At 42.3% G+C, this 263,682-nt stretch overlaps 1 protein-coding gene across 1 annotated transcript; it reads right to left on the bottom strand.

Moving 5' to 3' along the window:
* Window positions 1-30,693: 30,693 nt before the first annotated feature.
* On the bottom strand, window positions 30,694-250,419 carry CCDC80 (coiled-coil domain containing 80). Its single transcript, XM_082245975.1, has 8 exons — window positions 250,052-250,419; window positions 223,728-225,631; window positions 216,945-217,101; window positions 128,627-128,763; window positions 118,229-118,380; window positions 59,667-59,770; window positions 32,622-32,702; window positions 30,694-31,099 (listed from the first exon to the last, which is right to left on the bottom strand). Exons 2-8 carry the CDS (start codon window positions 225,618-225,620, stop codon window positions 30,750-30,752), a joined length of 2,874 nt encoding a protein of 957 aa, XP_082102101.1. The 5' UTR covers window positions 225,621-225,631; window positions 250,052-250,419; the 3' UTR covers window positions 30,694-30,749.
* Window positions 250,420-263,682: the final 13,263 nt, after the last annotated feature.

The raw sequence follows: 263,682 nt of genomic DNA, 5'->3' as shown, positions 1-263,682 counted from the left end.
CCGGCACGGAAAGCCCCTGCTATCGTTCACACATGATGGCAGGGGCATATAGATGCGAGGAGGCTACGGACATCAGGGCCCCTCCCATACCCACGGGAGCTCGCACGCTTCTCCGTGTCGGCGGCCGTGCTGGTATCCTGGATGACGTAGGGTAGGGTGCGCGCGCAGTCCGCGCACGCGCCCTACACACCCGCATCAGCTGGATCTGCGCACGCGCGTCCCTCATAAATAGGCCGGGGAGCATCGGACTGTCTCACTCTCACTAATCCAGAGAGGTCCCAGTGAAGCCAGCGTCGACCTGCCACAAATACCAGCATACCTGCCAGCAGAACACCAGTGAACTAAATGTGAGTCTCTGCCCTGACAATGTCAGCATTTCAACTAAATATGAGTCTCTGCCCTGACAATGTCAACATTTCAACTTTACTGTTACTAGTATGTACCTCACAGTAACTTCAAGGTTATCAATCCTTGACCTGACAACTGCCAGCATTTCAAAAGTCATGCCATCCACAGAAATGCATCCCTCGGATGCCCCCCTCTGGATATCGGTCCCTGCACCCAGAATTGCCAAGGCATTAACCCTCGATTAGTGCACAAGCAATGGACTCCTTGAACGGCTGTCTCATTGCCACTGGCATTACAGCAAGCCAGAAGCAACTGGCTCTAAACTTCTATATTCGGAGCGCACCTATATGGCACAATGCCACATAGAAAGATCTTATGAATAGTGCTTGATACAGCATATTGTTATGTACAATTATTTACCTCATATAGAACACAATGGCCACACCCGCAATTTGGGGTACAGTGACTATTTTTGACACCCCAGATCTCTGGGAATATCTACATATACTTTCCCCTGTTACAATTAATGGTTGTCATTTTCAGTGACCCAAGCGGCCTGATCTAGGATTGTACCCTAGGAAGGACGCACCATTAAGACCTGGAAGAAGGTATTTTATTATACCAATATACGAGCATTCCATATATGTACCTACACATAGCAACACACACGGACCAATTTTGTGATGTGTGCATATATATGTATTTTCACAGCAAGTGACCAACTGGGGCGCACAATCCTGAGGGTGCACCTGCGGACATAGGCACGGAGTGGATTACACACACTTAATCCTACGCCAAAGGAACCCCAAGGTATATACCAAGAATAGGGCTCAGACACAATTGATGCACCTTTATGTTCACCCTTAGAATTCTAAACACAAATTATATACCGCTACTCTAGGCTGGACACACAAAACTCCAATCTTGAGTAGAATATAGCAGACAATCAGAGCACCACTCGGATGGGACCACCTGACGTTCTATCCAGCTATCAGGGGTGCCTAGAACCTGCGACACAGTCCGTAAGTTCAACCCCATTCAATACACATATTACCTTCCAAGACGAATATATCTCATTGAACCCAGTCAATACTTTGCAGGTCACATGGCTCGCGCTCTCGCTGTTTTGGAGGGATCAACATCACCACTCTTGGCAAAATAAGAATGTATGTATTAATGTTTTTCGGAAACACCACAGTTTGTTTTATCAACCAATGGTATTCACTAATTGATAACTAAGATTATTCATATGATCATTACAGAAACAAATGTGAATACCCTTGAAAAAGGCTCCAGGATTGAGCCGAAACGCGTCGGGTCGCAAACAGAGGAAAACTTTCCAGCCTCTGAGAGAAGCTTCCCATATATATAAAGTCACAATTTTCACAACTGTCACTCCTTTATTACTTTATCACCTCCTTTCACTCAGGGGTCTACAACCCCTCACTTATGTTTTGTACTGTATGTAAAATGATAATTATACAGTAAACAAACCCCCCTTTTTACTATCTGCATTTTCGTCTTACTTCTTGTTACATTGCCCATAAAGTCCCCCATACTTTCTAGGCCTGAGGTACCTACCCCATACACGACCTCGTATACTTCATAACAAAGTGTGCAAATGCAAAGTTTTTCCTTCTAAGCAGGTGTTTCACACTTTTTGCATGGTAAACCAGAACATCCTGCTTATACCTGCATGTTTGATTGCCCTCTAGTGTCTATGGGCATCTTTATGGTCAGGAATTAATATAAAGAAGCTTGAATTTTTGCTACTGTGCATAGCCAATAGTTATGCTCTCTTAACAAAATGCAAACTTTAAATTCTTTATATTTTAGTCAACCAGCACAATATACTAAAAAAGCTAAACATAGTTGACACTGTTTTTAGGAGCGACGTCCTAACTTGAGAAAATCCTGTTCTTTTCAAGAAAGTTAATAAAGATTTATTTGGTTCTATTTAGTGATTTTTAGCAACCTTTTAAATGTTAAAATTAGTATCTGCTTGTTAATGCAAATATGGATCTTCTAGACTGTCTCCTCCACACATGAATTTTATGTTTCATCAAACCATACACTACCGTTAAAAAGTTTGGGGTCACTTAGAAATGTCCTTATTTTTGAAAGAAAAGCACTGTTTTTTTTTTTTTCCAATGAAGATAACATTTAATTAATCATAAATACAGTCTAGACATTGTTAATGTGGTAAATGACTAATCTAGCTGGAAACAGCTGATGTTTAATGGAATATCTACATAGGTGTACAGAGGCCCATTTACAGCAACCATCACTCCTGTGTTCTAATGGTACATTGTGTTAGCTAATTGTGTTAAAAGTCTAATTGATGACTACAGAACTCTTGTGCAATTATGTTAGCACAGCTGAAAACTGTTGTGCTGATTAGAGAAGCTATAAAACTGACCTTCCTTTGAGCTAGTTGAGTAGCTGAAGCATCAGCATTTTTGGGTTCGGTTGTACCCTCAAAATGGCCAGAAAAAGAACTTTCTTCTGAAACTTGACAGTCTATTCTTGTTCTAAAAAATGAACGCTATTCCATGCAAGAAATTGCAAAGACACTGAAGGTTTCCTACAACGGTGTGTACTACTTCCTTCAGAGAACAGCACAAACGGGCTCGAACCAGAATAGAAAGAGAAGTGGGAGGGCCCCGGTGCACAACTAAGCAAGAGGACAAGTACATTAGAGTCTCTAGTTTGAGAAATAGATACCTCACAGGTCCTCAACTGGCAGCTTCATTAAATGGTACCCACAAAATGCCAGTCTCAACATCCACAAGGAAGTGGCGACTCCGGGATTCTGGCCTTCTAGGCAGAGTGGCAAAGAAATAGCCATATCTGAGACTGGCCAATAAAAGGAAAAGATTAAGATGGGCAAAAGAACAGTTATTGGACAGAGGAAGATTGAAAAAAAATGTTATGGACAGACGAATCTAAGTTTGGATCACGCACAATAACATTTCTGAGACGCAGAACAAGTGAACAGATGCTGGAGGAGTGCCTGACGCCATTTGCCAAGCATGGTGGAGGTAATGTGATGGTCTGGGGCAGCTTTGGTTCTGGTAAAGTGGAAGATTTGTAGAAGGGATTTTGAATAAGGAATGCTATCACTCCATTTTGCAAAACCATGACATGCCCTGTGGACAGTGCTTGATTGGAGTCAATTTCCTCCTACAACAGGACAATGACCCAAAGCACACCTCCAAACTATGCAAGAACTATTTAGGGAGGAAGCAGTCAGCTGGTATTCTGTCTGTAATGGAGTGGCCATCTCAGTTACCAGATCTCAACCCTATTGAGCTGTAGTGGGAGCAGCTTGACCGTATGGTATGTAAGAAGTGCCAATCAAGCCAATCCAACTTGTGGAAGGTGCTTCAGGAAGCGTGGGGTGAAATTTCTTCAGATTACCTCAACAATTTGACAGCTAGAATGCCAAAGGTCTGCGGGGCTATAATTGCTGCAAATGGAGAATTCTTTGATGAAAGCAAAGTTTGAAGGACAAAATGATTATTTCAAATATTTCTAACCTCTTTAATGTCTGGACTATATTTTCTATTCATTTTGCAACTCATTTGATGAAAAAAAGTGTGTGTTTTCATGGAAAACATGAAACTGTCTGGGTGACCCCAAACTTTTGAACGGTAGTGTATATACTATATCTATATATGATAGTTCTCATCAGATCCCACACTTTTTTACATATGCAAAATGTTGTCTATTCAGAAACACCAATTTACAAGCACAGTGCATATTCCGCGTGATGTAGTAAACTTGTTAGTGAGCCCAGCATTCACCATGGACTTTTAATGCTAAAAATGTTTATGGTTTTTATCAGAGAAAAGGTGGGAGCATAGGATTCTACAATGAAAAATTGTGTTACATATTACAGAAACGATCCGCCGCTAAACTTTTATCTGGATACTGTTATTAAGGCAATTTATACTGACGACCCTACCTTTTAGCTTTTATAAATGCAAGAGAATATGGCTTCACCAGATCAGTTTTTCCTGTGTTTATACGTCAAAGCAGGTTTAGAAACGTGTGAACATGTGTACATTTACTTTGCCTGGTTTAAATTTTTTTTTTTGTGGAAATTATTCAATTTTTCTAATAACAAAATATATCAATTTACAATTACATCAACATCAGAGTCCACAGCACAGCCAACAAACATTTACACCTGTGCCTAGTACAGCATATTTGGCATCCTAAGATCAAACAAACAATTCTGAGACCCATCGTATTAGAAAGGCAGAGGTAAGGTAATATTCCACTCATCGCATTAGCCAGGGAAGGGGTGGGGAGCATAATGCATACGTTAAGCAATACCCATGAGAAGTAAAAAAGGAACTGAGATACATAACACAGTAGCAAGTAGCATTAAAAAAAAAAAAAAAAGAAAAGTAATTCTCAAACATCAGTTTAATCGGAGACCATTAAAGGGGAATTTACCCACTCTTCCCAGACCTTATCAAGCTTCAAGGACACTCCTGAATAAGTTGCTTTAAGAACAGGAGAGCCTTGTTTACTAGTGACTTTCAGGCTGCTAGGGTGGGTGCCAAGACTCTTTTCCAGGAAAGGATAAGAAGTTTCTTTGCATAATACAGTAACGGTGTGAGTAAAGTATGTTTAGCTCATGTAGGTGCAATATCGTTAACAAGGCTCAGCAGGCATACTTTAATTCAAAGGGCTAAGAGGTATAGTAGTTACAGTATAAATGCAATCTAAAATGGCAACCCAGTACTGCTGAATGGCAGGGCACTCCCAGAAGACATGCATGGGCACTCCCAGAAGACATGCATGAAACATGCACCATTATAAGAGCAATGCCAACAGTAGGAGGATTGATTCTTGTAAATTGTAGCCACTTTGGCATGGGTCAGATTAATTCTGTTTAAAAACGTTTAGTTGATCAGTTTATCCCTAGCTGAGACCAGTCTCGTAAAGGGGCCTCACATCCATCCACCCAGTACTTGTCATCCAGGTTTGGAACACTGGATACCCATGGATCTACATACTCCAAGCAATTTGTTAGTTTCAGGCAACAGGAACTTCCTAAAACCATATCTAGTCCATGAAAAAAATATAAAAACAGCGCTAGCATCAAATAAACATAAATATACAAAAAAAAGTCCACATAAACTAATGTAATCAATATAAAGTGCTCTTGTGCTCCAATCTTCTTAAAAGTGCTGAAATGCTCCCCATAAGTTCATTCCGTGATGTGACACACACTCCCCTTTTGTGTCCCTCCTTAGCAGAATCAATGGACCCCCTAGCTTTTCAGTCTGGGGGTCAGACAGGCTTGGTTAAAAGTAAGACTGATGGGTCACAAGGAACAGATCAAGGACTCCTCAGTAGCCTCTTGGATGTTCCAAAAAATCCTTATTTGGTATAGCTGGATTTCTTTACCATCCTGCTCTGCAGTGCTGTGCTTGCGTATTTGCTGAATTTGCAGACGGCTGAGGATTTCTCAGCAGGAAATGGTTAATACGTTCTCGCTTTTCTTCCTGTTGGAAATGTATTCTCATCTCATAATTTTTAGTGCTATCAGTGATTATTTGAAACTCCCTAGCACAGAAATCTCTGGGGCAATTGGATACTGTAGGCCTCCTTCCTTCCAGGATTGTTGCAAGACCGCAATTTATATTCTAGGGCGCCTCCTTGTCAAAGGAAATGCAAAATAAGCCTGTGAAGTATCTTGAAATTCAATTGGGGAATTACAAAACATATACAGGAATAAGTGCAGGAATTGTAGTTTAAGAAGATTATTTTCCCAATTAACGAGAGTGGGAGGTTTCTCCAGGCATCTTCTGTTTTAAGGAGAGAAATTAAAGATGGGAACATTCAAATGACTGAAGTCTCCAACGGATTTGGAAATTTTAATACCTAGGTATTTAATTTGTGTTACCCCCTGCAGGGGAGCAGTGGGGGAGGACATTGATGATTAGGGCTACTAAGGGGAAGCACTTTAGACTTGTGCCAGTTTATCCGCAAGCCTAAAAAAAGAGTCTACGTTATCTAATATAGTCAGGGCGAATGATAAGGATTCAGAGTCTTCTAAGAACAACACTAATTTGTCTGCGTAAACGACTTTTTTTTTTTTCCCTTCGAGACTGTCCACTCTGATGCCCCAGATCAAGTAGGAGGCATGTAATGCTATGGCAATGGGTTCCATCCTTAAGGCGAACAGCCCGGGGGATATGAGGCAACCGGGTCTGGTACCTTGGCACACTGGGAAGAATAAGGAAAGCATGCCACCAGTCCTGATGAGTGCCATGGGGCTTGTCTGGGCCATCTATGGGCAATTCAGTATGAGTGAAAACTCTCCTATGATTTATGTCCGTGGCCTTTTGTGGTATCAAGCCTGTGTGGTAAAATTAAATCAACAGATGAAGCACCTTGGCGAGTCTGGTGGCCAGGATTTTTGTGAGGTTCCTAAGCTCCATATTAAGGAGACCAGAAGGCCTGTATGAGGCACACTAGTATATTTTTTTCAGGCTTAGCCAATAAAACCACCTGGGCCACATATAATGATGGGAGGTTCTGAGTGCGCAAACACTCTGAATATAATGTAACAGGCATGGGGATAGTGCCCGTTTAGGACCAAGCAACTTGCAATAAGGAAAGGAGCCAATCGTGGACGAGACCTCCTTAGCAAACAGGGTGCCCAGCAACCCTCTAGCATCTGTAGGGAGAGTAAGCAAGGGAAGATTATCTAGAAAGCATGAAGATTGCTGGTAGATAGGTAATAAGGGAGAAATTATTCCTTATAAAATATGACAAAGGCCTGGAGAACTCCCTCACCGGAGATCTGAAGAGTACCATCACAAGAGTAAACACAGGGGAGGACATTTTTATCCCCTTTTTTAAAGAGATCCTTGGTTCTTGATTATTTATACAGTGGGTTAGCAAAAAAGAGAAGGTCGGGACTTTATATGAGAGACATGGCAGTGACAAGGCTTGCACGGTTGAAAGATCACAGTGGGTTAGATATTGATGTTGCAGTGCCAGAACAGAGTCTGGAGAAGGGTTCTCAGTGTGGGCTTGAGCACAACTTAATTTCTTGTCCTGGAGATCCGGAATAGTTCTCATTGGCAAAAGCCAAATCTATCCTGAAAGGGGAGGAGTATGCAAAGGATAGGTAAGAATAACGTCTGGTAGTGGGGTGCTTCCTCCTCCATTCCGTGAGAGTCTGCCCAGGAGTGAAGTCTAGGTTTAGAACTCTGGAGGGATTAGAGTCGTCTAGAAAGTAGTCAAGCAAATCACGGAATGAATTTATGTGGAGCACTTTAGCACTTTTAGGAAGATTTGGAGCACTTTATATTGATTACTTTAGTTTATTTGGTCTTTTTTTTTGTATATTTCATATGATTAAAGCTAGCGCTGTTTTTAGATTTTTCTCATGTTTAAAAGTGATTAACACTTGATGCACAGCTGCTGCTAACAATTTCACTTTAAATTCACTATAGCGGGAGTATTTATTTTACCATATATTTTACCATATCTATTCCATACAACAAGATCCGTACAAAACTTCAAAAGGAGACACAAGCGCAGAGCCGCTCTCGCATAATATAGATTTGATGAAGATAATAAACAAAACTTGTGTTTGATGCACTCCCATTTTTCTAAATGATACAGGGCAAGTACACCGACTGACTCCCCTCTCCTCTCCTGGATGGCCCCTTCAAATAGTACGGAGCTCGAACACTGCTCCTCGTGTACCCGATGACGGGACCCAGGTCCTCCTAGCCGAGGCTCCAGTGTTCTTAGCCCACTGCGCCTGCGCACTAGACCCGCTGGCTAGGTCACCACTGTGCATGGGCGCCGCGGCCCTGCCAGAAGACTGTGGATGGTGAAGGAGAGAAGAACAGGACAATGTTGCACGTCCGTTATGTTGCTATGACTATGTGTTTCGGAGGCATGGCCTCCTTCCTCAGGTCACGCCCACACTAATACCCAACCTCATTTTATCAGCAGTAACCCCTCCTTTGCCCCTCTTCTTTAAGGGGCCATGCCAAGAAGAGTTTAATCACAATAGGAAGAGTATAAAAGGGCTAAAAGCAACCTTACTGGCAATCAAAGATACATTGAATTTCCATAATTGGTTAGCTCATTTAAAAAACTTTAAAAACATGTTTAAAAATTAGTTGAAAACCCTTTTAAAAGCTTTTAAACAGTAAACATAAAAAAGGGGGATTTTAAAGCAGCAAATATGTTTAAAAACATGTTTTTAACGTTTTTTAAATGGGTTGTGAGCTTGTGTCTCCTTTTGAAATTTTGTACAGATTCTTTGTCTGCCACCCAGTGGAAACAAGAAGAAGCTGCAAAGAACTTGCATTGGAACAAAGTGTGTATTCCTTCTAAAAAACTACCAGCCAGCCTTGGAGTGTATACCTGGTCAGCGTATGAACTGGTGAAAAATCTTCTTTTATCCCTTTTTGGTATACAACAGGATCCGCATATTTCTAAAAGTGAAGAAAATTTTAATTTTTCCACAATGGGGAATATGGAGGGGGTCCTCCAAACTTCACCCCTTGTCCCAACCTCCAGGCTTTGATGACAGAACTCATGGATCAAGTTTAGTCACTTAAGGGCCAGGCCTACTTCTGACACTTGTTGCTTACAAGTTAAAAAATCTGTATTTATTGCTAGAAAATTACTTAGAACCCCCAAAAATTATGTTTTTTTTTAGCAAACGCTCTGAAAAATAAAATGGTGGTGGTTGCAATATTTTATGTGACACGATATTTGTGCAGCAGTCTTTCAAACGCAATTTTCATGGAAAAAATACATTTCACTGCATTTAAAAAAACAAAATAAAACAAACAAAGTTTGCCCAATTTTTTTGTATACTGTGAAAGATGATGTCACACATTAAGACCCATAAGAGGGACAAGTTTGGCCAGGATCGTATAGAGAATTTTCCTTTTGGAAAGGTGGTTGAACGTAAACAATAACCAAGGATCGTAAATGGGAATCCGTGTCAGTGATGACAGTCGCGTATCTCTCCTCAGGGTCAGAAAACACCTTTTTTGATGGAGCACAAAAAGTTTATATGCAGCACAATAGAAACACTTCCATTATATGCAGCACAATAGAAACACTTCCATCATAAGTTGAATAAGTAGCGTGCAATTCTCCCTGTATCCAGTTCCTGAATCATTTACCCAGCAAATGGGTTTCCTGCAGGAAGACAATGTGTAATTGTAATTTAGCCCCCGGACCTTTCAGGAGATATGTACAGTATTGGTCATAGGATGTTGATAATGCCCGGGGGGGGGGGGGGTTTGAGGTAGAAAAAGGATTCAGAGAACCATACCACAGCTGCCACAGGTGAAAAATAAAACATTGTGATCTTTGTCATCATGTTTCTAATCTGGAACAAGTATGCAGGCAAAATTCCTGCCATCTTTTCTTCATAGCTCTTGTAGGTCAATGGTATAAAGTTTTGAAGCCATTTTATCAGCATGGCAGACAGGATCAGCAGACCGGCCAAATGTCGATACATCTATAGACAGGCTCGTTGTATAGAAGTTGATCTGTCAATTGACCTTTCTACAACCAGCCTGTTGGAAATTATTTGCTTGATCAGTGCCACCGGCTATAGCGATCGGTGCAGATAAGTGTATTCTGACAGCGGGGAAGTCTGTTAGAATTAAATAGTTCCTTGGGTGGGGGTTTCCACATCCACATTGAGTGTTTGAGGGGAATTGATTAATTTTCATTCGTTCACCACACTCTCTCTGATGTGGCGTATACTTTTCAATTCATTTGATCTGCAAGGAGGAGGGATCTTTACCGTGATGCCAAGCAAAATGTTTAGAGAGGCTGTCGCTTGCAAAGCCTTTCCTAATATTAGTCAAATGTTCACCAGTTCAGACATTGGGTGGCTGTGTGGTCCTTTCTACTTATTGGAGACCACACGAACACCGAAGGAAATAGAGCACCCCCTTGGTACAAAATGTTAAGAAATCTCGAAATTGTTTAGATGTAACACTAGAGGTGAAAGAAGGAGTTATTGATAGTTTGCTAATTCCTGCTTATATTGCATCTCTTGCAGGGGTGAAAAAAAAAGTTAAATTCTTTAACCTTGGAAGGTTCTTCTACTTATATTGAAACACAGATTCACCTGCAGTGAATGTTTGAGTAAAATCTAATTTACTGCTTTTATAATATGCCTCTATCAAATTCAAAATCACATAAAATAAAGAACCCTTTGTGTCTACTTGAGCTAGGAAACCTAAAACCTTGTGGGCTTCATTATCATGTTTCTAATCTGGAGCAAGCATTGGAGGCAAACTTCTTGACACCTATTCTTTGTAGCTCTCGTGGGTTAGTGGCATAAAGTTTTGAAGGCATTTTATCAGCATATCAAACAGACAATTAGCATTTTCAGATGGAGCCTGTACTTCACTTGGCATTGATTCCCTACAGTTATGTGTTTCCAGTGATATTTTTTATATACATGATTTTTATCTGTGTTTCTTGGCAAAAACTGAAATGTAGAACTCTGTATCAACAGATATTCTATGTTAAATGTATTTGGCCCATTTTATATTAGCTAATGGTTTGTTTACTTTTTTTTTTTTATTTCTCATTACTTTTATGCAGTAATGCTTTCATCCAGACTGTTACATATTCAAGATGATATTTATTACCATAACTATTTTGTTTTAGTGGCGCATTAGTAACTTAGATAATTTATTTGTGCATTGTTTAAATAATTGTTTTTCTTTTCAAAAAGGGAAAAAGATTCTGTTCAGTGCTTACAGTACTTATCTCAACAGAAATAAATACATGCATATTTATATGGAGAAGTGTTTAATTTCTGAAAATCTGATGAATAGTATTTGAGCTATACTACTGTTACTCATAAATGCTCTATATGCAGTAAACTTAAAAATGTTATAGAAGTGATTATTTCCTAAATCATTCCAATAAAAAATAAAATACTTTATCTTATTTATTACAATTATTTAAAAAAGTAAGTTGTAACGTAAAGACTTTCATTCTTCATTAGAATACTGACATTCCATCTGCCAGTGACTTTAATAAATTAAGCCTATCGTAAAACTAGGCAAACTTCTTCCCTTTCCAAAAAAAATATGTGCTGCAATACCTAAAGTGGATCTTCAATTAAGTTTTACGTACACTAAGGTAATCCCCATTTCATGTTTAAAAAATTGCTGCCCTTTTTAATATTTTTTTCAATCTACATTTTTTTTTCTTTTTTTTAATATGTCCTCCTTCTGCTTCCATTCTTGTCTAGACGAAAGAAAAAAAAATACTCTCCACCACTGCGTCCTATAATGCCAACATCACATCCCAGAAGGAGCTGCATATTACCAGGAGGCATACATTGAAAAGAATGCATGATCTCTTTGAAAGAAGGAGTTGCAGAGCGTCCCACTATACTCGCTGTAAGAGACTTGTTTGTGAATAAAGCTAGGCACAAGCTAGATTTTTTTTTTTCTTTTTTTTTTTTCGTTCAACCCGGCAGGCTGAACAGAAAAAAACAAAACTTACTAAGACCAGAGATGTTGGTGTGGTGATCTCTCCTGTTGTGCCTTTGTGTCCCCCCGCCAGAACACACTGATCAGCGCTCGCAGCAATTGGTTGCCCATTCGTCAGAAGCCGGTCGTAAGAGCTGTACACAAGCATGTTTACAGGGTTTAGGTGTTGCTAAACACCTTCTGAATGCAATCGTAATACATATATCATAGTATTGGTTGCATTACCAGGGAAAACTAGTTATCATCAAAGCACAAACACAAGTATTACAAACACATGTTGAAATATGTGAACAGTTGCTAGCTCTTCTAGATCTTATACAGGCAAGTCAGTAGTAGTGACAAACTTAAGGGGCTGCAGTCTCTGCAGTGTTGTGTTGTGTTTTTTTTTTTTTTTTTCTTTTTATTGATGTATACCACTATGTTGCTTATGCTATCAGCACTGCAGTATTGCGTCTGTATCCTGTCAGCAGCAGATCAGAGCCGAGGGGTGGACTTGCCTTCACTCTCAACTGGCCATGCTACTTAAAGTTAAATACTACTTAAAGTTAATAGGGGAGATCTGTACTGAAACAAGTTTGTGTCCAGAGTGGGGAGGGGGCCCTCTGTACTGCGGAGGTGGGCTAGAAAGGGGAATTAAGGCTGTGGGATATGGGGTCAGGGAGTGGGGATTTTTGCTAGCTGAAGGGGGTCATTTCGGTTTTATTCTATATAGTTGCCTGTGGATGACTCACCTCTGACCCCTACACAAAATCGTATTGAGCACTTCTGACCCCTGCCCTTTGTGCATTACTTCTGACCCCTACCCTCTGCATTACCCATTCCTGACCCCTGCAATCTCTGCATTACCCATTTTCTGACTCCTGCGCTTTCTATGTTATCCACGTCTGACTCCTGCACTTTCTACTTTACCAACCCCAGACCCTTACACACTGTGTTATGCACTTTAAATACCTCCAGGACAAAACTAGTTGGGTGGAGTCAGACGTGACATAACCACGCCCCCAGAGCCGCCGTACGATTGCATGTGAGGACGCTGTATCTTTTGCTCCTTTACAAATACATGGAAATACATGCTCTAATTGGCGTTGTATATGTGAGTGCACTGTTTTATTTTAAATAAACCATTTTAGTTGTACAGTATCACGCTATGTTCTTGCCCATTTATATCTTTTTGGTTCCTGGTTTTCTACCTTGAACATCTCCATACATATGTTCCATGCAACAAACGAATTACACCTGGCGGATCTCTCTGCAGACAATAAGCTAGCTGAGGTTTATCCATTGATTTGGGTGACCATATTGATCTGGTAAGCAGCCTCCTCGGATACCCTTTGGTGATCAGATCACGAGTTCTTTACCTCTTTTACACTTACCTATGGAGTGGTATCTTGCCTGCTGAGATTTGTGGTCCTTTTTCCTGTTTTAGTTTTTTCTCCTGCATGGAATATATGGTCAATATTAAAATTTTCATAGCGCAACCATGCAAAAGAAATGACTATTAAATATGGAGACAATCCATAAATAAAAATGGGGGTTTAGTCCCACCATATGGCTATATCGTGCTCAAGCCCACCACTGCGTCAAAGTACCCCATTATCAGTGGGTCCTACACTATCCATAAAAAAGGGGTGAATCCAGCCTCTCTTACCCTTGGAGATAACACTCCTTGCTGGGAAGGTGTGCTAATGCACTGCAGGGGACTCCTCCTATATCTACTTGATAGAGGACACCAATAGAGTACAGGTGTGTGTGGGGGATGGGATGCTCAACCCCATAAGTCTGGTCAGACCGAATACATAATAAACAAGCAAAAAATTAGGGGAGCAAACCATGAACATGTATATCTAAAGCCGGTGCAGCTATGGACCAAGCAACATGTATATTAAAAAAGAATAGCGCAACCATGCAAAAGAAATGACTATTAAATATGGAGACAATCCATAAATAAAAATGGGGGTTTAGTGTTATCTCCAAGGGTAAGAGAGGCTGGATTCACCCCTTTTTTATGGATAGTGTAGGACCCACTGATAATGGGGTACTTTGACGCAGTGGTGGGCTTGAGCACGATATGGCCATATGGTGGGACTAAACCCCCATTTTTATTTATGGATTGTCTCCATATTTAATAGTCATTTCTTTTGCATGGTTGCGCTATTCTTTTTTAATATACATGTTGCTTGGTCCATAGCTGCACCGGCTTTAGATATACATGTTCATGGTTTGCTCCCCCAATTTTTTGCTTGTTTATTATGTATTCGGTCTGACCAGACTTATGGGGTTGAGCATCCCATCCCCCACACACACCTGTACTCTATTGGTGTCCTCTATCAAGTAGATATAGGAGGAGTCCCCTGCAGTGCATTAGCACACCTTCCCAGCAAGGAGTGTTATCTCCAAGGGTAAGAGAGGCTGGATTCACCCCTTTTTTATGGATAGTGTAGGACCCACTGATAATGGGGTACTTTGACGCAGTGGTGGGCTTGAGCACGATATGGCCATATGGTGGGACTAAACCCCCATTTTTATTTATGGATTGTCTCCATATTTAATAGTCATTTCTTTTGCATGGTTGCGCCATTCTTTTTTAATATACATGTTGCTTGGTCCATAGCTGCACCGGCTTTAGATATACATGTTCATGGTTTGCTCCCCCAATTTTTTGCTTGTTTATTAAAATTTTCATGTGAGCGCAACATTTTTTGTTTTAATTTGCGACTGTGTGTACGGTATTATGCTATGTTTTTGTCCATTTTTATTTTCATGGCACCTGAGCTTCCATCATGAGTATCCCTGTACATGTGCATTATACTATAAGTGAACCATACCTGGCGGATTCTTCTATTGATTTTGAGGTTTATCCATTAAATTGGGTGACCAGATTGATTTGGTAAGCAGCCATTTTGGATACTTTATGGTGACCTGATCACGGGTGCTTCACATCTTCTACATCTACATACAGAGTGGTATTTTGCCTGCTGGGAAATGTGTGGTTCCTCTCTTTGCTTTTTTGCTTTACACGTTCAACATTGTTATTTTTTATGTGAGTGCAATATCTTTTGTTTTATTTTTGCAATTGTGTGTATGGTATCACACTACGTCTTTGCATTCCTTTTTTACATATGGTCTCTGAGCTTCTGCCATTGAATACCCTCTACCGCATATTGTATTGAATCACACCTGGTGGATCTCATTATCATCAATTAAAAAATTTCAATGAACATACCCCCGGGACAGTCAGGGCTATTACATTCCACAATGGCTAGCCTCTGATCTGTCCCGGTTCGCACTTACCTGCAAGAAGAAATACTCACTTTTAAAATTTCTTCTCCAGCGTTGCCATCTCTGTTGTGGGCAGCTGAAGCCAGCCCGATCCTCTTCTGCGTCTTCTTCCGTGTCTTCTTCTCCCAGAATGCGCCTGCAACGGCCCCTCTCGTCACTTCCGGTGCGGCGCCGCATTCCTCCACAGCTTCTGGGCATGCCCAGAAGCTGTTTAGCAGGGAATGCGGCGTCGCACCGGAAGTGACGAGCGGGGCCGGTGCCGTCGCATTGATTCCTGGGAGCGATGACGTTCAGCTCCCAGGAACCATTGCAAACCGGAAGTGACGGCGCGGGCCACGGCCGCCGAGGGAGGAAGTGGAAGAAAGGTGAGTATTTCTTTCTACAATAACAAGGTAAGAAAAAAAAAATCCTAACGATCCATTTCCTTTTCAGGTGAAGAAAAGCAAGCAGATGGCCACAAAATCGATTATGTCGATTTTGTGGCCGGAACTCCGCTTTAAGCGAACCTAGGTCTATCCATTAAATTGGATGACCATTTTCATCTGGTAAGTAGCCTTTGGAACATACCCTAGAGTGTTTCTCCCCTAGCAAACATAGTGACGCATATGTGCTGGGACTTGTAGTTCTTCATATCCATATTTCACTTATTTTGGACTGGCACGATTATTTGGACTTGTTATAAATTGTGAGTCCTTGATAAATTAATAAAAACTGTTTATTTATACATTATGCTTTATATAATTTCTTTGAGCATCTCTTGCTGACATTATTTCACTATTTTTTTATTGTTTTAAGCGCAACACATATCTCCATACACAATTCTTTGGATTTTCTATAGGTCCATGTGTGCAGCTTCCCCCTTCTCAAACTAGACACAATTGAATCACATTTCTTAATACTTTTAGCGCAGAAATCCATCCATTTATTTTTAGTCATATATCAATACCTACTCCACAATTTTGGCTGAACAGTGTCCTTGGTTGCTTGGGAGAGACTCAGGCAGGAGGACCCAGGAAGAATACTTCTGAGTTCAAAATTTTCAGAGATGGGCAACAGCTCTTTCACTTAGCCTCCTGATGGTGGCATTTATAAGTGAGTTCTCATACATCCAGGAATTAGTGAAATAGTTGTTTTGAGAGGACTGATCCTTTAAGTCACATTTGTCAAACACAAGGTCCGTGGGCTGAATCCGGTTGGCCAGGCCATTTTATGTGGCCTTCCCATCCATGGCTTTTTTTCAGCTGAAATGTTGCGGCATGCCATTCCGCCACCTCCAGCTCTTGTCCTCCACCCCCTACTGTCACTTTTAAACACAGAAGCCTTTTGTGTTTACAAGGACAGCTTTCCTCTTGGCGGCTCTCACAGATCCCTGCCTGCAATGCACTCATAAAGGCCAAGAGAGATGCTTAAGCAGGTGCAGTGTGGGATGGAGCATCACATGGTAAGCTGCACTGTGATCCCCATCTGTGCCCAGGCACGCAGGTGCTGACCAATGATCTCCCTGCAAGTGACAGAGAGGCGGAGCCGCCAACATTTCCAGGGTACTAGAGCCAAACTGGGTAGGTAAGATGCAAGTTGAGGGGGGGGGGGGGCAAGATGAGGGCTGTGGGGGATGGTGGAGAAGGGTGCAGAGGTCAGGGCCAAGGAGCGGTGGAAGTGGGATGTGGACATTCTGAGAAAGAGAGCTGGACCCTGCACACTGTGCTTAGCACACCTTGCACTCTGTACATAGCACACCCCTGAACTCTGCACTCTGTACATAGGGAACATTGAAACTGTGCCCTGCACATAGCACATCCCTGAACCCTGCACTCTGTACATAGCACACCCTGAACTCTGCTCTCTGTGCACAGAGTACCCCCAAAACTGCATTCTTTACATAGCATACTCCTAAACCTTGCACTCTGTACATAGCACATCCCTGAACTCCACACATAACACTTCTGGTATTTATTGCCTCTTTAGGATCCTCCCACTGTGCAATTTGGCCACACCTACCGTTCATTGTGGTTTGTGGGCGGGGGATTTGAGTTCCTGCACCTATTCTCTGAGAAATAAATCTGTGGATACATTTATATTGTCTTAGATTCAACCAGCCCCTTGAGGGCAACCATGATGCTGATGCGCCCTGCAATGATTTTGAGTTTGACATCCCTGCTTTAAGTCATCGTTTGTGAAACCTACAGGCCTGCTAGCCTCAATAAAACTTTGAAAAAATTGTATAAGTCTATGAAATAATCTGTCATCCTTGCCATTTATACTATGTGCCTTTTGCATATGAGCAAGGTTGTCTTTATTTACTTTTTTAGGTTGAAGATATTCTAGAACTGCTGGATATTTCTAAGACAGCTTACAGCTGCTAAACATTTGAACTTTGAACATTGTTTTCATTATAGGCACTGAACAACTCGGCTCTGCTTCCTAAAATAAAACCTCAAAAACTGCTCACAATTTCTCTGCATTTTATGTATTAACCATTTTAACAAAATGACTAAGGTGCTGTTGAATAAGCATCCATTTGTTTGTTTATGTACATATGTCCTGCGGGCATGCTGCTCAAAGATTTTTGCCCCCCCACGTGTCCCCATACTAACCCTTTTCTCTTTAGCCTGCCACGTGTTTCCATTTGGATGGAAATGCATTCCTTACAAAAATGTTGCAGCTATTATTAGCTCATGCTTTACCAAGGTCATTGATTTAACAGTGTATATATAGTTCCACATCAGCAGCACAAAATTCCAATTCAATGTTTATACTGAGTGCGTGTGTGTATATGTACATGTGTGTATGTACAGTATCTCACAAAAGTGAGTGCACCCCTCACATTTTTGTTAAAATTTTATTATATCTTTTCATGTGACAACATTGAAGAAATTACGCTTTGCTACAATGTAAAGTAGTGAGTGTACAGTTTGTATAACAGTGTAAATTTGTTGTCCCCTCAAAATAACTCAACACACAGCCATTAATGTCTAAAGCGCTGACAACAAAAGTGAGCACACCCCTAAGTCAAAATGTCCAAATTGGGCCCAAAGTGTCAATATTATGTGTGCCCACCGTTAGTTTCCAGCACTGCCTTAACCCTTTTGGGCATGGAGCTCACCAGAGCTTCACAGGTTGCCACTGGAGTCCTCTTCCACTCCTCCATGACGACATCACAGAGCTGATGAATGTTAGAGATCTGGCGCTCCTCCAACTTCCATTTGAGGATGTCCTACAGATGCTCAATAGACTTTAGGTCTGGAGACATGCTTGGCCAGTCCATCACCTTTACCCTCAGCTTCTTCAGCAAGGCAGTGGTCATCTTGGAGGTGTTTGGGGTCATTATCATGTTGGAATACTGCCCTACAGCCCAGTCTCGGAAGGGAGGGGATCATGCTCTGCTTCCCTTCAACCTCTGCAGCAAGCTGACGGCACTCATATGTCTATTTCCCAAAGACAACCTCTGGGTATGACGCTGAGCACGTGCACTCAACGTCTTTGGTCAACCATGGCGAGGGCTGTTCTGAGTTGAACCTGTTCTGTTAAACCTGCTGTATGGTCTTGGCCACCGTGCTGCAGCTCAGTTTCAGGGTCTTGGCAATTGTCTTATAGCCTAGGCCATTTCTATGTAGAGCAACAATTCTTTTTTCAGATCCTCAGAGAGTTCTTTGCCATGAGGTGCCTAGTTGAATTTCCAGTGACCAGTATGTGAGAGTGAGAGCGATACCAAATTTAACACACCTGCTCCCCATTCACATTGAGACCTTGTAACACTAACAAGTCACATGACACCAGGGAGGGAAAATTGCTAGTTGGGCCCAATTTGGACATTTTCACTTAGCGGTGTACTCACTTTTGTTGCCAGCAGTTTAGACATTAATGGCTGTGTGTTGTTATTTTAAATGGAAAAGCTAATTTACTCTGTTATACAAGCTGTACACTCACTACTTTACATTGTAGCAAAATTTAATTTCTTCAGTGTTGTCACATGAAAAGATATAATAAAATATTAACAAAAATGTGAGGGATGTACTCACTTTTGTGAGATACTGTGTGTGTGTATGTGTATATACCTATATCTCCACACTATTTTAGGGCTCGACAAATCCAAGGTCGCAGTTGCGTCCTGACGCCAGGGCTTTTGTCAGCCCTTTCGTTTGTTAGCACCAGACATGAGTAATTCCTAAAGCCGCTATCCCTCAGCCTGTTGCATGCCAGCATCAATAACATAACGCCCATTATCTCTCCACCCACAGGCCAAAAGCACAGAATTTATTTTTCTCTTACTCCCGTTTATTGCAGGTTGTGCCCCCTTTTTCTTTCTCTGGACGGGCTCTATTGGACCTCAGTTCCAGATGCAGCTAGCAAGGCTAGGAGTCAGACTTCCAGCCCGTTGCTCCACAAAGCAGGAAACAGGAAGGGGGGCACCAGGAAGAGGGTGGAGGAAGAGAGCGGAGAGAGGGGGCCAGCATCTGCCGGTACAGTGGCTTGTCTCCTGTATAGAGTGTAGTAGAGGTGCACAGACAGATATGGGTGGCCATTCAGTGCGGGCCTCCTGTGTGAGGTGAGGAAAGCCCAGCCCCCAGTGTATGTGATGTGGGGAGCTCCTTCCTCCAGGCTCTGCCTTGTACTGCATGTATTGCACATCTCTCCCATCCTTTGCTGGGGCCCATTCACACCATGGAAATACAGGGGGCTGGGCAGACAGTGCATAGTACAGTGCTCAGGGGCCTCAGCTGCTCCGTCACCCCCCCCCCCATAAAACTGTACTGACAGAATATGCTGTAGGCAGGTCTAGGTGGGAATGCTGAAACTGGTGTGTACAGGATCATCCCCTCAACCACCATGATGAGCCCAGGGATCATCAGAACCCCCATGATGAGCCCAGGGTTTAGCAGAGCCCCCCAGGGTGTGCACTGGGATCAGGGGAGTCCCTTGTGAGCGTGGGTATTACCCCCTATGACAAGGCTCGACAAACAGACTGGCTCCTAACTTTTTTAGTTAGCTCCTAGATTCAAAGCAAATATGTCAAGCCCTGCACTATTTTGCCAAAAGTATTGGGACGCCTGCCTTTACATGCACATGAACTTTAATGGCATCCCAGTATTAGTCCATAGGGTTCAATATTGAGTTTTCCCACCCTTTGCAGCTATAACAGCTTCAACTCTTCTGGGAAGGCTGTCCACAAGGTTTGGGAGTGTGTCTATAGGAATGTTTGACATTTCTTCTAGAAGTGCATTTGTGAGGCCAGGCACTGATGTTGGATGAGAAGGTCTGGCTCACAGTCTCCACTTTAACTCATCCTAAAGATGTTCTATCGGGTTAAGGTAAGGGCTCTGTGCAGGCCAGTCAAGTTCCTCCACCTCAAATTTGCTCATACATGTCTTTATGCACCTTGCTTTGTGAGCTGGTGCACATGTTGGAACTGGAAGGGGCCATCCCCAAACTGTTCCCACAGAGCTGGGAGCATGAAAATGTCCAAAATGTCTTGGTTTGTTGATGCCTTCCCTTCACTGGAACTAAGGACTAAAGCCTCGTACACACGCGTCGAAAATTGGCAGGGAATTTTCATCCAACATCCGATCTGCCGATTTTCGGCTTGTTAGTATGTTAGTACAAGTAGTTCTACAAGTAGTAGTAGTTAGTACAACCGACTCCAACTTTTGGCCCGAAAAAAATCTGGTGTGCAGGCTATAAAATTTTTGTCCGCCTTTAAATCACGGCCGATTTTAATACAGTCAGTACAGATTTCGACAGGGAAAAATCTAATGAGCAAGAATGGGCATGCTCAGAGAAGAAAGAACACAAAGAAAGCAACCCAACACATCACTTCTGAAGTAGAATTTTGTCAGGCGAGAAAATTCGTGTGCAGTCTAGTCACATTCCAACCAACAAAACACCACTCTGGACAAAAGACGGACGATCGGTCGGCCGATAATCGTTGCGTGTGTACGGGGCTTTAGTCTATCAACCCCGCACCATAATCCCCTCTTCACTAAATGATTTGGAGCAGTGTGCAAAACAAGGTCCATAAAGACATGAATGAGTGAGAATATTAAAAAGTAATAATGAACACTCCCAAGAATGTAATTCAGAAGACTGAGTCAAAATGGAAAACAAAATCATAGGAAAAACAAGAAACATACGCTAGGAAAATACCATAAAATGTATGTAAATTATTCCCAGATGTATCTGGAAAAATTCAAGTGTCCTGCAACAAGGGTGAAAGTCTATTAAAGGTCCGTACTAAAAGATCTTGCTGCTCATAAAGTGAAGGCTATATTTGGAAAATAAGTTGAACTGACCTTGCGAGGTTCTAAAAACTATTTAAACAGTGTTACATGCAGTCACAAATATCCACATATCCAAAGACTTGAGAAGCCTTGGTGAGGGAGCATGACCAGGAGTCTACTCCCACTTGGGCAGAAACATGGCTCCCTCTTGTGGATGGCAAAAATTATACAGCACATTGCCCAGAGCTGTATCAGCAATCCACTAGTGTACTCTTCACATCAGAAGTTTTACCATATCCAAAGCTAAGAGCTACAGCAATGAACACTTATGATCTCATTTGCATAGGGCTCATTATCCCCAAACCATAATCTCAAGCAGCAATTATTTGAGGAAACAATTCTTATTCACTTATTTTACCTTTTGGCCAGTCACAATTTAATTTATTATTAGTTTTTCACACTTGGTATATCACAAATAGACCTAAAGCCAAAACTTGTTTTTTGGTTTTGATTGAATAGGGAACGGTTTTAACCTATGTGAGGTTTTTTGGCCATCTATATCAAGAAATTTCCCTTCACTTGCTGCTATGTCAACAGAAAAGAAAAGGAGAGAAAAGTTCTTCAAAGTTGGGTAAATGCCCTCTTTGTCGTCATTGACGCAATTGTTCCCATAGGCAGATTGCCTTATTTTTGCTCCGGTGACAACTTAACACTGGTCACCAGAACAAACCGAAAAGTGTGTTTCTTTTTAATGGCAAGGGTTCTAACCCCTAATAAAAAAAAAAAAAAAAACATGTTGCCTTTAGATATACTTTACCAGAGTTCTTGCTGGGACATATGCAGGTGCATCTCGAAAATTTAGAATTTTATCAAAAAGTTAAGTTCAGTAATTCATTTCAAAAAGTGAATCTCATATATACTGTAGATTATTTACACACAGAGTGATATATTGCAATATATTTCTTTCTTTTAATTTTGATGATAATGACTTACAGCCAGTGAAAATCCAAAAATCTGTATCTCAAAAAAAAAAAAAATGAGAATATTGTAAAAAGTTCAATATTGTAGACTCATTGTGTTACACTCTAATCAGCTAATTATCTCAAAACACCTGTAAATGTTTCCTGAGCCTTTAGATGGTCTCTCAGTATGGTTCAGTGGGTTTTACAATCATGGGGAAAACTGCTGACTTGACAGTTGTCCGAAAAAGACAGTCACTGACACCCTCCACAAGGAGGGTAAGTCACAAAAGGTTAAAGAAGCTGGCTGTTCACAGAGTGCTGTATTCAAGTATATTAATGGAAAGTTGAGTGGAAGGAAAAGATGTGGTAGAAAAAGGTGCACAAGCAACAGGGATAACCACAGCCTTGATATATTTGTAAAGCAAATGCCATTCAAGAATTTGGGGGAGATTCAAAAGGAGTGGACTACGGCTGGTTACATAGTTACATAGTTAGTGAGGTTGAAAAAAGACATCAGTCCATCCAGTTCAACCTATGATGTGTGTGTGTGTTTGCTTTTAGCCGTACATTGTATACCCCTGTATGTTGTGGTCTTTAAGGTGTCCATCTAACAGTTTTTTGAAACTATCAATGCTCCCTGCTGATACGACTGCTTGTGGAAGAGAATTCCACATCCTTACCGCTCTTACAGTGAAGAACCCCTTACGCACTTTAAGGTTAAACCGCCTTTCCTCTAGTTTTAGTGAGTGGCCACGAGTCTTATTGTATCTCCTTTCTCTGAATAGTTTGTTCCTTATGCTCGGGTCGCCAGTACAGTATTTGTACATTGATATCATATCCCCCCTCAATCGTCTCTTCTCCAGAGAGAATAAGTTCAGGGCTTGTAGTCTTTCTTCATAGCTGATGTCCTCCATCCCCCTAATTATTTTTGTTGCCCTTCTCTGGACTTTCTCCAGTTCCAGCACATCCTTCCTGAGGACCGGTGCCCAGAACTGGACAGCATACTCCAGATGTGGCCGGACCAGAGTCTTGTAGAGCGGGAGAATAATCTCTTTATTTCTGGAGTGAATCCCCTTTTTTATACATCCCAGTATTCTGTTGGCTTTGCTTGCTGCGGCCTGGCATTGCATGCCACTGCCAAGCCTGTTGTCTACCAGTACCCCTAAGTCCTTTTCCATCCTAGACTCACCCAGAGGTTCCCCCCCTAGCGAGTAGCTTGCTTTCTGGTTTCTGGTCCCCAAGTGCATTACTTTACATTTTTCAACATTAAATCTCATCTGCCATGTAGTTGCCCACTCCGTTATTTTGTTCAGGTCCGCTTGCAAGGTTTCCACATCCTGCATAGAAGATATTGGCATGCCTAATTTAGTATCATCCGCAAATACTGAGATTGTACTAGATATCCCCTCCTCTAGATCATTTATGAATAAATTAAACAGGATTGGTCCCAGGACAGAACCCTGGGGGACCCCACTTTCCACACCCGCCCAATCCGAGTACTCCCCATTAATCACCACCCTCTGTACTCTCCCCTGGAGCCAGTTCTCTATCCAGGTACTCACCTTATGGTCCATACCTATCTTCCTTAGTTTGTACAGTAAGCGTTTGTGGGGAACGGTGTCGAAGGCCTTTGCAAAGTCCAGATACACCACATCCACAGGCTTACCTTTATCTAGGTGGCAGCTCACTTCATCATAGAAGGTTAATAGATTGGTTTGGCACGAACGATTTTTCATGAATCCGTGCTGATTAATACTTATAATACCGTTTTCATTACTAAAGTCTTGTATGTGGTCCCTTAACATCCCCTCCAATATTTTGCAGACTACAGATGTTAGGCTGATCGGCCTATAGTTACCCGGGATATATCTCGGCCCCTTTTTAAATATTGGTACCACGTTGGCTTTTTTCCAATCAGCTGGCACCATACCCGTCTGTAAACTATCCATAAAGATCAAGAATAATGGTCTGGCAATCACCTGGCTGAGCTCTTTAAGAACCCTCGGGTGCAAGCCATCCGGTCCCGGGGATTTATTTATGTTAAGTTTCTCTAGTTTAGCTCTAAGTCTATCTTCTGTTAGCCATGGCGGCACTTCCTGAGGTGTATTATTTAGTTCGGCCTTACAAGCTGGGTTCGTGTAGACCCCCGATTCCTTTGTGAAGACTGAAGAAAAGAAATTATTTAACACTTCCGCCTTTTCTCTGTCCTCAGTGGCCATTTTTCCTTTATCATCTTTTATGGGGCCAATGTGTTCTGGCCTCGCTTTCTTACTGTTTATATACTTAAAGAACTTCTTGGGGTTCTTTTTACTCTCCTCCGCTATATGTCTCTCGTGTTCTATTTTAGCCGCCCTGATTTCATCTTTACATTTCTTATTACACTCTTTATAATGCTTAAATGCTGCCACTGACCCCTCAGTCTTGTAATTTTTGAAGGCCTTTTCTTTAGCTCTAATATACATTTTTATGTTGGAGTTTAGCCACCCAGGGTTTAGTTTTGTTCTTTTAAATTTATTTCCCAGTGGAATGCACTGGCCCACCCCCTTGTTAAGTATGCTCTTGAAGCACTCCCATTTTTCCTCCGTGTTCTTTGTTCCCAGGGTTCTATCCCATTTTATATTTTCTAGCAGTGAGCGCAGTTTAGGGAAATTGGCTCTTTTGAAATTCAGCGTCTTAATATTACCCTTGTGTTTCCTATTACTGTGATTAATACTGAAACCAATTGACCTATGGTCACTGTTCCCTAAGTTTTCCCGTATTTCTATATCCGTGAGCAGGTCTGCATTGTTGGTAATCAGTAGGTCAAGTACCGCATTGTTTCTTGTCGGTGCATTCACCATCTGACCCATGAAATTGTCCTGCAAAATATTTAGGAACTGCCTAGCCTTGGCTGAGTGCGCGGTTCCTTCTGCCCAGTCTATATCCGGATAATTAAAGTCCCCCATTATAGTGACATTTCCCATCCTTGCTGCCAATCCTATCTGTAACATGAGGTCCGCCTCCCCCTCCTCACTCTGGTTGGGGGGCCTATAGCATACGCCCAATATTACCTTCCCCACCGTGCCTTCCCTTTGAAGCTCTACCCATAGGGATTCTGCCTCGTCCATAGCTCCATTAATATCATCCCTCATATTTACCTGTATACTGTTCTTAATATACAGACATACCCCTCCCCCTTTTTTACCCTCTCTATCCCTGCGATAAAGGGAATACCCCTGAATGGTCGCCATCCAATCATGAGAGCTGTCGAACCAAGTCTCAGTTATCCCCACAAAATCTAAGTCCTCCTCAAACATCAGCAGCTCCAGCTCTCCCATCTTGTTGGCCAGGCTTCTGGCATTGGTATACAAGCCTCGTGGTGTCAGTGCTTCAAGAGCCACCACAAAAAGACATATCCAGGACATGGGCTACAACTGTTGCATTCCTTGTGTAAAACCACTCCTGAACCAGAGACAGCCAGAGGTGTGTTACCTGGGCTAAGGAGAAAAAGGACCGGACTGTTTACTGGTGGTCCAATGTTATTATTTTGGATGAAAGTAAGTTTTGCACTTAATTCCGAAATCAAGGTCCCAGAGTCTGGAGGAAGAGTGGAGAGGCACAAAATCCAAGCTGCATGAGGTCCAGTGTGAAGTGTCCACAGTCAGTGATGATTTGGGGAGCCATGTCATCTGCTGGTGTTGGTCCAAAGTCAGCACATTCCTCTACCAGAACATTCTAGAGCACCTCATGCTTCCCCTCTGCTGACCACCTTTTATGGAGGTGCTGATTTAATTTTCCAGCAGGACTTCTTCCACCTGCCCACACTGCCAAAATTACCAATACCTTGTTTAATGATCATGGTATCACTGGGCTTGATTGGCCAGCAAACTCGCCAGACCTAAATCCCACAGAGAATCTGTGGGGTATTGTCAAGAGGAAGATGAGAGACACCAGACCCAACAGGACAGACGAGCTGAGGGCTGCTATCAAAGCAACCTGGGCTTCCATAACATCTCAGCAGTGCTACAGGCTGTTCCCCTCCATGCTGCGCAGCATTGATACAGTAACTCATGCAAAAAGAGCCCTGGCCCAAGTATTGAGTGCATACTATACTGTACATGGACATGATTTTCTGTAAGCCAAACTTTCTGACTTAAAAATCCTTTTTTTTATGGTCTTATGTAATATTTTAATTTTCTGAGATACTGAATTTTGGGTTTTTTACTAGTTGTAAGCCATAATTATCAAAATTAAAGGAAAGAAATGCTTGAAATATACCATACTGTGTGTAATAAGTCTATATAATATATGAGTTTAACGTTTTGAAATTAATTTGTTAAATAAATTAACTTTTTGATGATATTCTAATTTCTTGAGCTGCACCTACTGTATATGTGTACCTGTTGCTGAAAAAATAATGTTTATTATTTTAAACCCACCAAAGGTGGTAATGTGTGTGTCTGTTGTTAGAAGTTTCAGATATATTTTTCTGATTAGCAACTCTAGTATGCACCACACCACTTGCTTTACCATTAGATGATGCTCACATTGCTGTGAGGAATTTGCAGTACATGGTTGGTATGTTTGTTTTTTCTTGTCTTCTTGAGCCATTTGAAAGAAAACAGCGAGGGTACAAAATGACTGCTTCACCCAATAATTCTAGGCCAATTATTCATTGTTAACTCTAAACTGATGACCGGCTCAAGGAAATTTATAGGGAGTCTGTCACTGTTTCACGGGAGCATACAATTTGGAGCCTTGACATGTAGTATAACTATTTACTCGGTACAACCTCATCTTAAATTTTTTACCAACAAATTGAACAATATATTGTATTTACAGTATATGCCTTAAAAATAACTTTAGTGAATTCTATTGAAATTTTGCGTTTCGCTAATACTGTGTGATATAAAAAAATTGGAAGTATCACTTTTTTCTTCCCTAAGGTATCTGCTTCCAAGAAATATATAATGTTTGGGGATTTTACTTAATCTGCAGGCCTCTAATGATTTTTTATACATATTTATCCATGTATTTATTATGTCCTTTATACCTCCTGGAGTTCAGTTTCCCAGGTACAACTCTTAATAAAAATGCCCAAGTGGGGTTGTGACTTGGATGCAAACCGCTGGGTGTCTGGATAGCTATATTCTTCCACTCTTTCAGGACATATATTCCACAATAACCCCTGCAGGGTACCTTTTGGGCAGCTACAGTTCAGTTAAATAACAGTGCTTAATCCAGCTCTAAACAGGGAATGTATTAACTGCGGTATAGTTTAACATCATCCTGCAGGAAAGATAAGCTTTTAATTAGTAACATTCACTAGGCGCAGCTAAAGAAAAATAATACTTCTAAAAATAATCTGAGCCATGGTTTTTCACTCTAAAGGGTTGTGAAAGCAATCTTCATACACCAGTTGAATTTTTTATTAAGAAGATGGAGGAGCTGCTCAACACACTGCCAGCTGTGCCAGTACTGACTTCCTTTCTGGAAAGCAATAATGATTAGACCTCCTTGAGATTTTGTTTGCAATTGCCTGTAGCTTTCTTGTAGATGTCACATGGTTACCATATCTAGCTAAAAAGACTAGAATTTCTACAGGTACCTTAGGAGTCTTCAAAAAAAAAAATAGTTATACTGATAAAATCACTGCTTGTGCCTAATATGTAGATTACAAACATTCACATGACCAATAATTCTTTTTTTAAAAATCTTTATTAATTGATTGCACATTGTATTTTTTTATAGCACACCATTTTTGCTTTACAAACTAGTGCTACAATGCTGTCATCTTGCAGCAGGTTTAATAAATTGTGTATGGTCTTAACAATCCACCTTCATGAATAAACACATACTATAGTGAACAACAGTCTAGGTTTATATCCCCATTTTTTGTTATAGCTTTAATGATCAAGATCGAATGTTTGCTTGGCTATTATATCAATATTCACATTTTTTTTTTCAGTGTGGTTTTTATTATCTATCCAATCCATATTTTTCATCATAAACCTCTTCGGAAAAGAAATGGATGAAACCGTTAAAGGAGGAAAGGATTTTCTGATATATACACTCTGAACAAGATCATCTTAGAATATAAATATAAAAAATATATTTAGTCATTATAAAGTCTGCACATTCAGAACCATTTTGTAAGGATATGTGGTGTAGTATTTAAATTATTGGACACATGGGAGGCATATTAGAATGATGCAAGGTTACATTTCGGTTTACATAGCATTTTCTTTTTTGTTCCAATAAATCTTACTTACCAAACTTTATATGTAATAGCCTATATTTCAGAAACTCCGCTTAGGTATCATTTTACTCTAATGGACCTAAAGGGAGTTTGGCACAGAAAAAAAAGGGATTTTCCATTCAGTCTATTGAAGTGACCTCACTGCAGACTGGAATTCCTTTACTATAATTCTTATGGAATGTCTGTGTACTGCATAAAAAGCAAATGCAGGCCATTTAAAGGTAATAATACTGCAAGATGAAGCTTCAGACTAGTTAACTGTCAATCAAAGTTTAAATCTATTGTTTAAACAAAATATACATAAAAGGTGCCACATGAAAAAAAAAACAAGCCTTTTGAACATTTTAGATATTAAATAAAAAAGAAATGATCTGTGGTTGACATGCATGTAACATGTCAAAGTTCTTCAGATGATGCCGTAAAGGGCACCTGTTGCCTAGACAGAGAGCAGAAGCAGATATTTTGTGTGCCAAACCAATTAACTGAAGCTGAGCTACTGTGACTTCGTTCATAATGTAAAACTAATTATGGCACACTGCAGTAGAGAGCCACATTTCATTTATATGGGTTCAAGACACAAAATGGTTAACACCACTGTCTACATCACTGAATTATTTAGTTGGCTAAGGCTGCAGCACACTGGAAGAACTACTATTCGAGTAGTAGGAACCTGTGACATTTCTGAGTTAGTGCAAGTATGACTAAGGACACGTAATAAGAAAAGGACATTCCAAGTAAAAATAGATTAAAAATTACATTTGTTGCTACAGGATTATGAGAAATAAGATATAGGATTTCCATTTGACTTTAAAATTGATGCGCTATTGTATCTCATGACAACTTTCCTAAAAATGTTTAACATAAATATGTGTGCTATAATTTTTTTGCATGACATGGGCATTTTACCGTTAAAAGTCTTCATTTTTCTTGAATTGTTATTTTATCACCACTTCAGATGACTCTCTTTCATGTTTTCCTTAAAACACACCTTACTGGAAATATCAATTATCACCAGCCAGAAAATGAATGCATTTTAACCAGTTCTGGACTGGAAGGGCTTGCACCTTTAATGATCCAGGCCATTTTTTGCGATTCGGCACTGCGTTTTTTTAATGGACAATTGCGCGGTCGTAGATAAATAGAAATTTATTTTGGTGGTATTTAATCGCCTCTGCGATTTTTAATTTTTTTGGGCTATAAACAAAAAAAAACGACAATTGTGAAAAAAAAACAATATTTTTCACATTCTGCTATATAAAAAAAATTAAAATCGAAATGTATTATCCTTTTAGGCCAATTTGTATTCTGCTACATATTTTGGTAAAAAAAAATATCGCAAAAAGCATATTTTGATTTGTTTGCGCAAAAGTTATCGCGTCTACAAACTAGTGGAAAAATTTATGTGATTTTTACTAGTAATGGCGGCAATCTCTGATTTTTAGCGGGATTTCAGCAGACAGATCGAACCCCTAGCTGACATTTTTGACACTTTTGGGGGGACCAGTGACATTACTACAGTAATCCGTGCTAAAAATATGCACTGTTACTGTAATAATGACACTGGCAGGAAAGGGGTTAACCCAGGAACAATCAAAGGGTTAATTGTGAGCCTAGGGGAGTGTTTTCTAACTGTGGGGGGGAGGGGCTTGTGAAATGATCATAGAGACCTGTGATCCTATATAGAAGGATCACAGGCGCTCTGTGATAATTTCAGAGAGAACAACGGTCAGCTGTGTTTACAACAGCTGACCGTCATTCTCGCTCAGCGGGGAATGATCACGGGTGCCCAGGGGCAATCACGGCAGCCGGTCCCGTGGATCGGCATCCCCGCTGCAACGATTTAAAGAAAAAAAAAATGATTAAAAATAGTAAATATATGGGAATTATTTCTAAATATTGGAGGGGCTATTGAAGCCAACAAATGTCTGTTTAATTTGACACTAGATAAAATATGCTTATGGCCTACTTAGCAAACAGTCAAGGGTGAGTCTGTAGCATTTTTAAATAAATACATATGAAAAATATCTTCATAGGAAAGGAATAAAAGTAAAGACTGAGCAGTCTTTGCTTGAACCATTTTCTTAAAATATAGATGGAAAAAAACGATATACTGCCTGAAACTTGTCTTTACTTAGTTAGATTCCTATCAAATATATCAGTCTTAGCCAAATACATGTTAGTCGTGATATCTATGGTAGTATCCCTCATGGTGTCGATAATCATCCTGATAGCCATCTTCATATCCCTGGTGAGGGTAACCATGGTAACCATATCCTCCATATTCATCTTCCGGGCATCGCATTCCCAGTGACTGTTGAATAGCCATTTCCTGTCGTCTGAGCTGCATAGAGTCAATTAGATCATAGACAATTGCCATGGACCACATGGGTGAAGGGTACCAAGATTTTACATTGCCATCTTTGCCAACCAGGAGCATGGAGAAATATTCAGGACTGACTTGAAAGTAATTTCTTATATCTTTCACCAAGTTAGAGGAAAGATCTTCTCTATCGACACTGGAGCTTCCTGTGATGGTCATAAATAGTTACATGTTATCAATCTGATTAAGAGTAAGGTTAAAGTAGATTTTTCAGTAACAAGTCTGCGTTAATAAAGCCCTGATATGTCCCAATATATTGAAATAGGATGTATAAAAAAAGCTGTACCTTTTATCGCTAAAGGCGATTTCACACCTAAGCAATGCAGCACATTTGTTGTTGCTAATTTTGGCATATTTGTCATGCAATAGCATAGGGCAGCCCATTCACTATAGCAGAGAAGCTGATATGTGTTAAACAAGTGTAAGCACAGCTAAGAACTGCACAGGCACCAGAAGTCACATGATTCATCTGGGGCCCCTCAGTCCAGAACAGAGATGCTGACCCTAGATAATGTTTGAACAAAAATGATGCCATCCATTTATTGTGGGCATTAAATATTTTTTGACCAAATATATATTTCATTAATATTTCATAAAATACATGAATTACAAACAAAAAAACGTACAAATTATCATAAAAATATATAATTGCTATTGGTACAATAAACTGAAGCCTGTAGTGAACTGAGAATTACATTTCCCCAAAATAAAAGGTAGATAATGAATATTAATAAAAATATCATGTTTTATATATAAATTGATCCCAAGCAGTGGGTAACCGAAGCACATGAAGGGATAGCTGATTCTACACTCTGAATGTTATAATGTTTTTTAAGGTTATAAAGAAATGGGAGAGGGAAGAAACAGTAGAGGTCCATGCCATTAAGGTCCTAGTTTTTCCTATTATCCTCATGCATCAAGTGAACATTAAAAATGATTATGCCACAGTTACAAAAATTCTTTAGGCCTATTTCCTTGCTTAAAAATAATGGATTCATCTTGGGCTCCTTTCACACGGCCGCTCCGTGTGAAAGGTCCGCTGCGGGACTTTTTTGTTTTTTTTTCCACGGAGCGGATGACATTTCTGTCATCCGCTCTGTGTGCCCGCATATCATCCCATCCGTTTGCGGATGATATGCGGACATAATGTAAGTATATGGTACTGCGGATGTCAGTGGATGACACCGCTGACATCCGATTTTCCTTCCTTTCCGTTTTTTACACGGAAGGAAAAATGGGGTTCTGTTCCATTTGTAAAAACGGAACAGAACTGACAGGAGGAAAATCGGTTGTCAGCGGATGGTATTCCGCTGACACCCGCAGTGCCATTCACTTACATTATGTCCGCAAATCATCCGCAAACGGATTGGATGATTTGCGGACACACGGAGCAGCCGTGTGAAAGGACCCTTGGTCTAGGAGATGGAATATAACATTCAAAATATTTATAAATTGCCAATATAGAAAATTTAAACTTTATAAATAGGCCATCAGCATCCAATAAATCAGTGATGGCGAACCTTGGCACCCCAGATGTTTTGGAACTACATTTCCCATAAAGCTAAACTACACTGCAGAATGCATGAGCATCATGGGAAATGTAGTTCCAAAACATCTGGGGTGCCAAGGTTCACCATCACTGCTATAAATCATCTTTTAATTTCTTACCGTTGATCGGGTAGAGTTCCAAAACACCACCTCCTTCAACACCAATTCCAACCATTTTCAAAATGGCCATGTGTCGTAGTCCTAAAAAAAAAACAGTTGATTTTAGTAAAAAACAGAGAGATTTTTTTTATCACATAGTTCCCATACGGCTAGTGATTTTCCATGATTAATAACATGATACAAAGTTTTTATTCCATTAGTACATATTACACATATGCAGGATAAATCAAAATAATTTCAATGACTTAAGCAAAGTAGTTCCCCCCTCAAGGTAGTCCCCCTTATGTTCCACTTCCACTGCACAAAAAAAGGGTGCTGCATAGCTATGATTAAGCACCAAGAATGGTGTGAAACGCATTAGCTGTATTGTATGCTGTACCTCTTTCCCTTGCTTGCTGTATTGACTATCGTTGTATGTTCTTTGAATTCAATAAAGGTGATTTTATTGGAGTGCGGCCATCCAGACATTTCTTCACATCAAATCTCAATTAATAAAATATAATTAAAGGAGAAGCATGGCCAAAGCTTTTTGGCCCTACCTGGCCTATGGATCACAGGAGTACAGTTCGTTCTGCACTCCTGTAATGGATTCTGTGTAAAAGAGTCTATTGTCTACTGTTCTTTTACATTGTTCTTCTGCAGTTTATGATGTAGGATGTTATATATCCCTGTATCTGCTTTGGGAACAGATATATTGTATGCAAATGCAAGAATCTATCTGATTGTTCTTGCATATCGCTTTTATGCAGTTTATCCTAATATGTGGTATAGCAGCGCTACAAAATAGCTTGATATGCCCCATACCTGTCCCCTCAAACTATCCTGTCTGCTAGAAAGAAAAATAGCAGCCAGGGCGTTGGTGCATTGCACACCCCTAGATTTTTTTTTCTGGTATAGCCTTTCCTGACTTTTTCTTGTAGTGACTTATGCCTCGTACACACGCAACGATTGATGGCCGACCGATCGGCCGTCTTTTGTCCAGTGTTGTTGTGTTGGTTGAAATGTGCTCTAGACTGCACACAAATTTCTTGGCCAACAAAAATCTACTTCAGAAGTGATGTCATGTGCTGGTTTACTTTCCGTGTGTTTTTTCTTCTCTGAGCATGCCCAGTCTTGCTCATCAGATTTTTGTCTGCCGAAATCTGTACTGACTGACGGAAAATCGGCCGTTGTGTTGACGGCCAACAAAAATTTTATAGCCTGCACACCAGATTTTTTTCGGACGAAAAGTCGGAGTCGGTTGTCGGAAGCATCATACTAACAAGCCGAAAATCGGCCGATCGGACGTTGGCCGAAAATTCACGGCCAATTATCGATGCGTGTGTGGGGCTTTAGAAGACCGTGTCAGATGAAGTATGGATAATCCTTGTACTCTTTTATGGGCAAAAAGTCCTTTTCTGTTGCTGTAGTAAGCACTTTATGCAAGACTCCTCGTATGATACTCCCAGTCAACAGTGATCTTAAACACCAAGATCTGATCTTCCACCTCCAAGTACCAACGCATGGCCAAGTTACCAAAGAACAATTTAGCATTTACTAACATAGAATTTATCAATAGTCATCATAGAGCTTATCTAGTCACCTTTTTGTAAAATGCTCAGACAAAAACATAATTTTTAGGACTATGTGGCAAGTAGCTTTTGGTCACATTAAGAGTGTCAGAGGAAGCTATGCTTTAGCTATTGCAGAACTCTGCTGCATGGCTTTCCTGGGCTCGATAGTCCATACAGTAAATCTTGGCTTCTGATTAAAATTCATCCCAGGTTCATAAGACAGAAGGAATAGCAATTCCTTCCCTACTATCAAACCCATTCAATGACTGAAAACAGCCTTTGCCGAACTTAAGAGAGTTGTTAAGGTGTCAAAGTACAAAATAGACAAGTGGATCAAATATACCATGTGGTCAGGTTTAGCTTTAGGAAGTAGGTCCTGCAATCGGTAGCCCCACACCAGTAGATTATTTTTTGCTTATGCTCGCATGTATTGTCCTGGAAGATGATTAGGGAAAACAGTTACCTGGTTACTCAATTTTCATATATCTTCCAGGACAGCAGGAAATTCTCCCCCCCCTCATTATTTTAGTGACTTAAAAACATTTTTTTATAAGTTCTGCTGTTTGCCTTTCTTTCTACTATATTAATACAGCAGTGAGTTAGAACTTGTTCTTTTAGTCCATGTTTCCTGTTTTAGGGGGGCAGAGCCACACTCTTTCATGTATTTTGTTCCAGGTATTTACAGTATTTAGCCCCAACATCTTACATACAATAAAGATATATCATCAATTCACATCAGTCCCTACAATTTTCATACATACAAGATGCATGAAGACAGGAGCCAACTGACCTACCAGCATGGAAACACACACAAGCACAGAACAAACTCCATGAGGATAGTGTCATGGCGGGATTCAAACCACTAGCCAGAAGTGCTAACCACTAAGTCACCATGCTAACCTGGAGTTATTTTTTTCTTTAACTTTTTTTTTAACTTATAGTCTTTTAAAGCGACCTGATTTGCAACTGTCTTTTCTTCCAAAATATAGTAAGATGGAAAAATATGCACTGTATAAAATGTGGTTTAAATGCCATTTTTCAGATCTCATTATCTTGTAATATCGTTCTTCTAAGAGCCGCATGTAGTGTCTGAAAATGACATTGTGCGTTAGTGTGGTATAAACGTTACTGGATCATTGCCTCCTTACACTTCTCATCCTGCTGCTACTCTGAACAAAAAGCTACCCATTGATCCTGTAATTGTGAATCAGGAAATGACACAAAAAAAAAGGCAAAACAAATTTCAACAATTTAACTGCAATGATTGCCATATAGTGACAAAGCTGTAGCCACCCACAACTAAAATTGCCTTTAGTTGTTAAAATTGGGTGCCACATGACGTTTCCTTTTTTTATGTAGTCAGGAATGTAAACTACTACACACATATCCATCCTAACCTGTTTCCGGTGGAATATGTGGTCCAAACCTAATGAATGAAAGCAGGTAATGTGGACCACATTTAGAAATGGGACCATGATCAATTGTCTTTGAGCCAGCTAAAGCTAATGTAGGATTTTTAATTCACTAAGGAAATCGTTTCAACAACAGTAAAGATCCATTGATAGGAATCTGTCATGAAACAAAATATCTGTGAGGGAAGCCTCAGAATGCAGCGGATATTTTCTAATGCCACTGACTAGTTATCTCACAGAGATACTGGATAAATTCATCTCTCTTTTTGGGACCAGGTTTATTGTCTGGTGGACATAATATGGCAGCTTACATTTCAGACCTCCCACACAGAAATAGAGTTTTTGACAGTTTCTCTTTAAAGCTCATTCACCGCTTTCACACCCTTCCTGCCCAGGCCAATTTTCAGCTCTCAGCGCTGTCACACTTTGAATGCCAATTACTCAGTCATGCAGCACCCTACCCAAATAATGATGATCACTGTATAAGCAATACTTTTTACTTTGTGAATGGCACCCATTAATGTGCCATTGTGTACTATTGTAATAGCTGTGATTGGCTACAACTATCACATGGTACAGGTGGGCTGTGATTGTGTAATTGGTCTTGTCTCGTGTGATCACTGTAAACAATCAAAGAGACCATAAAAGTACAATATGACTGAAAGCTTGTGTACAACTGTAGTAATGGGGTATATGGCGCAATATGTGTTGTACATAAATGTCTATGCAGAACAGCAAAATGTTAATAGAGTACAATCGGAGCCTTTAGGGTAACTTTCCACTGATTTCAATGCACCAGATGCAGCACCTCTGAAGAGACTGAAGTATCTCAGGGCAAACAGATAAGAAGAACAGCAGTGCACAATCTGAGTGTAGTATATTAACAGATTTATTGTGGTGAAAAGACAAATGGCAACTCACATTGTGACAGTTAAAATCAGGCTCATCACATAGTAAGGGCTTCGGATTGACAGTCTCACAGCAACAGGGAACTTCAGACCAAGATAGAAGTACTGAGTGGGTAAATACACCCGAAGGACCAAGAGAACACAACAGGGGCACCAAACTAAGTGCAGCATTATTAGTACTGAGAAATACTTTTAAATTAGTAACTCACATGGGAAAAAGAAATGGCACTTTTTGTATGTAAGCCATGAGCAGTGGGCCTATGTATCTGGGATGGGTAGCCTCTTCCTAAAACTTGCACGCTGGAAAGGACTCCTGACATCAGGCTGAATAACAGCTTAGATGAGGAAGTGAAAACCAACAAGATGGCGGGAGCTTCTTGTGGGATGCAGAGCAGACCAGAATTGATTGAGTCTCATGGCTATCTATCTCTTTTAGGCTTGTACCCATGCATGTTATGATTTATGACTAATTTTTGCTTAAATATTCCTCAAAATACCTTTTTCTTTGGATAAAACTGCAGTTTTCCCTCACACACAAGTACTCTGTGCTGGTATAGCTAAGACACATTCTTTGGCACAGGCTTTTATTGCAAAGAAGGAGAGGGATGTGCTTTAGCAGGCCTGTTGCAAAATAGAGCTGAAATCGGCTCAGTGGGTGACCCTGTATGCCACATCCTGCCCTACGTCCCTCAATTGAATGTAGGACCCTGGCCTGTATGTCACATCCTGCCCCTACATCCCTCAATTGAATGTAGGACCCTGTATGTCACATCCTGCCCCTACATCCCTCAATTGAATGTAGGACCCTGTATGCCACATCCTGCCCTACATCCCTCAATTGAATGTAGGACTCTGTATGCCACATCCTGCCCTACATCCCTCAATTGAATATAGGAGCCTATGGATCACAGGAGTACAGTTCGTTCTGCACTCCTGTAATGGATTCTGTGTAAAAGAGTCTATTGTGCCTGTGTAGCATGAATGGAGGAATTTGCAAGCTTAGCTTTGGCACCTACTCCCCCACACCTTGCTGTGGTTCCTCCTGCAAGTTCATGCATCCTTGTGTCCTGTAGTGGTGATAGGGACCAATGGAACCATAGCAATAAACCTGATAAAAGTTCCACCCTTTTTCTACTATACCAAACAAACGTTTTCTGTTTATTTTTGTGATAAAAGTTCCACCCTTTTTCTAATATACCAAACTCATTTTTTTGTTTCTTTTTGTGCTTTTTTTTTTTAATGAATGTTTGTATCCCTCTGTGGGAGCAATTGGCCATTCCCAATTGACATGGGGAATGTAAGTGAGGGCAAATCTTCTTAATGGGGACAAAAGCAATAAAAACCTTTCTCATGTTATCCAAACAAAGTGAGTATTTGCACATCAAACCAATCAGATTATTTATTTTATTTTCCAGGGGCTAAAAAAAAAAAAAATCAAAAATGATTGGTCACTATTGGCCACTTTTTCACATTTTCTCACATTTACATTTTTACCAAAAACAGCCCCCATATTGTAAAATTCGGTTTCTGTGTAATCTTTTTATATAGTGTTGATGTTTAGTGCAGCCATTAGGTGGAGATGTTGCCTTTGTTTAAAAGTAATGATTAGAAGCCAGGTCTTCCATGCGTGTTTACTGGATATTCAGGGATTATCAATCCCTATAAAAACTATCATCTATTAATTATGTCTTGGACATCCGAATTGAAAAGGAACTGATCCGTTAATTTTTTAACACATTGTTGTGGATATGTGTTTTATGTTTTTTTTGTATTGTCTATTTTAGATGAATGGAATAAACTTTAGGAATTTTAACCACTTAAGCCCCGGAAGATTTTACCCCCATTCCGACCAGGGGGTATTTTACGACTCGGCACTGCGTGACTTTAACTGACAATTGTGCGGTCATGCAATGTGGTACCCAAACGAAATTTACGTCCTTTTTTTCCCACAAACAGAGCTTTCTTTTGGTGGTATTTGATCACCTCTGCGCTTTTTATTTTTTGCGATATTAATAAAAAAAGAGCGAAAATTTTGCAAAAAAATGACATTTTCAACTTTGTCTTTTAAAAAATATCCAATATACTCAATTTATGTATTTTTTTTTGGCCAAAATATATTTAGCTACATGTCTTTGACAAAAAAAAATTCAATGAGCGTATTTTTATTGGTTTGCGCAAAAGTTATAGCGTCTACAAACTATGGTGTAAATACAGAAATTTACGCAGCTTTAATTTTTGACTGCCTATCTCATTTCATGAAGTGCTAAAATGGCAGGGCAGTACAAAACCCCCCCAAACTACCACTTTTTGGAAAGTAGACATCCTAAGGAATGTTCTGAGAGGCATGTTGAGCTCATTGAATATTTCATTTTTTTGTCACAGGTGTTTGAAAAATGACTAAAAATTTTTTTTTTTTTTTTTTTTTTACACAAAGTTGTCATTGAAATGATATATTGCTCACACATGCCATGGGTATATGTGTAATTACACCCCAAAATATATTCTGCTGCTTCTCCTGAGTACAGGGATACCACATATGTGGGACTTTTTGGGAGCCTAGCTGTGTACGGGACCACAAAAACAAATCCCCACCATCAGAATTTCAAAGGGCGTACATTTTTCATTGCATTTTCTCACTACCTCTAACGGTTTAGGAGGCCCTGAAATGTCAAGATACCACAAAACCCCCCCAAATGACCCCATTTTGGAAAGTAGACACCCCAAGCTGTTTGCTAAGAGGCATGGTGAGTCCATGGAATATTTTATATTTTACCACAAGTTTTGGGAATATTACTATTTTTTTTTTTTATTTTTTTTTTTTACACAACGTTGTCACTAAAAGATAAAATTCTCACACATGACATGGGTATATGTGGAATTACCCCCCAAAATACATTCTGCCACTTCTCCTGAGTATGGGGATGCCCCATGTGTGAGACTTTTTGGGAGCCTAGCTGTGTACAGGACCGCGAAAACCAATCAACACTCCCAGGTTTTCTAATGGCGTAAATTGTGCATGTCACCTCTGCACTACCTGTCACAGTTTCGGAGGCCCTAAAATTCCAAGATAGCACAAACCCCCCCCAAATGACCCCATTTTGGAAAGTAGACACCCCAAGCTATTTGCTGAGAGGCATGGTGAGTCCATGGAATATTTTATATTCTGCCACAAGTTCCGGGAAATACATATATATATATATTTTTTTTTTTTTTTTTCACAAAGTTGTCAGTAAATGAAATATTGCTCACACATGCCATGGGTATATGTGAAATGACACCCCAAAATACATTCTGCTGCTTCTCCTGAGTACAGGGATACCCCATGTGTGAGACTTTTTTGCAGTCTAGCCGAGTACAGGTCCCCGAAAACCAGTCCCCGCTTTCAGGCTTTCCAAGGGCGTAAATTGTTGATTTCACTCCTGACTACCTATCACAGTTTCGGAGGCCCTAAAATTCCAAGATAGCACAAAACCCCCCCAAATGACCCCATTTTGGAAAGTAGACACCCCAAGCTATTTGCTGAGAGGCATGGTGAGTCCATGGAATATTTTATATTTTGCCACAAGTTCCGGGAAATATATATATATATATATATTTTTTTTTTTTTTCACAAAGTTGTCAGTAAATGAAATATTGCTCACACATGCCATGGGTATATGTGAAATGACACCCCAAAATACATTCTGCTGCTTCTCCTGAGTACAGGGATACCCCATGTGTGAGACTTTTTTGCAGTCTAGCCGAGTACAGGTCCCCGAAAACCAGTCCCCACTTTCAGGCTTTCCAAGGGCGTAAATTGTTGATTTCACTCCTGACTACCTATCACAGTTTCGGAGGCCCTAAAATTCCAAGATAGCACAAAACCCCCCCAAATGACCCCATTTTGGAAAGTAGACACCCCAAGCTATTTGCTGAGAGGCATGGTGAGTCCATGGAATATTTTATATTTTGCCACAAGTTCCGGGAAATATATATATATATATATATTTTTTTTTTTTTTTTTTACACAAAGTTGTCAGTAAATGATATATTGCTCACACATGCCATGGGTATATGTGAACTGACACCCCAAAATACATTCTGCTGCTTCTCCTGAGTATAGGGATACCCCATGTGTGAGACTTTTTTGCAGTCTAGCCGAGTACAGGACCCCGAAAACCAATCATCGCCTTCAGGCTTTCCAAGGGCGTAAATTGTTGATTTCACTCCTGACTACCTATCACAGTTTTGGAGGCCATGAAATGCCAAGACAGCACAACCCCCCCCCAAATGACCCCTTTTCGGAAAGTAGACACCCTGAGCTATTTGCAGAGAGGCATGTTGAGTGTTTTGCAGATCTCACTTTTTGTCACAAAGTTTTGGAAATTGAAAAAAGAGGAAAAAAAATGCATTTTCCTGTTTTTTCTTCATTTTCCAAAAAAAATTAGAGCTGCAAAATACTCACCATGCCTCTCAGCAAATAGATTGGAGTGTCTACTTTGCAAAATGGGGTCATTTGGGGGGGGTTTGTGCAATCTTGGCTTTTTATGGACTTCAAAACTGTGATAGGTAGTAAGGAGTGAGATCAACAATTTACGCCCTTAGAAAGCCTAAAGGTGCGCATTGGTTTTCCGGGTCCTGTACGCGGCTAGACTGGCAAAAAGTCTCACACATGGGGTATCATTGTACTCAGGAGAAGCAGCAGAATGTATTTTGGGGTGTCATTTCACATATACCCATGGCCTGTGTGAGCAATATATCATTTACTGACAACTTTGTGTAAAAAAATAAAAAAAAATAAAAAAAATTTTTTTCCTCGAAACTTGTGGCAAAATATAAACTATTCCATGGACTCACCATACTTCTCAGCCAGTAGCTTGGAGTGTCTACTTTGCAAAATGGGGTCATTTGGGGGGGTTTTGTGCCATCTTGAAATTTCAGGGCCTCTGAAACTGTGACAGGTAGTCAGGGGTAAAATCAGCAATTTACGCCATTAGAAAACCTGAAGATGTGGATTGGTTTTCGGGGGCGCGTACACAGCTAGGCTCCCAAAAAGTCTCACACATGTGGTATCCCTGTACTCAGGAGAAGCAAAAGAATGTATTTTGGGGTGTCATTTCACATATTCCCATGGCATGCATGAGCAATATATCATTTAGTGACAACTTTCTGTAAAAAAACAACAAAAAAAAAAAAAATAATAATTTTCCCGAAACTTGTGGCAAAATATAAAATACTCCATGGACTCACCATGCCTCTCAGAAAAAAGCTTTGGGTGTCTACTTTTCAAAAAGGGGTCATTAGGGGGGTGTTTGAACAGTTCCGGCATTTTATACTCAATCTTATCCACACATCACCCACTCTTCTAACCACTTGAAAACCAAGCCTTTTCTGTGCCTTTTTGTTTACATGAAAAAATATTTTTTTTTTACTAGAAAATTACTTTGAACCCCCAAACATTATATATTTTTTTAAAGCAGAGGCCCTATAGAATAAAATGGTGGATGTTGCAAATTTTTTTGTCACACGGTATTTGCGCACAGATTTTCCAAACGCAATTTTTGCGAAAAAAATACATTTTTTTTAATTTATTGCACAAATACACTATATAATTCCAATTTTTTTGGTAAAATTTAAAAGATGATCTTATGCCGAGTTCATAGACACCTAACATGACATGCTTTAAAAATTGCGCATGCCTGCGCAGCGACAAAAACGTATGTACATTTTTGAAAACCTTTAAAAGTCTCTACAGGTTACCACTTTAGACTTACAGAGGAGGTCTACTGCAAGAATTACTGCACTCGATCTGGTGATCGCGGCGATACCTCACATGCATGCTGCAATTGTGGTTTACATATGACACTAGACCACCGCTTGCGTGCGCCATTGCGCGCAAGCACCGGGGGTAAGGGGGGGGGCTCAATTTTTTTTTTTTTTTTTTTTTTTTCTTTTGCTTTTTTATGTTATTTTGACACCTTTCCTTTAATTTTTTTTTTTTTTTAAATCATTTTTATTGTTATCATAGTGAATTTAAATATCCCCTATGATAGCAATCTGTAGTGACAGGTACTCTTTTTAAAAAAAATTGGGGTCTTTTAGACTCTAGATCTCTCCTCTGACCTTAACGCATCTGACCACACCAAAATTGGTGTGATAAAATACTTTCCCAATTTCCCAATGGCCCTGTTTATTTCTGGCGAAACAGAAGTCATAAAATGCTCGTAGCCTCCGGCATCTTAGGCCATAGAGATGATTGGAGCCATTCTCATCTCCAATTAGCTCTATGGTTAGATAATTGAACCACCGGCTGCACTCTCGGGTTAACCGGTGGGACAGGAGAGCCAGAGAAAAACCATGGAAGGCTGCGGAAGGCGGCGGTGGGGGGGGGGGGAGGCCCCTCCCACTGCATGTAAAAGCAGTCTAGCGGCCAATTACCTGCTAGAATTGCTTTTACATGTAAGCCGACCGCTGGCTGTAAAAAACGATACCAAGATGATGCCTAAATCTGCAGGCATCATCCTGGTATAACCACTCAAAGTCCAGCAACGTACCAGTACATTGCTGGTCCTTGTTTGGCATATAGGTTTTTTTTTTTTTCATGCAGCCTGTGGGCTGAACGGAAAAAAAGAGAACCTATCAGAAATCAGCACAGGAATAATGCGTAGTATTACTCATCATTAACCGCCCAAACAACCACCCACTGAATTTAATGATGGGTATACACGACACTATCCACGTATACCAAAATAGGATTTTAACTGCAGTGCTGAAATCAGAAAATCACCACAGCTGCTATCAGCAAAGGTATCCATATATGCTGAGCGCAAACGCTGTTTGTGTCAGAATATATAAAATCAATGCGTGGTAGCCGACGAGGGACCTGCAAGAGAAACAGGTCACAAAAGAATGAAAAAACAAACAAAGGACATTGAAAAAAAGTATAGTAGGAAGGAGTAGAAGGACATATAAAATGACTGACAACAACAGTTTTTGGATTTTCATCATTAACCGCCCAAACAACCACCCACTGAATTTAATGATGGGTATACACGGCGCTATCCACGTATACCAAAATAGGATTTTAACTGCAGTGCTGAAATCAGAAAATCACCACAGCTGCTATCAGCAAAGGTATCCATATATGCTGAGCGCAAACGCTGTTTGTGTCAGAATATATAAAATCAATGCGTGGTAGCCGACGAGGGACCTGCAAGAGAAACAGGTCACAAAAGAATGAAAAAACAAACAAAGGACATTGAAAAAAAGTATAGTAGGAAGGAGTAGAAGGACATATAAAATGACTGACAACAACAGTTTTTGGATTTTCATCATTAACCGCCCAAACAACCACCCACTGAATTTAATGATGGGTATACACGGCGCTATCCACGTATACCAAAATAGGATTTTAACTGCAGTGCTGAAATCAGAAAATCACCACAGCTGCTATCAGCAAAGGTATCCATATATGCTGAGCGCAAACGCTGTTTGTGTCAGAATATATAAAATCAATGCGTGGTAGCCGACGAGGGACCTGCAAGAGAAACAGGTCACAAAAGAATGAAAAAACAAACAAAGGACATTGAAAAAAAGTATAGTAGGAAGGAGTAGAAGGACATATAAAATTACTGACACCACAACAGTTTTTGGATCCTTTTATTTTTCTTTCTAACTGTTCCTTTACTTCTTGATTTGGGAGGGACTGCGATCATCTGCGATCTTCTCTTCCAGCTTGGGTCTCTCAAAATGTCGATGGACATCCAACATCCTTCGAGACCCTGTGTTTATGTGCCCTACACTGTGTCGTGCTGTACCCTACGCTAATAATCCACTAGTGTATGGTAGCGCTCGAAACATTCCCCGATGCAGAGACCAGGTTGGTCAGGACATTTGGGACAATAATAACGGGTGTCACGCCTAAATCCGCGCTTGCTACAGACACGACATCTTCTTTGGGGCCATCTTTGGGTAGGGGTACTCGGGAGGACATGTGAAAAATGCCTCTCATGCAGCCGGCTCACTGCATCTGGAAGGGGAAGTTGGGCAGGCATGCCTCCTGGGTACAGGTAGGCAAGGATGATCTCTTCCTGGAATTCCCGGAAAGATCCAGTTCGTCCTGACGCCCTGTATAGGACAAAGGCGTTCAGCATAGCCAATTGGTATAGGTAAACAGACACTTTTTTGTACCAGCGTCTGGCTTTACGGGCAACTAAATACGGCGCCAAAAGCTGGTCGTTAAGGTCCACCCCTCCCATGTTAAGGTTATATTCGTGGACACAGAGGGGTTTCTCCACAACGCCAGTTGCCGTAGGAATTTGGATCGTCGTGTCTGGGTGAAGGGAGGACAGAACATAAACATCCCGTGTATCCTTCCACTTCACCGCAAGTAATTTGTCCGTTTTCAAGCAGGCTCTCGCCCCCCGACTAAGACGGGAATCTACAAGCCGTTGGGGGAAGCCCCGGCGATTAGGTCGCACGGTGCCACATGCGCCAATTTGTAAATCAAGAAGGTGACTAAATAGTGGCACGCTTGTATAAAAGTTGTCCACGTACAAATGGTACCCCTTTCCGGATAAGGGTGACACCAAGTCCCAAACGATCTTACCGCTGCTCCCTATGTAGTCTGGGCAGTTGGGGGGCTCCACACAGCTATCTTTTCCCTCATAGACCCGGAAACTAACTGTATAGCCTGTGGCCCTGTCACACAATTTATACAGTTTGACCCCGTACTTGGCACGCTTGCTGGGGAGGTACTGTTTCATAGCAAGGCGGCCAGTAAATTTAATCAGGGACTCGTCAACGCAGACAACTTGTTCGGGGGTAAACAAGGCTGCAAACCGCTGATTGAAGTGGTCTATGAGGGGCCGAATTTTGTGGAGCCGATCGTATGCAGGGTCTCCCCGAGGACGACAGAGTTCATTGTCGCTGAAATGCATAAATCGCAGAATTTGCTCGTATCTCGTCCTGGACATAGAGGCAGAGTACATGCGCATATGGTGAATTGGGCTAGTGGACCAATATACTCGCAATTCACTCTGTTTAGTTATGCCCATGTGGAGGGAAAGGCCCAGAAAGATCTTAAATTCGGAAACCGTTATAGGTTTCCAGCCGAATTGTCTGGCAAGGTGTGAATTTGGGTTGGCGGCGATGAACTGTTGTGCATACAAATTTGATTGATCCACAATAGATCTGTAAAGATCTTCCGTGAAGAACAGCTCAAAAAAGTTCAGGGGCGTAAAACCAGCTGTCTCCACGTGGATTCCAGGTTGGGCGGTGAATGGGGGAAGTACTGGCGCTGTAGTATCGGTGGGTTGCCAATTAGGAAATGCCAGCGCATCAGGGAGGGCACTATGGGCTCTACGGGCCTGTCTTCGAATACGCGGTGGCTGCGGGCCACTACTTGTGCTAGCCACCGCACCAGCTTCAACTGCACTTAGGGGACTCGCCACGTCACCAGGTCTTACTGCAGTGCTGGTTGTACTAGGTCCAGGTTGTACTAGGCCGCTGGCGCTTGCCAGGTCGCCAGAAGGATGAGCGGCACTAGTACCCACACTCTGCTCCATACGAGCACCCTGCGATTCCTGCATCACAACAACTTCAGAATGGGGTCGGGTACGCCTGGGTCTAACAGGGACCCATCTGTCGTCGGAGCTATCTGTCAGGGAGCCGCTGCCGTCATCAGGTTCATATACTGACACTAATTCGGTCATTGTAGCTTCCCCTTCGCTATCAGATGACTCGGTCAGCATATAACTGAGAAGCTCTTCATCCCTGTACGAACGTTTGGTCATTTTGGCAACTAAATTTACTCGTACAGTGATGCGACTCACAGGTAATAAAAGCACCTGGTTGTCGAAGACTATTTCAAGCGCTACAAAAAAAACTGCTAATGCTAGCAGGGATCAGGCCTGACTCTGCTAACACAGTGGTTTTGTGTCTTGTGTTTTTTTGCAAGTGACAGTAATCTATTGATTACTACACTTGCCTGGGTGAAAGGGTTAAACGCAGGTGCTGGCCGGAATCAGTACTGATCGTGCAAACACCGCGTTTTGGGAACCCTAAACTATGGGGGCGCTAGTATAGTTCTGATCAGATCAGATATTGATCTGTTCAAACACTATACTAGAAATGGAAGTGTAGGTGCGTGCGTGCGTGCGTGCGTGCGTGTGTGGCAATCAAGGGGTTACTTCTAAACTATGCGCTGGGGATCTGGGGGGGGTGGCGGGGACCCTAAACCTCCTTTGGGAAAGAAACTAGCTAGCTAGCGCAACCTCAAGTCACAATGACACCAATACAAAATACAGTAAAAACAGTATATTATGTGTGTATTAGTGCTAATGTGACAGAGGGTGTAGGGGTTAACGGGATGTGATCAGGGGGGGATCAGGGGTTTAAATCTTTATTGGAAGGGACTGGCGGGTATCCTAAGGATAAAAGGAACGGTGGCAAGCGCTAAACCTGGTCACAAGTCACACTTATACGGGTATATAGAAAATGCTATATACTGTATACAGTGTGCGTTGTGGCAGGGGGTGTAGGGGTGATCAGGAGGGGATCAGGGGATTAAATCTTTATTGGGCGGGTGGGGGGGACCCTAAACCTGCTTGGGACACAAACTTAGTCGCCTGCGCTAATTCTGATCACAATGACACTAATACAAAAATACAAAAACACAGTATATTACGTTTGTATTAGTGCTGATGTGACAGAGGGTGTAGGGGTTAACTAGCGGTGATCAGGGGGGGATCAGGTGGGATCAGGGGCTTAAATCTTTATTAGGGGGGGGTGGCGGGTAATTCAAGTGGAAAAAGGGGGGTCGCAAGCGCTAGACCTGACCACAAATCACACTTATACGGGTATATAGCAAAATGCTATATACTGTATACGGTGTGTGTTATGGCAGGGGGTGTAGGGGTGATCAGGGGGGGTCAGGGGCTTAAATCTTTATTGGGCGGGTGGCGGGGACCCTAAACCTTCTTGGGACAGAAACTTAGTCGCCTGCGCTAATTCTGATCACAATGACACTAATACAAAAATACAATAACACCGTATATTGCGTTTGTATTAGTGCTGATGTGACAGAGGGTGTAGGGGTTAACGGCGGTGATCAGGGGGGGTTCAGGGGGGATCAGTGGGTTAAATCTTTATTAGGGGGGGGTGGGGGGTAATTTGAGTGGAAAAGGGGGGGTCGCAAGGGCTACACCTGTTCACAAATCACACTTATACAGGTATATAGGTATATGCTATATGCTGTATATAGTGTGTGTTGTGTCAGGTGCTGTAGGGGTTAATTGGGGGGGCGATCGGGGGTGAAATGTGCCTATCTAACTGTGTGTGGGTGTGCTTGGTGCAGTACTCACAGTAAGATGTGCTCTCCTCTCACGCTGGATCCGAAAAGACCGTTGTGGGGGGAGGGCACATCTCCTCTAAGCCTGTGTTTACATTTCACAGGCTTAGAGGATGATCTGATTGGGCAGGACCGATCAACAGGTCCAGACCAAAAATGATTGGCCTGGACCTGATGACTGATCGGTTCTGAACCCAATCGAGTCATCATCGGCGGCGGGGACGCGCGGGAGCGCGCACAGGGCCGGCAAATTGTGCTGACGTAGGCCTACGTCAGTTTGCCTGGCCGGGGCTGAGTGCCGACGTAGATCGTCGTGCGCCGGTCGTAAAGTGGTTAACAATTATTTGCGAAATTTGGTTAATGGTACCTTAAAAATCCAAGCTCTAAATATGAGCTCTCTTTTCTTGTGTCCAATTAGAAAAATCGAACAAAAATATCCATATTTGGAACAAGCATTCAATTTTCTGTTTATTAAGACACTGCTCTAGAGTGCCAATATGGACTGTTCATATGACAATTTCCAAGAGGACATGTGGAAAAATTGTTATCACAATGTCCAGTTGTCATTTAAATATTATTTATTTCAGGTACTTATATAGTGCTGTCAATTTACGCAGTGCTTTACATATATATTGTACATTCACATCAGTCCCTACCCTCAAAGGGCTTACAATCTAAGGTCCCTAACTCACATTCATATATATATATACACATACTAGGGCCAATTTAGACAGGAGCCAATTAACCTACCAGCATGTCTGTGGAGTGTGGGAGGGAACCCCACACAGGCAAAGGGAGAACATGCAAACTCCAGGCAGGTAGTGTTGTGGTTGGGATTTGAACCAGCGACCCTTTTGCTGGTAGGTGAAAGTGCTAACTACTACACTACTGTGCAGTATTCTACCTATGAAAACAGAATGAGCAAGTCTGTGCATGATTAGAAACAACATTTGACCATAGACTGTTCCTACGTACGTGAGAAGTTGTCCAATGTCGTTCAAAATTTCTCGCCCAACTTTAGGCATTCTCATTTTCAACATGGGACGAGGACACAGAAAAATGACAACAACTGTTTATGCGATTTCCTAAAAGTGTGTACTAGGCTTAGTGTTTGTTACACCAGCATTTCATTATCCTAATATGTGTGTGCTGTACCATGTACTTGTATGAAAAAGTATCCTGTTCTCTTTGTATTGCTTCCTTTGTGTGAAATCACTGGTGTTCCTGCCAATCCCTCTGTTTTCCTATTAAAAACTGACCACACTAATCAGAAGACCACAACGGGGTCAGTTCCCTAGCTGTGCTAGGCTGCACTCTTCCAATGATCAGACTTGTCCTGACACTTCCCCCTACAAAGCCATTTACTGAGAAGCTCAGTGTACTGCTGCTTGTCCTCCCCCCAGCTCTTATGAAGCTGAGAACAGAGGGAATGTGATAACTTATAAAAAAGGGGAAAAAAAGGTATTTGTATATATATATATTTTATATCTATACACAAATGTTTGCCTTTCATTTTAATTTTAAATTAAATGGGTGGTTTTACAAGGTGATTGTTTACAATCCAGGCTCCATTCACTTTTGTATGCTCCATGTAAAAAAACACACAGAGTGGCCCCTATTTTCCATACCAGACATGGGGACAGGGAGGCCTGGCAAAGCATCTTGTCATCATGTTAATTAGACCCACTCAGCACAGAGGCACAGAGAAACAAACTGATTTCTACATTCCTTGCCTTGTACATAGATCACCCAGAGGGGAATGTTTTTTCTCAACAAAAGTGGAGTTACGCTTTAAACCTTTACAATCACTTTAAGCTTATCTTTTAGGATCTAGCGAACTAGAATCTGGTCACTTCTCCCAAAACTAAAAAAGGATTGGAATAGAGGTCTGCTATAAGCGTGGGCCTTTGTCTAAGAAAGAATAAGCGACCTATAAACATTCTGATAACAACAGCTTCGCTGTCTCTGGATATACCTCTATGCAGTATCTGGATACACTTTTTCTGAATATGCCTGCATATATAAAATGTTTTGATTTTATGCATACAAGGAATTTAGGAATGCACTCCATAATAATAAGCATGTAACAGATATCATCAGTGACGCTTGTTGAAAAGTGAATGCTGTTTTGCTGGGCTAACCCCCTTTAGAATGACATATCAATGTAAATTAGCTATAAGCTTACTTTACAAAAGTTATATTTACAGAGAACATAACCCAGCTTTAATAGTAAAACGGAAAGGGTCATGCACTTTATAGATTCTTTTTTTTTGGTCAGTGGGAAGATTTCTGTTTATTGTGTTGTCACTGAGACACGAAATTGATAAAACCCTACTTAATGAGGTAGAAACAAAAATCTCACAGGAGTCCCCCACTCTAGAAAAAAAAAAAAAAAACCCTTATACCTTCTAAATCTTTCCTTATTCTACTGACAATAGAGATTTCACTTGAGATATCACTTGAGCTTTAAGTGCCCACTGAACAAAGATGGGTACAACACTGTAATTAATGGAGAAGTATAGCCAAAGCTAAGTATAGCCATAGCCAAAGCTTTTTTGGGCCTCTCCATGACATCAGAGATAACATGGCAGCGTGGGATGGAGCTGTGGTCGGGCATGAGATGATCTCAGTAGGTCAACACTAGATCCACTGGATGGGTGTGTATCTGAAATGTGCATATACCACCATCAGGTAAGCCAGGCAAAAAAAACAGGAGGTCGGCCAGAGTTCCTCTTTAACTACTTTACCGCTGCTCACTGGAGCTCTACTGCGGCAAAGTGGCTCGACAACGTCTGGCGACGTAGACCTACGTCGCCAGACATTCCCCTCTCTCGGGGAATCGAGTGTGGAGATCCGCCCGCTTGTGTAAACAAAGCGGGCGGATCTCCTAAGTGACAGGCAGGGTCAGATTGCAGGGTTCAGCATAGCTGAACCTGCGATCTGTCCCTGTGTTACTCAGTCCCCTCCCCCCACACACGTCAGTAAGCACCAGGCATACATTAACCCCTTGATCACCAATAAAAATTAACCCCTTCCCTGCCAGTGTCATTTTTACAGTAACAGTGCATATTTAAGTGTCAAAAATGTCAGTCAAGGGTCCGATCTGTCTGCCGCAATGTCGCAGTCCCGCAAAAAAAAATCGCAGATCGCCGCCATTGCTCGTTAAAAAAAAAAACACCAAAAACGACAGAAATCTCTCTCTTAGTTAGTAAACGCAATAACTTTTGCGCAAACCAATCAAAATACGCTTATTGCGATTTTTTTTACCAAAAATATGTAGCAGAAAACAAATTGGCCTAAAATTATAAAAAATTTTAATTTTTACATTTTTTTGGGGGGGGGAATTTCATATAAAAAAATGTGAAAAATATTGTTATTTTTTTTAAATTGTCGCTCTTTTTTTGTTTATAGCGCAAAAAGTAAAAATCACACAGGTGATCAAATACCACCAAAAGAAAGCTCTGTTTGTGGGAAAAAAAGAACGTAAATTTCGTTTGGGTACAGCGTTGCATGACCGCGCAATTGTCAGTTAAAGTCGCACAGTGCCGAAACGCAAAAAGTGGCCCAGACGTAAGACAGCAAAATCCTCTGGTGGTAAAGTGGTTAAAAAGTATATTAGCATGCCCATGGGTTACTATGTAGAATGTATTTGTGCAAATAAAAATACAACATAAAAAAGCATGTAAGCCTGGCAACAATTTAAAAAAAAGCTATTCAGTGATTGTTGTTTGAGTACTTTTTATTTATTTGCAAAGGAATAATATTTATCCTTCTTACTACATAATGGCCTTTATGTAGGCCTCTGCATATTTGCATTCTAAGTTTGGCACAATATCAGGTTTATTTGACATTTCAGTGCAAAGGGCACTGGCGTGCAGTGGGAAGTTAATGTTCAGATTTCATCACTTTAGTGTTGCCAAACCAGTTTATTTATGACTTTATAAATTTAGAGATCATTTTATTTGCAAGGTAAAGTACAGCTGTACTTTCCGTTAGACATACAGCGCTATACACAGATCTTGAGTTGTCACTCAAATTATAAATGGCCACCTTTCCAGATCTGCAAAACCTTTATAAAGCCTATGGACATTTGAAGAAAAAAAGCTATGTATACACAAAAAAAAAAAGGCAAAAAACAAAACTGAGTGAAGGGAACCGAGAGGCTGGAACTGGGCTTTAAATAAATAGTAATATGAATGCCACCAGCTTCATACAGAATCCATTCTGATGACGCAGCAATTTTTTTGCATATGTACTTGTCTGTTCAGTCTGATTCCAGCAGTTTAAAGGAACTCCCTGTTAGAAAAGAAATGAGCTCTTTTCCATCATTCCAGGCAATAATATATGTCTGGAAAACATATGGGTTTTAGGATAGCCGCTTGTTGGGCAGGCAGCCAGGAAAAAGAAACGAAGTCATCAGCTGTTGAGATGAATTGTTAAAAAGTTGACCCTTGCCTGAAGTCATTTACTTTGCCAAAAACCCATCATAAAAAATGATAAAATGAAAAAGTCTTACCTAGAGATATGGGTACAACATATTACTGATAGATCCACCAACCGCTACCAAATAAAAATGTTTTGCTTTGTCAGTTATCTTTTTTAATACTGTGAGATGAGGTGTAATGGTATACCACACTCGTCTAGAAAGGAATGGGTAGCAGATAACCAGAGAAGTGAAATTCTGGTTCATTACAAGTCCTTCTAAACGTGTATTTTCTTTCATGGCAAATATTTCTCAATCCAGCGTCCTCCTTTCTTCCAACCTTTTAAAGATATATCCACCTTAAAGGCTCAATTTTTAAAAAGATAACACACATTTTCTTCTCGGGACCCCCTGTCGGTGCTTCTGGCTTCTGACTTCTCCTGACTTCTATGTAAGGACCAATTTCTCCATATATTCTACATAACACACACTGTGTGGATTTGATTGACAGCGGCAAGAGCAAAAATAGTCTTGTGAGACTATCAGGCACAGCGCTGGATCAAGATTGGGCTCAGGTAAGTATTTATAGGGGGGGGGGGTGTTTGCTAGGTGCGCGCTGATCATAGAAGGTTTTATTCACCTTGATGCAGAGAATGCAATAAGGTAAAAAACCTTCTGCACCTTCTGCCCTGCAACCCCTTTACAAATCGCTACAGAAAATTCTCTCTGTCCTACTGGACATACTGTATATATCAGGCATGTCCAATCTGCGGCCCAGGGGCCACATGCGGCCCGGAACCCCAGGCAATGCGGCCCACTGCCCCCTGATCATTTTTTTTTCGCTGGGGAGGAAGGAAGTTGGGTCGGGGGCATGGCCATAGCGGCTTCCAACTAACGGTAGGCAGAGGCTGCCTCGGAGGGAGGGGGGGGGGGGCGAGCATGTGCAGTGTTTCTGACTCCTACCACCATGACCACTTCAAATCACTGAAGTGGTCATGGTGGTTAGTGTGTTTCTTTAATATCTCTCAGAAGAAGTAAACCTATATACTGATTACATTTCATTTGATCATCCTCTAGCCAGACATGGGAGTAAGTCACACATGTGCAAGTCACAAGCAAGTCTCAAGTCTTAACCTTCAAGTCTCAAGCAAGTCCCAAGTTACTGTGGCGAAAAGCAAGCAAGTCAAGTCGAGTCCCTGCTAGAAGTCAAGCAAGTCAAGTCAAGTCATTTATTTTGGTCAAGTCACAAATCAAGTCAAAATACTGATCTACCCCAATTTTCACCTTCAAATCAGTTAAAAGTCAGTGGTCAGGAAAGGTTTTGTTTTATTTTCAACATTAACAAAACTGCTTGGTTCTTTTTTCTTGGCATATTTAAGAAACACTTTGAATGCCCAAACAGCTCAAAATCCTTCGTCCGGTCATGTTTCAACACTACAGTCACTAAAAAATGTTAAACAGCCAGTGACCTAAAAATCAGAACACACTGAGGTGTTTTAAGTGACTGTGGTGTCAGAAACATAACAGGCACATTCATTTTGCTTTCACACATCTTGAGAAAATGCAAATATTTAATAACTTAAAAAAGTAAAGTCATTTCGAGTCATATGTCTCAAGTCAAAGTCAAGTCTCAAGTCATGAATACCAAGTCAAAGTCAAGTCAAGTCTTTTATTAATTTTAGTCAAGCAAGTCTCAAGTCCTCAAACTGGTGACTTAAGTCTGACTTAAGTCAAGTCATGTGACTCAAGTCCCCCACTTCTGCCTCTAGCTGTGTTAAATTAGTGCAAGGGTGTGGCGGCGCAGGAAGGGCGCAGCGGCATTTTATTAATCATATACCTTAACTATAGTATATATTTTATATGCAGCCCGAGAAAATTTCTCTGCACTCAATGTGGCCCAGAGAAGCCAAAAGGTTGGATACCCATTGTATATATCATTGTTTATGATTAACAGGGGCGTAACTACAGGGGTTGCAGGGGTTGCAATCGCAACCGGGCCCTATGCTCAAGGGGGCCCATGTGGCTCCCCTGTACACCTGAATAGGAGGGGTGGCGGGGGCAGCATGTAGAGAAATCACTGTCCTCCTTTTTCCTTCTGTAGCTGCAGGAGGAAAATGGAGGAGATTGGTTCCTCTGTATGCTGCCCCCGCCACTCCTCCTATCCAGTTCACTTGTGTTCTGCTGTCTCTGGGCCATGTGTGCTCCCCTGGCCCCCCCCCCCCCCCCCACTGTGCTCCCTTCCCTCTCCTGCTGGCTGCTGCAGGGGATGTGTCACAATAGAGAACCAGGAAGGGGCCGGTAAATATGTAATTTACCAGCTCCTTCCTTTTCTGAATGGACAGAGTCATAGTCAGTGACATTGTAAAAAAAAAATAAAATAAAATTATAAAAAATAATATAATTAAAATACCAAAAAATAAAAACTACTGACACCAGTGGGTGAACTTCCGGGATCGCAAAGGTCACATTTGCGACCGGGCCCTGGCATTCCACCACCGTGGGGAGGCCCCAAGATGGCAGGGAGGGGACCCACTGCAGAACTTGTGAAAGGGTCCATAATAAAGGACCCCGCAATGAGAGTAAAGGGCCCCAGGGCACCAGGGGTCCAGGGGGCCCTTCATGGTTTCTTGCACCAGGGCCCTGAAGGTTCTAGTTACGCCTCTGATGATTAATATAGGGATGTGGTGGTAAAACTTTTATACCCCTGGCATTTGCGGTAATCAGGAAAGTCAATGTCAGAAAGCCTTATCAAAATGCTTGTTCTGGGTGTGTGATTTAAAGTGTTTGAGCCATTGGAACTGTCAGCGGACTAGCATTCGTAAAATGAGAAGTCAGCAATAGCAGTCTCAAAGTTTCTTTCAGGAAAGGTTTGCTTTAAACATGGTAGAAACAATAAAGCAAAAAAAGAAGAAAGAACATTGGGAAGTATATACAGATATTCAGGTCCCTATAAATCAGACAAGACCATATGAGATCTGATCTAGCTAATTCACATTTCTTGTTCTAGAAACAAGAATTTTAACTTCACCTTCTCATTAAAAAGTATGAGCCAATGTTCCTTTAAGGGAACAAAAATACATTGGCAAGACCAGTGGTCTTTATCTGTAGGCATGTTGTTATTTTGTATTCTGGCCAAGTGACTCATGAGGGAAAACCCTGAGGTATATGTTTACATGTACAGTACTTTTGCGTTTCCTACTCTCCCCCTGACTTTGTACCTTGCTAATCTCTAGAAATCTACTACATGGATATAATTTATGTGTGCCTCCATTCTGGAATGCCTGAAAAAGTAAGAGATGGTTAATGCATGCATGGTTAGCTGGCCTCTTATATCTCTCAGGGTCTCCAGTGGTGGGGACTGAATTTCCTTCACTGCCTCTGTTTCTGCCATTGGAAAGCCGAAGTCCTGGATTATTTCACTTACAACTGTTCCCTGAGCAGCCACCCTCTAATCACCTGGAACACACACAAATTTCTTATCCGTAGGCTGCTCATTCTGTTAGGCACTAAAGCAAAACAAGGAACAAACAAGGCTTTCCTGTCTCTTCTTGGCTTCATTGGAAAACTGAAAACTGTTTAGAAATGTTCTCTTTCCTCATAATACCCTTGCAGAATGTAAAGGAAACTACAGTCATATAAAATGATATGTAAATGTTATTAGATTAAAGAACTACAAGCACAGTAAAATAAAAAAATAAAAAAATGACCCTAAAAGCATTACCACAGCAATTTTTGTTTTTTATGTGTTTCCCGGTAACATATAGTATCTCACAAAAGTGAGTGCACCCCTCATATTTTTTGTAAATATTTTATTATATCTTTTCATGTGACAACACTGAAGAAATGACACTTTGCTACAATGTAAAGTAGTGAGTGTACAGCTTGTATAACAGTGTAAATTTGCTGTCCCATCAAAATAACTCAACACACAGCCATTAATGTTTAAACCGCTGGCAACAAAAGTGAGTACACACCTAAGTGAACATGTCCAAATTGGGCCCAATTAGCCATTTTCCCTCCCTGGTGTCAGGGGACTCGTTAGTGTTACAAGGTCTCAGGTGTGAATGGGGAGCAGATGTGTTAAATTTGGGGTTATCGCTCTCACTCTCTTATACTGGTCACTGGAAGCTCAACATGGCACCTCATGGCAAAGAACTCCCTGAGGATCTGAAAAAAAGAAGTGTTGCTCTACATAAAGATGGCCTAGGCTATAAGAAGATTGCCAAGACCCTGAAACTGAGCTGCAGCATGGTGGCCAAGAGTGGTTTAACAGGACAGGTTCCACTCAGAACAGGCCTCGCCATGGTCCACTAAAGAAGTTGAGTGCACGTGCTCAGTGTCATTTCCGGAGGTTGTCTTTGGGAAATCGACATATGAGTGCTGCCAGCATTGCTGCAGAGGTTGAAAGGCTGGGGTGTCAGCCTGTCAGTGCTCAGACCATACACCGCACACTGCATCAAATTGGTCGTCCCAGAAGGAAGCCTCTTCTAAAGATGATGCACAAGAAAGACCGCAAACAGTTTGCTGAAGACAAGCAGACTAAGAACATGGAATACTGGAACCATGTCTTGTGGTCTGATGAGACCAAGATAAACGTATTTGGTTCAGATGGTGTCAAGCGTGTGTGGCGGCAACCAGGTGATGAGTACAAAGACAAGTGTGTCTTGCCTACAGTCAAGCATGGTGGTGGGAGTGTCATGGTCTGGGGCTGCATGAGTGCTGCCGGCACTGGGGAGATACAGAGGGAACCATGAATGCCAACATGTACTGTGACATACTGAAGCAGAGCATGATCCCCTCCCTTCCGAGACTGGGCCGCATGGCAGTATTCCAATATGATAACGACCCCAAACACACCTCCAAGACGACCACTGCCTTGCTAAAGAAGCTAAGGGGAAAGGTGATGGACTGGCCAAGAATGTATCCATCTGTGGGGCATCCTCAAAAGGAAGGTGGAGGAGCGCAAGGTCTCTAACATCCACAAGCTCCGTGATGTCATCATGGAGGAGTGGAAGAGGACTCCAGTGGCAACCTGTGAAGCTCTGGTGAACTCCATGCCCAAGAGGGTTAAGGCAGTGCTGGAAAATAATGGTGGCCACACAAAATATTGACACTTTGGGCCCAATTCGGACATTTTTCCACTTAGAGGTGTTCTCACTTTTATTGCCAGCGGTTTAGACATTAATGGCTGTGTGTTGAGTTATTTTGAGGGGAAGCAAATTTACACTGTTATACAAGCTGTACACTCACTACTTTAAATTGTAGCGAAGTGTCGTTTCTTCAGTGTTGTCACATGAAAAGATATAATAAAATATTTACAAAAATGTGAGGGGTGTACTCACTTTTGTGAGATACTGTAGGTATATGTGACCTTTTGTTTATGGCAGTGGAAAAAAGGGTAACAGCAAGATAGGCATATAGTTTTAGATAAACTTGGTGGGGCACCAGGGGGTGCTTGGGTGTGCTTTAGCATCCCCAAAAGTTCTTTATGCACCCCCATAGCACCTTCATCCAGAAGACCCCTGCTGATCTAAGCACAGTAGGAAACATTTATTAATCAATTAAAAATAGCACACTTACATGTAGGATTCTTAACATTCAGCACACACAAGGATTGGATGTGGACACTGCAAAGCTGTTATTAATGTGCATTGGTAGCTTTTGCTTCCCAAGCCAGCATTGGGAACCAGATTTGACAGCTGTCAAAATGCTGCCAATGCCTGGTATCCTACAGCACTATTTACTGACTTGTGGCAACCCCTATGTGATACTGAAAGGAGGGAGCGTTGCAGGGGGCAGTAATGCATTTCAAAAGAACAATCCTTCTTTGTCAAAAACCACTGGATCTCCCCAGATCTCTATTTGAATCTGCATGGTTCCTGTTGAATGATTATTGTTCTCCATTTGAATCTTGCTGAAATTCTGTGGAACATTTTTACATTTGCTGGCCTAAGCAGGGTATACATGTATCGAAATTCAGCTGGTTCAGTAGGACCCTGGGCGGATTTCAGTCTGTGTGTACCATGGCCTGTACAAATGAAGATCGTCTAATAACCAGCTTCTGTTGGATGGTCATGCTGGATAACCAACATGCAGATCTGTGTATTCTAAGGGGGGGAGTCCCCGCTGTCAGAATACAAAGGCACAGTGGGAGAGATCCCTGCATCAACATAGCTTTGTCTGTTGAACGAAAAAAACTCAACGTGTATACCCAGAATTCCTAGCATTTTGCCTGCAATTATGCTGTCTTGCCTTGCTCTTTCTGGCAGAATGATCTCTTGCCTGGCAGAAAAATTATAGTTTTGACAGCAGTGTCGGAGAAAGGGAGCTTCACAGGATGTATCCGCAGGTAAGTAAAACTACTGAACACCAGTGCTGGGGTATATGGTGCTTGCTGGTGGTTAGTGTGCTGGGAGTCATTTTTTTGGATGTTATTTCTGGTCCTGAAACTTGCTGAGGGTTATCAATTTAATCCCTGAGACTTGCTTGGGGTTATTGCTAGGGGCTATCATTGCTGTCCCTGACATTTACTGAAGGTTATTGCTGGCATTTACTGGGGGATATCTTTGCTGGCACTGACACTTGCTGGAGGTTAATATTGCGATCACTGACACAAGCAAGTTTCTTGTCAAACAACATGTTTTAACATATATAAATAGGGAATGAGATATCTTTTGTAATTGTGGGTATAGTAGTGTAGGATTTTGTGCACTATTTTTATTTTAATTCTTTATAACATTGCAATATTTTATTTATGTTTTTGTTAAACATGTGATTCAAATGCAAAACTAGTGAAAAACAGTCAGAAAAAATGAGTAGGGAAATAAAATGCCAGTGACCTCTACCTGTAAAACCACTCCTGTTTTTTTTGGGGGGGGGTCTCATTGTTTCCCATCTAGTGCAGCTGTTGTTAATTTCATTTAACACCAAAGCAGCTCAACCCCATTAACAACCCCCTCTACTACTCAACTGACCAGATCAATATCCCACAAGTTTAAATGACTTGATGCTACACTCTGAATAAAAGGGTCCCTTTCATTTTTTTGAGCAGTGTATATGAAGGGTCTTCAAAAAAAATCCAACACTTTTTAATATTTAAAAAAGTTTAAAAAAGTGTGGAAACTTTTTGAAGAACCCATATTTATATATATGTATACATAAAATAACACACATATATATATATATATATATATATATATATATATATATATATATATATATATATATATATATATATATATATATATATATATATATATATTTTATATATATATATATATTTATTTTTTTTTTTTTTTGTAGGGGTACAATCAGCCTTTTACCCACACACATAGACAAGCAACTGGGATTTGCTCTTTTTTTACAATCACCATTTTAATAAATTAAATTACATTTTTATATGTTATTGCAGGATATTTACCCATATTACAAGCTTGTCCACTAAGTGCATAAAGCTGCTGTTGATATGCCCACTCTTCATCATTGGCAGCAGATATGATGAGCAGTCTTCTTCTCCAGCGGAATCTATAAAAAAAGAAAAACAAGTTCATTTTCTATGCACTAAATCATCTATATTATTTATTTTTGTCAGGGAAGACATAAAATCATCATTATTAGGTTTGAAAAAAATATAACAAAAATGGAACAAAACTTTGTTAGAACAAAACTTTAGTTGTCCATTGAAGGTAAAGGAAAAGGAAAATCCCCCAATGGTGTGGGACTTTATATGCACACTAATCGGGATGATGGCCACTCACACTGGGTATTGAGTGATAGGTTCTACCTAATCCATTGAAGGTAAAGTAACATTGCATCCAGTTAGCCTACCACCTCAGCAAGGTATACTTACCAAACCACACTCCCTTACCACCTACTCGCTGGTCGGAGCCCTCACTCTGTTTTAATGGAATGGAAGTTTTTGGACTGGAGGATTATGTGAAATCCCTTATGTGATAGTGCTAGTGCCACAGCGGCCAATCACTGAAGCCAGACACTGCACCGGGGGGGGGGGGGTGGAACAGCGGCAGTGACATCATAACCCCACCAGTTAAGCTTTCAACAATAGAGCTAACCCAGGGTGGGGAAGTGGTGAGGAAGTAAAGATCAGTAAGGTATGGTATTAGGAGGCACTGTTACTTTGCTCTGAATGGGCAGGTAACAGTGGCTTTGAACATTTTGCACCAAGCATTTTCCAATTAACATACAGTAACTCTGATGCAGTTTGTAAAGGTTGGTGTCCTAAAAGGGTAGATGGTTTTTACTTTGCAAAGTAAATGTTCACCTGAATAAACTACCTTGATGTTAATGATCCAATTATGTGCAAGCAAAAATTTGGTTTTTATTCTTGCACACAACTACGTATGCAAAGTAAAGATAACTTCACCACATTTACTAAACATTCACTTTTCAACATGCGTTTTATCTTCTACTTTATTAAATCAGCCACAAAGTACCTTTCTATCCCTTCTTTTTTTTGTACCTATTTATTCTGTAAAAGGAGCATAGTGGAATAGCTGTGTTTTAGAACAGATATGGTTACATTGAAGTTACGTTTGAATGGTTTTCAACTTGCTAAACAACTATGAGTTAGTTTTATGATCATTCCCACCTTTGTGAATTAGCCCCATTACATAGCCCACTTTCCTACTCCTCATCTGGTTCACTTTTATCGCCCTGTTTTCCTCCCTACTTTCACAGTTAGGTTTTTAGCTCTTTAGGTACAGAAAAATACCAGTTGATCTGATAAAATTGCAATTTAGCTCCTAAATTCCTGTTGCAAACTGACAATATAGTGCTTTTTCTAAACTGAAATGACAACAAATAGTGTCAGCCCTGCTCAATTGTCTTTTGCTAACTTACAGAATCCTTGCCTCATCTCCACAACATAAAGGGCAGATTGTTTTGCAATCCAAGGTAAGAGCTAAGAGGGATGATTAGACTTGGGTGTACGTTTAGTAAACTGAGATAAGCCGAGATCTGGATGATCATGGCTTGTCTCAGAGCATTGCCGGTTTAAATTGCTGAGAAGAGTAGTGGAGAACATAGTCTTCTCTTCTCATCTCAGTACACAAACAGCTTGCATTCACTGCAACAGAAACGGCCAGTTTAGTAACACATGATGTCACCTTATCACTGTGCTTCTCTTTGAAGATCTCCTCTTCCTGCTTCTCCAGCTCAGAGTTGGAGATAGCAGGAAGAAATAGGAGATCTCTGCTGTGAATGTCCCTGTGGCCAAAAGTGAAAGTAAAAACTCTCCCTACTGCAGTGAAATATACATCAACAGCAGGTTAGAAACACATCAACTATACAATCACATATATATCTGTGTGTGTATATATATATATATATATATATATATATATATATATATATATATATATATATATATATAGATATATATATATATATCTATATATCTATATATATCTATATATATATACTGTATGTACTGGTGTGTATATATATATATATATATATATACTGTATGCACTGGTGTGTGTGTGTATATATATATATGTATATATACTGTATGTACTGGTGTGTATGTATATATATATATATATAATATATATACATTTTTTTTAATTTTTTTTTTATTTATTTCAGGTACTTATATAGCGCTGTCAATTTACGCAGCGCTTTACATATACATTGCACATTCACATCAGTCCCTGCCCTTAAGGAGCTTACAATCTAAGGTCCCTAAATCAGATACATACACAGTAGGGCCAATTTTTTATACAGGATCCAATTAACCTACCAGCATGTCTTTGGAGTGTGGGAGGAAACCAATCTGTCACGATTCGATCACGCCCACGGCAACTAGCTAACCGAGATGTGATGAATCGTGACTGGGGAATATAAGAAGATAACGGAAATACAGAAAATTCCTACTAAGTAATTTGATTGGCTGCAAAGCTTTCACAGCCTGCACTGCCTTCGGTCACCACTAGAGGGAGACTCCACTCCAATCCAGCTGGCTGACCACACACAGGCAGATACAAATCTTACATACAATCTGGTGCACTCTAAGGGTTGGGGAGCAGTTTAGCAATTACCACACACTACTAGGATTCCTCCAGCTATCCTACAAGCCAGAACCCCTGTGTTGATCACTCTTCCCACTGTCCCCACACCCACACACCAAAAAGGATATCCTGCCACCACCCAACAGTTTGCCTGCAGACTGGTCTGCTGGGACACCACACACACGCAGATCTCCGTCTGGTGTACAATCTGCATACAATCTGCCAACACACAGTGCAATTGCATACAGATTGGCATGTATGTATGTACTGTATGTACTGGTATGTATGTGTGTATATATACAGTGTATATATATATATATATATATATATATATATATATATATATATATATATATATGTATGTATGTATGTATGTGTGTATATATATATATATATATATATATGTATACTGTATGTATATATGTATATATACTGTGCATGTGTGTGTGTATAGATATGTTTTCATGTGTCAGAACATGTCATTACGAGTTCTTATAAACTTTAGTTTCACTTTTTAAACTTAGCGGAGGCTGTAATCTCACAATATCTCGTGAGATTACAGGCAGTCCACCCAGTTATACACAGATCTCGGCAGTTCTCAGAGATAAAAAATTCTCCTCTGATCACCCTGTGAGAAGTGAAGTTCTCCGCCTTCTAAACTGGGTGCCAGAGGAGATATTTTTTCCCTGAGAACTGCCGAGAAGTGAACTGAGAGAAAACTTCTCAGTTTACTAAACGTACACCCCAGTGAGATAACACAGTTTAAACATGACAAAGGATGCCAGTGGTTTTCTGATAGGATCAACTTTATTATTTTTTTTTTTTTTGCACTTATCAACCAAATAAAACAAAATGCTTGAAATTGTATATTTAACAGACCATAAGAGAGCAAATAGGAGAAGTTCAGTTTTAAGCCTAATACACGCTATTCGTTTTATTTTTTCGTTCAACCCAGCGGGTTGATTAAAAAAAAAAAAGGAAGGAGCTCAGGAGGAGCCGCTCTACTAACTATGGAATGTTAGTAACTCTCCCCTGCTGAGATATTGCATTCTGACAAAAGGAAGGCCCCCCTGCCCCCACCAGAACACACTGGTCAGCGCTCTCAGCCATTGGCTGAGATCACTGACCGGATGCAGATTGGCAGGCCCTCTTTGGTCATGCCCCTTCAACAGAAGCCGACTGTATGATTGGCTTCTGTTGGACCGGCTGCTGTACACACAGGCCGAATGTCAGCCGGTTCAATAGAATCAGGCCAACATTCAGCCGTGTGTACGGCCCTTTAGGGTTTTTTATAATCCTTTAACATTTTGGCAATTTTCTGTGTATCAATACTGCTGGCACCTTAACCCCTTAGCGCCGGTTGTACGCAAATATGCGGCCTCTTGAGCACCTTAGCGCCAAGGGACCACAAATTTGTGTGAATAGCTATATATACATCTGTGCTGAGAGCGTGCGTGCTGCACGCTCCCAGCACAGTTACTGTCGCCTAATGAAAAGCGCCCTATTACTCGTTGCCATCGGGAGTTTTTGGAGCACGTGACCGCCGTGACAGCCAATCACAGTGGTCACGTGATCTTAAGCCATGTCCCGCCTCCCGGCATCATAAACCTCTTAAAGGGCTGGGAAGTTAAAGAAAGGAGTAAACATCAAAAGCTTGTCCTAAAAAATGTACTGTTAGCGCAAAAAGAAAAGGATTACATAAAGTACTCATTTGTGTTGTTACAAGTGCACTAATCTTGTTTTTGCATCTTTATCTGAATATCTGGATATCTGTGACTGATAAGAGTATATTTTTTGTGTTGCATGTATATTAGGTTTTGTATCAGTCCCCTGCTGTCTAAGTTCTACTTGGTCCACATACCTGTAATGCAGTATTACTTTTATATGCCCACAAACCAAATTATTTCCTATGGAGAGGAGCATAACATTCCTTACATTTTTGTAAGAGAAAATTGCTTTTCTATCTACTTTATCGGTAGCTTTCCAACAAGCACTGAAGCAATAAAATCTTTCTTCTGTATATTTCAATGCCGGCTTTGAAAGCAGTTCACTTGCAAATTTAATTTACTGTAAAAATATGAATAGCAAAAATATAATTTCTTTTGGATGCTGGAAGTTTTTTTTTTTTCTAGTATATTGAAGTAACAGACGTGAGTTATGTGACATACTGGGAGATCAAATCCTGTTCAAAAGGCTGAAATCTCTTTATCCAAAAGACTCCAGCAGAAAAACATATTAAAGCATGTTTCACCGCAGAAAAATGCTATGTGGCTGCAGAGGAAAAATCACATCTTTTGTTAATTGTTCTAAAGTCATCATTTTTAACGACATGGTTATTAAAATAAATTATTGCTCAATTTACTGAGTTTTTAGTGCTTACTCTCCCCCTCATCACATCTTACGGTGCTATAGTGCAAATGGTTATGAGTGGTACACTATTAAAACATAAAATGACCATTTAAACAATTTTAGCCTGCCTAAACTTGCAGAAATTCAATTTTATAAAAGATGAAACGCTACTTTATTTCTTGCAATACTGCTAAGAAATACATACTGTACATTGAAATCTATCCTAAAATTCAAAAGAAAACCTTAAAGCGAAGCTAGGACCAACCTGTGAACATTCACATTTATATATTCTTAACGATCGGTAAATTAGCTTTAATCAAGTTCTCACTGACCTCTATAGCTGCAGACATTGTAGAACAATTTATAATAAAAGAGTCAATAAAATCTTTATGGAAAAAAAAATAACAAAATAAATAAAAGAGAAGCAGTGAAGTTGTCTAAGTTGGGGCTTAGCACTCTTCTCTGCCCTTATTCCTTTGTCCCTAATGATTAAGCACACTTGGAGTGTGTGAAACGCGTCTACCTGCATTGTTTGCCACACTGGGATGTTTGGTTAATAAACCTGAATTTTGATGATATCTGGAGTGCAGCCATTTCTTCTACATTGATTACCTGCGGAGGCGAGCCGAAGCCGGAACCTGTTACATCATTAGGTTTCTTAGTTCACCTGGAGCAGTGAGCTTTCCTTGTCTTTGTCCTTTGTCCCTGCTCTGTGTTTAAATTATTAATTAGAAGGCCGGTAGGTTTGCCTTTAATGCATCTTATTGTGTATACTTATCTTTGAATGTACCATTTAGAGGCCTCTCCTCATTTTTGCACTTATATTGAAATTTTTTTAATAAAAATAATTGAACAAGAAGGCTTGTAGAATGCCAAGTCACTGCTGGAAGGGGGTGCAGAGTGAACTGAAATTGGAAGTGAAAGTATTTTTGCTGTATATTTTGAGGATGAATAATTACAAATGCCTGTACCTAGAAAACTGAGTCAAGATTTGTTTCAAGTTTCATTTATTACCTGTTATGAATATGCAAATATATGAATGTCCATAGCCTAGTCACATTTGCACTTTATTATCAATATGCCTTTGTCTAGATGATGCCATTGCTGTTATACAGAGTGCAAGACTAGCTAGTGGTCCACCGTTGGCGAGACATAATGCAAAGTTTACATTTACCTAGTCTCTCTTCTCTAGATTAAAGCCCAATTTAGGGTTCCATCTTCATCTCATAAGTGACCCCTACCCAGTTCCCTCCTTGAGACCCACCCGTGTTTATGGTATTTTTTTTTTAATATACTTATCCTGTCTGAGGACTTCATGTAGTAATAATGACAGCACCAGAAAGTAAGTATTGCAGCCCGAGCTGCTTTTTTTGTTTAAGAGGGACAAATGTATTTTTAAGAAAACTAATCTGGAGTTGGATTTTATCACATCCTTATTCCCTACATTTTTCTGTAGCTGTGATATGGGTGGTGGGATAGCATGGGTATATAGTAATGAGTATTTATAGCTTGATTTTTGGTCACAAATTTTAAATCCCCTGAAGCCTATCTCAGAGTCTTCCCTCAAGGATCCCCCAATGATATTGGTGGTCATCCACCTACAGAGGGTGGACTTCCCTACTCGCAGATTTGGGATGTAACCAAGGATAACTGGTTACACTTTACGTAGATGGAAATATCCTACATTGATCGCTAAAAGAGAATGGCCATACTTCTCTTATAGGGTCACAGGAGTGCAATTACTTTTGCTCTCTTGTGACCCAGAGTCAGCTGATAGCGGGCTATTGCCCACTATCAGCTGAGGTCACAGAGCGGCTTTGGGCTCTAGAAGGATCCTGACCATATTTGTGGGATTCACCCAGCTGCCTGATTGACAGCTGCGCCTGCCCCCTCCCCAACCCGATGCTACAGTGAACTCTGGAGGGGCAGAGTGGAGATCGGTGACTGACAGTTACTGCTCTTCGCTCTTAATAAATCAGAATGGAGTAAGTAGGGCCCAGGTGATCACTTAGTTCTAGGGCCTAGAGCCAATGTGGGGCAGCTGCAGCATAACACTGATGCTTTAGCAAAGATGTAGCTATGTGTGTTTATTTTTTTATAACCCCAAACTTCTTCTGCAATTAATGATTTTCAAGAAAACAAATGCAATGATAAAGGACGATTTTGACAGATTTGCAAAAAATATAAATGTTATGAACTAATAAACCAATTAGCACAACCAAAAATGTGTGTAACTCTAAAAAATATAAAATATAAAAAAAAAAATGACAGTGCTCTAAACCGCACTGGAGTTGTGAGCTAACACTAAGTGTTATAACATAAAGTGTTGTGTGGACTAAAGCAACTCACAAAGCATAAGACAGTATCTATTATGCCAATAAACCCAATCATGAACCCGTCCCCAAAAATATAAAAACACCCACTGTGTCAATTCAAAACGTCATGTCACATAGCTGTAATCATTAGCAACATACAGAGCCCCAAATACCAACAGTAGGAAAGCTAGCTAAGAAGAAAAGTTATGCATAAAAACGTATTAAACGTAAAAGAGTATATATAAAACAGATGGATCATATCTGCATAGGCTAATGCTTATGCAATGAACATGCGGGCAATAGTAGATTACCAAAGAGTCGGGACAGAGTGGGGAAGTCCGAATGTGACGTAACTCCCAGTGCATGTGGTTTGCAGAGCAGAGCGTTATAAGGCAAGATAGTACTTAAACATGTTGACTCAAAAATTAAACATCAGGGCTGGACGGACAATGTTACAGAGTAAAAAGCAATAGAGCAAAAAAGGGGGGACAGAAAAAGTAGCTTAAAAATTAGAAAGCCCTAAACTAAAGTAGCAACACTGGCAACTACAACTGCTGATGCAAAGAACAAGTATACATCACAATAAAATAAATTATATAATAAAAATAAAGATAAATATAAAAAAAATGATAATAAACTATCTGCACAAAAATAAATTAAACCTAAGCTAAGCTACATCAAAATAAAATAAATTATGTCATAAAAATAAAGATAAATATAAAAAAAAATGTGCACAAAAAGAGATTAAACCTATGCTAGAGCAACAGGTTGATATGCAGTAGACCTGTAAAGTTCAGGCATGCAGTAAAACAGCACAAGAAAACAACCTACACTATACCAAAAGGAAACAGTCTGGTGGCTAATCAAAGGTCAAGGGCTAGGAGTATGACACCAATCCTGATAATGGGTCACCAGTAAAAACTGTAACATGTCCCTGGTCCCCAAAGAGATCAATACAGGGCATTGGCCACTGGAATAGAACATCAGATCATGTCCATACTGTGGAGTGTACATACAATTGGGGAGCCACTGTCTAATGCCTGTATGCAAGCCATGGACAGCATTAAAGGAAACAAGTCAAGTTAAGTTGTTCATTCAAGCCTTCTGGGGTAAGAGTTTGTAGTTCCTAGATCCCCTTGCACCACATGATCCTGGAAGCAAGAGAAGTTTCTATCTTCTTCTCTGGAAACGTGTGTGAAATAAGTCAATGAGCATACTTTTCAGGCTTGGTAACGGGTACCTCTTATCCAGGAAATGTCATGCCATCAAATTGTTAGAGGAACCGATAGACAACGCCTTACTGTTTTATGGTTACCCAGTCGCGCTATAAATTATGTGATAGTCTTCCCTATGTAGAACAAGCTTAGGGGCTGTGAAGCTGATGATTTACAAAATCCAACATACAGGTAAGATAATGTCTAATGTTTATGTGCTTGCCAGAATGAGGAAGCAGGAAGAAAGAGCCAGATTTGATCACTTATAAACTAGGTGTTTCCAAGAAACTAGACAGTATGGGGGAGATTTACTAAAACTGAAACCTCCTATTGTTTTCAGCCAAGGAAGCTGCCATCTTGGCCTCTGATGTTCAGCTGCCATGATGCTGCACACGTGATCTGTTATGACACCAGCCATTGGATGGTTTGACAGTTTGGTTGAGAACACAACCAATGTGACAGTTACATTCCTGGCAAGTGCCAGAAATTTAGCTTTTTTTAAAAAAAGTTAAATTGATTGGTTTACTTTCGTTTTAATTGAATAAGCTGAAGTTAGTAGCTGATTGGCTACCACGCACAGCTGCACCAAATTCTGAGCTCTCCAGTTTTAGTAAATCTCCCCCTATTTGTCTTTTTATAATTAGAAAAGCTCTCATGCTTTGCAAAATGCAGGAGTGTTTCTTTGTATAATAATAATAATAATAATAATAATATTTCTATAAAAATAAGCAATTAACGAAACACTTCCTTAAAGAGTTTTTTTTTTTTTTTTACACCCTGCAAAAGAAAGACATAATGAGCTAGTATGCATCGCATATTAGCTCATTATGCAATACTTACCTCAGAACGAGCCCCCGCCGTGCCGCTCACTCACCTCTATGACGGGCGACATGTCTAGTCGCCCGTCTTCCGGGATCGCGGCATCCGGCCATCTGATTGGCCGGAGCCGCGGTGACGTCACTCCCGCGCACGCGCGCTAGAGCTGACAGTCACGGCATGGGGCTCTGAAGGAACGGCACGATCGGCCGTTCCTTCAGAGCGCATGCGCCAGTGACGTCACTGGCGACATGTAAGGTAAATATCTCCTAAACGGTACATGTTTAGGAGATATTTACAGTACCTATAGGTAAGCCTTATCATAGGCTTACCTATAGGTACAAGTTGTAGAGGAGGGTTTACTTCCTCTTTAAGCACTTAAAAAATGTGAAATAAGCAAACATTGATTGAGGAAGCGGGAACCCCTTTTATAAATGTATGATAAGTGCTTGGGCCAATCTCCTCAAATTCCTGTGTTCTACGTTGGTTTGATTTACTGCATGGCAGTAAAAAAATAGGAAACCAAAGAACTGGCTAATTTCTGCGCTGGCACTAAAGAATATTTGTGTATTTGTCAGGAATGTCCAATTTGTCTAATAGATTTTCTCTAGCTGTAGTACTAATATGCTTATCTGTTTTGGTAGTTTGTATTCCATAGACTGCTTAATTATTATAATAGGAGTAAGGCCACAATATAATTGGGCCAGCTATAGCGCTTGCTGTGAATAAACCACTACTGGACAATTGCTTGTAAAATACAGGAGATGGTTACAGAATATCATGAGGTTAGTAGGCCTTGGGGTGCATATAATACATTAAACCTTAATAAAGTGCTTAATACTGGTGGGAAACCTTATATTTTAAAGGTGTATAAATACAAAATACCTCTGAAGACGTCATACGGACTGACGAAACGCGCGTAGGGTGGAACGCACGCTGCTTACGTCACGGGTGCCTGAGTGGAATTCACCGCTCTCCACTCACGGGCACCATTTTAGCTGGCGGTTTTACTTTTATATGTACTGTGTATTTACCAAATCTTATTAAAACATATTTTTTATGGTAATACACTATCTGGAGCCTTTTTTATTCCTCATACCCTGACCGGACCCTGTGGAGTAAGATTATCCAGGAGAGGGAAATCCGGAGTATGGTGGTACTAAAAAGCCCAGCAGTATCCATTCTGGCCCAAGGGGCCAATCAAGCGCTACAGGTCTTAATACCATAAGGTATATGGGAACCACATCTTCTGGTGAGTGTGTTCTTCTATTAACCCCCACGGTGACACCAAGTACCAGCACTGGATTATTGGAAGATCCAACACAGAGAACCAGCACTTTTTTTGCCCCTTTGCACTCAAGATTTACCTGCAATTTTGCACCTGAAGTCACTTATGAACTATTATTTATGAACTATTTTGCAAATATTTATACATTTTTCATATATATATTTTTCCTTTTTTTCACTTGTTTGAATCACCAATAATAGCACCTTCCATCACTTTTTAGTTCTGTTATTCTAAATTGCATTATAAATGATATATACTTGCATACTTATTATATTATTTTATCTTTATTAACATTATAAGGCATTTGATATTTATCACCCATTGTTATTTTATATTTATACACCTTTAAAATATAAGGTTTCCCACCAGTATTAAGCACTTTATTAAGGTTTAATGTATTATATACACCCCAAGGCCTACTAACCTCATGATATTCTGTAACCATCTTCTGTATTTACAAGCAATTGTCCAGTAGTGGTTTATTCACAGCAAGCGCTATAGCTGGCCCCATTATATTGTGGCCTTACTCCTATTATTCTTTACTTTCCCTATAACAACTGCATTTCTATTTCTATTTTCATTTTTTATTATATTTATTACTACCAAATATAAGTTATTTATTTATTTAAATATTACCACCTAAATTAATTAATTTATTAGAACATACTTAACCTACCCATAGGCGCGAGGGATATACATATTTCAGGATATTCATTTTTATTTTGCTTAATTATTATGTAAAAGTGTGAAACTGCAAGTAAACCCATTGCAACTGTATTAGGCTGTAGCAAGCCATTGGTTTATGGCGTCTGTAATCCTAGTATATTTAAGAGGAATTGACATAGGTAAATAATTAAGAAAAAAACATACAACTATCAAAAACAAATGAAGCTAATAAGGATATTTTAAGACATATTCATGCATATTGGCCTCACCATTGGCCTTGTATCAGGAGTTCTGGATTCCATGTGTGTTCTTGGAAACCTAGACCCTAGAAGCTTTTTCTGTTGTGGTTTGGACACTCCTGTATATAGTTCCAAATCACAAAGCGCAATGAAACTTCTTTTGCTGTGATTTAAACTTTTCACTTCTGTCCAATTCAGAAATCTGTATTATAAAACTAAACAGAATGTTTTTGTCTTAGGCACCAATTTTATTTAATTTTGTTTCTAGATTTTTTTTTTTGGCCATACATTTTAAATGTTAATCATGTGTTGCCAGACCAACCGACCTTTTGAAAAATGTCTGTGTGGTCAGCAGTTGCATAGTTGACTAGGTTTAAAAAAATACTTTTTCCCATTTGATCTCACAAGGAGAGGGGAGGGAATCTTCCTGTTTCTCCCAACTCCCAATACAAATATGTATAAAATCTTTGTTGTCTAACACGCTGAGTGGGTAAGGCTAGTGCAGAGCTTGCCAATTAGTGTTGTAAGTCAATCACATGTTTGTTTTTTTCACTGATGATTCATATGGTTGGGGATTGAGATGTCTCTATTATAAATGATAAACATACCTCTTTTCCCCAGCTACAGAGTATTTAAAGCAAACCATTACCCACAATTACAACATGCCCCCCCTATTCCTTTTACACATTTGCAAGTTTTTGTTTTCTTTTTTGAAGTATCAGATACCCTTTTCAGCAAGTATGCGCTCACACTTCCTTATTTCTAGGTGATAAAGATGTAATTTCCCACAGTTGGCAGATTTCATACATACAAAACGGCGAGCCAAGTGTGAGTCTCAACAAAGTCACAGCCGGCTCCAAAATGGCTGCAGGATTTTTTTCTATATTTGCAAAAAATATATTTAATATGAAAAAAGAAAATTAAAGCAACCACTACATCTAAGGATTGGTAAGCTGTACTTTGAAATCCTTCTGTACAATGCATGTACAATACCATATGATATACAAGTACAAATATACATGTAATTATAGTTTACAAAAAATACAAAGTTCTATCTCTAAAACCAATTCTTGGCTATTCTGTGTTTATTCCTCTGCGTAAGATCCCCCCCCCCCCCCCCCCCCATTTTCTAGCCTTACTTCTTCACCTGGTGAATTACAGAGACAATAAAAGAATTCTTTTGCAATATCCAGATATATAACACCAATAGCATTCCAGCTTCATTTGACCTCTTTGTTAAAACAGAACACACTGATGTTTATTCGATGTTAGATGATGTTTATTAGATAAAGGTTAACTGCTCACACTTGATACTCTGTTATTGAATTATTCTGTACAAAGCTGTTTCCCATAGCTGTCCCCCAAATGTCCTACAAACAGTGAAGTACCCTCACATATACATAGCTAGGGAATTCAGTGTTTCAGCAATCCGGGTTAATTACCTCTGTGGCTGTTTACAAACTATAAGCATTTGGTGGGACTTGAGGACATGTTTGGGAAACTGATCTAAGATATATTTTTGGATATGACCTAAAAAAATGTAACCACAACCAAACACATATTAGTGGTCTAAAGATTCCTACTTCAAGCGGAGTTCGGCTCATCTGCTTCCTCCCCCCCTCCGGTCAGTGTTGCCAACCGCCCGTAGATTTACGGACAGCCCGTAAAAAAAGGGCACTTTTCTCCTGCCCGTAAATGCCCGTAGCAGGAGAAAAGTGCCCGTAAATCTACTGCGGTGGCGGCACTGTCAGAACTGCGCATGCGCGGCGCGCAGTTCCGGAGATGCCCGAGTTCTTCTCTCGACTCTCGCACTCGCAGCGAGCGATGCAGACTGCCAGACTCGCACTGTTCGTTGGACGAGTGTCACTGCACTGCCCGCCTGCGCCCGCCCCTAAGTCCGCCCCCGCCCCTGCCATAATTTAAGTTTTCCCGCCGCCGCACCGGCCATGCAGAGTCACTCTATCTGGAGTGGACTAGGAGATGCTGCCGCTAAATGGATGCCTGGTGGAGTGGACAGAGCAGTCACAGACTGACAGCCGAGGCAGAGGACTGGTAAGTGCTGGGGCTCCGAGCCTCCGACAGCTAGCAGGAGCAGACTGGAGTAGAGAGATGAGTCAGGGGGCAGAGGACATCAGTGTCCTGCTCCTGTGCCCCCTTCACCTCTCCACAGGCAGAGTCACAGCTTCACTCTGCACTAGTAATGTCACTGATGTTTGTGGCTGTGGAGAGGTGAAGGGGACTTAGGAGGAGGACACTCATGTGGAGAGCTCTGACCATCTCCTGTACCATGTACACAGTCCCTGACCACCCCTCTGTACCATGTCCGCAGTCCCTGACCCCCCCTCTGTACCATGTCCGCAGTCCCTGACCCCCCCTCTGTACCATGTCCGCAGTCCCTGACCACCCCTCTGTACCATGTCCGCAGTCCCTGACCACCCCTCTGTACCATGTCCGCAGTCCCTGACCACCCCCTTTACCATGTCCTCAGTCTCTGACCACCTCCTGTACCATGTCCGCAGTCTCTGACCACCTCCTGTACCATGTCCGCAGTCTCTGACCACCTCCTGTACCATGTCCGCAGTCTCTGACCACCTCCTGTACCATGTCCGCAGTCTCTGACCACCTCCTGTACCATGTCCGCAGTCTCTGACCACCTCCTGTACCATGTCCGCAGTCTCTGACCACCTCCTGTACCATGTCCGCAGTCTCTGACCACCTCCTGTACCATGTCCGCAGTCTTTGACCATCTCTTGTCTTTTATCATGTCTGCAGGGGAGTCTGGACTCTGGAGAGGAGTCAAGAGTGAGAGCGCTGCCAGGATGGGGGGTCACAGGAGAAGTCAGATGTGCGGGGCCTGCGGAGTGGAGACAGGGGCCATCTGACTGAGCCCTGCACAGTGCACCTGAGAGGAGGTCAGTGACAGAGCCGCCAGACCAGTCTGATGGGGGGGGGGGGTCACTGATGTAAGGGGGCACTGATATAAAGATCCCTCTATATTAGTAACCCCCCCATATCTTAATGTATTCACTCCACTGTGTAAGGTGGTCTCTGGTCACAAGATTGCCCCCCACATCAGAGTTCCTGGCGTTCCCCTTTACATCAGAGTCTGCAGGATTCTCCCCTTACAGTGCGAAGAGGGAACTCTGCGGACCCTGATTTAAAAGGGAACTCTGATGTAAAGGAGAATGCAGTGGACTCTGATATATGGGGGAACGCTGTGCTGGCTGGGTTATATTAACCTGATCTTCATGTTAATGGAGAAATATGGTTTTTGACTTTTGTTTAACCTAAACACGTTGCTAATAGCTCTATCTACATGTTTATAGTTTAAGTATTGATATTTGCACGGTTTAGCACTGAAAACAGCCTGTTTATGTACATTTTTGCACTGCCAGTAAAAAATTGGTGCCGTCCGTAAATTTTGGACGTTCTGCCAGTAAATTTCCCTCTCGGGGGTTGGCAACACTGCCTCCGGTGCCACATTTAGCATCTTTTAGGGGGGAGGGGGAAATGGGTACCTGTTTTTGACAGGTACCCTAACCCACTTCCGAAAGACAACCCTGCGGCGCTGTCCCTTGGAAGTTTCGTCCCCTCTCTCTTTCCCCGCCGCCACACCAATGAGGATGCGCAGCACGCTTTGCGCATGCACAGTAGGAAACCGACTGAGAAGCCACAGGACTTAATTGCCGGTTTCCCTTAGAGTGAATGGAAAATTGTCTGGGGTGCTGACATTGTGGGCTCCCTGGACAGGTAAGTGTCTATATATTAAAGTCAGCAGCTGCAGTATTTTCTTTTTTCCACAGCTGGAACACAGCTTTCAAGTTCTTACCATTCTAACATTTTAGTACAACATCACAATGACACAGTTAAAAGAAAGTATAAATGAATGAAGGCTTATCAGGTACTGAACTTGGCTGACTTATTACAAGGGGATAGGTGTCCAATTCTTTAGCACAAGGGGATTTATTCTAACTGATCTAGGCTATGCCTATCTTTTTTTTGCTTAGGGGTAAATTGTACCTAACCCCTTCCTTCCTGCAATAAGTATATCTGTATATTAATGTTACCCAACATGATGCCTCATACTAAGGGCATGTTAGTAAATGTTCTTTTGTTGGCGAGTCAACAGCCGACCCTTTGTAAATTCGCTAGCGTTCAGTCCCAGCTGTCAGTATTACCCGATAGCACCACTGACAATCAAGAATGTAGTGGTTCAGAGTGGTTACTTATCATATGATCACTGTCATTTCTAACACAGTGATCACATGCAGGCTGGAGGTTCATCGAAAGCAAGTCTTCAGCCTGTAGATTAAAACAGGCACTCACCGGCAATAATGTTCACCTGAATAATGTTGTACAGTATGTCAGCCTATTATACATTCAGATCAGGTTTTTTTCTTTTTAATAAAACCATGTGGTAAATAAAAAATTTTTGTATGTCTTTAGAAATATGTATGCAAAATTATTTGGATGTGTAAAGTAGTCATAGAGTTAAGCTGGCCATTCATAGTTACATTTTATCATTCAATCTAAATGAAAGGCTGAATAAAAACAAAATCCCAAATTTCTTTATCCATGCTATACAGCCTGGATGGAAAAAATCTCCAGCTGCTGCTACTGTATTCTGACAAAAAGTGATGTACCACTCCAGGTGTCGGTCCTACAATTATACCTCCCCCCATGCAATAAAGGGTGCTGGCTCTGCATATACAGTGGGAAGAACAAGTATTTGATACACTACCGATTTTGCATGTTTTCCTAAAACAAAGCATGTAGAGGTATCTCATTTTTATCATAGGCACTTTTCAACTGTGAGAGACAGAATCTAAAACATAAAAATCCAGTAAATCACATTGCATGATTTTTAAGTAATTAATTTGCATTTTATTGCATGATATAAGTATTTGATTCGCCAGAAAAGCAGAACTTAATATTTGGTACCGAAACCTTTGTTTGCAATTACAGAGATCATATGTTTCCTGTAGTTCTTGACAACGTTTTCATACATTGCAGCAGGGATTTTGGCCCACTCCTCCATACAGATCTTCTCCAGATCCTTCAGGCTTCGGTGCTGTCGCTGGGCAATACGGATTTTCAGCTCCCTCCAAAGATTTCCTATTGGGTTCAGGTCTGGAGACTGGCTAGGCCACTCCAGGACCTTGAGATGCTTCTTACGGAGTCATTCCCTAGTTGCCCTGGCTGTGTGTTTTAGGTCGTTGTCATGCTGGAAGACCCAGCCACGACCCATCTTTAAAGCTCTTACTGAGGAAAGGAGGTTGTTGGCCAAGATCTCGCGATACATGACCCCATCCATCCTCCCCTCAATACAGTGCAGTTGCCCTGTCCCCTTTGCAGAAAAGCATCCCCAAAGAATGATGTTTCCACCTCCATGCTTCATGGTTGGGATGATGTTCTTGGGGTTGTATTCATCCTTCTTCTTCCTCCAAACACGGCGAGTGGAGTTTAGACCAAAAAGCTCTATTTTTTGTCTCATCAGACCACACGACCCTCTCCCATTTCTCCTCTGGATCATCCAGATGGTCATTGGCAAACTTCAGATGGGCCTTGACATGTGCTGGTTTGAGCAGAGGGACCTTGTGTGCGCTGCAGGATTTTAATACATGATGGCGTAGTGTGTTATTAATGGTTTTCTTTGAGACTGTGGTCCCAGCTCTCTTCAGGTCATTGACCAGGTCCTGCCGTGTAGTTCTGGGCTGATCCCTCACCTTCCTCATGATCATTGATGCCCCACGTGGTGAGATCTTGCATGGAGCCCCAGACCGAGGGAGATTGACCGTCATCTTGAACTTCTTCCATTTTCTAATAATTGCGCCAACAGTTGTTGCCTTCTCACCAAGCTGCTTGCCTATTGTCCTGTAGCCCATCCAAGCCTTGTGAAGGGCCACAATTTTATCCCTGATATCCTTACACAGCTCTCTGGTCTTGGCCATTGTGGAGAGGTTTGAGTCTGTTTGATTGAGTGTGTGGACAGGTGTCTTTTTTTATACAGGTAACGAGTTCAAACAGGTGCAGTTAATACAGGTAATGAGTGGATAACAGGAGGGCTTCTTAAGGAAAAAATAACAGATCTGTGAGAGTCGGAATTCCTACTGGTTGGTAGGTAGGTGATCAAATACTTATGTCATGCAATAAAATGCAAATTAATTATTTAAAAATCATACAATGTGATTTTCTGGGTTTTTGTTTTTTCTGTCTCTCACAGTTGAAGAGTACCTATGATAAAAATTACAGACCTCTAAATGCTTTGTAAGTAGGAAAACCTGTAAAATCGGCAGTGTATCAAATACTTGATCTCCCCACTGTAAAGCTGTGAGAATGGAAAGATCTAGATGGCCGCACTCCAATGCAAATACCTTTATTAGGTTAAAACTGTCCATACAGCAACAGGAGGTAAAGATAACAGCAGCCACCGATGTGTTTCATACCTTTACTGATTATTAATCATAGCTAAAATGACCGCCAAATCAGAGCACAGATATATACTATACAAAGGTAAATAACAAGACAATTATTCAATTAGTCATACCATCCTATCTGTGATCATGTGTGGCCGGTAGAACACATATACGGGTAATGAAGTAGTTAAGGAAATAAGATCAACCAGTATATAAAGGCTAATCACAGCTCCCCAGCTTAAATCACCACCTGTGTAGGTTCATTACAATAAAAATATAAAAAAAATACAAAGTAGAAAACCAAGAATCAAAACATCAATATTATGCAGTCATAAAAGAGCTCATAATACAGAATGTAAAGAACATAAAAATTTTAATATAAATATTAAGCCATCACCAGCAGCTGTCAGAATAACCAAACAATGCCTGCATGGGATTGGATTTTCTGACAATTTTCTGCCTGGTTCCTTTCATTTTTCAGTCAGAGAATGTTGGGTGGGTGGCGACAGGATCACCCAGTTAGCGAATTTCGTCCTGTGCATCAGGAACCGGATGAATCCCTCCCCCATGACCATGTGCACTGGGCGGGGCCATAGGGCTCCTGTGTGGACCAACAATGTAAACATGGGAACATCTATAGTGATCACCAGCCATCCATGAATTGCCATACAATCATCATTAATATATGCTGGCTATAGCCCCGCATCCCATTGGGATCCACATCTTACCATAACAGGCGTGCTGACCCCTAGCCATCTCACTACATGCTTTATTGTCTTAGTGCCTTGATTCGTCCACATGGAACTCTTGCTCATCCTCCCATTGATTGGCGTACTATAGACAATCTCTTACCCCTTGCTGAAATTGGCTGTAAGTATAGGAGGAGCCCCCCTCCGCTCTGATTGCTGCCGGAGACGCCGACTTCTTGGGTTGTGTGCATTCCGAGCCCCGGAAGTCGGCGTCTCCGGCAGCAATCAGAGAGGAGCGGGACTCCTCCTATACCTACAGCCAGTTTCAGCAAGGGGTAAGAGATTGTCTATAGTACACCAATCAATGAAAGGACGAGCAAGAGTTCCATGTGGCACTAAGGCAATAAGGCATGTAGTGAGATGGCTAGGGGTCAGCACGCCTGTTATGGTAAGATGTGGATCCCAATGGGATGCGGGGCTATAGCCAGCATCTATTAATGATAATTGTATGGCAATTCATGGATGGCTGGTGATCACTATAGATGTTCCCGTGTTTAAATTTTTGGTCCACACAGGTGCCCTATGGCCCCACTCAGTGCACATGGTCAGGGGGGAGGGATTCATGCTGGCATTTTTAATATAAATTTGAGCTTTGAGGATGATGGACTAGCTCTGAGCATGCCTCCCGAAACACGTCAGTGGTCCTAACACAGGGACACGTCCTTTTCACATGAGGTGGGCTTTATGCGATTTTACTCTTCATGTTTTTATGTTTTTGGCATTCAATCAATTAATAGAAGGTGTCCAAGCGTAATGCACTAGGGGCTTGCGCCTCCTTTCTTTTGTGTATTCAGTTTTTGGAGTTTCCCCACCTGAGGAGAGCAGCACACCTACTATTCCTGATAGAGTGAGCGCTTTGGACATTTAGCTGTATGTAGACAACCATGACCCCATGGTCATAAAAAGGTTAAATTCTTGGATACAAATCATTTAGAATTTCATCATCATGTGTAGATACATCCCACCGAAGCACATTGAATTTAAATCCCTATTATTTATAGAATATTCATAGTTGGCCAACACTTCTTTATAGGAATATTTAAAATTGTCATGACATGATGTGACATGGGGTGCACTTCAGGAACACGAACTGGTAGTTTGATAAGATCACAGAGGCCCTTTTCCAATGCTTTTGTAGCAGAATTCCCAGCCATTTTGCTGGATGGGGGTCCACCTGGGTTACTGCTAACAACAACAGCACATTTAAGCATGTTCTCCAATTGTGAGCACTGAGACAATGACCAGTCCAGTATCTTTGTTTTTTTTTAATTCATTTAGTAACTTGGATAGGAGAAGGGATGAGTGGGATACTCCTTTGGCTCAACTATGCACAATTTGCGGGTACAACTGAAAAATGCCTGTTGGCGCTGACTTGATGTCGGTCAATGCCAGTTAACGTTGGTTAACACTGGCCTGCTGCCTGTTAACACTGAACTGACTCCTGATCACCTCCTTGTGACTCAAAGTCCTTTTGAAGCTCCCTTTGGCACTCCTTGTTGAGGTAGCTACTTTATCACTGCTGCACCACTGAACACTTGTACACTTCAGGGCCGCACCGGCACCCTCTTTCACACACTTATTTTCAGGGCTTAAACACTGGCACCCCCTTTTCTAAGCCTTCTCTACTGGTTAGCTGGCTCCTGGATCCCTCTGACCTTCTGGAGTGGTCTCCTATCCTAGGCAGACCCCTGTGGGAGTTTACAGTACTCACAACACTGCTTTCTTGGAAACCTCTGCCCAGCAGCTCCACTCGGTCCACAGCACACTGAATCCCTCTCTGCAGCTCAGCTCAACCTTCCGTCCTCTAGGCCGACTGCCCAGGACACTTTCCTCACGCTGACAGGAGGAGAGACAGCCGTCAACCCCCTCCTGGGACTCTGCTTCCCGCCAAAGACGCTCTATCATGTGTCCCGCTCAGATATATACCCCCTCCGAGGATGCATTGTGGTAGATTCTGCCCTCTGGGATAGATACAAGCCCTGGTGTGCTATTGGTCAGGTTTCCTCCACTGTCCAATAAGAGCCCTCATTGGACATAGTGGGGAGACTCCCCAAGCTCAACAGGCACACCTGAAAACACATGACAGCCTAGCTGAACAATCAGGCCCCCCTTATGGTTTTCCTAGCACCTACCTAGGAGGGTTCTACACTTTTAATAAATGAGCAAAAATATTTATGGAATAAATGTAATTTGTTCATATAAGGTGTAATGCAAAAAGGTGTATTGTTGTACTTGACTCTAGTAAACTATAGGCAAGCCTCTAAATACATAAAAAATTGTGTATAAAATTACACAATTATATGCAAAATGATTTGCATTTCTGTCCATTTAGTCCCAAGATTTACACTCTCCATCACACAGCCAGGGGGATAACACTGCTTCCTTTGTTACAGTTAACGGTGGCAGGTGGGCAGGTTTGTTCGAATCGCCATACCTGTACGGCGGTCCGTGGGAGAACTCCTGTGGCATGCCGAGGCATGGGGCCGGCAGCCGCGATTGCCGCCAGGGTACCCGCGATCGCTCCACATGAAGAGAGAACGGTTGTCTGCTGTTGTAAACACAGCAGACCGTTGTTCTCTCTGGATTCATCACAGAGCCCCTGTGTTCCTGCTATTTAGGATCACAGGTCTCTGTGTTGATATTACAAGCCAACCCCCCCCTCCGTTAGAAAACACCCCCTAGGCTCACACTGAACCCTTTGATCGCCCCTAGGTTAACCCCTTCCCTGCTAGTGTCATTATTACAGTAACAGTACATATTGTTAATACTGATTACTATAGTAATGTCACTGGTCCCCCCAAAAGTGTCAAAAATGTCAGTTAGGGGTCCGATCTGCCTGCTGCAATGTTGCAGTCCAGCTAAAAATCGCTTTGTAGATGCGATAACTTTTGCGCAAACCAATCAAAATATGCATATTGCGATTTTTTTTACCAAAAATATCTAGCAGAATACGAATTAGCCTAAAAGGATGAAAACATTTTTTTTTGGGGGGGGGGGGGGGTGATGGAATGTTATATAGCAGAAAGTGGAAAATATTGTTTTGTTTTTTTCCAGAATTGTCGCTCTTTTTATGTTTATAGCGCATAAAATAAAGAATCGCACAGGTGATCAAATACCACCAAAAGAAAGCTCTATTTGTGAGAAAAAAAGGACATCATTTTTATTTTGGTACGGTGTCGCATGGCCGCGCAATGGCTCGTTAGAGTAACACAGTACCGAATCGCAAAAAATGGCCTGGTTTTAAGGGGGCAAATCCTTCCGTTCCAGAACTGGTTAAGGGGAAAATCTTCCAATCCAGAAGTGGTTAAAGAATTCAGTAGTGTCATCTCTCACATCAACTGTTCACTGATTGGACAGAAAATGATCAGAAAGTTGAGGCCATCCCTCAACTGCCCTTTCCTTCTGTCAGCATCTTACTGTAAGCACATTTGTATTCAGGATACCAGGCGGGCTTTTAGTACGGCCCCTGCCTCACCCAGTTTGAGTACTGCTGATGGACAGGGCATTATAAGAGCCTGGTAACAAGTCACATTTAGGTATGTACACTGATTAGATGAAAAAATACATTTTATGATTATTTAATGAATATATAGCTGCATTAATTTGTCTTTTTCATATCTGCCTTGAGTTTAGCTTTAAAATAAGATGAATAGAACAAATAAAATAAAATGCCTATTTGAGTATAATCGCTGTATACTGCTCATTTAATCTTTGCAGACACTGATAGTTTTGTAGAGCAAAAGAAATGTGGTGTCTGAAGCACTGACTAATACAAAGAGCTGACACTGCAGAATGAGTTCGCCCTGTCAAAGGCACAGAGACATTGCAGTTGAAAAATAAACCATTCACTTCTACATCTTAGTGACAGAAACAAAGTGCAGGAATTCCAGCTCAACACCTCCCAGGAGATAATTCACTTTTATGAGTGACCTCCTCATTCTTTTAAAGACAGCGCCTGCATCCATCATAGCAACTCATGAAACATATAAAATGTTGCTGTAGCACTTGAAATGCTTGAAACATTTAAAAGACATATTTAAACACAATGGAGCTTATTCCTGAAAGCTAAAGAAAAGAAAATGAGTACAAAAGAGTTCCCGCAATAGCCACTAATCAGGTTTCACCTTTGGAACAATTAAGCCTGTACAGTAAAACCTTGGATTGCAAGCATAATTCATTCCAGAAACATGCTTGTAATCCAAAGCACTCTTATATCAAAATGAATTTCTCAAAAGAAATAATAGAAATGTTTGTTGGGAAAAAAAAAAAAAAAAAGAAATTTAGAGGATTCGTTCCACAACCATTTTATTCAGTTCTTTAGTTTAGTTTACAGTCTATATAAAAAGATTATAGCAATGAGATGGTGAGATGAGAGGTTGTGTAACCATAAAATATCCATCCACAAATGGCAGCCTCCACAAGGGGATTAGGAGTAAAATCCAGCAGGAGCTACGGTGTATAAAAGAGAAGAGAGGCGCCTCTAAGTGTAGCAATATGGATAGCAATATGGATACATTTAATGACGGTATAACATTTGGTTAATTATTAAAAGAAGCACATCTAAGAATGCAGGCATCCTGGGTAAAGCTGTCCATATGGACCATCCTCCTCACCGCCGGCTCTCACCTTTGTCAGTCTGCAATCATGACCGGGAAGACTACCCTACAGTAGAGCGATCTGAAAGCGAGGCTTGAAGCGCTTGTGGAGCGCAGTGGTGCGCAGGTGGTGCGGAGGATGGTCTATGCCAGCCTTTCTCAACCTTTTCAACACAGAGGAACCCTTGAAATAATTTTCTGGTCTCAGGGAACCCCTGCTAAAAATTTTAAATCTATAACTCATGATACATTAGTGTGACAGTTAGTGGGAAGAATGTTCCTCACTGTTGTCATCATTGTGAAGAATTAACCCCTTACAGATAGCTAAAAGGAACAATGGTGTCATTGGGAAACTATCTGAGAGGCAGAAATTGCCCATTGCTCAAGGAACTCCTAGCAACCTCAGGAGGAACCCTAGTTGAGAACCACTTGTCTATGTGGACAGCTTTATTTCAGATGCCTTCATACTTAGATGTGCCTGTTTTAATCATCAACCATGTGAGTTGCTAAATGTTATACCTTCGTTAAATGGAACCATATTGCTACACTTAGAGGCGCCTCTCTTCACTTTTATACTCAGTTGTGACATGACACTACTTGTATATCAAGACATTGTTTGTTTATCAAGTCAAAATTTGTAAAAAAAATGTTGCTTGCAAAACACTCTCAAACCAAGTTACTCTCAATCCAAGGTTTTACTGTACTTCTAATTGCTTACAATGGGCAATACCTCCAATGTTCTACGCATTTTAAATCTAGTTTTCCCCAGGGCAGTTTATCATTGGGAACAAATTTATCCTCCTACAGCAGAAGTTACACGAACTTTCCAAACAAAAGGCGAGTTTGCTATTTTTCAGACTTTAGGAGGCCAGGCCGTAGCCAGTGGGAGTAGAAAAGATTCCAGTGCCAGTCGGTGTAAACATGGTTTCTGGCTTGGTGGTCAATAAGCACAAATAGAAATGACCTAGCATCTATGGTCAGGTGAAGAGAGAATAATCTTCGTCGTTAGTATCAGTGTGAGGAAGGGGGCTGCATTGTGATGTAAGGAAGGGTGGGTGACTCTTGGCTTCTAAAGGTGGGGGGGGGGGGCTCTTGACATTTCATGTAGGGGTGTAAGGGGGCATTGGGTGCTCTGGACATCTAATCTTACAGATATAACCGGCCCTTTGAGGCAACCATAATGCTGATGTGGCCCACAATGAAACTGAGTTTGACATCCTTGCTATAGAATAACAAACAACCTAAAATGTAATTTTTTAAATATGTGCACAGCAGACTTACACACATTATGACATACAGTGCCTTGAAAACGTTTTCATACCCCTTGAAATTTTCCACATATTGTTATGTTATAACCAAAAATGTAAATGTATTTTAGTGGGAGACCAACACAAAGTGACACATAATTGTGAAGTGGAAGAAAAATGATAAATGTTTTTCAAAATTATTTACAAATAATCATCTCAAAAGTGTGGCATGCATTTGTATTCAGCATCCTTTGATACCCCTAACTAAAATCTAATAGAACTAATTGCCCTCAGAAGTCACCTAATTAGTAACTAGAGTCCACCTGTGTGTAATTGAATCTCAGTATAAATATAGCTGTTCTGTGAAGCCCTCAGAGTGGAGAAGTTTAAAGCAGGGTTAGGTTATACAAAAATATCCACATCTCACAGAGCACTTTTCAATCCATCATCCGAAAATGGAAAGAGTATGTCACAACTGCAAACCTACCAAGACATGGCCGTCCAACCTAAACTGACAGGCCGGGCAAGGAGAGCATTATTTAGAGAAGCAGCTCAGAAGCCAATGGTAACTCTAGAGGCGCTGCAGAGATCCACAGATCAGGTGGGAGAATCTGTCCACAGGGCAACAATTAGTTGTGCACTCCACAGATCTGGCCTTTATGGAAGAGTGGGAAGAAGAAAGTTATTGTTAAAAGAAAGCTATAAGAAGGCCCATTTGCAGTTTGCTAGAAGCCATGTGGGGGACACAGCAAACATGTGGAAGAAGGTGCTCTGGCCAAATGAGACTAAAATTGAACTTTTTGGCCTAAAAGCAAAACGCTATGTGTGGTGGAAAACTAATACTGTACATCACCCTGAACACACCATCCCCACCTTGAAACATGGGGGTGGCAGCATCATGTTGGAAAGATGCTTTTCTTCAGTAGGGAAGCTGGTCAGACTTGGTGGGAGGATGGATGGAGCCAAATACAAGGCAATCTTAGAAGAAAACCTGTTAAAGTCTGCAAAAGACTTGAAACTGGGGCGAAGGTTCACCTTCCAGCAGCACAACAACCATAAACATACAGCCAGAGCTACAATGGAATGGTTTAGCTCAAAGCACATTCATGTGTTAGAATGGCCCAGTCAAACTCAAGACCTAAATACAATGGAAAATCTGTGGAAAGACTTGAAAATTGCTGTTCGCATATGCTCTCCATCCAATCTGACAGAGCTTGAGCTATTTTGCAAAGAAAAATGGGCAAAAATGTTACTCTCTAGATGTGCAAAGCTAGTAAAGACATCCCCAAAAAGACTTCCAGCTGTAATTGCAGCGAAAGGTGGTTCTACAAAGTATTGACTCAGGGGGGCTGAGTGCAAGCCACACTTTTCAGATATTCATTTGTAAAAATATTTAAAAACCATTTATCATTTTCCTTCCACTTCAAAATGATGTGCCACTTTGTGTTGGTCTATCACATAAAATCCCAATAAAATACGTTTACATTTTTGGTTGTAACATGGCAAAATGTGGAACGTTTCAAGGGGTATGAATACTTTTTCAAGGCACTGTACTTATCTCCAAGTGTGCTCTCCGCCAGTAGTAACAGGTCCAGGCTGCAGTTTCCACCCCATCCCTTTCTTCCTGGTCCCTTGTCACTCTTCTTTGGGTATTGGATGGTCAACAATGATGTAACTGCATATGCGCACAGAGACATTGCATGTCTTTCTTTGCCAACAAAACCCAAGCAAACTGTTTGACCTAAAGCCTAAGGTCACCTTTCCATAAAATAGCCTTTGCAGTCGAACAGCCCCAGTATACATTAAATTACTGTTCAACTTTGTAAAATGCCTATCTATTTTATTTTCAAATCTGTAGGCCATTTAGGCCCCCGGTTTAGCATTCCCCGCAGCTTTTCCTTTGCTATAACACAAAAACCATTGGTTTTCATTCCTGTAATGCTAGGGGTGATTGTCCAAATACCCAAGACGTGGGATTTTCTAACTGGGAGTTCTATGGCTAGGCTTCTGGAGGGGGGATGGGGCAAATGGCCTACAGGTAGGGTAATAGAATGAATGATCATTTTACAAACTTGCACAATTTTTTAACATCTACTAGGGCCTCTTGACTGGATAAGCTCTTTTCCGGTTCCATTTTACGTCTGTTTTCTATCCTTCTTGTATAAGGAGTGTGTGTCTACTTCAAAGAGAAAGTTTAGCTGAGAAAACCATTTCTAGGGAAGAACGAAAAGACCTTTGGTAGAAACTGTCAATCACCCAGTGCCTCAAGCCATCTTATTCTGATTGATTTGAAATGTGATACTTGTTTCCAGCTCTAGTTATACTAAATTGCACACACAGGGGCTTTGGTTGCTATTCAGGTACTTTGATTGTATGTATGATGAATGATCTTGGCTAGCGTACCTTTATTAGTTTACTTTCCTTCCCTAATAAAAACACTGAAAGAGGAAAATGTATAGACAGTTAGGAAGTTGAAGTAATAAATGTACAGATGTTACGTTAAAAAAAAAAAAAAAAAATATGCTGAGTAATGTTCTGATCTCTCTCTTTGTTTTTAATTCTCACTTACATATTAGGAACATCCTCTCAGCTGTGAACTGAGATTCATCTGCTTAACACCCAGTTGTTCCAAAATACTGTTATATTTACTTGACAAAAATGTCAACAGCATGCAAACTAGTGGAAGGGAAATGGAAAAGAAAAAGGAACATGTGGCCTCTTGGTTGACACTGACTTGTTAGAAATTCTCTTGCAAACATCTACTGATATTGTGCTTACATATTCTTGCAAATCCTAATTTCAAGACTAAGTGGTGATTTATCAAAGCTTTCAAAGACCAGAAAGCTTATTCAAACAAGGGAAAAAAATAATTAATCTGGCTTTTTTATGTGACCTCAGTTTTAGCAGCTGGAGAAATCTTTGAGAGCCAGTTAACACCACATGCAGTCCAGTGCATTTACTTCATCAAACATGCCTGGATTGTAGGTTATATGGTTTTCAATTGCACAGTTCACACCAATGCGGTCAGTTCCAGTGCTTTCCAGTTCCAGAAAAAAAAAAGTAGAACATGCTGCATTTTTTCTGCACCTACAGTTGTGTTCAAAATTATTCAACCCCCACTGAAATTGATTGTTTTGGCCAGTTTGACATTGATTTTGATCATTCAGTCATCCTGATTAAGGATGATCGAACGGTTCGGGTCGACCATCGGTTCGACCCAAACATTGGATGTTCGATATTTGGCCGAATACCGAACTTTTTGCGGCAAAAGTTCGGTATTCGGCCACCAGAACCGCCCAAAATGCACTGGGACAGGAACTGGGCTTTAAAAGCCCGTGATTGGCCCAGAAATGTCCGCAAAAGCCAATGAGGGGGCAGGAGTCTCCTAGGAACGTGATTGGAATGACTACGGGGACCAGAGGCCAATCAGGAGTGAATACGCCCCACACTATATAAGATGGCCCCGCCTAACCCCTAGCACAGTTATCCAGATCCTGTTGAAGAGAGTTGAAGCAGTTCTGTCTGACTCCTGCTTGCTACACTACATTTCCTATATATCGAGTGGTTCTAAAGCTCCATATAGCAGCATTGTATTTAGCTTACAGCCAGTGTAGATAGATACAGCGATTGTGCTGGTTCTTAGAGTTACAAAAAAAAAAAAAAACTTAAGGGACAGTGTCAGTCTTCTGCTGTATGGAGCTTTCTATTTAGTGGAAAGGGATATCTAGTGTAGTTAGGGAACTTTGTACTACATTAGTTAGATTTGAAAATTGAGTTTCTGTAGGGAAAGTGTGAGGGTTCTGTTTAGTGAGCACGTGGCACAGTGCTGCTCTATCACAGCAGGTGTACGCGCTTGCTAGGCAGCAAAATACAGTGACAACTTAACGCCTGTTGTTCAAAGGTGCACTGTACAAAAGCCTTTGCAACTGTGCGTGACACGCAACTGCTGTGCTGTATCCAGCGACAACTGTGGGTCGCATAGCAGTGTGCGTTTTTCACCGCACACAGTTGCCAACGCATCAGTGACAACCTAACGCCTGTTGTTCAAAGCGTTAGGTCCACTGTGCAAAAGGCTTTGCTACTGTGCGTGACACATCTGCTGTGCTGTATCCAGCGACAACTGTGGGTCGCATAGCAGTGTGCGTTTTTCACCGCACACAGTTGCCAACGCATCAGTGAGAAATATGCCTGGTAGACCAAGAAAAAGGCATACGTGGCCCTGCTGCGGAAAGGGGCACAGCTTCTAGGGTGTCTAGAGGCAGGGGTGGACGTGGTGGTCAGTCCTCAGCCAGGCCACCATTTGGATTGTTCTCCGGCAGTGGCCAAGCTATACGTCCACAGTATGTACAGGAGGTGGTGGACTATATGACCAAACCCTCATAATCGGCATCATCTGCAACTACAGTGACCCAGGCAGAGAAAAGTGGTCAGTCTTCTGCAGTTGTCAGAACAAATACAGATGAGTCCATGTCCACCTCACGTCCTCCCTTAGACCCAACTTCAGACATGGCAGAGGAGTCAGCTGAGCTGTTTGACCACAGTGTCGGCCATCTACTCCAGCCTGATGCTCAGTCCTTTATGGAGTCTGATGTTGGGTCTGAGTTTGAGGAGGAGGCAGAGCAAACAAGAGGGGAGAGCAGACGGCCCGCTCCATCTAAGGCCGCACCTGTTGTCTCCCGGGCCAGGCCTGATGCTCAGTCTTTGATGGAGTCAGATGTTGGGTCTGAGTTTGAGGAGGAGGCAGAGCAAACAAGAGGGGAGATCAGATGGCCCGCTCCATCTAAGGCCGCACCTGTTGTCTCCCGGGCCAGGCCTGATGCTCAGTCTTTGATGGAGTCAGATGTTGGGTCTGAGGTTGAGGAGGAGGCAGAGCAAGCAAGAGGGGAGAGCAGACGGCCCGCTCCATCTAAGGCCGCACCTGTTGTCTCCCGGGCCACTATACACACCTCATCTTGCTGGGCCTTTTTTGAGACATCCCATGCAGACAAAACAGTTGCGATCTGCAAGATTTGTAAGAAGGGTATAAAACGTGGCAAAAATGTAAACCACCTGGGTACAAGCTGCCTAAACAGGCATTTGACAACCCCCCACTCGGCCCGTTGGCAGGAGCATTTAAAGAACCCACAAAAGGGCCAAAGATCGGTCAGTCGGCCTCCTAGTTCTCCTCGCGCTCCTCCTCATGCTCCATCTGCTCCACCTGCACATCAGTCTGTTCCTGGCCCTGCTATAGTCACTCGTCACCTGTTGGCAGCCTCCACTGGCAGGGATGATGATATAGCAGGCAGTGTCGCATCTACCTCCAGCACACCACCAGCTGTAACATCTAGACGCCAAATTTTGATTCCACACATGCTGGAACGAAAAAAAATGTATACTCCCCGCCACCCACATGCCCAGCGTCTAAACAGTAGTTTGGCTAAACTACTGGCTCTGCAACTATTACCATTTAACCTGGTAGAGTCTGCTCCCTTCCGTGACTTCGCAAAATGTGCAGTTCCACAGTGGCAGGTGCCAAGTCGGCATTACTTTTCCCATAAGGCCCTGCCATCCCTATACCAACATGTGGAAGGCAATGTAGTGTCGTCCCTGGCCAAGTCAGTCAGCCATAAGATACACTTGATGGCTGACACTTGGTCAAGCAAACATGGGCAGGGACGGTACATTTCTGTCACTGCTCACTGGGTGACACTGCTTGCCAGCGGAAGGGATTGTAGCCAGGGCTCGGTGCTGCAGCCAGTGTTGCCCCCACGTCTGCAAACAGCTGGTGGTGTCGCTGATCCGGGTAGATCGATCACTTCTACCCCCTCCTGCTCCTCCTCCTCTACCTCCTCCATGCCCTCCTCTGCAGAATGGTCCTTTGAATATGATGAGGTACCACGTAAACGTTCAAAGGGCTATTCTATGTCTCAGGCCAAAAGGTGTCACGCAGTGCTGCAGCTTGTGTGTCTAGGGGACAGGCAGCACACTGCCCCTCAGATTCTTGGGGCTCTGCAGGCACAGGCCCAGAGGTGGTTGACACCACGCCAGCTGCAGCCAGGGATGGTGGTTACTGATAATGGGTCAAACCTCCTGGCCGCCCTTCGTCAGGGAAAGTTAACCCATGTGCCATGCCTGGCGCATGTCCTGAATCTCGTGGTACAGCGGTTTTTGAACTCGTACCCGGGAATGCAGGATGTGCTAAGGATGGCAAGAAGGGTGTGCAGTCACTTCAGGCGGTCGTACAGTGCCACTGCACGTTTGACCGAAGTGCAGCGCGAGTTTCACCTGCCGGTACACCGCCTCATCTGTGACATGCCCACCCGCTGGAACTCCACTTTGGCTATGCTGCAGCGCCTGTACACGCAGCAGAGGGCCCTCAATGAATACCTATGCGAGTACGGCACCAGCACTGGCTCTGCGCGCCTGGGCTTCTTTTCACCACGGCAGTGGCTTTTGATTAAGGATGCATGCGCTGTCCTCTCGCCATTTGAGGAGGCCACAAGGATGGTCAGCCGGGACAGCGCATGCATCAGTGACACCCTACCGGTACTGTTTTTGTTGGAGCACACTCTGCGTGGCATTATGGACAGGGCACTGGAGGCAGAGCAGCGGGAGGAAGAGGAGGACTTCCTTGCCTCTCAAGGCCCCCTTTATCCTGAGAATCCTGACCCCATTATGCCTAGCTCCCAGAGGCCCGAGCAGGATCCAGGGGTGGAAGAGGAGGAGGAGGACGATTCTGCGGGAACTTTTGCAGGGTTTGAGGAGGAGGAGGAGGAAGACATGCGGCAATCTGCAAGGCCTAGTTTGACTCCCTCGGGACACTTTGGAGTAGTACGTGGCTGGGAGGAGGAGGAGCCCGTTGAAGATAATGTCGTTATGAGTGACCCCGAGGAGTCAGCTTCTCAGGCCTTCGCTAATTTGCGACGCATGGGAAACATCATGCTTCAGAGCCTGCGAAAGGACCCCAGAATCAAGGCCATTAAAGAGACTAACCACTATTGGTTGGCCACCCTACTTGACCCCCTGTACAAGTGTAAAGTCTCGGAGCTTTTCCCATCCACCCAGAGAGTCCACAGGATCAAATCCCTTGAGGACAGTCTCAAGAGGAATCTGGTGAACACGTTCCCTGACTCCCGTAGGGTGCAGGGGCGGGGACAACCTACCATGGATTCTACTGGTGGTGGTCACGGGAGGAGCGTTGGAGAAGGCGTGCGGTTGACGTATGCCTTTCGGTCTTTTTTTAGTCCTCACCGCCCAGGCCTCTCAGCTGCCACATCACATCGACAACGTCTGCATCACATGGTGGACGATTACGTGAGGGCACAAAGTGACACAGAGGGCTTTTCATGTGACGATGCCGATCCACTGGCATACTGGGTCTTAAGATTAGACCACTGGCCAGAACTGGCCCAGTATGCCATGGAGTTGTTGGCCTGCCCTGCTTCCAGTGTCCTATCGGAACGGGCATTCAGCGCAGCAGGAGGATTCGTCACAGACCATCGAACGAGACTCTCCACCGACTCAGTCGACCGTTTGACATTCATTAAGATGAATCAGTCGTGGATATCAAGCTTTGATGCACCTGATGCAGACCTTGTAGACTAGGCTATCGTTGTGATGTGGCAGCTGAACCTCAGTTTAAGCCTGGACCATGGTGCCACCCTCAAACCCTCCTCTCATTCTCTTTACGTTCACAGAACCTTATTTTGGTTATAACAAAAACTACAATGTTTGCGCACCTGTTCCACAGGTGCACACCTTTACAATTTTTGGGCCTCCTTCAACACCAGCTCTTTGGGGTTAAGGTGGGGAGGCTATGCTAAAACAAAAACTACAATGTTTGCGCACCTGTTCCACAGGTGCACACCTTTACAATTTTTGGGCCTCCTTCAACACCAGCTCTTTGGGGTTAAGGTGGGGAGGCTATGCTAAAACAAAAACTACAATGTTTGCGCACCTGTTCCACAGGTGCACACCTTTACAATTTTTGGGCCTCCTTCAACACCAGCTCTTTGGGGTTAAGGTGGGGAGGCTATGCTAAAACAAAAACTACAATGTTTGCGCACCTGTTCCACAGGTGCACACCTTTACAATTTTTGGGCCTCCTTCAACACCAGCTCTTTGGGGTTAAGGTGGGGAGGCTATGCTAAAACAAAAACTACAATGTTTGCGCACCTGTTCCACAGGGGCACACCTTTACATTTTTTGGGCCTCCTTCAACACCAGCTCTTTGGGGTTAAGGTGGGGAGGCTATGCTAAAACAAAAACTACAATGTTTGCGCACCTGTTCCACAGGTGCACACCTTTACAATTTTTGGGCCTCCTTCAACACCAGCTCTTTGGGGTTAAGGTGGGGAGGCTATGCTAAACAAAAACTACCATGTTTGCGAACCTGTTCCACAGGTGCACACCTTTACAATTTTTGGGCCTCCTTCAAAGCCAGCTCTTTGGGGTTATGGTGGGGAGGCTCCGCCAACACCAAAACTACCATGTTTGCGCACCTGTTCCACATGTGCACACCTTTACAATTTTTGGGCCTCCTTTAAAGCCAGCTCTTTGGGGTTATAGTGGGGAGGCTCCGCCAACACCCAAACTACCATGTTTGCGCACCTGTTCCACATGTGCACACCTTCATAATTTTTACGCCTTCTTCAACACCAGCTCTTTGGGCTTACAGTGGTATGGCTCCGCCAACACCCAAACAACAATTTTTGCGCACCTGTCACACAGATGCATATCATTGTAATTTTTTTCCTTACAAAGGCAATTATTGCCTTCATTACCAGCACTTTCATAGGGATATGGTGTCAAGGCATCGTCCGCACCACCAAATGCCCAATTTTTAAGCATCCTTTACTTCTATTCAAAGTCAAGAGACAACAGTATTCATCCAAAACATCTCTAATCTTGTTCACTGTGCACTACATTGTGGCCCCTACCCCTAACCCTAACCCTCAATGTATCCGTGCATATATGTCTGTTTCTTGTGAGAATTCAAGTTAAAGTGCACCAAACACCATTTTACATGAAATAAAGTGCAATTACATACATCTTTGGACTTCTTGAAAACATTTGGTAATAATAGCCCCATTGTGGAAATACACCCGTTAATTATATGCACATTTAAAGAGACAGCACCTTTTTCCAAAAAAAACTCTAATCTTGTTCCCAGTGCACTGCATTATGTCCCCATCATATACATTGGCTGAGCCGTTGATTAGGAGCAAAAGAAAGGTGCGTTTAAGCAAAAAAGTCATTTTTGAAGGTTTGGTATGCTGTAATTCTGGTTCTGGACATGCTACAGAGCTGAAACTTCACAGGTACACCTTTTAGACCCCCCAGACACTAAATCCAAAGAAATCTCTTTTTTTTTTTAATTTTTTCAATCTCTATCAAAAACGACAATTTTTAAGAACTTTTTTTTGTGTGATTAATAGTCCCTGGGGCATGACCCAGAACCCTAGGCACTTTTTAGGGGCATTTATTGGGTTTTAGGGCTTCAAAATGGTGTTTTTTGATTCCAGAAGTTCGGGTCCCATTGATTTCAATGGGGTTCTGAAATCCGAACCGAACTTTCGGGAAGTTCGGGTGTTCTGGTCGAACCGAACTTTTCAAAAGTTCGATCATCCCTAATCCTGATTACAATTAAATCAAAGAGGCACGTGTAGGTCAGACAAATATAACATAACATTTATAATGAAATAACCACAAATGTCTTTTCTGTGCTGAAATCATTATCAGTTTTATTCAACCCCCAAGTGACATTCAATCTTAGTACTTAGTACAACATCCTTTTACAGTTATAACAGCTTTTAAACGTGAAACATAGCTTGACACAAGTATCTTGCAGCGATCTACGGGTATCTTCGCCCATTCGTCATGGGCAAAAGCCTCCAGTTCAGTCACATTCTTAGGCTTGTGCACTGCAACTGCTTTCTTTAATTCCCACCAGAGGTTCTCAATTGGATTTAAGTCTGGTGACTGTGATGGCCACTCCAAAATGTTCCAGCCTTTAATCTGCAACCATGCTCTAGTGGACTTGGAGGTATGCTTGGGATCATTGTCCTGTTGAAAGGTCCAACGTCTCCCAAGCCTCAGGTTTGTGACGGACTGCATCACATTGTCATCCAATATCTCCTGGTACTGAAGAGAATTCATGGTACCTTGCACACGCTGAAGCTTCCCTGTACCTGCAGAAGCAAAACAGCCCCGAAGCATGATTGACCCCCAGCCATGCTTTACAGTAGGCAAGGTGTTCTTTTCTTCATAGGCCTTGTTCTTCCTCCTCCAAACATAGCGTTGATCCATGGGCCCAAACAGTTCTAATTTTGTTTCATCAGTCCACAGAACACTATCCCAAAACTTCTGTGGTTTGTCCACATGACTTTTGGCATACTGCAGTCGACTCTTCTTATTCTTTGGAGACAGCAAGGGGGTGCGCCTGGGAGTTCTGGCATGGAGGCCTTCATTACGCAGTGTGCGCCATATTGTCTGAGCAGAAACTTCAGTACCCACATCTGACAAATCTTTTCTCCATTCCTCAGCAGTCACACGGGGACTTTTCTCCACTCGACGCTTCAGGTAGCGCACAACAGACAAAGTCAGCATCTTCTTTCTGCCAGGTAGCGTTTCAACAGTGCCCTTTGCCTTGAATTTGCGAATGATGCTTCCTATGGTGTCTCTTGGTATGTTTAACATCTTTGCAATCTTCTTATAGCCATTGCCCTTCCTGTGAAGAGTAATCACCTCTTCTCTTGTCTTCCTGGACCATTCTCTTGACTTCACCATGTTTGTAACCACACCAGTAAATGTCTGGAAGGAACTGAGTATCACAGTCATTTTAAAGCTGCCTAATTGGTGCTTATTAGGCTTTATTGCTGCTCCCTGACATCCACAGGTGTTTTCAATACCTGATTGAAAACACTTCAATGAACCTCTGTTCTTCAGAGTGGTAGTCTTTAAGGGGTTGAATAATTGTGTCAATGAAGAATTCACAAAAGCAACATTTACTACTGTATTACAAAACCAATTGATGTAATTTTAGTTGCATATGGTTCTTTAAGAAGTCCTTGTAGGATTTCATTCTGAATACAATTACAAATGTACACTACATTCCCTAAAGCCCTTTACAGCATTGGGGGGTTGAATAATTTTGAACACAACTGTAAGTACACCAAAAATACACTGGAACACACATCCTTATGTAAGGTTAAGAAAACACGAATGGCAAAAAATGCATTAGACTAGACTTCTTCAAAAATGCACATGTAGAAAAGCATCCAGAATGCATCTGAACTGCATTTCTTTGGTGTGAACTGACCCTCAAAGTTAGACTATGTCCAAAGCATTTTTTAACATAATTATCCTCCCATACTCTTGGAAATTTCCTTTTTTTTTTCGTTTGGCTGTATTACTGCTTCCTTGCCCCATGACATCATAACAGTGACACTAAAGTCTGGGGCTCATCAATGTCAGGAGGTGGGAGGGATCTAAGAGGGCAACCTGCGCTATTTCCTCCAGATGCAAAGCATTCTTTTGGATCACATATTTTGACGTTACAGTACTGGCAGGGAGGAGGCAATGAAAACGTTGTTGTGCACAGCAACCTAGGCCTACCTGACCGCTAAGGGTGGCAATGCTCCAGTAAATTACCTGCAGGACCTGCTGGGTTGCCACCCTCCTAAAGGAAGACCAGAGTTCTGGTAGGATCACCAGGTACTTTTAGAAAGAAAAAAAAAAAAAACATTTGGTAACTGCAATGTGGCACGTATTATTTATTTAGGAATACATGAGAAAGTATTGAAATTAGAGTATATATGTACTTGAATTACACTGGACAATAAATTAATGCAGTTCTTTTCTTTATTTTGTACAGGACTAATTTTTGCCAGTAGTTACTACATGAGAGTGTTACGGGAAAGCCTTTGTTAATAATATTCCTAAAGTACTTTGAAGTTAAGCCAATTTAAAGTTTCATGAAACCTCAGTTTTCAGTTTTTTTAAGGTATACACATAAAAAAAGAAAAGTAAATTATAATGTATTAAATTTAAATTCAAGCACGTTCGTTCAGTACGTTTTTTTTCCTGCAGTGGTCTAAATCTCATATTTGTGCTATAACTGATATCCTAGTATACATTATATAGTAATTTTATGTCTATCTAAAAAAGCAATGTACTATATCAATACCATTTATTTTATTATCAATTTCCAGTGTGCCTCCTTGCATCTTGTCAGAGAGAATAATTTCATTCTGTTCAAATCTTTAATCAGTGATCACATCAGTGATCACATTGTTACAGCAGAAAGCAACATTTCGGTGCCACACACTTTGTTGGACATGTGTTGGTCACATGCCTGATGAAGGGGTCCTGCGTGGCTCCAAAACATTGCTTTCTGCTGTAACAATGTGATCACTGATTAAAGATTTGGACTCATTTTTGGAGATCTTGGTGTGCTGGGGACATTACTTTCTCTGACTATACACGGTTCCAGTCGTTGGCAGCTTTAGCACCCACTTACAACTATAGCCACCTCTACAGGAATTTGTGCGTTGGAAATAGTGCGTTGGAATCTCTTACATCTTGTGTCCCCATCAGAGTGCCTTCTTCTATCATGTGTTCCCATTTGATTAACCCTCACATCAGGTGCTGACATTAGAGTGCCCCTTACATCACATATCCCGATCAGAATGCCCCCTTAAATCGGGTGTCCCCTTTAGAGTGCCCCTATACATTTTAGCAGCAGGCAGGCTAGGGCGGGAGCTAGAAGGTGGATTAGGCTGCAAGTCTGGGTGAAGAACGTTTGACTTCTATCCTTATGTGATGCTGGGGGCATGGCTGACACGTGATGTCAATGAGCTGTTGGATGCCGGTGGTCCTAACAACTAATCATTACAGAGGAAGGAGGGAGGGTAGTTGCAATGGGGACTGGCTGGCTGGCGGTTTGGATAGAACTGTCTTTTGGTCTGCATCAAGACCACGGTCTGCCATATATTGATGCCTGGTATAAATGTTAAAAAAAATATTGTTCCTATATAAAATGTGATATTAAAACTTATTATGTATACCTAATGGAAGCATATTTGTTCATTATGCACTCCCTCATAATTTGCATTGCTTTACCATAGTTTTGTATTACGGCCTCTAATAGGTCTAGGAGTCGGTCACCTAGCTGAAAGCAAAAGGTAGTGGTAGAGGGGTCATGGATGCAGATTTTCAGAGGTTATCAAAAAGTGGAAATCTCTCCAATGCGAGGGAAATTTCTACTAGACAGTTGTCACTGGCACAAATATCCCCACTGGAAGAATTTAGTCAATTCCTGTTTTGGTGGCAACCCACATTTTTGGATTTCCCCTCCCATCGATAGCGGCCACCACGTCAAATGGAGGGACTGAATGTCCATAGAATGTACACAGACAGGGGTTCTAACTCCTCAGCACTTCAGTTTTTCCTTTATATACAATATAATTTAAATGGGGCAATTACATTTTCACATACAGGATATGACTGCACATGTTGCCCTTCGAAGAAAAAGACATCAACATTTCGTTAGAATTTTTTCTTTTTCTTTCAAGCATAATTCAGTCGTACATTGTTAGAACAGATAAAACAATCTGTTATAAAACATTGTCAAAAAGTCTGCAATGTAAAGAAAATGGCGCACGCATTGTATGACAGTACTGTAAGGCTTTTTCTAAATAAAATGTAGATCATACTGTGTACATGACCTGAGAAGCTAAATAAAAGTTGGGCTTAGAAATATCTGTTCTTGTTTACAAGAAAGTTATTGTGTTGTGATTGAACACAGATTTTTTTGTAGAAATGTTAAGTGGCTGCCTGGCTTCATTTCAGCACAAAGATTACTGAATTTATGCTTGCGGCGCTTGGCAGACAACACTATACTTGCAAAAATTTAGAACTGTAGATATAAATTGCAGTAAACCCATTACATGGCTTGCTAGCTATTGATTATATGAAGCAAATTGCAACAACCAAGCCATATTCTGATTATGTTTAATTTTCTTTTTAAACAAAATGTAATGGGTTGTAAAGAAGAGCATCAATCGTCAAATATTCTCATCTTCTTGAATAGCAACACATTGCCAAAGTGATTAGGCTGAATCTTTGTTTTGACAGCCATGTTTTGACTGCTAAGAATAGGAGTGGTCCCACCTATTGTAAACTCCACAATTGTGCATAAATGTTATATAGATATTAAAGCAGAACTAAAAGAACAAAGGGATGTCCTGGGAAAAAACCTTTATATATTCTACAAATAAAACATACACAGTTTTAAGTTTAAAATGTACAGCAAAAACAATGAAAATACTATCTTTAAAGGGTGCTGATCCTTCTGCCTCCTAATGTTCAGGCTCCATTCTCCATTGCTGTGCGGTGTTAGTGCTTGCATGTTAACCACTTCAGTACCAGGCACATTCACCCCCTTTTCAATTTTCAGCTTTTAGCGCTGTCGCATTTGGAATGACAATTGCGCGGTCATGCAACACTGTACTCAAACTACATTTTTATCATCTTTTCCCACAAATAGAGCTTTATTTTGGTGGTATTTGATCACCACGGGGTTTTTTATTTTTTTTGCTACACAAATAAAAAATACCGAAAATTTAGAAAAAAAGTTTTTCTTAGTTTATGTTATAAAATGTTGTAAATAAATATGTTTTCTCCTGCACTGACGAGCACTGATGAGGCTGCACTGATGGGCACTTATGGTGCGGCACTGATGGGCACTTATAGACGGCACTGTTGGACACTGATAGGTGGCACTGATGGGTGGCACTGATAGATGGCACTGATAGGCGGCACTGATGAGGAGGCACTGACAGGCATTACTAATAGGCACTGATTGCATCCATAATAGGCACTGATTGGCATCTTTGATGAACACTGATTGGCATCACTGGTGGGCACGCGTTGGCATCCCTGGTGGGCTCTAGTGAGCATACTCGATGGGTCTGCGCTGATAATCAAGGCGCAGATTATCAGAGCAGACGCACCCTGTCAGGAGAGCCGCCGATCAGCGTGAACTGAGGAGAGCCGATAAACAGCACTTCCTGGTTACGATGTGACCAGCTGTGATTGGACACAGCTGATCACATGGTAAAGAGCCTACGTCATAGCCTCTTTACTGGAATCGGAGATGCGGTGTGTCAGAGCGACATACCGCACCACCAATCACCCAGTCCGGATAACTTAACCACTTTGCGGCCGTTTTTCTTCTATATGGCAGGCGGAAAGTGGCTAAAGTATGGCAAAAGCATTCTTTGTCCATACTTCTGGGTGGAAGAAGTGCACTTTTTTATGTTCTCCTTTGACCCAGAATTAGTTGACAGCAGGCTCTAGAAGCATCCTGGCCATATGGTCTGGATCCAACTGGATATCTGATTCCCAGCTTAGTCTCTCAGCATGCCAATGAGAGCCTGAGCCAGCTGCTCCCACCTTCTCCCCAGCCTGGTGCTCCAGTGAGCAGTGGCCGAGAACCGAGTGATCAGCAGTCATGTGATTGCTCAGTTCTGAGGGTTAGAGCCAGCAGGGAACAGCTGCAGCATCCGACCAATGCTGTAGAGTGAAGGTAAGTATGGATGTTTGTTTTTTTATAACCTCATACATTTCCTTTAATGTGTGTTGTATTAGGGCAGCCCTTTACTTTTAATGGGTTGCCTAACGGGTACAGTCAGCTTTTTTGCCAGTGGAACGATGTGATCCAGGTACAATGGGAAGGTGCATTGAGGTGCCATTCAAAATGAATGACACCGCATATGCGTGTAAATGCAGCACAGTGAACGGGCCCCTATTTTAGCCATAGTCGCTGTTCCCACAACTTTCTGAATCCTAACAGTGCCCCATTAAATTGGCTGAAGTTCGAGCCATATATAGCCAGTATAAGACTAAAGCTTGGTACCCAGTAGGCTGAACGAAAAAAAAAAATTGACAGCTCAGGATGAGCCGCTGTACTAGCTATGTGATGTTAGTACAGCAATATCCCCTGCTGTGCTACTGTGTTCTAACAGAGGGACAGCCCCCCCACCAGAACACTCTGGTCAGTACTCTCCACCATTGACAGAGTCATGCCCCTTCGACAGTAATTGGTCAAGCGGCCGGTTTCTTTCGGACCAGCTGTAGTACACACAGGCTGAATGTTGGCCGTGTGCACTAGGCTTAACATCATTCTTCAACTGAAATACAGCCCCCCTGGAGCTAACCCTACAGACTGTTTGGCACTCTCAGACTCTTTGATCGATAGTAAGCCTCTCCATATCAGAGCCAGAGCATATTGGGATAGAAAAATGGAAAATTGTATCAAATACTTGCTGTAATTTTCCTTTCCTGATGCCAATCCATGGCAGCATACATATGATAGAGCTCCACCCCTATATCCACCCACAGGACTTTTTAAAATGTTTAAAAGTCTGACTAAGAGCAACCTCCGCCATTCTCCGTAAAAATATCAAGATAAAAAAAAAGGGAGGGTTCGTATGCTGCCATGAATTGGCGTCAGGAAACGACAATTAAGGTAAGTATTTGATACAATTTTCTATTTTCCTAAAGCCAACATGGCAGCATACATATGCTAAATAGCGAGCTAAGCAGGGAGGGCTAAAATGTATAATCAAACTTTATTACAATGGACATGGAAGCCTGGACCTATAATAAGAAAAATGCTGCGCAAATATATATATATATATATATATATATATATATATATATATATATAATAAACCAAATGTGGAATCCCAGAGCACTTCCTGAATAAATAAATAAATAGATAAAAAACCTCCAATGCATGTGTTCATGAAAAAATATTAGACTCTAAATATATGTAAAACAGGTACATCCAACTATTGAACAATCCACCAGATACCACGTGTCTTCATCAGGGGACCTGAAGATGAAGACACGTGGTCCCCTGTGTCGTCACGCGTAGGGGAGGGGCAAGGACGGATGGAACGCTACGCTGAGGTTCAGTGAGGCTGTCGGCGGCCACCTAGCAAGTCGGGCGGCATCTTCTCACCACACCACCACGATTGAGTCCCGGATGGAAAGTTTTTAATGCTACTACAAAATGGTGCACTTGAGCACCTTCAAATGTGAGTGAACACATTTATTTCTTTAATAAAATATTTAAAAGGATGTCAGCATTATCTCGAGTCTTTTCCTTTTCATGATACATGGTTGATGGCTGATGGAAAGAGCTGCTGTATATGAAGGAGCCTGGCCTGGGAGTACTTGACAGATCCCACTAAGCGCTATTCGACTATAGCTTAATCGCATAGTCACATGATATAAGGTGAGTGCCCACTCACAAGGGGGTGCACAGTGTGCTGTGATACTCTGTCACCTTTTCACCTGGGAAGCACTGGCTTCATCATCTATACTACTCAACAATAGTGGCACTTTTTGGAAGAAATTATCTTCATTTATTTTTGCACTAATTCCACAGGAATATTTTGCACAATATGGACTTTGCACATATTTAATATTAGTGACTTTATTATTTTGCACAATATGGACATTGCACATATTTATTATTTATTTAGCACTATGGCACTTTATTGAAGTTATTACCTATTGGCAATATTTTTGATCGGAATCACATTATTGTTTTTTTTTGTACGTTTATATATTTGTATTTTGGGCACTTTATTTTGATAATGAACACATACATTGGAGGTTTTTTATTTATTTATATATTCAGGAAGTGCTCTGGGATTACACATTTGGTTTATTATATATATTTTTTTGTGCAGCATTTTTTTTATTATATATCTTTACACTGTGTGAGTTAGTAGAGTGCTTGCAGCAATTATATTATTATTTGGTTGCTAGTGGGACCTTTCAATCATATATGGAATCCTGGACCCTCATTCTGTTTAAGTCCATTGACGCACAAGCCCCTGGATCTTTCCTATAGCTCCATAGGCAAATGCACCACGCCAACCAGCCTGCTTCTTTGCAGAGGTCTCTATAGGCAAATGTTCAAATTTAAAGATGTAAACATTGACCTAGCTGAATGAGCCTGTATCTCTTCTGAAAGCTCTTGCCTGGTAGCACTTTAAGTTCTCTGGATGACCTTGACTCTCCAAGATGACAAGGTTTTTCTATAGGTTCCACCTCCGAACTTGCCTGATGGAAACATAAACAGCCTTCTGGAGGATTTTATCTAATAAGCTGCTTAAAAGGTGGGCGTTTTAGACACTTGGCACATCCAGCGTATTTTAGGTACTGTCTCTGCCAGAAAGGATGGAACCGCTACTTAGTTTGTAAGATGAAAACAGGAGCCACCTTGGGAACAAAGGTGCTCAAGGAGCATAGGCCCCAACTTGTCCGGAAGGAATAAGATGTAGGACTCTGTAGTTCCAAGTGCTTGCAGAGCCAGTACTCTGCCCCTTAAAGTTATCACCTGAAGTTATCGAGGGACACTGACTCTCAAATGATGTCCCACTGAGGACTGCTTTCTGATAACGCAAACAGAATCCTGGCAAGAAATCCAGGACCAGAATAAAAACCTACAGGAGAACATTATTCCTCCCAGTGGCGTAGCGTGGGTTGTCAGCACCCGGGGCAAGGCAAGTAATTTGCGCCCCCTAACCCGCGGGATTTTAGCACTTGAGTCTCTTCCACTAGATTAGTTAAAGAAACCCTTACCCCCTAAGCTTTAGAGAAGGTCCCTATAGATCACCTTTTAGAGCAGGGTCTCCATAGATCCCCCTTTAGAGAATGGTCCCCATATAATCTATGGGGACATTTCTCTAAAGTGGGGAATCTATGAGGACCCTGCTCTAAAGGGGGATCTATGGGGACCCTGGCCTGGTCTAAAGGGGATCTATGGGGACCCTGGCCTGCTCTAAAGGGGATCTAAGGGGATCCTGCTCTAAAGGGGGGATCTATGGCATAGATCCCCTTTAGAGCAGGGTCCCTATAGATCCCCCTTTAGAGCAGGCCAGGGCAGGTCCCCCATAGATCCTCCTTTACAGCAGGCCAGGGTGAGGTGAGGTCCCCCATATAGATCCCCCCTTACAGAAGGCCAGGGTGAGATCCCCCATATAGATCCCCCCTTACAGCAGGCCAGGGTGAGGTGAGGTCCCCCATATAGATCCCCCCTTACAGCAGGCCAGGGTGAGGTGAGGTCCCGTCCCCCATATAGATCAACCCCTTTACAGTAGGCCAGGGTGAAGGGGATCTATATGGGGGACCCCGGACCTCACCTCACCCTGTCCTGCTGTAAGGGGGAGATCTATATGGGGGATGGGACCTCTCCTCACCCTGGCCTGCTGTAAGGGGGGATCTATATGGGGGACCTCTTCTCACCCTGGCCTGCTATAAGGGGGAATCTATATGGGGGACCTCACCTCACCCTGGCCTGCTGTAAGGGGGGATCTATATGGGGGACCTCGGACCTCACCTCACCCTGGCCTGCTGTAAGGGGGGATTTATATGGGGGATGGGACCTCACCTCACCCTTGCCTGCTGTAAGGGGGGATCTATATGGGGGACGGGACCTCACCTCACCCTGGCCTGCTGTAAGGGGGGATCTATATGGGGGCCTCACCTCAGCCTGGCCTGCTGTAAGGGGGGATCTATATGGGGGACCAGCCTATCATGAAAGAGTGAGTGACATGACACTGCAGAGCGGATGCGCCCCCCCCCCATGTTGCGCCCGGTGCGGCTGGCCCCCCCTGCACCCCCCACGCTACGCCACTGATTCCTCCTCAGGGCAAAGTCTCACGACCAACCTCATGAAGCATTCCCTGGCAGCTCACATGCCATTTTCCCTGGTGAAAGCTGAAATGTAAGCCATTACAGGACTAGGCCGAGCAACAAATCCAGAACCATGTGAGGAAATGATAGAAACCTCTGGGGTTGCAAGGATCAAAATTCTGCTCAGGCTGTGAACCTGTTTCAAACTTTGGAGTAAATAGATTTGTTATCATCTTTTCTGGAACCTTGTCAGGATTTAACCACTTCCAGAAGACAGCCCAAGTACTCCAATCCTTCCCCCTCTATTTTAAAGGCCATCATGGGACAGATGCTGTGGAAACACTGGTAGTTGAAGTGCTTAGTCCTGCCTAGATTTCATTGCTAGAGTAAGCCCAAGGATTGCAGGCCAATTGGCATGCTCACTTTCACAGTAAGACCATCAGACACCAGTCTCCCCTGGAGCTTTATGACCAAAGGCAGTAGAGGAAAGGCATCTTCTAGGTGGCTATTTCTTGGGTGAGTGAGGGCATCTACTTCCTTCACAAACAGGTAAGGGTAGGAAAAGAGACACCTTTTATTTGGTAAATGGATGGTGATGCAAACAGACTCAGCTGAGGGTGGCCACATACCTGAGTGATATAAGCAAGATCTTCCGATTAAAGACCCATTCATTGGGAACCAAGTACTGACATCAGTAGTGACAATGGTCCCGGATAATGAACCTACCGGATGGGATCAAGTGAGGGGACCCTAACATACCCATCACCAGAGGCTCTTGCACATCTGGGAAGAAGGACTTTAAATCGGCTGCCTTTTGCATTGCAAAAAGGAAATTCTTTGGATGTCCAGAGAATCCAGTGTGCCCAGGGTAGCATAAGGATGCAAGACCTTATTGTTTCCAAGAGACCTCTGCATTGGGAGGCTGACAACTGCTTGGCCCATCCAAAGAAGGAGGAGAAAAAGTGCTCGCATGACCATTGAACTGGGGCTCGGTATCGATGATTACTCAGGTCTGCTCCAACTGTTCAGACATTGTCCTATCCAGCCAAAACTTCTCATGCTGGGCCAAGCAGTTGTCAGCCTCCCAATGCAGAGGTCTCTTGGAAACAATAAGGTCTTGCATCCTTATGCTACCCTGGGCACACTGGATTCTCTGGACATCCAAAGAATAGGACGGTGTCAGAACAGTTGGAGCAGGTCAGGACATCCACCTTCTGAGGGGAATGTGCTATTCTGGTCAGGATGAAGAAATGTTCTGGAGGGTGATTTTTACTTTACTTTACCCACGAATCCCCAAAAATGGGCTTTACCATCTGTGCACACATTTGGCCACCCTAGTCCCCACGACACTAGCCTGAGGGGGGGGGGGTACCCCATCGACCAGATTTCTGTAGGGGATGATAAAGGGATTGAAAAGGACCATGGCTGTGCGTTCTTTAAAAAGGGGCCCTTGCACACCCTTCCATTTGCTCTTGAAGTTTTCTAATCTGGCAAAAGGATTTTGAGTCCTGGAATGTAGAGTGGACTAAACCATCTGAAAGAACTCACCGGAGCCTCCACTTCCTATGAGGAGAAAGGCCAGACTAACCACCAATTGCTCCTGGAATAGTGCTTAGTGTTGGGATGTACATGACTTTTAATCGTGGCCAATAAAGAGTGTTAGACATTTCAAGGATGTGAGCCGGTTTAGGAAACTTAAACACTGTTATGCGGCAATCAAGAGTCAACTGCGAGCACTATTCGTCTGCACAGAAAACGGAGGACAACTAGAACTGAGCAGCGGTGAGCCTCTTGGAATAATAAAAACTTCTAGTCAGAGGGAAAATTGTCATCATACAGGCACTTACGATCACCCTGTCTGGGGACGGGTTTGTTGACCAAGGACTGGGCTTCCAAGCCCCCTACATTGTAGCTTATTGCAGCATTGTCTTAGGGGAACATTGATAACAACAAATGCTACTTCATCCACAAAATCCACTGATCACTTAATTTCACCAAGAGCACTAATAATCTGCTCTTTCAGCGATTTTTGGGTAATTGAGACCTCCACTCTGGGTTCCAACTGTGCTGTGCTGGCAACAAAGTACTGTGATCACTGGCTTACAAGCGCCCCCTGCATCTTGACATGAATCTCTCAGATATCCATCAATTCATTGAGTGTAGGTACAGCCAATGGAAACTGAATCTTCACTGGGAAGAATAACACTGCTGACAAAATGCATAATGGTAGTGTCCATACCTTTGCAGTAGGGTGCAGTGCTGTAAAGTGTGTGCTACTGTTACATATGTTAAGATCATTAGCTCGATGCAGTGCCCTTCTTTTGAGCAGAGAAATGGTACTTTCCTCTGGAGTAGGGTATAATTTTGCCACTGCTTACTTCTGTAAAACTTCATATCACTGCTGCCACTCTTCTTGAATCAGCCTCTTCACCTTTCCATTCATTGGGGATTATGGAAGGACGTGTCTTGAAAATGTGATGTACTGACTTGTAAGGCAGTGATCTGGGTCATCCCATTCCAGGCCTACTTATCTGCTCTAATGAATGGCTGGACCCAAAAGACACTCAAAACATGCTTAGGCTCTTCAAGGAGGAGGACCGACCCTCTTCTACCTCTGGTGTAGCCAGGTGTAAGGCAGGGGTGAATGGCTTGGATAAAGGTGCCCTCAGAGCCTAGAAAGTTGTCTGTAATGGGCTCGGGACCTCCTTGGTTAGAAGGCGCTAATTGTAATGCCCTGGACTTATCTGCAGGGCTGCATCCTTGATGTTGCACCTGTAGTCCACTGGCAGAAGTGATTAGAGAACTCAGTTACAGACTCACTAACTACTTGTCCATGAACAACCATAACTTGCTGGCTTACAGCATTCTTTGTCCCTAGAGAAGTCTCATGGCCATATCCACAGACATCTTAGTCTGGTAATAGCTCTGCTCCGCAGGCCCAGCACTTCTTACCCTTTTGTCGCTATTAGCACTCGGGGGGAGTAATGTTGACACTCACTGGTAACTTTCTGCACCTCCTGGGCGAGACCTGTGGGGATGGATGAGTCGCTGTACATACTGGACTTGTCATGACATAGCAACGCTCATTTAGCTTGACCTTAAGCAAGAGCGAGAATGGGCTAAGTTGCATCAGAAGACGAAGGCCACGCTCATGGAAAGGCACTCTTTTTCCTCTTCTTATGTACCAGACTGATGGTCCCCACATGGAGGTCTTGGCTATGTGGCAGGAAGTTCTTTTTGGAGCAAGGATGTCAGCACTGCGCAGAAAAAGAAGGAGACTCATAGAAAGAAGCAAACGGATTATAGACATGTGTCTGAATCACCTCTGTCCCCTCAATCACCTGCAGCATAAGAAAGGAAAAACAAAAGATGTTTCCAGTGCAAAAACCACCTCACGCCTGCGTGAGCCTGTACATACCATAGCAAAGATGGCTGCCACACGAGGCCCTCTGCACAGTGCATGAATAGAGGCCATAGCCAGCCCTAAGACCAGAAACAGCCACAAAACCTGGACCAAATCGTGCGTGCACACAAATTGGTCAAAGAAAAAGCCACAGATTAAAGGAAAAAACTGCAGACAAAAGAAAGTGTGTGAAGTGATATTTTCAGTCAGATGTAAAATTAAATTCTGATCCCCATCTAATGAAATATGTGCAGTATGAGTTGTGAATTATGAACTAAAATCTCTGCAGTGAACTCGTGCCTTTGTTTTGTGACCATAAAACCCATTTCACCAATAATAGTGCATGGGGTCATTGGTTGAATCTAAGTGGCAAAATGGCAAAGGACAAAACTAATCTTGTGGTGTGAAGGCAGCACAGAACAACAAGCAGAGGAAGATTTGCAATCAAATTTTAAGTCTAATGAAGTTAGAGGCAAGGGAGGAAAACAAAAAGGGATAGCACAAACCTGTAGGAGAAAAGAAACTGCAGCACTGACACCAGCATTAGGATTCAGCACAGGTGTGCAGAGAGACACATGCATCATAGACTCCAGCAAACAAACACCAGCAGAGGTGTGTAGAGAGACCATGGACTCCAGCAATGAAGCACCATCTCAGGTGTGCAGAGAGACACATGCATCATGGACTCCAGCAGCCAAACACCATCTCAGGTTCACCATATGAGGTTCTATTGTCTCTAGTTAGACAACTCCTCAGCCCCAAAGGACCGCTAGAAGGGGCTCCCAACCTCGTTGGTGCATTTAGCAACCTAAGATGTGGGAACCCAGATGGATACCGACACAGTCGGCAGATAGTGCCTTATCGCAACATCACAGGCTTGCGGGTATATATCTTGAGGACAAAAAGGAGAATGGGGGAGGTTGCTCTCTGTCAGACTTTTATAGATTTAAACAGGTCCTGCGGATGGATATAGGGGCGGAGCTATATCATATGTATGCTGCCATGTTGGTGTCAGTAAAACTATTTTCTCTTTACCTCTGCCCAAGATAATTTCATTATACCTCCATTGCAGCAGTAGTGTCACCTAAGTCAGTCTCTCTATACCAAGTAAGATGCTATAATGGCTGACTCTATGAAATATGGCAATCAAACAGTATTTATTTATATCTATTTCTTTAAGAAAACCAAAGATGTGGAACTTTACGAGCAGCATTTTTTTTAGTACCTCCTGCTTCACCCATGTACAGGACCTGCAAATGCTGCTGGGATGTGTTAGAAGCTTCCTTGGTCCATCCTGCTCTTCCATACAATTCTATCAGCTTGCCATTGAGACGAACTGCCTTAATGTATGTTAGGAATACATTCAGCAATATCAGGGTGTGCTGAAATGTTGCCTGTATGGTCCCATATTCAGATGACACAGGAAGGAATCAAAGCTGCTGCAGTAGGGTTGTCACCTCATCCCTTTATACCAGGGCACATATTAATTACACAGGTTCTGTGGCTGATTAAGGTGGTAATTAAACTCAGTGCCTTATGTGCATTATATTAGCCTCAGAACCTGTGTAATTAATGCGTCCTGGTTTAAAAGGATGAGGTGGCAACCCTATGCTGCAGTTAATGGCAGGTAATTCTGGTTACCTAAACTTTATACCAGTCACCAATTTTTAATAACCTTTTAGTAATTACATGACAGATGGGTTTATTGCCTAAAACCGGAGAGTGAAAAATCTGGTGCAGCTCTGTATAGAAACCAGTCAACTTCCATTTTATTTTTTATTTTTTATTTTTTTGGTCAAAGCTTTATTGAACAAACTGAAGTTAGAAGCTGATTGCCTATCTAGCCCAGCTGCACCAGATTTTGCACTCTCCAGTTTTAGTAAATCAATCCCAGATTGTCTCTGAACTCCAAATGCTGGCATGTATATTACAGTACATGTGACTTTACCAGACTGATAACAACCAGAAATAACCCAAACCCTTGGAATAATAGGAGCCCAGTGTCTGATGAACATCTATGCAACCAACTGTCCACCCACAGCTTGTATCAGCTGGTATTATAAATAATCTGTATAACTCTTATTTTTATATGCACACATGTATACATCATGTTTACCTTCCACATTTAAGGCATTCAATATATGGCTACACTTTTATAGTATTCTTATATAGCATAAGTGCGGACTAAGTGACAACATATGTGAGTCTGCCCTCTCTTCAAAGGGCTGTCTAGTTGGTTCTTCAATAAATATGATCTTGTACAGAACAGTCTCCTGTTTCAGATTCAGGATTAGGAAAATAAAGGGCATTGAAAGTGGATAACTTGCGGGGTGAAGCTACACATGTAGGAACACATTGGGGTTGATTTACAAAAGGCCGATAGATTGTGCACTTTGCAAGTACAGTTGTTCCAGAACTTAGTAAATTAGGGGAAGCTCTTCTGACTTCCATCATCCAATCATCTCCAAAAATGCTGTTTTTTTTTAATTTTTCTTGCATTGGATTGGGTATTCTTTGCAAAGGGAAACTTCCCTTAATTTACTAAGCTTTTGAACAACTGAACTTGCAAAATGCACAGTCTATTTGCCTTTAGTAAATCAACCCCATGAGCTAATGTACTATATATTGTTTAGTAGTCCAGTGTCACATGTGTGTTTCTAAGCTAATCAATCTGGACAGTAGAATTTAATAACATACAAGTTGTTACACCCATTTCTGCACTTTTTTTTAAAGTAAAGCACTTCAATGGGTCACAGGCAAAATATTCAAGCTTCTATATATTAAAAGATTGTTAGCAATATTTAATTGAAGCTCTAGGCAAATATACAAAGCATATAGCCATTAAAAATACTGAAGGCATCATTACCTAACTATTCTTAATATATTAAAGTGGAACTCCACCCAAAAGGAGAAGCTCCGCTTGTTTGCACCCTCTCCCCCTCTACTGCCCCATTTGGCCCTTTTTGGGGGGTTTTGAACCTGCTGGAACCTGCTCCCGCTTCCTGCTCAGATCGCAGCAGCGATCTACGAGGATGTTTGGCCCATTCTCCTTCCCCCTGCAGCCTTCTGGGACACACGCAGTTCCCAGAAGAACGAGGGATCATTCACAAAGTGCAGCGCGACCCATGCATGCTAGCTGTAGCTGCTGACTTTTATTTTTTGGGGGGGACACTGGAGCTCATCTTTAATTTCCCACAATCCTCTGAATAGTACAGATCATAGATATATACCTGTAAGTCTTTACTACATTACCAGTCTTTACTACATTACCAATGCTGCCAATGTAACATGTTTTAAGGCAGTGGGAGCTGGGAGGAGAGCCACAAAAAAATTAAAGTGGTTGTTAAGCCACTATGTTATTTTATATTGTCCCCTCTGTTAGATAACAACCTGTATCCTGGTCTCTGTGCTTTATTAAAAAAATGCAGATTTCTACCTTTTTTCACAGCGCCTCTCGGCATTTACATGACTTCCGGCTCTCTCCTCTCTCCATCTGACATCTCCAGCGGGCGGGGTCGAGAACTTTCTCTGACGTCAGTTGGGGAGGCAAAGAGGAGAGATCCGGGAGACACGTGAGCGCCGGGAGGTGCTGTGAAAACCGCTAGAAATCGGCTTTTTTTTAAATAAAGCACAGACACTAGGATACAGGTTGTTAACTAACAGAGAGTATGGTATAAAGATCAGATAGTTTTGTCACAGTGGGGAAGGGAGCAGAGCAGCGCTAGTGAGAGCTGACAGGCAGGGAGGGGAGGGGGGGAGGAGGTCAGAGGAAGACAGAGGAGAGCTTTAGGTAGCAGCGGATGATGGAGACACGTGAACTGACTACAGTGTCAGGGCTCAGCAGCCATGATATTCAGTGGTCAGTTTAGTTTACATGGGGGAGGGCAGAACCAGGCAGGATCAGCCAGGTTTTTTAGGTGATACAGGGGGGCAAATTACACAGCACAAGCACTGTGCTGTATACCATGCTTTAAAGGAACAGGAACCATTTTTTTCCTTTAGGGTAACAAATGCTTTAATAAGAGCACAGGGGAGAGCTCACCTGAGTGATGCTGCTCCTCAAAATCCAAGTGACAGGAAGGCAATACAAGAAACTACAAATTTCTGAGAATCAAGGGAATGGCTGGATATATTTACAAATAGTTTGGGCCCCTTAAAGCAAACCTTTGAAATATTGTTTTAATCTTTTTGTATATCAAATCACATTCTGGGGTCTTCTCCCTGCAGCATTGGTGGGCAGACCTCTATGATGCAGAGTATGGTACCACATAATGATGTACACTGTTCTCGACATCATTCTCCTGTGAGCCCAAGGTAGCTTGATGATGCACTTTCAGGGGGCATGTCATAGCAGCCCTGGGTTGAATGATACTAGGCAGGCTATAATTTTGAAGAGAAACAAAGGTTCTAATTTTCATTATCCTTCACACCCGAGATGTGGTCCAGTTCAAAACTAAATTAACCAAAGTAGGTACTTCTAAAGTGGTTTAGGGTCTGTTTGGATTTTTTTTCTCCCTCCTTCTCCCTCGTTGTCTTGAACTGAAATCAAGACTCCTCCTGGGGGATACAATAAAGACTTAACAACACTCTTCTGGTGGTAGGTCCCTATAAAATAACCTAGAATGTGGCAACAGGCTTGCCAATTGTCAGTAAATCCATGATTTTTACATCTGTTCGCGTAATGGACATTCATAAACAAATGTAAAAATCACAGATTTCACAAAATGTCCATGAATTTACTGACAGTTGGCAACCCTGGGTGGGGAGGATGTCACCGCACTGCCTCTCCAATCAGAGATTTGCTTGCATTCATTGAGAAAATGCAAAGTGTTCTGTGAGTGGCACCCATGCTGAGCGAGCGTCCTTCTATATTTACAATGCAACAGGGCATTTGCTTGACACGGGATCTGGAAGCTAGCGGCAATCACTGCAGTAGTGATGCCTACTACAGTGATTTCCAGCTTCCATATGGATGGACCGGGTATTGCGCATACAAACATACACTATATTGTCAAAAGTATTGGGATGCCTGCCTTTACACGCACATGAATGTTAATGACAACCCAGTCCGTAGGGTTCAATATTGATTGGCCCACCCTTTGCCGCTGTAACAGCTTCAACTCTTCTGGGAAGGCTGTCCACAAGGTATAGGAGTGTGTCTATGGGAAAGTTTGACCATTGTTCCAGCAGCCCATTTGTGAGGTCAGGCAGTGATGTTGGAAGGTCTGGCTTGCAGTATCCGCTCTAATTCAACTCAAAGGTGTTCTATCGGGTTGAGGTCAGGACTCTGAGTGAATAAGAATTGTTTCCTCATATAATTGCTGCTTGGGATTATGGTTTCTGCTTGGGATTATGGTTTGAGGATGACGAACCTTATGCAAATCAGATCATTTGTGTTCATTGCTGCAGCTCTTAGCTTTGGATATGGTAAAACTTCTGATGTGAAGAGTACACTAGTGGATTGCTGACACAGCTCTGGGCAATTTGCTGTATAATTTTTGCCATTCACAAGAGGCAGCCATGTTTCTCCCCAAGTGGGAGTAGACTCCTGGTCACGCTTCCTCACCAAGGTTTCTCAAGTCTTTGGACATGTGGATATTTGTGACTGCATGTAACACTGTTTAAATAGTTTTTTTAGAACCTCGCAAAGTCAGTTCACCTTATTTTCCAATTATAGCCTTCACTTTATGAGCAGCAAGATCTTTTAGTACAGATTTTTAATAGACTTTCACCCTTGTTGCAGGACACTTGAATTTTTCAGATACATCTGGGAATAATTTACATACAGTTTATGGTATTTTCCTAGCGTGTATTTTTTGTTTTTCCTATGATTTAGTTTTTTCCATTTTGACTCAGTCTTTTGAATTCTTGGGAGTGTCCATTATTACTTTTTAATATTCTCACTCATTCATGTCTTTATGGACCTTGCTTTGCGCACTGCTCCAAATCATTTGGTGGAGGGGGATTATGGTGTGGGGTTGTTTTTCAGGGGTTGGACTTGGCCCCTTAGTTCCCCTTAGTTCCAGTGAAGGGAACTCTTAGGGTGTCAGCATACCAAGACTTTTTAGACAATTACATGTTCCCAACTTTGTGGGAACAGTTTGGGAATCGCTGTTCCAACATAACTGCGCATCAGTGCACAAAGCAAGGTTCATGAAGACATGGATGAGCAATTATGGGGTGGAGGAGCCTAACTGGCGTGCACAGCGAGTCCTAAACCTCAACCTGATAAAACACCTTTGGGATGAAATAGAGCGGATACTGTGGGCCAGGCCTTCATGTCCCACATCAGTGCCTGACCTCACAAATGTGCTTCTGGAAGAATGATCAAACATTCTCATAGACACACTCCCAAATCTTGAGGACAGCCTTCCCAGAGGAGTTGAAGCTGTTGCAGCTGTAAAGAGTGGGCCAACTCAATACTGAACCCTACGGACTAAGACAGGGATGCCATCACAGCTTATGTGCTTGTAAAGGCAGGTGACCCAATACATTTGACAATATAGTGTATATTGGTCCAAGCTGGACCAATGTAACTATGCAACAAAAGTAATACCCAACTTCAGCTTTAAAATTACTAGCACATACTGTCAGCGCCACCCTCATAATGTAAACTGGAGCAAAGGAAACTTCACAAATATTTTTGTGGATATTCTGAGTGATTCTGCCAATACAAGTGAAATGGATGATTAATACTGAAGGTAATGAATATGGCATTATTATTATTTTTTTTTTGGGGGGGGGGGGGGTTTAACGATACTCTAAAACCTCAGGAAAGGTAAACTGATCCATCTGTGGCTGCAAAGTTACAGGAGACAGAAGAGATCAGAAGAGATCAACCCAGTTTGGCAATATTTTAATCATGTAAGCAATGATTTGTTCATCTGTTACCAATCACTGTATTTCCTTGAATAATTACAATGTAAAATGAATCCAGATGATTACAGAGAAAAGAATCTGATAAACTCTTGTGTGGAGTAAAATACTGGAGAAATACAATGATCTATTCAAATAATAGAGTTCAACAATACATATATGTATATCTGTGTGTTTATATACATGTACACCTAAATGTAAATTGCACATTAATATTCTAAGTGATAAACGAACTATGTATAAAAACCAGCATGCACAAACAACAACACATGTTATGGTAATTTATGGTTGGATCATCGTTGAGGAATATTTTTCCTAACAGCCATTAGGATATGCTTTGTGTGCATGGTATTTTACTTGGGTGCCCTTAGGATCTAAGTGCTGGATCATAGTGGCTGTTCCTTGACAGAAGCAGTACAGGTCCAATGGACCACATAGCGGCAAATTGTTAAAACCTGAAAGTAATCTAAATTCAGATGTTGTTCGTACTTATGAAAAAGCATATGGTAGTCAGGAGTCATGCCAGAGGTTGTCGCCAAGGCTTCTTGGAGACAAGTATCAAGGCCAAGAGCTGAGCTAAGGTCAGGAATCACAGCAAAACTTTGGCAAACAGAGTCCTAATAGAATGAGCAGGGTCAGTAACTAAGTCACTCCAGAACAGCAAATGGAAGTTTACACATGAGTCATCTAAACAGTCAAGTTGATTGTGGATTCTGATGCCCTTTAGGAGGGAAAAAGGGATGACATGTGCTTGCATGGGTGCACACACAGTTTAAACATGAAGGAACTGTGTGCAGTTATAAAGCTTAGGTAGGGAAAAAGCGCTTAATGGCCCACTGAAGCTTACAGCAGCAGCATCAGGAAAAAATGTGGAAGAACCTGCAGAGGAGGAAGAGGAAGAGACACAGAAGAAACATGCAGAGAGGTACAACCCACCCAACCATACCAAACAGAAGAACATGGTATTAAGTCTGGTCATATAAAGAAATGGAGGAGGCTTTTGTAGACACATGTTGATGTTGCCATATTAGTAAAAATACATTAAAGAACAAATAATGTTAAATCCCATGTTATTCCTGATAGTGTGCATTGTCTATGTATAACTGATGAACATATAATTGCTACCTGATGCAGCTAAAAATGTTCAGAGTTTGGAACTGTTATCTCATCTCTATAAGTAACTTTGGATGTTTGCCTATTATTTGCTATTTTGTCCAATCTCTGCATAATTACTGATCTTAAAGAAATAGGTATAGGTGGGGTCTGTTGGACTGAGTGACATGCCAGCTACTTATATCTCTTGGAGGCTTCATAGGTTTACTCCCCATTACATATTTTTTGGAACGTATCTGAAAGTTTTGGGTGTTTCTGACTACCACTGTTGCATTAGCAATAAAAAAAACAGAAAAAATGTCTTTCAGTGACCGATACCCTTTTATAACTGGCTAAAGAAGGGGCAGCAGCCAGGGAACTCAAGTACAGACCAGGTTTTTCTCTAGAATCCCCTAGAGCTATCTATGATGTAGTCTGGCTCCCCAGACTCTATCCAAAACTGGCATGACTTCCATACCATTATCACAGGCTTTGCAGTGCTGAAGTGTCAGAGGATCTAAGAAAAAGCAAGTATAAAAACTGCTATAATCTTTAGGGAGAATGCTCCTGTGGTCCTTCATGTTCCTCCTTGCAGACTTGCATCAAGAGGTACATAGAGGGCCTGGTATATTAAAGGGGAAAGAGGTAGAAGTGCAGAAAGAATGGTGAACAAGGGGTCCTGATGAATAAGGAGGCAAAATAAATAGGGCAATAAATTGTAGAAGAATGGCATTTAGACAGCCTAGAATGAGAATAATGGAGCCATTAAAGTGATTGTAAATTCATTTTTTTTTCAATTAAAATAATAATGAGGTTTATACTTAGCTGCCGGCTGTGTGGGTAGATGAGTGGGCTTCTTCCTGAGCTGGGCTGTGTGTGTCCAAAGACACACACAGTGTGGCTCAACCCTACTCCCTACTCTTTGCTCACTGGATTTGACTGACAACAGAAGGAGCCAATGATTCCCACTGTTCTCAGCAAATCTTGTGAGACCAGGAAGAGAGGGAGAGAAGACATGACGCAGGGCACAGTGCTGGATAGATACAAGAGTCAAGTAAGTGTTAGGGAGGGGGAGGGGGAGGCGGGAACACACAGTGGAAGGTGTTTTAAGGTAGAAAAAAAAAACTTTAGAACCACTTTATTTACACTTGATCTAATATGTCTGCCTAAAAATGTTGCTTACCCCCTTCTCCTACCTATGCTGCATACCATTTATAAAAGAGAGCATATAAATCCCTTCTTTTTATTCTGCTTAAGTGTGGTCACGTGGTCAAGAAGTAGGTGCTACCCTGTATCAGGGAGCATTCTACAATGGGACTGAATTAATTGAGCCGTGGTAACGCCACCCTCTGGCTTTCATTGCCCCTTTGTTGCAGGTGCTCCCTCCTATCTTCTGCAGCAGACTTAAATTAGACTACACTCCCCAGATAGCAAGGATAACTTGCCACGAACGTGTACCAGTGTTGAATTGTAGGTCTTGTTACCTTACTGGACAGTTGTACACTTGTAGAGCACTTGAAGCACAAGTTCTAGTTGACACTTTCCCAATTTGTAGTAAATGTGCGTGGCAAGTCTCTAGCAAGAGCAAAGTTGCAGTGGGGAGTCTACAACAAGAGCTCTGCAAGTCACAGTGACCCCTGTGGTGGGATGACTATTGCACACTATAACCTAATCAGAACTTGCAGCAGACTTGCAGAATGTTTGCAAAGAAAGTTGATCCGGAGTCATACAATGCAGACTTACTTGTTGTGCAACAAGCTTGTGAAGCCTTGCATTTTCAAAATTGCAGCTCAATTGCTTGCTATCTGGGTTTTGCTTCAGAAGAGGGTTGGATTTTCTAAATACCAGAATGCTGGCAACAAATAGTAGTTGATCATGAGAAGGCCTGGTGCACTATACCAAAGTATGGGGGAATATTTCTGAGTTGATTATTTTCTATTTGCATTTTAGTTTCTACTTTTGATCAGAGTGTTCCTTTAAATGTCTCAGGGTACAAGGCAACCAATGCAATACCTCCATCTCTAATGGAAACAAATAATTCTTGCTCCCTATCCCAGTATCCAATGATTCTGAAGTTGACCTGATGGATCGCTTTCATAACCCACTAAACCTTTATTTTTCTATATTTTTATACTGGTTACCTTTGTGAGGCAGTGTTGAAAAGATCATTAATTTTTACCAGAGTCATGAAATCTATTTTGGTAGAATAGAACTCGAATACCAGCTTTAAAAAGGCTTCTGCCATCTTCCCCTGTCCTTTCACCCTCTCTGCTTACTAAGTGATTGGAAGACTGAACACCAGTCTCTGGAAAATGTTCTACTTCCTCGAAGTAAAATTGCAGCCAAGCTGTGGACATTCAAATATTTGCACATTTTTAACTACCAATAAATGAGCTTTAAAACAAGTTCTCACTGATCTTTGCAGCTGTAGGTGCTGTGGGTCAATTCATCCTCAAAGTTCACAGCAGTAGCACTGAAATCTTTCAGGTAGGGTCTCCATTCTCCCCCCCCCCCCTTTCCAGTGCACTTAATCTTTGTTTTAATTAGAGATCGGATGGCAAAACCAGCTACTGGGAGAAACTGAAAGTGAAACTGTTTTGGTTGTAAACTTTGGGAATGTATAACTACACAGCACCTGCAACTAAAGAGGTCATTGAAGGATTTTCTGCAGCTCTTTTACTTATATACTCTACGGCTAAAACAATAGTTGCACATTTTGATGTATACTGCATACTGATATCTTTTCTTTTTCATACATTCAACTCTTAAGATAATAAGTAGAGAAGATAACTAGTAAGCACATCACACTAACCCTTGCCCACAATAGAGCAAGCATGCCACAAGCCTTCCTGTGCATATATCCTGAACTTTAATTTGTACCATCCACATTAAGGTTGGGTACAAGCAGAAGAACACATTCTGTACTTTGATAAAAAAGTGCTCTAGTTGATATTTAGAAGCTCAGCCTAGCTCAATCATCAATTTTAAACTTACCTTGAAAGAAAACTTTCCAAAGACCTTGCTTTGTCTTCCCTCTTACAAGTAATTCCATCTCTTTTTTGCTTCTCCATTTCTTTTATTCTGGATTGGAATGTATCAACGAGGTCGAACACTGACTTCATAGCAATGGGCACTTCATAATATTGCTGCATGAAGCACAAATAGAATATTTATGGTACAGTATGTCCTTGATAGTTGCTTTTATTGTCACCAGAACCTAAAAAATGTATACTTAAACCAAGGACTTGCCACATCTTTTTGTAAGTTTCATTATAAATAAGTTAAACTAGAGGTAATGGTTACATGTAGCTATTGTCCAACACAGTATAACATTATAGAGGTTCTCATTCAATAGTCAAGGCTAAAATATTTTGTATCTCATTAACACTAGGCTGATGATACAACATTTCAAATTTAATATTCCCTGATCCTGACGCATGCTTTCTCTCTACAATGAAACATGTCATTGTTACAGCTCTGCTTGGTGTATGGATGTAAACAGAACGGATATGTTTCTATTCATTCAATATGATATTGATATACAGAAAAAAGTGAATAGAATAGTAGACAAATAAGCAAAAGAAGAAAATCTATAAAAATAGAAATGGCATCAAACTAAAAACATTTTTTAAAAAGCTTCTTGTGGGTAACTTATTTAGGCTACCCTACTAATATTTCCTACTTAAGGCCTACAAAGGCGTTAAATCTTCTTGAAATTTTTCACAATTGAAATCGTGGGAAATCTGCTTGAATGTATGTAAATACATTTTTTTTTTTTTTTTTTGGAGCGTGGGGAAGGATTAGACACTTTGGTGTTTTTATTGCTGGCTCTGTCACCACTGTAGACAGTTTGTAAGGGAAAATCTTAATTTTTTAGGTTGTCACCAAAATAAAGGTGAAGGTAGATCTTCTGGTTCGAAAGTTTACTGTCTAAAGGGGTAATAACCCTTACTTTTGATTTTTAAAATTTCCTTTGACTTCTTGCATCCCTAGGATGGTTATTGAAAGGAGATTTCACCAACAAGATACAGACAACAAAAACTAAACCTCAAGATGTGCTAACCCTTTGCCATGTTATCCAACTCAAAGATGGCTTTACATTTTAATAACAACATACATTTTCCTTTATTACCTTTACATTTTCTTTATTAAAATATGGCACATGTAAGTAAAGAAGTAACCATGAGAAGCCTCTTAAGCTAGCAGTTTATTAACAGGCCCAGTGTTATATATAGTTAGTCAGGTTGAAAAAAGGCACAAGTCCATCTAGCTCCACCAATAAAAAACAGTAAAGAAAACCCAACCATACAATCCCATATACACAATCCTATACCCACAGTTGATCCAGAGGAAGGTGAAAACCCCCAGCAAAGCATGATCCAATTCACTACAGCAGGGGAAATAAATCCTTCCTGATCCCCCAAGAGGCAATCGGACAATCCCTGGATCAACTTAACCTTTAAATGTTAGTATCCAGTTATATTATGTGTAGCTAGGAAAGAATCCAGGCCTATTTTAAAGCAATCTACTGAGCTAGCCAGAACCACCTCTGGAGGGAGTCTATTCCACATTTTCACAGCTCTTACTGTGAAGAAACCTTTCTGTATTTGGAGACGAAATCTCTTTTCCTCTAGACGTAGACAAAGAGTGCCCCCTTGTAGTCTGTGATGACCTTAACCACTTAAGCCCCAGCCCTATTTCGGACACTTTTTGTTTACAAGTTAAAATCAGTATTTTTTCCTAGAAAACTACTTAGAACCCCCAAACATTATATATAATTTTTTAGCAAAGACTCTGGAGAATAAAATGTCGGTCATTGCAATATTTTTTGTCACGCGGTATTTGCGCAGCGGTCTTTAAAAACACAATTTTTTTGGAAAATTTTTGAAAAATCACATTTCACTGCATTTAAAAAATACTAAACAGTAAAGTTAGCCAATTTTTTTTTGTATATTGTGAAAGATGATGTCACGCCGAGTAAATAGATACCCAACATGTTACGGTTTAAAATTGCGCACACCCGGGGGATGGCGACAAACTAAGGTCAATAGAGATCTCAATAGGCGACGTTTTACATTTTTTTTAACGGTTACCAGTTTAGAGTTAGGCTCGGTTTCCACTGCTTTGGCTACAGAGTCATGCTACTTCTAGCACGACTCTGTAGTGTTACTTGTTCGCGACTTTCAGTGAGACTTGTCCCTCATTATAGAAGGAAGTCGCACTGAAGTCGGCCCAAAAGTAGTGCACAAACTACTATTCAAGTCGCCGCAACTCAAGTCGCGGCAGTGAGAACGGGCCAAATAGAAATGAATGACTTTTGACTTGCTGTGTGACTTGACATGTGTCAAGTCGCACAGCAAGTCGCAACAGTGGAAACGTAGCCTTAGAGTGTAGCTCTTTTTTTTAAATTATTGCTAATGCTCTGCCGATCGCGGCGATACCTCACATGTGTGGTTTGAACAGCGATTTCATTCGCGGCTCGACTTCCGTATACGTTTTTTTTTGTTCGCGAGCTAACGGTGACAGGAGAGGCTAAATTGTTTTTTTTTTTCCTATTTATTTTATTTATTTTTTTACTTTATTACAGGTTTTTTAAAAAAAAATAAAAAATCTAATCACTTTTATTGCTGTCAAAAGCAATGTAAACATCCCTTGTGACACCAATATGCACAAAAAGGCAGAAAACGGCGTTTTTGCATACAGCCGTTTTTTAAATCTGCTGCCTTTTGCAGCAGAGTAACCCGGAAGTGACGTCATGGACGCCGCCTCCGGGTTATGTCATCGGAGACCCGATCGAAGCCGTTTCCGGCTTTGATCGGGACTCCATCCAGCCGGCGGACGCGCCGGCTGGGTGCTCGGGGCTCTCGGTGGGAGCAAAGTCGCGGAAGGCGGCGGAAGGGGGGCGCTCACCTGGGTAACGATTGAGCGGCTCCCCAGCCGCATCGGTCATTACCGACGGAAAGCCGATCGTCGGCTGTTAACCACGGTACCGGGATGGTGCCTCTAGCTAGAGGCATCATCCCGGTATACCCCTCAAAGTCTGCCGACGTAGATCTACGTCAGTTTGCGGTAAGTGGTTAAAGTGAATAACTCAACACCAAGTTCACTGTATGGACCCTTTATGTATTTATACATGTTGATCATATCCCCCCTTAATCTCCTCTTCTCAAGAGAGAATAAATTCAGTTCCTTTAATCTTTCCTCATAGCTGAGCTCCTCCATGCCTCTTATCAGTTTGGTTGTCCTTCTCTGCACTTTCTTCAGTTCCTCGATATCCTTTTTGAGAACTGATGATATAATTATATGATATAATATGATCTTGAAATGATGTGGATTTTGCAACAAGAAAGCTTAGATTTTTTGACAGTTTTCTATATCGTCTATGATTCTTTCTTTTGCTTTGCTTTTAATTGTTTTAGGAATAGTTTTAAGAATGAATATGTTATTTGTTACTTTGGAATGAACATGATATTGGTTACTTGAAATACTAATACTTTGCTCTAGAATTTGCATGATTTTCTATGATTGCCTTTGTCAGCTTATCTTTGTACAGATTTGTCAATTCTGTTTTATATCTCCACATAAGATAATTGTGTCAACTGATGGTTGACAACTGATGATAACTCAATTTTCAGCAAAATATACTGCTAATGTGCTGCCACTTTCTGCAGGGACTGTTATACTTGACAAAGAGTTTGGCTAAGCTTAAAACATTGTATGATTGAAAACCCCATCAAGCAGCAGGAATTCTTCATCTTTAAATATTATCTGGAATCTGTCTCTTTAAATGTACATTATATTGTCAAAAGTATTGGGACGCCTGCCTTTACACGCACATGAACTTTATTGGCATCTCAGTCTTAGTCTGTGGGGTTCAATATTGAGTTGGCCCACTCTTTGCAGCTATTACAGCTTCAACTCTTCTGGGAAGGCTGTCCACAAGATTTAGGAGTGTCTATGGGAATGTTTGACCATTCTTTCAGAAGCGTATTTGTGAGGTCAGGCACTGATATTGGACAAGAAGGCCTGACTTGCAGCCTCCACTCTAATTCAACCCAAAGGTGTTCTATTGGGTTGAGGTAGGGACTCTGTGCAGCCCAGTCAAGTTCCTCCACCCCAAACTCACTCATCCATGTCTTTATGGACCTAGCTTTGTGCACTGGTCCAAATAATTTGGTGGGAGGAGGGCGGGGGGGGGGGGGGGGAGATTATGGTGCGGGGTTGTTTTTCAGGGGTTGGGTTTGGCTTCTTAGTTCCAGTGAAGGGAACGCTTAAGGAGTCAGCATACCAAGATATTTTGGACAATGTCATGTTGCCAAATTTGGGGGAACAGTATGGGGATGTTCCTGTTCCAACATGACTGCGCAACAGTGCACGAACAAGGTCCATAAAGACATGGATGAGTTTATGGGGAGTTTTGGGGTTTGGGGTGGAGGAACTTGATTGGCCTGTACAGAGTCCTGACCTGAACCCAATAGAACACTTTTGGGATAAATTAGAGCGGAGACTCGTCCAACATCAATGCCTGACCTCACAAATGCGCTTCTGGAAAAATGGTCAAACATTCTCATAGACACACACCTAAACTTTGTGGACAGCCTTCCCAAAAGAGTTGAAAGCTGCAAAGGGTGGGCCATCTCAATATTGAACCCTATAGACTAAGACTGGGATGCCATTAAAGTTTATGTGCGTGTAAAGGCAGGCGTCCCAATACTTTTGACAATATAGTGTGTGTAATTAGATCAAAATAGCAATCTGTATGTGACTCCTGTTTACTAAACCTAATGCTGGCTGTGAAGTTATTATTCACTGTGATATCTGAATCTCTGACTCTGTTTTTAATATATGTAGGGTGTAATTTCTAATCTTTTTCTGAAAATGCTAATTGTCTGGCTGTCTAGCTTCAATACTGAACCAGGACATGCATGCAGATCAGAAAACTCAGAGTGAAGTCAGAACATCTGTTTTCCCTGCTTATTTGGGGTAGGTAACGTAGAAAGTCCAAAAGCTACTGGATCGGCTTGACAGCCAGGCAACTTCCATTTTTTTAAAAATAGAGATCAACAATGGAAAGATCCCTAACTTTCTAGGCAATTTAAGTGTTCCCAGCTTGCTAGGTTTGTAATACACTTTACCGGGAATAATTTTTTGCCTGGAAAAAAAAAAACAGATATGTGCTCATTTTCTAATACTTTTTTTTTTTTTTTAGCTGCACTTCCGGCAGATATTCAAGTCATTGTAAACCTAGGATTTTTAATCTTTTTTTTTTTTAAATAACAAACATGGAATACTTACTTGCTCTATGCAATGGTTTTCCATAGAGTAGCCCCTGTTTCTCCTCTTCTTGGGTCCCCCACTGGCGCTCCCTGTTCCTCCCTCCTGCTCAATACCCCCAAAGCAAACCACTTGCTTTTGGGGGCACTCGTGTGTGCTCACTCCCGAGCCCTGCTCTGTAAGTGCATTGACACACAGAGCATGGCTCAGACCGTCCCCTCTCTCTTCTCACTGGCTGTGATTAACAACAGCAGAAGCCATTAGCTCACACATTTATCTCTCAGCCAATAGGGACAGAGAGGGCTGAGAAAGCTGCTGCTCTTGTGCACATCGCTTGATCGAGATTGGGCTCAGTTAAGTATAAAGGGGGAGGGGGTGCTGAGAGGAAAGCAGACCACAGAAGGTTTTTTACTTTAATGAGTAAGAAAAACCCTTCTTTTTTTTACAACACCTTTAAAGGCATAATTTATTACAGACCATTATTCATGAATACATCATTGAAAGTGTAAGTACCTGCATTTGACTTGATGTCAGCCTCATTTATTCTTCTATTCAGCAGAATGCAAGCTAGGAAAGGAAGAAGCAGCACAAGGTGCCAGTTCAATTCAAGCACTGATTAAGAACATGCGGATAGTAGGAGAAAACAGAGTTACTGAGAGATGAGCTCATCAGTTTTTCTGATTCTCCTTCCCTGTCCAGTCATAGGAATGGGTGGGGGCAAAATTGGTTTTATTTCTGATCTGGATAAAAAGGTGGTAGGATAGAACCTGTTTTTTATTGCTGTCTGTGTCCCTGTTAGGTAGATTCACCCTCTCTAATGGCTGGATCACCAATGTCACTGAAAATGAAAGTGAGGTTAAATCCAAAATTTTGAGTTGCCACCAGAACAGGAATAGAGGGGATATCTTCCGATGTTAAAGTGATTGTATAAGATCGTATTTTTTCACAATGGAAAAATATTCTCCCACTTCCTGCTGTGTCTACACAACTGAAAGTAAAGGGAAATTCCCCAATGAAACACACATGGCAAAAAAAAAAAAAAAAAAAAAAAATGAAAATGAGTCTGGTTTTGGATTTAAATGTACTTCTTGTATGATATGACCATCTCAATGTATAATGGAAATGTCTTCCATTTTTATTCTGTATGAGCATGTTTTTTATTATGAGTTTGATTCATATAGTGTATTTCTAACAAAAAATTAAAGAGGAAGTAAACCCTCTGCAAAAAAATGAGAAAAAAAAAAATACCTGTAAGACAAAGGCATAATGAGCTACTATGCATTGCATACTAGCTCATTATGGAGTACTTACCTTAAAACGAAGCCCCCACAGTGCCACCCGCTCAGCGACAGGACGGCCAACATGTTTGGCCGCCCTGCTTCCTGGTTCCCGTCCTCCGGCCATCTGACTGGCCGGAGGCGCGAATACATCACACTATATATCACTTTGTGATTCATGTTTTGTTAGCGCAGTTTTTTACTTTATTTCCTCTACGAGGTCCGGAACCCTTTGTGGCTGTCCGCTTGTAGTTTTCAATGATCTACCGTGGCGATGTGAGCGTTGTGATAGTTCATTCGTTCTTCCTGTCAGCATGTATTGGCTACCTCATACAAGGTAGGAGTAAGCTAATACACTCACAGGTCTGCAGGGGTCCTGTATGGCATCAGCGATCTGGTGACCACTGGCGCAATGCTTTACAGGCTCCTGCAACAAAAAATAATCAATGTACATTTTTTTACCTGCAAAAAAATGTGCATTTATTTATTTTATTTTTTTTACAATGTGAACTTATCCTTTAACCATGGTAGGGAAAATATTACAGCAGGAGGTTATCTATCTTTGCTGCACTCGACAGGGCTGTTAGTGAAGAACAGCCATTCTCAAATAGTTATGTGGAACCCTAGGTTTCCTCCAGAGGTTATTAGGGATTTAATAAGCTGTGGCTCGTTGACCTCCCGTTTGATAGTGTCTACATAAATCTGGGGTCAATGCCACTTGCATTTTACCAATGATCTATTAATCTGTCTTTAGGGCTGTATTCTAACTACCACTGTAAGGGTTGCAGTCTTCCCACTGACCACCAATGTAAGGGGCATTTTTCTCAATGACACCAATGAATTGGTTTTGTTCTCCAAGACGTGAGCATTTTTTTCAAGAGTTCCTCTAGGGCAGGGATTTGCAGACTGTCGCCCTCCAGATGTTGCAGAACTACAAGTCCCATAAGGCATAGCAAGACCCTGACAGCCACAAACATGACACCCAGAGGCAGAGGTATGATGGGAGTTATAGTTTTGCAACAGCTGGAGGGCCACAGTTTGCATATCCCTGCTCTACAGTAAAAAGGTTGAAAAGGGCTGGTTTAGAATGTTTTCAGACACTGAAAGCTGGAGGCTATGATAGGAATTACAGGAGTAGGAGAACTCATAAAGGACCCCAACAGTATAGTGACAAGCAGGGGAGGACTGGGCCAGGGGGCAGGGGGACAATTTCCCCCTGGGCCACTCTGATGCCCCATTAAAAGGCTGCACTGCTTCTGCCACAGACATGCCTAAAGGATTCCTGGTGAAGAGAAGTAAAAAGTCTCTGCCACTGACCTACTGAGTGCGGGTTGAAGACAAGGACAGAGCGCAGGCCTCCCCCCCAGCATGGATGGTGTAAACTGTCCCTGAGCAGAGGCCAGTTCCATGCCCCACTGGAGACTCTTCTGCCCCAGCCAGCCCCAACCAAGCTGTCCCAGCTGGCCAGGTTGGGAACCCGGATTCAGGTGGTAAGTGGAGAGTATCTGGAGCAGGGCTTCAGCTTGGAATGGGGGTCAGGAGGAGGACTTGAAGACAGAGAGTGGGAGGGGGGCCGAGTCGCTGCACCATGGGCCTCTGGTTTGTACTTGCCCCCTGGGCTGCAAGTTGCCAGTCTGCTCCTGGTGACAAGCATTCATAATCCAATGAAGAGGAATTAGGTGACACAAGAAGATGTAAGAATGTGGACTTTCAATGGTGATATCAGACTTCAAGCCAGAGTCTATGGACTACATGAATTCCAAAAACTATGATGGGTAATACAGTCTGCAAGTGTGGGTTTATCAGTTTGCCTGGAGTTTCATAATTCGTTTTTTCATAATGAGCCTATTCTGCTTTACCTTTTTTACCTTGATTGCAAGCAGGCACTTCCAAACTACTGCGTGAAGGTTATTACACGACTATTTACATGACTATATTTTTTGCTGTGATATTTATAAAGTAGTTATTTTCTGCTATACAAAGTTATAACATTCTGTTCAATGTGGGTTGGGTGGCTTGACCTTACAAATAACCAGCAAGCTGGTTTTTTAACAAGAATTTCTTCTTACCCACCAATTTAATTTTTTTTTTTATCTTTGCAGTCCAAGGAATGTTAAGCAGTCAAGCTTTTATTACAGGGGTGATATAAATCTATTACACAGTACATGCTGTAGAAGTTAAATGTGGTTCTGTTAATTAGCTGCACTGTAGAATGAATTCATTAATCAATAAACTCATGTACAGCTGAAAACAACTTCATTTTTTCCATGTGCAAATGTATTTATTTTATTGTTGGTATACTAAAAGCCCCCCCCCATGCTGCCGATAGAATTTAATTTAAACATGTGCTTTTTCGCATGCAGAAAAAAGAGCCAAATTGAGTCCAATGCCCCCCTTACCACCTGCATATACTAACCTATCCTTTACTCTCCCATCAATCTGTTCAGTAGTCAGGAGCGAAGAAAGACGGCCCTGGGTGAACTTAGGCTAGGTTCACATCTATCCGGGTGCAGGACTGTGTGTAAATTGCATTTATTTTCACAGCCTCAGTGAATATTCACTGCTGTTTGGAAGATACCTGGGGGTGCGGGTAATTTTTAATGGCACCCCCCATGCATTGGAAACCACGGTACATTTCACTGTGTGCAAAAATGCATAGGACTGTGTGGTTTCCACGGGGCTGCAAATACAGGAAAGGTTGCTGCAGGGAAAGAGTAGCAGCAGGGAAACCGCGGTAGTGGGAACCTAGCCTTAGAATAATTAGATTCATTATATAGTTGAAATTTCTATGGGGCTGAGGACTTTTCCCATCCCCAAACAACAGTACAGGGCCAATCACCAAGGCATCAATGCTGTCACATGGAGGGAGTTGTATGCAAGTACTTACCCAGAAGCACCAGGTATTTCCTTTGATGCTGGCTACTTAATGGGGGTGGTGAGGAAAGAAGTTAAGTATGTGCTGCTAGGTAGGGTGGACTAAAGTAAACCTTTTGCTTCCCCTCCACGAGCAAAGAATAGATTTTCCTTAAGTTGACATATTGGTTTATTCAGGGCTTTTTTTTTCTCCGAAAATGGGTGCAGGAGCTCAACCACGACCCCCCCAAAACCCCTCCCCCCCACACACACACATCGTCCAAGCCTCATAACATAGTGGGTGTGGTTACATTTCACTAACAGTGGGAAGATCTCAAAGGGGCATTAAATAACAGGAGTGCATTACATACAGAGGGTTGTGGGGGGGGGGGGGTTCCCTTACAGAGTGCAGAGTGCTGTGTTAAGCTGAAGCACCGAGTCGGCTCTAGTACCATCCCTCAAACTGTAGGTGGCTTCTCCTCTCTCACTTGCAGGGAGATCATCCAGTGGGGGTGTCAGAATCGGCAATGCACCCCATGCACCTGCAACTCTCTTGTTCCCATCCTGCACTCAGGGGGAGCAGCTCAGGAGATCAGATCTGTGGGAGCGGCTGGGAAGCAAGCTATCACTGGTAAGCACAGAAGCCAAATCTCTGTGTTTACTAGTGATAGTGGTGAGCAGGGAGCAAAGGACGTGAGCCAGAGGTGGTGGAACTGAGTTCCACCAAGTTAGAGCTGAAAATAAGCCCTGGGTTTATTTAATAAATATATATCAATGATGGTGTTTGGTAAGGCTCAGCCACCAATCTAAAACAGTTTCCATTAAAATGTTAAGCTATTGGTTGTGGATTTTCATAATTGCAGATTGCGATGATTTACAGAACACCATTGCTCTTTGCATTGTTATTCAATATTACTAACAAAAACAACACAATCGATAACGCAGGTCATTGTACAACATAAAACTATACATTAAAAAGATTGCCTACCTTAACCCTCATGTCTAAGTCTGTTAGCACCATGAAGAAATCATTATAGGTCATGCCATATTCTTTCCTTAATTCTGTAATCAGTTCATGATCCAGCAAATCATCATCTCCAATTACTTTCATAGGCTTTTCATTGTCTTAAAAAAACAAGAATAAAGATAGCACATTGCAACATGAAATGTAATAAAAAGACAAATATTAGATATTGGATGGTATATACAGTGCACAATATTTTGCAGTTTCCTTACCTAAAATGAAACTGTGCCAAAACTATGAATGAGCAACCTTCAAAATTACAGCAAAACAAGCCCTCACATCTGTAGCTATAGACATTTTTGACAAATTTATCTTCCAAATTTACAACAAAGGCACTGAAATCACATTTTCTTTCCCCTTACTTTCTATGGAAACAGAACCTTGGCAGGTGCTTGTAAGCTGTAAGAAATTGAATCAACTTTGGAATCTTTGTTGTGATGTTTGAGGTGTCTTTGAGGATTTAAGTTACTCTCCAGGCTGCTGTTGTCCCCCTCATAATTAATCATTGGTATGGAAAAAATAAAAACCTAAATCCATGGTCATGCAACGTTTCACTCTCAAGTCTTCTCTGTTCTTCTGAATACAGGAGGTGGGGTCCTTCTTGTATTCATGACCCTGCATGACTTACACTCTTCCTATTGGCTGTCCAGTGGCGGGGTCCTATCAGGATCCACCGTGGAAATCAGCAACATCAGGGCATTAATAAGAGGGGATTGGCTGGTACGGGCACATTGGCATTTCTGGATTATCAATTCAGAGACACCACCAGTGGGGACACGGACTGCAGACTTAGATGAGTAAAACAGTACTTCAAGGAGTATTTATCCAAAATACCAATCCTACTGAATGGGTGAAAGGGTAGACGTAGGGGATAAAGCTTTGCCCGCAGATTGGCTTTCACAGTACAAGCAGCTAGAGAGTTATGTGTTTTAAAGCTCTTTTACTGCTTATTACAAATATGTAAGAACACTCAAGACAGTAGACAAATAATGTAAACATTATGTAATGTATGCAATAAAGTTGTTGGAAGAAGAGACGTGTCTGCAGTACCTCAAACTGGGAGAAGGAGGCACAGCATTGAAAGCCAATCATGTGTGTGACCCATGGTTGGTTAGAGTGCCACTTAGGGGATAGAGTTTGTCCCAGCTCCTGTAGTCACTGTAGGAAAGGAAGACAGGATCCCTTGTACCGCACATCCACGGGGTTTTGTGATAGTAATGAGAGAGACAACCTCAGCCTGGGCTCCCATCAGGCCATGCCCGAGACCGTTTTGCTCTGCCCCCCATGGCTAAGCTCTGGGGGCAGAGCGAAACACTTTTGGGGTGTGGCCTAGTGGGAGCCCAGGCTGTGATTGTTTCTCTCATTACTATCACAAAACCCCGTGGATGTGCAGTACAAGGGATCCTTTCTTCCTTTCCTACAGCCAATCGTGTGTGCTGTGGCGCTCATGCACTGACAAGGAACACATTGACAGGAGGAGGGAACAGAATAAGCAGGGAGATTACCTTGTCAGTCTAAACAGGCTAGGGGCAGGGACCAGACCCGGTTGCATTACTTAAAGTGGTTGTAAACCCTTACATACACCCAGTGAAGTGAACAACCTCAGATAATATAGAGAGATGAAACAAATCCTCCTACATAGGGTTTACTTGTTTATGCGCAGCCCCCTCTTCCTCCTACACCCCTTCAAAAGGGCAGAATTGTGTTGAAATCCATCTCCATCTGTTAGTATCACAGAGGAGGGGACGGAGAGGCTTTAGTTACAGTGTGTGAGAGCTGATTGGAGAAAAGGCACACCCCTTCACAAAGCAGAAGAACTGTGTTGTGAATAGACAAGCTGCGTGCTGAGCTCCCCTTCTGACACAAATTTTATCTCATGTGTCAGAAACGTGTCAGAAGGAACTCATGCAGAGGAATGAAGCACCAGAGAGAAACAACACTTAGAGTTTTGAAGAGAGAAAAGTAAACACTACAGATATATGTGCTTTGCTCATATTTCATGACTAAGGTTTACAACCATTTTAACTTCGCCTAGGCCAGTGTTTCTCAACTCCGGTCCTCAGGGCACACTAACAGGCCAGATTTTAAGTATTACCCAGGGGAGATCCTGGGGAGATGCAGACTAGAATTCTGCAATCACTGAGCAGCAAATGTTATCACCTGTGATGTATTTCAGGTATTTTGCAAACCTGACCTGTTAGTGTGCCCTGAGGACCGGAGTTGAGAAACACTGGCCTAGGCGATCTGAGCCAAAGTTATCCTCTCCTTCTCCCTCCCAGCAGTCTTATGGGACACATCACAGGTCCCAGAAGACTGCCAGACCATTCACAAAGCGCACGGCTGCCCACAGTTAACTACTTGTGACTCAGGCCAATTCTGTTACTTCTCTTCCACATGTAAAAATCTTTGTTTTTCTGCTGGAAAATTATTTAGAACCCCTAAACATTATATATGTTTTTTTTTAGCAGAGACCCTAGGGAAAAAAATGGTGGTTATTGCAGCTTTTTATGTCGGTGGTATTTGCGCAGCAATTTTTCAAACGCGTTTAAAAAAAAAAAAAAAAAAAAAAAACACTTTCATGAATTAAAAAAATCAAAACACTAAAGTTAGCCCCAAATTTTTTGCACACCATGAAAGATGGTGTTACGTTGACTAAATAGATATTCAAAATGTCATGCTTTAAAATTGCGCATACTCGTGGAATGGCACCAAACTTCAGTACTTAAAAATCTCCATAGGCAACGCTTTAAACATTTTTGCAGGTTACCTGTTTAGAGTTACAGAGGAGGTCTTGGGCTAGAACTATTGTTCTTGCTCTAAGGTTTGTGGTAATACCTGACATGTGTGGTTTGAATGTGGTTTACATATGCAGGGGCGACGTACATATGCCTTCGCTTCTGCGTGCAAGCATGTGTGGAGGGGGAGCACTTTACTTTTTTTTTTTTCTTTTAATGTTTATTTTAATTTTATTTTTCTATTTTGACACTTTCCCTATACATTTGTATCACTTTTATTCCTATTACATTGAATGTAAACATCCCTTATATTATGAATAGGGCATGACAGGTCATCTTTACAGAGAGATCTGAGGTCTATAGGTCTCCAGATCTCTCCTCTAGGCTGGAAAGCCTAAAATAAAAAAAATAAAAAATAAAAACGATCTTGGCTCCCCAGCTGAGGCAACGCCAGTGTTTACAACTGTCGAGTCCGGACGTAACATCATAACGTCGAGCCCGGCCTCCAAAGGTCATAGAGATGACCGGGGACCATCTGGTCTTCAGTCAGCTGTATGGTAAATGGCCACCGCCGGCCGATTCATTCTTTGGTTCACTGATTGCACGGGCGAGTCTGTAGAAGCACCAGAGGGCAGTGGGGGGTCCTCTCTCGCTGCCTGTAAAAGCAATCAAGCGGCTGAATAACTCTGTGTTGATTCCACTAGCCCATCCCCCTCACAGTTAGAAAACGACCCCCCCCCCAGGCTCACACTTAACTCAATCACCACTGGGTTAACCCTTTCCTGTCAGTGTCATTATTACAGTAACAAAGCATATTTTTAGCACTGATACTGTAGTAATATAACTGGTCCCCCCAAAAGTGTAAAAAATGTCAGGTTGGGGGTCCGATCTGTCCACCACAATGTCGCAGTCCCGCTAAAAATCACTGATTGCCACCATGACTAGTAAAAAAATGAAAAAGGCATAAATCTTTTCCCTAGTTTGTAGACACTATAACTTTTGCACAAACCAATCAAAATACGCTTATTGAGATTTTTTCCCCCAAAAATATGTAGCAGAATACAAATTGACCTAAAAGGATGAAAAAAATAGATTTTTACTTTTTTTTTGGGGAATGTTATATAGCAGAAAGTGAAAAATATTGGTTTGTTTTCAGAATTGTCGCTCTTTTTTTGTTTATAGCGCAAAAAATAAAAATCGCACAGGTGATCAAATACCACCAAAAGAAAGCTCTATTTGTGGGAAAAAGGACATCAATTTTGTTTGGCTACAGTGTCCCACAACACTGAAGAAACGCAGTGCCGAATCGCTAAAAATGGCCTGGTCCAGAAGTGGTTAAAAGTCAGCAACTTCAGTTTTTGTAGTTGCTGACTTTTAATTTTCAGAAATATGACTGGAGTAACTCCTAACTATTTCATCTTTGTGCCTATGCATTAAGATGTAAAAACATACAGCTAGAGTGCTCCCTGAGGGCATGTAAATGATGCTCTAAAATACAGTACATAACCACACAGAGCAACATCTGATCTGTTCAACTTAGAACACTGTAAAACTGTCTGTATGTGAACAGACATATAGCCTTGCTTGAGATCAATCCCTTTTATGTTGTAGATTTTTATAAAGGTAGAAATAATAAACCTTTTATAGTGACTAGTGTTGAGCGAACACGGACTGTATTATTCGTGTTCGTACCGAATAATTGGATTTTTTGTACCCGAACACGGACACGGACACTTTACTGTATGTTCGGGTAAAAATCCGTGTTCGGTCGTTTTATTTCCGGGTTTTGCATGCTTTGGCGCTCTTTTCATGGCGGGCTTTCAACAGCCAATCAACAATCGTTTAACTGGTGTGCCTTAAGCCATCCCAGCCATGCCTGCAAATGTCTCAGTAGCTGTGATTGGCCGTCTGAAGCATGTGACCAAGTCTTTATAAGTTCGAGGCAGCCGCAGCGGCGTCATTATGCTGCTTAGATTCAGGGACAGAGCACACATCAACGTGCTGGCTGCTGATTAGGGAAAGATAGGCAGGAAAAAACCATTTGTGTCCGGATAGAATTGAGGGACAGGTCGGAGTGTTTAGGCAGGGCGAGTTGTAGGCATTTTAGGGATAGAGTCTGCTGAATTATATAGGGTCACTGTCTTCTACAAACTACAATCGATATTGCTGTGTGGGGGGTGGGGTCTGCACTCAATCCTGATCTACGATCTCTTCTCAATCCTGTTAGGGACAGAGTCTGCTGAATTTTAGGGAAACTGTGTTCTACAAACTACAATCGATATTGCTGTGTGGTGTGGGATTGGAGATAGGCAGGTGTCAGTGATCCACATCCATTTTTCTGTGTGTGAGCTGCAGTGAACACAATCTTTTTGGGCTGCAGTGAACACAATCTTTTTGGGCTGCAGTGAACACAATCTTTTTGGGCTGCAGTGAACACAATCTTTTTGGGCTGCAGTGAATACAATCTTTTTGGGGTGCAGTGAACAAAATCTTTTTGGGGTGCAGTGAACACAATCCTTTTTGGTGTGCAGTGAACACAATCTTTGTGGGGTGCAGTGAACAAAATCCTTTGTGGGGTGCAGTGAACACAATCTTTTTGGGGTGCAGTGAACAAAATCCTTTTTGGGGTGCAGTGAACAACATCCTTTTTGGGGTGCAGTGAACAATCTTTTTGGGGTGCAGTGAACAAAATCCTTTGTGGGGTGCAGTGAACACAATCTTTTTGGGGTGCAGTGAACACAATCTTTTTGGGGTGGAGTGAACAACATCCTTTTTGGGGTGCAGTGAACAAAATCCTTTTTGGGGTGCAGTGAACAAAATCATTTTTGGGGTGCAGTGAACACAATCTTTTTGGGGTGCAGTGAACACAATCTTTGTGGGGTGCAGTGAACACAATCTTTTTGGGGTGGAGTGAACAACATCCTTTTTGGGGTGCAGTGAACAACATCCTTTTTGGGGTGCAGTGAACACAATCTTTTTGGGGTGCAGTGAACACAATCTTTGTGGGGTACAGTGAACAGAATCTTTGTGGGGTGCAGTGAACACAATCTTTGGGGGGTACAGTGAACACAATCTTTGTGAGGTGCAGTGAACACAATCTTTGTGGGGTGCAGTGAACACAATCATTGTGGGGTGCAGTGAACTCAATCTTTGTGGGGTACAGTGAACACAATCTCATACTGAAGGTTTGAGGGTGCTGCCTGTTCCATACTCCCCCTACTCCTCATCTAGCCTTTTAGGGGTACAAACAATAGTAATTGGGGCCTAGTGTGGTTGTGTACGTGTGATATACATACACTTTTTTGGGATCATATTTTCTATTCCGCTATTTAATCAAAAACCTTTGGGGATCAGTTAAATTGGGGGATAGTCTGTGTTGGTACGTGTGAGAGAGATCCACCTTTCCAAGTTGTTGGGGTTCATCTCATACTTCTGAAGGTTTGAGGGTGCTGCCTGTTCCATACTCCCCCTACTCCTAGCCTTTTAGGGGTACAAACAATAGTAATTGGGGCCTAGTGTGGTTGTGTACGTGTGATATACATACACTTTTTTGGGATCATATTTTCTATTCCGCTATTTAATCAAAAACCTTTGGGGATCAGTTAAATTGGGGGATAGTCTGTGTTGGTACGTGTGAGAGAGATCCACCTTTCCAAGTTGTTGGGGTTCATCTCATACTTCTGAAGGTTTGAGGGTGCTGCCTGTTCCATACTCCCCCTACTCCTAGCCTTTTAGGGGTACAAACAATAGTAATTGGGGCCTAGTGTGGTTGTGTACGTGTGATATACATACACTTTTTTGGGATCATATTTTCTATTCTGCTATTTAATCAAAAACCTCTGGGGATCAGTTAAATTGGGGGATAGTCTGTGTTGGTACGTGTGAGAGAGATCCACCTTTCCAAGTTGTTGGGGTTCATCTCATACTTCTGAAGGTTTGAGGGTGCTGCCTGTTCCATACTCCCCCTACTCCTAGCCTTTTAGGGGTACAAACAATAGTAATTGGGGCCTAGTGTGGTTGTGTACGTGTGATATACATACACTTTTTTGGGATCATATTTTCTATTCCGCTATTTAATCAAAAACCTTTGGGGATCAGTTAAATTGGGGGATAGTCTGTGTTGGTACGTGTGAGAGAGATCCACCTTTCCAAGTTGTTGGGGTTCATCTCATACTTCTGAAGGTTTGAGGGTGCTGCCTGTTCCATACTCCCCCTACTCCTAGCCTTTTAGGGGTACAAACAATAGTAATTGGGGCCTAGTGTGGTTGTGTACGTGTGATATACATACACTTTTTTGGGATCATATTTTCTATTCCGCTATTTAATCAAAAACCTTTGGGGATCAGTTAAATTGGGGGATAGTCTGTGTTGGTACGTGTGAGAGAGATCCACCTTTCCAAGTTGTTGGGGTTCATCTCATACTTCTGAAGGTTTGAGGGTGCTGCCTGTTCCATACTCCCCCTACTCCTAGCCTTTTAGGGGTACAAACAATAGTAATTGGGGCCTAGTGTGGTTGTGTACGTGTGATATACATACACTTTTTTGGGATCATATTTTCTATTCCGCTATTTAATCAAAAACCTCTGGGGATCAGTTAAATTGGGGGATAGTCTGTGTTGGTACGTGTGAGAGAGATCCACCTTTCCAAGTTGTTGGGGTTCATCTCATACTTCTGAAGGTTTGAGGGTGCTGCCTGTTCCATACTCCCCCTACTCCTAGCCTTTTAGGGGTACAAACAATAGTAATTGGGGCCTAGTGTGGTTGTGTACGTGTGATATACATACACTTTTTTGGGATCATATTTTCTATTCCGCTATTTAATCAAAAACCTTTGGGGATCAGTTAAATTGGGGGATAGTCTGTGTTGGTACGTGTGAGAGAGATCCACCTTTCCAAGTTGTTGGGGTTCATCTCATACTTCTGAAGGTTTGAGGGTGCTGCCTGTTCCATACTCCCCCTACTCCTAGCCTTTTAGGGGTACAAACAATAGTAATTGGGGCCTAGTGTGGTTGTGTACGTGTGATATACATACACTTTTTTGGGATCATATTTTCTATTCCGCTATTTAATCAAAAACCTTTGGGGATCAGTTAAATTGGGGGATAGTCTGTGTTGGTACGTGTGAGAGAGATCCACCTTTCCAAGTTGTTGAGGTTCATCTCATACTTCTGAAGGTTTGAGGGTGCTGCCTGTTCCATACTCCCCCTACTCCTAGCCTTTTAGGGGTACAAACAATAGTAATTGGGGCCTAGTGTGGTTGTGTACGTGTGATATACATACACTTTTTTGGGATCATATTTTCTATTCCGCTATTTAATCAAAAACCTTTGGGGATCAGTTAAATTGGGGGATAGTCTGTGTTGGTACGTGTGAGAGAGATCCACCTTTCCAAGTTGTTGGGGTTCATCTCATACTTCTGAAGGTTTGAGGGTGCTGCCTGTTCCATACTCCCCCTACTCCTAGCCTTTTAGGGGTACAAACAATAGTAATTGGGGCCTAGTGTGGTTGTGTACGTGCGAGATACATACACTTTTTTTGATCATATTTCCTATTCCGCTATTCAATAAAAACCTTTGAGGATCAATTGAATTGCGGGATAGTCTGTGTCGGTACGTGTGAGAGAGATCCACCTTTCCAAGTTGTTGGGGTTCATCTCATACTTCTGAAGGTTTGAGGGTGCTGCCTGTTCCATACCCCCCCTACTCCTCATCTAGCCTTTTAGGGGTACAAACAATAGTAATTGGGGCCTAGTGTGGTTGTGTACGTGCGAGATACATACACTTTTTTTGATCATATTTCCTATTCCGCTATTCAATAAAAACCTTTGAGGATCAATTGAATTGCGGGATAGTCTGTGTCGGTACGTGTGAGAGAGATCCACCTTTCCAAGTTGTTGGGGTTCATCTCATACTTCTGAAGGTTTGAGGGTGCTGCCTGTTCCATACCCCCCCTACTCCTCATCTAGCCTTTTAGGGGTACAAACAATAGTAATTGGGGCCTAGTGTGGTTGTGTACGTGCGAGATACATACACTTTTTTTGATCATATTTCCTATTCCGCTATTCAATAAAAACCTTTGAGGATCAATTGAATTGCAGGATAGTCTGTGTCGGTACGTGTGAGAGAGATCCACCTTTCCAAGTTGTTGGGGTTCATCTCATACTTCTGAAGGTTTGAGGGTGCTGCCTGTTCCATACTCCCCCTACTCCTCATCTAGCCTTTTAGGGGTACAAACAATAGTAATTGGGGCCTAGTGTGGTTGTGTACGTGTGATATACATACACTTTTTTTGGATCATATTTTCTATTCCGCTATTTAATTTAACTGGGCCTCCATGCGAGACCTGTGTGCCTTGTTGCGCTGTTTTGAGTACTCCACCAACATGGCCAGTGGCAATGACGCCGTTCTCAGCTTAACTATCCCACTTCTATGCCTCCTTGAAAAAACAATTCGGGCGATGATGGAAGAGGATGTGGCACAGGATGAGGAGGAGGAGGAGGATGAAGAGGTAACATTTCCAAGGCTTTCAGGGCAGTCATTCGCAAGGGGCTCCGAGGGTGGGTTCCTGCACACGCAAACGCCAGGGACGCAATTGTCCAGCAGGGGCACAGTTCTGGAGGATGAGGAGGATGAGGAGGAGGAGGAGCTGGAGGAGGAGATGGAACCATGTTCACAGCAGGGTGGCACCCAGGCCAGCTCATGGCCATCACTGGTGCGTGGCTGGGGGGATACAGAGGACACGGACCATACACCTCCCACAGAGGACAGCCTTTCGTTGCCTCTGGGCAGCCTGGCACACATGAGCGATTACATGCTGCAGTGTCTCCACAACGACCGCCGAGTTGCCCACATTCTAACTTGTGCTGATTACTGGGTGGCCACGCTGCTGGATCCCCGTTACAAGGACAACGTACCGTCCTTAATTCACTCACTGGAGCGCGATCGCAAGATGCGCGAGTACAAGCGCACGCTGGTAGACGCCATGCTGCTGGCATTCCCATCTGACAGCGGGGCCACAGTGGAAGCACAAGGCAGAGGAGGAGGAGGAGGAGGTCGCCAACGCAACCAGGGCACCGCCAGCACCTCAGAAGGCAGGGTTAGCATGGCCGAAATGTGGAAAAGCTTTGTCAGCACGCCACAACAAACAGCAGCACCAGCAGCTCAGATGGAACGTCTTAGCAGGAGGCAGCATTTTACCAACATGGTGGAGCAGTATGTGTGCACACGCCTACATGTAGTGAATGACGGGTCTGCCCCCTTCAACTTCTGGGTCTCCAAATTGGGCACATGGCCTGAGCTTGCCCTTTACGCCTTGGAGGTGCTGGCGTGCCCTGCAGCCAGTGTATTATCTGAACGGGTATTTAGCACGGCTGGGGGCGTTATAACAGACAAGCGCAGCCGCCTGTCCAGAGACAATGTGGACAAGCTCACGTTCATTAAAATGAACCAGGCATGGATCCCACGGGACTTTTCCGTACCTTATGCAGAATAGCAATGGATACCGACCTTACCCACCCATTGTTCCATTTTTGCTCTTTCTCACTCTTTTGGGGTGTACCCTCATTTAAAATTTGTGAAAAGAAGCAGTGTTGGCTACCTCGTCCTCCTCCTCAGGGCCAGATTAATGTAGGGGCTATTGGAGCTGCAGCTCCAGGCCCCTACCTTTTATATAGGCCCCGGGTTGGCCATATTCACTGTTACCGCTCTTCTGTCACTTGTAAACACAGAAGTCTGGCTTCTATCCTCGCTTCCCCAGGCAGCACCCTCAGAACCTCCCCACACAGCGTGAAGGCCGGACAAGGAGGGACAGTTGGCGATGCATGGATGTGTTTATGGGCTTCAGAGACAGCATCCCATGTTGAATTAGGCATGCATGGCTGCACCCTTCCTCCTCTGGGTGCATGGCAAGGCACGGCCCTAAGGCCCTTCAAAATCCTCAGCACCAAGCCCATGATGCTGTTAATCCGGCCCTGGTCCTCCTCCACCGCCGCTTCCACCTACACCGCCCATAGGTGTGCGCAGCCTATTGCATTAAGGTGTGCACCCCAAAGTTGAAATACACATGCATGTGTTTGCCAGCAGGGAGAGTAATGTATCGGGGCCATGTACCTGTAGGCAAGGAGAAATAGAGCAGAGCAGGTCCCAGGGAGATCTTTCCCATCTCCTCACTGGCAATGCTATGTGCCCTAGGTGATTAGGGTGTGCCCAGGCACACCCAGCACACCCTGTGCGCACGCCTATGTCACCGCCACATCCACCACCACCTTAACCTCCCTCCTACTCCATATGGGCCTCGTCCTTCAGAGATGAAGAAGAACATTGTTTTATTTTTCTGTTTTTTTTTGTTGTTTTAAGTTATTTCCCTATCCACATTTGTTTGCAGAGCACTTGCCATGCTCTTAATTACGTTTTGCTGCCATTTGCAGCTCTCTAGCCCTTTCCTTTGGTGTTTTAGAGCCATTTTAGTGCCTTAAAGTTCGGGTCCCCATTGACTTCAATGGGGTTCGGCGTCCGGGAAAAGTTCGGTAAAAGTCCGGGACACGGACCCGGACTTTTTTTTAAAGTTCGGCCGAACCCGTCGAACACGGACATCTAGGTGTTCGCTCAACCCTAATAGTGACCCTCATGATTCTGAATACATTCATATGTTAAGGTGATTACATATAAATACATTTGTAGGCTGCGCATAGGCTTATGGTAAAGTTTTTATGTAGATATCACGTCTGTAATAAAAATAGCTATTAAAAAAAAAAACGTCATAAATAGCAGTTGTGTATAAAATATGCTGTGCTGGTTCTCATATCAAAAAAACATTTAAAAAAAAAGCCAAATTAACACAAATCAGAATTGTGCCTAAATATTGACATGTGTGTAATTCTAATCCAACATCACCATAGAACAGTCCTTTATATAAATGTCATTGAATAAAACTGTGATACAATCCAGCAATCATGATCAAGTCCACATAGACAATTCAATTCAATTCAATTCGGTGAGATCAGATTGTGTAATAGCAGACACCTCCACTAAACCTCTTTTGGTCACCTTATAAATAGACCTTCATCTCAAGTTGTTAGGCAATGCGTAAACTGTCGGCGCTATATAAATCCTGTATAATAATAATAATAATAGTTACAAAGGTCTTATTGCACCTTTAATCAAATCAATCGGACTCTAAAAACCCAGCTGGACACTCTCAGAGCTCAATCAATCCTCCCCAGAATTCTCACTCGGTAAATTCAGCAATCCTCTCAGCTCAGGTAATAAAGCTTGGATCAGTGCTTAAAAGGATACAAAAACTGACATAGTGCTCACTGAGGTATTTTATATTAAGAAAAGAAAAAAAATGCACTCACATAATAATTGAATAAAATCTCCAATGTCGCTCTAAAACCATTTTATTGCTGCTCATGTATACGGCTCTAACATCAGTAATATACACATTGTGAAAAGTATATAAATGTGATACTCAAATACACAATAAATCAAAAGTGAAAAATGTCCAAAGAATGTTCTTATTGCCACAGCCTAGTGTGTAGGCTAATAAAGTGAAAACAAAAAAAAAATAATAAAAAAATAAAAAATGATTTAAAACTGATTTAAAAATTATTCTTAAATATAAAAATTGGACAAAAACTAATATGTGAAAGGTTAGATGTATGAAATACAAAATTGTATTTGGGTCCACTCACTTCGGTAAGCCTCTTCATACGGTTGGTGGTGGATTGTGTCACAACTATTTTTGCCTATATTCACCATTTGCAGCACAAGTTTAAAGAATTATGGTTTCACGGTCACTGTGGCAATAAGAACATTCTTTGGATATTTTTCACTTTTGATTCATTTTGTATTTGTGTATCACATTTATATACTTTTCACTATTGACTCTTTATCTTCATCACCTCATTTAAGTTCAACATTTTTAATATATGTTATTTACGTTTAGCGCTGCACATTTTTTTTACATGGTTTATTATTTGCACTAGTTCAAGTGTTGTGCTGGCTGCTGTTTGGTTTGGACATTAAGCGTAAAGTAATTACCTTTACCTATGGTAATATACACACACTTCTCTCTTTTGCAGAGTGCTACCAAGCCATGCCCTAGGCCACGTCCTACGTGTTTTTTTGTTCTGACTTCATCAGGGCCACCAGGAATGGCTCTTTCTGGTGCCCCGATGATGTCAGATTGCTCAAATGGGAAAGGCATGGTTTGGTATCACTCTGCTCCTCTGACTTATCTGCGCCCCCTGCTGGTGGGAGGCAGACAAGGTTACAATATCTAGCATGAATAGTTCAGTGAGGGCATAGAGAGTAGCTGCAGCAAAATGTCCTAACTTGCTCTCTCTCTCTAGTCGAGCACATTACTACAAAAGCAATGGATGCGGCTGCACTACACCTTCATTGTACATGTACAGTACCTTCACCACAACTATCTAATTTACAACTATCTCCTAAGTAGATAGTAATTTAGCCTTGAAGCACAAATCGGAATACAGATAGAATACAAAATTCCCTTTACCTTTATACATATAATAAATATTCATGTAAAATATTATCTAAATTTTTAGTTTATATTTTGTATGCTTGATGGAAAATAAAATAAAAAAAATAATAAAATTAGGCTAAAATGATACCTGTTCATCAGTTATGAAATAGTTAATATTCCACATGGCTATATGATTTACATGGCTATATGATTTACTGTCTGTATGTTGAAGCTTGTAAAAAGCACCCTGGAGTCATAGTAAAGACTAAAATCATACAATGACAGAAGATATTCTGGGTCTAATTTGTATGAGACTGAACTACAAATAATAAAAAAACACAGTAAAAGTATAAAAGGCATATCCAGAACCACAATCTTTCATCAAAGAGTCCTGTGATCATTGTTTTAGACGTTTCTAGAAACAGATGAAGAGTAAAAATGTTGACAGCAGATCTCATTCCCTCTTCACAGGATAAACCTGCATGCTCAGCCAACGCAAGTGTGCATGTTTATAAAGCTGCCAACAAACATAGAAACATATAAACATAGAATGTGTCGACAGATAAGAACCATTTGGCCCATCTAGTCTGCCCAATGTATCTGAATCGTATGAATAGTCTCTGGCCCTATCTTATATGAAGGATAGCCTTATGCCTATCCCATGCATGCTTAAACTCCTTCACTGTATTTGCAGCTACCACTTCTGCAGGAAGGTTATTCCATGCATCCACTACTCTCTCAGTAAAGTAATACTTCCTCATATTACCTTTTAAACCTTTGCCCCTCTAATTTAAAACTGTGTCCTCTTGTGGTAGTTTTTCTTCTTTTAAATATGCTCTCCTCCTTTACAACAACAAGTCTGATAGAATTGTGCCTGCATATCTAACCGTTCTGCATAGGTATTGCTATACCTATCCTTAGCCTAGCTTTTATATAAACACATATATGTACAATATATAATCTATAATTATTGTAAAAGAAGAATACAGGAAGTAGAATGTAGTTTTTATTCCACACCCTAGTTTAGAGATAAACAGTGGTGCTGGAACAATTTATATGTTGGACTTCCAGAAAGTGTCTGCTGTAGTAATGGAGGAGGTGGGTGGGTTTGTAATAACATCTCAGTGTTTGGCTTCCCTCTTCCTCTCGGTCCAGTAGTGTGTACCTCCTTCCTCTTCCTTCAGGAACACACACAATGTGTAATGCACCCCCAGAGGTCTGACCTCAGCAGCCTGCACTTCTATTGTTAAAAGAATCGCCATGCAACATTTTAAAAACACATATAATTGGCTTAAGACAAATCTGGCTGATCTGTCTCCTGGTCCCATAGTAATTGATGGTTCTAATGCACATACGTAGGGAGAAGGATCACAACCCAGCATTTAGCGACAGTGCAGCTGATTTCCTCTAACCTCCAGTGATCCCCTCACATACCAGCAATCAGAACAGGAAGTCTCCGAGCCTCACTAATAACTGATATGTGGCTCCCTTTGGTAGATTGTGTGATATGTAGGGCCACAAATGGGGTATTGTTGACAGTAGACTTTTTTGTGCTAGGAGCCGACTGCTGGTACCTGGAAAGTTTACTGCAGGTTAGAGAAGATCTGAAGCACTGGCACTAATGCCCAGTTCACAATTGTTTAGGCTGCGTTCTGTGGGCAGGGCAGCCAATTCATTTCCATAGGCTGCCCTACGTGCAAAGGGAAAGATGTCCTGGACCCTTTTTGAAAATCACGATGCAAAAATGCTGGCATTTTGCCAATGCATGGAGGTGCCATTAAGAATTAATGCATGTCTACTAAACAGCAGCATGCTTCTCTCCTATGTGGGCAATGTGCATGAGTGTGCGCACTTTCCTGGCACGCAATAATATGAATTTAGCCTAAATGCCATGTCTGCTCTTGGAGTAGTGTGGAGTCCTTGTGTAACCTATTATTGTGCCATTACCTGGTGCATGTGCAGTAGTAAAATGTAGGTAAGGCCCCTTTCCCATTTGTGTGACCTGAAAGTGGCATGACTTTGACATGACTCGAAGAAATGCCTGTGTAATCTTGAGGTCTATGGACCTCAAGTCACATCAAAGTGGGACCAAAGTAGTACAGGGACTACTTTGAAGTTGCAAAGATATGAACGGTACTCATTGACAATTATGGGGAACGACTTGTCATGCAACTTTGCAATCCCAAGTTGCAGGACAAGTCGCACAAGTGTGAAGGGGGCCTAAAAACATTGTGTAGCTAATACACATGTGCGGTAGCAATGACATTTAAAGGTAGGCCAGTTCCATCCACAACAGCTTTACCCAGCTGAAAGAAAAAGGCGAGAAACAGATTTGGTCTTCTAATTTCTGGCCTTACCAGCTCACATTACCGTTGAACCCCCAGGCTTCTGCTACAGCTTACACAGACACTGAAATCATTGGCGTTGTAGCCCATAAAATCAACTGCCCACCCGTAGCAGTAAGGAATGCATCTGGAGTTATAGCTGACAGCTACTCAAGGAGACACTATTCACCACCACACCTGTAACCACTTCCCTGAGCATCACTGTGTCAACAATCCCCCACCTCGCCATTGCACCTGCAGTCTCCTTCTCACCAGCATGCCATAAACCTCTTTACCACTGCATCTTCATGCCAACTCCCTCCAGTAATCTCAACATCACAACTAAATACCATCTTCCTCCCCCGAACCACACCTGCACACCAATTCCCACCCTCCACTGCACATGCCTCCCCATACCCACATGTCTCCACTCCATTTGCTACTGCAAAAGCTCACACATCTGTGCTTGTTTCCAAGGTACCAATGAGCGCTTCTCATCCACCACTTCCATATTCAATGAACAGGCACAATTTTGCTGCTTTTTACTAAAGTAAATCAAGTGCAGTATCTCTCCAAACTTTGTTAACATTTGTATTATTTAAATAGGACAAAACATGTATTTTGAACAAAAAAACAGGATTTTGATTTAAATGGCTTCTAAATACAAATATATCAAGTTCAAGTGACTATTACAGGCTGTTATGTCATTGTCTGTAACTGTTTTGATTTGGGCTTACTCATCGTCTAAATGTCTTTTTATTACATCTGCACAAAGACTCACTGAAGTACAATGTATGCGTCATCCTTCTCAGCTGTTACAGTTCAATTTTTATTTCATACAACAGAGAGCCTTGTTATTAATCTTACACAAAAAAGGATCTAGCAACGTGTACAATTATTAGTGTAAAAATTTTGGTATTTGGTAATATACATTTTTTGCATTATTTAAGTTATGCTTTTTTTGTTAAACTTTTTTTTCATTGTATTCCAGTGAGGCATTTGTTGATTTAACGTTTTTCAGAAAAAAAACAAGTAACCATGGAAACAAAGCACAACTATAACCCAGTATTTTTGCAAGGGGTAATCAAGAAAGCAAACCAGACCTTGGAGTGTTACATTTGGTATGCAAGCTCAAATGCAAAGATTCGCTTTTTACAGCAAAACAAAATCATTCTAATGGAAAGTCATGTTACCATGCAGAATATGTCTACTGTGGGGGGGGGGGGGAGAGTTGAGAGGTGGCCTTTCTCAACCTAAGAGGGTCCAAACTGCTTGAACATTGATGGCAAGACATGGCCAAAAGATGTGACTTTGGTTTCCGAAGAGAAAATGGATCAGTGGTTAAACATTACAATTTTTCTGTACAAGGGCAAAGTATTATAGTTTTGTAACCCATGGACTGGCGAAGGAAGCCAACAATAAAAGAAGAGGTAATGGCACCACAGTTTGAACTTCCAACCTACAAACATACAAACACTCATTTTCATATTTGCATATAACTGTTTACCAGCAGGTGGTTTGCTAGTGTAGAACTGTCCCCTTGGGGGTTGCCTGTAGTTGCATGGTCTTCTGTGCCGCCTTGACCCTGGGAACCACCCAGCCCACCTAATACTCTAGGCTCAGACATGTTGTGTATACCTTTAAATGACACTGACACAATGTAGATTTGCTTTACCTCAGATTTACTTACTAAAAAAGAAAGCCTTAAGAAGAGGTATTAGTCAACTAAGCCCTAGATAAGCAGTCAAGACTTGGTTAAGATAATACAAAGAAGGGGGTGTGTCGAAGATGGCGATCTGAGCAGACGTGTCTGCTGTGAGCTCCGAGAGCAAATAATCCTGTAATCTATCCGCTGTCTAACTTACCTCTCCTGTTGGGTCTGCTTGCTCCCTGTATTCCCTACAAACCTTCCGCGAGGTCACAGAGGGGGAAGAAGCTCCAGTACCCCCCTGGTGCTGCTCTGCTTGAGACTCGATCTCCTGAGCTGGGTCGGACGAGCCCGCCGCCTTGTGTTGTTAACATGGCTACACAGACTTGCATGGATACCACTTCTCCTTCCCGCCCGCCTGGCATTCTGAAGGTTATGGCGGCTATCATGGCATGTTAAATGACCTTGACTACTAAGATAGAGGCGGTTCAGCTGAATGTGGGACTGCTGCGCCAGGATTTTGATAAGATCCGATCCAGACTAGCCTCAGCAGAGCAGCGTATTAGCCACGTGGAGGACGATGTGGCTGAACACTCAGCCTCCCTGCGGGTGCTGCACACCAAAGTGAGGGCCCTGGAGTACTGGGCAGAGGACACCGAGAATAGGAATTGGCGCAACAATCTTCGGATCGTGGGCTTGCCGGAAGGTGCCGAGGGTAGGGACGTGACTCTCTTCGTGGAGGACCTGCTGAAAACCCTGCTACCTGCAGTATTCGTCACATTACACGGTGGAGCGCGCTCATGGGGTTCCGCCAAAGCCAGGTCCTGAAGACTCCCCTCCTCGTACGTGGATCCTGCGCCTTCTGAACTTCAGGGACCGCGACGAGACCCTGCGGGCAGCCCAGGCAGCGGGCTCCCTTTCCTACCTGAACACCCGCCTGATGATCTTCCCCCGACTACAGCATGGAAACGCAGAAGATAATACAAAGAAAACAGTTAATTAACCATTAGCAGTGACAAGTAAATAACACCAATGTACACAATTACAGACAATAGGTGAATAGATCTCTCAGGAAAGCTACAGCTTGCTATGAGGAATACTACTACTAAAGGGGAACCTCAGGCCGGCCTATAATACCTGTATCCTAATGAGAGATGAGGTAATCTAGATACCAGTAGCGGGTCCCCTTAAGAGCAATAAAATAGCAGTGTTCCGAATTAAAGCCCTTGCTATTATCTTTATCGGCAGTTGGAGCTCAAAGAACAAAGTAAATGCAGCACAGTGTGAGAAAATCAATGCAAGGTAGCTGGTTCTGACTTGTAGTAATCCGCTTATTGATCCAGGTGTAGAGTGTCTGTATAGAGTATTCAAAGAAATAGTAATAGCCCTCCCACCAATCCTGAGAACCTTTAATTGCTTCTTGAAGAACAGTCCAGTCTGCAGATGGCTGGGTGTCATGCAGTAAACTGCAGTCTTCTCTCACAGCGGCGAACCAATGCACACACAATGGATCCTGGGAAGCAAGAAAACGTGGACTTGATCAGCAGATCCCTTTATAGTCTCTCCTACAATTCTCCCCTGGAGCAGATGGCCTGCTGGGAGGTGTAGTCCATGGACAGTTTGGCAGTTCAGTCATATCTCTTAGAAGACCAGGAGACCATAGGAGACCACAGTTCCCACAACGCTCTCATTCTGTCTCAGGAGTATGATACATGAAGTCATAGCCCAGCACTAGGGGAGCATGGAGACAGTCTAGGAAGGCAGTGGACAAGGGCTGCAATGTCAGGTAATTGTAGTCCGCTCCCAGCTACACTAAAAATAGTAACTTCCAGGTTTTCTGTAGTCATTTACTACTGTGCTATGATGAGCCTGAATTGCCTGTTGAATCTTTCCAATCAATTCAAAATACACACACATTAGGCAGCGAACAGATCCACCTTCCTTTCTGCTAGATTATACTAGCTTGTGTGGATCTATATTTGGAGAAAAGTGTTGGCTTTTCTCATTATCCCAGGATTATCCGGGAGGCCGTCTTTAAACGGCCTACCGCGAGCGCGCATCGGGGAAAATCTGTGTCGGCCGTGTCCCTTGGACACAGCCAATCACAGATCGTGGTAAATGGCCAATCACAGCGGCCATTTACCACGTGATCGGCCCATGCAGTGAGAGATGATCTCATATGTAAACATATGAGATCATCTCTCATCGCCAGCTCACCTTCCTCACACAGAGACTGCGTGTGAGGAAGGAGCAGAGATGATCAGCCGTTCGGGGACACAGAGGAATGTAATCAGGGCACTGATCACCAGTGCCCTGATTACAACAGGAGGTAAATAAAATAAAATGTGCCCACCATCAGTGCCCACAGTGCCCTCCATCAGTGCCCCCATCAGTGCCCACAATCAGTGCCCATTGTGCTGCCAGTCAGTGCCCATCAGTGCCTGCTCATCTAGGCACTGATGAGCACTGACTGGCAGCACTATGGGCACTGAGTGTGGGCACTGATGGTGCTGCCCATCAGTGCCGCCCATCAGTGCTCATCAGTGCCACCTGTCAATGTCCATCTGTGCCACCCATCAGTGTCCAGCAGTGCCGCCTCTCAGTGCCCATCAGTGCCGCCTGTCGGTGCCGCCTCTTAGTGCCCAGCAGTGCCACCCATCAGTGTCCAGCAGTGCCGCCCGTCAGTGCCGCCTCTTAGTGCCCAGCAGTGCCACCTCTCAGTGCCCAGCAGTGCCACCTATCAGTGCCCAGCAGTGCCACCTATCAGTGCTCATCAGTGCCGCCTATCAGTGCTTATCAGTGCCGCCTATCAGTGCTCATCAGTGCGGCATATTAGTACCTCCTCATCAGTGCCCATAAGTGCCACCTCATCAGTGCCCATGAGTGCCAGCTCATCAGTGCCCATCAGTGCAGCCTATCAGTGACCATCAGTGCCGCCTCATCAGCGCACATCAGTGAAGGAGAAAAATTTATTTATTTTCAAAATTTACTCGCAGAAAATAAGAAAAACTTTTTTTTTCAAAATTTTCTGTCTTTTTTCTTTTTTTTTGTAAGAAATAAAAAACCCAGAGATGATCAAATACCACCAAAAGAAAGCTCTATTTGTGTGAAAAAAAAGATAAAAATTTCATATGGGTACAGTGTAGCATGACCGCGCAATTGTCATTCAAAGTGTGAGAGGGCTGAAAGCTAAAAATTGGTCTGGATGGGAAGGGGGTTTAAGTGCACAGTAGGCAAGTGGTTAACATATACTCATGCTACCTGAAATATTGTATGCATATACTGTATACATATAGATTGTAATTCTGAATTAAACAGCAGCTAATTCTACAAGATTTTTCATTAACGTTTATTACACTGACATAGTATACAATATATCACATGTTGTCTTTTGTGATAGAACATTTCTGTAAAGAAAAAAGATATAACTCTCTGATTGAGGCGAATTATAAGATTTTCCTGTAGTGGTATCTAGTACCAGCCCATTTGGTGTCCTCTGTCCCGGGGGCCTCCTCTGGTTGCTTTCGTGGCTGCGATCAGGAGGAAACAGTCCTCCATATCTGGTGGACATGAACCAAAGTGAGGCGGTTTTGGATCCGCACATACAACTTCATCTATTCCCTCATCCAAGTGAATCTAACCAACACCCCACGGCATATCCTTCTGAGGAGGCCGATGGAAGCCATACAGGGACACTTGAGACGCATGATCACATTTATTTTCACCCCAGCTAGGATTTCTATTGCATGATCCTAAAAATTCCCCTCGATTCCCTTTCGCCTTTTAAAGGCCAAATTGACGTGGATCATGAATAATGAGCGCATGGTGGCTATTCTCCGAGATAAGCTGACCTATTTTGAGAAAATATGAGATCCATGGATAAAATAACTTTTGGGACCCTCCTGAACTGGACGTAGGGATCCTTTTTGCACAATGCATAGTGGGTGAACACCTTGTATTAAGTCTTTTGCACTTTTTTTCTGCTTTGTTCTTTCTCCCTCTTTACTAAATTTTTCCTTTCCTCTATTATTTTCAATTTCCATCTCTTCTTTTCAGATGTTGGTACAACTAAGCAATTGTTGGTCCGGTGCAAACTCATAAATTGGTGAAGGTTTTTGCAGAGGTCTACGGAGTCAAATTGGTTGATGTTCATTCTATGTTGATATATACTGTACATGACCCCCGCTGATGACATCCCCTTATTGGACGATACGCGTACGGGAAGTGGAGCCGCTCGTCACCCGCCGCCATCCTTTGGATCAGCTGCATCTTGAAGCTGTGCTGTATGCATCGGCACCGTGTCTCTCCGGTCTAGAGGCACGGTGACATGAAGAGAACACTATGCTCTAATATACTTTTATTTCAAGCTGTATGTAAGTGCAATACCTTCTTTTATGTTTAAAAATAAAGTGTGTTACAGAGAGCACTTCTTTATCTCTCTCTTTTATATATGGTATGCACATTGATGAGTCCGGATTTGAGCAGCTGATAGAATCCCTTGCCTGAGCAGTGGTTACTGAAGAGTGTTCCTGGTGATTAACCCCTTGGGGAAAGCGTTATTCATTTCATTTTCAGGTGAGCGCAGTGTATTCACTGGTGGAGGGGACTGAGTTGTTTCCTTATTTCCTGCACAACCCGAATTGGATTGGGATCTTGCTGTCTATGGATTATCTTTTTATCTTGCGCTGCACTTTACTGTTTATGGAATATTTTATGAGATAGCAGTGATTTATCTTTTGTGTTCAGCTGCAATATTTTATTTAATTTTACATCATCTGTCTGCGCTGATTGATTTTTGTATTAATATACTGTACATGGACATGGGTTTTGTTTTTATTGGGTTTTTTTTCTTCAGCGGACCTGTTCTTTGGAGAACATGTTCAAGTAATCCATATCCTGTTAAGGATTCATGTAAATTATGACTCGTCTACTTGACCCCATAATGGGTTACTTACAGGTTTTATGCTACTGATTGATAGCATATTTTCTTTTGTAACCAGAATTGTATGCTGGGATGGACCAAAGAAAATCATTGTACTGTCTTGTACTTTTGAAGACTTCAATAAAAATTATTGGAAAGAAAAAAGAAAAAGGATATATGCTGATATTCGTCACTCAACTATAACAATACACTTCTAGTTTTGAAGGTGACCGAAAGTGTATCTCAACTTTTGCAGTCAAATTTGAGTAAACCCTACTATATGTTTGTTACATGATCCCACACAGCATAGCAATTTTTATTAAGGGCCAAGTTCAGCAAAAAATATTTTTTTTGCTGGAGCCTGCAGAGCATTGCATCCGCAATCAGCTGATCAGGGGTGCAGTGTCAGGCTCCTGCAGAATCTCAGCATAGCTGTCTGCCTGTACCTCCCTTTCTGGAATACAATCAAATCTAGTTTTACTAATAATTAAGATTTGCCTACACAGTACAGGGTGGGTTAATTATGGCATACAGTTGTCCAGCCCCTTCATAAAAAAGAGAACCAGTACGATTTTACAGTACAGAAGTTTCAGAAAAGAACATCTAAAAAAAAGTAAGCTGCAACTTTAAGGTCTCACGCACACGGGTTTCTTGTAAACGCTGTTTATCCCGACAGGAGAAAAATCAGTGTTATGAACTCACCTAAGCTGCATTTTTTCAAAACAGTTTAGGTTAGTTTAACAGAGTTTAACAGTGTCTGGAGTTTGGGCGTTTATTTATTTAATTGGTCAGAATTTTAATTTATTCTGTCCATGAAAATAAATAATTGCTGAAGTGCTAAATGTGCCTAAGTGTTTAGGTATTCCAAAACAGAATTCCAAATTTTTTATGGTCAAAATTACTTCTCCTAAATGGGATTTTAGGGCATTTAAAAAACATTCTCTAAACTCCCCTGCTACGAAACTGCTGAAAAAGTCCATCTATGCATGGACTTTTAGGATAACATTAGGAGAGTTTAAAGGCATTAAAAAAAAGCATAAACTCACAAAAAACGCAAGTTTAACAGCAGCAGTGTGCATGAGGCCTAAAACTTATTTTTATGTCATAGTGTGTGATGGGAATGTGTAACAAATCTAAAGTAGGTGTTATCCCAGTTTGGCTACTTCCACTAATAAAAAAAGTGTGCAATAAAGATGGTCTGCTTTCAAATGCGTGGCATCCTACTAACTTCATAAGTGGTTGTTCTACACACAGATCTGGACCCTGAGCTGCTCCTCCTCCTAATATACTGTATATAGTAAAAGGGCCGGACTCTTTAGCAGCACATGTCCTGGGGGAACGTAACACCACCTTAAAGGAAGACCCCTCTTATATGTGAACCAAATAAAATGCTTGAATTTTATTTAATAGAATATATTTGTTCTTTTATAATCTTCATTACATAGTTAAAGCAGAAGTAAACCCATCCATTTAAGTTTACAAAAACAGCTACATTTCCGGCACGTGCTGGAAATGTAACACTCCCATTGGTTGTGCTCTCAACCAAACTGTCAAACCATCCAATGACTAGTGTTATAACTGATCACATGTGCAGCATCATGCAGTTGGTGATTAAACAAAGGCGAAGATGGAAGCTTCTTTGGCTGAAAACGATGAGTTTACTTTTACTTTAAAGTATAACTAATGGCAAAACCTTTTTTTTTATTTTTTTCGTTTTGAAAATGGATTACAACCCTTATTAGGTTCTTATTGCTGTCTGTGCCCCCATTAAGGAGATTCACCCTCTCTATTTTCCCTGTTTACCATTATCATTGAAAGTGAAAGGAAAAAAAAAAAAATCACAAATTTTGGGTAGGCCTTAGAAAAGTAATAGAGGGGAAATCTTCCAAATGGGACACTAGTTCTGGTGACCTGGGGGTCCCAAGGGGTTCCCTTAATTTGCAGGGATTTCCTCTTACTTCCTGTTTGGTTATGGGACAGGAAGTGAGGGGAAATCTCCGCATTTGGACAGAGATGGGGAAAAAAAGCAGACAGGGGTAATAATTCTCTTTTGCTCTATCCAAAATGAAAAAAAAAGTTTTGCCTATAGTTCTACTTAAACAAATCAGTTTAATATAGAATTATGAAAAAAAAAAAGTTGAAAACACAGAAGTTGTATTAAAAAAACAATCAATGCATCAACAGAACTAAGAATATCCTAGCGAATAAGTGACATTTCTCTGAAATTGAAATGGCTCTACACAAGGCTGTGTTTTTAAAACACCACAAATTACCAGTTTACCGATTATCTGATGTTCTCTGCAATTTAGACACAGCACTTTCAGTGTTCATTGGTCAACCTACAGAACACACATTCATGTCTATTTTAAGAATGTGAAAAGATCACAGGAGTGACTCAGGAATTAGTATGGGTATACCAGGTAGCACTTGAAAATTCAGCACTATAGACTGTTTATAAGAAAACCTGTCGTTATAGATTTTGTCTAAATGATACTTTCACCACTTGAATTCATGACTTGACACCTCAAGAAGTTTTAAAGTAAAAAAAAAAGTGACACCAAAATACACCTTGATGAGTATTACAGTAACTTGTGTTTAAAGACTGGTCTTTTAAGTATGGATCAAGGAGAGGCCTTCTACAAAATGCACACTTCTAAAACAAATTAGCAAGAATAATTGGTAACATATATGTGTAAATATTTAACCTAATGCCGTGCTGTTTCTTGTATCTGTCATGAAACGTATACATGAAGAATTAAAGTCTTTTGATTTTTAATTGGATAAAAACATTGATCAATTGGCCTAAAACCAAAATTATAGTGTAGTGTCATGGTACTAACCGTCACTATGAGTAAAAGACAGATACTTAATGGTTTGGATTGCTTCAAGTGGGACAGTAATATTTGTCAGCAATATCTCTCCTGAACTATGAAGATTTAATCCCACTTTACACTGTGTATTCCATGTATTTCAAGGAAGGAGACACACATACTGTCCTTGGCAGGCTTGTCCCATTGTCTGTTTTGAGATGTGTATTGTGTTAAAAGTCTACCTGTCCCATTGTTAAATGATAATAACCTCACATTGTTCTGTCCAGATGGCCAGATAATTAGTTCAGGTTAATTCTGTTTCTGTATACAATTTCATCTGCATATGATAATGTAATCATGCAACCCCTGACCTGTGTGTGTAGTAATTTGATGAGGAGGGGGATGTGCTCATGTGTGTATAAATTGAGTGTGTATCTGTTCAATAAACAGTCTATTTTTACCCCTTCATGAAGTCTCAACTCATGTTTGGGGGAATCGGCTACAAGGGATTGCTATGCTCTTCACACTCCCTTGAATAATCACTAAGCTCTTGTAAGAGTTTGTTCCTGCTTCACTCTCTGGGGAAAGAGAGGTTCACCCACTGGAATCTGGAGCCTTGTTGTAGGTCCAGGGTGGGTAGGAGACGGCGAGACCCCAACCAAGCTGCGGCGGTTCGTGGGGTCTGAGGTGGTTATGGTGTCTGGTGGAGTGCTTGGAGCCCTCAGGAAGCACTAGGAGCATCTGTCAACTGAGGTACCCAGTCGGGGTGCCGATTGATCCGTTACATGTAGTGCAACCTATATAAAATTCAACAAATAATGTCCATAACACGTATATAGTCCATTAGAAGTATCTTCAATTACCAATGCATATAAAGTGCATAACATCCTCCAAATTCACATTACAAACAGTGCCTTGTGTGCCTCCACCACATGTATTATATAGCAGCTCACCTCCAACTTTCACCTCTAAATGAAAAATGAGGTCAAAATGCTCTCATTCCCTCCAAGGGTTCATGCCAAGGTAAGGGCCACACTTCCAACTCTCCTCCACTAGAAGCACTATTCAAACTCATAAAACATGCAAAGATAAAAAAGGGGGGCCAATAGTGTTGTGGACTTTGGATTCAATAATGTGATTGTAACAGCGCTATTGATAGCAGTTTATGTGCTCTTGTCTTGTAAGTTGTTTTTAACCCTTTCTGAGCATCAGACAACACTATTGACTCCCCTTTTTTATCTTTGCATGTTTTATGAGTTTGAATAGTGCTTCTAGTGGAGGAGAGTTGAAAGTGTGGCCCTTACCTCAGTATTAACCCTTTGAGGGAATGAACACATTTTGACCTCATTTTTCATTTAGAGGTCAAAGTTGGAGGTGAGTTGCTATATATATATATATATATATTAGATGTGGTAGAGGCACACAAGACACTGTTTGTACTGTGAATTTGGAGGACGTTATGCACTTTATGCACAGTGGTGATTGAAGATACGTCTAATGGCCTATATATGTGTTATGGACATTATTTGTTTGAATTTTATATAGGTTGCACTACACTATAATTTTGATTTTGTGTTACATTTGGGAGTGTAGTGAAATCACTTCATGAGTGTTTGAGCTTGCAACTGTAATTTATGTGTATTATCACAATGGACTGACTGCGCTGATTGAATTTGCACTCTTTTTTTTGATTGATTGACTTGAACCATCAGAGTAACCTGAATCTTAGACCATATTATTTTTACCAAGACATGTCCAAACTGAAATATTATATCTATAAACAATTGTATAAGTACTGGCATATTCTCTACTACACTATACAGTCTATCTCAATCTGGAGATTTACTAAAAAGATTAATGCCCTGTTCACACCTGAGTGTTTTTCAGCTCATAAAACTGTTATCTCTGAAGTCTCAAAACGCCAAGCCAACAAGCAAAATTCCTATTTATTTCAATGGCCCCTGTTCACATATGAGCGTTTTGTTGCCTGAAGCAAAACACTGAAGCTTACTAAGGTACATGAGCTTTTTTTTGGCGATTACAAGTGTTTTTGTTAGATGTAAATGCCTGCCTCCAAACACCTGAAAAAATGCCTGAAAAATGCCCCCAAAAAAACGCCTGAAATACACCCAAACAAATGCGTACAAATGATACGCCCAGGTGTGCATGGAACCTAAAGCTGACTAGGTGCTGGTTAGTGTTAGGAGGTAGTTTTCAGGGCGGACAAACTTAAACCAGCCAGATTTTAAATTGTGTATAAGCAGATTGCCTTTACTCTGGCATATATGAACAACCCAGTTTTTAAATGTGATTCTCTACAAAATCTTTTTAGAAAGAGTTGCAGGTGCATTTTGTTTGTTCTTGACAGTAAGATTATAATCCTAAGGGCTCTTTCACACAGGCGAACCGTTCAGATCCACCCGTCTGTTTTTTTGGCGGATCTGAACGGTCCCCCCATGCATCCCTATGGGGCATCGGATGTCAGCGGAGACATGTCCGCTGACATCCGATCCGTCAAATCTGGACGATGGAAACCCTATTTTCCATCCGTCCAGTGGATCGGATCGGATGGGAACGGAACGACGGTCCGTTCCCATCCCATTCCCCCATAGAGATGCATGGGGAACTGACAGCTGTGTCTCCGCACACAGCGCGGAGACACAGCTGTCATCCTCCTGCTCAGCGGGGGATCGGCGGGTCGATCCCCTGCTGAGATAAACGGAGTCCGTCCGATGGACAGACAATGTGAAAGGGGCCTAAAACACAAATCTCTTCTTTAGTAGTAGCATGGAAGTGTGCCCATCCCAGTTCCACAACTGAAAAGAATTACAGCTGTCTACAGGTGTGAAGCTGGCCAAACACTGTATAATTTCTCTTGTTCAGCCAAATTGAATGGCCAAATGAGAAAAATCCACGAATCCCTCTGTTATGGTATGGAAGAATCTCCCATGCCAGCTATCTAATTGGATACCTGTATCTGGATGCAGCTGCTGTCCACCTGACAATTTCTGCCTTGTACCTTCATTTTTCATACCAAAGGATGTTGGGTGGGAGGGTGCTGACATGGCCACCAATGGAGCAAATTTTGTCCAGTTTGTATTTGCTCTGTGTAAGGCCATTAAAAAAAACAAAAAAATTACAAACATGTTATACTTACCTGCTCTGTGCAGTGGTTTTATACAGAGCAGTCCTGATCCTCCTCTTCTTAGGTCCCCCGCCAGCTCTCTTGGCTCCTCCCTCCTGTCGAGTACCCCCAGAGCAAGTAGCTTGCTGCCGAGCCACTGCTCTGTGTGTTCATTCACACATAGAGCCTGGCTCAGCCTCACCCCCTCTCCTCTCTCCTTGGCTCACTGGCTGTGATTGACAGTGGGAGCCAATGGTTACCACTGCTGTTTCAGCCAATAAGGAGAGAGAGGCCCAGGAGAGCCGAGGCTCTCGTGCACATTGCTGGACCGGGATGGGGCTGGTACGTTTTTTTTTGGGGGGGGGGGGGTCTGGGGGAGCTGCTGAACACAGGTTTTTTACCTCCATGCATACTGTAAAATGCATGAAAGTAAAAATCCTTGAGCCTTTACAATTACTTTAAGGCAAAGATGTAACAATGCTGACATGATCATCTGACATGTTCTATGTAAGGGGGTGCTATCTTGTACTGTGACAGCCATTCATGTACTTTTTAAAAGCCTTTTCTTAAATAACATAAAAGAGAGTATACCACTAGCTTTACAGGCAAAATGTGGACAAAGATTCATGAAATAATTTAAATATTTTTACCAAAGGTTTTATTGTACAATGTAATATGCCAAAGCTTTGGCTCCGTTCACATGCGTATGATCGCGGGCAGAACCGCCGCGGTTCCGCCCGCGATCCGGAGATTTATTGCAAATCGCGGGACGCCTAGCGTTGCCCGTTGATTTGCAATAGCCCCCCAAACGCCGAGCGATGTTGCCGCGATTTACGCCCGCCGAATCGCGGCAACATCGCGCAAACAAAATCGCGGGACGCAATACGCTCCAAAGAAGCTCTTGTACTTTTTTGGAGCGTATTGCGTCCCGCGATTTTGTTTGCGCGATGTTGCCGCGATTCGGCGGGTGTAAATCGCGGCAACATCGCTCGGCGTTTGGGGGGCTATTGCAAATCAACGGGCAACGCTAGGCGTCCCGCGATTTGCAATAAATCTCCGGATTGCGGGCGGAACCGCGGCGGTTCTGCCGGCGATCATACGCTGACATGTGAACGGAGCCTTAATGCTTGCCGCTGTATCTTCACACTATCACTATGGACATTAGTAGCACAATGGGTAGACCCATTGTGGTTTAGCAACTTGACATACTGGAGAAAGCAGGTTAGCGTGATAGCCAGACAGCTTTTGCAAAAAAGTTGTCAGCAGCACTGAATGTGAATGGAAAAATCTCTCTAACAGAGCCTTGGATAGTGGTAAAAACCTGAGAAAAAAACTGAAGAAAAATGTTTTTGATGGACATACACTTCAAATCAGATTTAAACCCAAAAGCAGAATAATATATTGCTTACTAATTCTTAATGTGGTGACTACATTCGTTTCCTTTTTTACATTTATTTCCACTTAGTGATCCGGCCAGTAACACACTTCCTGTCTTGGGGTGTCTCCACTCTGGATGGAGAGGCAACGGAGACACCTTTAGACAGCAGCATTGTCAGGCTGGGGAGTGGGAAATGTTAGATCCACTAACAAATTTAAATGGACTTTATTATTGAATTACTGTAAAGTTGAGCATCTGCTAACACTTTTTAGGCATTTACCGCAAACATTTTTTTCTTTTGCGGTAAAGGTTTTACATAAATGAATAAAAGGTGACCATTGTAAGCACCTCTGTCAGTGGTAAATTGTATGTCTTATCCCTCTAACTGCCACTTCTGCTGAACACATTGAAGAATAACAGAGTTATTGGAAGGATCACCATTTGAAAATAAAGTAAAAAAAAAGAATACAAAAAAGAAAAGTGATGCAGCCACTGATAAGCTGCAAATATACCATTTTTTTGATTTGGGCTTTAATATTACTTTAATTGGCCATCTCATTGCCTGGATTCAGCTGTGTCAGGCAATGTTGCTTCTTGCTGAACTACCTGGAATGCTGGACAGGCCTCTGGACAATTCCTTGAATGATCCTGTCTTGAACCTTGTTTGTCTTGAACCCTGAACTCTTTTCTCTTCCCATGAACGTCCTGATTTAAGCCATGTCTCTGCACTTTCTGTTTGCCAGATTATTGTGCTCTCCCCAGACAGTATCTCGCTCCTGTCTTTCCTGCTGCCGTACATATTTTGCTACCACTCGTTATCTACTCTTGGCTTGTTCCTCCACTAAGCCTCTGTCTGATCCCAGCCTGCAACTACTCAGTACTAGTACTTAGACTCAGCACCTTAGTGAGCCCGTGTCATTCAGCAAGGTGACTGCCTGTGTACCTATCCTGCTGGTCTGTGGTAGTTCCGCTACTGCTAAAGCAACTTGTCTTTGAGCCTGACCCCTGATTGTGACAGGCTGTTATACTTCTCATCACAGCATTCATTGTTATTTGGTCTAGGGGTTTGACACCTCCAAAGTCGAAAATCAAACTAGAATTTACCTCTTTCTTTCCCTGGGCCAAAATTTGTTGAAGTGTCACTTAGGTCACATCAATCTGTGGTTCGGTGGGTATGTTATTTTTATTTGTTTTGTTTTTTACGCTTATTAAAGCGGAGCTCTATCCAAAAGGGAAAGTTCTGCTTTAAAGTGATTATAAAGTCTCATTTATTTTCCTATAAAAATAACAAACATGTTATTCTTACCTCCTCTGTTGCAGTAGATTTGCACTCCTCTTCTAGGGTCCCTCTTTGGTGCTTCTGGCCCATCCCTCCTGTTCAGTGCCCCCCTCCCCTAAATGGCTAGCTGACTTTGATTGACAGCAGTGGCAGCCGATGGCTCCACCACTGTGTCTTAGCTAACCTTGAGGGAGAATCTTGGCTGGCTGAGATGTGGAGATCGCTGGACAGAGAGGGAGCTCAGGAAAGTATTGGGGGGGGGGGGCTGCTGCACACAGAAGGTTTTTTATCATAATGCATAGAATGCATTGAGATAAGAAACCATCTGCCTTTACAACTCCTTTAAGGACTCATTTGACAGGTCCCAGAAGACTGCATCCAGCATTCACGATGCACAGCGTGGCTCGTGCATGCACAGTGCGCACCCGGCTGTGTCACAGCCGGGTGCCCATAGTGAAGGTGCCCGTGCCAGGGACAGAAGACAGTGGGTGAGACCGATTGGGGTGAGCACACCGCTGGATCATGGGACAGGTGAAAGGCTGTTTTTTAAAAGTCAGCAGCTACAGTTTTTCTAGCTGCTGACTGTTATTTTTTCCACAGGTGACTGGAAGTTTAACATATTATAAAAAATATCACAAGGATCCTTATATTTGCCTTTTTTCAGTCTTTCTTGCCTTAGCTTTAACTCTGCTTGTTAAATGTCTATTGTCTGTCATCTTTGTCTATGCTCTGCAGCACTCTGTTCCTACCTGTCTGTCCTCTCTGTTTCTCCACACTACTCTGTGCCACTCTCACCTGTCTCTTGTCACCTTAGGCTATAAATGTTTATTAACAGTCAGTTACTGGTACATTGAGTGCTCTTATGGATCTGTTCCGTATATACTTATGTCCTCCTGATGTCATTCCAGAAGTCTTTTTACTTCAGTCTCTGCTTTACTTTCTGTCCTGTCTTGTCTGCCTAAAATACGGCCACACTCTAGTAGAACTTTGTTTGAAATTTTTCATTTTAAGAATGTTTTTTACTTTTTTTTTTTATTTTGAAATTATTCATTGGGGTAAAATCAACAGTGAAAAAAAAAATTCCAAGGAACAGGATGCAAACATTTTTCTCGAATTTTTGTTTACGAAAGTCTTTTGTCTTGGAAAAAAAATCTCTCCAAAATCCAAATGGTAAAAGCAAACGAAATGTTTAGGTACTTTCAAATGACATTTGTCAAGTCATCGAATGTACTGAGATTTGTTTTGTTTGAATGTTCCATCATTTGAACCAACATTTTGAAAATCTACAAGTATATGGCCAACTTAAAGTGCTTGTAAACGATCACGTTGTAAAACAACCCATTTAGTTTGAAATAGAAATAAAAGGCAAAACATTTGTGTATAGATTGAAAAAAAATTATAAATTCCTTTTTTCACCTTTAAGTTATCTCCTTCCCTCTGTTCTCAGCTGCATAAGAGCTGGGGGGAAGGAGAAGCAGCATCACACTGAGCTTCCCAGTGAATGGCTGTGCATGGGGGGTGTGTCAGGACAAATCTGATCATTGGAGGAGAGGAAGCTGATTTCCCAGCATACCTAGAGCACTGAATGCGATGTGTTCTCTCCTGCTTAGTGTGGTAGAGCACTGAACGCGATGTGTTCTCTCCTGCTTAGTGTGGTTAGCTTTTAATAGGAAAGCAGCGAGACTGGAAGGAACACCAGGGATTTCACATGAAGGAATCAGTGGCAGCTGGTGCTCCATCAGTCGGGGGGGGCGGCATATGGACCTGCCCCCCCATCACTCCAGCCTGCACCACCACTTCTCCCCCCCCCACCCACCTGCCTGCCAGCCTGCCAGTTTTCTTACCTTGTTCCTCCCGAATGACAGGCGGCGGCCTCCACCTCAGGCTCCTTCATGTCCCTACTCTGCGGCCGTCTCCTCCCCCTTCTTGCCCAATAGCATGCCTTCTCCTTTCGGCTAATCAGGAAACAGGTCTCAGAACCCACTTCCTGATTGGCCGGGAGAAGAATCAGTGTGAAAATAGCGAATATTAAATCGCTATTGTCACACAACAGGGTGGGCTCAGGGTGCAGTGCTCTGCACCCCAAGCCCATCCTTTTTTGAAGCCTATTAGAGCCTCTGGCTCTAATCAGGTGCTTAAAAAAAAACCCATTGGAATCCATGTGTCCGGTGCCCTGCATGTAGATTAGGGGGCCGGATGCATGGATAGGGGGAGGTGGGACCCTTGCGCCCCCAATGGACGGACCACCACTGGAAGGAATCAATACAGAGAGAACAGGATACTTTTTCATATAAGTACATGGTACAGCAGGCAAATATCAGGAATATGAAATGTTGGGGTAACAAATGCTTTAACCACTTAAGCCCCGTAAGATTTTACCCCCTTCCTGACCAGGGTTTTTTTTTGCGATTTTTTAGTGCGTGACTTTAACGGACAATTACGCGGTTGTGCGACGCTGTACCTAAACGAATTTCACGTCCTTTTTTTTCCCACAAACAGAGCTTTCTTTTGGTGGTATTTGATCACCTGTGCGATTTTTTGATCATGCGCTATAAACAAAAAAAGAGCGTAAATTTTGCAAAAATAACAATATTTCTCACTTTTTTTTATATGAAATTCCCCCCCCCCAAAAAAATGTAAAAATCAAAATTTTTTAACATTTTCGGCCAATTTGTTTTAGGCTACATATGTTTGGTAAAAAAAAATCACAAAAACCGTATTTTGATTGGTTTGCGCAAAAGTTATCGCGTTTACTAACAAAGGGAAAGATTTTTGTCATTTTTGGTGGTTTTTTTTTACGAGTAATGGCGGCGATCTGTGATTTTTTTTGCGGTACTGCGACATTGTGGCTGACAGATCGGACCCTTGACTGACATTTTTGACACTTTTGGGGGTACCAGTGACATTACTGCAGTAATCAGTGCTATACATATGCACTGTTACTGTAAAAATTACACTGGCAGGGAAGGGGTTAACTGTATTGGACAGGGAGGGGTTAAGTGTGTCCTAGGGGCGTGATTCTAACTGTAGTGGGACATGGCTACTAGTGTAAAAACAGAGATCAACGGTTCTACGTAGTAGAACCGTCTGATCCACATTTTTACACAGGGGAGAATGATAGGCGGCTTGTTTACATAAGCCGCTCCGCCTTTCTCCCGCTCTACCGACGATCGTAGTGTGACCGGCGGACATCGGGTCCGCCGGTCACACGCCCGCACTCCTCCGTGAACGAGCCGATATAACCCGCTATTGGCTCAAAACCCGGTGACAGGCGAGCGACGTAGACCTACGTCACTCTGCCTGGCTGGGGCTGACTGCCGCAGTAAATATACTGTGCGCAGTTGGCAAGCGGTTAAAGTGATATTTAAGTCTTGTTTTTTTGTTAGGTTCAGTCTTGGGGTTTTTGAAGGCGGGCGTGGCCAGAGTAGTCTTTGAAGAATGTTGGGTTGGGCCCATCTCTGGTATGGATATACGTTTCGGACTAAGTGATGTCAGTAAGGTGATATCTGTATTCGGGCTGTATCGTGTGGTAATGTGGTAACTAATTGTCCCTGAGCCGGTGTAATTGGGGGCCGTGGTCTGGAATTTGGTGCTTGATAGAACCGAGTTGGTAGACCACGCGTGCCTCCAAAACCTAAGACTTTAGAGAAGGTTAAGTTATGTTCAATATCCTGGTAAAGTTTGTTTTCATGGAATGTAATTAAAGCAGTAGTTGTTATTGTTTTTTTGGTAATAAAAGGCTGCTATGGCCATTTAAACCCATGCTAAGTGGTTGTGTCAGTGGTCGTGTCTTATTTACACAAGTGGGGTAGGGTGAGGAGTAAGTATGAAAAGGTCATGGCACTCGAAAATCGGCAATACATCAGTCATGTTTTTTCAGGACACTAAACCCAGCACTACATCATGGGAGGAAAGAAAAAAAAGACACATGTTCACCCAAACCCTGAAGTATTGGGTATTTCACTTTGCTCTGCCAGACGTGAAAGACAATAGAGGAGTAAATGGCAAGTAAGTATAAATAATGCTGAGGGAGGTATATGGCAGGCTTTTAAAGGGCTACAGTGAGAGGAGCCGAGCAGCCAGCACAGCGGTCACGTGACCTCCTGCCTTACATCAACAGGAGATCTCGGCTCCTCCCGCTGTAGCCCTGGATTGGAGTAGTAGAGCGCCTGGGAGTCATGTGACCAGCCTGAAGATATCTGCAAAAATGGTATTTAGACGCTTTGTTTTCCACAAACACTTACATTGCATGTTGTAGCTCGATACAAGAGAGGGGCTGGCACATGACATGCAATGTAAGGTAACAAACACTTTAAGTGATCATCTAACTTTACCCAACATTGCTCTATCTGTGCTGAAAATGTGTTCTGAAATCGTTTTGGCATGTCTTAATATCTTCCTGCTGGCAGAGCACAATAGCACTGCATGAGGAATTCCCCCCATCAACACAGTCAGTATTGAGTCAAGTGATTTTCTTTTCTGCAACACATGGTTGCAGGAAAGAGAATAGCATCATGTATGGCTTGTCTAATGCCTGGTACACACGAGGAGATTATCAGATGAACGATCGTCATTTTTTTTATTTTGCATGCTAGTCTCATATCAAAAAGTGTCAAAAATTCTCGTACGACAGAATAAAAATTTGGAAGTGATGTAATGTGTTGTAGTTTAATTGTACTTCATTTTATATATAATTTATATAATGACAACTGTACTGATTAAACGAAAATTGTACGATCTGATATCACATGAGAAAAGTTTTTGTGCTTGTCCCATCGGATAACATCTGATGAACTATCGCGATTGTCTCTGGAAAGCTGTGTTCTAACAATCAGATTATCTAATCATTGCTTTGAAAGCGGTATTTTTTGTAAAAGTTTCTGATTGTGTGTACGGGCCATAAGTCTGTTCTCATTAGCATGTAATACAAGAAGCCCAGATTTTCAACTTTTATTCATTTGTTTGGATAGACACTGGTTAAATCTATTTACCATTGATAATAAAGATCTGCCTGCACGGCACAGCAAAGGCCAGGTTAATTATGATAAACATAGCTGCTCATAAACAAAGAGACCTAAGTAGGGTTTTTCCTTGCTGGAGGGTCCAGAAAAGGGCATCTTTTTTTTTTTTTTCTTTTAATATATATATATATATATATATTTTTTTTTTTAAGTTATGTTGCGTAACTAGGGAGTAGGGACATGTAACAAATGTAAAGTAGATGTTAATCTAATTTGGCTGCAAAAGCAGAAATACACTTTAAAGAGTATAAAGAAATAGTACACAGTGACTGTGATTTACGGTTTTCTTTTTTACAGAAAGTATATCCTATTGCTAAAACCCAACTTTTTTCTTTGTTATATTTATTCTTTGGTTAAAAAAAAAAAATAATAATAATAATAAATACTGACTTTTCATCTAAAGATCAAAAAATTCATGTTTAATAAAATAAAACCCCAAAAATGATTTTAAAAGCCTCTTGCCCCCTCGCACACACACATATAGGGTAAATGCACACATTGGGTGTTCACACATGAAAAGGACGATTGTGCCGCACATATTAGTTATCTCTGCACAGAGATAACGAATATGGAGTAAGAACAATAAATCTAGCGCCATTCTTTACGGTTAACCTGTAAAGGCGTTTAAAGCGTCACCTATAGACCATTTTGGGTACCTTTGTTTTTTTTGGTGTTTCAGAGACACATGCAATTTTAAGGCTTGAAATATTTTCTGTATATTTACTCAAAGCAACCTCATCATCTATATTTTATTAAAATTGGGAATTATATTGTTTGTGTTCACTTTAATTCATTTAAATGTATTTTTTACTTAAAGAAGAGTTTGTTAATCAACAGTTTAAATATCATGTGATGAAAATAAAACTGTCGCTATTGTATCTTACAGGCTCTCTGCTTTTGGAATATTTATTTATAATGTTTTGTGAGTTTTAGGTAGTCCTCAGGGCTGAGCTGTGCATTTTAACGTGTGCAAAAAATGAAAAAAAAAAAAATTGGCTCCAGCAGCGAAAGGGCTAAAACTGGTAGAAAATAACACAATCTCTTAATCTCCTGTCTCAGCAGGTCTTCTGCAAGGATTCTAATTGCACTTGTCTGACATTCAGATATTCACTAAAGGGAGAATCAATAAATCTCTAGATGAAATATGTTCATGTCAGGATTTGAAAGCAAGAAATAAAAACTGCCACATAAAAATTTAGTTTAAGTAAAATTTGAAAAAAAAAATGACTCCATGTACATTCTAATTTCCCAATTTATTACACCACATTCACACAATAAAAAAATGGGTATTCAATTAAATGTACAAATCACTGCGCCAAGGAGGTTGTGGCAATAGGTGCTGTAAAAATGGTGCAACCTTAGATTGTTGGGAACATCACATCCAAATCAGTGTAAGAAATTAGATATGAGGTAGCACCGTGAGAAGTGTTAATACTTAACATGTAATACACATATCCTTAACCAGCTTAAACAAACATATGTGTATACATACAATTTCTTTACAAACAATAAAAACAAAAAATGTTAAATTCCCATTACATCAGTGCTCTCTTAATAATTAAGTCCAATTTTGCAACACCAAAAATCCATTCAATGTGGTTTGACTTATAAACTCCACACCAAATCACCTGGTTTCCTCTCACTTCCTGTTTTGTCTATGGGACAGGAAGTGAAGAAAATTTTCTCCAATAGGACACATATTGGCAAAAAAAAAAAAAAAAAAGCTGATAGAGGTTATAACCTCTATAAAAGGCCTTTAGTTCTACTTTTAACAAAAATTTGTTGTTGTGTGACAAATGTGGTACTACTGCTACAAAATCACATTTCCCTTTTTTCCCCAATTTCCTTTGCTGGAAGCTGTAGTTTTGCTGAGCTTGGAAAGAAAAGGATTCAAGCACCTTGGGTGGATTCCCCCTTGAGCAGTCTGAAGTTATCTAAAGTAGTGGGTTAACTAACCACTTGCCTACAGGGCACTTTCACCCCCTTCCTGTCAGGTTAATTTTCAGCTTTCAGCGCTGTCACACTGTGAATGACAATTACACGGTCATGCAACACTGTACCCATATGAAGTTTTTATCATTTTTTTTAGCCAGATAGAGCTTTCATATAATGGTATTGAATCACTGCTGTGTTTTTTATTTTCTGCTAAACAAACCAAAAAATACCAAAGATTTTGGAAAAAAAAAACATTTGCTTACATTATACAAGTTATAAAATTTTCTCAATATGTACATTTTCTTTTTCACTGATGTGCACTGATGAGGCTGCACTGATAGGTGGAGCTTTTAGGCTGCACTGATGGGTACTGATGAAGTGGCACTGATGGGTACTAATGAGGAGGCACTGATGAGGCTGTACTGATATGTGGCACTGATTGAACTGATAGGCGGCACTGATAGGCAGCAGTTATTGGCAGCACTGATGGGCACTCATAGGCAGCACTGATGGGCACTCATAGGCAGCACTGATAGGCTTTGCTGGAGGGCACTGACAGGCATCATTAATGGGCACTGACAGGCAGCACTGATGAGCACTGATAGGCATCACTGATGTGCACTGATTGGCAGCACTGACAGACACTGATTGGCCGTACTGATGGGTACAGATTGGCAGCATTAGTGGGCACTGTTGGAGCTGCACTGATCATCAGGACACATACAACCGGGCCCTTATTATTGGTGTAGATGTCCCCTGTATGGATTTGCCAGTTATCGATAACCGGCAAATCCTGTTTACCCTGTGATAAGCTGTCAGTGGACACAGCTGTTCAAATGGTAAAGAGCCACTGTGATTGGCTCTTTACCCTGATCTGTGATTAGCTGTGTCCTAAGGACACAGGTGATCACAGATCCCTGCCAATGTATGCTGCGGGGGCATGATCACAATGTGAGCCTGCACTATAGCCGTCTTTTGGTTGTAAACCCTTACACATACCCAGTGAAGTGACTGGTCTCAGATGATACACAGATCAAATAAATCCTTCTACATACGTTGTACCTATCTATCTGAATTATTCTCTTCTCATCATCTGTTCAAAGTGCTGCATTTTTAAAGCTTGTCTAAGAGTTCAGAAAAAAGAGGGTGGAGAGCTGACTAAGGAGAGCTCTGAGAGCTGATTGGAGAGAAGAGACACACCCCCCTCCACACGGCTCACAGGAACAGAGCTAAGGCTGTCAATCTGCTAGAAGTCACTCCCTTGTCACCTTTTTTTTTGGTTAGAAGCTGATAGCAGAGGAATTAATTAATTGAGACAAGTACACACTATAGAGGGATATCCTTTGTTCATATTTTATGTCTGAAGTTTACAACCACTTTAACATACATTGCATTAAGATTACCTATTCATTATGATTTGACTGCCAATGCACTGTAATAGATCAAACAAATGCATGTGACCCTTTTTTGACAATGTTACATTTGTTTTTTGCTTTTTTGTAAGGATTTTTTTTTGCCCTTACGTTCACCTGGTGATCCTGCCAGTAAGTCTTGCAGAGTGGCAGTTAAGAGCTGAGAAAAAACATTTACCATTGACAGGGGTGCTTACAATAGTCAGTTTTTATTCATTTATGTAAAACATTTATCTCAAAAGGAAAAAAACAAAAATGTTGCTTAAAGCGGAGTTTCGGCCTCAAATACCTTTTTTAACTAAAAATACCCCTATAATACTAATCCATCGCCCTTTACAGAACCCCTATTCTCATACTTACAAGGTGTACAGTATTGGATTTTAGTCAAAATCTTACTTTTAAAACGCTGTCTGGGCGTGGCCATCTTGGATGTGGGCATCTGAAGCCGCAGTGTAATCTGCTGTGTCCTTCTTGCTGATTCCAGGGAGTGTTCTGGGAGTTTTTCCTGATTCCAGATTCCTGGGAGTGATGACAAACAGCTCCCACGATGCAATGCAAAGGCGGAAGTGATGTCAGTGGCCGCGGCCACAGAGGGGGGGAGAAGGAGGAAGTACAATCAAAAATGCACTGAAAATAAGGTAAGGGACCCCCGAAAAAAATTTTGAATGCCCAATTGTTGATCAGCATAGCGAGCACTTCAGGAATCACTAAAGTTGCAAAATAAGCCGGAACTCCACTTTAAACTGCTTAAATAGTGTGAGCCAGAATCTGGCTTTAATTTGTTAGTGAAATCCATTTAATACTGCAAGTCAAACACTACCATCTCCCCAGATTCACAATGCTGCAGTCCAAATATGTCTCCATTGCTCTTAGAGTAGAGACACCCTTAGACAAAAAGTATGTTACTGGCTGGATCACTAGGTGAAAATAAAGCAAGAAAAGCCTAATTAAATTGAGTGAAACCATCCAATTTAAGGATTGGTAAGCTGCAATATTTTACGTTTTGGGTTTTGTACTGTTTTAAGAGAAGCTTTTCTTCAATAATAAACAATAACATTTTTTAAGCTCAATGCAGATGATGCTACTAGAAATGACAGTAAAAAACTGGAATCCAATTGTACTATATTTTGTCATGATGCCAGACAGTTGTCATGTCAGAATAATATTCTATTCAAACGTTTTTTTTTTTTATAATTACTTATGTGTAAATCACGGATTGCTCTGTTTAATTTGTTGCACGACATCAAATTGTCAAAGGTTGGTTGGCAAAAACAAATGCAAATTTCATTGTAAGCACCCTCCTAGGACTTACTATCACCTCTTCTTTTACCTAACCATTGCAGGCCTTCTAATCCAACCCTGAAAATGATACACAGCACAGGGCAGGGTGCTGCATTGGACAGCCTCTTCAAAATAAAATGGCTGCATTGAACTTCAAAGCAATAAAAAATAGGTGGAATCTTCAATTTTTCACAGTGCTACATACTGCCCTGCAGTGTGTTGCAAGTATGCTTTGAAGGTGCCCTTGTATGCCATTTACAATGGAAGCCACCACAGCACGACAATGCAAGTAACGTGCATTACTGCACCACGATTATGTGAATAGACCCATTTTCACCAAAAAACAATTAACCTTTAATATAACCAGTAGGACCAACCCCTAACCTAACACTTAGAACACATGAAGCGTTACCTTCGCTTTGCATCACTTTGCTTAAAAAGTGAAGCCTTATGTTGCGTCAGGAAGCTTTTGAAGCCTTTTAACGCCTCCCATTCAAGTCTATGGTAATGTGCCGCTAGCACAATAGCATGCGGTTGTGGCGCATTTGCATTGCAGTTGCGCAGTTGCGGCACGTTAGTACAATAAGAATTTTAGCTGATTGTTAAGGAGTGGGCCGGGAAGCTGGCACGCCCTTAACAATCGATGAGTCAGCTGTCAGCGGTAAAAAAAAAACACTGTGGGATTCCCGCCTAGTCCAGGCTCTTTGGTACATGTATGAACCGGGGGTGGGGGGGGGGGAACCCCACACAAAAATTTCTAAAAAAAAATGTAGTGGGATTCCCCCAAGACCATACCAGACCCTTCGGTCTGATATGAATTTTGAGGGGAAACCCCACAGCAAAAAAAATAAATAAATAACTGCGTGGGGTCCCCCCAAAATCCATACCAGGCCCTTATCCGAGCATGCAGCCAGGCAGGCCATGAAAAAGTGGATGAGCGAGCCCCCCCCAGATCATACCAAGCCACATGCCCTCAACATGGGGGGGGGGGGGTGGTTGCTTTGGGGCAGGGGGAGCTCTGTGCCCCCCACCCCAAAGCACCTGGTCCCCATGTTGATAGGGAGCTCTTCCCAACAACCCTGGGTGGTGCTTTTTGGGGTCTGCAGGCAGGGGGCTTATCAGAATCTGGAAGCCCCCTTTAGCAAGGGGGATCCAGATCCCAGGCCCCCCCATGTGAATGAATATGGGGTACCCATTCGCCCAAAAAAATAAGTGTAGTGTTACAAAAACGAAAGAGATGGTTTTTGATAAGTCCTTTATTAATTGAAGAAAATCCCCCATCATAGCTCCAATGAGTCCTCTTTCTCTCACTGTCTTCTCCTTCTGGTGATGTCTTCTCCCTCTGTCAAAGTCGTCGTCTTCGTCTGCCGCTGACAACCTGCTCCAAATAAAAAAAATACGGTCTTGCTCCGATGATACCTCCCGGTGTTATGCCAGCTAAGCCGTCTGCCAGCTCTTTTATAACTTTTGGGCTTGGTTGCCTGGTGACATCACCCGGAGACATCACAGCCCCATTATGCCCCATTGTGGCGTGGGGTTCCACCACAAGCCCTTTCCAGGCCCAAAGAACCTGGTATGGACTGGGGGGGGGGGGGAACCCCACAATGGGTTTTTTTTAACCGGCATTTTTTTTTATTTCAGCTGTCAGCTGGGAACCTGATGACTCATCAGTTGTTAAGGACACGGCGACCTGCTTCTCAGCCTGCTCCTTAGCAACCAGTTATTATAGGAGTTTTGTGGTGTGGTTTTAACAAGCCAAAAGTGCTTGTCAACCATGTCCCAAACATATATAGGGCGTTTGGGGGAAGTGTTTTTAATTCTCACTAAAAGCTTATCAACCGCACTTATTAACGTGCATTAATGCTATAGGAGCATTTGATAAGCGTCAGTATTTTTAGCAAGTATAAACAGACACAAACAATGACTTTGTTGCTTAAAAGATAATTAAATAGAGCAATTCCTACAAATAAAACCCACTATCCTCATGACTAGGGTTGAGCGGACACCTAGATGTCCGTGTTCGACGGGTTCGGCCGAACTTTAAAAAAAAGTCCGGGTCCGTGTCCCGGACTTTTACTGAACTTTTCCCGGACACCGAACCCCATTGAAGTCAATGGGGACCCGAACTTTAAGGCACTAAAATGGCTCTAAAACACCAATGGAAAGGGCTAGAGTGCTGCAAATGGCAGCAAAACGTAGTTAAGAGCATGGCAAGTGCTCTGCAAACAAATGTGGATAGGGAAATAACTTAAAACAACAAAAAAAAAAACAGAAAAATAAAACAATGTTCTTCATCTCTGAAGGACGAGGCCCATATGGAGTAGGAGGGAGGTTGAGGTGGTGGTGGATGTGGCGGTGTCATAGGCGTGCGCACAGGGTGTGCCTGGTGTACCTGGGCACACCCTAATCACCTAGGGCACATAGCATTATCGCTCTGTTTGCCAGTGAGGAGATGGGAAAGATCTCCCTCGCACCTGCTCTGCTCTATTTCTCTTTGCCAGCAGGGAGAGTAATGTATCGGGGCCATGTACATGTAGGCAAACACATGCATGTGTATTTCAACTTTGGGGTGCACACCCTAATGCAATAGGCTGCGCACACCTATGGGCGGTGTAGGTGGAAGCGGCGGTGGAGGAGGACCAGGGCCGGATTAAGAGCATCATGGTCTTGGTGCTGAGGATTTTGAAGGGCCTTAAGGGCCGTGCCTTGGCATGCACCCAGAGGAGGAAGGGTGCAGCCATGCATGCCTAATTCAACATGGGATGCTGTCTCTGAAGCCCATAAACACATCCATGCATCGGCAACTGTCCCTCCTTGTCCGGCCTTCGCGCTGTGTGGGGAGGTTCTGAGGGTGCTGCCTGGGGAAGCGAGCATAGAAGCCAGACTTCTGTGTTTACAAGTGACAGAAAAGCGGTCACAGTGAATATGGCCAACCCGGGGCCTATATAAAAGGTAGGGGCCTGCATGGAGCTGCAGCTCCAATAGCCCCTACGTTAATCTGGCCCTGAGGAGGAGGACGAGGTAGCCAACACTGCTTCTTTTCACAAATTTTAAATGAGGGTACACCCCCAAAAGAGTGAGAAAGAGCAAAAATGGAACAATGGCTTGGTAAGGTCGGTATCCATTGCTATTCTGCACAAGGTACGGAAAAGTCCCGTGGGATCCATGCCTGGTTCATTTTAATGAACGTGAGCTTGTCCACATTGTCTCTGGACAGGCGGCTGCGCTTGTCTGTTATAACACCCCCAGCCGTGCTAAATACCCATTCAGATAATACACTGGCTGCAGGGCACGCCAGCACCTCCAAGGCGTAAAGGGCAAGCTCAGGCCATGTGCCCAATTTGGAGACCCAGAAGTTGAAGGGGGCAGACCCCTCATTCACTACATGTAGGCGTGTGCACACATACTGCTCCACCATGTTGGTAAAATGCTGCCTCCTGCTAAGACGTTCCATCTGAGCTGCTGGTGCTGCTGTTTGTTGTGGCGTGCTGACAAAGCTTTTCCACATTTCGGCCATGCTAACCCTGCCTTCTGAGGTGCTGGCGGTGCCCTGGTTGAGTTGGCGACCTCCTCCTCCTCCTCCTCCTCTGCCTTGTGCTTCCACTGTGGCCCCGCTGTCAGATGGGAATGCCAGCAGCATCGCGTCTACCAGCGTGCGCTTGTACTCGCGCATCTTGCGATCGCGCTCCAGTGAGTGAATTAAGGACGGTACGTTGTCCTTGTAACGGGGATCCAGCAGCGTGGCCACCCAGTAATCAGCACAAGTTAGAATGTGGGCAACTCGGCGGTCGTTGTGGAGACACTGCAGCATGTAATCGCTCATGTGTGCCAGGCTGCCCAGAGGCGACGAAAGGCTGTCCTCTGTGGGAGGTGTATCGTCCGTGTCCTCTGTATCCCCCCAGCCACGCACCAGTGATGGCCATGAGCTGGCCTGGGTGCCACCCTGCTGTGAACATGGTTCCATCTCCTCCTCCAGCTCCTCCTCCTCCTCATCCTCCTCATCCTCCAGAACTGTGCCCCTGCTGGACAATTGTGTCCCTGGCGTTTGTGTGTGCAGGAACCCACCCTCGGAGCCCCTTGCGAATGACTGCCCTGAAAGCCTTTGAAATGTTACCTCTTCATCCTCCTCCTCCTCCTCCTCATCCTGTGCCACATCCTCTTCCATCATCGCCCGAATTGTTTTTTCAAGGAGGCATAGAAGTGGGATAGTTAAGCTGAGAACGGCGTCATTGCCACTGGCCATGTTGGTGGAGTACTCAAAACAGCGCAACAAGGCACACAGGTCTCGCATGGAGGCCCAGTTATTGGTGGTGAAGTGGTGCTGTTCCGCAGAGCGACTCACGCGTGCGTGCTGCAGCTGAAACTCCACTATGGCCTGCTGCTGCTCGCACAGTCTTTGCAGCATGTGCAAGGTGGAGTTCCACCTTGTGGGCACGTCACATATGAGGCGGTGAGCGGGAAGGCCGAAGTTACGCTGCAGCCCTGCCAGGCGAGCAGCAGCAGGGTGAGAACGCCGAAAGTGCGCACAGACGGCCCGCACTTTCTGCAGCAGCTCTGACATATCGGGGTAGTTTTTAAGGAACCTCTGCACCACCAAATTCAGCACATGCGCCAGGCAAGGGATGTGCGTCAAACCGGCTAGGCCCAGAGCTGCTATGAGATTTCGCCCGTTATCGCACACCACCAGGCCGGGCTTGAGGCTCGCTGGCAGCAACCACTCATTTGTCTGCTGTTCCATGCTCCTCCACAACTCCTGCGCGGTGTGTGGTTTGTCCCCCAAACAGGCAAGTTGTAAAACTGCCTGCTGTCGTTTAGCCCTGGCCGTGCTGAAGTTGGTGGTGAAGGTATTACGCTGTCCGGATGAGGAGGCGGTAGAGGATGAGGTAGCGGAGTAGGATGAGTTAGGAACAGGAGGCAAACTGAAGCGCCCTGCAATCCTCGGTGGTGGAAGGACATGTGCCAAATTGCTATCCGCCTCAGGCCCATCCGCCACTGCATTTACCCAGTGTGCCGTTAGGGAGATATAACGCCCCTGACCGTGCTTACTGGTCCACGTATCGGTAGTTAGGTGGACCTTGGCACAGATGGCGTTGCGCAGTGCACACCTGATTTTTTCCCCCACTTGGTTGTGCAGGGAAGGGATGGCTTGCCTGGTAAAGTAGTGGCGGCTGGGCACGACGTACTGTGGGACAGCCACCGACATAAGCTTTTTAAAACTGGGCATCTCCACCAGACGGAATGACAGCATTTCAAAGGCCAATAATTGTGAAATGCTGGCATTCAGGGCCAGGGATCGCGGGTGGGTAGGGGGGTACTTCCTCTTCCTCTCAAGTGTTTGGGAGATGGAAAGCTGAACGCTTCCACGGGACATTGTGGAGATGGTTGTTGGTGACCCAGGTGGTGGTGTTGCTGACAGATCGTCTGTTTGCGGGGTGGCAGGTGCCGGTATGACTACAGAGGTGGCTGGAGCGGCCGAGACTGCAGCAGAAGAGGAAGCAGGATGAGCCAGAGAAGTTTCTTGGTTTTGAAGGTGTGTACTCCACTGCAGCTCGTGCTTTGCACTTAGATGCCTGATCATGCAGGTTGTGCTCAGGTTGAGAAGGTTTATGCCTCGCTTCAGGCTCTGATTGCACAGGGTGCAAACCACTCGTGTCCTGTCATCAGCACATTTTCTAAAGAACTTCCACGCTAGAGAACTCTTTTGAGCTGACTTTGGTGCGCTCGTTCCCTTGCTGCGTTGGGCAGTAGCAGGCGTAGTGTCTAGGGCACGGCCGCTCCGCTTCTGCACCCTGCTCCCTCTTCTGCTGTGCTGGTGGCTCTGTGCGACCACCGCCTCTTCCTCCAAACTACTCAGGTCACCTGCATGACCTTCATTCCATGTGGGGTCGAGGACCTCATCGTCCTCCACATCATCTTCCACCCCTGCCCTCCCTGTCGGTCTCCACAATGCTGAACGCCGCAGCAGTTGGCACCTGCGTTTCGTCATCATCGGAGACGTGCTGTGATGGTCCTTCCATGTACTCATCTTGAGAAATAAGTGGTTGGGCATCGCTGCACTCAATCTCTTCCACTTCTGGGGCAAGGCTAGGTGGATGGCCCTGGGAAACCCTGCTGACAGAGTCCTCAAAAAGAATAAGAGACTGCTCTATGGCTTGGGGCTCAGACTGCTTGCCTGATTTGCAAGGGGGTGAGGTGAAAGACGGTTGGACATTGGCTGCAGGTGCCAACTCTAACCTTTCTGCAGTAGACTGGGTGGGAGACAATGTGAAGGAACTGGAGGCACTGTCAGCAGCAAACCAATCTACTATCGCCTCTCTGTGTTCTGGCCTCATCACTTCTAGAGGCGTATGATGCCCTACCAAATACTGATGCAGGTTCTGTCGCCTACTCACACTTGAGGAAGGTGTTTCACTTGTGCGTGTAGCTGGCACAGATCGACCACGTCCTCTCCTTGCAACAGGAGCTCTAGCAGCAGCACCACCACGACCCAGGCCACGGCCCCTATTTGACGCTCTCCTCATATTTCTGAAATTTAAGATCTTGCCCTAGCGGAACAAAAGAACAACAGTATCGCACGGGTGTATCTCACAGTCAAATATGCAAACTATGCCGCAATTTAATGTTTTTTACACCAAAAGGGTGTGTATTGAATAGCGGAATAGGATAAAAAACTGTGTATCTCACACGTACAAACACAGACTAGGCCCGATTAAATTTTTTCCTACCCTAAAGGGAGGATGAGGAAGAGGAGTATGGAACAGGCAGCACCCTCAAATCTTCAGAAGTATGAGATGAACCCCAAAAACTTGGAAAGGTGGATCTCACACGTACCGACACAGACTATTCCGAAATTTAATTGAGCCACAAAGGTTTTTATTGAATAGCGGAATAGGAAATATGATAAAAAAAAAGTGTATGTTTTTCACACGTACAGAAGCACACTAGGCCCCAATTACTATTGTTTGTACACCTAAAAGGATGGATGAGGAGGAGGAGGAGGAGGAGTATAGAACAGGCAGCACCCTCAAAGCTTCAGAAGTATGAGATGAACCCCAAAAACTTGGAAAGGTGGATCTCACACGTACCGACACAGACTATTCCGCAATTTAATTGAGCCCCAAAGGTTTTTAGTGAATAGCGGAATAGGAAATATGATCAAAAAAAAATGTATGTTTTTCACACGTACAGAAGCACACTAGGCCCCAATTGCTATTGTTTGTACACCTAAAAGGATGGATGAGGAAGAGGAGGAGGAGGAGTATAGAACAGGCAGCACCCTCAAAGCTTCAGAAGTATGAGATGAACCCCAAAAACTTGGAAAGGTGGATCTCACACACGTACCGACACAGACTATTCCGCAATTTAATTGAGCCCCAAAGGTTTTTATTGAATAGCGGAATAGGAAATATGATAAAAAAAAAGTGTATGTTTTTCACACGTACAGAAGCACACTAGGCCCCAATTACTATTGTTTGTACACCTAAAAGGATGGATGAGGAGGAGGAGGAGGAGGAGTATAGAACAGGCAGCACCCTCAAAGCTTCAGAAGTATGAGATGAACCCCAAAATCTTGGAAAGGTGGATCTCACACGTACCGACACAGACTATTCCGCAATTTAATTGATCCCCAAAGGTTTTTATTGAATAACGGAATAGGAAATATGATCAAAAAAAGTGTATGTTTTTCACACGTACAGAAGCACACTAGGCCCCAATTACTATTGTTTGTACACCTAAAAGGATGGATGAGGAGGAGGAGGAGGAGGAGTATAGAACAGGCAGCACCCTCAAAGCTTCAGAAGTATGAGATGAACCCCAAAAACTTGGAAAGGTGGATCTCACACGTACCGACACAGACTATTCCGCAATTTAATTGAGCCCCAAAGGTTTTTATTAATAAGGGAATAGGAAATGTGATAAAAAAAAAGTGTATGTTTTTCACACGTACAGAAGCACACTAGGCCCCAATTACTATTGTTTGTACACCTAAAAGGATGGATGAGGAAGAGGAGGAGGAGGAGTATAGAACAGGCAGCACCCTCAAAGCTTCAGAAGTATGAGATGAACCCCAAAAACTTGGAAAGGTGGATCTCACACGTACCGACACAGACTATTCCGCAATTTAATTGAGCCACAAAGGTTTTTATTGAATAGCGGAATAGGAAATATGATCAAAAAAAAGTGTATGTTTTTCACACGTACAGAAGCACACTAGGCCCCAATTACTATTGTTTGTACACCTAAAAGGATGGATGAGGAGGAGGAGGAGGAGGAGTATAGAACAGGCAGCACCCTCAAAGCTTCAGAAGTATGAGATGAACCCCAAAAACTTGGAAAGGTGGATCTCACACGTACCGACACAGACTATTCCGCAATTTAATTGAGCCCCAAAGGTTTTTATTGAATAGCGGAATAGGAAATATGATCAAAAAAAAGTGTATGTTTTTCACACGTACAGAAGCACACTAGGCCCCAATTACTATTGTTTGTACACCTAAAAGGATGGATGAGGAAGAGGAGGAGGAGGAGTATAGAACAGGCAGCACCCTCAAAGCTTCAGAAGTATGAGATGAACCCCAAAAACTTGGAAAGGTGGATCTCACACGTACCGACACAGACTATTCCGCAATTTAATTGAGCCCCAAAGGTTTTTATTGAATAACGGAATAGGAAATATGATCAAAAAAAGTGTATGTTTTTCACACGTACAGAAGCACACTAGGCCCCAATTACTATTGTTTGTACACCTAAAAGGATGGATGAGGAGGAGGAGGAGGAGTATAGAACAGGCAGCACCCTCAAAGCTTCAGAAGTATGAGATTGTGTTCACTGTACCCCACAAAGATTGTGTTCACTGTACCCCACAAAGATTGTGTTCACTGTACCCCACAAAGGTTTTGTTCACTGCACCCCACAAAGATTGTGTTCACTGTACCCCACAAAGGTTTTGTTCACTGCACCCCACAAAGATTGTGTTCACTGTACCCCACAAAGATTGTGTTCACTGTACCCCACAAAGGTTTTGTTCACTGTACCCCACAAAGATTGTGTTCACTGCACTCCAAAAGGATTGTCTTCACTGCACCCCACAAAGATTGTGTTCACTGTTCCCCACAAAGGTTTTGTTCACTGCACCCCACAAAGATTGTGTTCACTGTACCCCACAAAGGTTTTGTTCACTGCACCCCACAAAGATTGTGTTCACTGTACCCCCCAAAGATTTTGTCCACTGCACCCCACAAGGATTGTTTGTCTTCACTGCACCCCACAAGGATTGTCTTCACTGCACCCCACAAGGATTGTCTTCACTGCACCCCACAAAGGTTTTGTTCACTGCACCCCACAAAGATTGTGTTCACTGCACCCCACAAAGATTGTGTTCACTGTACCCCACAAAGATTGTGTTCACTGCACCCCAAAAGGATTGTCTTCTCTGCACCCCACAAAGATTGTGTTCACTGTACCCCACAAAGGTTTTGTTCACTGCACCCCACAAAGATTGTGTTCACTGTACCCCACAAAGGTTTTGTTCACTGCACCCCACAAAGATTGTGTTCACTGTACCCCACAAAGATTGTGTTCACTGTACCCCACAAAGGTTTTGTTCACTGCACCCCACAAAGATTGTGTTCACTGTACCCCACAAAGGTTGTGTTCACTGCACCCCACAAAGATTGTGTTCACTGCACCCCACAAAGATTGTGTTCACTCTACCCCACAAAGGTTTTGTTCACTGCACCCCACAAAGGTTTTGTTCACTGCACCCCACAAAGATTGTGTTCACTGTACCCCACAAAGATTGTGTTCACTGCACTCCAAAAGGATTGTCTTCACTGCACCCCACAAAGATTGTGTTCACTGTACCGCACAAAGGTTTTGTTCACTGCACCCCACAAAGATTGTGTTCACTGTACCCCCCAAAGATTTTGTTCACTGCACCCCACAAGGATTGTCTTCACTGCACCCCACAAGGATGGATGAGGAGGAGGAGGAGGAGTATAGAACAGGCAGCACCCTCAAAGCTTCAGAAGTATGAGATGAACCCCAAAAACTTGGAAAGGTGGATCTCACACGTACCGACACAGACTATTCCGCAATTTAATTGAGCCCCAAAGGTTTTTATTGAATAGCGGAATAGGAAATATGATCAAAAAAAAGTGTATGTTTTTCACACGTACAGAAGCACACTAGGCCCCAATTACTATTGTTTGTACACCTAAAAGGATGGATGAGGAAGAGGAGGAGGAGGAGTATAGAACAGGCAGCACCCTCAAAGCTTCAGAAGTATGAGATGAACCCCAAAAACTTGGAAAGGTGGATCTCACGCGTACCGACACAGACTATTCCGCAATTTAATTGAGCCCCAAAGGTTTTTATTGAATAACGGAATAGGAAATATGATCAAAAAAAGTGTATGTTTTTCACACGTACAGAAGCACACTAGGCCCCAATTACTATTGTTTGTACACCTAAAAGGATGGATGAGGAGGAGGAGGAGGAGTATAGAACAGGCAGCACCCTCAAAGCTTCAGAAGTATGAGATTGTGTTCACTGTACCCCACAAAGATTGTGTTCACTGTACCCCACAAAGATTGTGTTCACTGTACCCCACAAAGGTTTTGTTCACTGCACCCCACAAAGATTGTGTTCACTGTACCCCACAAAGGTTTTGTTCACTGCACCCCACAAAGATTGTGTTCACTGTACCCCACAAAGATTGTGTTCACTGCACCCCAAAAGGATTGTCTTCTCTGCACCCCACAAAGATTGTGTTCACTGTACCCCACAAAGGTTTTGTTCACTGTACCCCACAAAGATTGTGTTCACTGCACTCCAAAAGGATTGTCTTCACTGCACCCCACAAAGATTGTTGTCACTGTACCCCACAAAGGTTTTGTTCACTGCACCCCACAAAGATTGTGTTCACTGTACCCCACAAAGGTTTTGTTCACTGCACCCCACAAAGATTGTGTTCACTGTACCCCCCAAAGATTGTGTCCACTGCACCCCACAAGGATTGTTTGTCTTCACTGCACCCCACAAGGATTGTCTTCACTGCACCCCACAAGGATTGTCTTCACTGCACCCCACAAAGATTGTGTTCACTGCACCCCACAAAGATTGTGTTCACTGCACCCCACAAAGATTGTGTTCACTGTACCCCACAAAGATTGTGTTCACTGCACCCCAAAAGGATTGTCTTCTCTGCACCCCACAAAGATTGTGTTCACTGTACCCCACAAAGGTTTTGTTCACTGCACCCCACAAAGATTGTGTTCACTGTACCCCACAAAGGTTTTGTTCACTGCACCCCACAAAGATTGTGTTCACTGTACCCCACAAAGATTGTGTTCACTGTACCCCACAAAGGTTTTGTTCACTGCACCCAACAAAGATTGTGTTCACTGTACCCCACAAAGGTTGTGTTCACTGCATCCCACAAAGATTGTGTTCACTGCACCCCACAAAGATTGTGTTTACTGTACCCCACAAAGGTTTTGTTCACTGCACCCCACAAAGGTTTTGTTCACTGCACCCCACAAAGATTGTGTTCACTGTACCCCATAAAGATTGTGTTCACTGCACTCCAAAAGGATTGTCTTCACTGCACCCCACAAAGATTGTGTTCACTGTACCCCACAAAGGTTTTGTTCACTGCACCCCACAAAGATTGTGTTCACTGTACCCCCCAAAGATTTTGTTCACTGCACCCCACAAGGATTGTCTTCACTGCACCCCACAAGGATTGTCTTCACTGCACCCCACAAAGATTGTGTTCACTGTACCCCACAAAGATTGTGTTCACTGCACTCCAAAAGGATTGTCTTCACTGCACCCCACAAAGATTGTGTTCACTGCACCCCTGTGTTCACTGCACCCCACAAAGATTGTGTTCACTGTACCCCCCAAAGATTTTGTTCACTGCACCCCACAAGGATTGTCTTCACTGCACCCCACAAGGATTGTCTTCACGGCACCCCACAAAGATTGTGTTCACTGTACCCCACAAAGATTTTGTTCACTGCACCCCACAAAGATTGTGTTCACTGTTCCCCACAAAGATTTTGTTCACTGCACTCCAAAAGGATTGTCTTCACTGCACCCCACAAAGATTGTGTTCACTGTACCCCACAAAGGTTTTGTTCACTGCACCCCACAAAGATTGTGTTCACTGTACCCCACAAAGGTTTTGTTCACTGCACCCCACAAAGATTGTGTTCACTGTACCCCACAAAGATTGTGTTCACTGTACCCCACAAAGGTTGTGCTCACTGCACCCCACAAAGGTTTTGTTCACTGCACCCCACAAAGATTGTGTTCACTGCACCCCACAAAGATTGTGTTCACTGTACCCCACAAAGGTTTTGTTCACTGCACCCCACAAAGATTGTGTTCACTCTACCCCACAAAGATTGTGTTCACTGCACTCCAAAAGGATTGTCTTCACTGCACCCCACAAAGATTGTGTTCACTGTACCCCACAAAGGTTTTGTTCACTGCACCCCACAAAGATTGTGTTCACTGTACCCCACAAAGGTTTTGTTCACTGCACCCCACAAAGATTGTGTTCACTGTACCCCCCAAAGATTTTGTTCACTGCACCCCACAAGGATTGTCTTCACTGCACCCCACAAGGATTGTCTTCACTGCACCCCACAAAGATTGTGTTCACTGTACCCCACAAAGATTTTGTTCACTGCACCCCACAAAGATTGTGTTCACTGTACCCCACAAAGATTTTGTTCACTGCACTCAAAAGGATTGTCTTCACTGCACCCCACAAAGATTGTGTTCACTGTACCCCACAAAGGTTTTGTTCACTGCACCCCACAAAGATTGTGTTCACTGTACCCCACAAAGGTTTTGTTCACTGCACCCCACAAAGATTGTGTTCACTGTACCCCACAAAGATTGTGTTCACTGTACCCCACAAAAGGTTTTGTTCACTGCACCCCATGAAGATTGTGTTCACTGTACCCCACAAAGGTTGTGTTCACTGCACCCCACAAAGGTTTTGTTCACTGCACCCCACAAAGATTGTGTTCACTGCACCCCACAAAGATTGTGTTCACTGTACCCCACAAAGGTTTTGTTCACTGCACCCCACAAAGATTGTGTTCACTGTACCCCACAAAGATTGTGTTCACTGCACTCCAAAAGGATTGTCTTCACTGCACCCCACAAAGATTGTGTTCACTGTACCCCACAAAGGTTTTGTTCACTGCACCCCACAAAGATTGTGTTCACTGTACCCCACAAAGGTTTTGTTCACTGCACCCCACAAAGATTGTGTTCACTGTACCCCCCAAAGATTTTGTTCACTGCACCCCACAAGGATTGTCTTCACTGCACCCCACAAGGATTGTCTTCACTGCACCCCACAAAGATTGTGTTCACTGCACCCCACAAAGGTTTTGTTCACTGCACCCCACAAAGATTGTGTTCACTGTACCCCCCCAAAGATTTTGTTCACTGCACCCCACAAGGATTGTCTTCTCTGCACCCCACAAAGATTGTGTTCACTGTACCCCCCAAAGATTTTGTTCACTGCACCCCACAAGGATTGTCTTCACTGCACCCCACAAGGATTGTCTTCACTGCACCCCACAAAGATTGTGTTCACTGTACCCCCACAAAGGTTTTGTTCACTGCACCCCACAAAGATTTTGTTCACTGTACTCCAAAAGGATTGTGTTCACTGCACCCCAAAAAGATTGTGTTCACTGCAGCCCACACACAGAAAAATGGATGTGGATCACTGACACCTGCCTATCTCCTATCCCACACCACACAGCAATATCGATTGTAGTTTGTAGAACACACTTTCCCTAAAATTCAGCAGACTCTGTCCCTAACAGGATTGAGAAGAGATCGTAGATCAGGAGAACTAAGTGCAGACCCCACCCCACACAGCAATATCGATTGTAGTTTGTAGAACACACTGACCCTATAATTCAGCAGACTCTATCCCTAAAATGCCTACAACTCGCCCTGCCTAAACACTCCGACCTGTCCCTCAATTCTATCCGGACACAAATGGTTTTTTCCTGCCTATCTTTCCCTAATCAGCAGCCAGCACGTTGATGTGTGCTCTGTCCCTGATCTAAGCAGCATAATGACGCCGCTGCGGCTGCCTCGAACTTATAAAGACTTGGTCACATGCTTCAGACGGCCAATCACAGCTACTGAGACATTTGCAGGCATGGCTGGGATGGCTTAAGGCACACCAGTTAAACGATTGTTGATTGGCTGTTGAAAGCCCGCCATGAAAAGAGCGCCAAAGCATGCAAAACCCGGAAATAAAACGACCGAACACGGATTTTTACCCGAATATACAGTAAAGTGTCCGTGTTCGTGTTCGGGTAACAAAAATCCAATTATTCGGTACGAACACGAATAATACAGTCCGTGTTCGCTCAACACTACTCATGACTAGGGTTGAGCGGACACCTAGATGTCCGTGTTCGACGGGTTCGGCCGAACTTTAAAAAAAAGTCCGGGTCCGTGTCCCGGACTTTTACCGAACTTTTCCCGGACACCGAACCCCATTGAAGTCAATGGGGACCCGAACTTTAAGGCACTAAAATGGCTCTAAAACACCAAAGGAAAGGGCTAGAGTGCTGCAAATGGCAGCAAAACGTAATTAAGAGCATGGCAAGTGCTCTGCAAACAAATGTGGATAGGGAAATAACTTAAAACAACAAAAAAAAACAGAAAAATAAAACAATGTTCTTCTTCATCTCTGAAGGACGAGGCCCATATGGAGTAGGAGGGAGGTTGAGGTGGTGGTGGATGTGGCGGTGACATAGGCGTGCGCACAGGGTGTGCTGGGTGTGCCTGGGCACACCCTAATCACCTAGGGCACATAGCATTGCCAGTGAGGAGATGGGAAAGATCTCCCTGGGACCTGCTCTGCTCTATTTCTCCTTGCCTACAGGTACATGGCCCCGATACATTACTCTCCCTGCTGGCAAACACATGCATGTGTATTTCAACTTTGGGGTGCACACCTTAATGCAATAGGCTGCGCACACCTATGGGCGGTGTAGGTGGAAGCGGCGGTGGAGGAGGACCAGGGCCGGATTAACAGCATCATGGGCTTGGTGCTGAGGATTTTGAAGGGCCTTAGGGCCGTGCCTTGCCATGCACCCAGAGGAGGAAGGGTGCAGCCATGCATGCCTAATTCAACATGGGATGCTGTCTCTGAAGCCCATAAACACATCCATGCATCGCCAACTGTCCCTCCTTGTCCGGCCTTCACGCTGTGTGGGGAGGTTCTGAGGGTGCTGCCTGGGGAAGCGAGCATAGAAGCCAGACTTCTGTGTTTACAAGTGACAGAAGAGCGGTAACAGTGAATATGGCCAACCCGGGGCCTATATAAAAGGTAGGGGCCTGGAGCTGCAGCTCCAATAGCCCCTACATTAATCTGGCCCTGAGGAGGAGGACGAGGTAGCCAACACTGCTTCTTTTCACAAATTTTAAATGAGGGTACACCCCAAAAGAGTGAGAAAGAGCAAAAATGGAACAATGGGTGGGTAAGGTCGGTATCCATTGCTATTCTGCATAAGGTACGGAAAAGTCCCGTGGGATCCATGCCTGGTTCATTTTAATGAACGTGAGCTTGTCCACATTGTCTCTGGACAGGCGGCTGCGCTTGTCTGTTATAACGCCCCCAGCCGTGCTAAATACCCGTTCAGATAATACACTGGCTGCAGGGCACGCCAGCACCTCCAAGGCGTAAAGGGCAAGCTCAGGCCATGTGCCCAATTTGGAGACCCAGAAGTTGAAGGGGGCAGACCCGTCATTCACTACATGTAGGCGTGTGCACACATACTGCTCCACCATGTTGGTAAAATGCTGCCTCCTGCTAAGACGTTCCATCTGAGCTGCTGGTGCTGCTGTTTGTTGTGGCGTGCTGACAAAGCTTTTCCACATTTCGGCCATGCTAACCCTGCCTTCTGAGGTGCTGGCGGTGCCCTGGTTGCGTTGGCGACCTCCTCCTCCTCCTCCTCTGCCTTGTGCTTCCACTGTGGCCCCGCTGTCAGATGGGAATGCCAGCAGCATGGCGTCTACCAGCGTGCGCTTGTACTCGCGCATCTTGCGATCGCGCTCCAGTGAGTGAATTAAGGACGGTACGTTGTCCTTGTAACGGGGATCCAGCAGCGTGGCCACCCAGTAATCAGCACAAGTTAGAATGTGGGCAACTCGGCGGTCGTTGTGGAGACACTGCAGCATGTAATCGCTCATGTGTGCCAGGCTGCCCAGAGGCAACGAAAGGCTGTCCTCTGTGGGAGGTGTATCGTCCGTGTCCTCTGTATCCCCCCAGCCACGCACCAGTGATGGCCATGAGCTGGCCTGGGTGCCACCCTGCTGTGAACATGGTTCCATCTCCTCCTCCAGCTCCTCCTCCTCCTCATCCTCCTCATCCTCCAGAACTGTGCCCCTGCTGGACAATTGCGTCCCTGGCGTTTGCGTGTGCAGGAACCCACCCTCGGAGCCCCTTGCGAATGACTGCCCTGAAAGCCTTGGAAATGTTACCTCTTCATCCTCCTCCTCCTCCTCATCCTGTGCCACATCCTCTTCCATCATCGCCCGAATTGTTTTTTCAAGGAGGCATAGAAGTGGGATAGTTAAGCTGAGAACGGCGTCATTGCCACTGGCCATGTTGGTGGAGTACTCAAAACAGCGCAACAAGGCACACAGGTCTCGCATGGAGGCCCAGTTAAATTAAATAGCGGAATAGAAAATATGATCCAAAAAAAGTGTATGTATATCACACGTACACAACCACACTGGGCCCCAATTACTATTGTTTGTACCCCTAAAAGGCTAGATGAGGAGTAGGGGGAGTATGGAACAGGCAGCACCCTCAAACCTTCAGAAGTATGAGATGAACCCCAACAACTTGGAAAGGTGGATCTCTCTCACACGTACCAACACAGACTATCCCCCAATTTAACTGATCCCCAAAGGTTTTTGATTAAATAGCGGAATAGAAAATATGATCCAAAAAAAGTGTATGTATATCACACGTACACAACCACACTAGGCCCCAATTACTATTGTTTGTACCCCTAAAAGGCTAGATGAGGAGTAGGGGGGGTATGGAACAGGCAGCACCCTCAAACCTTCAGAAGTATGAGATGAACCCCAACAACTTGGAAAGGTGGATCTCTCTCACACGTACCAACACAGACTATCCCCCAATTTAACTGATCCCCAAAGGTTTTTGATTAAATAGCGGAATAGAAAATATGATCCAAAAAAAGTGTATGTATATCACACGTACATAACCACACTAGGCCCCAATTACTATTGTTTGTACCCCTAAAAGGCTAGATGAGGAGTAGGGGGAGTATGGAACAGGCAGCACCCTCAAACCTTCAGAAGTATGAGATGAACCCCAACAACTTGGAAAGGTGGATCTCTCTCACACGTACCAACACAGACTATCCCCCAATTTAACTGATCCCCAAAGGTTTTTGATTAAATAGCGGAATAGAAAATATGATCCAAAAAAAGTGTATGTATATCACACGTACACAACCACACTAGGCCCCAATTACTATTGTTTGTACCCCTAAAAGGCTAGATGAGGAGTAGGGGGGGTATGGAACAGGCAGCACCCTCAAACCTTCAGAAGTATGAGATGAACCCCAACAACTTGGAAAGGTGGATCTCTCTCACACGTACCAACACAGACTATCCCCCAATTTAACTGATCCCCAAAGGTTTTTGATTAAATAGCGGAATAGAAAATATGATCCAAAAAAAGTGTATGTATATCACACGTACACAACCACACTAGGCCCCAATTACTATTGTTTGTACCCCTAAAAGGCTAGATGAGGAGTAGGGGGGGTATGGAACAGGCAGCACCCTCAAACCTTCAGAAGTATGAGATGAACCCCAACAACTTGGAAAGGTGGATCTCTCTCACACGTACCAACACAGACTATCCCCCAATTTAACTGATCCCCAAAGGTTTTTGATTAAATAGCGGAATAGAAAATATGATCCAAAAAAAGTGTATGTATATCACACGTACACAACCACACTAGGCCCCAATTACTATTGTTTGTACCCCTAAAAGGCTAGATGAGGAGTAGGGGGAGTATGGAACAGGCAGCACCCTCAAACCTTCAGAAGTATGAGATGAACCCCAACAACTTGGAAAGGTGGATCTCTCTCACACGTACCAACACAGACTATCCCCCAATTTAACTGATCCCCAAAGGTTTTTGATTAAATAGCGGAATAGAAAATATGATCCAAAAAAAGTGTATGTATATCACACGTACACAACCACACTGGGCCCCAATTACTATTGTTTGTACCCCTAAAAGGCTAGATGAGGAGTAGGGGGAGTATGGAACAGGCAGCACCCTCAAACCTTCAGAAGTATGAGATGAACCCCAACAACTTGGAAAGGTGGATCTCTCTCACACGTACCAACACAGACTATCCCCCAATTTAACTGATCCCCAAAGGTTTTTGATTAAATAGCGGAATAGAAAATATGATCCAAAAAAAGTGTATGTATATCACACGTACACAACCACACTAGGCCCCAATTACTATTGTTTGTACCCCTAAAAGGCTAGATGAGGAGTAGGGGGGGTATGGAACAGGCAGCACCCTCAAACCTTCAGAAGTATGAGATGAACCCCAACAACTTGGAAAGGTGGATCTCTCTCACACGTACCAACACAGACTATCCCCCAATTTAACTGATCCCCAAAGGTTTTTGATTAAATAGCGGAATAGAAAATATGATCCAAAAAAAGTGTATGTATATCACACGTACACAACCACACTAGGCCCCAATTACTATTGTTTGTACCCCTAAAAGGCTAGATGAGGAGTAGGGGGGGTATGGAACAGGCAGCACCCTCAAACCTTCAGAAGTATGAGATGAACCCCAACAACTTGGAAAGGTGGATCTCTCTCACACGTACCAACACAGACTATCCCCCAATTTAACTGATCCCCAAAGGTTTTTGATTAAATAGCGGAATAGAAAATATGATCCAAAAAAAGTGTATGTATATCACACGTACACAACCACACTAGGCCCCAATTACTATTGTTTGTACCCCTAAAAGGCTAGATGAGGAGTAGGGGGAGTATGGAACAGGCAGCACCCTCAAACCTTCAGAAGTATGAGATGAACCCCAACAACTTGGAAAGGTGGATCTCTCTCACACGTACCAACACAGACTATCCCCCAATTTAACTGATCCCCAAAGGTTTTTGATTAAATAGCGGAATAGAAAATATGATCCCAAAAAAGTGTATGTATATCACACGTACACAACCACACTAGGCCCCAATTACTATTGTTTGTACCCCTAAAAGGCTAGATGAGGAGTAGGGGGGGTATGGAACAGGCAGCACCCTCAAACCTTCAGAAGTATGAGATGAACCCCAACAACTTGGAAAGGTGGATCTCTCTCACACGTACCAACACAGACTATCCCCCAATTTAACTGATCCCCAAAGGTTTTTGATTAAATAGCGGAATAGAAAATATGATCCAAAAAAAGTGTATGTATATCACACGTACACAACCACACTAGGCCCCAATTACTATTGTTTGTACCCCTAAAAGGCTAGATGAGGAGTAGGGGGGGTATGGAACAGGCAGCACCCTCAAACCTTCAGAAGTATGAGATGAACCCCAACAACTTGGAAAGGTGGATCTCTCTCACACGTACCAACACAGACTATCCCCCAATTTAACTGATCCCCAAAGGTTTTTGATTAAATAGCGGAATAGAAAATATGATCCAAAAAAAGTGTATGTATATCACACGTACACAACCACACTAGGCCCCAATTACTATTGTTTGTACCCCTAAAAGGCTAGGAGTAGGGGGAGTATGGAACAGGCAGCACCCTCAAACCTTCAGAAGTATGAGATGAACCCCAACAACTTGGAAAGGTGGATCTCTCTCACACGTACCAACACAGACTATCCCCCAATTTAACTGATCCCCAAAGGTTTTTGATTAAATAGCGGAATAGAAAATATGATCCAAAAAAAGTGTATGTATATCACACGTACACAACCACACTAGGCCCCAATTACTATTGTTTGTACCCCTAAAAGGCTAGGAGTAGGGGGAGTATGGAACAGGCAGCACCCTCAAACCTTCAGAAGTATGAGATGAACCCCAACAACTTGGAAAGGTGGATCTCTCTCACACGTACCAACACAGACTATCCCCCAATTTAACTGATCCCCAAAGGTTTTTGATTAAATAGCGGAATAGAAAATATGATCCAAAAAAAGTGTATGTATATCACACGTACACAACCACACTAGGCCCCAATTACTATTGTTTGTACCCCTAAAAGGCTAGATGAGGAGTAGGGGGGGTATGGAACAGGCAGCACCCTCAAACCTTCAGAAGTATGAGATGAACCCCAACAACTTGGAAAGGTGGATCTCTCTCACACGTACCGACACAGACTATCCCCCAATTTAACTGATCCCCAAAGGTTTTTGATTAAATAGCGGAATAGAAAATATGATCCAAAAAAAGTGTATGTATATCACACGTACACAACCACACTAGGCCCCAATTACTATTGTTTGTACCCCTAAAAGGCTAGATGAGGAGTAGGGGGGGTATGGAACAGGCAGCACCCTCAAACCTTCAGAAGTATGAGATGAACCCCAACAACTTGGAAAGGTGGATCTCTCTCACACGTACCGACACAGACTATCCCGCAATTCAATTGATCCTCAAAGGTTTTTATTGAATAGCGGAATAGGAAATATGATCAAAAAAAGTGTATGTATCTCGCACGTACACAACCACACTAGGCCCCAATTACTATTGTTTGTACCCCTAAAAGGCTAGATGAGGAGTAGGGGGGGTATGGAACAGGCAGCACCCTCAAACCTTCAGAAGTATGAGATGAACCCCAACAACTTGGAAAGGTGGATCTCTCTCACACGTACCGACACAGACTATCCCGCAATTCAATTGATCCTCAAAGGTTTTTATTGAATAGCGGAATAGGAAATATGATCAAAAAAAGTGTATGTATCTCGCACGTACACAACCACACTAGGCCCCAATTACTATTGTTTGTACCCCTAAAAGGCTAGATGAGGAGTAGGGGGGGTATGGAACAGGCAGCACCCTCAAACCTTCAGAAGTATGAGATGAACCCCAACAACTTGGAAAGGTGGATCTCTCTCACACGTACCGACACAGACTATCCCGCAATTCAATTGATCCTCAAAGGTTTTTATTGAATAGCGGAATAGGAAATATGATCAAAAAAAGTGTATGTATCTCGCACGTACACAACCACACTAGGCCCCAATTACTATTGTTTGTACCCCTAAAAGGCTAGATGAGGAGTAGGGGGGGTATGGAACAGGCAGCACCCTCAAACCTTCAGAAGTATGAGATGAACCCCAACAACTTGGAAAGGTGGATCTCTCTCACACGTACCGACACAGACTATCCCGCAATTCAGTTGATCCTCAAAGGTTTTTATTGAATAGCAGAATAGGAAATATGATCAAAAAAAGTGTATGTATCTCGCACGTACACAACCACACTAGGCCCCAATTACTATTGTTTGTACCCCTAAAAGGCTAGATGAGGAGTAGGGGGGGTATGGAACAGGCAGCACCCTCAAACCTTCAGAAGTATGAGATGAACCCCAACAACTTGGAAAGGTGGATCTCTCTCACACGTACCAACACAGACTATCCCCCAATTTAACTGATCCCCAAAGGTTTTTGATTAAATAGCGGAATAGAAAATATGATCCCAAAAAAGTGTATGTATATCACACGTACACAACCACACTAGGCCCCAATTACTATTGTTTGTACCCCTAAAAGGCTAGGAGTAGGGGGAGTATGGAACAGGCAGCACCCTCAAACCTTCAGAAGTATGAGATGAACCCCAACAACTTGGAAAGGTGGATCTCTCTCACACGTACCAACACAGACTATCCCCCAATTTAACTGATCCCCAAAGGTTTTTGATTAAATAGCGGAATAGAAAATATGATCCCAAAAAAGTGTATGTATATCACACGTACACAACCACACTAGGCCCCAATTACTATTGTTTGTACCCCTAAAAGGCTAGGAGTAGGGGGAGTATGGAACAGGCAGCACCCTCAAACCTTCAGAAGTATGAGATGAACCCCAACAACTTGGAAAGGTGGATCTCTCTCACACGTACCAACACAGACTATCCCCCAATTTAACTGATCCCCAAAGGTTTTTGATTAAATAGCGGAATAGAAAATATGATCCCAAAAAAGTGTATGTATATCACACGTACACAACCACACTAGGCCCCAATTACTATTGTTTGTACCCCTAAAAGGCTAGGAGTAGGGGGAGTATGGAACAGGCAGCACCCTCAAACCTTCAGAAGTATGAGATGAACCCCAACAACTTGGAAAGGTGGATCTCTCTCACACGTACCAACACAGACTATCCCCCAATTTAACTGATCCCCAAAGGTTTTTGATTAAATAGCGGAATAGAAAATATGATCCCAAAAAAGTGTATGTATATCACACGTACACAACCACACTAGGCCCCAATTACTATTGTTTGTACCCCTAAAAGGCTAGGAGTAGGGGGAGTATGGAACAGGCAGCACCCTCAAACCTTCAGAAGTATGAGATGAACCCCAACAACTTGGAAAGGTGGATCTCTCTCACACGTACCAACACAGACTATCCCCCAATTTAACTGATCCCCAAAGGTTTTTGATTAAATAGCGGAATAGAAAATATGATCCCAAAAAAGTGTATGTATATCACACGTACACAACCACACTAGGCCCCAATTACTATTGTTTGTACCCCTAAAAGGCTAGGAGTAGGGGGAGTATGGAACAGGCAGCACCCTCAAACCTTCAGAAGTATGAGATGAACCTCAACAACTTGGAAAGGTGGATCTCTCTCACACGTACCAACACAGACTATCCCCCAATTTAACTGATCCCCAAAGGTTTTTGATTAAATAGCGGAATAGAAAATATGATCCCAAAAAAGTGTATGTATATCACACGTACACAACCACACTAGGCCCCAATTACTATTGTTTGTACCCCTAAAAGGCTAGGAGTAGGGGGAGTATGGAACAGGCAGCACCCTCAAACCTTCAGAAGTATGAGATGAACCCCAACAACTTGGAAAGGTGGATCTCTCTCACACGTACCAACACAGACTATCCCCCAATTTAACTGATCCCCAAAGGTTTTTGATTAAATAGCGTAATAGAAAATATGATCCCAAAAAAGTGTATGTATATCACACGTACACAACCACACTAGGCCCCAATTACTATTGTTTGTACCCCTAAAAGGCTAGGAGTAGGGGGAGTATGGAACAGGCAGCACCCTCAAACCTTCAGAAGTATGAGATGAACCCCAACAACTTGGAAAGGTGGATCTCTCTCACACGTACCAACACAGACTATCCCCCAATTTAACTGATCCCCAAAGGTTTTTGATTAAATAGCGGAATAGAAAATATGATCCCAAAAAAGTGTATGTATATCACACGTACACAACCACACTAGGCCCCAATTACTATTGTTTGTACCCCTAAAAGGCTAGGAGTAGGGGGAGTATGGAACAGGCAGCACCCTCAAACCTTCAGAAGTATGAGATGAACCCCAACAACTTGGAAAGGTGGATCTCTCTCACACGTACCAACACAGACTATCCCCCAATTTAACTGATCCCCAAAGGTTTTTGATTAAATAGCGGAATAGAAAATATGATCCCAAAAAAGTGTATGTATATCACACGTACACAACCACACTAGGCCCCAATTACTATTGTTTGTACCCCTAAAAGGCTAGATGAGGAGTAGGGGGAGTATGGAACAGGCAGCACCCTCAAACCTTCAGTATGAGATTGTGTTCACTGTACCCCACAAAGATTGAGTTCACTGCACCCCACAATGATTGTGTTCACTGCACCCCACAAAGATTGTGTTCACTGCACCTCACAAAGATTGTGTTCACTGTACCCCCCAAAGATTGTGTTCACTGCACCCCACAAAGATTCTGTTCACTGTACCCCACAAAGATTGTGTTCACTGCACCCCAAAAAGATTGTGTTCACTGCACCCCAAAAAGGATGTTGTTCACTGCACCCCAAAAAGGATGTTGTTCACTCCACCCCAAAAAGATTGTGTTCACTGCACCCCACAAAGATTGTGTTCACTGCACCCCAAAAAGATTGTGTTCACTGCACCCCAAAAATGATTTTGTTCACTGCACCCCAAAAAGGATTTTGTTCACTGCACCCCAAAAAGGATGTTGTTCACTCCACCCCAAAAAGATTGTGTTCACTGCACCCCAAAAAGATTGTGTTCACTGCACCCCACAAAGGATTTTGTTCACTGCACCCCAAAAAGATTGTGTTCACTGCACCCCAAAAAGGATGTTGTTCACTGCACCCCAAAAAGGATTTTGTTCACTGCACCCCAAAAAGATTGTGTTCACTGCACCCCACAAAGGATTTTGTTCACTGCACCCCACAAAGATTGTGTTCACTGCACACCAAAAAGGATTGTGTTCACTGCACCCCAAAAAGATTTTGTTCACTGCACCCCAAAAAGATTGTGTTCACTGCAGCCCAAAAAGATTGTGTTCACTGCAGCCCAAAAAGATTGTGTTCACTGCAGCCCAAAAAGATTGTGTTCACTGCAGCCCAAAAAGATTGTGTTCACTGCAGCCCAAAAAGATTGTGTTCACTGCAGCTCACACACAGAAAAATGGATGTGGATCACTGACACCTGCCTATCTCCAATCCCACACCACACAGCAATATCGATTGTAGTTTGTAGAACACAGTTTCCCTAAAATTCAGCAGACTCTGTCCCTAACAGGATTGAGAAGAGATCGTAGATCAGGATTGAGTGCAGATTCACCCCACCCCCCACACAGCAATATCGATTGTAGTTTGTAGAAGACACTGACCCTATATAATTCAGCAGACTCTATCCCTAAAATGCCTACAACTCGCCCTGCCTAAACACTCCGACCTGTCCCTCAATTCTATCCGGACACAAATGTTTTTTTCCTGCCTATCTTTCCCTAATCAGCAGCCAGCACGTTGATGTGTGCTCTGTCCCTGAATCTAAGCAGCATAATGACGCCGCTGCGGCTGCCTCGAACTTATAAAGACTTGGTCACATGCTTCAGACGGCCAATCACAGCTACTGAGACATTTGCAGGCATGGCTGGGATGGCTTAAGGCACACCAGTTAAACGATTGTTGATTGGCTGTTGAAAGCCCGCCATGAAAAGAGCGCCAAAGCATGCAAAACCCGGAAATAAAACGACCGAACACGGATTTTTACCCGAACATACAGTAAAGTGTCCGTGTCCGTGTTCGGGTACAAAAAATCCAATTATTCGGTACGAACACGAATAATACAGTCCGTGTTCGCTCAACACTACTCATGACCCAATCCCTCTCTGCTGTGTTGAAGATCCAAGGTTGCTAAAGGGTCTTCAGGATCTGATACACTTTTGGGTAGGTTGGATGTCTGGTTCCCACCTAGGCTCTATGGTTCCCTTCACTGGCCCCTGTCCTGTAGGGATGTACGGCCAACTTGGAACACCACAATCTGATACTCACAGGAATGTTGAATGCTAAACATATTTCAGCAAGCTTGGATATTTAACGCAGTAGAGTTTGGTATTGTAGCCAGCCAAATAGGTAAGTATTAATTAGACTTTTGCAAAAAATATAATATATATAAATTATTATATATTGTATTCATTTAAGATTGCATAAAGGCCCTTTATCATTAACAATTAATCCCTTTTCTTACCCATAAAATGAAACTCTTAGTTCTTGACCTTGAGCCTTAAGCCAGCCATAGATGGGACCGAACGGAGCTTGAGCCATGTATGGGCAGGCTGAATGTACCCAAGTTAGATCGATCGATCAAACTGGGATACAACCAGCCAATCGGATTTTACATTTGATTATTGCTAGCAGCTATAATAGCCTCTAGCAGTAATCATTGTGTTCTCCTGGCGGGGGAGAGGGATTCCACTATCAACACTGACTTTGCAGATGGGAAAATTAAGCAATTTTCTTTCCTACAACCCGTGGTTGCAGGAAAGAAAATCTCTCAATCTATGGCCGGCTTTACTCTAAATAAACTTTTAACCTGGTCAACTGCACTTGAACTGTCAAACCAATACTTACTAACACCTTACTGGGATCCTCAAACTACGGTCCTTCAGCTGTTGCGGAACTACACATCCCATGAGGCATTGTAAAACTCTGACATGAACAGACATGACTAGGCATGATGGGAATTGTAGTTCCCGAACAACAAGAGGGCCATAGTTTGAAGACCCCACCCCTGCTTAGCAGCTACTGGATTGATACCCGTCGGACCTCTGTTCATTTGTAGCAATGGTAAAATTGCAGCATCTTTAATATATGCTTTGGAAGTAGAGCTAAACACTAAGACTAAAGTAGGTGTGAATGCACAGTACCACTTTGATGTATTTGAGAAAAAATGAGCTGGTGGTAGGTTTATTAAACCTTCCTGATAAAGTTCCTCCAAGTATGATCAAGTTAATTGTTCCCAGATGTTGGCTTTTCTTACACTGCAAAAGCTGGAATGGAACATATTCTGTTTGAATCTTCCTAATGAAAGTGTATACTGTACTCACATGTACTTTATATTGTCATGCTTTTCTTTGCACACCCTACCTCATCATTTATACATGGGATTTTCACCAGTGTGTGTTGACACAGCTGTGCCTTCTGCCACATCTGCGTTGTTCCAGGTTTGGTCAAGCTAACACCCTAAATTCAAAGCATTTGAAAGCTTTGTCTGATTCTGTTTCTTTGGCTTTATAGGCTACCTGCAAGTTTGCTGTCTGGCCCTGATAGGTTCAGGGTATTCGATTCACTTGCAAGGCTGTCACTACATCAGACATTAGTAAAGATTCATAGTACACTTTATATCTAAGTTGGAACTTTTTTCAGTTTCCCAGAGAAAGGAGTTGCAGCCAATATGGTATATTGTTCAGGTAAATCGTTCTATTTGCTTAGACAAATAATAGAAGTGTATGACTGATGTTTGTTTCATATTTGTTTTTGTAGAGTAGTGGTCTGCAAACTGAGGCCTGAGGGCCGGATACGGCCCTTTGCTCGCCTTTATCTGGCCCTTGGGACACTATTCCTCCCACTGACACCAACAGTGGGGCATAATTTCTGCCACTGACACTAATCATGGGGCAATATTTCTCCCACTAGTATCAATAATTTGGCACAATTCCTTCCACTGATACCAATGATGGGACACTATTCCTTCCACTGACACCAATTATTGGGTACTATTCCTCCCACTGACACCATTGATGGGGCACTATTCCTCCCACTGACACCAATTATGGGGCACTATTCCTCCCACTGACACCAATGATGGGGCACTATTCCTTCCACTGACACCAATGATGGGGCACTATTCCTTCCACTGACACCAATGATTGGGCACTATTCCTTCCACTGACACAAATGATGGGACACTATTCCTTCCACTGACACCAATGATGGGGTACTATTCCTCCCACTGACACCATTGACGGGGCACTATTCCTCCCACTGACACCAATTATGGGGCACTATTCCTCCCACTGACACCAATGATGGGGCACTATTCCTTCCACTGACACCAATGATGGGGCACTATTCCTTCCACTGACACCAATGATTGGGCACTATTCCTTCCACTGACACCAATGATGGGGCACTATTCCTTCCACTGACACCAATGATGGGGCACTATTCCTCCCACTGACACCAATGATGGGGCACTGTTCCTCCCACTGACACCAATGATGGGGCATTATTCCTTCCACTGACACCAATGATGGGGCACTATTCCTACCACTGACACCAATGATGGTACACTATTCCTCCCCCTGACACCAATGATGGGGCACTATTCCTCCCACTGATACCAATGATGGGGCACTATTTCTCCCACTGACACCAATGATGGAGTACTGTTGCTTCCACTGACACCAATGATGGAGCACTATTTCTCATCCTACTGACCACCAACCCTGAGGCCATGTTTATTCCCACCAATGCTGGGCGCAAGACATTTTCTACCCCCACTGGGCACAATCCAAAGTTTGGAGAACCCTGTTGTGGAGAATACATTACAATAATGTTAGTCACCTACTGAAGAGGCTTGGAGTTTTGCAATAGACTAAGAGCCCTTTTACAGGAGTTCTTCAACCGCTTTGCCCCCCCAGTGTGAAAGCATTCATTCATTTTAATGGGAAGCAGTTTTTGTGAGCTTTTCAGGTGCTTTTTTTTAACACCAAAGCACTTGAAAAACTCCTTAGTGTGAAAAGGCTCTAAAAAAAGCACCTGAAAAGCTTACAAAAACTGCTTCCCATTAAAATCAATAAATGCTTTCACACTGGGGCAGTGCGCTTCTAAACTGCCTCTAAAACGCTGAGCGCTTTTGCGGCGCTTTTCAGGCATTTGCAATGCACTTTTTTAAAGGACACGTGACTCAAAAACGTCTCCAAAATACATTTTGAGGTGCTTTTGAAGCGCTTTTCAGGCGCTTTTCATGCTTTTCCCATTCATTTCAATGGAGAGGGGCATTTTGGAGGGGCTTTTTTTTAGCTCTCCAAACATGCAGATGCTGCATGCCTGGTGCGCTGGCAGTGTGGTAAAAAAAATCTGGCAGCAGCATCTTTGGAGCATGTTTGGAGAGCTAAAAAAAGTGCCTCAAAAACACTCTTCTCCATTGAAATGAATGGGAAGCGCTCCAAAAAGCGCCTCAAAATGGTTTTAAAGTCACATGCCCTTTAAAAATGTGCACCACAAATGCCTCAAAAGTGCTTTAAAAGCACCTGAAAAATGCCTGCAAAGCATGGCAAAAGCCCTGAAAAAGCGCTCAGCATTTTATGGGCAGTTTAGAAGCAACTCAGTGTGAAAGGGCTCTTAAAGTGACACTAAACTTTTTTTTGCTGCTGTTATCTGACTTCCTGTTAGAGGGTGGCTACGTTCATTCTCCATGGTCCCACTCTATGTATGAATACAGACACCCTGTCTTACCCCATCCCCCTAGATGGACTAGGGACCATGAATGTTTAGTACATTGTGCATAGAGGAGTTCACATGCCCATAACTAATGTTCATTGTTCATTCCAAGCAAGCAGAAGGGAGAAAAGGAGATGTTCATAAATTTACAGAGGATGTTACAGGGAGGCAGAAAAACACATGTATCACCCTCCTAGATAGGTGCTAGAAGAAAGAGTATATGTTTGGGTCTTTCTGATTACCAGAGAGATTGCCAGGCAAATTTATATTGCTCTCTGCCTATGAGAGAGCAGGATTTGTTAGTGACTAGTGAGGTCTGCTCATGGTGCTCAGGTGCACCTCAGTTTGTCGGAAGTGTTTCACACTGGTTGAATAGGGAGCCATAATGGACAATGGGAGATAACCTGACAAATGAGTGCACTAGCATATACTACAGCCCTGGTGATTGGCAAAGGAAAGTGCCTCGGTGCATTCTGGGATACTGTATAAATGGCAAGGGCGCGTGTGCACGGGGACTTTCAGCTGGAGAGCGGGGTCCTGGAGGGAGAGGGTGGCTGCCCTCCTCTGTAGAAGCTGCCATGTGGCCTCAGGTGGTCAACCTAAGGGCCTGAGAGTCAGAGAGAAGCTGAACCCAGATGTCCTGCAGAACTGACTGGAAGGGAGACACTGGAAACTATCTGATTCTGCCTACAGTGAGTACAGATCTGTGTTGTGGGACCTGTCTTGTGAGGGCCAACCCCTCTGGTAGAAGAGTCAGTGGACAGGTGTCAGTCAAAGGGATGCTAGGGAGTGTCCTGAAGATAATGTAGTTTCATTAAGTTTGCTGCTATAGAGAGCAAGAGAACTTACTCTTCCATACAAGTGGCAGTATGGTCAAAGCAGCCTGTCTGCTTCCACAAATAACCCAGTGAGACCAAGTGAGAGTTGTCCTTATCCATTGTGAATAGTTCAAGTTGAAGTATCCCACTATTCCCTTCTCCCATCCAAGTTCCACGATAAATATAAAACCAAATCCCCTGGACTGTTTATTGAGAAACGAGCAACTGGGAGGAAGGATGGACATGTGAACTGTCTCTTAGGGACTGTCTGCAGATAATCAGAGGAGACCCAAGAAGTCATCACACAGCAAGCCCTATGGGGACAGTGCTACACACAGTAAGAAATTATTTATTGGGAAAGCCATTAAGTGGTGGATGTCTATGGAGAATTTTTGGAGATTGAGGATATTTGGTACTGTAACATTAAATCTGAACTCCAGGAATTATAGATTTCTAAACACTTACATTGGGCCAGCTTGCTTCAATGTAAGTAAGCCTTTTCAACATCTAGAAGGCCCACTGGAAATGCTGTTAATCACTGTAGTAGTCCATGCTACAAGACATTCTCTGTTTAGAAGAGGTAGAGAGTAGGGACGCCGATGTCACAATGGTCATCTAGTCCAATCAAAGAATGCCTTGTATTTGTTGAAAACAATTCAAGCTGTTCTATAAAAGGCAGAGGTGCTGAGTGCGTGACCCACTGTAGTCAGTGTGCAGAGGGGAAGCCACTCACGCAGAGTTTGGAAGATCATGGCTATGACCATATGTAGCACTGATTATTGCAGTTATTTACCGCATACCCTGCGGCCCTCCAAGTACCAAATATGCAAACGTAAAGTGAGACAAGCTGACCCAGTCTAAACATGCAAAAATATAATTTGTGGAGTTCAGCTTTAATGAGGATTGTTATTTTGGAAGATTATATTAGATGACAGTAAAGGATCCAGGTTTTTTTTTAAGTGAAACAGGTACCTATATATATATATATATATATTTTTTTTTTTTGGTACCTATATTGCATGCAGAAATTCATCTTGCACCCTTGTGTTTTCAGACTGTGCTTTTCAGGTAATAAGAAGGACTGAGCTCTGTGGGCCATAGTAGGAAAATGTTCTGAGTTCCCTTATTAATGCCTTTGTGTTACAGACCTAAGAGGGTTAAAGTAGAACTACTGTATAGGCAAACTTTTTTAATTTTGGATAGAGTAAAAGAGAGTTATAACCTCAGAGTTTTTTTTTTTTTCGCTACCTTTGTCCCATTGTGAAGATTTCCCTTCACTTCCTGTTCAATAAGCAAACAGGAAGTGAAAGAAAATACCTGCAAATTAAAGGAATTCCATCTCAAGTTTTGCCTTTAGTTATACTTTAACCATCTGGTTCATGTATTGCTTTAGAGCCCTGGTGTGTCAAACGTTCTTACTAACACTGAATATAGACAGGTTCCCCTTCCATACAGAGCATCCCCCCACCCATTTTCAGCACTATCTTGTCTTTTACTCTATGGCTGTGCATATGGTAAAACACATCTAACAAATCATGAAGTATAACGTGCCTGTTAGAGAAAGGATAGGGCACTTACAATATGTGTTCTATGCATTCTTCCATTATTTCTGCAACATGACTTCCAATTATTTTCTAAAGATACTCTACTGCTTTGCTCAGGCAACTCAATGTATTACATATTAATATTTCTGAGAACCAAACCACATACACAATGATTACAGTATTTACTGAATGTGTTAAATTGGATATATTTTGCACTGCAAATGCTGATTGTAAAGAAAGCATAACTTCCATCCAGATTCTAAAAAATAGTTGGGAAAAACTGTATCTGCAATGCAGAAATAACATTTTTGAAGTACGCGTAAAAAATTCAGGGACAAAGGTTTGTAACATCAAGTCTTACAACTTGGGATTCTTCCTGGAAAATAGGTTCCAGTGACAAGTGACAAGAAGACTAATGCCCCGTACACACGTACCGATTGTCGGCCGTAAATATTCGGCCGAAGACCGATCGGCGGATTGTAGGCTTGTTAGTATGATGCTTCCGACAGCCAACAGCACATTTTCGGCCGAACAGAATCTGTCGTGCAAGCATTAAAATTTTTGTTGGCCAACACCAGAACGGCCGATTGTTCGCCAGTCAGTACAGATTTCGGCCGACAGACAGCAGATTAGCAAGACTGGGCATGTTCAGAAAAGAAAAAAAACAAGGAAAGTTAACCATCACATGACATCACTTCTGCAGTCGGCTGTTGTTGGCCGACAAAATTCGTGTGCAGTCTTTTGCAGTTTTCAACAGACACGACAGCCCTGGACAAAAGACAGCCGATCGTTCGGCCGACGATCGTTACGTGTGTATGGGGCTTAAGGCCACAGAGATGTTAAAAGCAGGCCTGTCTTCAACATCTGCCAAGCCCCCCAACTGTTGTTCCTAAAAGGGTATTCTGTGCTGCACAACTTCCATTCACTGAGCATAGTGCCATGCTTTACCAACCAAAATGCACCATACAATGTGAAGGCCATTTATTGCCAGGGGAGTGATGCCAGCATAGGCTGGATAGAGGCTAAATCTAGGTTCACATCTATGCAGGCTGCGCTTGATGCATTTTTCTGGCGTGCTTTGCGGTGCATTTTGTTTTTTTCAAACCCGCGTTTTTAAAGTGTTTTTGCATGCAGTTTTCATGCGTTTTCCGTTTTTGTCGTTTGTGGGTTTTTTCCCCCCTTTAAAAAATACTGTATATAGCTGGTTGCTAAGGAGCAGGCCCAGGAACTGGCACCACATCCTTAACAATCAATGAGTCATCAGCTCTCAGCAGGCTTCAGAATTGGTGGCAAAAAATGTCGGGTCCGGTAAGGATTTGGAGGGGAACCCCATGTCAAAATTTAAAAAAAGTAGCATGGGGTCAACCCAAATCAATACCAGACCCTTATCCGAGCATGCAGCCCAGCAGGTCAAGAAAGGAAGGGATGTGTACGCGCCACCCCCCCCCCCGAACCATACCAGGCTGCATCCCCTCAACATGGGGGGGTGCGTTGGAGTGGTGGGGTCTGCACCCCCCATCCCAAAGCATCTTGTCCCCATGTTAATAGGGACAAGGACATATTCCCAATAACCCTGGGCTGTGGTTTTGGGGGTCTGCGGGCAGGGGGACTTATTGGAAATATTTTAGCTAGCAATTCCTTTTTTTAGGTGAAAATAATCTCGAAAATGTGTAGAAAAAAAGGTTTTCAATAATCTCAAAAATGTGCGGAAAAAAAAAAACTTTCGACAGTATCACAAATCATATTAACTTACACTTAAGAAAATCCATATATCATTCCAAAAAGTGTCCAAGTACAGTATGAAGATTTTGTTCTACTCTTATATTTTACCACCACACCATGTGAATAATCTGCAACCTCTTATGACCAAAATCACTCAACAACAGTAATGGCTGGTAATGTTATAAACCAGCAAAAAGGTGTTTTCCCTTTATAGGGTGCCATCCTCTGTAGATCTCTAGTGGATTTTCTCAAAAACCTTCCACTGAAATCAACGTTGGTTTCCAGAACGATGAAACCCAATAAGCAAAAGAAAGCTCAGCATAGTGTAAAACCTTCTTGAAATTTTACACGGGTTAGCTCTGAATCTTCCGATACCGCAACACCCGGTCTAACGTGATGGCTCCATACACCAGCCCAGTATATCTTTTTTGCCAATGTTTTACATATTTGATGGACAATTATTGTTGTTTCTTTTCCTTTAAGCTATTGGGGTACTGTATATATTTGCAATAGATATCCCTCATTTAGTGTGTCAGAGAGTGTGGTGTCGCTTGTAAAGCCATGAGCACTGAAAACGGGGGACACAAGAAAACAGCAGCTCCTCGAGGGTAAGAACTACACTTGTTTGAATCCATTTTCTGTTGACTGACTCACTACCTCTGCTGGAAGTCCATTCCAAATATTACATACTCTTTCGGTAAAATAATTCTTTCTAAGATTGGTTTTGAACTTTCCTCCCGCTAGTTGGAGCCAGGGGCGTAACTACAGGGGTTGCAGGGGTTGCAATCGCAACCGGGCCCCATGCTCCAGGGGGCCTGTGCGGCTCCCCTGTACACCTGGATAGGAGGGGCGGTGGGGACAGCATGTAGAGAAATCACTGTCCTCCTTTTTCCTCCTGTAGCTGCAGGAGGAAAATGGAGGAGATTGGTTCCTCTGTATGCTGCCCCCGCCACTCCTCCTATCCAGTTCACTTGTGTTCTGCTGTCTCTGGGCCCCTGTGTGCTCCCCTGGTCCCCCCCCCCTTACTGTGCTGACCCCCCTCCCCCCCTCCCCCCCCTCCACTGTGCTCCCTTTCCTCTCCTGCCGTCTCCTGCAGGGGATGTGTCACAATAGAGAACCAGGAAGGGGTCGGTAAATATGTAATTTACCAGCTCCTTCCTTTTCTGAATGGACAGAGTCATAGTCAGTGACATTGTGAAAAAAATAAAATAAAATTATAAACAATAATACAATTAAAATACCAAAAAATAAAAACTACTGACACCAGTGGGTGAACTTCCAGGATCACAAAGGTCACACTTGCGACCGGGCCCTGGCATTCCACCACCGTGGGGCCCCAAGATGGCAGGAAGGGGGCCCACTGCAGAACTTGTGAAAGGGTCCCGCTGCGGGACCTTAATAAAGGGCCCCGCAACGAGAGTAAAGGGCCGCAGTATCAGTGAGAAGAGCCCCAGGCTTGAAGGGAAGGGCCCCGGCCAGGGGTCCGGGGGGGCCCTTCCTGGTTTCTTGCACCTGGGCCCTGAAGGTTCTAGTTACGCCTCTGGTTGGAGGTCATGTCTCGTGTTCTTGATCTTAGCTTCATATTGAAATTACAGCCCTCCTGTACCTTTTTCACACCCTTGAAATATGACTTTCCGGTCATCTCTTTTCTCTGTCTAATATATACATCTATTTGCTTCCTTTATTATTTTATTCTATCATCACGGCAAAGTTGAAGAATTCACCAATGATTTTCTGTGAGGTTACCAATGTGTTCACTGCTGTTTGACCCAGAACTTCTGTTTAAGTCTAGTCTGGCCTTTTCAAAAGAATGGAGCTTGACGACTTTTTCAATCTACTGTCAAATCTGTGCTGCGTTTAGCAACAGACAGGAAGCGGTTTAGCACAAATTAGCTAAATAGGAACAATAGCCGTGAAAGAGGGATATAAACTTTAATCCATCAGACATTAACGCTGTCTATTTGTATTTGCTTTAATGCTTAGTATTAGCTTCCCATGATATAAGCAATTATTTGATTTGATGTAAATTTGCCCTAACCCAGCTTAAAAGTGTTTTTATGTTTTCTGACAACTTTCAACATGGTCAATTGTTATTTATGTTCTATTCTCTTCCAGTAAACATGATATGACAAAGTGAATAATTTTTCTCTATAGATTTCATATGTTACATTCATAAACATATTACTGAGTTCTTTGGGTAATGCCAGAGAGGGGGGAAATTCCATGCACTCAGCTAAATACACAGATGAAATGCATACATGGGAGCAACAGTATTGTATCTGTTAATTAATTTGTATTTTTGTCCATCCATTTCTGGAATTTATACAGGTCTGCTATACAGCACAGCTCTGTCTGGCAGGGCAGGATGCCTGATTTTATTAAATTCAGTAATACATCTAGGCAGAGCTTTTTTTCTTAGAGAATAGGTGCAGTTTTTTTTTTTTTAATATATAATTTTTGTGGTTCTGTTTGAGATGTCTCAGGTTCTTTTCATACCTGAGACTATAATAAAATAAATTAAGTAATTATCAAAGTTATAGTCATAATACACTCTGTACAATTGAAAATGGAAATGGAAAAGTTGTTTATTCAGTGTTGCATTGACCTGTATACTTTAAATGAATATGCTCACAAATTTACAGATCGTACATTTATTATGCCGTATTTCCTAGCTCCACAGAATTGCCTGAAGAAGCTGCAGAGCGAAACGCGTAGCAGTTCTTTGGATACGCTTCCATAACAATTGAACCCTGCATATCTCAAATTGATAAGTTTGACCACTTACATGGTCTGAAAACAAGAAATCATGATATTTCTGTCATGGGTTCTTTTGACATAGGAGTATATTGTTATATGGCTATTCATGTATGTTTGGATGATTTTTTTTACAATAAACTTGTTTTTATATATATCACCAAAGATTGTATATTTTTTCTGAGATCAAACAGAGGATGCCTATGAAGTCATAATACCTATAAGGGGATGAAAATAAGTTTCTTTTCTTCTTCCTTTCTGTCTTTAAATATCAATTTTTTTGGGATGTGGCATCATTATACTGAGATTGTGTCTCAAATTTTTGTATTCTAAATAGGTGCAGTTACTCCCCCTTTCTAACTCACCCCTTGTCACCGCCTCCCACCCACCTCCGAGTACCATCCTCTGGTTCTACCCTTTACCTAGAGCAGGGATCCTCAAACTATGGCCCTCCAGCTGTTGCGGAACTACACATCCCATGTGACATTGTAAAACTCTGACATTCACAGACATGACTAGGCATGATGGGAATTGTAGTTCCTGAACAACTGGAGGGCTGTAGTTTAAGGACCCTCGACCTAGATAATACAGAAAAGTATATATATATATATATATATATATATATATATATATATATATATCTATATATTTTTTTTTTTTTTTGGTGCAAAGTAGTTTGTATGGAATTCTCTAATGAAAGGACCTAAAATAAATTCCCCTGCAGCCAGCAACAATAGATTCCTCAAAGCAACACTATATCCCTCACAGCAACAATAGACCCCCCCCCCCAGCAACAATAAATCTCTCTAGCAACAATAAATCTCCCCAGCAACAATAGATTCACCGCAAAAAAAAAAACCCTGGCAACAATAGATCCACCCCAGCAACAATGGATCTCCCAGTATTCAGCATCAATAGACTCTCCAGCAGCCAGCAACAATAGACCCCCCTCCCCTCAACAGTAGATCTCTCTCGTCAGCAATTGACCCTCCAGAAACAATAGATCACCCCTTAACAGCAGCAATAGAATTCCCAGCAACGATAGATCCCCTAGTGACAATAGAGTCCTCAGCAGCCAACATCAATAGATTCCCCAGTACATCCCAGTACCTTTGGCATAAACATTCAGTGCTGGAGGTGACGGAACTGTGTTCCCACGGAAAAAAAGCCCTGCATCTAGGTCTTGTTTCTGCCCCCTATGTGTGACTGAACAGTAAAGTACCAAATTATGAGCCCATCCCTCGGTCACTCTGATTTCTTGTTCTATCAGCATGCTACTCATTAGCATGTACACAGCAGCACGGCTGACTGACTCCTTGTAGGCTTCTTCTTCTTCTTGTCTGAGCTCTGCTGTACAGGGACTGCAAGAGGCTTATGCCAAGTCAATTTCAGGAGCTTACCCTGCTTGCTAATACAACAATTACATTTAAATATGTAATAATACATTTTGACTGGGCTTTACAGCCCACTTCGATCTATGCATCCGCATAAAAGTGGGCTTTGCATTAGTCAGGTGAATTGTCATGTACAAAGGTGTGTTTCCTTTTTGCACACTGGCATACACGATTGATGTTGCCTTTTTCAATGTGTTTCTGAATGTAGGATTTAGAAAACAAAAAAATACAGCACTTTGTGTTTTTATCTACAATATTTTAAAGTGCAAAATGACTATATAAACAAATTATGTACTCTTCATTAAAATGTTTGTTACCCCAATGTTTCATATTCCTGATATGTGCCTGCTGTACCATATACTTGTATGAAAAATGATCCTGTTCTCTTTGCATTGCTTCCTTTATGTGAAATCCTTGTTGTTCCTGCCAGTCCTTCTGTTTTCCAATTAAAAACTGACCACACTAAGCAGGAGAACATACCATGGTCCGTTTTCTAGCTATGCTGGGAACTCAGTGTGCTCTCCTTCAATGATTAGACTTGTCCTAACGTGCCCCTCCCCTTGCACAGCCATTCACTGGGAAGCTCAGTGTGCTGCTGCTCCTCCTCCCACCAGCTCTTATGCAGCTGAGAACAGAGGGAAGATGATCACTTATAAAAAAAATGGATAAAAATTTATTTTTAATGTTTTTTTTTTATATCTATACACGCACATTTTGCGTTTCATTTCTACTGTATTTTCAAACTGAATGGGTTGTTTTACAAGGTGATCGTTTACAATCACTTTAAGTAGAAAAAAAAGTGCAAAATAGTATAACGTGCATATGTGATTCTCAAGGTCAAGTCCATCAACAATTAATTTGTGAAAATTAGATAGCAAATTGTTTATTATTATTATACAGGATTTATATAGCGTCAATAGTTTGTGCAGCGCTTTACAACATAAGGGCAGACAGTACAGTTACAATACAATTCAATACAGGAGAAATCGGAGGGCCCTGCTTGTTAGAGGGCAATCTCTATGCCATAGGTGTGCACAGCCGATTGGATTAGGGTGTGCACCCTAAAGCTCAAACAAATGTGCGTGTCTACATATATATGACCCCGGTACAGTGAAAGAAGTGCATAAACACTTATCTTATGGCAGAGTCGGTAAGTGGGAGGTCTTTCCCATCTTCCTACCATCACACAGAGCGATAATGATAATGCGCATGGGGTAATTAGGGTGTGCCCAGGCACACTCGGCACACCCTGTGTGCACGCCTATGCTCCACGCATAAAATCAGGAACTTTTCACTCTCATTTTCTCCTCACTGATCCACTGTGTGACACTATCACCCAAAGAAAAAACACATTTAGCCCCTTTTTTTGGTCTGGGGGGCTCACAAATATAACTGACCTCTTAATCTAAAAAGCAGGTCTAACCACGCTTTAGGAAAACATTTCCACATATATGAGAGCCTCTCTCATTCCTTCCTCCTGTGTTAGCTTATCTCCATCTGTATGAATACTGTACATGAATATAGCATAACAGAATTATAAATGATTTATAACGAAATAAATTAACAATCACTGAGTTTGCATCCAGCACTAAAGGATACACATTCAATTGTATAGGAGTAATTGCATGCCCCTCTGTCAGTCTGTATGTGCACGCTCCTCTGTGCCAATTCTGTGCCATAGCCCCACCCGATGCATTTCGTTGCAAAAACTCACTTTTTCAAGAGTGTCTGCTCTCATCAATTTAATTACCATACAAAGGACACCTGTGCCCAGACTATGGAAAACATCCTACTCCCTTCTCCCTTAACTCTGGCCAGTAAGTCTGTTATTTTCAACTTCCATTAACAGGCCAAGCTGTCCAGCAAAAATGTCAGTTAGTGGGTGGAGACAAACCATTTAATGCTTACAGGGTGCTTACAATGGTCATTTATGTAAAACTTTTATCCCAAATGGAAAAAATAATCTTACTTTACTACTACTACTTACCTTACGTTACTTAACCTGCTTAAAATGGAAGGAAACCCTTCTATTATTTACAACTAAGGTACTGTAGCTGCCATCCTAGCCTCTGTTTGATCTGCAGTTGTCATGGTACTGTGCATGTCATCAGGCATCAGCCATTTGATGGATTGACAGCTTGGTTGAGAGTTCAAGCAACTATGACAATTTTAATTCATGGCATGCCTTGAATGTAACTGTTTTTGGAAATCGATGGATTTAAAACGTTTTAGCTGGAGTTTGCTTTAACCCCTTGGCAACTGCGCTATAGCTACAGCGTGGCCGAACTTTTCCTGGAAACATCATATGATGATCTCCCGTGCTCGTGCTGCCTGCGTGCCCCCTGCAGCATGCCTTGGCAACGATCTGTGATTGCTGAGTCCTTTAGACGCAGATCGGGGTAACAAACCAATCACGGTGTCTCTTTACCACATGATCAGCTGTGTCCAATCACAGCTGATCACAATTTAAACAGGATTTTTTGTTATCAGCAATCCTTCCTTGATGCTGACAGCGGGTGAGGAGAGGAGAGCCAAAAACCAGCAAATCCACACAGGGGACAGCTGCACTTACAATCAGGGTACTGATCATCGATGTCTTGATTGTCAGTGCAGCCCCAACAGTGCCCACCAGTGCTGCCAATCTGTGTCCACCAGTGCTACCAATCAGTGCCCTTCAGTGATGCTGTCAGTGTCAATCAGTGCCTCCCATCAGTGCCGCATATCAATGAAGTCTCATCAGTGCCTCCTCATCAGTGCCCATTAGTGCATCTATCATTGATGCCTATCAGTGCCGCCTATCATTGCTGCCTATCAGTTCCCATCATCGCTGCCTATCAGTGCCCATCAGTGATGCCAATCAGTGCCACCTATCAGTGCCACCCATCAGTGGCGTCTCTCAGTGCCCATCAGTGCTGCATATCAATACAGCCTCATCAATGCCCATCAGTGCAGCCTCATCAGTGTCCATCAGTGCCTCCTCATCAGTGCCCATCAGTGCCGCCTCATCAGTGTTCAGTGCCACCTTATCAGTACCCATCAGTGCTGCCTTATTAGTGCTCATCAATAATTCCTGTCTGTGCCAATCAGTGCCGCTTACCAGTTTTGCCCATCAGTGCCGCCTATCAGTGGCCATCAGTTCTGCATATCAGCGCAGCCTCATCAGTGACTCCTCATCAGTGCCCATCATTGCCGCCTCATCAGTGCCGCCTCAGTGCTGCCCCTATCAGTGCTGCCTCTCAGTGCCCATCAGTGCAGCCTATCAGTGCCCATCAGTGCAGCATATCAGTGCCCATCAGTGCAGCATGTCAGTGCAACCTCATCAGCGCACATCAGTGAAGGAGAAAATGTACTTATTTACAAAAAATGTAAACAGAAACTAAGAAAACCTTTTTTTTTTTTTTTTCAAAATTTTCGTTCTTTTGTTGTTTGTTTAGCAAAAAAAAATAAAAAATCCAGTGGAGATTAAATACCACTAAAAGGAAGCTATATCTGTCTCAAACAATACTAAAATTTTAATTTGGGCACAGTTGCATGACTGCGCAATTGTCATTCAAAATGCGACAGCTCTGAAAGCTAAAAATTGGCCTGAGCAGGAAGGAGGTGAAAGTGCCCAGTAGGCATATGGGTAATGTGTTAGTTAATCCACCTAATCCATCTAAATCTACTTCTAACATTACCTTCTCCTCAGACTGACAATGATGCTGTCCAAAGGTGTCTTTTTAACTCATTCATACAGAGTAGAGCCTGGATGGCAGGATGTGTATTACTTTCTGAACACCAGGTAAAAATAAAGAAAAAGGTATTTCAGGGGTTTTAACCATACCTCAATATCTCCGAAACAAACAAAAAGTTTGGACTAGAGATACACTTAAAGCGGAGTTCCAGCCATTTACTCACCTGTCCAACGGTCCAGCGATGCGGCCGCCGGAAGCCTCGATCCTCTCCCTCGGCGCCGGCATCACTGCTGTGGGCACCCGGCTGTTACAGTTTGCGGCTTCACAGCCGGGTACCCACTGCGCATGCGCGAGTCGCGCTGCGCGCCGTGATTGGCCGGCAATCTTCTGGGACCTCTGACGTGTCCCAGAAGATTGCAGGGAGGGAGGGGGAGAGGAGAACTTCCGCTCAGGGCGCCGTGGCGCTCCGAGCGGAAGTGGGAGCGGGTACCTGTCAAAACTAGGTACCCGCTCCCCCCCCCAAAAAATGACATGCCAAATGTGGCATGTCGGGGGGTCAGGACTCCCTAAAGCGGAAGTTCCACTTTTGGGTGGAACTCCGCTTTAAACTATCACAAGGAGGTGCCTAACATTTCTGACCAAAAATGTATGAATTGAAATATCCTGACCCAAACAATGGGAAAATGCTGAACTAAGAAGTTCTATGTAGAGAATGAAAGCTGGGAGACCTGTAGATTGGCCTAAAGTATCACATCAAAAAGCCTACAGACATATTTAGCCTATTATATAAACACTAGACAGGAATTGAGATTTTCCTGTTCTCAGATCTAAGATATAAACTTGCAGAATTTACACTTACACGCCTATACAGCTGCAGACTGAGCTCTTTCCTGATCACAGTAATTAAATATTCAGCAACTATATTTTGGTATAAAGGGTTGATATAGAATACTGCAGAATGGAAAAACACCTTGCGTAACAGGATGCTCGTTTAGTATGAAGTACGTTAAAATATCCATATGTAACTACGCTAGTCCTTAAAAACAGCACCGCCAGACTATACTAAAAATCAGTTTACATAATACATATGTGTAGTAAAAATGCAGACATATTTATTATCTATTCAAAAGGAAAGAATACAAAATGAATAGGTACTAAATTTTATGCTCCTTCTCTGTGGTCCTCAATGGTTTTAAAGTACAACTAGACAACTATAGAGAGTGGTCCTCTTTTACATTTCTATTGCTGTCCCCTCTCCCCATTGGGGAGATTCACCACTCTATGTGTACCAGTGGCCTCTGTCACCCAGAAAGAAAGTGAGGGGAGGTTCAAAATTTTGAGTTAGTCCCCACAACAAAAGGTAAGGAATAATATTCCAGTGGTGACACTTGTTCCAGGAACAACTATCTAAGAGGAGTTTTTCCTCTAATTTCCTGTCTTAATGTCCCTAATGGTATGCAAAGAGCAAAAAAATTAACTGACAGGGGTTTTAACCATCCTTTATGTTATCCTAAAATATTTTGGGCATACCTACAGTTTAAAGTGGTTCTAAAGGCAGAAAGTTTTTTTTTTTACCTTCATGCATTCTTTGCATGAAAGTAAAAAACTTCTGTATACAGCCCCCCCCCCCTGCTCCCCCTTATACTTACCTGAGTCTGATCTCAAACCATTGATGTGCTCCCTCCCTCCTCATTGGCCATTGACTCCTGCTGCTGTAAATCACAGCCAGTTAGGAGGGAGTGGTGGGCAGAAGTGAGCATGCACGAGTGTGTCCATCACAAGTGGCTTGCTGTTGGGGCTCTCAGCAGAAGGGGAGGACCCAGGAGTGAAGACGGGGATCTGAGAAGAGGAGGATTGGGGCTGCTCTGTGCAAAACCATTGCACAGAGCAGGTAAGTATAACATGTTTCTTGTTTTAAAAAAAAAATAAAAGTTGAACCTTTACAATAACTATAGAGAAAAAAAATATGTTTCCTCGACAAATTCTTCAGCTATCCACAGATAAGCAGTGGATTGCACTGTCCAAAAGAAAATCAGACTGGTAAAGGAGGGGGAGAATAGGGGAACAAAGGGGACTTGCAGAAAAATAATAATAACCATAATGTTCTTCTGTTGACTATTGCTGGGGCCCTTAAAGAGCATTGATGCACTTAACGACAGTTACCTTGCATGCAGTATAAGTACAGTATAAGTACGGTATTGTCTCGACACAGGTGCAAGGTAGATGTTGGTCAGATTTAGTAAAAGTTCAGTATAATGTGGTATATGGCTGGTATCGGGGCAGTCTTGTTTTTGAATAAGTGTGGGATAGAGTGAAGTATGGGTGCAGTATGGATTAGGTATACTTGGCGTTCTGCTCTCAGTGGCTCAGTGCCTGTTAGTAGTATCAGCTAGGGATGATCGAACGGTTCGGGTCGACCATCGGTTCGGCCCGAACATTGGGTGTTCGAGGTTCGGCCGAATTTAGAACTTTTTGCCCAAAAAGTTCGGAATTCTGCAACCAGAACCGACCAAAATGCAATGGTTCAGGAAATGGGCTTTAAAAGCCCGTGATTGGACCAGAACCATTAGAAAAAGCCAATTGAGGGGGCAGGAGAATGCTAGGAATGTGATTGGAGTGACTAGGGGGTCCCTAGACCAATCATTAGTGAATACGCCCCCCAGTATATAAGATAGCCCCCGCCAAATTCCTAGCATTGTTATACAGGACATGGAAGAGAGTGGAAGCAGTTCTGTTAATTTTACTTTAAAAGTGTCATTTAGCATTTATTAGTGTGAGGAAAGGGATATCTAGTGTAGTTAGGGTGCTCTTTTACACTTTAGCTTCAAAAATTTAGTTTCTGTAGGAAAAGTGTGAAGTGTCAGGGTGACCGTAATGTAGTGTAGGGTGAACTGACACTGACTGCTATGGCAGGGTGACCAAACCCTTCCATATCAGGGTGACTGTAATGTAGTGTAAGGTTAACTGACTGCTATGGCAGGGTGACCAAACCCTTCCATATCAGGGTGACCGTAATGTAGTGTAGGGTGAACTGACAGTGACTGCTATGGCAGGGTGACCAAACCCTTCCATATCAGGGTGACCGCTATAGAGAAAAGATTTTTCTCTCAAGTCACTTTCGCTGCAGTAATATGGCTTCGCCCCCGTCAGCATTCTTTTTGGCTGCAGGCGTCTATAGTGATTTTTTGAGCACATGTTTGGAGTCAGGCATGACATCTGAACATGTGTATAGGGGGTATATATACACACCCATGTATGTATATATATATATATATATATATATATATATATATATAGGTGTGAAAGGAGCAGAAAAAACTACTTGCGCTAATGAAATAATTAACACCAATATAGTTAAGCTCCTATCACACCTATATATGTCTAGGTGTGTATATACATATAAGTATGTGTGTATATACACCCGTATACACAAGTTCAGATGTTTTGCCTGCCTCCAAAGAACCCAAAAAAATGCCCAAAAAAACTCTAGCGTCAAAAAAAAAAAAACGCCCAGGTGTGTTGTTGCAGGCATTTTTTGGGGGTTTTTAGAGGCAGGCAAAACATCTGAACTTGTGTATATGGGTATATATACCACTATACACAAGTTCAGATGTTTTGCCTGCCTCTAAAGAACCCAAAAAAATGCCCAAAAAAACGCTTGCTACTAAACCGGCAAGGTGTGAAAAGCGAGAAGCCACTAACCTGTTCTATAATTGCACTAATACAAATTATGTTTTTTTATGGTTCTGGACATGCTACAGAGCTGAAACTTCACAGGTACACTTTTTAGACCCCCCAGACACAAAATCACACAAAAAAAGTTCTTAAAAATTGTCATTTTTGATAGAGAGCCAATTATTGAAAAAAAAAAATAATAATAATAATAATTTCTTTGGATTTAGTGTCTGGGGGGTCTAAAAAGGGTACCTGTGAAGTTTCAGCTCTGTAGCATGTCCAGAACCAGAACCATAAAAAAAAAAAAAGATTGTTTGTATTAGAACACTGATAGAACAGGTTAGTGGCTTCTCGCTTTTCACACCTTGCCGGTTTAGTAGCAAGCGTTTTTTTGGACATTTTTTGGGTTCTTTGGAGTCAGGAAAAACATCTGAACTTGTGTATAGTGGTATGTATACCACTATACACAAGTTCAGATGTTTTGCCTGCCTCCAAAGAACCCCAAAAAATGCCCAAAAAAACGCTAGCGTCAAAAAAAAAAAAAAACGCCCAGGTGTGTTGTTGCAGGCCTTTTTTTGGGGTTTTTGGAGGCAGGCAAAACATCTGAACTTGTGTACACACACATACTTTTTTTTTATTTTTATTTTTTTAAAATTTTTCCAATAATTGGCTCTCTATCAAAAATGACAATTTTTGAGAACTTTTTTTTGTGTGATTAATAATCCCTGGGGTATGACCCAGAACCCTAGGCACTTTTTAGGGGCATTTATTGGGTTTTAGGGCTTCAAAATTGTGTTTTTTGATTACCGAAGTTCGGGTCCCATTGACTTCAATGGGGTTCTGAAATCAGGGGCCAAACTTTCGGGAAGTTTGGATGTTCTGGCCGAACCGAACTTTTGAAAAGTTCGATCATCCCTAGTATCAGCAGTGGGTGAATAGATCTCTCACAAGTCCCCGGAAAGCTGCAGGGATCTCTCACCATAGAAGGGGGCCCCCTTGGTCTCTCCCCGAAGGCCTCCGGTGATCGGTGGTGGGAAGCAGAGGGTGAGTGGATGCTTCAGTCTCCCTGTGGCAGTGATGCAGGTGCTGTTATGTTATGTGGGTGGTGCTTTTTTGCCCCTGGGTGTCCTCACTCCCAGTCTCGGCCTTGGATCTCGACTTGTATGGTTTTCCTCTGGCAGCCGAATATTCAGACAGAGGTGGTACTCTCTCTCTAGCTACCTTAGCACCAAGAGGAAGAACTTTCCCTGGGCAGTTTAATAAAAAATCATCTCTCACTTTTCCAACTACACAGTGCCTATTCTGATCTGTAGCTTAAAGAGTCAATTGGCCCCATTTTATGGCTGCCATCTCAAACAACAACTCCTAGAATTCTCAGCACTCTGTATAGAAGTCTAAAGGCTTGCTTGACTTTAGCACTCCCCCTGCTGGCCAGAGGAGAATGGTACAGCATAACATCAGTATCTCAGTAGAGGGGGAAAAGAATAAAAGGGAATGCCTCCTTCTCCATATTGCTATAGCCCAGCACCTGGTTATACCAGAAGAGGTGTCTACGTTTTCACCATAGTCAATAAGTAAACCAGTGCCTTACCAAACTTCTTTTTTTTTTTTAAATCTGTTTAAAATCATTGCCCATGTGGTCAGGGCCAGGAGCTAAGGTGATGCAGAGGGAACGACACAAATAGAGACTAAGAAGAGTCAACTGCTCTTGTATTTGTAAGAGTAGTATAACAGAAAAGTTTCAAGAGTACTTATAGCAGCCTAGATGGTATCACCAGTATTCAAACTTACAGCAACAGATGCAGTAATACTTGCAGTAACAGGTGCAGTAACAGTTGCAGAAACAGGTGCAGTAACACTTGCAGTGTTAGTCTCAGTAACGGATGGGGGTTAATGCTTCAGTCAACCCCAGAACAACTTTCTACAGTGTGTGGATGCAAGAACTAATGGTACCAAAGGTAGCGTAGGCATTACCCATATCAGTGGTTAACTGGCGGGTCACACAGCACCAACACAGATGTGCAGCAGTATTTCTTCAGGCACAGTAGGGCACATTACAGGCGAGGCCTACTTTGCCTGGAAAGCATCTGCAGGAGGGGTGGCTGGCTGGCGGGATGGCAGACTCAGCTGGTGAATCCATGAAGCTATGGTGGAGGTAGTGACAGCCCCACCTATAGGGCCATTGAAGATGACCAAAGAATGTCACCATGAATTGCAGTGTTCAATCAGACAGCTGCTCTCCCTGAGACACCTACAAATTCTATAGAGGAACATCATTCCCCTAAGTCTCCTCTCCTTTTATACAGCAGCCAGATGCCACCTCTTGAATGGATCAAGAAATATACCTGCCTACACCCAGGTTACCTCTGTAAACTACAGAAGCCCACCTCCCCCACATATTGAGAAGATGAGGAGAAGGTGGGGTGTTCTGTAGTCCAAATCAGAAGTGAACAGCCTAGAACTACAATTCTACATCTGCATAAATATAGTACAGTGAGTATTGTTACCCCAGTACAGTAAGTGTGTCACTGCCAAGATTACCAAGTGAAAATAAAAGAAGAAAGGCCTGAAAAAGTGGTCAGGTGCAAAAAAATGCAATTTTGTTTTTGGGTTTAGATACACTTTATTAAGAGTTAGATTGGACACTTGTCTCTTCTACAAATCTTCTCTAAATGCATGAGGTTCTTTAGGGATGTGGTGTCTGTACGACATTGTTTGTTTCTGATTGCCCCCGACTAATAAAAAAAAGCCATTACAACCATCATAACTATGTAAACACCCCTTTCTTTTAGACTTTGTGTGCAATTTTGAAATTAGCAACAGCAATGGAATGGAGAACTCCAGGTGCAGGTGTTGTACATATAAATTCTCATGAATAGGCCTCTAAAGCCGACAAACAAAAAAAACCTAGATTTTTTATAACAACCCTACACTTTTACGTACATTGTGATATCTCCATAGAATATTTTTACTCCACCTTTCCTTTGTTCTAAATGAGTTGGGCCTCTTGGCGAAGCTGTATAATACTGCCATGAGGGATTTTAAAAATAATCTGCCAGCAAACAGAGATATTTTAATTCATTGGTGTTTCCTCTGGGGGGTAAAGGCTATTTACGGTACATGATAGTAATTGGCAGGGTAAAAACAGAACAGGCTAGACAAAGAAGAAATCATGGGCAATCAAATAAGGGAAAAACAAAAAGGTCCATATTAAAACAAATAGGTCCATATTAAAATTATACATACCTAGTTGGAAGTGGTCAATTTTCATCGTGCTGTTTGTTAAAGTGCCAAAAATTGTAATGATTGAGATTTTTCGTATGGCCATTTCACAGACTGACTCAAGATATTCATCTCGCTGTTGTGAATACATGTTATTTTCTTCTTTTGGTGTGGTAATGAGCTATATGTAAAATAAAAATAATATGAGCTTACGCAACTGTAGTTTATATATGGAGCATGCCACTAACAAATTTAACAGCACTTCGTCAAGCTTGATCAAGTTGAACCAAAAACTAACCTCCCCCCACCACCACACACACAGAAATAGCTTGTATTCTCAGAATGCCATAAATGATCATGAGGAAGGTAAGAAAAAAAACCCTTATAAAGCATGGCTCTACCAAGAAGAAAATTATTTTATGACACCCAAAGGCAGACACCCCCTTAATCAGCAGTCTGAGTTGTTATTTCTTCTATTAGTAACCTTTTATTTTTCGAACATTTGGATATACTGCACATTTAAGTTCTCTTTTAATACAATCTTCTGGTTCAGTTTGAAACTAGTACCTGTGGAAGACTATTCAACAATTTCCATAAATGGGGACGTTAAATCTTTATTTTTCAGTAGCAAACCGTGTCATGGGTCTTTTGTGGTGAACGATTTCCTTTGAATGGATCATTTGTGTGTTTATATAAGTTCATCATATTCCATTTAATCACCTCTTCTTGAGAGAAAGTTAGTATGTTTAAAGTGGTTCTAAAGGCTTAGGTTTTTTTTTTTTTCCATCGATGCATTCTCTGGAATAAGATTAAAAAAACCTTCTGTGCCACAGGATCTTCCCAGCCCCCTTTATACTTTCCTGGGCCTGATCTCAATCCAGGGAGAAGGGCCGGTGGGGGACCCCAGAAGAGGAGGATTGCAGCTGCTATGTGCAAAGTATGACATGTTTATTATTAAAAAAAAAAGATTTACAACAAAATTTTTCTCAAAATAATTATTTTTCATGATGGAAAGTGGAGTTGTTAGATGAAGGGTGGTCACTGTTCATTAAATGGACTTTGCACTTTAGTGCAAGAAACACCAGGAACTGAAGCTTTTTTAGAATTCTGCTGGCCTATAAGAGGTTAAGCCCAACAAGGTGTATGCCACCCTGTGGAATTCTCTTTTGCATGCAGCTGAACTGCTTTACTGGATCTGTCATCATAGAACAGGGAACAAATCTATCCTAATTAGCAAAAGGGCTTGTTAATTGGGAGCAAGATCTGCTTTATTTCATCAGATTATATAAATGGTGCAAACATAAAGCCTGTACCACTTGTTGTTAACTCCACACAAAGTATTCTGTGAATGGACAGAATAAGGGAGGAGGGCAGACAGAGCAGCTACTGTGTAGCATTGTGCATCTTTCCCATCAGAGCACCAGGAAAATAGTGATAGTTATACTCGTGACACCCAGTAAAAATAGCAATGTAAAGAGACAAGTCCATGAGGTGGCATCCACCTTGTTGAACGTAACCTCTTATAAACCAGCATAATATTAAAAGTGCTGCAGTTCTTGGAAATTAATTTTAATGATTAAGTTCACTTTTTCGAGAAAAAATAAATAAATGCACATCTTTTGGCAGGTAAAAAAAATTAAATATTTTTTTAATATCAGAAGCCTGTTAGGCATTGCACCTGCAATCAGAAGATCCTCCCCCTCAGTGTAGCTGTCTGCCCGTACCTCATATGAGCAAGCAGTTCCCAAATGATAGAAAGATCCCTGACCTGCTGTCACAATGAGGACTCGGAATGGGGGGTGGGGGGCAGCTTAGTTAGTGACATGTTACACCCTAAATATGGGTTGAACATATAACATGTTACTAAAGGTGAGCTTGTCCTTTAAGTCTGCTATGAAACTAAAATAATTTTTCATAATTTTACACCTCGTAGATCAAGAGTCCTCAAACTTCAGACTTAAGGGGACCAGAATGTCTCCAGTGGGAAAAGAAAAAGTCCCAACATCAGTGGCCCATGGGAGTAAACAACTCCCTGGCTCAGTAGTGGGAGTAAAAAATGCCCCAGGTTTTGTGGTCAGTAGAAGTGAAAAATTACCTAGAGCCTGGGGTTGGTTGGAGAAAGAAAAATGCTCCATACCTGGTGTCCATTGAAGGATTGGTGCCCTATCATTGGTAACAGTAGGAGTAACCGTGCCCCATTGCTGTTGTCAGTGGGAGAAAAAGTGCCCCTTTGTTTGTGTCAGTAGGTGGAATAGTGCCCCATTTTTTGGTATCAGTGGTAATAATTGTACATATTGTTGATGTCAGTGGGAGTAATTGTGCACATCATTGGTGTCTGTGGGAGGAATAGTGTCCTACTGTTGGAGCCAGTGGGAGTAATTCTATCTAATATTGGTATCAGTGGGAATAATTGTACCCAGTCGTGGTGTAAGTGGGAGGAAATGTGCCCCTTCAACAATCAAAACCAACGGACCTGGCTGCTGCATTTTTCCTCCTCACCCAGTGTCACAGAACAGCAGTAAGCTGCTGATGATCTGTTACTTTCTGTTCCACAGACCAGCTGGCAAGCCAATATGTTACTTGTGGCTCCACAGCTCTAACATTCAAAGCTGTTCTGGTTCTTGTATTGCTGTCACTATACACCCATGTGCTCTGGTCTTGTCTTGTTCCTGCACAGGACTGAATGATATAGATATTGATCGATCACACCTGCTGATAATAATTATAACCAGCTCCACAGCTAGTTATTGCTCAGCCTGTCTTTCTGTCACTCAGTCATGCCACAGCCAATCAGAGTGGCACCCTTCTCTTTCAGTCAGGCTACAGCCAATCAGATAGGCTTCCTCTTCTTGTCTTGTCTATCAGTGCAGTTCTCAGCTCACTGAATGAACAATGCTTTTACAAGCTATCTGCCATGCCCTGTACGTACCTTCTAGTGAATACCGTCTGGCTTTTAGAGAGTCCAGATCCTGGGTGAACCCACATTACCTGCTCTCACTTGGGATCATCTGTGCGATTCCTGATCCTTCTCCCCGGTCTGATCTGCCTTTTGTTGCCCTACTTCATTGTGAACCGGCTGTTGGCTTACACATCTTGTAGGCCTCCTAGCTTTCTTTAGGGTTTCCCTTACATTGTATCACAAGGGTCCATGCCAGCACAGCCGCTGCCTTGACAGTTTCTTCAGGCCATGGACCCTGCTGACACTTGATTGCCTCCAGCTGACTCAATCCAGAACATTTCCCAGAGACTTGAAGTCCAGGAATCCAATCCAAAAATGGGTAACACATTTGAACAGCTTCAACTAACCCTTATTTCTCTGGTTCCAAAATCACAATGGTAACCTGCTGCAGCACCTGGTTAACCTCCAGTTTCAGTTGGTCCTTCCTTGCATTTACCAACTTCACTACAATATTTCAGAGATCCATAATCCTGCATGGGGTTCATCAGTCAGTGTACCATCCATTTTTCATCTTCAACAACAGAATTTTTGATTTCTACCCTTTTGGCTGAGGAGGCCTTGACTTGAGGTACCCCACTTTGAGAAAACAATGATCAGGTAACCTGCAACCTTTCCAACTTTCTGGTCATCCAGCAACCTGGGTAAACTTCGTCTGCTGCCAGTGCCCTCTTTTGTCTCTGCCAAGGATCCACCACTTTGAGACAATATGCTCTCCAGTTCTGCACCTTCTTGGCAGAGTTAAATTGGAACAATGGTGCCTTGGGCGCTACCTTTTTGCAAGGCCTTATGGATAGAATTCAGGATGAGTTTTCCAGAAAAACCATTTCCACAAATTTGTATGAGTTAATATCTCTATCTAATTAGTTCACTATTTACGTTCAAGAAATGTCCCTGGAGAGGAATTGCCAGCTACGTGCCTTCCCAAGTCAGTTTCAGTCTACATCCCCTTGACTCATTAAACAATTTTCACAGATCATTTCTTTCCCTGCTGAAGAACCTATGCAGCTTGGAAAAACCAAGCTTACTCCAGAGGACTGCTCTACAGCAGGGATTCCCAAACTATGGCCCTTCAGCTGTTGCAGAACTACACATCCCATGAGGCATTGTAAAACTCTGACATTCACATACATGACTAAGCATGATGGGAAATGTAGTTCCTGAACAACTGCAGGGCTGTAGTGTGGGAACCCCTGCTCTACAGGGTGCCTCTATTTCAGCTTGTCTATCCTATACACAGGGTCACTTTAACTGATTTCAGATAATCAGATCTCTAACAAGACATATAAATTAGTTTTGGAAGGAGTTCTTCCATACGATTCTGTTATTGACTGGTGCAAGCTGGCTGCACCACCTATAGCTAGGCCTGTTTTGTAGACTAAGCATGTGGTCCCTACAATCTTCTTCCCGTACTTCTATTTCATTCAGCTTTAGACATATTTATCCACTTTAACATGATAAATTCCAAACATTTCTGAACTATGTATCATCTGACCAAATATTCTTGTACACATGAATCTTTATGCCTTTTGTTTATATATGGTTTTACATACAGATGGATCAGGTTAAATGGAAACTAATTTCATGCAAAGGCAGTGCTCTGTATGTTTCAGTGAACTTGACATATAATAGGCACCATGTGACTAGTGTCAAATCTAAGCCATTCATTTATGCAAAATACATAGTTTAACCTTTGTTGTACTATTCCAACTAGTTAATTTACAGCATAAAATTCCTTATTTGCCATAGTATTTATATTAACTTTAAGCGTGATTTACAGCAAGGGCATATATCTTGTTAACCTTCTGCAGTCCTGAAGGAACCTTATATTATTCTTTCTTTGTTAATTTTAGATATACTCCTAAAGTTTATGTAAAAGGATGTGAAGGCAAAACTTTTTATTTTTAGTTTTGGATACGGTGGGAAAAAGTTAGACCCTTTATTGCTGTCTATTTCCCCGTTTGGTCAGAGCCTTACCCCCTCTATTTATCCTGGTGACCACTATCACTAAGACAAAAATAGAAAATAAATCCAAAATGTGGGAGTTGCCACCACAGCAAGAAGTGAAGTAAAATCTTCCAGTGGGGAGGAATGTTTGAGCACAACTGTCTAAATCAGGAATTTCCCATACATTGGAGAGATTTCCATTCATTTCCTATTCCTTTTCTGGGACAGGAAGGGAAGGGGAATTTCCAAAGTGGGGCACAAACATTATAAAATAATCAAAAGAGGTTCTATTGTATTGAAAAATAATGTTTAAACACACTTTAGAGAAGTATAGATGCAAATGAGTGCAGTGCTGTATAGCTGAACACCTGTAACATCTATAAAGGTACGTGTTGTGATTTTGAATATATTTTCTTTGTTTATTTATTAGGGTTGGGAGTAATAAAAATAACCATTTTAACCACTTCCCGATCGTAGGATGTCCATGGACGTCCTTAGGTTAAAGTGGTTATACCTGGATAAGGCCTGCAGCTACAAGCATCATTCCTGTATCTTTTTTTTGCAGCTAGCGATTATCTTTTTCATAAAAGGCATCCTAGCGGCTGAATAGCCGATAGTTTGCTTTTACAGGCAGCGGGAGGGGACCCCTCCCCCCACCCACCAGAGCTTAAAAAACATATATCATTTCTGGGGGTTATTAGTAATTTTCTACCAAGAATGTAGAAGAGAAATGCCAGAATTGGCCAAGTAGGGAAGTAGGTAAACAGTCCCTTTAAAAGGATTTTTCAGTTTGGGTAAAAATCTGTCTAAATAAGACTGTCTCAGCCCATTTAACACGGAGGAACCCTTAAAATACCTTTCTGGTCTCAGGGAACCCTTGCTAATAATGACTAATAATAAAGATGATATCTTACAGTACATTTTATGGTCATGGGAATAATGCTATTTACATTTGTGATCAGTGAGCAGAATCCACCCTTACAGATAGCTAAAAAGATTATTGGTGTCATTGATAACTTGTCTGAGAATCATAAATTGCTCATTACTCAAGGAACCCCTAGCAACCTCTAGAGAATCCATAGGGATTGTTATTATACAGGATTTATATAGCGCCAACAGTTTGCGCAGCGCTTTACAGCAGACAGTACAGTTAAAATACAATTCAATACAGGAGGAATCAGAGGGCCCTGCCCGATAGAGCTTACACCCTAAAAGGTAGTGTTAAGTGATACAAAAGGTAATAACTGTTGGGGATGAGCTGATGGAGAATGTGGAAATACAGTTGCTAGGTTGAGGTGAAATAGGCTTCTCTGAAGAGAAGGGTTTTCAGAGATTGCCTAACAGTGGACAAGGTAAGAGATAGTGGAATGGATTGGGGTAGGGTGTTCCATAGGATCGGAGAGGCTTGGAAAAAATATTGGAAGCAAGCATGGGAGGAGATGACAAGGGAGCTAAAGAGTAGGAGGTCTTGGTGGGAACTAAGAAAACTATTTGTTTGGTATTTTGAGACTAGGTTAGTGATGTAGCTGGGGGGCCAAATTTTAGATGGCTTTGTAAGTTATTGTTAGTATTTTTAACCACAGAACCTTGGTTGAGAAAGGCTGGTCTATAAGATGGCTGTGAAACCTTCAGAACATTCAGCAATATTTCTTAAGTAGGTTCTAGTAAATAGTATATCAAGATATTTATACTTACATTACATTTATATCTATGTTTCATCACAGTTGCAAATGCTGGAGGATTAACTCTTACAATACCCTTATGTTACTGTTGAGATTAGTCAAAAGAATGTTGCACGTATATTACTGTATGGCTAGCTAAAGCACTGCTTCAGCTAATGCTATAGCACTCACAACATTGTAATGACAAAATTATTTTGCTCTATAATTAGGATAAACACTTACCAACAGTCTTCGTTTGCCTTCAAAATTTTCCAGGAATGCTGGCAGTGACCTTCGTAAACTTTCTGTGTATAGTTTCTTCACTGGCTTTGTGAAAATGTCATCCTCTGCTTTGATAACTTTCTTGTTCTTCTTATTTCGATCTTTTTCAGTCTTGATCTTTTTATCTGCCTTATCTTTTTTAGCTTGTTTTTCTTTCTTGGGGGGCTTCTCGACTTTTTCAGCTTTCTTTTTTTTCTTTTCGGCTTTCTCAGGTTTTTCCTCTTTTCTCTGTTCCTTTCCTTTCTTAGGTGGAATGTTTGCTTCCTCTATGACCTCTTCCACCTGGGGTGTTGTGGGTTTACCAAGGTCAAATTTGTCTTCATATTCATTATTTAAAATTTTCTCCACCCCTTTCTTTTTAGGTGGTTTGGTTTTTGCAGGTTTCTTTTGACTTGGAGTGATATCATGAGAACTGTGGTCCTTTCTATCTGTGCGGTTATCCCCAAACCGCCCTGTGTTTTCTTTTGTATCATGCACTGTTGTGGTTGCTGAAATAACAGGAGCATCTGTGTGGGACTCATGGACCATTGGTTTGTTTGTTTTGCTTGTAGTAGCAACGTGCTTTCCTGTCTGCACATGCTGTCTATCTCTGTGTTTATCTGTTCTCACAGGAAAGTAATGTCCTGCTGTTTCTGGATCTTTCGTTGTTACTTCAGCTTGGACGTGTAATCTGTGAGTCTCAGGAGTGGTGTAAAATTTAGTAGTCCATGGTTTTTGAGTTGTAGGAGGGACTGTTGTAGGTAGAGTTGTAGGTGGTCTTGTTTCTGTAGCTAATATGCGTGTAGTTGCCTTTGTTGGAGGAGGTAATGTTGTGGCTTTGGGTGTAGGTGAAGGTGTTTTAGGTACTATAATAGGCTTTCTTGTAGCTTTTACCCTAGAAGACCTTGTAGGAACCAGATTTCTCCTTGGCTCCTCCTTCTTAAATGTGATGTGGACATTGCTACTTGCTTGGGTAGGCTTCACAATCCTTGTGCTACTAGTAGTACTGCTGCTGCTAACACCTCCACTACTTCCACTGCTACTACTACTTTCTCCTTCTTCAGATACCTGTCCCTCAACTCCAGCTGCTTTACATTTTTGTACAAAGCCTTTTTGCCTAAGTTTTTCTATTTTTCTTATAGGACTTTGATCAACAACTTCATACATAGCTTCTAGACGCACGGGATAAGGGTACCTTTCCTCAATTTGCAAAGTCTTTTTAAGAAGAACCATACCAAATTTTCCTTTTTCCAGTTTTAGAGAAGTCATCATTTTGGGTACAATTGATGGATCCAGTGGCTGTTCTAATATCTTTCCTTCATTTGTAATTCGTCTGATTTTTCCTCCTTCTTCTCCTTCCTCGTGAAATATGACAATCTGTTGAATGTGTCTTTCAGCAAGTTCACAATATACATCATTTTTAAGAAGGCTCATCATCAGGCGATAATAGCCATCAGATGCGTGCGGAGCAGAAATAATCCAGACTCTGTTTTTCCCGGCGAAACTTGCAAGGATATTTGGGGAATTTGAAGCTGAAGGGAATCGTGCTGTCCTAGAACGTGCAGGAGTTGCACTGTCGTCCTTCAACATTCTAGCCTGCACTTGTCTAAAAGCTGGTCTTTGCTGTGTGTTAACCTTTTTATCACGAGGTTGACCCTCATCACTCAGCATAATTTGTGACAAGTTTCTCTTATTTGAGTCTTTATATACATAATGTCTTTGTGTTTTAGATACATTGTGTTGTTGTCTCTGATTAGGTATTGTCCTTGTACGAGAAACTCTTCTATCCTTATTGATCCCCTTAGATTTGTCAGAAGCACAAATTATCCACACGGCCAGCAAAACTGCTAGGCGAAATGTTAATGTCCAGTTCATCGTGGAAATGTCTGCAAAACAAAGCAAAACAATAAAAGCCTATAATTTGTATTTAGAGGTGGCATGTAATTGTAAGAATATATTTTGTAAACTAAATATGTAAAAAATAAAAAATAAGTACTTAAAGCTTAAATCTAACCCAACCATGTAAAAATGTTAAACCAAGTCAAATTATTAATGAGTGGGGAAGTGTCAATTTTTCTTTCACATCTTTATTTGTCTATGATCCTACTGGGGGGATTCTTTTCTCACTTTCTGTCCCTGTAACACCAAGACAAGAAATGGGTGCACAGTTAGCGACTCAAGACAGGAAGGTACAAGCAGCAATAAAAACATTGCCAGATGTTATTACCCTCTTCCTCGTGCTACTATGTGATGAGATTTTGTTTCTTGCATGTTTCCCAGTTGGACAGATTTGCAACCATTTCTTGTTCAGAAGATCTCTCCAACAGGGACAGCATTAAAAACTTGACATTGGCTCCAAACTTTCATCTGCAATCAGGCTTCAATATCTTTATGGAGGCTTAGTGGAAAAGGCTGTATACAGAATTTTACTTAAAATTAAATGTACACTCACAACTTTTCTTTAGCTACGAATAGAGTAGGGAACAGTTAAAACACCTGCAATGTTTTTTTTTTTTTTTCACTTTTTGTTGCTGATATGGAACAGAAGTTAGAGGAAATCTCCCAAAGTTAGCGGATTTTCCCTGTTAGACTGTTGTCCCTCAGGACAAGTTTCCCCTTGGTTTCCCTTGTTCTGGGGATAACTCCAAGCTTTTGGATGCATTTGAAAAAAAAAAGTGCAGTACTGTCATACCCCCACAAGTTAAATAAAAACATTCTGTATGTAGTATGAACCAACAATATGCAAATTATCCTATAGGCTTATAGCAAAGATAGTGATAACATTATAACATATATAAATAAATAAAATCTTTTTATTTTAAAAAAAAAGTGCTACAATCTAAAGCATATAAAGGGTGCATTGTGTGTTTTACACAATTGTGAAAATTAAGTCTCTTATCACAGTGCAAAAAAAATCTTTCTTCAAAGTGAGGATATCTCTAATACCAACTAAAGTGTGGAAATGCAAAGACAAAGCCATAGTGCCTCCCCTTAAAAATGTTTTTTTTTAATACAAACACCCAGAGAAATGTGACAAACACTGTATCTTACTCAGATCACAGTTATAGTGCACCAATTTTGTAAGTACTTGGTCATGTCCAGTGTTGTCAACCATCAGTATTTTTACTGGCAGCCAGTAAAAAATGGGCACCTAAGTTAAAATATTGCTGTGGCGCTCAGCTCAGAACTGCACATGTGCATTTCCGGTTCGGAGCCGGCTGTGACAATCCGAGTGCCTGCTACAGTGTGTTCAGGTGGCGCCGCGAGGGGCAGTTATGGCAAAGGTGGTGCCTGAGCGTGTCGTGTAATGTCATGGTGCAAGGGAAATGAGAGGATCGGCCTGAGCCTCGTCTGCGGGTCTGTAGGACAGGAGCAAGGCAAGCCGGGAGTGGGACTGTCAGTGCTGTTTGGGCTGGAGTGGACTGAAGGGTCCACCAGGCATGGAGAGAGACTGTTAATATGACTTGGAAGGGGACATGTTGTGCCGGTGAGGTGCCATCATAATCTGTGCTGCTGCACACTGCTGTCAGTGTCACTGTGAGCATCAATTTCATGTGTGTCGCCCATTCTAATTTCTTGCCCTCCTGAGTACTGTCCCTGAAATATGTTTTTTGCCTTAATGTCTACCCTAACTTGTGGGCGGCGCGCCCGCACCGCCGGAGGCTCGCACGCACCGCCGGAGGCTCGCTCCCGCTGTACTCAGTTACAGCGGGAGTCGGGCTAGGGGGGGAGCGGCGGTGATCACTGCCGCTCTTCCCCGATCGTCGGGGATCGAGTGTGGAAATCCGCCCGCTTGTGTAAACAAAGCGGGCGGATCTCCTAAGTGACAGGCAGGGTCAGATTGCAGGGTTCAGCATAGCTGAACCTGCAATCTGTCCCTGTGTCACTCAGTCCCCTCCCCCCACACACATTAGTAAGCACCAGGCCTACATTAACCCCTTGATCACCAATAAAAGTTAACCCCTTCCCTGCCAGTGTCATTTTTACAGTAACAGTGCATATGTATAGCACTGATTACTGTAGTAATGTCACTGGTAACCCCAAAAGTGTCACAAATGTCAGTCAAGGGTCCGATCTGTCCACCTCAATGTCGCAGTCCCGCAAGAAAAAAGCGCAGATCGCCGCCATTACTAGTTAAAAAAAAAAAACAATAAAAATGACATAAATTTCCCGTAGTTAGTAGCTGCGATAACTTTTGCGCAAACCAATCAAAATACGCTTATTGCGATTTTTTTACCAAACATATGTAGCAGAAAACAAATTGGCCTAAAATGATAAAAAATTTTGATTTTTACATTTTTTTGGGGGGAGGATTTCATATAAAAAAATTTGAAAAATATTGTTACTTTTTCAAAATTGTCACTTTTTTTTGTTTATAGCGCAAAAAATAAAAATCGCACAGGTGATCAAATACCACCAAAAGAAAGCTCTATTTCTGGGGAAAAAAAGACATACATTTAATTTGGGTACAGTGTTGCATGACTGCGCAATTGTCCATTAAAATAACGCAGTGCCGAATCGCAAAATATGGCCTGGTCAGGAATGGGGTAAAACCTTCCGGTCATAAAGCGGTTAAAAATACGCTCATTGAGAATTTTTTTGTCAAAGACATGTAGCTAAATACATTTTGGCCTAAATATATGACAAAAATTGAATATATTGGATATTATTTAACTGTGAAAGTAGACAAATATTGTTATTTTTTCAAAATTGAGCATGCAGCGCAGCAGATCAGAAAAGGGGGGGCGAGGGCCCCCCTCCTGAACCATACCAGCCCACATGCCCTCAACATGGGGGGATGTTTTAGGCCCCCCCTGCCCCAAAGCACTCCCTCATGCTGAGGGCATTTTTGGACCGATTCGAATGCGAATCATTCTGAAAATTTGGAATTCATTCGAAAATTAAAATTAACTAAACTAATGAACAAAATGAATTAGGGAAGCCAAATTAGTAACAGAAAAAATCTGTACAGTTCATATTATGAAGTCAATATGTGCAAAAAAATGCTTGAGTGTATAATTTATAATGATCCAATAAAGTGGTAAGACTGAATACCGTATAAATAGCAAAATATCACAATGTACCCTATAAGTGCATATATAAATAAGATGAAAAATCAATCAGAAAAATTCATAATAACCATGCTGAACATATGCATAAGGTGCTGTATATCTTTAAGGTGCCTTTTCCAAAGTACAATGGTGCTCCACACAGTGACTGTGCTCAAAGTCCCCCTAAGGGAATGCACTCCCAGAGCACTATCGGTTAGCTTTACAGCACAGCAGGCCTTGACCAATTTGAGCCTTGCTTTTTCTAAATGAAACTCTTAAGTGGAGCCATTGGATAAAAGTGATACCGGAGTGAAATCTGGGGGCTCTGAAGAGGAGATCTGTGCTTGCCAGGATTGGAGGATCATTGGCCCATAATATCATAAAGGCTCATTTCCTTTTGAGCCCTGATGAGTGCATTCCCTTAGGGGGACTTTGAGCACCGTCACTGTGTGGAGCACCATTGTACTTTGGAAATAGGCACCTTAAAGATATACAGCATCTTATAGCAACACGTCTAGTAAAAAAAATCTTTATGGGACTTTAAATATACATTTTTTTGGCACTTTTGCACCTGATATGTGTTTTTTTATACATTGTTGCACCTTATTGGATCAATATATATCTGTTTGCACTAAGCACCAAGCACTTTATGCATATGTTCAGCATGGTTATTATGAATTGTTCTGATTGATTTTTAATCTTATTTATATATGCATTTATAGGGTACATTGTGATATTTTGCTATTTATACAGTATTCAGTTTTTGCACTTTATTGGATCATTATAAATTATACACTCAAGCATTTTTTTGCACATATTGACTTCATAATGAAATGTACTGATTTGATTTAAAATGTACTCATTTTGCGAGAGCTGCTTTTTTGGTTATTTACTTATGGTTCTAAGTTTTTCACTTAGTGGGAAGCAGCTGCATCACATTAATTACACCTTTTAAAACTCCTAAGCGCGGGTTTAAAATCATTTTACTAACAGAAAAAATCTATCTGAAACAATACAAAGCTTATTTTTCCATTCTGCACGTGTCTATTATTTGCACAATTGTGGGAAGCACGCAAAGCACTTTTTATAAGCTTTGTAATGTAGCACTTTATAAAAGATGCTATAAAAATTGTATTCATTTATACATGTTATGTATAATGTTATCATTATCTGTGCCATAACCTTTCATTTTTTCAATAACTGCATCTTTTATATGATTAATTTCAAGTTCATTTATACCACAGACATTATTAAGGTGTGCTACACAGATATAAAAATATATAGATGTACTGGCGTCCCAAAGTTCATATATCATTGGAAAAAATTCCTCCTGAATAGCACTCCTGATGAAGTGGATCTCCCACGAAACTTGTAGAGTATGATTGGAGGTGGACAAGTGGTCCCTCTGTATGAGAAACCACATGAACATTCCTTTTGATCCTAGAGGAATTTTCAATATTTAAATCTTTTGGTTTCGTTCATTTACAATGGCCTAGGTGCCCGTTTGTGGACTTATTCACCACTCAATACATGTGTAATCTTTATTCCCCCTTCTTATGGGTGGTTGTTTTTTTAACATGTGTATAAACCATTAAATGTATATTTTTTTAACCAAATGATGGAGTAATGCAGTACCATGAAAGTCCTCAGTGCCTCAATCTATTTTTTCTAATGATATATTGCATATATATTTACTCAATTTTCTAGGGTGCGAAAGTGCTGCACTATTTTTTTGTTCTTTTTGTATAAGAATAAAAAAAAGAAGTACTGTGCAGCAGAACTCTGAAGTACTGTCCATTCATAAGAACAGATACGGAGATTTAGACCCAGCATGGAAATGTTGCTGTGTAGCATCCGTACATAAAGAATAAGAAGCTACTGTATATTCAGAATAGCACCAAGCAGGCGGACAAGAGAAGTGATACTGAGCATCGTCCATACATAATGAGAAGCTATATTCAGAATTACACAAAACTGAAATGGGGGCTCATGCACATGGTTTTTAAGTAGGATTTTGCTGGCGGCAACACAAATTTGTGCTAACATGTACATGCGTACAGTCAATAGACCTCGCTGCTCAGGGCCAGCATGTAAATATCAACAATGTGTAGGCAGTGGTGCAAGGGGCCACTGATTACACATTATTGATGTTTACATCTCCCCCTATAAATGAGTCATTCATGCACCGGCACCACATGCACTGAACGCCCTTGGCCTCCATTCATGAAGTACATGTGCCACTGATGTATGACTGATGTATTCACAGGGAAGAAGCAAGTATCAATAGTGTGTAATCAACAACAGTGGAAGTGTTGGCTACATATTGTTCATATTTCATGTTGGCCCTGAGAAATGGTGATAACCAAAAGGGCCCATATATGCCCCACGCTGAACGCATGTAAACGTTTGCACAAATTATTCCATGCATACAGTGAATGCAGCCAAATACATGACCATAATTGCCGTTTTAATTTTGGTTCACATGGCTAAATACTACAGAACAAAACCAACCAGCGTTCATGGACCTATAGCATACAATACTGCTGTGTTTTGGATCTGAGCGTAGAGTATTTGTATACCCTTATGCATAATAGGAAAAGTGCCACTGTGCAATATCCATGGGAAACAAAAAAACTGTTGAGGAATACACACAACATACTGTACAGAAGACATGAAATGGTACAGTGCCACTTTTACATACAAAAAAAAGTGATTTTTATATCTTGTGTGTATAAACGAAGAAGTAGTACTGTGCAATGCTTATACAGTATCTTACAAAAGTGAGTACACCCCTCGCATTTTTGTGAATATTTTATTATATCTTTTCATGTGACAACACTGAAGAAATGACACTTTGCTACAATGTAAAGTAGTGAGTGTACAGCTTGTATAACAGTGTAAATTTGCTGTCCCCTCAAAATAACCCAACACACAACCATTAATGTCTAAAATGCTGGCAACAAAAGTGAGTGAACCCCTAAGTGGAAATGTCCAAATTGGGCCCAAAGTGTCAATATTTTGTGTGGCCACCATTATTTTCCAGCACTGCCTTAACCCTCTTGAGCATGGAGTTCACCAGAGCTTCACAGGTTGCCACTGGAGTCCTCTTCCACTCCTCCATGGCGACATCACGGAGCTGGTGGATGTTACAGACTTTGCACTCCTCCACCTTCCATTTAAGGATGCCCCACAGATGCTCCATAGGGTCTGGAGAAATGCTTGGCCAGCTTATCACCTTTACCAATTTATCAGGTTTACTGAAACCTTCCAGAAACAGAAACACATATGGCGGCAGGAGTTATACACTTTTGTTTTTTGACTGCCATGCAATAAAAGGGTCACCTGGCAGCTAGGGGTCAGATTGGATTTGGTCAGCCAATTAACACTCAATTTACTGCAGCCAGGGTATAACCAGCCCTGCAGCTGCACCTACACAGAGTAGTGAGGTTGCTTGTGACATCATTGACACAACATGGCCACATGGTCTCTTTAGATAATTTACATTGATCTAGTATGGCCATGTGGCCATATTATGTCACTGATATCACCAACATACCTGCTCCTTTGTGTATGTACAGTTTCAGGGTAGATAATGCCATGGCCCCAGTTGATTGAGTGGCAGTGGGTGGTAGTGACAACTTCTCAAGTTTAGACCAAACATGAGCTCTTCCTTACTGACAACTATGCAGGAAAGTGCCTCTAGAACATTGGTCTCAAAACTGCGTCCCGGGGGCCGGATGTGGCCCTTTTTTCTGGCCCTTGGGACACAAAACAAACTGACACTAATGATGGGTTGCCATTCTTCCCACTGACACCATCAAACAGTGCACTATTCTTCCTATTAAAACTAATGATGGGGCATTGTTTATGCCCCCTGAAACCGGGCATTATCTACTCCAACTAGCCACAGTCCGGGCCCCCTAAAGCCAGAAGGACAGTAAACTGGCCCTTTGGTTAGAAAATTTGGAGACCCCACTCTAGAGAATGGGAGGAATCTATTCGAGATTCGTTCATTATGCAGGAAGACAGGAGGAAAGGGGTAAAACAGGGTGATTCCTTGGGTTTTAGGTTAAGTTGACATGGCTGAAAATGAATTTACCAACCTGTCACTCTGCCTTGAATGTGGCAGGTAAATAGCTTGGCTATGATTTCCTTTTTAATTTTAGAAGCTAAAGGGAAACTCTAGAGCAGTGGCTCTCAACTCCTGTCCTCAGGACCCACTAACAGGCCAGGTTTTCAAGATAACTGAAATACATCACAGGTGATATAATTTGCTGCTCAGTGATTGCAGTATTCTAATCTGCATCTCCCCAAGATAACACTTAAAATCTGGCCTGTTAGTGGGTCCTGAGGACCAGAGTTGAGAACCACTGCTCTAGAGAGTCTTCTAAAAATGTTGATTGCAGGGTTCACATACACTATATTACCAAAAATATTAGGATGTCTGCCTTTACAGGCACATGAACTTTAATGGCATCCCAGTCTTAGTCAATAGGGTTCAATATTGAGTTGGCCCACCCTTTTCAGAAACAGCTTGAACTCTTCTGGGAAGACTGTCCACAAGGTTTAGGAGCGTGTCTATGGAAATGTTTGACCATTCTTCCAAAAGCATATTTGTGAGGTCAGGTACTGATAAGGACGAGAAGGCCTGGATCGCAGTCCCTGCTCTAATTCACTCCAAAGGTGTTCTATTGGGTTGAAGTCAGGACTCTGTGCAGGCCAGTCAAGTTCCTGCACCCCAAAATCGCTCATCCATGTCTTTATGGACCTTGCTTTATGCACTGGTCCAAATAATTTGGTCGAGGGGTGATTATGGTGTGGGGTAGTTTTTCAGGGGTTGGGCTTGGTCACTTAGTTCCAGTGAAGGGAACTGTTAAGGCGTCAGCATACCAAGCATTTTGGACAATATATTGTTCCCAACTTTGTAGGAACAGTTTGGGGATGGCCCCTTCCTGTTCCAACATGACTGCACACCAGTGCACACAGCAAGGCCTATAAAGCATGAGTAAACCTATGAAACCTAAAAACCTTCTGCCTTTAGAACCAATTTAATACATATGTCAAAATTAAATCCATCAGTTTCTCCTGAATTAGTGAGAAACTGAATCTTAAACACAAGTTATGCACTCAACAGAGCAAGGCTTCTTTCCCATGGGAGCATAGACCCCTACCTCCATGCAGAGGGTTAGAGCTATGCGCTCGGGTAACCAAAATTGAAGAATTCCCTTGCTATAGGTGTAGGCCAATTATGTACCTCATGAAGCCTGACTTCTCAGGATGTTGCTAAGAAAGGCCCAGCTGTTACTGTTTACTTTCACTATTAGGAGCGAGCTCTTTTTCTAAATCAAACTCCCTCACATGCACTTTCTCTCCCCTGATGTAGTAGCAGTGAGCTACACTCCTGTAATGGTGAAAGTGAACAGTAAAACTGGGCCTCTTTTAGCAACATTCTTAGGAATGTCCTGGGAGATTTTCAGTCAGGATTTTTGAGGTATGTACATGGACTACATCTATAGCAAGGGCATTATTCAACTTTGGGAAAAAAAAGTGAAGGGGTTGGTTCCTAAATTGGCCTCTGTAAAAATAAAAATGTCACACTCAAGGGTATCTCGATAGGTACCTATTGATCCCAATGAACAAGGCATAAAAAACAAGGTGTGTAAATTGGGTGGAAATAGAGATGTAGATCCAAAGCCACTTCACCAAAAGGAGGTGATCAAATATAGGTACCAATGATACACAATGATAACTGAGGTGCTGTGAAAATATGAAAAATATTTATTAGGCACTTATGCCTGGTGAAGGAACTGAACACATGTATGAACACAAGACATCATATAAAATCAATTAAAAACACAAGAAGTAAATATGCATCAATCTGGGACCAGGAACATAAAAATAGTGGTGCGGTTCAAAGCATGAGGTAGGGTTACCATACACAGTAGAGGGTATGGGATAGTCCGGTCATGTGAGGGTCCTTGACACAGCGGAAGGTAATCCTGTATGGCAAAGAGTGTAGAGCTGATACACTGTGGCAGGACCAACAATCAAAAGGAAATTTGATTAGATCCTCTGGAGCAGATCCAGGGTCTTAATTGAGTGATAGTTGGTTATCCGGTCATAAACTGTGCTATTGTTCCATGGTAGGAGAAAGATTCCTCCGAAGTAGTAATTGTCAAAGAAAAATTTGATTCATGTGGGGTGGTCCCCTGAGTGCCACATCCCAAATAAGGATACAAGAACAGTGGAGTTCCCCTTGGGGCGGGACTTTTAAGGCACTATATAATGTCAAAATACACAATTTATTTGAAAGCTTTATTGAAAAAGTAGATAAATACAAAAAAGAAAAAATTGTTAAAATACTTGGCAAGTTATACAGACATAATGTACACAGTGAAATGCACCACATATGAACCGCGGGTATTCACCCGACGCGTTTCGGAGAGGAACCCCGAACTCCTTCTTCAGGGGTGCCCGCAGGAGGTGGTCTAAAAATAATTAGTATGTCAGTAAAGTGTCAATCAAACAAAAACGTGTACATTATAATACTTTCACAAAATTTCAAAGCACTTACATGTTCACTGTAAAGAATGGAGAAAACTTGCCTGCCTATAAAGGCTAAAAACAGGAGATCAATATGCCGAAAGGCGCCAACCTAGGATGCCGTGTAGAAATGCTCGATGTTGGACCCAAAAGAGAAATTCTCTGTATGTCACAGGTGGTTGAAAAACTGTTTGCAACCCGAATTCCCCAAAAGGGAAAAAGGGGGTAGGAATAGCTGGAACCCCCAGAAGACAGTCCTGCTGAGCAAAGGCCAAATGATTAGAATTAAAATTAAAAATCCCCAAGTTAGCCAAAAGAACGCAGTAGTGATAATTGCTTATTTGGAAAAGATCCCAGAAAAAATATAATAAAAATGTTGCTTTGATTTCTTTTGTCTAAGGGGAAAACAATCGTCCATTACCCAAATAGTGAGTGACAGCACAGATTAATTATGAGTGAAAATTCCACTTCAGGATTTGTAGGTCCCAAAATCCATGGTTAAAAATACAAGAGGAAAGGCATAGTGAATATCCTCTTAAAAAATATAAATTCAAAAAGAAAAAGAAAGAAATCAAAACTTGCCATCACCATTGAATTGCATAGGCAGGCTATTTAACAGAATTTCTCAAAAAGTAATCAAATAAATACCTTAAAGTCACTTGTAACGGGCAGACAAATCCAGCTTGGCAAAGTAGATGTTATCTCATGCTCGGCAGAGGAACAAATGAGTCCAATGTCGGGCATGTAGAATATTAAGGGAGCTTTGTCAATCAGCTGAGACTGGTCTCAGCCGAGAGACAATTGCAATCAGCTGGTTGTCAATAGGGTTCCCCGGGTCACATACGCCGGGCCTGCCCCCTGCCGGAAGTATCCGGCGGAAGCTAGGCCGGCCTGTGCGTCCCACCGACACGGTAATGGACTTCCGACTGCGTGGAGCGCAAGGCGGAGTCCACTGGGCATGCGTCTAATAGCTCAGACAGAGCTAGATGGAGTAGGCTAATGCCGACACTGCGGGCGCCATCTAGTGGCGTCCGCTTTACCGTGCCGGGCTATTCCAGAGCCGAGATGGGAATAAATGTCTCCCCATCACACAGCTTCCATCCATCGAGACATCAGAGAAGGTTTGGGTCCTGTAAAAAATAAATAACAAGGCAACAAAGACCATGAGCCTGAGTGCAAATAGTTATCATCAATGTAATATCAAAATATAATTTTAAGAAAAGGTAATTTCTTAGAATTTACAGTTGGCACCATAGTCGGTCAGACTGACCTACCTGTGTACAAAGGTTTATACATATGCTAAATTACAGAATATTATACAATCACTCAATATTAACCATTGCATGAAATTGTAATTAATCTGTGCTGTCACTCACTATTTGGGTAATGGACGATTGTTTTCCCCTTAGACAAAAGAAATCAAAGCAACATTTTTATTATATTTTTTCTGGGATCTTTTCCAAATAAGCAATTATCACTACTGCGTTCTTTTGGCTAACTTGGGGATTTTTAATTTTAATTCTAATCATTTGGCCTTTGCTCAGCAGGACTGTCTTCTGGGGGTTCCAGCTATTCCTACCCCCTTTTTCCCTTTTGGGGAATTCGGGTTGCAAGCAGTTTTTCAACCACCTGTGACATGCAGAGAATTTCTCTTTTGGGTCCAACATCGAGCATTTCTACACGGCATCCTAGGTTGGCGCCTTTCGGCATATTGATCTCCTGTTTTTAGCCTTTATAGGCAGGCAAGTTTTCTCCATTCTTTACAGTGAACATGTAAGTGCTTTGAAATTTTGTGAAAGTATTATAATGTACACGTTTTTGTTTGATTGACACTTTACTGACATACTAATTATTTTTAGACCACCTCCTGCGGGCACCCCTGAAGAAGGAGTTCGGGGTTCCTCTCCGAAACGCGTCGGGTGAATACCCGCGGTTCATATGTGGTGCATTTCACTGTGTACATTATGTCTGTATAACTTGCCAAGTATTTTAACAATTTTTTCTTTTTTGTATTTATCTACTTTTTCAATAAAGCTTTCAAATAAATTGTGTATTTTGACATTATATAGTGCCTTAAAAGTCCCGCCCCAAGGGGAACTCCACTGTTCTTGTATCCGAAGTAGTAATTGGGGCACAATTGGTGATGATATCCCTAAAAATGCGAACCAGCTGTCCACAAGGTTGTCAAGCAGCAGACCAAAGTGTATGCGGGGATGCAAAATGGTAAAGTCCTCCGTGCTAAGCAATAGAAGAACCATGCACCGTAATGTGTGCGGGCCAAGTAGAGCAAAAGTTCATACCTCCGTGTTTGGTGAAGTGACCCCGCCGGCTCGTGCAGTCCTCCGTCGGCGTTTTCCCTTCCGTGCTGGCTCAAGCCTCCTTCCAGGTAGTGACGTATGGGTCCGTCGATGCCGGCCCGACGTCACATCCGGTATAGCGAGCAAAGTGCGGGGGGAGCCGTGGTTGAGCTGGTGGTACAGGGGTCTAAGACACACCAGGGAGGTTGGTCCAGATGATGCAATTCAGCTAACACTGCCGCTGACGCGTTTCACCGACCTTGCGTCGGTTTCTGATGAATTGCATTTTGCATCCCCGCATACACTTTGGCCTGCTGCTTGACAACCTTGTGGACAGCTCATACCCCCAGCATCAGACCCCACGGCCCTTATTGGAGGGGATTACACCATTTTGGGCTGGTTCGCATTTTTAGGGATATCATCACCAATTGTGCCCCAATTACTACTTCGGAGGAATCTTTCTCCTACCATGGAACAATAGCACAGTTTATGACCGGATAACCAACTATCACTCAACTAAGACCCCGGATCTGCTCCAGAGGATTTAATCAAATTTCCTTTTGATCGTTGGTCCTGCCACAGTGTATCCGCTCTACACTCTTTGCCATACAGGATTACCTTCCGCTGTGTCAAGGACCCTCACATGACCGGAGTATCCCATACCCTCTACTGTGTATGGTAACCCTACCTCATGCTTTGAACCGCACCACTATTTTTATGTTCCTGGTCCCAGATTGATGCATATTCACTTCCTGTGTTTTTAATTGATTTTATATGATGTCTTGTGTTCATACATGTGTTCAGTTCCTTCACCAGGCATAAGTGCCTAATAAATATTTTTCATATTTTCACAGCACCTCAGTTATCATTGTGTATCATTGGTACCTATATTTGATCACCTCCTTTTGGTGAAGTGGGGTTGGATCTACATCTCTATTTCCACCCAATTCACACACCTTGTTTTTTATGCATTATTCAACTTTGGTCAAAGCTGCGCAGTTTGTTTTTATCTACAGACACCCCCTATCTACATAGGAAGTTTTTTGGTAAAGGTGAACTAACCCTTCAAACCTGCTTGTGAAAAGGTGCCCGTGTATGATGTTTGGCCACAGGGTACCCTCTAAAATTTACAAAGTCGCCCTAAAATCCATACCAGACCCTTCACAAAGCTTTCAGCCTGGCTGGCCAGGAAACGGATGTTTCATCAGTGTTGTGTTTATTTACTTTATTTTTTGTTAATGAGAAACCAGGGGTATGTACCTCTTACTCATTCACATAGAGAATAATATATCGGGACACCCTTATTTTTTAGGGGGCTTCCAGATTTTGATATGATGGTCAATATGGTGACAGGGAATCCTCATGATATACATACACAATCCAAATTATACTCTACCCATGTTGACAGCACGTGGCCTGGTATGTGTCAGGGGGTAGGGGCCACATTCTCACAGCCCTTTCCTTTTTTGGTCAGATGAGCTTCATGCTTGAATAAAGATCTAGTATAGATACGAGGTAGGGGGGGGGTGGATTATGTATTTATTTATATTTTGCATTTGGGATTCAGCCTTAAAATCAATACCAGACTCCTATCTAGAAGAAGGCCAGTTAAGGATAGGGATTTTAGGGGGAGCCCAACATCACAACACCACAAAAACCAACCAACCAACCTTGGCTGTTGGCTTCTTAGCAAATAAGGCCATTGTCAATTACAAAGATGCAGGTGGACAGCCTGCATAGCATCCTTATTTGCTTGGTTGCCAGCATCCAAACAACCAAGGAGCGGGGGGTCATTTAGTTAGTGATGGTTGTGATACTGCAGCAGCAAGAGGTTCAGTGGGTGGACAAACCGGCCATTTAGTTGTATATAAATATGACAATCTCTGTGCTGAAAAACACATCTCCACCCTCAGCAGTTGAAAAAATAAATAAAACACCCCCTGGTGCTGTAAATGGAACTATAAATGAACCAGCACTATATAAATAATAAGTAAAACCAACTTGTGTCCCAAAGCATTTCATGACTTGCTTGGTAACAAGGGGTTATGGAGATCTGGTCAGTCTTTTATTCACTTAGTGAGAATGGAGGTGGAAGAAATTTGTGAATGTGAAGAGTGACACAGCCTATAATTATTTGTTTAAGGACTTTTTTTCACTCATCAAGTTTTGTTATAGTGGACTCCATTCACAAAAGCAGATCGCAGCAGTATTTAGGTGTTCCTAAGTCTGTAAGTGTTCTGTAGTATGTGTGTGAAGCAGCTCTCCTCCCCTCCCCTCCCCTCTCCTCCTGCCTTCATTGAGTGATACTATTCCCTGGCAGCTGCTTTTCCCCTCTTCTATGATGCAGATGAGAAGAAACTGAAACCAGTTCTCATAAGGTCAGAGTGAGAGAGGAAACACAGCCCCTCCCACTGGAGTCCCTCTGCTTGGGAGTGAGAGCAGATTGAACCACGTGACCGCACAAAAGAGCTCCTATTTAAAACTAAAAACAAAACACACTCCCATTACTATTGCCACATAAGAGAATGGATAATGGGAGTGTGTTTATGAGACTTTACAACCACTTTAAGAAACCGGTAGCCTCTGGCATCCTTACCAGCGAGTAAACAGCAAGGTTGTTAAGGACGTCCTTGACAACCGATGAGTCCTCAGCTGTCAGCTGAATGTAAAGAAAAGAATTGCCACCATTTCAAAATTGCTGAAAAAATAGTGTGGGGTCCCCCCAATCCATACCAGGCCCTTTGGGTCTGATATGGATTTTAAGGGGAACCCCCTGCCAAAATTAAGAAAATAAACAGCATGGGATCCCCCTCAAAATCAATACCAGACACTTATACGAGCATGCAGCCTGGTAGGTCAGCGCCTACCTCCCCCCAACCATACCATACCATATCTTAATATGGCGGGGTGCTTCAGGGCATAGGGGCTCCCTCCCAAAGCACCTTGTCTCCATGTTGGGGAGGACAAGGGCCTCTTCTCCACAACCCTGGGCTGTGGTTGTGGGGGTCAGTGGGCATGGGGGCTTATCAGAATCCAGAAGCCCCCTGGCCGGTGGTTGCGAGGGTCTGCAGGCAGGGGGCTTAACGTAATCTGAAAGCCCCCTTTAACAAGAGGGCACCCAGATTCCAGCCCCCCACGTGAATGAGTATGGGATACATAGTATGGCGCCGGCAGCTGACTGCTCCTTAACAACCAGCTTTATACACTGTTTGTTAAGGACACCGGCTACTGCCAGCATTAAATTACTACACACTTTTACTACTTAACTATCTCATGACTTCATAAAAGAGTGTATGCTGTATTTTATTAGTGTTCTTTAACCGGTTGCCGACCACACGCCACCTATATACTGCGGCAGTGTGGCTCTCCCAGGCAAACTGGCGTAGGGCTACTTCGGTCGTGCACCTGCAGCTAGGGGACGAGCGAATGCCCCGCCTCCTTTTGTCAGCGGGGAAGCTGATGCATGGGTCAAGACCGCCTGACACCCGCAAACGTTCCCCGCTGAGAGTGAAGGATGGGCAGCTGTTGTAAACACAGTTGACCGTTTTTCTCCCTGGAATGGTCACAGAGCCCCTGTGATCCTTCTATATAAGATCACGGGTCTCTATGGTCATTCCACAAGCCACGCCCCCCCACAGTTAGAAACACACCCCTAGGTACACATTTAACCCCTTCCCTGCCAGTGTCATTATTACAGTAACAGTGCATATAATATATGGCCTAGTAATTAAGGAGGAAAATCTTCCGGTCCAGAAGTGGTTAGGTAACGTTGTGCGGTATCTTACCGCATACTCGAGTACGGTAAGTGCCGCTTTGTGAATGGAGCTCATTGTTTGTTATATTGCATTATATTGTTTCACTGTGTTGGGGCATGCATGAGTCACATGTTGGTTTTACTTATTATTAATATAATGATTGTTTATTTATAGTGGCCATTTAGTTGGCCCATTTGGCAAACTGGGAACAAGTAAATTTGAGCTCTACATGGCCATGAACTCTAATTTTATCCCTACTGGTCATTATAAAGAGCCACACAGTAGCCTGAATTTGATAGCAGAACTGTACCATGCAACTAAATTATTTTGGGTGGTCTAAAATGGGGAACACAGTCGCTATGTTGCTGTTTGAGGCATACACAGATACAGTCTGCATCATGAATACATTTAAAAAAAATCCCACTGTCATTTTTGTAGTCTAGGGACAGCAAATAACAGAGCTATGGATCATGACAGACAATGTTTGCAAACTGGTGAGTGTGACCTCAGCATTGCCCTATTCATGTAAAAGTCCATGTCAATAGGGGGGAAGGGCCGTCCTCAGCTAAAAGAAGAGGGGAGGGAAAGTAGCAGTGATATGCTGCCAGACAGTCAAGCAGGCAAAGGGTGACATCAGTGACAGATAGCACAGAGCCAGCCTAGGACACATAGGAAACCTAGCTAGCAAACAATACAGCTACTAACAATAGAGGAGTAAGGGAAGCAGACTAATAACTTATGTGCAAAAACGCAGTGACACATAGAAAACAATAATTTTTCGATGTCGATGGGTTGTGTTCATACCAGAGCACTGTGTCTCTCTGCTTTCTATAGCTGTGTGATTGCATAACTGTGCACATAATATCGTATCACAACGCACTAAAATATGTGTAAATGCACAAATGCACCGCAATGCAATGCATCTCTCACCGACAGCAATTAGGTCAGAGGAAACAAAAACTATGCAAAAAAACGTGCATTAAAAACAAATTGTAAATGTATGGAAATGCACATGTAGCACCCTCCTAAGTAGGTGCTAGTGAGAAAGTATAGTTTTGAGCTCTGTCTGCTTATCAGAGGGGCTGCAGGTAAATCTTTATTGCTTTCTGCCTACCAGAGAGCAGGATCCGTTAGTGAGGTCTGCTCGTTGTGCTCAGTATGCGATTCATTATTCTGTCTAGAGAGTGTTTCACACTGGTCCAATAGGGAGGCATGTTGGACAGTGGGAGGAAACCTGACGAAGGGGTGCATAGGCTTTTGATACAGTCCTGGTGATTGGCAGAGGGCAGGTCGCCTCGGTGCATTCTGGCATACTGTATAAAAGCCAGGAGCACATGGGCTGCGGGGTCTTTGGCTGGCAATCAGAGTCCCGAAGGGAGGGGGCGGCTGCCTCCATCTCTGTAAAGGTGGCATGCAGTCGCAGGGGGTCATCCTGAGGTCCAGAGGAGTGGTCGAGAGGAGCTGAACCCAGAGGTCCAGGAAAGCTGACTGAGAGGGGAGACACTGGAGATCCTGGGACTACAGTATCGTGAGTACAGGGACTCGTGTCAAGGGGCCTAACCTGAGAGGGGCCACCCCTGCGTGTAGGATAGTCAGTGGACGGGTGTCAGCAGGCCAAGAAAAAGAGGATACTAGGGAGAGAGTCTTGAAGATAAATGTCTATTCACGAGTTGTCTTGGTAGAAGAGACTCAACTACCAATTCATCCATAGTGGCAGGGTGAATCAACAGCCTGGCTGTACCAGAAGATAGGAGTTCTCAACATTGTGCATAGTTAAATGGAGTATCCCACTATTTCCTTCTCCTATCCCCATTCCACAATAAAATGCAAAACCAACCAAATACCTCTGGACTGATTATTGGAAAGAGCCAAAGAGGGAAAAATGAAGAACTTTATTTGCTATGACTATGTGCTGGTAACTTGGGGGACCCATAAAGTGAATATCTGGCAGTCCTTATGGGGGGCAGTGCTACACACATAAAAATGCACAGAAGCAATATAGACTGACGGTGTGTTTTTATGTGCGTTGTAATGTGTCCTCCTCCAAATGCTTTGTAGTCAATTAGAGAGAAATACATAGATGTATAGAAGTGTTGCATTTATGTGGACAGTCTCAAAGACTGAAATAATGCAGAATGTGAGGTTCTCCTTCTTCTAGGAGGTGTTAAAAATTTGAGTTAGGTGAAGTGATATAATTTAATTCTCTATCAATAAGAATATGTTTATGTAGACTGAGAAGGGCAAGACTGGCCTGGATGCTGAGATATAAATGTAACAATCTCTAATGTGTGTTACTAGAAGTGTAGTATAGGAAAATTTAATTCTGACTCATGCTGTAAACTTTGAGTTTTAATTGGGTCAGGGTTACTAGGGACCGAGGCTGGATTACTCCTCCTGGCAGCTCTCTGGTGCCTCCCCCTGGTATCTGTAAGGTTGGAGAACCTTTTAGAATTAGAGGGTGAGGATTATGGGGAGCTGCCATGAATATTTATGGGGCCCCAGCCAATTCTCAGAGGTGGGCTGGCAGGGGACTGGGACAACCCCATAAATAGAGATGGGCCATGCCTCCCTGTAAAGCGCCTTTGCTAAACTGACACAAAAGAACTGTTAGTTCCTCAAGAGTGAGCAGCAGGAGCTGTAAAGGAAATCCAGTTTGTGCAGGAGGAAGGAAAAGTGGACTTTTGTAAATAGGGAGAAAGTGCCCCTTTGTTCATAGTTTTTGGACATTTTGCATGTTGGGCATCCTATAATTACCTACCCCATCCAAGTTATCGGCCCCTAATAAAACAACTCTGTTTTATGCATTGTAGTGTGTGATGGAAACGATATGTGACTGGCTGTGCAGCAGTGCAGACCTGGGACACTAGCGATCCTACAGGGGTAGTGCTACATAAAGTTTTACATATCCTCCTGGACATATTTCTAGAGTGGAAAGCATGGACATCATAGACTTTGTTTCATTTGGCACTAAGTAGAATATGAACTCTTTATGTAGGCTTTAGAGGTGAGGTTTAGCTTGTGTATGCTGTGAATGGTGGGGGGCTGCAAACCTATCTGCTCCTACCCTACCCCTATCATATCCCCGCCTAAGGAAGTTGATCATTCAGAGGCAACCAAAAGGCAGTGTTTTTTCAAAAGTGTATATAATTAGGTTTTATTTACCATGTAGGTAGGTTTCAGGTCATATTCATAGCATAGAAAAAAAAAATATTTTATGCCAAGATGTAACATACAGAAAGTAAATATTATAACAAATAATTTAAATACAGTATGTAATTGCAGGACTCTGTAAACTTTAGGCATTACACAGGAGCTGGTGATGGATAATATCCAATAGGCCTGAACATTGCTTGCCAGCTGGCAGAGATTGATACTCTTTAGACTACAATATACTGATCTATGTCTGGGACAACAAAGATAGGAAGGGGAGTCTGTGACATAGACTTCACACCGGGCCAGCTGCCAGTCACCACTGGACATTATAGGGAGCAGACTTTAGTAGTAGTGGTTACAAACTATTAGAAATAGACAGGAAGAAGGTCTTGGTTTTGCTTGACCTCTCTTTTGCTGTTCTTCTTTGATATCCCATCAACCTAACCTGCTCAGGAGGATGTAATCTGAAAAACAACTCTGCCAACTAGTCTAACTAAATGCCTGCAATGGCACAGCTTCTGTGTATTGAAACATACTAACTGTATTGGATCTATGGGGCCTAGGGGCAGACAACGGGGCACAAAAGTCAATTTTTACCCTTAAGCCTTCCCCATGGCATAGATTACTGGAAATCTTCACATGCCATTGTTCTGTTTTACCCCTTTCTATATAACCAGAAAAAGCATCGCCAAGCATAAAATCTATGTGTGGTGGTCCTCAGAGCAATTGCAGTTACAGGCAATAAGGTCTTAAAGCTTGAAAGCCACCCAACCTCAGGCCCAGGTACAAAGCTACCCACCTTATGACCCCTATAATTTTTTCATTATTTAGAAGGCAATATTTTTTTTTAAAGGCCATATGATTTTCATAATTAGATTCTCAGCAGTACTTAGTTGTGAACATAAACATATAATAGCATGTTTCTTTTACAGAGTGCATGCTGCATATTTTTAACCAACTGAGAAGGCCAGAAAGAAGAAATCCTGTCTTCTCTGACATCCATGCTATGCCAAAATAGTTCATGTTTTCAGCATTACATGGCTTTTAAAAGTTGCCTAATCTCTTTTTTATGGGCATCGCCTAAAACAGCCTGATGTCTGATATAATTAATTACAGGGGTGTGCGTGGACCAGTGCAGGAGAACCTTAGATATTTTCTCTGACATCCATGCTATGCCAAAATAGTTCATGTTTTCAGCATTACATGGCTTTTAAAAGTTGCCTAATCTCGTTTTCATGGGCATCGCCTAAAACAGCCGTTTGTCTGATATAACTTATTACAGGGATGTGCGTAGACCAGTGCAGGAGAACCTTAGATATTTTCTCTGACAAAGAGAGGTTGTTGTATACACACCCCAAGTCAGTGCTGGGATCCACATAGACCCAGGAACACAACTTTGTGCATTCCGTCCATCAAAATGTATTCTAGTGTTGAATTTTGTGTGATCATGCACTGGAGCATGTTGCAGGTGATAATTGTATATCAAGTGTAAAAATCACAAAAACAAAACTCACTAGTCTAGATTTGTCTTTAGTATAACTCTTAACTCACCCCTATTTGGAGGGACTGTCATTTGTCCTCTTTTGATAGCAAATCTGTCCTTATTCCCTACTCAGTTCTTCTTTTTTTCTGGTCTGATGTACAGAAAAAAAACAATACAGAGGGAAAGCAGTGGTGAAAAAAGAACTTGTGGGTTTAAAAAGACCCTGTCAAGTCTATAAAGAAATGAAAATGGAGGAGAAGAGGTAATATACTCTCCTCTCTGGCAACCTATGAATTCTACATACCCTCTGCTCCAGCTCTAGGACCTCAGTCAGCATCTTCGGCATTCAACTCTTCTGAGACTGTCCACACCATGAGCCATGGTTCCCCTCTGACCCCTATGTACTTGCTAAGTCTTGTAGTGATGTCAGTCAGAGAACGGTGTGAGGAAGTGTTGAATGCCAACACTGACGGAAGCTGCAGAAGTAAAACTGTGGGTAGACAGGACATAGGACTTTTTTTTCTCAGAGAATAGGTGCCGGAACCCCCCCTTTTCAAGTCACCCCTTGTCTCCGCCCCTACCCACCTCCGAGCACCGTTTCTTGGTTCCACCCATTACCCACCTCCGAAGACCACCCCTTTTAGATAATACAGTAACATTTGTGGTACTAACTAATTTCTATTGAGCTTGTTAATGATAACAAGAAAAGCAGTAGAATAAATCCCCTGCAGCCAGCAAAAATGGACCACTCACAACAAAACACCCCTCTCCCTAGCAGCAACAACAGATCTCCTCGCAGCCAGCATCAGCAGACCCTCTGAAAGAATAGATCACCCCCAGCAACAATGGACCACCTACAAGAAAATACCACCCCCTTCCTCAGCAACAATAGACCCCCGGAAGCAACAATAGACCTCTTCCTCAACAGTAGATCCCTCCCAGAAATGACTGGACCCCCCAGCAACATAAGACCCACCCTTAGCAACAATAGATCCCCTGCCAGCAACAACAGATCTCCCCAGCAACAGACCCCCCTGCAATAATAGATTCCTTCCAGTGACAATAGATCCCCAGCAACCAGCATCAACAGACCCTGCAACACACCAACAGCACCCCTTGCCATTACATACATTCAGTCCTGGAGGTGCCGGAACTGCGTTCCCCCGCGTTCCCGCTGAAAAAAAGCCCTGCATACAGTTCATTGGAAAGGTGTGTATACTACCTCTTCTCCTTCAGGAAGCTGCTGTTTTAATCTCTTATAAGAGCACCCTTTAAAATGGAACTTGAAATCAAAAAAGTCAGGAAGCAGGAAGGAAGCTCAGTATAAAATTTTAGCATCAACTGAAATGAGTGAACAACCACGCATGCTTTGGAGTTACGTCATCTTAGCGTGGTCAATAAAGGTGACCAAAGATCTTTTTACCTGGAAGAAGACCAGTAAAAGATGTTCGGGACCAGTGGGGAAGCACACAGACATCACATCACTGGAGGGGAGGGGAGTATATTTACATTTTAACCAATTAAGTTTAGGGTATTAAATCTTTGGTGGATTTATGTAATTTGCCTACATGATTTTTAATCCCAGAAAGTTGAAATGTATGTTTTAGTGTTGTACTGTGAATTGAATCTTCAAATATTAATCAGTAATGTACTGGCTTGTTATATATTCTGCTTTTTACTTAATACAGTCATGTACAATGTATGAGGACGGCGTAAAGCCGAAACGCGTCAGCATTTGTCATGTTGTCACCGCTATCCATGTTGGAATAAAGAATTTTACTTGGAAGAAGCCTTTTCGTGTGCCGGCTTTATTCATATAGCATTTGGTTTGGACATTCAGCCTGAGCACCAACACTTAGCTCTTTATCTTCCCACAGTGGGGTGGAGCTAGGGTGAGTTATTGTCCACGTACAATGTATGTCCAAAATGTTACTGTTAATCACAAGCTGATGGCTGCTACTGCAACTATCAGCTTGTGCTCTGCTTGTTTAGCCAGATCCCAGCTTAAAAGTGAAAGTGATGTGGCGGCTCCATAGCCGCCAATTACTTTCACAGAGCGGGCGGTACGGTGCCCCTCCCCATTGCCAGCCCCAGTGGTTCCCGGGCTCTCTTGCTCTTACAAGGAGCCCAGGACTGCAGCCACCAGCTTCAGATGTTAACAAAGAAACAATGATTTAGTCACTTCCGGTTTCAGATCCACTATTTTCTGGCCGATACAGCACCGAGTACCGAGCAGATCTGTGCAGATCTGTGCACAGTTAGTGTGAAGGGCAGGGAAGACATTGGAGTCTATTAGACCCCTAATGTCTCCAAAAAGAGTACCTGTCATCTGTCTAATGCTATCACATGGGGGGTTTATAAACTCCTTATGATAGTAATCAAGTAAAAATAAATAAATAAAGAAAACAGTTTTAAAAGACAAAATTTTAAGAAATGTATTAAAAATTGTTATAAAAACTGCCGTAACCCCCATTGTTCCACACACACGCGCAAACACAAATGCACCTCAGAGTGAGCACACATATACTGTATAAACTGCGGTCGCACCAGATGCGAACATCAGAGTGAGAGCAATAATTCCAGACTAAGATCTCCCTGTTAATTGATGAGCTGTAAAGGCTTTTTTAAAACATCACCTATTGAGATTTTTTTGGTACTGAAGTTTTTTGCAATATCACAGTCGCACGCAATTTCAAGACTTGGCATGTTTGGTATCTGTTTATTTGACACAACCTCATCTTTTAAATTATACCAAAAAATGCACTAAAATTGCACTAAAATCCATTTAATTAATATGTTTCCTGAAAATTTGTGTTTATTAAACATATGTAACATAAAGATTTGCAACTATCATTTTTTTATTCTAAAGAACCTCTGCTTTCAGAAAATATATCATATTCTGGGGGTTTAGGTCATTTTATTGCCAAAAATGAAGACTTTTACGTAAGTGCAAAAACATTTGCTCTAAACTAGTTCAACTGAAATGTTGTATTCATTTTTTGTTAAGATTTTAGTTTTTTTAATGTATTTATTTAATTTATTGTTTAAAACTTAAAAAAATCAAAAATCTTTAGTTTTTATTTCATATTTTGAATAACTTTTAATCTATCTTTTCCTAGACTTTATTATATTGTCTGAAATATATAACATGCCTACTGCTTTTATCTGCATCCCGCTGGAGAATTTACACGCATATTAAACATCGCATTCAATGTTCACAGTTTTTTGCTTCCACAACCTGGATGAATATATTTCTGAGTCATATCAGTCTCAACCCTCCCCCAACCTCTTTAGCTTCTGTCTCTCCACAGCCGAACGTTTGGCTTCCTGAAATCTTTTTCATAGTCTGCTTTGGCTGTTTGAACAAATGCTGCAATGTTTCCCCCTTTTTCCTGAATGGTCAGCTGTATCAATATAACCTAACATATTTAAGAAAAAAAAAAATACATTTGCTACATGTGCAGCTCTCCTGCAGGCTGGAGGAATGCCAGTGAACTGTGGGTAAAGGCAGCGGTACCATAAGGGTTAAACCCTTCTCTAAGCAACAAGAAAAGTAAACTTTTGCTGGAGTAAAAAAAAAAAAACCCAGTAAAGTTGCAAACATAGGTGTAAAAACAAACCAAACAGCACGCTATTCCTGTAAAAAGGATCATTCATTCAAAGGCTGTTGAATTAAATTACAGGTTAACATACTTTTCTTTTGCAATTTTTTTTTTTTAAAAAACAACCCTATGAACCACATGATTTTATTTTTATTTAAAAAAAAAAAAAAAATTAATACCGCCAACTTGCAAAATAACTTAAAAACAGATTTCAATCAACAAACCTACCCACTCCTACCCCACCCATATTTATTTTGCCCACTAATTATGCATAGCTCATATAGTCAATGCATTTCTTCTTATACTTTCCGATCACGTCAGTGAAAAAAAAAAAGTTGGAAAGTTTGGGAAAGAATACTTTACACGGCTGACATTGAAAAGAATGACGCTTGGCGTGAATGTTAAAAGTTGTGATTGATTACCTTGTCTCTTCTGCTACCAATTACACATCCATTTCTATCTTTTTGCTTGAGTCAGCTGTCCTCTTCTAACATCTGGCTTTTCAAACGCTCCTTGTCTTCTCCTTCATTTTCAACTTCTGCTTGGTCCTTTGTTTGTGGAAGAGATGAGTATGGATTAATCGAAACGTGTAGTCTTGTCTGCAGGAAATGACACAATTTCTCACAGGCCACTGTTTATTCTGCTCCCCAACTCCTGCTTCCTGTTCACTTTTAATATTTTCTTTTAGAGAGAGAAGTTTAGGGAGGAAAAAAAAAAAAAAAAAGAAAAAAAAAAGTCTGCTCCGCTCTAGAACTAATTCACACAAGAGCAGCAGCCACTGCAAGCCAGAGAGAAAATTTGGGAAGAATTTAACTGATCAGCACAACACCGCCTCCTGCCCAATAGAAGTACTGAGGGAGGGCTGAGGACTCTCATATTCCTGTGGGGTTGAAACATTACACATCATCAGAAAGCAAGGACAGATGTTCGTTACATAGGCTAAATTTACTTACATTCTGATTAATGTTTATTTCTTGTAGTTTCAAGTAGATACAAATCCTAACTGCGATATTTAGTTTGCTGTAAAAAAAAAAAAAAAAGGCTTGTCTTTTTTCAATAAAATACTTGTTTTTAATTTTTTATCATTCTTTTATACATCTCGGTGCTGCTGATCTCCTACAGCCTGCAAACACTTTCTGTCTGTCCTGTCCACATGCATGCACTCCAGTGATGGCTGCATGGCATTTCACAGAGCGGGTGGTTGCCAGATGGTGATGTAGCACTGCCCCTGTAGGGGGTCGCTGAGTATAGAATCTCCCTCTGATTATCCTGCAGCCAGTTGCTTGGGTATTTTCACTCGTCCAGGTACACACTCATCTGCTCGTTATCCAATGGCCAGTCTAGGGGATTTGTTTTTTTGTATTTATTTGTAGAACTTGGATAGGAAAAGGGATTAGTAGTAGGGATAGACCGATTATAAGCAAGGCCGATATATCGGGGGCCGATATGCACTTTCCCTAATATATCGGTATCGGCCGGAACTGGCCGATATTGCCGATATTTTTGTGTCATCATTCTGCCTCCTTAGGCTGCCTCCCTCACCTTGAACAGCCTCGTCTGGAGTCGGAACTAGTCTCGCGGGAGTGTATCACAACCATACACTTACCCACAGCAGCCCGGTGCCAGCCAGCCACCCACAGCCCCTGTGGTAGACAGCCACCCACCCACCACAGGGTGCCAGACAGCCAGCCACCCACCACAGGGTGCCAGACAGCCAGCCACCCACCACAGGGTGCCAGACAGCCAGCCACCCACAGCCCCTTTTCCCTGCCACCCACCAACCACAGGGTTCCAGCTAGCCACCCACCACAGGGTGCCAACCAGCCAGCCAGCCATCCACCACAGGGTGCCAGAAAGCCAGCCATTAAGCATTTAACAAAAATTAACATGGTCAGTACCAGATTTGTGTAAAAAATTGTCTTTATTTTTAAAAACTTTAAATGTACAAAATATCGGCCCATACTGATATGTGATGGCCAAAATATCGGTATCGGTATCGGCCCTGAAAAAACCATATCGGTCTATCCCTAATTAGTAGGTTACTTCAACTTTAACTATGCACAGAGGAGGACATCTCTCACTTGCCCTCACTTGATTTACCTGAATAGTAGGCCCTCTGCTGAACCATAGTGCATTAGTAAGAAAGAATAAGTAATTCGCTCACTCTGGCAGAAGACTCAATGAACACTGATTCTTCAGGACACTAACCAGTATCCTCTTTAAATGGCACCCATTTACTATGGCATACACCCCCCCCAAAAAAAAAAAAAGAATTGTAAAAAATAAAAATCATAGTAAGGTCCCTTTCATATGGGCACCTCCATAGGACAGAATCTGCTTGCTCAGCGGGGGGTGGGTCTGCTAATCCAGGTCGGTCTCCGCTCCGCTGTGCAGAGCAGAGGCTGACACAGTCCCGTTCTCCTCTATGGGGAGGTCAGGTGCAAACTGACCGCCTGTCCATTTTCATTTGATCCTATCCGATCCACCAGATGGATGGAAATTAGGACCACTATCTGTCTGTTTTTTGCGGGCAGGATCAGATAGCGGTGGATGTCAGCGGCCATGTCACCGCTGACATCCGCCGCTCTATAGGGGAGACTGGAGGGTCCGATCAAGTCCGCCTGAAAAACTGACAGGCAAACCTGATTGGACAGCCCGTGTGAAAGTGCCCTAAGGGTATATTTAGACGTGCGTCTAAATCGCCCTTTCCTCTGAAGCCCCGAGGCTACACTCCAGAGGCTACTGACAGGCTGTGAGTAAGCAATGCGATACCTCACCACTGCTTGTTTTAACCTAAGTTTTGCAGAAAAATGCGCCGCAACTGGGGTGTGGTTGGTGGGTGGCAGAAACGCAGCTCAATCAAGTACTTTTGCCCCCCTCACCCCCAACCATAATTCTAAACAAAGCCCAGGGTCTTGTTTACATGGGGCATACTACTACAGGGCCGTAATTAGATGGTGAGGGATGCACAGGTGTTCCGTGCATTCCTGTGCAGGCAGTTCCATTCATGTCAATTGAGATGCAGCAGCTGCAAGGACACAGCCACTGCTCTCAACTTGACATCCATGTGGGTGTATGTCCCTGAACTCACACTGTCTGTGTTTGGGTTCATACACCTACATCCGCATGGATGTCAGATCTCTCCTTGCAGCTGGTGCTTTCCAATTTTTATGAATAGGACTGCCTGTACAGGGATGCACAGAATACCTGTGTACCCACATGCAAGTAAACACGGCCCTCCATGGGTACACGCTTTAGCACACCCCACTGAACAAGGCCTTATTAGGAATTCAGCAGGAATTTTGTAAAATTAGCTGTGCTTTTATCTGCTAATAACGATTTTAGTGTATTTTTAGTGAAAATATTGTTTAGATAAACATTTGCTCAAATACCACGGGGCCTAAAAAACTAGTAGCACCTTATTTTTATTGTAGAAGTCATATGCTTTCATAAAATATATGGTTTGGGGGTCTTTTATAAACTCTGAAAGATGTAAGTGAAAAATGAAAAACGATTTTACCATTTTGCAAAAAGACGCAATTTAAAATTTACAAATATTTGCTATTTTTTACTCAACACAGGATCAGCTTTTATATTTAGTAGGAATTTTGCAGGAATTTTGTAAAATTAGCTGTGTTTTTATCTGCTAATAATGGATTTAGTGTATTTTTAGTGAAAGTATTGTTTTGAGAAACGTTTGCGCAAATACTACAGGGCCTACAATAACAGTAGTACCTTCTTTTGATCTATAAGTACAATATGTTTTCAGAAAATATATGGTTGGGGGGTCTTTCACAAATTCATAAAGCTGTAAGGGAAAAATGAAAACCTTCAGATTTTTAAAGAAATTTGGATATTTACATTTTTGCATACGTTTAATCTTCAACGAATTGCAAAAAGGCGCAATGTAAAAATGACAAATTTTTGTTATTTAATACCTCCATGCAGGTTAAGTTTTTATATTTAGTAGGAATTTGTCAGGAAATTTAGCTGTGTTTTTATCTGCTAATAATGGTTTTAGTGTACTTTTAGTGAAAATATTGTTTTGATAAACATTTGCTTAAATATCACAGGGCCAAAAAAATCAGAAGCACCTTCTTTTTATTCTACAGGTCATATGCTTTCAGAAAATATATGGTTTGGTGGGTCTTTCACAAATTCTGAAAGCTGTAAGGGAAAAATTAAAACCTTCAGATTTTTAGAGAAATTTGGATATTTACATTTTTTGTGTACATTTGATCTTCAACATTTTGCAAAAAGGCTCAATGTAAAAATTACAAATATTTGCTATTGCTATTTATTAACTATATACAGGTTAAGCTTTTATGTTTAGTAGGAATTTTGTAAAATTGGCTGTGTTTTTATCTGCTAATAATGATTTTAGTGAATTCTTAGCAAAAATATTGTTTTGATAAACATTTGCGCAAATATCTTGGGACCTTAAAAATCAGTAGCACCTTATTTCTATTCTACTGGTCATGTGCTTTCTGAAAATATATGGTTTGGGGGGTCTTTTACAAACTCTGAAAGCTATAAGTGCATAATAAAAATGAGAAGGAAATATTGCAAAAATGGTCTGGTCAACTGAGTTTAAAATTGAAGCACAGGGCCTGGCAGCGAAAAGGTTAATGCTGCCCCAGAAGAGAAGGTTAGTGTTAATTGTGTTTCCCGATTCTTTTCTTGGTGGGCTTTCTGGGTCTGACCAACTGGCTCTGTGTATTATAAAAGGGACAGGGGTCTGTACCCAAGGGCCTCGGGGACTTACACACACATGGGAGGTTCTGGAAAGTCTGTGGTACCTACACCAGACTCTGTCCTGCTGGCCTGCTGAATATTCTGGATTAACAATTAATACACATCTACTCTCAGGCACCTGCTACATCTGGAGGAGCTGCTGGAACTTGCAGTCTGCTCTGAAGATTCCAATCTTGGATACTACCATCATGGACTCTGCCAAGGATAGGCTCTTTCCTATGCAGGTATGCTGGGGCAGCCACAAGCATGAGTTAGGGATTAGGGATGTTAGGAAAAGACAGCACTTTATTTTGAACTGTTGTATTACCTAATTCTTCAGTAAAGCTTTTAAAACTTTGCCTGGTCTGAAGTTACTTAAGGGGTGTAATGCAAGTAATCGGCACATATAGTTTCAAAGAAGTCAGGTCCCCTCTGTTATATTACATCCTTAGCACAGAAAATATTGAGCAATCTTTGGCTACATTTATGCTTGAGCATTGGGGCAGGATAGGGTGTTTTTGGCCCCATAGACAATTTGGGAGTAGCTGGAAAGCATGCTCCTATTGAAGTCAATGGGACCAAAAATGCCCAAATCTGCCTGAAAAGAAGCTCCTGTACTTTTGTGAGTGCCTGGAATCTAGCAACAGGTGCCTGAGCATTCAGGTGTGAACAGGCATCAACACTTGGATTTTTACTTTTAAGCGTTTTGAAGCTTTGAGCTTCGAGCTACAGACTGCTTGGGTGCACCTTTGCATTACACTGAAATGCACCTTCACCAGAAATTGTGGATGGATGTTAATAAGACCTCATTCAGATAGTAATGTTCTATTCATAAATCTCTCTTGGAACTGATGTTTTTCACAAGACTGTACCCTTTAGAAGCTAGAGTGAATCAATCCACTCATGAATAAGGATTATTGTATCCTTCACCCACTACAGACACCTTTCCTTTGTGTACTGATACTGTAGATCTGTAGCATGCTGTACACATTACCAGGGACAGTACAAGAGGGAGACAGAAGGAGCATATTGTTGTTATGCAAAGAAAAGGGCGTACTGGGAGCTTACGGCCACTCCATTGCCTAGCTGTCTTACTGACAGGAATGATGGCAGCGTCTTCTTCTCAGTAGTTGTGCCATGATCTCTAATACAGCTGCTCCACCTCCCTCACTCTTACACAACTCTGACACACTGTATTACTCCTGGCCTGACACTTTTACCATCCTGCCCTCTTTCACTGCCACATCATTTGAACCCCACCAAAAGAGAACACTGTTGTCCATCTAGGTTGGGCCAAGAGATAGCCAAACAGTAATTCCTTCACCTTCTTTATCCCACTGACAAAGATGCCAAAAAAGTCCTTTTCAGACTGACACGACTGACGCAGCAGCATTTTTTTACCCACTGACACTGATACAGCTGCATTTTTCTTCTTAGCGACACTACTGACATTTTTCTACTACTGGCGCCACTGGCAGAGACATTTTTCCTTTCAATGACACTACTGTCACAGTGGCATTTTTTCCTTCCAGTGACGCTAACGATTTAGAGGCTATTTTTCCTTCCAATGACACCACCAATCCAGGGACATAATTTCATTCCAATGACACCACTGATGAAGGGGCATTTTTTCCATTCAGTGAAAACCACCAAGGCAAGGGCTATTTTTCCTTCCAGTAACACCACTGACAGGAACATTTTTGCTTTCAAAGCCACCACTGACACAGGGATATTTCTTCCTTTGCCACTGTTAGCCACATATTTACCTGTGAGACAGAATATGCACCGTTACCAAATTCTTTTGCTATGGTGTGCCACAACCATTGGCACTATTTTATCACATGCCACAATCGTTCCATATGATTCACCTCCGTAATGCGAGCACCAATATTAGCTCTGCACCTACTCCACTGGTGGGGGACAGTTTGGCATCTTTGCCCTGAGCCCTTGTGACCTTTAAGAATAAAGACACAAGCATACAGAGTTATAGCAAGAAATCTTACAGAAAAACTTAGCTAGTGCCATTTGTGGGTACAGTTCACCACAAACTAAAATCACAAAAAAAGTACTTTTTTGGTATCTCATTTGGATTGATTTAATAAAGTAGTAGTTAATAAGTTTATGCTGTGCATGCTTCCATCATCCAATCACATGCCAGGGGGAAAAAAATTCCTGTTTGCAAAGTGAACATTCTCTAATTCATTAGTGAATCAACCCCAGTGCCTTCACTTGCCTTTAACAAATGCAAGTATTTTATCTTAGTTCATGTGGGAGCTGATTCCTCCTCTACAAGTAAGAAGTATGCAGGTCTTAAAAAAAAAAAAAAATAGGGTCGACTCCCAAACTACTATAGAAGCCCACCCTATACTGTTCAAATATCAGTACTGTCAGTCAATATAGTGCATCTCAGGGGTGGACACAGACACATTGTTTTTCAGAGTACCAGTCAAAGGTCTGCATATCAGATGTTCCAGTGCTTAAAGGAAGAGGCAGGAGAACAAAGTAAAATAATGAATAAGTTAAAGGTAGCGATTTCAACGAATAATATTCTCTTTTTATTTAGCGTAATAGGATTATGTACATTAAAATGCAAATTACTTGACTAAACATGATTATACGCATGTGCCAGCAATGATTATTCATGTATTGTCATGCACGCCCTTAATGACATTGAACTCCCCAAGGACAGTTGGGGCACTTCTGCTTTTAGTGCTATGTGATGTAGTGAATTCAGTCATCTCCCAAAAAATATATTTCTTTCTATGCTGGACATGGGACTCAATAATCAATGTTGGTATGCTCAAAGTTGGCTGCATCCCAAAATTAAGAAGCTGGTAGGCAGGTGCAAGTATTATTCCCCTCTGTAGATGGCACTGTATCGACAATACAGGGGAAGAGAAGTCTGAAAAGGGAATTTTCCCCATATGGACTCTAAAAGTCCTTCTTCTCTGGGAAGGTATGTATCTGATTTGATATCAAATTCCTTCAAGAGTTCAGGTGGCCACCTTGATAGGGGATATCATGTCATGATGGCTCACTTTGATTGAGTAGTGGCAGGTTTGGGAAAAGAACCACCTACTTAGGGACAGTGTTTAGCGCAGGGAAAGGTTCCTGGCGAGAAGAGACAGAGAAGGGGACACTGTCTGGTGCCATAGAACCTTCCAAAGATCCTCTTGCTAGTGCAGCCTGGCTATACAGAATACCACAACCTGTCCAGCAGAATCCATCCTCTGGTAACATTACAGTGTAATAAAGTATTGAGAGCTGTGCTAAACTGTCGTGTTCTACAGTGTGCCAATCTTTCACTGTAACCATTTCAACTTTGAACAATTACTATAAACTTTTACTTTGCCAAGGCCTTTGTGTGTGCTTAGCCCCTCCCAAGCGGGTACCTTGTTCAAGGACCTGCCTACAACCCAGTATGGATACCCCAGAGATAATTGTTTCTAATTAGAACAGTGTAAATTACTGTACAAGGTCACATCAAAGTAGACCTGAATTGAAAATGATTTGCTATCTACATTGCTATAGAAAACATCTAGAAATGTAAAGTGGAAGTAAAGCCTTTTTTTTTTACTAGTACCTACAGGTACGCCTATAATAAGGCTTACCTGTAGGTACAGTGAATATCTCCTAAGCTCGCACTGTTTAGGAGATATTCACAATTCATGCAGCCGGTGATGTCACAGGCGCATGCACCCTGAAGGCCGTGCCATCCCTTCAAAGCTCTGTGCCATTTAATCTAAGGTAAGTATTTCATAATGTGCTAGTGTGGGATGCATACTAGCTTATTATACCATTGTTTTGCAGGGTTTAAAAAAAAAAAAAGAGAAGTTTATCATCGCTTTAATTGTACCTAAAGCATACCTTGAGATTTGATTTTTGTCTTAAGTTCTTCCTGAAAAGAAGCAGTGTAGGGCGCATGCGCGGCGCGATGCTGGACGGACGCTAGAAACTTAGCTCCGCCGAAGGGGAGAGGCCGCTTCCACTGGGCCATAAAACTCAATTTCTGCTCTAAACTTTCTCGCACCCCCGTAGGACAAATTCGTGCATGCCTTCGGCCAAGAAGGGACAGCGGGGCCGCCCTCCAAAGCACTCTTTGACTACTTACCTGCTCCGGGGCAAGGAGACCTCCAGGATGTCTAAAGATGGCGCTGAGTCACCTCCCGTGCCGCAGCCAGATCCAGCATCGCTTCCAGCCACTCCAGCAGCACAAACGGCGAATCGTGAGTACCCCCAGGTGGTTACTAAAGCAGATCTCGATGCGGGTTTTGCCGCTATATACGAGAAACTAGCAGAAAAGTTCCAAACTGAGATACACAAATCCACCAATACTTTAACTGCAGAGATCGCTGCTCTGGGGGGGCGTACTGATCTGCTCGAGGCCAAGCATGATGAACTTGCCTTTGCACATAATGACCTGAGGAAAGATTTTGAATTACTCTCTGATAATTATACAATATTACAATCCCAGGTTGAAGACTTAGATAACAGAAATCGCAGATATAACTTGCGCCTCAGAGGTCTCCCTGAAACCATTGCAGATCTCACTCCTGCTGTTCTCAGGCTATTTGGGGGGATCTTCTCCCTGATAAACCGGCTTCAGCCTTTACCTGCGACAGAATCCACAGAGCTTTACGCCCAAAACCTCCACCTGACAAGCCACCTAGGGATGTTGTCCTGTGCCTTAAAGATTTCCTGATAAAGGAAGATATCCTACGGGCTTCTAGAAACACTCCTAACATCATCCTTGATGGCAACAGGATCCAAATATATCCGGACATTTCCCAAGCTACCTTGGATAAACGCCGTAGAATGAAGGAAGTGACATCTGTCCTGCAGGCTGCCAGAATTCGCTATAGATGGGGTTTCCCCTTTAAACTAACGGTTCCCCACAATGGCTCTACCTATGTAGTTTACAATCTTGCAGAGGGAAAAGAGCTTCTCATTAAGCTGGGCCTTATCACAGCCGAGCCTGCAACTCATCAACAGATTACTCCCAGACCCTCGCCAATCTGGTCTACTCCTGCCTCCAGAAGAGACAGTCGCCGTGGGCGAAATCCATTCAGGGATTCCTCTATCTGATAATCGTCTGTTGGAGTCTCATTGGTCTGCATAAATCCAATCTGGGAACCTTTTAAAAGTTTTTCTTTTTCTTTTTTCTGGGCTCCTGGAGGGCTCCCTCGAGCCTATACCTGGTGTGGCGTGTCTGCCTTATTTGGCGATAGATGCGGCGTGGTTGTTGGTCCTGGTAATTTTGCCATTCAACTGGACATGGGGACCTATCCCCTCAACCTGACTGTGCAGATACTGGTTCACAAAATAGCAGATATATGTGCTCTGTAGTTTTTGGCGTGCCTTCAGTTAACCCAATCTTACGCCTCTCCCTTTCCCCTTTCGCTGGTTTGTCCCCACCATTCCGCCTGTCTTGATCCCCACCCTGACCTCACCCGGGCATCCAGGGTGGTGTTCGCGGCCAGACGGGCGGGCTGTGGATCCCCGCGGGCGGATTTTGGACGTAACAGTTACTCTGTATTTTGGATGGGTCTTTTTTTTTCCACCCATCCCCCACTCGTGTTTCACGGGTTTATTTTTTTCTATCAACTAACTATCTACATGGTTATGCTGTTTATGTTTAATGATATTGAAAAAAGAAAGTCAGCTTTACTGATCAATGTACTATTTTTTGCGGTGGTGCTCTGTCCTGAGTGGCCCACCCCGTTTGGGCGGGCCCCTGGACTGGGTAGCATTGTTCTAGGTCTTACGCAAAGTAGCAAAGTACAGGTGAAATGTTAAGTTTGCTAGCATTTCAGGGTTTCAAGAGATTATTGCAAAGGTTCTATATGTTATATCTTGTTGATGTATTTAATGAAGCTAGCCATACCCTGATTGTTCATAATGGGACTTAAGGTTTTAACACACAATGTGCAGGGGTTTAATTCTCCTAATAAGAGACACAAAGCCTTCAGACATTATAAACGCTTGGGAGCAGATATCATTCTATTACAGGAGACACACTTAGCTGCCGCTAATTGTCCCAAATACTTTCATAAAGCTTACCAGCAGTTCAGATGTTCCACATATAGTAATAAGACAAGAGGAGTTGCCATCTTCATTCGTAATAATATTATGTTCGACATTACTTCTTCATTCTGTGACCCTGAGAGCAGATTTCTTATACTTAAGGGTAATCTGAATGGTAAATCGGTCACCATAGCCTCAATTTACGCTCCAAACGACTCCTACTCAACTTTTTTTAAAACATTCTTTGACGTTCTGAGCAAGTTTGAATCTCCCCATGTGATTGTTGGTGGGGATTTCAACTTGGTGGCCCATCCAGCCCTAGACAGGAGCAAGGTTTTGCAGTCATCTAAAGCATTTCCCAAAAGCTTGACCCGCTCGTTAAGTGACTTACAACTAGTGGAAGCATTGAGAGCCCACAACGTGGGCACCAAATCATACACCTTTTATTCACACCCACACGATAGCTCTGCGAGGCTTGATTATATTTTCTGGACTCCAGTCCTCTTAGCAGGCTCTTCTGACGCTCATATTCACCCATGCCCATGGTCGGACCACCAGATAGTCTCCTTAGAAACTAAAAATGTAGGGCTTGTCAATTCTACATATAACTGGAGATTAAATGATTCACTGCTGAATGACCCCTCTCTTGTATCCCAGGTGTCCTCCTCCTTGGGTGATTACTTTAATCTTAATGAGAATGGGGATACCCCAATCTCCACTATATGGACAGCCCATAAGACGGTTATCAGGGGGAAATTTATTGCCCTTGCCTCCGTCCGCAATAGATCTAGATTGGCAGATATTAAACAATTGACCAAAGACCTAGACCGCCTTTATACGCAAGTCAACCACTCCCCATCCCAGGTCCTGAGGGATCAAATTAATACCAAAAGAAAGGCTTTGAATGAGATCCTCTCCAATGATACTGAAAAATCCCTTAGATGGTCCAAAGATAAACTTATCCTGCATAGTAACTCACCCTCATCCATGTTTGCCAGAAAACTTGCCCAGAACATTAGGTCCACTCATGTATACAAACTTAGGAGGCCTGATGGTAAGATGGTTTCCCACCCATAACAGGTACTGGAAGTCTTCACCAAATTTTATAAACATTTATTATCTAATTCCTCCTCATTTCCAGTAGCTAAATTTGAATCATGGCTCACCAAACTACATCTCCCTGTCCTCTCACCTGCAGATAGGGAAAAGATGGAAGCTCCCTGCACAGATAAGGAGATATTACTAATCATCAAATCCTTAAAGACGTCTACTGCCCCAGGCCCTGATGGTTTTTCAGCTTCTTATTATAAGACCTTTTCCCAAATTCTCATTCCCAGACTCACTAAGCAGTTTAATTGGATTCTTCAAGGTGGTAGTTTCCCAAATGAGATGCCCCTTGCAAATATGTCCCTTATCCCTAAACCAGACAAAGACCACACACTCCCCCAAAACTTCCGTCCCATCTCGGTCATGAACAATGACCTCAAATTATTTGGTCGCCTTTTAGCTAATCGCCTCGCAGAACATATATCTAAACTTATTACACCAGACCAAACAGGATTTATACCAGGCAGGCAACTCACGGATAATATCAGACTCACAGCCAACATAATCCAGGATGCCGACCGTACAAGATCCCCTACTTGCCTGGTCAGTCTAGACATACACAAGGCATTTGATAGTGTCAGCTGGGCATACATAGAAAATCTCCTACCAAAATATGGGATGGGCGGGAACTTCGTGCATGGTTTCAAGGCACTGTACGACTCTCCCCAGACAAGGATCCGCATACCAGGGTGCAACTCCGAATTTTTTTCAATTAATAGGGGCACTAGGCAGGGGTGTCCTCTTTCCCCCCTGCTCTTTGCTCTGGCCATCGAACCCCTTGCTTGAGCAATTAGAAATAATTCTAAGATCAGGGGGTATTGTAGAGACAAAGAAGAATATAAATTAAGTCTAATGCGGATTATGTCCTTTTGTATCTGTCTGATCCTCACATATCCCTACCCCACTTACTTATAGAATTAGCAGACTTTCATTCTATCTCGGGATTGGGTGTCAACATCTCCAAATGTTCCCTTATGCCTTTAAACATGCCCACCTGGATGCAGACTTCCATCAGGGAGAGTTTCTCTTTCTCTTGGTGCTCTGGGTCCTTTACATACCTGGGCGTTCAGATCACCCCCCCCACTATGAATCCCTTTATATAACTAATATCCCTCCAACATTTAAGAAACTGGGGGCTCTGCTTCAGTCTTGGTCTTCACACCATATTTAATTTTTGGGCAGAGTTGCAGCGATTAAAATGGTGATTCTCCCTAAACTTTTATTTTTCTTTAGAGCTCTCCCAGTCACAGTACCCAAATCACACATCCTGAAATTCCAGAGGGAGTTGTCCAGATTTGTTTGGAATGGTAGAAAACCTAGATACAACAAGCAGGTCTCACACGCCCCACAGGACATGGGCGGTCTGGGCCTACCTGACCTTTGGTCATACTACCTGGCGACTAAGTATATACAAATTGCCCAATGGCACCACGAGGGGAGCGATATCCCCTGGCTTACATTCGAGAAGTCTTCGATTGTTCCATGCTCTATACAGGCAACCTTATGGTCCAAACCAAACACATTAAAAAATCACCTCCAATCTAACAAAATTTTTAACAACCTACTACAATTATGGCTTAAATATAAGGACTCTAGTGCCCTGCTCTCCCAGGTCTCCCCATTGGCAACCTTTATGTCGGAGGTTGACTCGCTCTCTTTCCCCTTAGATAGGGAACAGCTCCAACCCTGGATCTCACGTGGTCTAATCTCCCTCAAGGCACTCTCTACCAGTAACGTCTTTCACTCCTTTGACCAAATTATAGCTTCACACAAACTTCCCGAATCAGAACATACCCACTTTGACATTATTAGGGAATTCTTCAAATCCAACCATTCCCTAACATTACTTCCTCCCTTCACCCCTTTTGAAAATATCTGCTGCTCTTCCCCTAGGGGTAAGGGCTTAATCTCCCTATTATATAACCACCTTAATAATACTCCTTTATCAGATAAACATAAATACATGCTTAAATGGGAGGAAGAACTTGGTTGCTCCTTTTCAACCCTGGATTGGAGGAACATGATCAAAAATATGCGGGCATGCACATGTTCTTCCACGAGTAGAGATTCTCCAATTAAATTATTCACCAGATGGTACCTGACCCCCTCCTTACTACACACCTATTATGACTCAGTTTCTCCCCAGTGTTTCAGGGGTTGCTCTGAGGAGGGCACACTCCTGCACATA

This window comes from Pelophylax lessonae (genome assembly GCF_965119305.1).
Source record: "Pelophylax lessonae genome assembly, chromosome: 2".
Lineage (NCBI taxonomy): Eukaryota > Metazoa > Chordata > Amphibia > Anura > Ranidae > Pelophylax > Pelophylax lessonae.
The sequence above is the reverse complement of the archived record's forward strand: the minus strand, read 5'-3'. Positions and strand labels throughout refer to the sequence as shown.

Bases quoted from the DNA above. Each gene is read 5' to 3' on its own strand.
- CCDC80 (XM_082245975.1), bottom strand. From the start codon at position 225,620: ATGAACTGGACATTAACATTTCGCCTAGCAGTTTTGCTGGCCGTGTGG. The intron at 59,771-118,228 runs GTAAGTTTAAAA...CTTTTTTTATAG, and splicing joins TTGGAAAGTTTTCTTTCAAG to ATTCCGCTGGAGAAGAAGAC. The intron at 31,100-32,621 runs GTAAGAAATTAA...TGACCATCACAG, and splicing joins GGAACTCTACCCGATCAACG to GAAGCTCCAGTGTCGATAGA.